This window comes from Salvelinus namaycush, chromosome 25 (genome assembly GCF_016432855.1).
Source record: "Salvelinus namaycush isolate Seneca chromosome 25, SaNama_1.0, whole genome shotgun sequence".
Taxonomy (NCBI): domain Eukaryota; kingdom Metazoa; phylum Chordata; class Actinopteri; order Salmoniformes; family Salmonidae; genus Salvelinus; species Salvelinus namaycush.
The window spans coordinates 19296047-19526085 of NC_052331.1; the positions used below are offsets into that span (position 1 = coordinate 19296047).

Here is a 230039-nt window from a genome sequence, read left to right on the forward strand (position 1 = left end):
CTGCTCCCCGCACTAGCCTTGAAGTGCGTGTCTCCAGTCCGGTGCCTCCAGTTCCGGCACCACGCACCAGGTCTACAGTGCGCCTCAGTCGGCTAGAGTCTGTAGTCTCCCCAGCGCCGTCTGAGCCATCCGTCTCCTCAGCGCCATCTGAGCCATCCGTCTCCCCAGCGCCGTCTGAGCCATCCGTCTCCCCAGCGCCGTCTGAGCCATCCGTCTGCCCAGTGCCGTCTGAGCCATCCGTCTGCCCAGTGCCGTCTGAGCCATCCGTCTGTCCCGAGCCATTAGAGCCACCCGTCTGTCCCGAGCCGTCAGAGCCGTTCGTCAGTCAGGAGCCGCTAGAGCCATTCGTCAGACAGGATCTGCCAGAGCCGCCAACCAGACAGGATCTGCCAGAGCCGCCAACCAGACAGGATCTGCCAGAGCCGCCAACCAGACAGGATCTGCCAGAGCCGCCAACCAGACAGGATCTGCCAGAGCCGCCAACCAGACAGGATCTGCCAGAGCCGCCAACCAGACAGGATCTGCCAGAGCCGCCAACCAGACAGGATCTGCCAGAGCCGCCAACCAGACAGGATCTGCCAGAGCCGCCAACCAGACAGGATCTGCCAGAGCCGCCAGTGAGCCATGAGCGTCCAGAGCCGCCAGTGAGCCATGAGCGTCCAGAGCCGTCAGCCAGCCATGAGCGTCCAGAGCCGTCAGCCAGCCATGAGCGTCCAGAGCCGTCAGCCAGCCATGAGCGTCCAGAGCCGTCAGCCAGCCATGAGCGTCCAGAGCCGTCAGCCAGCCATGAGCGTCCAGAGCCGTCAGCCAGCCATGAGCGTCCAGAGCCGTCAGCCAGCCATGAGCGTCCAGAGCCGTCAGCCAGTCATGAGCTGCCCCTCAGCCCAGAGCTGCCATTGATCCAGAACTGTCCCTCAGTCCAGAGCTGTCTCTCTGTCCGGAGCTGCCCTTCAGTCCGGAGTTGCCCCTCTATCCTGAGCTACCTCTCTATCCTGACCTACCTCTCTGTCTTGAGCTATCTCTCTGTCCTGTGCTACCTTATCCTGGTGCTGCCCCTTATTTTAAGGTTACCAGTTAAAGTAAGTGGGTGTAAGATGAGGGTGGTTATTCTAAGGGGGAGACGTAAGCTGGGATTGACTATGGTGGGGTGGGGACCTCGCCCAGAGCCTGAGCCACCACCGTGGTCAGACGCCCACCCAGACCCTCCCCTAGACTTTTGGTGGTGCGTTCGGAGTACGCACCTTGAGGGGGGGGTTATGTCACGTTCCTGACCGGTTTTCTGTTATTTTGTATTTGTTTGACGGTCAGGGCGTGAGTTTGGGTGGGCAGTCTATGTTTTCTGTTTCTATGTTGGTTTAAAGGGTGACCTGATATGGCTCTCAATTAGAGGCAGGTGGTTTTCATTTCCTCTGATTGAGAGCCATATTAAGGTAGGTGTTTTCACATTGATTGTTGTGGGTGGTTGTCTCCTGTGTCTGTGTAAGTGTATGTTACGCCACACGGGACTGTTTTCGGTTTTGTTTGTTCGTTCGTTTTATGTAGTCAGTTTTCCTGTTATTGCGTTCTTCACGTTATATGTAAGTTCGTGTCCAGGTCTGTTGACTGCGTTTGTTATTTTGTAAATTCTCTAGTGTTTCGTGTTCGTCGTGTTTTCTGTTTTGTTTAATAAATAATATGTCGAACTACAACGCTGCAGTTTGGTCGAATCACTACTCCTCCTTTTCGGATGAAGAGGAGGAGGAACGCCGTTACAATTACATACCATCAACTTCATATACTGGTAATAATGCAATTAAATAATGTAGATGGAAAAATTCAGATAATCGCCATACAAATGGCAAAGTTAAGAATTTTAAGGCAGCGGTTTAGTGAGGGATTTTAAGGAGTCAGATTTCCGTGTCCGTGGGCCAGTGACTCACTGAAGAACTGAGGCCTTCTTTGTTCTATTGGTACTCCAGCCTGTCAGGGAGAGAGAGAGACAGAGTGGAGAGAGGGAGGGAGAGAGAGTGCACTCAGTGGCAGGAGAGGCAAAGGTCTGAAGAAGACAGAGAGCAGATTCCAACTCTTAGCACGTTGAGGACAATTTTGGATGCTTGGATTTGACATCTCTATCCCAAAATGAATATTCGGTAAGGGTGTTTATTTTTTATTGTTCTGTGCTTGATTTTAAAGGCCCAAAAAATATTCAGGCTAACTCATGCAACATCATTTTCTTACCTCCAGCCTCCCCAGGTGGTCTTCGGTTATTCTTCTCGTCCTGCTGTACCACTTTGAACCTGCAGTTCAGGTCATTGAAGGTAAGACATTTTGAAATGTAAGTATTCATAATTAATGTAGCCCTATTTGATGTATGTCTTGGTAGTGCTGATGTGATGCACTCAATACTTGCCTAAACATTGCCAAGGCTATTGACCTGCTGCATTTGGATTTAAAATGTCTTGACTCTCTTGGAATAAATGAGTTATATGCTCATATGATGAGCTGTCCTTATTCGACAAGAATGTGGACATGCATTATTTGCATCTGTATTCAAAACAATATGTGAGTCACATACACTCTAAAAAGTGTTTGTTTACAAGTATTGTATGTATATTTACCCACCAATTTAGCATTTCTAATTTCTTTAATTTGTTTGAATAGCCCCCACGTACCCTGCGATAAGATGTTTGCTTGACGGGACCTGGTTTCCGCCCCATCCGCTATTGGCAGTGTGTAGACGCAGTGGTCTGGTTAACCGCAGCACCTGAGTGTGAACTGGTGTGGTCACTTCTTATGTACATTTCCCTCTTGTTACTACCATAGAGATAGAACTGTACTATTATCTAGGGTTGTTACATTGTCATTACACTGACTCTGATTAACACACATTCTGAAGGGCTATTCAGAAATACAAAGTTCCGCTTCAATCTGCTGTCTAATGGAGTGGCTCTGGAGAATATCGTGTTAACTACGCTTCAAATCAAATTACAACAAAAAAATGCATAAAGCGTGTATTTTATCTGTTTCTCAGTGTGTAGTTTTGAGTTAAAATATGGAAATGTGTGTAGGAATGTCATAATTTGAAATATGATGATCACCCCTAGCCAAAACGTCTGTTAGTGAAGATATGAAAGACAACAGGGATTGTATATTCTTATCACGAAATCCACCGCTATCTGAGGTTTTATTATTCTTCATGACTGGTTAATGAGGACTTTTACTTAGACTACTTTTACTAACTCTAACCCAATTTTTTTTTTTTGTGGGGCCGAATATTACTGCCTTTCACATTTGATTTTAGTCATGTTTGGTTAATACAGTCCTGTTGATCTGTCCCCAGTGGGAGATTTCTTTTGAAGCGTGTTAATACATCGAACCACTGTGATTATTATTATTTGACCCTGCTGGTCATTTATGAACATTTGAGCATCTTGGCCATGTTCGGTTATAATCTCCACCCGGCATAGCCAGAAGAGGACTGGCCACCCCTCATAGCCTGGTTCCTCTCTAGGTTTCTTCCTAGGTTCTGGCCTTTCTAGGGAGTTTTTCCTAGCCACCGTGCTTCTACACCTGCATTGCTTGCTGTTTGGGGTTTTAGGCTGGGTTTCTGTACAGCACTTTGAGATATCATGATGTAAGAAGGGCTTTATAAATACATTTGAAAATGAACAATTCACATTATAAACCTTATTCAGTTTTATGGGCTAAGAAATTCCCTTCACTTTTTGGAAAAGGTCCCAGTATGTTCCACTTACAGTATATTGTCATATGGAGCAGAATGGTGAAGGTTATAAGACCAACTGTAAAAAGTGTCACTGAGCTATAATGCAATGTTTCGTTTTTGGTTTTGAAGGGAAAAACCACTCAATGGAAAGTTTATTACAAAATATCCTCATGTATTAGTACCTTTTGAGACATTGACATGGATATACAATATTTTTCCATGTGCTCATACAAGCATAGGATTGTCATAACTTCTCAACCGTTTTTATATTTGACAGTTGGTGGCGTCAAATATATGCTGATGTTGTTTTGTAGGCGTGAAGTTTCCTTGGTTACTTCATTTTAAAAGGCTAGTAACTCCCTCATCTAACGGTTACCCACTTTTGGATGTGAAGACTGTCTTGTGTACGTGACATCTGTAAGAGTGTTATGATAACCTTATCTGAGTACGATGAGGAAAATTATAGTTTTCTTGATGAAATTGTCCTGATAAGTTGTTCACAAGCTGTTCACTTTGAGGTAAAAATGAAGGGGAATGTACAGTATTCCTGGAGGCTCCATGGGGAGCACTCGGCACTCTCTCTGTATGCCGCTGTTCTGTCCTGTGAAAGTTGTGGAAACACACCCAGTGAAAGGGAAGCTGTGGCCATTTTACAGCTGTGATGGGAAGGATCTTATACAGATTTGTAGAGAGATTACTGTGGGCACAAACTGGTTGTGGAGAACTATGACTACCTCCTGTAGTCATAACACCACCCAGTGAGACATCTAGGAGAGAAACATGCCTGATGTGTTGTGTCCTGTCTCATCTGTGAACTCTTGCTCTGTTTGATGTGTTTTTGCTGCACAGATCATCTCTTAGAGTCTAGCAGCATCTCACCATGAAAGTGCCAGAGTGTGGTCCGATGATGACTAAATCAAATTAAACGTTATTTAAAGTGCATTTAAAATCGCAGCACCCTTTACATACATATATTTTTTAAGTAGTAACATGAGCAGAGGATGTGGAAAACATTCACTTATTAAAAGCCCAGCTAAAATGTGATTTAAAAACCTCAAATGGTGTCTGCCCCTCATACCTGACAGGGCAAACCCTTCCACAACTAAGGTGCTTTAATAGAGAGCGCTCCGCCCTCTGCCTTGGTTCTGCATCTAGAAACTGTAAGCAGACCGGCTCCTTGGGAGCAGAGCGCCTTCACTGGGTTGTATGGAACGAGCATGTCTGTCAGATACAGTGGCTTGCGAAAGTATTCACCCTCTTGGCATTTTTCCTATTTTGTTGCCTTACAACCTGGAATTAAAATATATATTTTTGGGGGGGTTGTATCATTTGATTTACACAACATGCCTACCACTTTGAAACATACTAGAAGTAACACAAAAAAACAGAAACTTGAGCGTGCATAACTATTCACCCCCCCCCAAGTCAATACTTTGTAGAGACAACTTTTGCAGCAATTACAGCTGCAAGTCTCTTGGGGTATGTCTCTCTAAGCTTGACACATCTAGCCACTGGGATTTTTGCCCATTCTTCAAGACAAAACTGCTCCAGCTCCTTCAAGTTGGATGGGTTCCGCTGGTGTATAGCAATCTTTAAGTCATACCACAGATTCTCAATTGGATTGAGGTCTGGGATTTCGCTAGGCCATTCCAAGACATTTAAATGTTTCCCCTTAAACCAGTCGAGTGTTGCTTTAGCAGTATGCTTAGGGTCATTGTCATGCTGGAAGGTGAATTCTGAACAGTTTTCCAGTCCCTGCCGATGGAAAAACATCCCCGCAGCATGATGCTACCACCACCATGCTTCACTGTGGGGATGGTGTTCTCGGAGTGATGAGAAGTGTTGGGTTTGCACCAGACAGCGTTTGGCCAAAAAGCTCAATTTTAGTCTCATCTGACCAGAATACCTTCCATATGTTTGGGGAGTCTCCCTTATGCCTTTTAGCGAACACCAAACGTGTTTGCTTATTTTTTTCTTTAAGCAATGGCTTTTTTCTGGCCACTCTTCTGTAAAGCCCAGCTCTGTGGAGTGTATGGCTTAAAGTGGTCCTATGGACAGATACTCCAATCTCCGCTGTGGAGCTTTGCAGCTCCTTCAGGGTTATCTTTGGTCTCTTTGTTGCCTCTGATTAATGCCCTCCTTGCCTGGTCTGTGAGATTTGGTGGGCGGCACTCTCTTGGCAGGTTTGTTGTGGTGCCATATTCTTTCCATTTTTAATAATGGATTTAATGGTGCCCTGTGGGATGTTCAAAGTTTATGATATTTTTTATAACCCAACCCTGATCTGTACTCTCCACAACTTTTCCCCTGACCTGTTTGGGGATTTCCGGCGCCGACAGAGATGGCCGCCTCGCTTCGCGTTCCTAGGAAACTATGCAGTATTTAGTTTTTTTATGTGTTATTTCTTACATTGTTACCCCAGGTAATCTTAGGTTTTATTACATACAGTCGGGAGGAACTATTGGATATAAGAGCAACGTCAACTCACCAACATTACAACCAGGAATACGACTTTCCCGAAGCGGATCCTCTGTTTGGCCTACCACCCAGGACAATGGATCGGATCCCAGCCGGCGACCCAAAACAACGATGCCGTAGAAGGGGCAGACGGAGCGGTCTTCTGGTCAGGCTCCGTAGACGGGCACATCGCGCACCGCTCCCGAGCAAACTACTCGCCAATGTCCAGTCTGTTGACAACAAGGTAGACGAAATCCGAGCAAGGGTAGCATTCCAGAGAGACATCCGAGACTGTAACGTTCTTTGCTTCACGGAAACATGGCTCACTCGAGACGCTATCTGAGTCGGTACAGCCACCTGGTTTCTTCACGCATCGCGCCGACAGAAACAAGCATCTCTCTGGTAAGAAGCAGGGCGGGGGTGTATGCCTTATGATTAACAGGACGTGGTGTGATCAAAACAACATACAGGAACTCAAATTCTTTTGTTCACCTGACTTAGAATTCCTCACAATCAAATGCCGACCACATTATCTACCAAGAGAATTCTCTTTGATCATAATCACAGTCGTGTATATTCCCCCCCAAGCAGACACATCGACCGCCCTGAAAGAACTTCATTGGGTGCTACCAGGGCTGGAAAAACCCTAGACCACTGTTATTCTAACTTCCGCGACGCATATAAGGCCCTCCCCCGCCCTCCCTTTGGAAAAGCTGACCACGACTCCATTTTGTTTCTACCAGCCTATAGACAGAAACTAAAACAGGAAGCACCCGTGCTCAGGTCTGTTCAACGCTGTTCCGACAAATCGGATTGCACGCTTCAAGATTGCTTCGATCACGTGGACTGGAATATGTTCCGCATTGCGGCGAACAACAACATTGACGAATACACTGATTCGGTGTGCGAGTTTATTAACAAGTGCATCGGTGATGTTGTACCCACAGCGTCTAGTAAAAAACATTCCCCAACCAGAAACCGTGGAATGATGGAAGCATTCGCGCAAAACTGAACGCGCGAACCACTGCTTTTAATCAGGGCAAGGTGACTGGAAACATGACCTAATACAAACAGTGTAGCTATTCCCTCCGCAAGGCAATCAAACAAGCTAAGCGTCAGTACAGAGACAAAGTGGAGTCGCAATTCAACGGCTCAGACACGAGAGGTATGTGGCAGGGTCTACAGTCAATCACGGACTACAAAAGAAAAACCAGCCCCGTCGCGGATCACGATGCCTTGCTCCCAGACACACTAAACAACTTTTTTGCTCGCTTTGAGGACAATACAGTGCCACTGACACGGCCCGCTACCAAAACCTGCGGGCTCTCCTTCACTGTAGCCAACGTGAGTAAAACATTTAAACGTGTTAACCCTCGCAAGGCTGCAGGCCCAGACGGCATCCCCGGACGCGTCCTCAAAGCATGCGCAGACCAGCTGGCTGGTGTGTTTAAGGACATATTCATTCAATCCTTATCCCAGTCTCCTGTCCCCACATGCTTCAAGAGGGCCACCATTGTTCCTGTTCCCAAGAAAGCTAAGGTAACTGAGCTAAATGACTACCGCCCTGTAGCACTCACTTCCGTCATCATGAACTGCTTTGAGAGACTAGTCAAGGACCATATCACCTCCACCCTACCTGACACCCTAGACCCACTCCAATTTGCTTACCGCCCCAATAGGTCCACAGACGACGCAATCGCAACCACACTGCACACTGCCCTAATCCATCTGGACAAGAGGAATACCTATGTGAGAATGCTGTTCATCGACTACAGCTCAGCATTTAACACCATAGTACCCTCCAAACTCGTCATCAAGCTCGAGACCCTGGGTCTCGACCCCGCCCTGTGCAACTGGGTCCTGGACTTCCTGACGGGCCACCCCCAGGTGGTTAGGGTAGGTAACAACATCTCCACCCCGCTGATCCTCAACACTGGGTCCCCACAAGGGTCGTTCTGAGCCCTCTCCTGTACTCCCTGTTCACCCACGACTGCGTGGGCATGCACGCCTCCAACTCAATCATCAAGTTTGCGGATGACACTACAGTGGTAGGCTTGATTACCAACAACGACGAGACGGCCTACAGGGAAGAGGTGAGGGCCCTCGGAGTGTGGTGTCAGGAAAATAACCTCACACTCAATGACAACCAAACAAAGGAGATGATCGTGGACTTCAGGAAACAGCAGAGGGAGCAGCCCCCTATCTACATTGACGGGACAGTAGTGGAGAGGGTGGAGAGTTTTAAGTTCCTCGGCGTACACATCATGGACAAACTGATATTACTTGTTATATGTTACTGCATGGTCGGAACTAGAAGCACAAGCATTTCGCTACACTTGCATTAACACCTGCTAACCATGTGTATGTGACAAATACATTTGATTTGATTTTGGTTTTCATGGTGCCGCTTGCTTGGTGGTGCACCTTGCTTAGAGGTGTTGCAGACTCTAGGGCCTTTCAGAACAAGTGTATATATACTGAGATCATGTGACACTAAGATTGCACACAGGTGGACTTTATTTAACTAATTATGTGACTTCTGAAGGTAATTGGTTGCACCAGATTATATTTTGGGGCTTCATAGCGAAGGGGGTGAATACATATGCACGCACCACTTTTCAGTTTTTTGTTATTTTTTTGTTGTTATTTTTTCACTTCACCAATTTTGACTATTTTGTAAGACCTTAAAATCAGACCGATACTTTACAGTCAGCCAGTGTAGTGCATATAAAACTGGAGTGATGTGCTCATACCTTCTAGTGTTGGTTAAAATCTGAGCAGCAGTGTTCTGTAGAAATTGTAGACTTCTAATAGAGTCTGAACAGCTGGAGATGAGGGCATTACAGTAGTCTAGCCTAGATGAAACAAATGCATTGGCCAATTTTTCGGCATCTGGCTGAGAGATGAAGTGTAATTCTGGAAATGTTCCTGAGATGGAAGTATGCTGTTTTTGGATGCTTTTTATGTGGTTGTCAAAAGTTAGGCCGGGTCAAATGTAAAACCAACGTTTTTAACAACCATGTTTGGTGTAATGAGGCAACCATCAATGTTGAGAGTGAGGTCTGACACTTTTATATGTTTTTAGTGTCAAAGTAGCATAATTTACGTCTTATCAGAGTTTAAAAGCAAGAAGTTGGTTGTCATCCAGTGTTGAACATCTGTGATGCAAGTCTCATGGTGGGCTGACTGGAAAGCATTGTCTGATTTAAAAGATAAATACAATTGAGTATTATCAGCGTTAGCAGTAAAAGTGCATGTTGTGCTTACAGATAAAATGACCAAGGGGTAACACGTACAAGGAAAATTAAAGGGATCCAAGCAGAGAACCTTGGGAAACGGCACATTCAAGCTTGGAACGTTCAGATGAATTATTGGCCAGATTAACAAATTGATACCGCTCAGAGGTATGATTTGGACCAATTGAGAACCTGTCCTCGTAGACTAACCAAGTCTTCTAGCCTCTTAGTGAGAATAGCATGATCAATAGTATTGAAGTCAGCACTTAAATCTAAAAGAAATCTAAGTTCTCATTGTTAGAGGCTAAAAGATGATCCAATAGAAAGAGTTATTCTGAGATCAAAGTGGCTGCTGGTATATGGTGACTCCAGTTGCTTCTCCTGTGAGACCATACTTACAGGTGAATCTGACTGAGGCTACAGATCATCCAGATATCAAAGTAAAGACAGTGACGATGACCACAGTGACAGTTCATGGTTTGAGTGCACATTACTCAGTTATCTCACCTGTAAATTTGACCTCTTTCACTCCCTACCCAGGGAGATTTATGAATGAACTCTGCTGAATAACTGTCCAGTCTATTGTAACAAATCTGTCAGTCTGAACAATACTCAGTAGAGGTTTTCACTGGGCTGTTTGGTTTTCCTTTGTGGCCGAAATGTTGTCAAACCATCTTTCCTCTCCATTCTGTCCAGACACATAAAACACGCTCGTGACGTGATGTCACCAGTGCTGTATGATTTCTGATTGGTTGAGTGAGCCAGTGAAACGGCTCGATGGTCTTTATAAAGCAGACTGAACCAGACCCAGAGGCATTGTGTTCTGCTTACCTGTGTGTGTGTGTGTGCTGAAGGGACCATTGGCAGACTCAGAAAGATGGCCCGGGCTCTCCTCTGTACGACCCAAATAAGCATGAGTGGCAGACCACACAATGCATCTCCACAGGTCTGTTTGCATAGCCATTACTACTAATTGTGGGAACAGTGTTGAGGGAAAGTTATCTGTCCTTATAAACAATACACCCAGATGTGTATTATAAATCTGTATCAGACACTATCAGCAACCTTTCCTTTCCTACTTTAAGCACTTGAGGATCAAGGACAGTGTTATTTTGGCATGCCATCATATAATATGATTTTTTTTGTACAAATTGTATTATGTTACAGTAGTTTTTTAACTAACCTGACCTCCCACTCAACTTTACTCCAGGTTAGAATGTCTAAGAATGAAGTAAATAAACTCATCTGATGCTCATCAGCTGGCAGAAAGGCTTCCTGTTAATTCCGCTACTCTTTAAATATGTGCCCTTAAGGCAGAAGTGTTTACCTTAAACTCTGTTATTGCTTCCAATGAGAACACTAAATCAAATCTGGCCATGCTGGCTCTATCAGTACTACTGTACTGTAGACCTGTGTTCAGATCAGCTCAGCCTCTCTACACAGCCTCTAAAAGTGACACAAGCCCCAAGCACAGAAAGACATGGCCATTAATAAACTACAAACATATCCCACTGAAGCAGGATGTATTTGATACCATGTTAAGGTGAAGTGGGTCATGTTTAAGAGGTGAGTATGACTAGGGAGCATTGAAATACAATCGCTTTGATTGTAAACAGGAAAGGAGAGACGATGTTCGGTGGACCAAAAAGTGACACTAATTACAGTTGAAAAGTAAACATTATTTCACTACTGTGAACTCATGTACTCAGAACTAAGAGTACTCTGCGAACATCCTGAAACCCCAAAAAGTCAGCAACTAACCTCCCCCACCCCACCCTCCAATGAGAATGGGATGTGAAGATTCATACTTGTTCTAAAGAGATTAAAAGTGTAGAGATTTTTCAGGCTAATAACTTGTTTAGATAGTGGCTTACAGCTGGGCTAACAACTGGCTGCCTCCTAGCCAAGTTCTACAAATGTCCATAGAAAAGAGGCTGCTTGATTTCATATAATAATGCGTTGATTGGAGATTCAATACAATTTTCCCATTCAAACTCATGTACAATCCCACATTTTTGGGAGGTTTTGAGCTAGGTTAAACAATTACAATTGACAAGGGGGGTGGCAGTATAGCCTAGTGGTTAGAGTGTTGGACTAGTAAACGAAAGGTTGCAAGAATGGAATCCCCGAGCTGACAAGGTACAAATCTGTCATTCTGCCCCTGAACAAGGCAGTTAACCCACTGTTCCTAGGCCGTCATTGAAAATAAGAATTTGTTCTTGACACTAGGGGGGCGCCATTTCGACTTTGTATAAATTCGTTCCCAAATTAAACTGCCTCGTACTCAATTCTTGCGCGTACAATATGCATATTATTATTACTATTGGATAGAAAACACTCTCTAGTTTCTAAAACCGTTTGAATTATTTCTCTGAGTGAAACAGAACTCATTCTGCAGCACATTTTCTGTCAGGGAGTGAGATTTCAGAAATCGAGGTCCCTGTTCTGAGGTCAGTTTATAAGTCCCCATGTAAGCCATCGGGCTACATGCACTGCATACGCCTTCCTCTAGATGTCAGTAAGCGGGGAGAATTTGAATGGAGAGGATTGCGCAATCTGGGGCCCTATATAAGACCGTGGAACGGAAGTACCGTTCTTTTCAACGGGGCGCTTGGCGCATCAGGGACATCACAATGGCCTCCTGCAAAGCGTTCGTTTTAGCAGTTCTGTATCTCCGGTCATGTTTTTATTCGTTATAGTTGTTAAAGACATCATAAGGTAGTTAATTTAAACCGACTTATAGCAGTTTATTGCGATTTTCCTGGATTTCTTTGTGATGCGCTTTCACGAGTTGGACACCTCTCCAGTGGGTGGCTAACGTTAGCGGCTATTTCGACAGGACAAGAGGACATCTTTCAACCAAAAGACGATTGTTCTGGAGAAAGGACACCTTGCCCAAGATTCTGATGGAAGCTCAGCAAATAGTAAGCAGTCTTTATGCTGTTAATTCGTACTTATGTTGACAAATGTCAAATAATAATTCCGCCATGAATTATGGTGCGGTCTCGCTTTAGCGCACGCTGTATTGCGCAGTAACATTAATTTTTTAAATCTAACACAGCGATTGCATTAAGAACTAATATATCTTTCATTTGCTGTCCAATCTGTATTTTTTAGTCAAGTTTATGAATAGTTTTCGATTAGATTTGGTGCCTCTCCAAGATGGCGCTGGACAGATTGCTTGAAGTTTTGGCCGCTAATCACATTGTATAACCACGATTTGTGCCGCTAAATATGCACATTTTCGAACAAACTCTATATGCATTGTGTAATATGATGTTATAGGACTGTCATCTGAAGAATTCTGAGAAGGTTAGTGAAAAAATTTATATATTTTGGTGGTTTATACGTTATCGCTATTTTTGTCTTGAATCAATGCTGTTGTGTTTCTGGCTATTGTGGTAAGCTAATATAACGCTATATTGTGTTTTCGCTGTAAAACACTTAGAAAATCTGAAATATTGTCTGGATTCACAAGATGTGTATCTTTCATTTGGTGTCTTGGACTTGTGATTTCATGAACATTTTATTATATGATATCCCTGTGGCTTTAGGCTAGGCTATGCTAGTCAGCTTTTTTGATGGGGGGGATCCCGGATCCGGGTTTGGGAGGTGTTAGAGGTTATTAACTGACTTACCTAGTTAAATAAAGGTAAAATAAAATAAATTATTGGGTTCAAATACACGTTTAGATATGTGAACAGCCATCCACAACCACCACAATCGTGCAAATAGCTAAATGAGAGAGCAGCTTGATTCACATCAACGCGGTATGTAGATATCAATTATAAGTTATATCCGTATCGCCGTAGACTACACCGCTGCTGTCATACCTCCAAGCGTTTATTCAAGTTGGATAATCTTTGGATGCCTACATCAGTGGCACCGTTGGAAGACACTGTAGCTTAACCTCTAATTCCTCCCAAACCCGGATCCGGGAGCACCCCCATCAGTAAAAAAGCTGACTAGCATAGCCTAGCATAGCGTCACAAGTAAATACTAGCATCTAAATATCATTAAATCACAAGTCCAAGACACCAGATGAAAGATACACATCTTGTGAATCCAGCCATCATTTCTGATTTTTTAAATGTTTTACAGGGAAGACACAATATGTAAATCTATTAGCTAACCACGTTAGCAAAAGACACCACTTTTTTTACTCCACCAGTTTTTTACTCCATCAGTAGCTATCACAAATTCGACCAAATAAAGATATAAATAGCCACTAACCAAGAAACAACTTCATCAGATGACAGTCTGATAACATATTTATTGTATAGCATATGTTTTGTTAGAAAAATGTGCATATTTCAGGTATAAATCATAGTTTACCATTGCAGCCACCATCACAACTCTCACCAAAGCGACTAGAATAACTACAGAGAGCAACGTGTATTACCTAATTACTCATCATAAAACATTTCTTAAAAATACACAGCGTACAGCAATTGAAAGACACAGATCTTGTGAATCCAGACAATATTTCAGATTTTCTAAGTGTTTTACAGCGAAAACACAATATAGCGTTATATTAGCTTACCACAATAGCAAACATCACAACAGCATTGATTCAAGCCAAACATAGCGATAACGTATAAACCACCAAAAGATATAAATTTTTTCACTAACCTTCTCAGAATTCTTCAGATGACAGTCCTATAACATCATATTACACAATGCATATAGAGTTTGTTCGAAAATGTGCATATTTAGCGGCACAAATCGTGGTTATACAATGTGATTAGTGGCCAAAACTTCAAGCAATCTGTCCGGCGCCATCTTGGAGAGGCACCTATTCTAATCGAAAACTATTCATAAACTTGACTAAAAAATACAAGTTGGACAGCAAATGAAAGATAAATTAGTTCTTAATGCAATCGCTGTGTTAGATTTTTAAAATTAACGTTACTGCGCAATACAGCGTGCGCTAAAGCGAGACCGCACCATAATTCATGGCGGAATTATTATTTGACATTTGTCAACATAAGTACGAATTAACAGCATAAAGACTGCTTACTATTAGCTGAGCTTCCATCAGAATCTTGGGCAAGGTGTCCTTTCTCCAGAACAATCGTCTTTGGGTTGAAAGATGTCCTCTTGTCCTGTTGAAATAGCCGCTAACGTTAGCCACCCACTGGAGAGGTGTCCAACTCGTGAAAGCGCATCACAAAGAAATCCAGGAAAATCGCAATAAACTGCTATAAACTGCTATAAGTCGGTTTAAATTAAGTACCTTATGATGTCTTTAACAACTATAACGAATAAAAACATGACCGGAGATACAGAACTGCTAAAACGAACGCTTTGCAGGAGGCCATAGTGATGTCCCTGATGCGCCAGGCGCACCGTTGAAAAGGACGGTACTTCCGTTCCACGGTCTTATATAGGGCCCCAGATTGCGCAATCGACTCCATTCAAATTCTCACCGCTTACTGACATCTAGAGGAAGGCGTATGCAGTGCATGTAGCCCGATGGCTTACATGGGGACTTATAAACTGACCTCAGAACAGGGACCTCGATTTCTGAAATCTCACTCCCTGACAGGAAATGTGCTGCAGAATGAGTTCTGTTTCACTCAGAGAAATAATTCAAACTGTTTTAGAAACTAGAGAGTGTTTTCTATCCAATAGTAATAATAATATGCATATTGTACAAGCAAGAATTGAGTACGAGGCAGTTTAATTTGGGAACTCATTTTTACAAAGTCGAAATGGCGCCCCCATAGGCTCAAGAGGTTAAAACGATTCCTGCTCTTTTCCCGCGATCCATCAAACACATTTGGTGTGTCATCATAGTGGTTTCTGACTTGTGGTCAGCCTCACTCAGGAGGAACAAACTTATTGAGAAAACAGAAGTGTCAAATATTTTTTTCTGCAAACATCCTTTCTGAATTTAAACGTTAATCTAATTACAATATTTTTGCTGGTACATGTAATCTGTTACTCCCTAACCCTGACTGTAATGCATTTAATACAAGTCATTCCACTCAATCAGCCAGTGCCACACACTGGATAATACAGATACATTACCCAATAACCTGTGGTTCTTCTCAAATGGTGTCCTGCGTTAGTCTATCCCTACATGGATGTCACAGCACACGGCAACATGCTTTGAACCCCTGTCTGTATGTGAGGAGAGGAGAGCATCTGAGGTTCTGTAATTCTCCTCTTATGACTTCCTTTAAGGCTAATAGAATTGGCTGGATGACCTGCCCTGAACATCATCTATCTAATCAAATAGAATCCACAGATTGCGAGTTGAAAATAAATACTTTTACTAAGAGTATTAGTATATTATTAATTGACTGACCCGGTCTCTCCAGATCTCCCAACAGTCCTATTTCTAGGGTCAATTTTAGATCAATGTTCTGCATTTTCAGCTATTCCTGAACCTGAGTCCAGAAACAGGCTACCTAAGGGCAATACCAAAATAAATGGTCTATTGATTCTGTATCCTCACAACAAAATCTGTAGAGCTTCGATGATTGAATGCCCCAAATATTCAACATTTTGTTGGTAGCAAGAATTACATATAATAATTTTAGCTGAAAAACACAGTCTTGAATCTTTATATATCAACTCATACACCCTGTACCATTGAATCGGTACATCAAAAATCTCTTGGCACAGTTGTGCCAACATCCTGGTCCTCAAATGAAACTGGTATACTTTCCTATTTATGCTATTTTTATTCCTCCGCCAGTTTTGATCCTTTATATTGGTCAGACAGACCTGTTCCCTACCTCCTCCCGCTGCCACCTGCCTCCTCCATTTTTGGGGTAATGCTGTAATTCATTGGTTGTACTCTTGGATTGAGCAGACCTTCCCATACAATTCTGACAACTCCATGTAAGACATAACTCTACCATTCCAATTTACAATATCCTTTAAAAACAAAATACCCTTTTCAAACATCTTTCCCATAAATACAGGTATTTTATGAACCAGCACATTTGAGTTCGGCCATAATATTTGTTGTAATATTTGTTCTATCTTTTCAGGGGGATGAAATTGAAATTGTAGCCAGCTCTGCAATGCTTGTTTGAAAAAGAGAGATACTTTCAAAAAAGTATCATTTTCAATTCAACAAAAATGAGATATGGCAATCTGCACAAAGGCAAAAAGGCCATTTTTAAACAATGGATGAGCTTTTCTTAGTAATCTACTTGAGAATCATTTAGGGTTTAAGTAAAACTTTTGAATAAGTGAAGCTTTTAGAGAGAGGTTTAGTGCTTTTATATTTAATAATCTCAACCCACCCTATTCATTATTTAGATAGGCACACTTTATTTTGTCTGATTTAGCGTCCCAGATAAAGCAAAATATTTGTTTTCTCATATGATTTGAAAACAAATCATCTGGAGTAGGCAGCGCCATAAGTAAGTCAGTAAACTGAGATATGACTAAGGAGTTAATCAGGGCAATTTTTCCATAATAGACAGGTATTTACCTCTCCATGGTTGAAGGATCTTGTCTATTTTTACTCGTTTTCTATTGAAATTCATTGTGGAGAGCTCATTTATATATTTTGTGATATGAATACCATGTATGTCTACTTCATCATCAGCCTATTTTATAGGTAAACTGCAGGGTAATGTAAAAGTTGTATTTTTTAAAGATCCAATACGTAATATGGTACACTTATCATAATTAGGTTTTAGTCCAGAGAGTCCAGAAAAGTTATGAGACATTACAGGGATCTAGCTTGCGGACTCATCGGCATACATGGACACCTTTGTTTTTAAGCCATGGATTTCTAATAATCTAATGTTGTTATTTGATATGATTTTAATAGCTAGCATTTCGATGGCCATAATGAATAGCTATGGTGACAGCGGACCCCCTTGTTTAACTCCTCTTGACAATTCAAAACTGTGTAAGTAGCCGCTATTTACTATTTTACACATGGGGTTGTTATACATTACTTTTACCCATTTTATAAGAGAATCACAGAAATGTAAAAAATCCAGGCATTTATAAATAAAATCCAGTCTTACTTTATCAAAGGCCTTTTCAAAATCCGCTATAAATACCAGGCCTGGCTTCTTAGATGTTTCATGAGATTGTATTATTTCTAGTAGTTGTCGTATATTATCTCCAATGTATCGTCCATGAAAAAACCTGTCTGATCAGGATGAACAATACCTGATATAACATTTTTTATAATGTTATATTTATTTTAGCCACATAAAGACTGATCTTTTTTTTTATCTGTTAAACCATTACCATAACTAATTATAACTGGCTATACTTTTCTTCCACTACTTCATATTTATTCCTTCGACAAACACTTGCCACGTGTCCAAACTTTTTACAATTGTAACACTGAAACGGCTTCTGTACATACAGCACTGTCTCACCAAATTATCTTTACATAAGTCGGGAGAACCCCTTCATCAAACGACAGTACAACCGATAGGCTTTGATCCTTCTTTCCGTCTATCATTCGATTCAAGCTAAGTGCGTCTACCATTCCCGGAATGATGACACCTTTAACCGGTGCCCTACTCTGAAAAGCATAGCTTTCCACATCAGACGTCGACATCTTGTAGAGCCACAGAGCTTTCTCCCTTTACGCTTTTGACACACATGAAATCAACATCATACCGCTCCTGGTCACTCTGACCAATTCCACTTTACCCATTCGCCATTCACCGTCTTCGAGACCGCAAACAGGTTACCTCCAAAAAACATCCTTGCTTGTGAATTGCACCCCGACCATAAATTGCTGTTCATCTCCAACTTTAGCCCTTTTTCTCCACTCTTGTTCACCATCGTACACTCATTCTCACCAAGTGTACTTGCGCCAAGAGAATCACAAAATACTTCTGCTTCCGCCATTGCTTCCCCCTCTGATCCCTTATTGATGTAATTTGTTAAATCCACTTCAATCAGTGTAGATGAAGGGGAGGAGACGGGTTAAAGAAGGATTTTTAAGCCTAGAGACAATTGAGACATGGATTGCATATGTGTGCCATTCAGAGGGTGAATGGGCAAGACAAAAGATTGAAGTGCCTTAGAACGGGGTATTGTAGTAGGTGCCAGACGCACCGATTTGTGTCAAGAACGGCAATGGTGCTGGGTTTTTCACGTGTGTATCAAGAATGGTCCACCACCCAAAGGACATCCAGCCAACTTGACACAACTGTGGAAAGCATTGGAGTCAAAATGGGAGAGCATCCCTGTGGAACGCTTTCGACACCTTGAGGGGAGGGGGGTATAGTCAGTGGTGTATCATCACAGTGTGTCTGTAATCTGGTGTCACAAAGTATTTCGCCCAGTAAAACATCCTCAACTCTAATGTTATTGCAGATTATTACAAGTCAGAGAGGACCAGTACCCTTACCCTATAAGTACATATAAATAAATAAATGTCCTGCTCTGAACATGCCATAGATAGCCTGACCTGAAAATGCGTCATAAATGACACTTTGGGGGGGGGGGGTTTGCAACTTAGCCATAGGAAAACAGATCTGCAACAGAGGCTTCATTGAGTTGGATCGCTGAGAGGGAGAGTGAATTTATGTATGCGTGTGTGCGGAGAGAGAGTTGAAAAGTGAAATGCTTTATAATTACCTCTTCCAGAGTGGAGAACAGTCACACACTGTCTACCTTTCCACTGGTCTCCACCCATAGCTCTTATATCTAGACAGCGATTGGCTGGGAGAACTGCCAATCAGTTTGTTCCTCTGACACTAAGTACTTTGGCTGCTATATGGACAGCTTACCTACATACTTTGTCTTCAAGGCTAGTACATTTAAAGTTATGTTTTTATGGTTTTATGTCAAGTTAGCATTTTATTAGTAGTAATGCCCTCTTATTTGAAAGTTATGTGACAATTTAGGAGTTTTATGGCTTATGGATTTTGTCACTTTTTTTAAGACATTGGCAGCCCTTAGATGAAATGTAGGCTTAGCTAAATGTATAATCAACTGATGAGGATAGTTATTAAAGGAGTAAGGATCTGAATATCCTAAAACATGGTGGCATACAAGTAATGGATTATTTTGCAAGCGAAATATTGGAATGTCTGTCTGTCAACATGGTGGGACAAATCTTTTTTTGAGAGAGAGACTTATTTGGCTACAAACTTAGCTATAGGCCAGTGGGCCCATGTGTCTAACTAAATCACCCCGATAAAACCAGATTGCTCTTGATCTGCTGCCCATAATAATAATACACCATTCAAGGGTCAGACTCTTGATAAGAGAGCTTCCCAGTGATTGTGATTTAATGTGGCAAAGTTCTGTTTTTGTTCACCCGCAAAGTCTCCTTCGCTTTGCTAATTGATTAGTGAGGCCTGGCCTCTGTCAGGTTGGCTCTTCTCCTCCACACTGACGGTAATCCTCCCAGGAACCTGACCTCTGGTGACATCACTATGGTCAATCTTAAAGGGACAGGGATTGCTGTGGCACCCTATTCCCCATATAGAGCACTACTTTTGACCAGAGTCCTATGGGTCCTGGTCAAAAGTTGTGCACTACATAGGGAATGGGGTGCATTTAGGGCACCGTGTGTGTACGCAGGGCAGTGTGTTCTGGTGAGGGAGTGAAGTTTCATCTGCAGTTCTGTTTATGACCACATGGAGGAGCTGGAGGACCACTCTGTGTCTATGAATGATTGGTCCTTGATGTAATTTTATTGTGTCAGCCTCACAGCATGAACACTGTACAAGCTGTAGACATACAGGGAAGGTGAATGCTTTTACACCTGTAACAACCTACACATGAAGTTACCAAGAAGCTTAGTTATATTAAACACAGTCGCTTTTACAGTAGGGACATTTGAAGGAATTCATTACAGATTTGAATGGGGGTATTCAAACCCATTCATGGTTAGACTTTATATGAGCACAGTATTTATATTATCATTGTTCAGTGCATATATTGTGGGCATATTAATCACTCTGTGCTGAATCTATTTTATACATAGTACATGTGATGAAGTGCTAGGTGTTACTGGATTTTGGATATAGTGTACTACATTGTCAAAGGTCTTGTGTATTGATTCCATATAGATGAAAAATTACTGTATCTCTGTGTGAATAGATTCACAACATTAAAACAGCAACTGATGACTTGCCTCCTAGCCCCTAGCCCTATATAGCCCATCAGGAATGGGATTCTTATAGGGGCCCCCTCACATGAAACACTACCACCCCAGGGCAGGCTAACCTGGGCTTCCTTCCTCCCTGCTGGGTTTCCTTAAAATTACACTAAATCCATCATCTGGTCCATTTAGCAAACCTCCAGCCCCAACTCTCCCAGCAACTCTCATTAGGACCACTGAAACACTAGTTTCCAGTCTCTTTAGTATGGAGTCCATCCATACCGCCACTGTGGATTGCTGTGAAATGTTGCACATCTAAGACAATGCACATGCAATTCCAAGTGCTGGTTGTAATATCCAAACATGCACATCACAATTACAGTTGGTGTTCAATGGATGATTGTGTATTGGTAATCTTAATGTGCATTTCAATAGGTATTGTTACTGTAATTGAAGCAGTATCTGAACAGTGTATTCATCTGGTACTTGATTGGTCCAGAGTGGGCTCATCCTCATCTTCCATGTCTGTGTGTGTGTGCTGCTCACAGTGCTGTCAGAACCTGTCCTAGGCCCCATTCCCATCCCCTCAACACACAACACCAGGGTCCTGAGTACTGAGTAGCGAAACAGGCTTCTCTTTGTCACTATAACTGCTTGCCTGTCTGTCTGCCTGCATGTCTTTCTGCCCGGCCCCTCTGATCACTGAGCTGTGAAGGCTTGGCAGAAGCCCCTCTCCTCTTCTCCTCTCCTCCATGCCCTGCATTCTCCTCTCCTCTGTCACAGTCGAGCTTTTCACTCTCCCATGTTTAATCAGTGCCCAGGGGCCCTCAGAGTCAGACAGCCACTGATTGGCAGATTCCCGTCCAATGGGGACCTAATGTACTGATTACAAAACATCTCAGCAATCAGGAAAAGAAAACAAAAAAATAGTGGGACTCCACCCCCAACCTTCCATCCCATCCCCCCAACCCCTGATTGCTGCCTGCCAGCAGTAATCGTCTCTGATTGATTGACAGATTCAAGGAGCTATCATCGTTAAGTAAGATAATATTTACATTCATGCACTTCAAAATTAATTTTGTAACTATGCCCCTGAAGCATTTAATTACAGGGCAGTAGAAAAAAGGAGTTGCCTGGTAAGTGTATGTATCTTTCAAATCTTGAAATGTTCTCAAACCATTACTGTCCATGATATCGGTAAGCGTAAGAATTCCACATATTGACTATTGGGGGAATGCAAAAGGTCGCCCTCCAGATCACAAGGCATTATTGTGAAATGCTGGATTATGGGCATAACATTTTGATTCCCAGGTACCTTGTTTTTACATTTGGTGCCAAATACAAATTGTGTGAGCAATAATAGGACCAAAGTATAGCTTACATTGTTTAAGGGATATATCAGTGAAGACCACCTCTTTTAGGGCAATAGGCGACACCATATGTCTCTCTATACTCAGCCAGAGGGCGAAAAAATCGTGTCTAAATCAATTTAGGATGGGCCGAAATGCTAGTGCCTGGAAATACGATTTAAATTTTGGTACGGATAGTCCTCCTATGTCTTTCACTCTTTGTAAGTTTGTTAATTTTATCCTGGATCGTTTACCTTGCCATGTACATTTTGAAACCACACTATGAATTTTATCCCAAATGCCGGAAGGGGGAAACATGGGAATCATTGAACTCCAAAAATTCAGCCGCAGCAATATATTCAGACCCTTTGACTACGTCACAGCCTTATTCTAAAATTGATTAAATTGTTGTTTTTTCTTCAATCTACACACAATAACCCACAATGACAAAGCAAAAATAGGTTTTTAGACATTTTTGAAAATTTACAACAAAAAACTGAAATATCACAATTACATAAGTATTCAGACCCTTTACTCAGTACTTTGTTGAAGCACCTTTGGCAGCGACTACAGGCTTGAGTCTTCTTGGGTATGAAGCTACAAGCTTTGCACACCTGTATTTTGGGAATACTCCCATTCTTCTCTGCAGATCCTCTCAAGCACTGTCACGCTGAGTAGGGAGCGTCGCTACATAGCTATTTTCAGGTCTCTCCAGAGATGTTCGATTGGGTTCATGTCCAGGCTCTGGCTGGGCCACTCAAGGGCCCGAATCCCGAAGCCCCTCCTGCATTGTCTTGGCTGTGTGCTTATGGTAGTAGTCCTGTTGGAAGGTGAACCTTCGCCCCAGTCTGAGGTTCTGAGAGCTCTGGAGCAGGTTTTCATCAAGAATCTCTCTGTACTTTGCTCCATTCATCTTTCCCTCGATCCTGACTAGTCTCCCAGTCCCTACCACTGAAAAACATCCCCACAGCTTGATGCTGCCACCACCCTGCTTCACCATAGGGATGGTGCGAGGTTTCCTCCAGAAGTGACGCTTGGCATTCAAGCCAAGAATCTTGTTTCTCATGGTCTGAGAGTCCTTAAGTGTCTTTTGACAAACTCCAAGCGGGCTGTCTTTTACTGAGGAGTGGCTTCTGTCTAGCCACTCTACCATAAAGGCTTGATTGGTGGAGGGCTGCAGAGATGGTTGTCCATCTGGAAGGTTTTCCCATCTCCACAGAGGAACTCTGGAGCTCTGTCAGAGTGACCATTGGGTTCTTGGTCACCTCCCTGACCAAGGCCCTTTTCCCCCGATTGCCCAGTTTGGCCGGGCGGCCAGCACTAGGAAGAGTCTTGTTGGTTCCAAATGTCTTCCATTTAAGAATGATGGAGGCCACTGTGTTCTTGGGGACCTACAATGCTGCAGAAATGTTTAGGTACCCTTCCCCAGATCTGTGCCTTGACACAATCATGTCTCTGAGCTCTACGGACAATTCCTTCGACATCATGGCTTGGTTTTTGCTCTGACATGCACTGTCAACTGTGGTACCTTATGTAGACAGGTGTGTGCCTTTCCAAATCACATCCAATCAATTGAATTTACCACAGTACTCCAATCAAGTTGTAGAAAAATCTCAAGAATGATAAATGGAAACAGGATGTACCTGAGCTCAATTTTGAGTCTCATAGCAAAGGGTTTGAATACTTATGTAAATAAGGTATCTGTTGTTTTTTATACATTTGCAAAAATTACTAAACCAGTTTTTGCTTTATCATTATGGCGTATTGTGTTTAGATTGATGAAGGAAAACATTTATTTAATACATTTTTGATTAAGGCTGTAACATAACAAAATGTGGAAAAAGGGAAGGGGTCAGAATACTTTCCAAATGCACTGTATTTATTTTGACAATTAGATATTCTGCCGGTTTAAGGAACTAGAATATTATTCCATCGGTCGGATTTAATTGATAAAATCGGTAACAATTGGTATTCCATAAGTAGAGATGGAGCTCCATCGGGGCCTTGAGATGCAGAAGGCTTGATTTGGTTAGATACTGTACGTTTTATAACTTGAGATTAAGCTGAATTTATCTTTGATCTTCAATGTGTTTGGGAGCGATTGAGATACTTTGTCTAGATAAAGTAGAACATCGTCTGTGTATAATGAGATGAAGTAATTAGTAGATTCTAGGTAAATTGGTGTTATTCCTTCGATTGAAAAATTGCCTGTGCCAGGGGTTCCATGGATAATAAAAATAGCAAAGGCGAAATTTGATTGCCCTGTCTGCTGCTTCTAGTGATTCTAAACGGAGCAGATATTGTCTGTTATAACTATGGCTGAGGGATTGACATAGAGTATTTTAATCATAGTAATGGAGCCAATTCCCATATGTTCCAAGACAGACCAAAATATTTTTTTGCATCGAGAAATAATACAGCCCAAGGAGCTGTTGTTTCTGATGAAGCATCTAAGATATGTAATAGTCAACAGAGTTTATCCGAGGATACATTTTTTTAACAAACCCGCTTTGGTCTGTGTGGACCAATTTGGGTAAGTCTCGAGACGGGACAACAACATTTAGGAAAACAGTTTCATATCTGTGTTTATCAGTGAGTACACTGGTTGTCTTCCTTACCTTTTTTAAATGAAAGTTACATTAGTACTGTATTCACATCTCTCCCACATGAACCTTTGTGAATGGCTGTGTTAATAATTTCGAGCACTAGTGGACCTAATTGATTCCAACATTTTAAATAGACCTCAGGAGGAATATCGTCCCTTTATTCATGCTATCCAATGCCCTTTTGAGTTCATTGAGGGAGATTTGAGCTCCCAGTGAGGTGGCTTCTTCTGTTGAGAGAAGAGGAGTTCTTAATTCTTTTAGAAAGCCCCCCCACCCTACATTTTTATTAAGCATTTAAGTGATCCATGCTATGTAAAATAAAGAAGATGGTATGTGCAAGAAATGAAGTCTATAATCAAAATCTTCACAATATTTCATTATGGCCTCCCTGGGAGATAAATTTAGGACAGGCTATTGAATTTTTCTGGAAATGAAATTTAAAAAATACATTGTGTAGTTGTCCATATGGGACTGGCCATATCTCAGTACCAGTAGCAAAAAGTAGTTTCCAACTTATATTGCCATATTTTGCCCACTTAGGAATTCAATGCGCTGTAGCCCCACAAGGAATGTGGGACTATGTGTATCATGGTGCCGGAGAAGATGTCTGATGTTTTACGTGCTCCTAACCAACTGTTCTGATGTTCGTTTTTTTGCGTTGTTGTAACTTATTTCTTTGACGTATTTTGTACATAATGTTGCTGCTACTGTCTCTTATGACCGAAAATATCTTCCAGACATCAGAACAGTGATAACTCACCACGAACTGGCAGTAGCTTTTATTTCCTTTAACGAGTCTGACGAACCCGACGTGAAGGACATACTGCTTTCCCTGGAACAGGCCCAAATCCCCGTCATTTGCGTGAAGAGAAGCTGGAGAAAAAGAGGGCGGTCAGGCTGGCTTCTGAGAATTTGTAGGCGATCTAATAAACTTCGACTGCCTTCTGTTCTACTAGATAAAGTGCAATCATTAGAAAATAAAACCGACAACCTACAAGGAAGATTAAAGTACCAACCGGACATTAAAAACTGTAATATCTTATGCTTCACGGAGTCGTGGCTGAACGACGACATTATCAACATACAGGTGGCTGGTTATATGCTCTATCGACAGGATAGAACAGCGGCATCTGGTAAGACAAGGGGGGGTCGGACTATGTATATTTGTAAACAACCGCTGGTGTACGATATCTAAGGAAGTCTCAAGGTTTTGCTCGCCTGAGGTAGAGTATCTCATGATAAGCTGTAGACCACACTATCTACCTAGCGAGTTTTCATCTGTATTTTTAGTATCTATCTACATACCACCACAGACCTATGCTGGAACTAAGACCGCACTCAATGAGCTGTATTCCGCCATAAGCAAACAGGAAAATGCTCATCCAGAGGCGGCGCTCCTAGTGGCTGGGGACTTTAATGCAGGGATACTTAAATCCATTTTACCAAATTTCTATCAGCATGTTAAATGTGCAACCAGAGGGAAAAAACTCTAGACCTCCTTTACTCCATACACAGAAACACATACAAAGCTCTCCCTCGCCCTCCATTTGGCAAATCTGACCATAATTATATCCTCCTGATTCCTGCTTACAAGCAAAAACTAAAGCAGGAAGCACCAGTGACTCGGTCAATAAAAAAGTGCTCTGTTTTGCTAGCACAGACTGGAATACGTTCCGGGATTCTTCCGATGGCATTGAGGAGTACACCACATCAGTCATTGGCTTCATCAATATGTGCATCGATGACGTCGTCCCCATGGTAACTGTACGTAGATACCCCAACCAGAAGCCATGGATTACAGGCAACATCTGCACTGAGCTAAAGGCTAGAGCTGCCACTTCAAGGTGCAGGACTCTAACCCGGAAGCTTATATGAAATCCCGCTATGCCCTCCGACGAACCATCAAACAGGCAAAGCGTCAATACAGGTGTCACGATCGTCATAATAAGCGGACCAAGGCGCAGCGGGATATGAGGACATCTTCTTTTATTAGAGATGACGAAACACGAAACGAACACTTTTACAAAACAAAACAACAAATGACCGTGAAGCTACAAACGTTAGTGCATACACAAGCTACAAACGTTCAACATAGACAATTACCCACAAACACCTAAAGCCTATGGCTGCCTTAAATATGGCTCCCAATCAGAGACAACAATAAACAGCTGTCTCTGATTGAGAACCAAACCAGGCAACCATAGACTTTCCTAAACACCTACACTGAACACAACCCCATACATACTACAAAACCCCCTAAACAATACACACACCCTAAACTAGACAAAACACACAAACATCCCCCATGTCACACCCTAAACTAACTAAACTAATAAAGAAAATCAATATAACAAAGGCCAGGGTGTGACAACAGGACTAAGATCAAATCGTTCTACACCGGCTCCGATGCTCGTCGGATGTGGCAGGGCTTGCAAACCATTACAGACTACAAACGGAAGCACAGCCAAGAGCTGCCCAGTGACACGAGCTTACCAGATGAGCTAAACTACTTCTATGCTCGCTTCGAGGCAAATAACACTGAAACATGCATGAGAGCACCAGCTGTTCCGGACGACTGTGTGATAACACTCTCCGCAGCTGATGTGAGTAAGACCTTTAAACAGGTCAACATTCACAAGGCCAGACGGATTACCAGGACGTGTACTGCGAGCATGCGCTGACCAACTGGCAAGTGTCTTCACTGACATTTTCAACCTCTCCCTGTCCGAGTCTGTAATACCAACATGTTTTAAGCAGACCACCATAGACCCTGTGCCCAAGAACACCAAGGTAACATGCCTAAATGACTACCGACCCATAGCACTCACATCTGCAGCCATGAAGTGCACCATTATCCCAGAAACCCTAGACTAACTCCAATTTGCATACCGCCCTAACAGATCCACAGATGGTGCATCTCTATTGCACTCCACACTGCCCTTTTCCAACTGGACAAAAGGAACACCTACTGTATGTGAGAATGCCATTTATTGACTACAGCTCAGCATTCAACACCATAGTGCCCTCAAAGCTCATCACTAAGCTAAGGACCCTGGGACTAAACACCTCCCTCTGCAACTCGATCATGGACTCCCTGACGGGCCGCCCCCAGGTGGTAAGGGTAGGTAACAACATATCCGCCACACTGATCCTCAACATGGGGGCCTCTCAGGGGTGCATGCTCTGTCCCCTCCTGTACTCCCTGTTCAATTATGACTGCACGGCCAGGCACGTCTTCAACACCATCATTAAATTTGCCGATGACTCAAAAGTGGTAGGCCTGATCACCGACAATGATGAGACCTCCATATAGGCTGAGTTCAGAGACTTGGCCGTGTGGTGCCAGGACAACAACCTCTCCATCAACGTGATCAAGACAAAGGAGATGATTGTGGACTACAGGAAAAGGAGGACCGAGCACGCCCCCATTCTCATCGACAGGGCTGTAGTGGAGGAGGTTGAGAGCTTCAAGTTCCTTGGTGTCCACAGCACCAACAAACAAACATGGTCCAAGCACAACAAGACAGTCGTGAAGGGGGCACGACAAAACCTATTCCCCCTCAGGAGACTGAAAATATCTGGCATTGGTCCTCAAAAGGTTATACAGCTGCACCATTGAGAGCATCCTGACTGGTTGCATCACTGCCTGGTATGGAAACTGCTCGGCCTGAGACCGCAAGGCACAACAGAGGGTAGTGCGTAATGCCCAGTACATCACTGGGGCCAAGCTTCCTGCTATCCAGGACCTCTATACCAGGCGGTGTCAGAGGAAGGCCCTAAAAATTGTCAAAGTCTTCAGCCACCCTAGTCATAAACTGTTCTCTCTGCTACCGCACTGCAAGCGGTACCGGAGCACCAAGTTTCGGTTACAAGAGGCTTCTAAACCGCTTCTACTCCCAAGCCATAAGACTCCTGAACATCTAATCAAATGGCTACCCAGACTATTTGCCACTGCTACTCTCTGTTATCTTTGCATAGTCACTTAAATAACTCTACCTACATGTACATATTACCTCAATTACCTTGACTAACCAGTGCCCCCACACATTGACTCTTTACCGGTACCCCCTGTATATAGTCTCGCTATTGTTATTTTACTGCTGCTCTTTAATTGCTTGTTCCTTTTATTTCATTTTCTTAATTGTATGATTTAAACTGCATTGCTGATTAGGGCTCATAAGTAAGCATTTCACTGTAAGGTCTATACCTGTTGTATTCGGCGCATGTGACTAATAACATTTGATTGGATTTGGAAGCAGGTCCAGTCCGTGTGACACCTCAGTACAGTATATTGTCCATTGCTCATTAATTGTTGTGGTGTCATCACTGTGTTAATGTCCTTCTGTTCCATAGGCAATATAATAATAACAAAGTCCAATACTCAACAATAATAGTAATAATTTTCCTTGTACACACTTGAGGGGGTGTCCTCATCATTGTCTTATGCTGAGGGCAGCATATACTGTAGCCATATGCTAGGCTGTGTGATTGATTGAATATTGAGCCAGTCATAATTGGGTTCAATCTGTCGACTTGTCCCCTTGTGTATAGGGTTTGATGTGGTTCTCGAAGAAGTCTTGAGCTTCCTTGGCAGGGGGGGAATGCCCTCAGACGAACCATCAAACAGGCAAAGTGTCAATACAGGATTAAGAGTTAATGGCTCTGACGCTCGTCGGATGTTGCAGGGCTTGAAAACTATTATGGACTACAAAGGGAAACCCTGACGCGAGTTGCCCAGTGACGCAAGTTTACCAGACGAGCTAATTGCCTTTTATGCTCACTTAGAGGCAAGCAACACTGAAGCATGCATGGGAGCACCATCAGTTCCAGACGACTGTGTGATAACGCTCTTGGTAGCCGATGTGAGCAAGACCTTTAAACAGGTCAACATTCACAAAGCCGCAGGGCCAGACGGATTACCAGAACGTGTACTCAAAAAATGTGCGGACCAACTGGAAAGTGTCCTCACTGACATTTTCAACCTCTCCCTGATCGAGTCTGTAATACCTACATGTTTCAAGCAGACCACCATAGTCCCTGTGCCCAAGGAAGCGAAGGCAACCTGCCTAAATGATTACTGCCCCGTAGCACTCACGTCGGTAGCCATGAAGTGCTTTGAAAGGCTGACATCAACAGCATCATCCCAGATCCCAGATACTGTAGACCCACTCCAATTCGTGTACCGCCCCAACAAATCCACAGATGACGCAATCTCAATCACACTCCACACTGCCCTTTCCCACCTGGACAAAAGGAACACCTATGTGAGAATGCTGTTCATTGACTACAGCTCAGCGTTCAATACTATAGTGGCCACAAAGCTTGTCACTAAGCTAAGGACCCTGGGACTAAACACCTCCCCCTGCAACTGGATCCTGGACTTCCTGATGGGCCGCCCCCAGGTGGTAAGGGTAGGCAACAACACGTCTGCCATGCTGATCCTCAACACTGGGGCTCCTCAGGGGTGCGTGCTGTGTCTCCTCCTGTACTCCTTTTCACCCACGACTGTGTGGCCAAACACAACTCCAACACCATCACTAAGTTTGCTGACGACACAACAGTGGTAGCCCTGATTACCGACAACGATGAGATGGCCTATAGGGAGGAGGCCAGGACAATAACCTCTCCCTCAATGTGAGCAAGACAAAGGAGCTGATCGAGAACTACAGGAAAAGGCTGGCCGAACAGGCCCCCATTGACATCGACAGGGCTGTAGTGTAGCAGGTCGAGAGTTTCAAGTTCCTTGGTGTCCACATCAACAATGAACTATCATGCTCCAAATACACAAAGACAGTCGTGAAGATCGCACAACAATACCTTTTCCCCCTCAAGAGACTGCAAAGATTTGGCATGGGTCCCCAGATTCTCAAAAAGTTCTACAACTGCACCATCGAGAGCATCCTGACTGGTTGCATTACTGCCTGGTATGGCAACTGCTCTGCATCTGACCGTAAGGCGCTAAAGAGGGGAGTGCGTACGGCCCAGTACATGGGGACAAGCTTCCTGCCATCCAGGACCTATATACTAGGCTGTGTCAGAGGAAAGCCCAAAAATTGTCAGAGACTCCAGTCACCCAAGTCATAGACTGTTCTCTCTACTACCATACGGCAAGCAGTACCTGAGCACCAAGTATAGGACCAAAAGGCTCCTTAACAGCTTCTACCCCCAAGCCATGAGACTGCTGAACAATTAATCAAATGGCCACCGGAATATTTACATTGACACTTGACAGGTTAGTCAAGGTAATTTGTACATGTAGGGGGGCTACATGTACAAATTACCTTGACTAACCTGTACCCCCGCACATTGACTCCGTACCGGTATCCCCTGTATATAGTCTCATTATTGTTATTTTCTTGTGTTATTTTTTTATTTAGTTTATTTGGTAAATATTTTTTTTTTGAACTGCATTGTTGGTTATGGGCTTGTAAGTAAGCATTTCACGGTAAAGTCTAAACCTGTTGTGTTCGCTTTTGTGACAAAGTTTGATTTGATTTGTTGTATTCTGGAAGATCAAGAGGAGTTTTGCCAGATGGATGAACCGCATCTCAGATTTAGCTCGCGTAGCTGGGATTTCACGTCATTGTAGGTCGCCCTCTATTTTAGCAGTTCGCCACTACGATCTGGGTAGATGCTGATCCTATTATCCGCATAGGTCAGAGCCCTGGATTCCACTGCAAGGCGAACAATTCACTGTTTGACTTCAAAACTGTGGATTTGTACAATCATAGAACCAGACCCATTTCATAGAGGACCCGTGTGGTGCGCAATATTAATTAGCGGCATGGGACCCAGCTTCTCCTGCCCAAACAGTTCAGAGAGAAGATTGCTCATGAAGGAAGTTGGGTTGCCCGCATCCACTCCAGTTTCAAGTCCTATAACCTGTACATTGATTTTACCGGAATAATTTTCAAGTGATTCCGTTTTCTCTTTAGGACATTGTTTACCCCTTCTAGCTTAGCTCGCTCTGTTCCCAGGTCATGGATTTAAACCTCTGGCACATTGGCCGCCTTCTCCAGACTTTCCACTTTAGTTGAATAGGCATTCAATTTAAAAGTGAGTGATTTAATTTAACGGTTTTCATTTCAAGTCGAGGGCAGAGGTAATCTCCTCATGAACGATCTCTCGGAAAGTAGCAGCCAGCTCTTTGTGTTGTGTGGTGTTGAGAACCGCCATTTTCCCACAGGTGAATTGTGGACAGACAGATTATGCTATTTGCTGGAGTGAAATGGATCTGCACATTTTTTCTTGTCATACAATGAACATCCCACACCTTAATATGATGTTTGCAATTGACAATTTTAGAAAACAAGTTTGTTAATTCTTAGTAATTTTGCAAAAGAAAGTGGCGGTAAGGCCACGCGATTCAATGCATGCCATTTTTCAAGGGGTGCTGCAGCACCCTCAGCACCCCAACTTCCTATGTGTATTGTTACACCTATAGTTCTATTCAGCTTTTTCATGGACATGAATGCAACTGATTAAGGGTAGGTAATATGTCAAATGTACAAACCGTTAATGTTACATTTAATTGTGTTCCTTTGTGGTGCCCTTTTTACAGCATTCTTCTGAGGTCTTGTAGTCCTAACTCTTGTCCCGGGGGAATGGAACATGTGTGCAGTGCTCCCCATGTCCTTCAGGGCTAGGAATTGCCAGGGACCTCACGATACGATATTACGATATTATCACAATACTTAGGTCCCGATACGATATATATTGCGATTCTCACGATTCTATATGTATTGTGATTCGATACTGCGATTATATTGCCATTTGATGCTCCAAACATATTGCTCACTTTGTCTGCTGCAGAAACACATAAGCGAGCCATAATAAAGAATAATTTTGATAAGTCATGGAAATAAAGGTGCTGAAAACATGTTGGCTTACTTTTTAAAAAGAAAATGGAGAACATACTACAGTATAAAAAATACCAGAGCTAATTTCACGGTGCCCCTATTTGTTTTTTTTTTACTGACAACTGTTTGTTTAGTAAGCAACGACTGTTGATGGCCAGCTCCTACATTTAAGCTGTACTAGGGTTGATGATAATGGTATACAGAGGGGGATGGCATTACTGAAGGGGGCTGTGGCTTACGGCTGGCACTTACATCCTCTTAACACACCCACCCACTGTGATGGGAGCCAGAGTGAAGTGAGCCAGACGTGGTGTAGAGCTGCTGCTCTTGCTGTGCTGCCTGTGAAATACCTAAGTCTGCATGGTGCTGAGGGGGTCTGGAGCAGGGGTCACCGCTAATCACAGAGCAGAGCAGAACAGAGAGAGAGAGAGCGCGCAGTTAGAAGCAGGTGAGAGCAGATAGAAGCAGGGAAGAGAGAGAGAGAGCAGATAGAAGCAGGGAAGAGAGAGAGCAGATAGACGCAGGGAAGAGAGAGAGCAGATAGACGCAGGGAAGAGAGAGAGCAGATAGACGCAGGGAAGAGAGTGGAGCATGAGCTGTGAACATACTGGAGAACATCTTAAGTTTTTAGTCGGTAGTTGGAGCATCAGGACAGGATGGCTGTCCTGCGTCTGTGCAGTCTGCTGCTGCTGCTGCTCATGGCTCCTGTTCATGGCCAATGGTGGAGTGTGCTCTGGGGGAAGGCACAGGAGATGATCACACAGCCCCCCACCACCGAGGTCCTCACCACCACCAAGGTATTTTGGACAATGGAAGGGACAGAGGTGGGCCAGGTGGGAACCCAGACAGAGGTGTACACTACTGCACCTGTTCAGAGTACACCTCTACAGAGCACACAGGAGCCTGCAGGTGCTGGAACAACAGAGATCAAGCCCAAGGCTAAGAAAAGACCTCTGAAAATGTGGAAAAGTCGTGGTGAGTTATTCTGTGCTGTGCAGGAGTCGAGGAACACCTGCTGGGTGAAGTAGTTTTTTCAGTTTCATTTCCGTTTGGGATTCTGTCCAAAAAAGTAGTCTTTATGTTGTGTTTAAATAACAAACACTTCTGCTACTGGTTCTACACTTGGCTTGCACGTTCAATGAAATAGAACCAATGCTCTGTGAGTTCTCAGTCATCGACTTAGCATAATGCTCTAAAAACTTCCCCTGAAAGAATCTAAAGACCCTGACAATGTGGCAGCTGTGGAGCTGTAGACTCGTGGTGGTTCATTATTTTTGTTAAAGTAGTCTCAAGCTGATGCTTGTAGTGGGATCATGACAGGGATTAGGAAGTGTGTTCCCTCACAGCCTGCTCAAGATTACTGAGCGTGGCTAAGCGTTTTTAACTTGTCTAATTGAGGCTGTGCATTGTTGAGGGGAGCAGGTTTCCTGCTAGCTCCTTGGTTTCCAAATTTAAATCCCAATCACATGATATTAAAATAATAGGATTAGGGCCAGGAGCCTTCCTGGAACCTGAGGAAATTAGGGTCTGAGGAGTGTGAGAATTGTTTCAGAGCCTGGCTGGGCTGAATTGTGGGGTGAGAGAGAGTGGGGGACGGACGGACGGATGGCTGAGATATGGGAGGGAGGACTGATATCAAGAGGCTGGAGATGAGAGGAGCAATACAACTTTTTCAGAATTGAAATGGATGGTGCACCGGTTAGTCTTGCCTGATTAGAATAATTCAGTACATAGACTCCAAGAAAATCACTGGACAAAGAGAACAAAGTTGTGTCCACATTCTGCAAGCTCTCTCAGAATAAAATGTGCTGTTAACTTTTGTAGTAAACTATGAGTTTCATGAGGGCTCTCCTGTCTATTCCTCTGTCTGAGCTATACTGTAGATGTTACACTCTGACAGCTTCTCTCCACAATGTGCCTGTCCAAGGAGGATGTCGATCTGTCGATCCAGCTTGGATTATAGCCGGCCATAAACAGTAACTCACTCTCCCAGACATCCACTCAGTATGACAACCTACTTACAGAACTTTAGACAGTTCACACCATTCACCTGTACGTTATTAGCATTACTGTGTTGATATGCTAAAACAGGCATGGTCCTCATTGAGGACATCAGATGTATGTTTGGATATATTCCTACCAAACTGTTTTACGTGAACTTCTGATAGATCTTTCTCTGATCCCACTAATAGATTGGCTTGGTTGTGGCAGTGTGGGTTGTGTGACTCAGTCAGTGTTTGTGTGAGGCTGCATGTTGTGGGAGGCATTTGTTCCGAGTGGAGGATGTTCAAACACTACCACCCTCCTCCCTAATTGGCATGTCTTTTTCCACTTTGCTAATTTGCTGAATTACAGACCCAATCAGAGACCATGTCTAGTCTGTGGGCGGAGAGGCCCACGGATGTGTAGAGGAGGGTTAATACTTGACAAGACTGAGGCAAAACCAATGGCCAAGAGGTTACCACGGTGGAATGTTGGGGTGATAGTGTTCGCCAAGGGAGATGAACAGCATGTGGGGGAGAATGGAGAGAATGTGATCTACCGGTATCTTTCTCCGCTAAGCCCTCTCTCTACACCACGATGATAGGCCCCTCAACCCCAATTAAAGGCTTTACGGCAAGTGTCTGTAGGTTATGTTGGGGAGCATTAGGTCTGAACGGGGGGGGGGGGGGGAATTGTGCAATGAGCCATAGGTGAACGTTTGACTCGTTAAGGGGTCGTTAGGCTCAGTGATGAGGATAGATGGATTTGGGAGACCCTGGCCACATGGGTTATTGTAGAATGAGATATTATTCCTATACTGTGCTTGCGCTCTTTGGTATGGTTTCCGGGATACAGGTTAAGCCTAGACCTGTACTACCCACATTAAAAAATAGTATACTTTGGTAAAATACTATAGTATTCACTGTAGGGTTTTTGCGGAATTTAGTGTTTTTGCGGACTAAAGTCTGCAAAAACACTACAGTTTATTCTGTAGTATTTACTGTAGTATACTGTAGTGTTTACAGTTAACTATAGTTAAAATACTGCTGTAAAAGAAAACTACAGTATATAGTTTGAAGTATACTGTAGTATTTCTTCACACTGTACAATACTGTAGTATTTACTGTAGTTTTTGTTTTATTATCACATAGAAGTGGAGGCTTTCTCCTTCAGGACACCTGGAGAAATACTGAAAGAGCACATTTGCCATAACCTGTATGTAGATAGGTAGGTACGTAGGTAGGACTGGGATCTGAACAGATGGTGCAGCGCTTCTGCTCTTTTCTATAACCTGTAGGGAACACAATATAATATATATTATTATAATATGGTCTATACTTGGCATATAGGTTTCTCACTGATGGGTGGCTCAAATTGTGTTATGAGGGAGGGGAATGGGCAGGGTATAGTAATTACTATTGTAATTAAAGTAGCGTTTTTGTGGATTTAAGTATTCTGTAGTATTTACTGTAGTGTTTTTGCGGACTATACTATACTGTAGTATTTACTGTAGTGTTTTTGCAGAATGTAGTATTTTCTGTAGTATTGTATTATCTTTGACATAGAAGTGGAGGCTTTCTCCTTTAGGAAACCTACAGGAGAAATACTAAAAGAGCACATTTTCCATAACCTGTAAGTAGGTAGGGAACACAATATATGGTCTATACTTGGCATGTAGGTTTCTCACTTATGGGTGGCACAAATTGTGATATGGGGAGGGGAATGCAAATTAAATACTGTAGTATTTACTATAGTTAAAAAAGGTGTTTTTGTGGACTGTAGTGTTTTTGCAGACATTACTGTAGTATTTACTAGAGTTTTTTTGTGGCTAATACTGTAGTATTTACTATGGCATTCTACAGTATACTACAACATTCTATAGTCTGTACTACACATGATCGAGGTGTAAAAAGCATGTTCAATTTAGAATTTCCATTGAAAGTGCTTTTTAGTCCAGGACTAGGCTTAATCTGTGTATGGAAAAGCCTACCTTTGTGTTCAATGCATACAACCATGCAATAGTGATTGTGATGATGCCCAGGGACCGATCAAGGTCAGGTGACAGCACATACATGTATGATATTATCTGCTAATTGACACTGGAGGAGGAGTTCCATAAAGGTTCCAGTGACTGAGGTTCTGACTGCAGTGGTGAAATGACGTAACTTGATGACGTACAGTATGGTGACATATCTGGATGAGAGCATTGGATGTTATTGTGATTTTGAGTTATGCTGATAATGGAAATGGTACAGATATCTATAGTAATACTGAGCCATCTATTATATTTACATGTTAGTCATTTAGCAGACGTTCTTATCCAGAGTGACTTACAGGAGAAATTAGTGTTAAGTGCCTTGCTCAACGGCCCATCAACAGATTTTTCAGTCAGCTCGGGGACTTGAACCAGCGACCTTTCGGTTACTGGCACAACGCGAACCAGCCCCAATGCTCTTAACTGCTAGGCTAACTGCCACAGAGTTTTCTATACAGCTTTAGGCTCACGCATGTGATTCTATTCATTGTGTTTTGATTTCATGATTCTGTTGCGTTTCCTCCTGCTTACAGAGCTTGGCTCTACAGGCCACCTAGACCTGACTGAGTTGATCGGAGTGCCGCTCCCTCCCTCTATCTCCTATATCACCGGCTATGAGGGCTTCCGGCCGGCCTACAACTTCGGTCCCGGCGCCAACATCGGACGCCTCACCAAGACCTTCATGCCCGACCCTTTCTTCAGGGACTTTGCCATCATCGTCACCATCAGGCCCAGCAGCAACCAGGGAGGAGTGCTGTTCGCCATCACTGATGCCCAGCAGAGGGTGGTGCAGCTGGGGCTGGCGCTGACAGCCGTGGAGGATCAGACTCAGAGGATTCAGCTGTACTACACCGAGGGGGGCCAGGGGTCCTCACACAGCCAGCAGGTGGTGTCTTTCAAGGTGCCTGATATGACCAAAAAGTGGACGATATTCACTCTGTCGGTGCAGGACCAGGAAGTGTGCCTCTATATGGACTGTGATGACTTCCAAGCAGAGACCTTCCACAGGAGCAGCCGCCAGCTCAGCTTTGAGCCCAGCTCAGGCATCTTTGTGGGCAACGCTGGAGGGACTGGCCTGGAGAGGTTTGTGGTAAGTCGGTGGTTGCTTCTGATCATTTTACAGTACCATGTCACTGAGTTTGTGTGCTGGGTTTGGGTGGGTTGGGCTCTCTTGCTCTCTGTCTCTCTCTCTGTGTTTAATTCTTTGCACAAATGACTTGCACTGTGTGGATTGTGAGTCCTACTCTGTTTGCCCAGTCTGTGTTAGCATGAACATTACTCAATTAACATGATAAAAGACTCAATGGTCATCTGTGTTAAATTAGTCTTAACTGCTGTACTAAAAGCTCCACAGCTGGGACATCTTCCCGTTCGCTGTGCACCACTTGTCTAGCATACAATATCGGATTTCAACAAGAATGTTTAGCTATATCATATATAGTGATTCATGTATGAATGTGTTCGTTCATGGATTATAGTCACTTGATCACAGTTTCTCAGAATCAGCTCATATAACTCCGGTCCAAACATCCTGAAATTTGGCAGCCATCGATAGTCTGTGTTCTGATGGGAGGTCCTGGCAGTTTCTCAGAGAGGAAGGGAGAGATCAACTTTGTTTAATAAACAGACCCGTGGTCAGCTCTGCTCAGCTCAAGTCCTCACATTCATGTGGCCTGTGATGTCTGTTCCAGTTTTTGCTTCTCTGAGAAGAGAAACGGTGAGGTTCACTAACGGAGGAATTAAGGGGGTGATAGTAGTGTCTGGTCTAGTCAAAACAATATCTCCCAGCTACCAAACATTGACTGTCATCTAGTGTAGTTATGGAGAGTGAGACCATTGAGATATTTCATATTGATTATCTATGAAGAGAGAACTATTCAGCTGGTTCAATATAACCAATGAAAATATTCTTATTAATAGTTTTGTTGGGTGTCAGAGCAAGAGCAAAACTTCCCCTAAAGCCCGCTTCTATTAGGTCAAACACTGAGCTATTTACTTTATGTTCATATTCTTCTTTTATTATTTCTTATTGTTGCATTGTTGAAAAGGAACCTGCAAGTGAGCATTTCTTTTTGGACGGTGTATACCATTTGTACCCTGTACATGATATGACTAATAAAAACTTGATGATGAAGTGAATGGGACTTTCTCCATGTCCCTAAATGAACCATCCGGCAAAGTTTTTTATTAGTATGCTTCTGTGCCTTGAGAGTTCTGACGGTGGTGGTGTGTGTTTGGGAAAGTGGTTTCCATGGCAACAGCAGCAAAGTGGGCAGCTTTACCTTTTGTTGTTGTGAGGCAATTTGGTGCTGGACTGGCGAGGGGCCTGAGAGGGCCAAGAGGGGTAAACTACAGTCAGTCAGAGCCAGAGAGGGAGGGGGAGAGAGAAATGAGGTGAGAGAGGCGGCGGTAGAATAAGGGGGTCCCACAGTTAATCACAGAGCCAAAAGAACACTGTGGTCTGTCATGCTGGGCAATACTACTGGGTTAAACTCTGTGTGAAGAGATAGCTCTGGCCCATCAAAACCAGCCAGGACAATAAAGCTACGAGTTTTGTTCTGATGCAGCCTTGATTAATTTCACACTCTCTATCTTTGGTCTTGTGTTCTGTCGGTCTTTGTCTCTCTATGCAATATTGTGTCTTATGATTTTACAGTAGTAAATGTCGTAGGTTGCTGTGTTCCATACTGAGTGACTGTGGGGCCAGTATTTTACATCCCACTGATCCCAGATCAGAATCTCTCTCTAAGTTAGCTATATCAGCACAATAACGCCTTATCACATATCTCTCTTTCTCTCCTTCTGTACAGGGCTCTATCCAGCAGCTGGTGATCAAATCAGACCCCAGGGCAGCAGAGGAGCAGTGTGAGGAAGATGATCCCTATGTGAGTGTCTACACACCACACATTCAGTTCTATTGATATGTATGTATCCATAGCCTTGAGCTCCTGACATTCGAGAGGCCTCACCAGCACAAATTATTGACTAACGTGTTGAGTGTTTGGCTGGCAGGACTTTTATCCATGGCTTGACTTTGCATAAAGCATATGGATGGCTCCCCCTAGTGTTCAAAATAATGAATACTGGTTCTCACGCACATCCATTTGAATGTACATAGCTGACACTACTCTCGCCTTTCTTCGCCTAAATTAAGAGTTCTCTCTAGTTAGGGAAATTCTACTTCTAGGTCACTGGTGTCAATATCATGTTTAGATAGAGAGATGGTGGTGATGTCTTCTGTATTCCAGGCTTCTGGGGATGGGAGTGGGGCCGAAACGATGGACGACCGTGAAACAGAGAGTGAGCTGATGAACATGAAACGAAGAAAGGAAACAGCAAGGGTGAGCATGGGGTGTGAGAGGCTGTCAACGGACACTGGATGAGCAGAGGTGAGAGAAAGAACAGCCACCCGCTCAACTAAGATTGGCTTGGACAAGGAACGTCGCTGTCTGAGCAACACTTTGGCAGACTTAAATTGGAAGTATTTACATAAGCCTTGACATGCAGTGGAACATCTGTCTGTTTTATCAGTTTCAATTTGTACTGGTACAAAACACAAGTACGTAATAGTGAACACTTGGGGCATATATTCCAGTAGGGAGATTCAGTTCCTATCCAGTAACTAGCCTGCTAAGTCTAGGAGTCCTAAGCCTTGTTACATGTCTAACCTGAATGAATGCATTCATTTGAGGACCGTGTTGAATGCACATCACTGCATGGAAAGGCACGTTTATGGGTCGAACACTCCAGTGCACAATTAAAGTTGGAGGAATCTTGCCAGTACTCTGCTTGATTTTTATATTTCTTTTACTTTCATTCATCTTTGCATTTCGATTGTGGTGCTTACATTTGTGTAAACAGGTAAGCACCCGATTAAGGAAATATGAGCAAGCCTATTCAAGGATAAACTAAATAAATCAGATACAGTACTGAGAGTCATCCAGTTTTGCCCAGGGCGAGCATCCATTGTGGTTACTGTAGGGCTATAGTGTTGAGGGTAGAAGGGTCCATGGGATCTAGGTTGCTTTGACGAAGACTCCCCATATATGATCCGTGTGGTGTGGCTCGCCAAGTAACTCTGGTCCCACTCCAAGTTCTTGACAGGGCAGTGAGCGCCCAAACTGGTTTGCCGTTTTGCAGGCCATCCTCATCAGGTCAACATTAACTCCTGTCCAAATATCTCATCCTCTGCAAGCACTCGACTGTGCCTCTAGAAGAAAAAACTATGAAAACAATAATACACAGTAAACAAATATCAGTCTCAAGTCATGCATATTGAACCAAAATATAAACGCAACATGCAACAATTTCAAAGATTGGGCTCCCGAGTGGCGCAGCGGTCTAAGGCACTGCATCTCAGTGCAAGAGGCGTCACTAAAGTCCCTGGTTCGAATCCAGGCTGGATTCGGCACACAATTGGCCCAGCATTGTCTGGGTTTGGAGGTTCTGGGCTGGCGTGGTAACACATGGTCTGTGGTTGTGAGGCCGGTTGGACTTAGTGCCAAATTCTCTAAAACGACGTTGGAGGCAGCTTCTGGTAGCGAAATTATCATTTGATGCTCTGGTGGACATTCCTGCAGTCAGCAGGCCATTGCATGCTCCCTCAACTTGAGACATTTGGCATTGTGTTGTGTGACAAAACTGCACATTTAGAGTGGCCTTTCATTGTCCCCAGCTCAAGGTGCACCTGTATAATGATCATGCTGTATAATCAGCTTCTTGATATGCCACACCTGTCAGGTGGATGGATTCTCTTGGCAAAAGATAAATGCTCACTAACAGGGTTGTAAACAGATTTGTGAACAACATTTGAGAGAAATAAGCTTTTTGTGCGTATGTAACATTTCTGGGATTTTTTATTTCAGCTCATGAAACACGGGACCAAAACTTTATATTTTTCTTCAGTGTAATTCAAGCCTGAACTTTACTTTAAAGCCCTACCAACCCCAGGTTGAGAGATATCAAAGGGGAATTCCAACCTTTGACATATCACTCTGACCTTGATGGTAGTAAACCCCAACATTTTTTTGATAGCTTGTGAAATTATTAGTGCACTGGATGTATCACCCCCAACAACTACCCAAAGATCATTATAATCAAACAAGATATGCAACAAGTTATGCATGTGATACTGTCAGTGCACAAAGCTACAAGCATGTGGAAGTTTTTGCCAAAACATGCATGTGGTTCATGACTACTGTTATTTTCAGTAAAACAGTCAATGCAGTTATGATACAGAGGCAGTTAGTATTCCAACAAAGTACAGCAATCAGTGATTAATGGAACCACAGGGGCTATAACAGCCACTCTAGACCAGGTGGGTGGAATTCAACATCTGTTTTCCTTCTACTCTTCTAGACTCAAGTATATAACTTGAAACATGTAATTGGGCCATATACAACCTTTGTATTCCCAAGACCAGGAGTAATACAGGAGTAGTAAACCTAGTGTTACACAGAAGCTACTTGTACAAAAGGCTTACCTGCTTTCTCCTCTGGCAACCCTCCTTTGCACGTTTCGCCAAGATTGTGTCCCCTATGTTCTCAGGTAAACCTGAGAGATACACCGCCTCACAATCTCGTAATAGGTGGCACAAGAACCTGCAATGAATATAAGCCAAAGGTTAAATGTATGTTTTGGTGCATCACCGTGTTATCGTACGTAAAAATGTAAATGTATGTAAAAAGGGCATTAAACATACCGTTGAGTTTCACTCTTTTTCCTGTGTAAACACAGCCTTGTCTCACTAGGTGTATGTAGCTATGACACCCATGCATTAGGAAAGGAAAGGGGGATACCTACTCAGTTGTCCAACTGAAAGTATCTTCCGCATTTAAACCAACCCCTCTGAATCAGAGGTGCGGGGGGGGCTGCCTTAATCGACATCCACGTCTTCGGCACCCAGTGAAGTGGGTTAACTGCCTTGCTCAGGGGCAGAACGACAGATTTTTACCTTGTCAGCTCGGGGATTCTATCCAGCAACCTTCCGGTTACTGGCCCAACGTGCTAACCACTGGGCTACCTGCCGCCCCTTATATGAGCAACATTATATCGCCTTCACTATATTTACACAGTGCTAATTGTACAAGCAAATGTTAGAAGAGACCTGTGTATTAAATGTAACAACAACATAAGCTAGCTAGTAGGGCGACATTGTAGGCTAGCTAGCACCTAGCGCTGAGCTAGGTAACATTAGCAGTTAGCATGCCACCATAAGATACCATTTTCATGAAAAGTAAACTTCTAAAATACATTGAATTTGCGTGGTTCATACGTATACATGTAAATATGCTTAATTTGAGCCATCATTTGTAAAAAAAAAAATATATATATATGAATTTAAGAGCCGGCCGGGAGGAAAGGGGACAGCGCGAGTCATAGGATGCGGAAAGGGAGGAGAGTAGGGTCGTAGAGGAGGAATCAGGAGACAGGAGGGAGAAGGATTTAGCAGAAGGGAGCGATGATAGGATAGAAGAGGATAATTTGTGGGAGAGAGCGAAGATTGCGATGGCGCATGACCATCTGGGTAGAGGCGGAGTGGTTAGGGATCAGAGACCTGGAGGAGGCTTGCATTGAGATTAGTAGGCGAGCAGCCTCTACTAAAGATGAGGTCAAGCGTATTGCCTGCGTTGTGAGTTGGAGGGGATTGGGAAAGGGTGAGGTCAAAAGTCACGGAGGGGAAAGAGTTAAATAAAAATTAATCAATGTCAGACTTTGGGAGTTTGAAGTCTCCAAGTACAAAAGTGGTGAGTCATCGTCAGGAAATTAGCTTATCAAAGGTGTCAAGATCATTGAGGAGCTCTCCAAGGGCACCTGGTGGGCGATTATGTTAAGCTTGAGTGGACAAGTGACAGTGACAGCATGGAATTCAAATGAGATGGAGAAAAGAGAAAATCTAAATTTAAGAGAAATTAGTAGACCTGTGCCACCACCGCGACGACCAGATGCTCTCAGACTATGAGAGAAAACATAGTCAGATGAAGAAAACACTGCTACTCCAGCTGCTCTCTCTGGAGTGATCCATGTCTCCGTCAGGGCCAAAAAGTCAAGGGACTTAAGGGCAGCTGAGAAGCTAAGCTGAGATGAACTCGCCATTCTTGACCGCAGATCCAAACACTGCCAAAGACCCGGAATTCCACATGGGTTGTGCGCAGGGTACAGTAAATTAGAAGGGTTGCAGCCAAGGGGTGGGGAGCATCTGCAAAGCCTATAGGGAGAGGTGTGAACAGGTATAGAAAACACACACGTTGTTGACAAATCTATCAAAAAAACAAAATGAGAAACTGTAAATAACTAGGTAAGATACTAAAGTGAGAGAGTGGTGTGGCACCATCCTCTTAACACTAATTGCCTAGCAAAGGTAGGGGGCACACCTCCCTTTACTAATTGCTGATTGCCTAGGAGAGGTGAAACCACTCCCTCCAATACAGCCACTGATTACCAAAACAAATCACAAATTGCCCTGCCCCTTGATCCTGATTGATGTGTCAACAACTGTTTGCAAATTATGAGCAGTCAGGAGTTCACACACCAAATTGGCTACTGGGAAGACAGGCAGCACTTAAAATAGAGAGCCCTAGCTGGCAAAAAGACAATAGTAGACCACAACAGATAAAGACAAAAAATATATACTTATCACTCCTGGACATAATGGAGTCCTCTAGCTATTGAATGAAGCACACTGAGATGGAGCCTGATAAACTGGTTATATAGACTCAGAAAAGTAGCTACTGTAGCTCACTCATTTCACTCAGTCCAAACACTTAAATTACACATCAAAATGAACAGACAACTCACCATTTTTTATAACAATTTCTCTAGATTTTGAAAAAGAAACCATGTTTATAAATGTTACAAACCTGAAAACAGGATAAATATGCAGACAGAGTTGGCTTCTCTTCCACCACATGACAAAGTAGGGAGTCACACGCCTGCAGCTGTTGAACATTTACGTGACATGCACAGTCCGAAAATGTACAGAAACTTGTTAACGCATAATTGGGAATTTACTATCCCAGAAATTCCCGTATCACGCAAATGTTTAGGGATGCATGGGAGTGTGCAAGAATGCATAGGAAATTCCCACCCACGACTGTGCACCTCAAATTTCACAGGAATATAGCAGATCTGATTTCACCAAGAAAATGCAGTGCATGTGCCCAGGAGACCGCAACCTACCGAGTTCAGGGCCAGCTCCGTCTTGACCTCCTGGTTGGCCAGTCCAAGCGGATTATAATTTGTTCAGATGGTGACGAAACATAAATATGTACAAAAAGGAAAAATACCAAAGGCATGCCCAAACTAAAGACTCAAAAACAAACCCAGCAGCCTCACGGCTTTCCCCGTGGGAGACTGACTGAAGATAACCTTAATCAACCAGGCTCAGCATTTGGACAAGGTTGCTGCTGCCCCCTGTGGGAAGGGAGTGTGGAAGTATAACCTGGATAGTGTGTTTGTCTATGACCAAACACTAATGTTCCCCCTCTATTAAGTATTTGCACTGGCCTTTGATGTGTCTGTTATGTCTACTGATAGCAGTGGTTGTTTATAAGGAAAATGTGGCCAACCCCCACATCCTTGTCAATAGGAAGCAAACACAGATACAGTGTCTCTTCCATTCCGGGGGTGCTCCAGATTCTGGATGTGTGTATGCTACAGTCACTTTCATCCTCCCACCACTAGCCTTGTAACACACTGTACTTGTCCCAGAATGTCATGTCACTCTGCTCTTAAACAACCCACAATCTGACCCCAATTACTACAAATAAATATATGATGTAAGCTGTCTGTTCTTATTGTTCTTATTTGATTCTTGTGCAAATGTTTTAGATAGCTAGATGTTTCCTGTATATTTAAAATAAGTTGCACATTGTTTTACAAATGTACTTACCCCTCTCTCTCTCGTGCGCGCTCTCTCTTTTTACTCTTTCTCACATTCTCTTTATCTCTCTCTCATCCTCATACATTTTTTTCTCCCTCCAGCCAGAGGACATGCTGAGCGGGCCTGTGCGAGCCCCGCCCACAGAGTCTCCGGAGGTGGAGCTAGATGAGTACTCAGGACACCTGACCCCCACAGAGGAGGCCCATCAGGACATGCAGCTCAGAGGTGGGGAAGGCAGGTTCACCATGCACTTATCTTAACCAATCATCTTATGGTAGTCCAGGGAAATAACTGATGAGCTCTTGATTTAGCTCGTCCGGTGACTATGTCAGTTGTTATTGGATGTTCTCTTTGCATTGATCAATCTTATCTGTCTCTCACTGGTTGATATCGTTGGTTGAATACATCATATACCCCTACCTGGTTAACATGATTGAAGCCTCATTGGTTAATCCTATTGGTGTCTCTTATTCCTCTCTCAGGACCCCACCAGACAGAGGAGCCAGAGATGTCAGGGGATGTAAGTAATAGCTCAGATGTTACGTGCCTCAAAACCTGATGTCCCTTAAATGCTTAATTAATGATTCAGTATTTAATACATCTTCTTACACAACGTTCTCCTCTTTGTGCTGATCATCAGGGTGGGCCTCTTAGCCACAGACTGAAAGGAGAGCGAGGAGAGCCTGGGCCTATAGGTCCTGCTGGTCCCCGTGGCCCCCCTGGCCCCCCCACTCTCTCTGAGGGTAGAAGGTCTGGGCACCGCCAGCCAGGACCCAGGGGCCCTCGGGGGCCTACAGGGGCCCCTGGGGTGCCAGGGAAGGACGGACAGCAGGTGAGCTTTATGTCATTATAATCACCCATTACTCTGTGATAGTAGTACATGTTTGATTATGTTTTCTATTACCTTCACTTGACAAGACTGAAAAGATAAATCAAAGGAGTGTTCAATTTTTTAGGGAAGCAAGGGTGAAGATGGAGATCCAGTGAGTAAATCTGGTCTTGTGTCAAATTTGTACTGTTCTGTCATGGTCATACATAAATACTGTATGTCTTAAGAAATGACAGAATCTATGGCAATACCCACAGGGACAGAGAGGACCTCAAGGTTTCCCAGGTTTGGCAGGGGAGGTTGGAGTCAAAGGAGACAAGGTACAGTAATAAAAGGTGTTAGAAGGAAAATGTATATTCAATGTGTGTGAGATAGGCAGTTAGTCGTACCCTTTGTTCTCTTCTGTGCAGGGGGACCCAGGAGCAGGACTACCAGGGCCTCCAGGCCCCCCTGGACCTCCCGGACCCCTCAGATCACACAGTGTGCCAGTGGGTAGCAGTGTAACATCCTGAAAACATTGGGTTGAACTGGGGATCAAGTGGGGATTCGTCTTTAACTGCCTGTTTTCTGTTGAATTGCAGTATGGAGAGGATGCACTCGGCTCTGGTTTTGGAGACCTTGACAATACAGAATTGATCAGAGTAAGAACGTTAATTCTGCTGTCAGCCTATCTGTTATGTTTTTCTCTAATAAAATGTCTCTAGGAGGAGTATTTTAGCCACATACTGCCAGCCTGATCTCGCAAGATTTAATTTTAAAAAATCATCACATCACTATAGGTTTCACTACACTTGCTTGCGAGATCAGGCTTGAAGTAGGAGGCTACAAGTGTTCATCTCTCAATGTTAAACATGTGCTATGGCATCCCATATCCAACAGGTGGTGTTGTTTCATCTGATCACCTACTGTATAGTTGAGACCAATCCACTATAGTGATGTGATAATTTTATGATTTTTCTCCTAGGGTCCTCCTGGCCCTCCAGGTCAACCTGGCCCCCCAGGACCCACCAGCCCCTTCAATGTCTCGGAAGGCCTGTTCACTGGACAACCAGGTCCTCCTGGCAGATATGGCCTTGTTGGGAAACCTGGACCTCCGGTGAGTTGTCTGTCTATCTCATGTTCTCCCTAAGATCCATTATTGATGTTTCCACCTGTTACCACCCATTTTCAACTGTTATTGATGTTCCCACCCTTATTTTGTATTGTAAATGTTATTTTATACTCTTCTGTATGTGTATGCATTGTAGTTGACAGTGGTTTTCTCTCCACTCTCTGTTGTTATTGACCTGGCTGTCCCTGGCCTTTATTGTTTCAGGTGAATGAGGATTGGTTTAGTGGCTCTGGGTTTGGCTCTGAGTTTGGCTCTGGGTTTGGCTCTGAGTTTGGCTCAGGGTTGTTCGGCTCTGGGCTTGGTTCTGGCGAGGTATTTCCCTGGTTTCTTCACTGAACCAGTAGGCTTGAAAAGGCAGACTGTTCTCTCCAACCATGTTTTCTAACAGCCTGCCCCATTTAACTTACTGTACATGAGATGAGTGTGTGTGTGTGTGTGTGTGTGTGTGTGTGTTTGTGTGTGTGTCACTGGCATACCACACAAGGCTGGGGGCCCCACTACCCTTTTGTGCGGGGGGGGGGGGGGGGGGGGTTGTACACACCTACTCATTTTTCTTTATTTTTACTATTTTCTACATTGTAGAATAACAGTGTAGACATCAAAACTATGAAAAAACACATGGAATCATGCAGTAACCAAAAAAGTGTTAAACAATTCAAAATATATTTTATATTTGAGATTCTTAAAAGTAGCCACCCTTTGCCTTGATGAAAACTTTGCACACTCTTGGCATTCTCTCAACTAGCTTCATGAGGTAGTCACCTGGAATGTATTTAAATTAACAGGTGTGCCTTGTTAAAAGTAAATGTGTGGAATTTCTTTCCTCCTTAATGCGTTTGAGCCAATCAGTTGTGTTGTGACAAGGTAGGGTTGGTATACAGAAGATAGCACTATTTGGTAAAATACCAAGTCCTTATTATGGCAAGAACAGCTCAAATTAGCAAAGAGAAACGACAGTCCATCAAAACTTTAAGACATGAAGGTCAGTCAAACCGGAAACTTTGAAAGTTTCTTCAAGTGCAGTCGCAAAAACCATCAAGCGCTATGATGAAACTGGCTCTCATGAGGACCGCCACAGGTCCTCATGTAAAAATAAAGAAAAACCCTTGAATGAGTAGGTGTGTCCAAACTTTTGACTGGTACTCTATATGAACAGGTCACAAGCCATGGCAAAAATGTTTAGAATTACAGGAAATTAGCTGTAAAACTGCAACATTTTCTCTCAGCCTTATGGCAAAATGTGTAAAATAGACAGAAATTAGCTTCAAAAATGCAAAATTTTCTCACCCTCATTGCAAAATGTGTAGAATATCATGAAATGAGCTATAAAACTAAAATGTTTTCTCTCTGCCCCATGGCAATAATATGTGTAGAATTCCAAGGAATTAGCTTTAAAACAGCAACATTTTCGCTCAACCGCATGACAAAATGTGTAGAATAGCATGAGATTAGCTATACAACTGCAAAATGTTTCTCTTTGCCCATGGCAAAATATGTAGAACCCCCCCCCCCCCCAAAAAAAAACTTCTAACAGGGGGTGGCCTTGCTCAGACCTTGCGGGGGCCCCACGAAACTGCGGTACGCCACTCCTGTGTGTGTGTGCGCACATGTGCTTCTGCTTTGAATTGTTTACCCATCTATGAAACCATCATGGGGTCTATGCTCATTCCCAATCCTCTCATTTAGCGGGATACAACCCAGGTTTGACTTTAACGGCCTTGATGGACATTAAGCTTGAGCTATGTGCTTCATACATCAAACATGGTCAAGCTACTGTACATTGGAGAGAACCTGCCTTTTTATATGAGTCTGTTGCCTGCGTGCTTTCACTAACTGCATTTATGGAGCTTGCCCTTTATTTTTTACAGTCAATGAGCCATGTTCCTTCATGAATGGCAAAAGGGACAATGGTGGCACAGGCTGGCAATGATTTATATTTAAAAAATGTACAACTATTTAGACAGAGGAATATTATATTTTATGATGAAAAGTAACTAATTCTGAGGGATTCAATAAAGTTACAAAATAATTAATAATTACTATGTTGAGAAACCTTTTAAATAAAAAATTTTACGTTATCTTTGCAACAGTATATATGGTAGCTACTATCACTCTAAGGAAAGCAACACAGTCTTGGTCATGGTTGACTAGTCACTTGTGTGACCTGTTTGTGCTTGAAATTCAGAGAGCGACGGTTGTGACATCACATCTCTCTGCTGTTGATTTCAGGGTCAACCTGGTCTGGATGGGGATGTTGGGTCGACAGGGCCTAAAGGTCTGAAGGTAAGATGACAGTTACTCTGGAGGCTATTGTTTGCATTTTCTAAGGGAACTTAGCTGATTTGATCCCCTATAACCATTTCCATTGCAAATGTTTACATTAACCGATCTCTCTTCCTCACATAGGGTGAACAAGGACTAGTTGGACCGAAGGTATTTCTAACCATCTGATAACTCAGTTATAAAATGCATTAATCAAACAATGAGACCTAAGTTCCTAATCATGCTGCTGACACGCAGTAACATCTACTTTAATGTAAGTCAAAACTATACCATGTTCTTCATAGTCAATTTAATGGGCCTATTCTTCCCTGCAGGGTGAATCAGGTGACCAAGGGTTGGCAGGAGCTACAGGGCTGAGGGGACCAGAGGGAAAGAGGGGCGACACTGGCCCTCGGGGGCTGCCTGGCCTCCCCGGACCCCCAGGAGCAGGATTGTTTGTCGAGGTGCTGTTTTGTTGATTTTACTGTTGAGTCAGTTTCCTATCATACGGTTATCTTGTTTTGTCTCTATTGATTCCCAATGCAACAATGTTGTGTGTTGGTGCTAGCAGGATATGGAGGGGTCTGGGAAGAATGACATGCTCCTTGACGTAGGACTCAAAGGCCCTCAGGTGAGTGAGAGTGGTGTATGTGTGTGTCTCCTGTAGTTTTGAAGTACTTGTAAATTGTCTTTCTCCTTAAGTTTCCATGAGAATAACTGTTATCTACTCTCTTCTATAGGGACCTCCTGGTCTTCCTGGCTCTGCAGGACCAAAGGTAAGATTACAAACATGAAAATAACTAGGTTGTGGAATACAGGTGTAGGATCTTAATTTGATCTCACTGTTGTGGCAGGAAATTTCCTGCCCTACAAGAAATGCAAACTTTAGTGAATTCAAGGTTTAAAAAGGCTTCTAAAGTTGGTATTTTCCACTTTAACATTTCTGACTTGATTTGCCCTAACTTAAAATGGGACATTTTCAGCTTCCAGGAATTGTGTACAAATCCTTGCGACATGGGGCCATGCATTATCATGCTGAAACATGAGGTGATAGCAGCGGATGAATGGCACGACAATGTGCCTCAGGATCTTGTCACGGTATCTCTGTGCATTCAGATTACCGTCAATAAAATGCAATTTTGTCCGTTGCGTTATGCCTGCCCATACCATAACCCCATTGCCACCATGGGGCACTCTGTTCAAATCAAATTTATTTGTCAGATACACATGGTTAGCAGATGTTAATGCGAGTGTAGCGAAATGCTTGTGCTTCTAGTTCCGACAATGCAGTAATAACCAACAAGTAATCTAACCTAACAATTCCACAACTACTACCTTATACACACAAGTGTAAAGGGATAAAGAATTGGTACATAAAGATATATGAATGAGTGATGGTACAGAACGGCATAGGCAAGATGCAGTAGATGGTATAGAGTACAGTCTATACATATGAGATGAGTAATGTAGAGTATATAAACATAAAGTGGCATAGTTTAAAGTGGCTAGTGATACATGTATTACATAAAGATGGCAAGATGCAGTAGATGATATAGAGTACAGTATATACATATACATATGAGATGAGTAATGTAGGGTATGTAAACATTATATTAAGTGGCATTGTTTAAAGTGGCTAGTGATACATTTTTACATAATTTCCATCAATTCCCATTATTAAAGTGGCTGGAGTTGAGTCAGTATGTTGGCAGCGGCCACTAAATGTTAGTGGTGGCTGTTTAACAGTCTGATGGCCATGAGATAGAAGCTGTTTTTCAGTCTCTCGGTCCCTGCTTTGATGCACCTGTACTGACCTCGCCTTCTGGATGATAGCGGGGTGAACAGGCAGTGGCTCGGGTGGTTGTTGTCCTTGATGATCTTTATGGCCTTCCTGTGACATCGGGTGGTGTAGGTGTCCTGGAGGGCAGATAGTTTTCCCCCGGTGATGCGTTGTGCAGACCTCACTACCCTCTGGAGAGCCTTACGGTTGTGGGCGGAGCAGTTGCCGTACCAGGCGGTGATACAGCCCGACAGGATGCTCTCGATTGTGCATCTGTAGAAGTTTGTGAGTGCTTTTGGTGACAAGCCGAATTTCTTCAGCCTCCTGAGGTTGAAGAGGTGCTGCTGCGCCTTCTTCACAACGCTGTCTGTGTGGGTGGACCAATTCAGTTTGTCCGTGATGTGTACACCGAGGAACTTAAAACTTTCCACCTTCTCCACTACTGTCCCGTCGATGTGGATAGGGGGGTGCTCCCTCTGCTGTTTCCTGAAGTCCACAATCATCTCCTTTGTTTTGTTGACGTTGAGTGTGAGGTTATTTTCCTGACACCACACTCCGAGGGCCCTCACCTCCTCCCTGTAGGCCGTCTCGTTGTTGTTGGTAATCAAGCCTACCACTGTGGTGTCGTCCGCAAACTTGATGATTGAGTTGGAGGCGTGCATGGCCACGCAGTCGTGGGTGAACAGGGAGTACAGGAGAGGGCTCAGAACGCACCCTTGTGGGGCCCCGGTGTTGAGGATCAGCGGGGTGGAGATGTTGTTACCTACCCTCACCACCTGGGGGCGGCCCGTCAGGAAGTCCAGGACCCAGTTGCACAGGGCGGGGTCGAGACCCAGGGTCTCGAGCTTGATGACGAGTTTGGAGGGTACTATGGTGTTAAATGCTGAGCTGTAGTCGATGAACAGCATTCTCACATAGGTATTTCTCTTGTCCAGATGGGTTAGGGCAGTGTGCAGTGTGGTTGCGATTGCGTCGTCTGTGGACCTATTGGGGCGGTAAGCAAATTGGAGTGGGTCTAGGGTGTCAGGTAGGGTGGAGGTGATATGGTCCTTGACTAGTCTCTCAAAGCACTTCATGATGACGGAAGTGAGTGCTACGGGCGGTAGTCGTTTAGCTCAGTTACCTTAGCTTTCTTGGGAACAGGAACAATGGTGGCCCTCTTGAAGCATGTGGGAACAGCAGACTGGGATAAGGATTGATTGAATATGTCCTTAAACACACCAGCCAGCTGGTCTGCGCATGCTCTGAGGACGCGGCTGGGAATGTTGTCTGGGCCTGCAGCCTTGCGAGGGTTAACACGTTTAAATGTTTTACTCACCTCGGCTGCAGTGAAGGAGAGCCCGCAGGTTTTGGTAGCGGGCCGTGTCAGTGGCACTGTATTGTCCTCAAAGCGAGCAAAAAAGTTATTTAGTCTGTCTGGGAGCAAGACATCCTGGTCCGCGACGGGGCTGGTTTTCTTTTTGTAATCCGTGATTGACTGTAGACCCTGCCACATACCACTTGTGTCTGAACTGTTGAATTGCGACTCTACTTTGTCTCTATACTGGCACTTAGCTTGTTTGATTGCCTTGCGGAGGGAATAGCTACACTGTTTGTATTCGGTCATGTTTCCGGTCACCTTGCCCTGGTTAAAAGCAGTGGTTCGCGCTTTCAGTTTCAGCGAATGTTGCCATCAATCCATGGTTTCTGGTTTGGGAATGTTTTAATCGTTTCTGTGGGTACGACATCGTCAATGCACTTTCTAATGAACTCGCTCACCGAATCAGCGTATTCGTCAATGTTGTTGTTGGACGCAATGCGGAACATATTCCAATCCACGTGATCGAAGCAGTCTTGAAGCGTGGAATCAGATTGGTCGGACCAGCGTTGAACAGACCTGAGCGTGGGAGCTTGCCGTTTTAGTTTCTGTTTGTAGGCTGGAAGCAACAAAATTGAGTCGTGGTCAGCTTTTCCGAAAGGAGGGCCTTATATGCGTCGCGGAAGTTAGTATAACAATGATCCAAGGTTTTACCAGCCCTGGTAGCACAATCGATATGCTGATAGAATTTAGGGAGTCTTGTTTTTAGATTAGCCTTGTTAAAATCCCCAGCTACGATGAATGCAGCCTCGGGGTGTGTGGTTTCCAGTTTACATAAAGTCAGATAAAGTTCGTTCAGGGCCATCGATGTGTCTGCTTGAGGGGGAATATATACGGCTGTGATTATAATCGAAGAGAATTCCCTTGGTAGATAATGCGGTCGACTGTTTGATTGTGAGGAATTCTAAATCAGGTGAACAGAATGACTTGAGTTCCTGTATGTTGTTATGATCACACCACGTCTCGTTAATCATAAGGCATACACCCCCGCCCCTCTTCTTACCAGAAAGATGTTTGTTTCTGTCGGCGCGATGCGTGAAGAAACCAGCTGGCTGCACCGACTCCGTTAGCGTCTCTCGAGTGAGCCATGTTTCCGTGAAGCAAAGAACGTTACAGTCTCTGATGTCTCTCTGGAATGTTACCCTTGCTCGGATTTCATCAACCTTGTTGTCAAGAGACTGGACATTGGCGAGTAGTATGCTAGGGAGTGGAGCGCGATGTGCCCGTCTCCGAAGCCTGACCAGAAGAACGCTTCGTTTGCCCCTTTTACGGCGTCGTTGTTTAGGGTCGCCGGCTGGGATCAGATCCATTGTACTGGGTGGAAGGAAAAACACAGGATCCGCTTCGGGAGAGTCATATTCCTGGTTGTAATGATGGAGTTGACATTGCTCTTATATTCAGTAGTTCCTCCCGACTGTATGTAATGAAACCTAAGATTACCTGGGGTACCAATGTAAAAAATAACACGTAAAAAAATAAAATACTGCATAGTTTCCTAGGAACGCGAAGCGAGGCGGCCATCTCTGTCGGCGCCGGAAGTAGTCTACAACTTTGATAGTAGTTCACAACCTTGACATCAGCAAACCGCTCGCCAACACGGCGCAAAACACGCCATCTGACATCTGCCCGGTACAGTTGAAACTGGGATTCATCTGTGAAGAGCACACTTCTCCAATGTGCCAGTGGCTATTGAAGGGGAGCATTTGCCCACTGAAGTTGGTTACGACACAGAACTGGTCAAGACCCTGGTGAGGACGACGAGCATGCAGATGAGCTTCCCTGAGATGGTTTCTGAATGTTTGTGCAGAAATTCTTCGGTTGTGCAAACCCACAGTTTCATCAGCCTTCCGGATGGCTGGTCTCAGACAACCCGCAGGTGAAGAAGCCGGATGTGGAGGTCCTGGGCTAAAGTGGTTACATGTGGTCTGCGGTTGTGAGGCCAAATTCTCTAAAAGTACGTTAGAGGCGGCTTATTGTAGAGAAATTAACATTACATTTTCTGGCAACAGCTCTGGTGTACATTCCTGCAGTCATTATGCCAATTGCATGCTCCCTCAAAACTTGAGACATCTTTGGCATTGTGTTACGTGACAAAACTGCACATTTTAGAGTGCCTTTTATTGTCCCAACACAAGGTGCACCTGTGTAACGATCATGCTGTTTAATCAACTTCTTGATATGCCACACTTGTCAGGTGGATGGATTATCTTGACAAAGGAGAAATGCTCACTCAGGGATGTAAACAGATTTGTGAAAAACATTTGAGAGAAATAAGCTTTTTGTGCACATGAACAATTTCTACGATTTTTTATTTCAGCTCATGAAACATGGGATCAACACTTTACATGTTGCGTTTATATTTTTGTTCAGTGTTGGTTCATATGGAAATCCGATAAGTTGTATATCCTGTTTGTTTTCTACAGGGTGAAGATGGGAAGGATGGGGCTCCTGGGTTGTCAGTGAAGGTTGGTTGCATCTATTTTACACCACCTTCTACAATAATGATGGACATTATTGGTTGTGTCTCCATATACTGTGTAATTTATCCTGTCTTCAGCTTTATTCTGTCCCTTCTCAGGGTGAGCCTGGTGCTCCTGGCCCTGAGGGACTCCAAGGGCTAGCTGGACTTCCTGGCGCCAGGGTCAGTATTGAACCAGAAAGTACACCATGCCTCACGTGCAGTAACCATGAACTTAAATCTTAGCTAAACCCAGGGATTAAAGTAGATTTAATTGATGTGTCCACTGCTGTCCGCGCATGTGTCGGTCACGGCCAGTCATCTCTGCCTAGCCAAAATGTTTGTGTTCACAACACTGCATTCTGTAGCATATACCACCCGTTTTCAAGTCCATTCGCACATTTTTCATGTGGCTGACAGGCAGTTCTGATACATTTTGGTTTAATAGCCTACAGTTTTCTTGCCATCGTTGTTTTATAATTGTTGAAGTCTCATGTTTTACCAGTACAGTGCACCCCCACTATTACGCTAAGGTTTCTGTACTTCTCTCTCCCCAGGGATTGAAAGGAGACAAAGGCGATCCAGGACCAAAGGTATGTTAGTGTTAGACAGCAGAACGACTCCAAACTAACCCTAATGTGGGCTGTTCTTCTACCCTCATCTACTGTTCATCATATATTACGTGTGGTTGCATCATATATTACGTGTGGTTGCTGCCAAAGCAGCAGCTACTCTTCCTGTGGTCCAGCAAAATTAAGGCAGTTTATACTATTTTAAAAACATTACAATACATTCACAGATTTCACAACAGGCCCCTACTCCACCACTACCACATATCTACAGTACTAAATCCATGTGTATGTATAGTGTTTATGTTATCGTGTGTGTATGCATGTGTCTGTGCCAGTCCCCGCTCTTCCATAAGGTGTTTTTTAAAATCTAATTTTACTGCTTGCGTCAGTTACTTGATGTGGAATAGAGTTCCATGTAGTCATGGCTCTATGTAGTACTGTGTGCCTCCCATAGTCTGTTCTCGACTTGGGGACTGTGAAGAGACCTCTTGTGACATGTCTCGTAGGGTATGCATGGGTGTCCGAGCTGTGTGCCAGTAGTTTAGACAGACAGCTCGGTGCATTCAACATGTCAATACCTCTCATAAATAAAAGTAGTGATGAAGTCAATCTCTCCTCCACTTTCAGCCATGAGAGATTGAGATGCATATTATTAATATTAGCTCTCTGGTCCTTCATGTTAAGTTCATGGGGGGGGGGGACAGAACTCTAACTGTCCTGTGTGCTGTGTCTTCCAGGGAGAGTGTGGTCCTGATGGACACAGTGTACCTGGTTCTCCTGGTCCTCCCGGCTCTCCAGGTCCCATCATCAATCTGCAGGATGTACGTTCACCCCTCACAACTCCCATCCTCTGTCTGGGTGCTGTTTCGCAAATAAAACACACACATTGACCAGGAATAGAGCTGTTGTGGTTTATTAAGGGGTTATTACATTCATGAGTATTCATAACCAAATGGGTGTGCACACGTATATTACATGAAGTAACTTGAGATGTATGTTGCAATTGTATTCATCGCCATCCACTTGGTTTTCAAATATTCATAGTTTGTACAGTATGTAAAGTGTATAGCTTGTATAGATACAGCATATTTACTATTGTAATCAGTGGGTCATATATTTATCCTCAGCTCCTCCTGAACGACACAGAGGGCATGTTTAATCAGATCCGTGGGCCCCCTGGCCTGATGGTGAGAAGCACAATTTTCAGTTGATATGTATTTCTGAAACTAGTCGATTATATTTGAATGGAAATGACCATTCTGCTCTACATTAAATGGGCTGGATGCTGAAGCATGGCACATATCAATATGCATCAGGGCAGTTTGCATTTATTGTTTTGTCATGCATGAGCAATGACATAATGATTCATTCATTCTGGTCCCATCTGTCATTTGTGAAGTCAGAATGGCCTGTTTTCAATTCCTCAATGCCTATTTACTAGAGGTAGGTTCAGCTAAGTTTCAGCCTAACCATCCAATCAACCATTAATACAACCATAATGCATAGTTGATCCAGAATACATATAGTTAGGTTATACAATGCATATGCTTAGCTTACTTACATAATGTATGTATACACTTACACTCAATCATGATTATATCAGGTCTAAAGATTGTTGATACATTACAGCCTTGAAATCTGTGTATTCTGTGAGATGGTTGCTAATATATGCTGCATAGACACTTCATGTTACTGTATTATTCCATGCGTTAATAATATGTGTGTTTTGTTGCATGTCACAGGGCCCTGAAGGAGAGCCTGGCAGAGCAGGATTCCCTGTAAGAACAATTCCATTCTTAATTCTTAATGTGATAACCCCATATATAGCATGCAGGATCCATTGTACATTTATGAATTACTGTATTACAGATTTAATTTAGTCTTTGCTGCCATGGGAAGGAATTGGGTATTTGTATGTATTAAGGATCCCCATTAGTTTCTGCCAAGGCAGCAGCTACTCTTTCTGGGGTGCAGCAAAATTAAGTCAGTTATACAATTTAAAAAACATTACAATACATTCACAACAGATTTCACAACACATTAAGTGTGTGCCCTCAGGCCACTACTCTACTACCACATACTGTATCTACAGCAAAAAAGCCATGGTACGTGTGTGTATTGTGCGTATGTTATCGTGTGTTTGCATGCAATTGTCTGTGCCTATGTTTGTGTTGCTTCACAGTCCCCGTTGTTCCATAAGGGGGGAAGTTTTTTTAAATCTAATTTTACTACCTGCATGAGTTACTTGATGTGGAATAGAGTTCCATGTAGTCATGCCTCTATGTAGTACTGTGCGCCTCCCATAGTCTGTTCTGGACTAGATGACTGTGAAGAGACCTCTGGTGGCATGTCTTGTGCGTTATGCATGGGTGTCTGAGCTGTGTGACAGTAGTTCAAACAGACAGCTCGGTGCATTCAACATGTCAATTTCTCTCACAATTACAAGTAGTGATGAAATCAATCTCTCCTCCACTTTCAGCCAGGAGAGATTGACATGTTAATGTTAGCTCTCTGTGTACATCTAAGGGCCAGCCGTGCTGCCCTGTTCTGAGGCAATTGCCATTTTCCTAAGTCCCTCTTTGTGGCACTTGACCACAACTGAACAGTAGTCCAGATGTGACAAAACTAGGGCCTGTAGGACCTGCCTTGTTGATAGTGTTGTTAAGAAGGCAGAGCAGTGCTTTATTATGTACAGACTTCTCCCCATCTTAGCTACTGTTGTATCAATATGTTTTGACCATGACAGTTTACAATCCAGGGTTACTCCAAGCAGTTTAGTCACCTTAACTTCTTATGGCTGCAGCCCGACGCCGGTACACTTATGACAACAGCCAGCTCAAAGTGCAGGGTGCGAAATTCAAAAGATTTTTTATTTTTTATATTTAACTTTCACACATTAACAAGTCCAATACAGCATATGAAAGGTACACATCTTGTGAATCCAGCCAACATGTCCGATTTTAAAAATGTTTTACAGGGAAGACACAATATGTAAATCTATTAGCTAACCACGTTAGCAAAAGACACCACTTTTTTTACTCCACCAGTTTTTTACTCCATCAGTAGCTATCACAAATTCGACCAAATAAAGATATAAATAGCCACTAACCAGTTCACATGCACGACAGATATATGAAATAGCATCATAAAATGTTTCTTACTTTTGGTGATCTTCCGTCAGAATGTTGGACAAGGTGTCCTTTGTCCAGAACAGTCGTTGTTTGGATCTGGAACGGCAACTTTCCCTCTTCATTTAGCATGCGCACTTGCCAAGTGGCACGGATCTCTCCAACGTCAACAAAGTCAGAGAACGGAACACGGCAAAACTCCCGAAAAAATTTCAATAATCTGATTAAACTATATTGAAAAAACATACTTTACGATGATATGGTCACATGTATCAAATAAAATCAGAGCCGGAGATAGTAGTCGTCCATAACGGCAGCTAAACAGAAGGCAATCCCACTGTCCAACTCGCGCTGCCAAGAGTACCGGAAATGAGGGACACGTCATACAAAGAGCTTGTATTCCAATTCAGACCAAGATAAACACGAAATTTCTTCTCTCACAGCCTCTTGACATCCAGGGAAAGGTCTATGAAGTGCACGTAGACTCTTACGTATCATGCCCATGTATAGGCAGGAAGTAGAACAGAGCATCGATTTCAGACTTTCCACTTCCTGGTCAGGAAGTTTGTGCCAAATGAGTTCTGTTTGACTCACAGATATAATTCAAACGGTTTTAGAAACTAGAGAGTGTTTTCTATCCAATAGTAATAATAATATGCATATTGTACGAGCAAGAATTGAGTACGAGGCCGTTTGAAATGGGCACCTTTTATCTGGCTACTCAATACTCCCCCTGCAGCCCAAACAGGTTAACTTGCTCAATATCCACCTTATTCATCACAACATTTTGTTTAGGGTTTAGTGAATGATTTGTGTCAAATACAATGCTTTTAGTTTTAAAATATTTAGGACTAACTTATTCCTTGGCTTTAGTCAAAGCCAGTGGAATGTCGTTAGTAAAGATTGAAAAAAGTAAGAGGCCTAGACAGCTACCCTGGGGACTTCCTATTTCTACCTGGATTATGTTGGATAGGCTTCCATTAAAGAACACCCTTTGTATTCTGTTAGACAGGTAACTCTTTATCCACAATATTGCAGGGGGTGTAAAGCCATAACACCATACGTTTTTGCAGCAGCAGACTATTATCGATAATGTCAAAAGCCACACTGAAATCTAACAAAACAGCCCCCACAATCTTTTTATCATCATCAGTAATTTGTGTAAGTGCTTGTTGAATGTTCTTCCCTATAAGCATGCTAAAAATATGTTGTCAATTTCTTTACTGTAAAATAGTATTGTATTTGGTCAAACACAATTTTTCCCAAAAGTTTACTAAGGGTTGGTAACAGGCTGATTGGTCAGCTATTTGAGCCAGTAAATCGTGCTTTACTATTCTTAGGTAGCAGAATGACTTTTGCTTCCCTCCAGGCCTGAGGGTGCAAACTTTCTAGTAGGCTTAAATTGAAGATATGGCAAATAGAAGTGGCAATATCGTCCGCTATTATCCTCAGTAATTTTTTATCCAAGTTGTCAGACCTCGGTGGCTTGTCATTGTTGATAGACAACAATAATTTTTTCACCTCTTCCTCACTCACGGAATTTATGGAATTCAAAATTACAAAGCTTGTCCTTCATATTTGGTCAGATATACTTGCATGTGTGGGGTGAGCGTTTGTTGCTGACATGGCATGGCTAATCTTGCCAATAAAAAATCATTAAAGTAGTTGGCAATATCAGTGGGTTTTATGATGAATGAGTCATCTGAATCAATGAATGATGGAGCGGAGTATGCCTTTTTGACCAAAATTTCATAAGGTGCTCCAAAGCTTTTTACTATCATTCTTTATGTCATTCTACTTTGTTTCATAGTGTAGTTTCTTCTTCTTTTTATTCAGTTTAGTCACATGATTTATTAATTTGCCAATCGGTTGTGCAGCCAGACTTGTTTGCCATTTCTTTTGCCTCGTCCCTCTCAACCATACAATTTTTCAACTCCTCATCAATCGATACAGTCATTTCCTTAACTGGGATAAGCAATTTCATAAATGTGTCAAGTTTGGCGTCTGGTTGCTTCTCAAATAACGTACCAACAAATATTCTTTACATCAACAACATAGGAATCACTACAAACTTGTAGGTTCCTTATCATAATGAGAAGAGTCTGTAGTTATGAATAAAACATATCTTGACTCAGCTACTATACTGTAAGTACATTATGCTCTAATACGCTTATCTTTTCTGTCCATAATTATTCTTATGATCTTGGCCCAGGGCCCAAGAGGACCAAAGGGTGACATTGGGCTTCCTGGTCTTCACGGTCCACCAGGAATGAAGGTAAGCTCAGAGGAAGCTCTTGTCTTTAGTGTTAACTGCCCTTGCATGCTAGGGCATTTATATTCTCTGGACCTTATATCAGATAGGTAGGATTTTTATAACCTAACCAAGACCTGGTGATAACGTCTTTGTGTCTTCTATGTCTTTCCTCATCATAGGGTGCGAAGGGGGATTCTGGTGTCACGATCGCTGCCGACGGCACTGTATTGACAGGTGTCAGGGGCCCTCAGGGACCAAAAGGAATCAAGGTGACGTCTCTTTCTACCTCTAGGGTCAAAGGACATTGTCTGGTAGTGGTTGTCTGATGATAAGCATTCTGACCTTGTATGGGTGCTGTTTACAGGGTGAGCGTGGGTTCCCTGGAGTTGCTGGTATCATGGTGAGTGAATGAAGACTTGTTAAATCAATGCTCTGTTACATTGGTCTTAGCTATAGACGTTTGAAACAACTGTAAACATATAAGGCCGGCTTACCGGACAGAGATTAGTCCTGGACTAGTCCAATTAAGCCTAGTCCTGGACTAAAAAGTACTTTTGATGGAGAATTTCCATTGAGCATGCTTTTTAGTCCAGGAATAGGCTTAATTGTGTCTGGGAAACTGGTCCCTACTGTCTACTGAGTGAAAATGTTATGAAAAAATACCATGTTTTCTTTTTAAGGGACCAATCGGACCAACCGGACAAAAAGGAGAATACGGGTTCCCTGGTCGACCGGTTAGTGTTTTTAGTCAACCGTCTACTGTTTTAATTTGTTTGGTTATTATATGATAGTTTGCTCCGTCACTGTAATCTGCCCTGTGTAAGTGTTTACCTTTTTCTTCTGTAGGGACGACCTGGAATGGCAGGGAAGAAGGGAGACAAGGGTGATGCCATTGGTCAACCAGTAAGAATCGCCATCTTGAAACGTGATTTTATGGGATTACAGTACAATCAACTAACTAACTAACTAATAGAAAAGTGAGGTGTCATTGACTGTGATTGATCGATGTAATTGTGTTTAGGGACTTCCTGGTCCTCCTGGCCCCCCCGGTCCCCCAGGACCAGTAATAGGACTCAATGGAGTAAGTACAGTATGCCTGTATACTGTAAGTAAGAATTGATGTGCTGATGTCATTGCTGTTTCTCTACTATTATTAGAATGCACTGTGGATGGGAATGGACATTTGATTTTAGTAGCAATGTTATACAGTAGCAACGAGACCCACTGGAGACAAACAAAACAGAACAACAAATGTCATTTGTCTCCAGTGATGGTGTAATGTCAACACATGAAGTACTCGCTTTCATTGGATATCCAGATGCTGTCAATTATGTCGCCATCAATACTAGTCTGATGTCATAATTTCCCTCTGAATCTTAAAGACAGTTTTTCCGGTCCGTCCCCGTCCGTTCTGCAAAACACCAGTAAGTTTGTGTTTGAGCACCTTTAAGGCCCTTTGGGTGGGGCGGCGCATGTAAGTCCGTGGGCTCTTACCTCTAACAGGCAGTCCCTCCATCTCCTCTCCTCCTGTCTGCAGCTGTGCTGTGTCTCCCTCCACGTTTCCTGGGTTTGTGGTGGTCCTCACAACAGCATAAAGCTGGCTCCTGCTCTTCCGCAGGTCGTAAGGTCATATGTGACATCATACAGTCCCATTATATGTGACTGGAACATCTCAACCACACTGAATAGTCACATTGACTTCAATACATACATTTCTGAATTGATGAATTCAAACTCTTTTGAATGTTCAGCCTGCTTTATGCTGACAGTGTAAAAATCCAGTAGAAATCTAAAGAGCTTTTTTTCCCTCGAGTGATCCGGTTCCTTTAACCCTGGGCATGTTGCTGTTGCATGTGTTTTTATCTGTTGGCTTTTCAGCTTTAGAGCGCTAAGAGGTTATTCATCAAATCAAGCTTTGTTTATACAGCACATTTCATGCAACACAATATGCGTTACAGGACAAAAACAACAAACATAAGATAAAAAACTAAAGAATGACACAAACTGAACCACTAAAAAGCACCCTAAGGAAAAGCAAAGCTAAAAAGATGTGTTTAAGATCGTTTTTTACATTTGTCCACAGTTTCGTCCCCCCTCAGATTCTCTGGCAGGCTATTCCAGGCTGGGGACATAATAACAAAATGCTGCCTCTCCATGCCTCTTGGTTCTAGGCTTTGGGGTAGTTAAGTGCAGAGACCTTAAAACCAGTGTAATGCGTGCCCTCCGTCTTCTAACTTCTCTGCAGTTCAAGGTGACCAACCAAAATAAGAACATTCAACTGAGTTCCTTACTACCTCTCGCCCTCCTTGTCCTCATTCTATGTTTAACTGGTGTGTGCAAGGCTGGCAGGGATGTTTTAACACCTAAATTAATCTTCATGTCTCCATTTTAATTTCCCAATGTTTTTGACTGAACAGAAACAACTTTACTTGTTGTCTGTATAGGATGTAAAGCTGTTTTGTTGATGATTATTTTGGGGGAATTATGTGGAACTGGTTTTGGGTGTAATTTTATATTAACCATATTGTTTGTGACATCTTTCCACAACAAGTTTGATCCACAATAACAGTACAATAAGCATACAATATTGTGTTATAGGTGAATGGCAGCAGGGGATCATCACAAGGTAAGTCATCAATGAATCACACTGACAATATCGGATCACCTATCCAGCCTATGGAGCAGGGTTTACATTTTTATAGATGACCTCAGTTGTCTCATACACCTGTACTGTGTTTCTGTAAAGGTAGTAGGAGAGGAAACAGAGGTGCTAAAGGAGAAAAGGGAGAGGTTGGACTGCCTGGAACACCTGGAGAACCAGGTATGTATGTGCAGCCACGGGTACAGTTTCTCCTCCGTTTAACTTGTTTGTTGCACTTAATTATAACAGAAACTGTATGCATGAGCGTCTTCAGACATATGTTTGCAACAGACGACAATTAACCTTTCACGAACCTCAACCCCGTATCCGGGATCACCCCCCACCCCCCCCACACTGATTAGCATCGCTAGCATAGCGTCACAATTAAATAGTAGCATCTAAATATCATTAAATCACAAGTCCAAGACACCAAATGAAAGATACAGATCTTGTGAATAAAGCCACCATTTCAGATTTTTAAAATGTTTTACAGGGAAGACAAAATATGTAAATCTATTAGCTAACCACGTTAGCAAAAGACACCACTTTTCTAACTCCATCAGTTTCTTACTCCATCAGGTGCTATCACCAATTCGGCCAAATAAAGATATTGATAGCCACTAACCAAGAAAAAACCTCATCAGATGACAGTCTGATAACATATTTATTGTATAGGATAGGTTTTGTTAGAAAAATGTGCATATTTCAGGTAGAAATCATAGTTTACAATTGCACCCACCATCACAACTCGACTAGAATAAATACAGAGAGCAACGTGTATTACCTAATTACTAATCATAAAACATTTCTTAAAAATACACAGCGTACAGCAATGGAAAGACACAGATCTTGTGAATTCAGACAATATTTCAGATGTTCTAAGTGTTTTACAGCGAAAACACAATAAATCGTTATATTAGCATACCACATGTGCAAACGTTACCCGAGCATTGATTCAAGCCAAAGAGAGCGATAACGTAATCATCGCCAAAATATATTAATTTTTTCACTAACCTTCTCAGAATTCTTCCGATGACACTCCTGTAACATCATATTACAACATACATATAGAGTTTGTTCGAAAATGTGCATATTTAGCCACAAAAAAACGTGGTTATACAATGACAATACTAGCAAAACTAGCCTGAAAATGTCGGGCGCCATTTTGGACAGTGATCTGGCGTAATGAATAACTAATCGTAAACTTTACTAAAAAATATAGGGTGGACAGCAATCGAAAGACAAATTAGTTCTTAATGCAATCGCTGAATTACATTTCTAAAATTATCCTTACTGTGCAATACAGGGTTCGCCAAGCGAAGCTATACCAAAAAAAATGGCGGAATATGCGTTTAAAATTTTTCGACAGAACAACGATTTATCATCTTAAATATTTCTTACTATGAGGTGATCTTCCATCAGAATCTTGGGCAATGTATCCTTTCTTGGGTCTAATCTTCTTTTGGTCGAAAGATGTCCTCTTGTCCGTCGAAATGCCCACTAACGTTCGACCGGTACTGGAAACGTGCCCGGCGCTTCAAAGTGCATCACAAAGAAATGCCTCAAAATCGCACTAAACGGATATAAATTGCTATAAAACGGTTTAAATTAACTACCTTATGATGTTTTTAACACCTATAACGAGTAAAAACATGACCGGCGATATATAAGTGGCTAAACCAAAGCTTGGAAAGAGAGCCAGTCCGACGTCCTTCGTGCGTCAGGCGCAGCAGGAAAAGAAAGCCACTTCCGCCTTGTGCTCTTTTATACAGGCCCTGATTGCGCAATCGACTCCATTCAAATTGTCACCTCTTACTGACATATAGAGGAAGGCGTGGGCAGTGTTTGTATCCTCATAGGATTCACAGGGACTTTAAAACTGACCTGGGACCAGTGGCCAAGATTTCTGAAATCTCACTCCATATCAGGAAAAGTGCTGTAGAATGAGTTCTGTTCCACTCAGAGACATAATTCAAACGGCTATAGAAACTAGAGAGTGTTTTCTATCCAATAATAACAATAATATGCATATTGTACGAGCAAGAATTGAGTACTAGGCAGTTTAATCTGTAGAGCAAATTATGCTAATGCGAAACAGCACCCCCTATAGTGGCAAGAAGTTTTAACTAAGATGTCTTCTCCCTCCTTAGATGATGTTCTTCCAGAAGGCTTTGTGGTGAGTCTTTTCCCTTAAGTTCTCTAAGGAACATTTACCGGTTCAACTCTCAAATACTGTATAAGTAGTGGAAATGTATGTTATGTAAAACTCTTATGCATGTCATAGGGCGGCAGGTAGGCTAATGGTTAAGAACGTTGGACAGTAACCGAAAGGTTGCTAGTGCAAATCCCCGAGCCAACTAGGTCAAGAACTCTGTCGATGTTCCCTTGATTGCTTCTGCAAGTCGCTGTGGATAATGACTCAAATGTAAATGTAATAGTCTGATTCAGCCAAACTGTGTGTTCCTCAGGGAGAAAAAGGGGACATGGGCTATGAAGGAATGAAAGGAGAGAAGGGTGACGCTGGGTTGCCTGGCCCACCAGGTCTTCCTGGGAGATCAGGCCTTGTGGTGAGTAATTCCAGGCTTTTTTTTACCTTGTATACATTTACCTTGACTACAAACTGTAGTCAAGCTAAATAGAAAAGACACTAATTTCCATACATGATAAAGCTTTTACTTTTGTATGTTACATTTGTATGTAAATATGTGTCTCTGGCCATTTTGTATACGCTTTATACGTAGGGGCCAAAAGGTGAGTCCATTGTTGGCGCCCCTGGTCATCCTGGAGCTCCTGGTGAACCAGGGGTTCCTGGCATTGGACGACCAGGCACTCGGGGGCCCCCTGGCCCTGCTGGACCACCCCCGGTCTACGCCTCAGGTAGCTGTGCACTGTGTGCTCGCTAAAATACAACATCTTAAACTAAGCCTTGCTGTCATGCTTTAGTTTAGGGTGAGTTCCAAGTTCATGTATTTAATAAAATACACAAATGTATGTTTAGTAGACCTACAATACACTGCTATACTTTTGTATGACTGTTCTATTTTTCAGCTGTGAGTATTCCTGGCCCACCTGGGCCTCCTGGTCCTCCTGGGATTACTGGCTATGAAAATCTGGTAAGACAACCAGTAGGGTACTTCCTTATATACTCACCAAGTCAACATAGGTAAACACACAGGGAAATGTGTGTATGTGTTTTTGTGTACTGACTTGTGTGTGAGTTTGCGTGTGCACTATACAGTTCTCACATTGCCACCATGGATTTGTCTGTTGTCTATGATTCAGTGTGAACTTCCTCTCTTCTCACCCCAGGTGACCACATACAGGAACACCATCACTCTGATGAGGGAGAGCCACCGTGCTGCAGAGGGATCCATGGCATACGCCTCAGACAAGGGAGAACTCTACGTTAGAGCCAGAGATGGCTGGCGCAAGGTTCAGGTACTGTATGCCGTTACAGTCCCACAATCCCACAGTTACTTAAAAGCCTTTGGCATAGATAATGAGATGTTGCCTGTGCTTATTCAGTGATGAGTGTCCTGTCTCTCCAGCTTGGTGAGCTGATCCCTTTCCCAGCAGGGACCCCATCCTCCGCATTGTCCCAGGCCCTGAGCAGACCAGATCGCAGCAGACCACACAGGCAGGTACTGTGGCTACAGTAACACAGCACCCACTGTTGTTACACTGCACACTACATCTGGGGCGTGCTTATATTTGTCCTGCTACACGCAAGTGCGTAATGGAAATGTTAGTTTTTTTGCATATCCAAACAGCGTCCCTGGAGCAATTAGGGTTAAGTGCCTTGCTCAAGTGCACAGCAACAGATGTGTCACCTTGTCGGCTCTGATAACCTTTCGGTTACTGGCCCAGCGCTCTAACCTAGGTGCTACCTGCCACTCTTCAGTCTATTATCAATGTTTTATTTAGGATTTCTTTACTCATGGCGTGTAAATCTTTGCTTGTGTCTCTGTTTTTTTAGGAACTAGTTGGAACTAGCTACATGCCCAACTATAATGTCCTACCTCATATAGTACACTCAGTACCGGGGGTAAGACTTCATTTTCATAATCAATATGCTATGGGTTTATACCTCTGTTGCACATTGTCACCATGGACTTGCTTGAGCTGTGTTGTCTAAGTCCATTGACTTTTTTCTTCCTCAGCTGCACCTGGTGGCCCTAAACGCTCCGTTCTCTGGGGACATGCGTGGCATCCGGGGGGCAGATTTCCAGTGCTACCAGCAGGCCCGCGCCATTGGCCTCACCGCTACCTACAGAGCCTTCATGTCCTCACACCTCCAGGACCTGGCAACCATCGTCAAGAAGGGAGATCGCTACAGCATGCCCGTCATCAACCTCAAGGTACAGTTGTTCTCTCTTATGACAACTAAAACACAAACAATGGACTGATAGGTCCTTCGTTTTTTGGTTATGATGTGGTAAGACAGTTGTACTAATCTCATTAAGGTATAGTCATATTTTTCTAAATGAAATATTTCCTTCAGTGAAACTACAGGAAGTGTGTGACTGTAAATGTGCCTTTAATCGTATCTTTTCCACAGGGAGAGGTGCTCTATGGCAGCTGGATGAACATCTTCTCTGGGAATGGAGGTGTGTTGGACCCATCAATCCCCATCTACTCCTTTGACGGACGGAACGTCATGACGGACCCCGCTTGGTTAGTGACCAGCTTTGGCTGACCCCTTAAAAGACATACAACATAGTTGAACCCTGGTTTAAGTCACTCTGGAAACGAGTGTCTCTAAATGTAAAATGTCATAGGTCTGTGTTTAACTCTTTGTGTGCGTTGTCTGTGAACGCAGGCCTCAGAAGCTGGTGTGGCATGGCTCCAGCACGGTGGGCATCCGTATGACCACTAACTACTGCGAGGCGTGGCGGGCGGGTGACATGGCAGTGACGGGCCAGGCCTCTCTCCTCCAAACGGGCAGACTGCTGGGCCAACACACCCGCAGCTGCTCTAACCGCTTCGTAGTGCTGTGTATCGAGAACAGCTACATTGACCACAGAAGGTCTAATTAACCTCAACACACACATCTAGTATACACACTCTCTCATACACACACACAAAACTAGATCTCATTCATGTTTTCATGAAGAGCATGTAAAACTAAGCTATTGACGCATGTTCAAGCAAATCCAGTACACACAAGCAAACACACACACATCTCTCATTGACAGCAAAGTGGACCACACAATAAACTAACTAACTCCCCACACACATACACACACACACACACACGTCTCCTATTAACAAAGAGCAGCTATGTGCTGGACCACAAGAGGCACTTTTACACTATTTCATACTGACCACAGATGAAACTCCCCCCACTTCATTCACCTCTCATTATTAACCTCCCATCAACACAGCATCACCGCTTTGCACCCTAATGTACGTTTTCCTGTCCCTTTAAGAAAAGTGTAAATATATTGTAAATTGCTTCCTGTCAAAAGTACTGCATAACTACAATTCACTCTGTGTTTAAATTGACTGAAGAAGGAATGCCAAAGAACTGGTAATCAGCAACCAACCGACTAACACACGGTTTCTGCTGAAGTAGTCATTAACACATCTTTTTGTTGTTGGTTTGCTCAATTTAGTCTTATTCTTAAGTGCCCAGTAGAGTAGTTTGCATAGAGACAACAACAGTTCTAACCTTTTGTGGATTACTGTATCAGTCCCCAAAACAATATGATGATATGATGAAATTAGGACGACTGGTCTTTTCTGTTTTTCTGTGATATCCAAGTATTTTATTATACATTTTTGTTTTCAGACAAGGGAACCTTTTTTTCCTCTTTAGGCCTTGAAGTCATTTCGATGCACTGTGAGTTGATTTGAATAGTTTGGGATGTTTCCATAGCCATGAAGGCTTTTTGTCTGTGAAAAATGTTAAGGGTTTTTCTGTTGCGAGTGATAACTTTTTAAGTTTAATTCGATTTTATTTATACTGTAACAGCACATCATCTTAAATCTAGCAAAACATAGGTTCACTTTCAAATGAAATGAAATTGAAACACTGCACGTGCTATCTAACCTGAAAGTTATTTTTGTACGGTATTCTACTAATTGACTAACTGTAGATGTACTTTCAACAAATATATAATCAAGAGCTAGATATTTTAATGGCTGGGGAAATGATAGGAACGGTAACAACTCTTGTAGCTCAAAGTATTTTTATATGTTGATTAATTTCACAGATGTGATAGGTTATTTTTTTAGTCAGGAAGATTGTCTTTTTTAAATTGGAAAGAAAAAGTTTGACTGTCATTCAGAGAAATACAATGTTTGTACTCATTGACTGGTGCTCAGTGAATAAATGTTTTTTTTTTTTTAAGACTCTGTTATTACTGTTATGTGTAGTTCTGCAACACAAAATCAATTACATTTTATCTTGTAGGTAAATAAACGCAGTTAAACCAAATGGGCACTAGGTGGTAGCAAACCATGTCACTACCGATTGTTCTGTTGAAAGTGGGCCTAGGACGTGAACATCATTAAGAATAAAAAACCTCAGCATAATTTGATATTAGCGTTCATACAGCTTCTTAATTATGGTTGGGGACATTTAAGAAATATTTCTGGTTTGTTATCAAATCTGTCTCGCTGGATTACTCTGACTAGGTGTTTCTTACAGTGTATGTGCAATGATACAACTCTTCCGTGTTTCTCCTTGAAATTATTAATCGACCAAAGTCATTTTAATCATATTGATTTTAATGATCTTTTGTAAACAAGGTTCTCAATGTTTCATTGTTTCCCTGATTCTAAAACCTAGATGTTTGCAGTACACAGTGCTGCTTTGTACATACATCATTGTCCTCCAGACAAAGCAGCAGTTCTGTGAGACCCTTTATGAAGGACAGGATGCACTTTTGAGTTTAAAATAAAATCTATTAAATGAAAATAAAGGTTTTTGTTCATACGGAAAGAGGGAAGGGCAATATAAAACTTAGTAACATCCCCCTCAAGTTGGATCTTTCATCCCTCATAATATCTATTTTTCCCATAGTAATCATGTCAGGTTCAATAAGTGCATTGGCTTGTAGTCAGAGGGAGCTTATGTTATTTCACCTGTGACAAAGGAGGCCAGTTTCATGCAACACGGCAGTGTGTTTGTTTTCTCCATCATTACAGGCCTCTCTCAGGTTGTTAATGGGATGTTCACGTCTTGTCCCTACAGGTAGATCCAGAGTCCTGTGTTCATGACCATCTGCCTTCACTGTGCTCTGTGTCATTACAGAACCTGTGTGTGTATGTGTGGAGACAATTTATACTCCCACCTGTCACCTGCCCTTGTGTTACTTTGCACCCCGCCACCCAAGACACCTGTCCAAGGCATTGACAAACTACAACAAACAGGGGATAATGTGCTCTCCCTGTAGACTATCTACCGTACCACCACAGTCTTCTCATTATCAAAGCAGAGCACAACACAGCTCAGTCTCCTACATAAATGCATAACAGAGAAACTCTAGTTATTATATCACCCACCTAACCATAACATTCACCATTTTATCCTGTAACTCTGTTGGTGGGATGAAAGTAAGCCAGGGAATAGTTTTTCAAATTCAGTGTTATTGATGAAGTGGTGCTAATTTAAATCTTGAATGAATGGAAGACTGTGAATGGGTTTAAACTTAGAAAGCCTAGTGACTCCAAATAGTGACGTGCTGTTTGTTTGCACCTCCCCAGCAAGGTCTGTTTTTCTGTCACGCTAAAGGCTCTGTTTACTCAGCAGTCAAACAAACAGAGAACTGTGTTGGTCAACTAAAAAGGGCAGCATTCCATGTTGATCCCCCTGTGTTTGGGACAGGAGGGCCTGGGGGCAATTTGGTGCATTGCGTCCAGTGTATGCTGGACCGCCAGGACAAGGCCTGTTGGCAAATAGACCAGATACTAGAGAGAATGTGGATCAATACAACCAGTGGTAGGAGTGGATGGGAGTAATACAATTTCGAAGTCTTGAAGTAATTGACATAAATGAAATGTATGCTGCGTATTCATAGGCTACGTGCTTAGATATATTTATATAATACATTTTCAAGCTGATCTGATCAATAGGCTACCAATGGGCTAAGGGTTTTAATGTCATCAATGTGACTGGATAATTATACATAATCTTTCTATAGGAATAGGCTACTCACTATTGAAATTATTTAGACTAATGGATATGATGGGGTTGGGCATCTATGCCTGACATGTAAATAGCGGTGGATGGATAGGCATGCGTTGTACGTGGCTACAAAATGGAATCAAATCAGGGTGGGTAATGAGAGAGGGGTTAGGGGTGTCCCATGTGGGCGGGGTATTTTCGCGTTGTTGGCCAATCACACAAAAAAAAATTCTCCAAGCAAAGACTACAGAAGTTGATTGCGAGAAATTGCCGATTGACCAACAGCAAGTCCAGAGTAATTCCGTGCGACAATGGATACAATGCGCTCTTATTTAACATGTTGGGTCCTGTTTCTTGGAGCGGGAATTCAGATATCCATCGGTAAGTGATTCGGTGACTGCCGTATATGGCTTTAGATACAGAATTGTGATTCTCAAGTTACATTTTCACACTTGTTTTTTGTTTTCAAGAATAGTGTTTTCAAAGATGGCGCAGGTCAGGGGTATGCGAGCTGTCAGGAATGTTTATTGTTAAGCGTATGGCCAGACGAGAGGGGGAGCGAGAATAAAAAGTCACACGAAAATGGCCTCAGTTGCCTGTAGTTTAGGACTTAGGCGGTGCCATGGTCAGACATTTATGTCCCGTTGTGTTGAAGTGGTTCATAGCCTATGTTGTCGAGCAAAAGAGAGAAACTCGACAATTGATTTCTTTCGGTAGCCTACTTTGTCAATTTTTGCCACGGCAAATTCATTTTTTGTCCAGAATAATTGTTTATCGTGGCTTTCTTGTGTTTTGAGTCGGGGGACAAGCAAAGCTGTAAACGTGGCAGTTTTATATTTGCTACAATGTGATACAAGTGCTAGATAATTATGGAATAGCGATAACTACAATTGTCGAATAAACAAAGTAGAAGACCTTAGTCCGAAGACCACATTATGATCTAAAAGGTCGCTAATTTGCCGATTGAAGCGCATTGATTAGTACTCACGTGTGTAGTGTAAATGAAGATACGCTGTTACATTGTTAATTACTGACTACCCAACGACACGTTTACCAGATAAACATCGTATGGACCGTTTGCTACAGAAAATGGGAGCCGTAGTTAGCTATCAATTAAAACAATGTGTTGCTGATAACTGATAACAATGAATTATTAGGCTACTAAACATTCAACGCGCGTGCTGATGTATCCGTGAATGCTGGAGTCGCATGCAGCCGACGTTGACATTAACCCGCGAGTTGTCCTAGGCAACATAGTTTTGGCAGCTTCTCTGTTGAAGCTCTGAGAGCAAAAATACATTGTAACACAGTATCATTATCGCCATGTCTTATTTGAAAAACGTACAGGGACGGATTTGTGTTTATAAAGGATGGATAGATGTAGCCTAGAGATGAGTCAAGGTCATAGTTAATGAAGCCACAACGTTTTTACTCCAATTCGAGATGCAGTTTAGATAAAAGGGTAAATCCCATTCAGGGAGCACGCTTCTTGACACAAAGCATCCCATCTGTACGGGGAACGGTGATGCGCTTCATGAGTCCACTCTGATAGGCAGAGCTGAAAGATGCTCATCCACACCCTCATACCTTCAATGTACAGAGCACAGCCTATTCTCCAGCACTAGCATCCCTATGGAGTATCTCTTGGTATAGATGACTAGAGGAGAGAAAAGCAGGGATATGATCAGAAACATGTTCTAGTTTTCTGCTATAATGTCATATGGTTAGGTCTCATTTCATCCATGTATATCAGTGTACTGTGCAGAGATGTGGATAGGTCTGTGAGTGCCATTTTGGAAATGACATATAGGCTATATGTCATTTCTATAATGTCACGTACAAACCTATAGCCTACCATGGGGAATAAACCATCAGAGCCAATCCACAATGTGTACAAACACCATTGTCACTTCAGAGTGATGGGGTTCTGTGAACCAATTGAAATGTCACATCAATTCATACAGCCAACGTTTAGGTAATTTGTCAACCAATAATTCACATAAACAAAGTCTTTGAGTGAAAGCTTTTTCTCCACATATTGAATAAAAACTCTCGGCCAGCACTTAAATACATATACGTTCAAAAGTTTGGGGTCACTTAGAAATGTCCTTCTTCTTGAAAGAAAAGCACTTTTTTTTTTTGTCCATTAAAATAACATCAAATTGATCAGAAATACAGTGTAGACTTTGTTAATGTTGTAAATGACTATTGTAGCTGGAAACGGCTGATTTCTATATGGAATATCTACAGTTGAAGTCGGAAGTTTACATACACTTAGGTTGGAGTCATTAACTCGTTTTTCAACCACTCCACAAATTTCTTGTTAACAAACTATAGTTTTGGCAAGTCGTTTAGGATATCTACTTTGTGCATGACACAGGTCAGTTTTCCAACAATTGTTTCCAGAATTGTTTATAATTCACTGTATCACAGTTCCAGTGGGTCAGAAGTTTACATACACTAAGTTGACTGCCTTTTAATAACAGCTTGGAAAATTCCAGAAAATGATGTCATGGCTTTAGAAGCTTCTGATAGGCTAATTGACATAATTTGAGTCAATTGGATGTGTACCTGTGGATATATTAAGGCCTACCTTCAAACTCAGTGCCTCTTTGCTTGACATCATGGGAAAATCAAAAGAAATCAACCAAGACTTCAGATTTTTTTTTAGATCTATAAGTCTGGTTCATCCTTGAGAGCAATTTCCAAACACCTGAAGGTACCACGTTCATATGTATAAACACCATGGGGCCACACAGCTGTCATTCCGCTTAGGAAGGAGACCCGTTCTGTCTCCTAGAGTTGAACATACTTTGGTGCAAATCAATCCCAGAAAAACAACAAAGGACCTTGTGAAGGTGCTGGAGGAAACGGGTACAAAAGTATCTATATCCACAGTAAATCGAGTCCTATTTTGACATGGGCCTGAAAGGCCGCTTAGCAAGGAAGAAGCCACTGCTCCAAAACCGACATAAAAATGCCAGACTGCGGTTTGCAACTGCACATGGGGACTAAGATTGTACCTTTTGGAGAAATGTCCTCTGGTCTGATGAAACAAAAATAGAACTGTTTGGCCATAATGCCCATCATTTTGTTTGGAGGAAAAAGGGGGAGGCTTGCAAGCTGAAGAACACCATCCCAACCGTGAAGCATGGGGGTGGCAGCATCATGTTGTGGGGGTGCTTTGCTGCAGGAGGGACTGGTGCACATCTCAAGACATCAGTCAGGAAGTTAAAGCTTGGTCGCAAATGGGTCTTCCAAATGGACCATGACCCTAAGCATACTTCCATAGTTGTGGAAAATGGCTTAAGAACAACAAAGTCAAGATATTGGAGTGGCCATCCATAGGCTAGATGGAGATTCTATTTCCTATATGAGTGGGTGAAGCGTTCTGATTCAATGCAGGTACTAGGCATATACAGACCACATAAAAAGCCTATCCCACTATCTGACATAAAGCAGTGCCCCGTCCCCACTGGTCAGACACTTCTTTAGCAGAGCAATGGCAGCGATACTCCACCCCCCACCCCCCCATTTCACTGGTAGGCTGAGAAGAAACCCTGTGTCCCTTTCCACATTAGATTATTAAATGTATCACTGTACTGGATAAAACATTTTATCCCTGCAGCATACCGCCCTGCATCCCACTGTTGGCTTGCCTCTGAAGCTGAGCACGGTTGGCCCTGCTTGGTCCCTAGATGGGTGACCAGATACTGCTGGAAGTGGTGTTGAAGGGCCAGTAGGAGGCAATCTTTCCTCTGGTCTGAAAGTAGTGATTGGGGACATTGCCTGGTATAGTGTGCCGTCTTTCGGATGGGACGTTAAACGGGTGTCCTGATTCTGTGCTTAATAAAGATCCCATGGCACTTATCGTAAGAGTAGGGGTGTTAACCTCGTTGTGCTGGCTGAATTCCCAAGCTGGCCCTCATACCGTCATGTAAATGAAAATGTGTTCTGTCAATTTAGTTGGTAAAATAAGTGTGTATATAGATAGTAGCTGTCAAAAGTTTGGACACCTACTCATTCAAGGTTTTTCTTTATTTTTAGTGAAGACATCACAACTTTGAAATAACACATGGAATCATGTAGTAACCAAAAGGTGTTAAACAAATAAAAAATATGGTTTATTTTAGATTCTTCAAATTTGCCAACCTTTGCCTTTGACAGCTTTGCACACTCTTTGCATTCTCTCAACCAGCTTCAAGAGGTAGTCACCTAGCATGCTTTTCCAACAGTCTTGGAGTTCCCACATGCTGAGCACTTGTTGGTTTCTTTTCCTTCACTCTGCGGTCCAACTCATCCCAAACCATCTCAATTTGGTTGAGGTCGGGTGACTGTGGTGTCCAGGTCATCTGATGCAGCACTCATCACTCACCTTCCTGGTCAAATAGCCCTTACACATCCTGAAGGTGTGTTTTGGGTCATTGTTCTGTTGAAAAACAAATGATAGTCCCACTAAGCACAAACCAGATGGGATGGCGTATCACTGCAGAATACTGTGGTAGCCATGCTGGTTAAGTGTGCCTTATTCTAAATAAATCACTGACTGTGTCACCAGCAAAGCACCCCCACACCATCACACCTCCTTCTCTATGCTTCATGGTGGGAACCACACATGCGGAGATCATGCGTTCAACTACTCTGCATCTCACAAAGACACGGCGGTTGGAACCAAAAATATCTAATTTGGTCCTAAGACCACTTCCACCGGTCTAATGTCCATTGCTCGTGTTTCTTGGTCTAAGCAAGTACGTTCTTCGTATTGGTGTCCTTTAGTAGTGGTTTCTTTCCAGCAATTTGACCATGAAGGCCTGATTCACGCAGTCTCCTCTGAACAGTTGATGTTGATGTCTTACTTGAACTCTGAAGCATTTATTTGGGCTGCAATCTGAGGTACAGTTAACGCTAATGAACTTATCCTCTGCAGCAGCGGTAACTCTGGGTCTTCCTTTCCTGTGGTGGTCCTCATGAAAGCCAGTTTCATCATAGCGCTTGATGGTTTTTTGCGACTGAAATTTTCCGTATTGTCGGACCTTCATGTCTTAAAGTAACGGACTGTCATTTCTCTTGGCTTATTTGAGCTGTTCTTGTAATATAATAATATGGACTTGGTCTTTTATCAAATAGAGCTATCTTTTGTATACCACCCCTACCATGTCACAACACAACGGATTGGCTCAAATGCATTCAGAAAGAAAGAAATTCCACATTTTACTTTTATCAAGGCACACCTGTTAATTGAAATGTTGTTTAACACTTTCTTTGGTTACTACATGATTCCATGTGGGTTATTTCCTAGTTTTGAGGTCTTCACTATTATTCTACAATGCAGAAAATAGTAAAATATAAAGGAAAACCCTGGAAATGAGTAGGTGTCAACTTGACTGTTACTGTATAAATAAATATTTTTACTTTCACTGTCTATAAATATTCAAAAAGAGTGAAGGACAGGTTAGTTTGACACTGATACTGTTTTTCAGGCGCTGTGCTCTAGTTTCTCTCTGTTCAATGGCTTTGGTCTCTTGAGGAAAAAAACATGTCATAGTATTGCATATTCAGGTTTTATTCTCTGTATATAGAACTACCTTGAGCACAGTAGTAGGGTAATAGGTAGGCTAATAGTAATAAGGGCGGCAGGTCGTATAGTGGTTAAGAGCATTGGGCCAGTAACCAAAATGTCGCTTGTTCAACTCTGAGCCGACAAGGTGGAAAAATGTGCCTTTCTGCCCATGAGCAAGGCAGCTAACCCCCAACAACAACTCCTCCCTGGGTGCTGATCATTTACAAAGACCTGAGTTTGCAGGCAGACTTACTGGTACTTCCTAAATGACACCATATTCCCTATAGCCCTCCAATTTTGAATCTGGACCTCGAAGCCAGTTCCACTGCTCCCTAATTTATATAATGTGTCATTACATACCTATTTGAAGGTTTGTGTCGCATTTGAATCACTTTTGCACCGCCCTAAACCTGATCTTCAGAAGTAAACAGCGGCTTTTGAGAGTCATGATAGCTTGCAGTGATGAAGCAAAAAATGACTAGGTATCCACCCCTACCCTGTCCCTTTCTTGTTTTTAAACGGTGAGAGAAGTACTACACCTGGTGGAGAGAGGCTGTAAGACAGAATTAGTTGCTTTATGCGTGCTGTACGTTACGCCATGACACGTCACGATGTAACGTACAGCGTCGGAGGGGTCTGTTTTTTTTCAACTTTTCTCCAATACTATAGAGCAATTACCACGTCAATCAACGCTTGAATAGAAACGTAGTTCACACCCCAGATTTTGATGTCAACACAGTCGCTACAGTCCCATTAGTTTTCTTTTCAGCCTCGTGGTTGCGCACATTTGTACGGAATGGGGTTAGCGTACGTTAGGCCTATAAGAAGTTAAACTGACAAATGTTATCGAGTTTTACATGTTCAAACTAGTGTACAAGTACCTTACCCCTCCTTGACAATATGGTGTAGGCCTACATAATCTATTGTTGACATTTTTGGATTCCACAGTCACATAACAAAAATATAATTTTACCCTTGAGCAAAGCAATTTATATGAATTATAGATTAATATGAATTAGATGTCGACCAATTTATGATTTTTCAATGCCGATACCGATGCCGACTATTGGAGGACCAAAAAAACCCGATACCAATTAATCGGTCTTATTTTATTTGTAATAATGACAATTACAACAATACTGAATGAACACTTATTTTAACTTAATATAATACATCAATAAAATCAATTTAGCCTCAAATAAACAATGAAACATGTTCAATTTGGTTTAAATAATGCAAAAACAAAGTTTTGGAGAAGAAAGTAAAAGTGCAATATGTGCCATGTAAGAAAGCTAACATTTAAGTTCCTTGCTCAGAACATGAGAACATATGAAAGCTGGTGGTTCCTTTTAACATGAGTCTTCAATATTCCCAGGTAAAACGTTTTAGGTTGTAGTTATTATAGGACTATTTCTCTCTCTACGATTTGTATTTCATATATCTTTGCCTATTGGATGTTCTTATAGGCACTTTAGTATTGCCAGTGTAGCAGTATAGCTTCCGTCCCTCTCCTCGCCACTACCTAGGCTCGAACCAGGAACACATCGACAACAGCCACCCTCGAAGCAGCGTTACCCATGCAGAGCAAGGGGAACAACTACTCCAAGTCTCAGAGCGAGTGACGTTTGAAACGCTATTAGCGCGCACCCCGCTAACTAGCTAGCCATTTCACATCGGTTACACCAGCCTAATCTCGGGAGTTGATAGGCTTGAAGTCATAAACAGCTCAATGCTTGAAGCATTGCGATGAGCTGCTGGCAAAACGCACGAAAGTGCTGGTTGAATGAATGCTTACGAGCCTGCTGGTGCCTACCATCGCTCAGTCAGACTGCTCTATCAAATATCAAATCATAGACTTAATTATAACATAATAACACACAGAAATACGAGCCTTAGGTCATTAATATGGTCGAATCTGGAAACTATCATCACGAAAACAAAACATTTATTCTTTCAGTGAATAACGGAACCGTTCCGTATTTTATCTAACGGGTGGCATCCATAAGTCTAAATATTCCTGTTACATTGCACAACCTTCAATGTTATGTCATAATTACGTAAAATTCTGGCAAATTAGTTCGCAATGAGCCAGGTGGCCCAAACTGTTGCATATACCCTGACTCTGCATGCAATGAACGCAAGAGAAGTGACACAGTTTCACCTGGTTAATATTGCCTGCTAACCTGGTTTTCTTTTAGCTAAATATGCAGGTTTAAAAATATATACTTCTGTGTATTGATTTTAAGAAAGGCATTAATGTTTATGGTTAGGTACACGTTAGAGCAACGACAGTCCTGTTTCGCGAATGCGCACCGCACCAATTATATGCAACGCATGACACGCTAGATAAACTAGTAATATCCTCAACCATGTATAGTTATCTTATCAATCATAATCACTAGTTAAGTTTAATGCTAGCTAGCAACTTACCTTGGCTTCTTACTGCATCCGCGTAACAGGCAGGCTCCTCGTGGAGTGCAATGTAAGGCAGGTGGTTAGAGCGTTGGACAAGTTAACCGTAAGGTTGCAAGATTGGATCCCCGAGCTGACAAGGTAAAAATCTGTCGTTCTGCCCCTGAACAAGGTAGTTAACCCACCGTTCCTAGGCCATAATTGAAAATAAGAATGTGTTCTTAACTGACTTGCCTAGTTAAATAAAAGGTGTAAAAAAAAAAAAAACGATTGTTATGGAAACTTGAAACCGGACATTCCGATTTAATCGGTCGACCTCTAATATGAATTCAGGAGCAGATAAGGATATTTCGAGATTCATGCAATGCAATGACTGAGCTAGAAGCAAAACAATAATACTTATGAAGCCATTGTTTTCTACAGAAACTACTGTCCAAGGGTGGTCTAACGTTTTGGCTCGAGAACAGGGCTCCAGACTCACAATTTCCCACAAACTTTTTCAGTTGGTGGCAACAGCCCATGATTTGGTGGCACACACAACATTTTAGTAATCTTTTAAAAGCAGGGGTTTAACTGGAGAACAATGTGTTTTTTGGGGGGTTTTCACACAATTTAAAATCAATGTAGTTATCACAAAGCTACCACTAACAGATCCCGATCATCATAAAGGGAAATGCAAATTAAACCAATACCTAACGAAACAATGCTGTAATGTTAGTAGAAGGAGAAAAAGGCAAATATCTTAGCGACTTTATTAACCGTAGCTGTAATACACGAGGGAGAGAGAGAGGCTCAAAGCAGAGCCGCAGCTCAAAAGTGAGTGACAAGGGGAGCAGGGAGGGTGCGAGAGATGGTAACCAAGTCGACTTGCGCTGGTAGACAAACGTATTTCTAGTTATTGATCATCCTATCTGATTACATGGTTCTTGTCTTGACTGCATCAAACCGAGAGAAGCTAGTTAACTAGCAAATGTTAGCCAGGCTAATTGAGACTACATACAGTGGGGAGAACAAGTATGAGACACTGCCGATTTTGCAGGTTTTCCAGGTTTTCCTACTTACAAAGCATGTAGAGGTCTGTAATTTTTATCATAGGTACACTTCAACTGTGAGAGACGGAATCTAAAACAAAAATCCAGAAAATCACATTGTGCAGGTCTACAATTTTATCCCTGATGTCCTTACACAGCTCTCTGGTCTTGGCCATTGTGGAGAGGTTGGAGTCTGTTTGAGTGTGTGGACAGGTGTCTTTTTTCAGGTAACGAGTTCAAACAGGTGCAGTTAATACAGGTAATGAGTGGAGAACAGGAGGGCTTCTTAAAGAAAAACTAACAGGTCTGTGAGAGCCGGAATTCTTACTGGTTGGTAGGTGATCAAATACTTATGTCATGCAATAAAATGCAAATTAATTACTTAAAAATCATACAATGTGATCTTCTGGATTTTTGTTTTAGATTCTGTCTCTCACAGTTGAAGTGTACCTATGATAAAAATTACAGACCTCTACATGCTTTGTAAGTAGGAAAACCTGCAAAATCGGCAGTGTATCAAATACTTGTTCTCCCCACTGTATAAATAGTAAAGTACAGACCCCCCCCCCCCCCCCCCCAAAAAAAAAAAAAAACCTAAGTAGTACTTCAAAGTATTTGTACTTAGTTATTTTACACCACTGGCTGTTTTGTGATTTTTCAGAGCACTTCAATTTATATGATTTGCAATGAATGGTGTGGGTGTATGAGTGTGTGGCAATACACCCCTGAAGGCATACTGATCCAGCTCCAAAATCAATCTAGGTTTGTGTTAAATTAGGCAATCTGTGTACTAGCATCAGCTAGTCCGAGTAAGCTCACACATACTGAATTACTCTGAGGTCCCTAAAGTCATGAATGGGCAGAGAACAGGTCACGACCAGAGCGGTCACCCGAAACATCTGCTTTAGTCAGGGCTCGCCTGTCTCACACACACACACACACACACACACACACACACACACACACACACACACATCTGTTGAGGACAAAAGAGCTGCAATCAGGGTGATGGAGCAGAGCAGCAGGGCCGAGCTGGGACTTGACTACGGAGATGACTGTAGAGCGGTCAGCTATAGCGTCAGCTAGTGCTAATCGGCTGTACCTGGAGCAAAACTCTAGTATTTTTCATCCTGTAACTTGTTCGCCATCTTCTTTTTAAATAGTGAGTCAACATGTTAACACTTATTTCCATGACTGATCATAACTCATTTTCTTGTGTAGTGAGCAATATGTTTGGAACATCAAATCACAATACCTATAGAATCGCTATACATATCACATTGGCACCTTAGTATCGTGATAATATTGTATCGTGAGGTCCCTTGCAATTTCCAGCCCTAGTCATCAGTGTGGTTGGGTATTCTTGATTGTCACCTCTGAATCAAAGATGATGGCGTTTGGAGGTTAGGACTTGAGGGTATAGGTTGGTATGTCCTTTGTTAGAAGACCGGAATAGACTGGTTGGTTGTTTAGCAACAAAACAGACGTAGATTGTTGACAACATGTAAACATTTGTCTCCAATGTTTATTGAAAACATTAAATACATTTGCACAATTGCACTTGATGTCTCTCAAATACATCGCTACAGTTGTTGGTTAGCTAACTAGCTGTTTTTATTTTTTTGCCTTATTAGAATAGACATCAGTCAAAACACCTCTAAACAAGACATGGTGTCAAGATGAAACGAGCCACCTATGATTCCCTACATGGCAGCTTGTCATTGTTGGTCGATTCCAGTCATCTGCCCCATTTGACGCGTACACATTTGTTTTTGTGACGTTGTCAGCCTGTCTAATATGGGCTGTTTTTTGAAGAGTAAAGTAAATGGGATGTTGTGATACTAGGCAGGTCAGATGTCCTGTTCTGTCTATATTCCCCTCCCCCTCTCGATCCCTGACTGACCCGTAGCCCTGTTGAAAAGAGTTCCTCTCTCCCCAGAGACCAGGCTTTAGAGGGGACGTGGACGAGGGGTGACAGAATACTTCCAGCGAGTATTAAACCGCTCAGCTTGTAGTTCAGTGGCGTTATGGTGTGTGTGTGAGAAAGAGGACTCAGGATGCAGTGTAAGGCAATGGAGTTAACATATATTACACACGTAGGTTACTCAGAGCTGTGTTTCCCCTATATTTATTCAGCAACATTAGCCCACTGTAGGGCTGGGCGATATATCAGATTAATTTGAGTGTATGTTTTTGCGCGATATTCCAAATGCCAATATCGCAAGAATCAATGTTTTGTTATTTCTGTTTTTATGAGTGTTTATGTCCGCTTGTTCTCCATGTTGCATTTTGGCCCTAACAAAGGGAGTCGTTGTCCCAAATGCGGGAAGGCAGGCAACATGCTTAGGTCAAAAATAGGCCCATAGAAATGCATTGGCCTTTGTTATCCTGTATGATTTACACACACACCAAGCCTCTGCCTTTCACGCCAACAAAGTTGAGAGATCACATCTTCCTCTCTGACAAGCAGTTTCAACTCACTATTTGAGGTTTGGTCCAACAGTATCGGTCATATGAACACCAAAACACATTGAGACATTTTACTGTAATAGAGAAGCTCACTTTTCTAACAATATCCTTTTTATGTTTCAACTACTTAAATTGCATGCAGAGCAGACACTACAAAAACGAGAGTATCAATGAACATTGATTCTCGAAAATGACTGAGAAATATAGTTGTCCCTTTGATTTCAACATCTGAACAAAGTGGACAGACTAACATGTTTTTCAAACAGTTGGAGACAGAGTGAGTTCATAACAGTTCAACCTTGTTTGCTAGCAAATACACTGAACAAAAATATAAACCAACCAGTCAAAAATATAAACCTTTGCGTAGAGTTGAATGTGGCCTGTGGAATGTTGTCCCACTCCTCTTCAATGGCTTTGTGAAGTTGTTGGATATTGGCGGGACCTGGAACACTCTGTTGTACACGTCAATCCAGAGCATCCCAAACATGTTCAATGGGTGACATTAGGGCTGGGCGATAAATCAATATCAATAATTAGAGGTAATTACTTCCCTCCAATAACGATATAAAAACGTTTAGATTAATTTTCGATAATGCCGATATAGAATAATTAGGTACAGCAGTCCATATCACTTCTGACGCAGCAGGAACGCGTGGAGAAGTGACAATATGCACGTGGAGAGGTATATGCCCACTAAAAACCACTTAGCACATTGAGTGATGGAGTAGCCACTATTAACCATGAAAAATGAGTGATGTAGGCAAAAACAGTGGCAGTGATAGCCATGGCGAAGGAGCAGAAGATACGAATTACAACAAAGAAATTATTGATAAAAAGGGTTAAACTGTTTCAGTAATTTGGATGTGGTTTGGCTTTTTGAAGTCCGACAAAGAGCAGAGCAATGTTCGGTGCAAATTGTGCCGTGGACAGGTGGCTACGAAGTCTGGTAATACAATAAACCTTTTTCAACATCTGAAGCAAAATCACTCTTTGGAACATGCAGGAAGTTTGAGTTTGTGCCGCAGTATTGATAAACGCCCCTCAAGCACCAGCCAATCTAGGGATGTTTGCCCGAAGCAGTCAACACTGACAGCGTTTATGCCCTACAAGCAAACATCGAAAAGACAAAGACATCACAAATGCTATTATGCATTGCATTGCTAAGGACATGCTAACAATTAGCACAGTCGAAAAGGAAGGTTTCAAGTGGTTTATCAATTTAATTGACCCCAGGTCACAAACATGGAACAATTTTTCCTCAAGTATAATTTTATGTGTAGCTCACATAATATATATTTTTTAACCTTTATTTAACTAGGCAAGTCAGTTAAGAACAACATCTTATTTACAATGATGGCCAATCAGGGAACAGTGGGTTAACTGCCTTGTTCAGGGGATTTTTACCTTGTCAGCTCAGGGATTCGATCTAGCAACCTTTCGGTTACTGGCCCAACGCTCTATACCACGGTTTGTTTTGGCATTCTTGAGTTTGAAGCAGATATGCACCTTTTTAAACATTATTTGATTAATATTGTGATAATTATTGTTATCGAGTGAAAAAATATATAGATATCGTGATAATGTTTTTGCCATATCGCCCAGCCCTAGGTGACATGTCTGGTGAGAATGCAGGCCATGGAAGAACTGGGACATTTTCAACTTCCAGGAATTGTGTACAGATCCTTGCGACATGGGGCCGTGCATCATCTTGCTGAAACATGAGGTGATGGCGGCGGATGAATGGCACAGCAATGGGGCTCAGGATCTCTTCATGGTATCTCTGTGCATTCAAATTGCAATCAATAAAATGCAATTGTGTTCGTTGTGGCTGTAGCTTATGCCTGCCAATACCATAACCCCATCGCCACCATGGGGCAGTCTGTTCCCAATGTTGAAATCAGCAAACCACTCATCTACACGCCATACACATGGTCTGCGGTTGTGAGGCCGGTTGGAAGTACTACCAAATTCTTTAAATCAACAGTGGAGGTGGCTTGTGGTAGATAAATTAACATTCAATTCTCTGGCAACAGCTCTGGTGGAAATTCCTGCCCCTCAACTTAAGACATCTGTGGTGCTGTAGAAGCTGTAGAAGTCATCATGTTCCAGTGGGGCTGTCAATCATCCTCTATAGCTTCTGGAAGGTTCTGTTCCTGCATCCTGGCAGGCCTTGCTCTCTCTGGCTAGGGGGCAGGGTAGTGGGGACACAGAAACCTGTGTCGGCGATGCCAGTGTTGCAGCCAACGGTGCTGATGGGCTGATACTGTTAGTCCTTAGGGCTGCTGTTGGTCAGTCAAGTCATGCAGCACCCCCCCAGGAGCACTGAGTAGGCCTATCCTCCCCCCAGAGCCTTATGTATGCATCCAGAATATGAGAAGGAAGCGAACGAGAGATGGAGAGAGGTTTGAGACAGTCAAGGCTACTGTCTGAGGGGAAAGGAACAGGCATTCATCCGCTCCACTCATTCCCTTTAGCTCTCCAAGGTCTCTTCTGCTGAGCACGGTATTACAGTGGCCATACTGATGAGCTTTTCCAACGAGTGCTATGAATACACCTCTAAGAGAACTGTTTTTGTTTATTTGTCCTGTTCTTTATTTGGTTGTCTCTATTCTGCTGTGTTCTCCTCATGACTTCAAGGGCAGGTTGTGTAACCTGTACACAGCCTCAGTACAGTGCCCAGTACATGTTTTCTCTCTCTAGATTGTAAAAGTATAGTTCTGCCTTGGATTTGTTTATTTTCATTCCATCAATGGCTGACCCCATTCAGTCAATTGTTTGGTCGATAGGCTGTTGGTCAACCAAGATTATTTTAGTCGCGCAGTGGCTATATATACAGTGTATATATGAGATGGCGCCGGTGGAGATGGCTGCCGTTTTCCGGGCTCCTAACCAATTGTGCTATTGTTTTTTTCGCCTTATTTGTAACTTATTTTGTACATAATGTTTCTACCACCATCTCTTATGACCGAAAAGAGCTTCTGGATATCAGGAAAGCGATTACTGGACAAATATTTTTTTCTTTAACGAGTCAGACACGAAGGATTTACTTCAGACACCCGACTAGGCCCAAATCCCTGTCATTCGCATGAAGAAGAGACAGATATCGGGGACGTAGGTCTGGGTGCCTTGTAAGGATCCAACTGCGAGTGAGTAATCCCCCTCTGCACGTTGGCTAATAGGACTGACAGTAATCGTTGGATAACAAAATGGATGAGCTCCGATTTTAAGACCCCTATCAATGGGACATTAACATGTCTATGACAGGGGTTCCGCTAGCGGCACCCCGTTCCGCTAGCGGAACCCCTCGCCAACAGCCAATGAAATAGCAGGGCGCCAAATACAAATCAACAGAAATCTCATAAATCTAATTCCTCAAACATACAAGTATTAGGCACCATTTTAAAGATACAATTCTCATTAATCCAGCCACAGTGTCTGATTTCAAAAATGCTTTACAACGAAAGCTCCACAGTAAAACCCAGCCATTTTTCCGGCCAAAGAGAAGGCACAAATAGAGATAAAATTAATCACTAACCTTTGATCTTCATCAGATGACACTCATAGGACTTCATGTTACACAATACATGTATGTTTTGTTCGATAAAGTGCATATTTATATCCAAAATTCTAATTTTACATTGGTGTGTTATGTTCAGTAGTTCAAAATCATGATATGATTTTGCAGAGAGCCACATGAATTCACAGAAATACTCATAATAAATGTTGATAAATTCAAGTGTTATGCATGGAACTTTAGATACACTTCTCTTTAATGCAACCGCTGTGTCAGATTTTTTAAAAACTTTACGGAAAAAGCATAAATGAGAACGGCGCTCAGAAACCAGCCAGAGAAATATCCGCCATGTTGGGTAGTCAACATTATTCATATATAAATATTCACTTACCTTTTGATGATCTTCATCAGAATGCACTCCCAGGAATCGCAGTTCCACAATAAATGCTTGTTTTGTTCAATAATGTCCATCATTTATGTCCATTTATGTCCAATAGCTTCTTTTGTTAGGGCGTTTGGTAAACAAATCCAAAAGCGCGATCTGGTCCATTCAGACGAAACGTTCAAATAGTTATATTACAGGTCGAAGAAACTTGTCAAACTAAGTATAGAATCAATCTTTAGGATGTTTTTATCATAAAAGTTCAATACTGTTCCAACCGGAGAATTCCATTGTCTGTAGAGAAGCAATGGAACGAGAGCTAACTCAAGTGAAAGCGCGTGACTGAGAACGAGGCTGTAGGCAGACCCCTTAGTAAAACAGCTCCCATCCGGCCCCCTTCACATGAGAAGCCTGAAACCACGTTCTAAAGATGGTTGACATCTAGTGGAAGCCTTAGGAAGTGAAAATTAACCCATATCCCACTGTGTATTCGATAGGAGTGAGTTCAAAAACTACAAACCTCAGATTTCCCATTTCCTGTTTGGATTTTTTCTCAGGTTTTTGCCTACCGTATGAGTTCTGTTATACTCAGACATCATTCAAACCGTTTTAGAAACTTCAGAGTGTTTTCTATCCAATACTAATAATAATATGCATATATTAGCATCTGGGACTGAGTAGGAGGCAGTTCACTTAGTTTGACAAGTTTCTTTGACCTGTAATAACTTTTTGAAGTTTTCGTCCGACGTTCGGCTGGACCTGCACGAGCGTTTGGATTTGTGTACTAAACGCGCTAACAAAAGTAGCTACTTGGACATAAATGATGGACATTACCGAACAAAACAAACATTTCTTGTGCGAGTCCTGGGAGTGCATTCCGACGAAGATCAGCAAAAGTAAGTGAAGATTTTTAATGCTTTTTATGAGTTTTGTTGACTGCACAATTTGGCGGGTAACTGTATGGCTTCCTTTTGTGGCTGAACGCTGTTCTCAGATTATTGAATATTGTGCTTTTGCTGTAAAGATTTTTTAAATCTGACAGCGGTTGCATTAAGAACAAGTGTATCTTTAATTCTATGTAAAACATGTATCTTTCATCAAAGTTTATGATGAGTATTTATGTTATTTGACGTGGCTCTGCAATTTCTCCGGATATTGGAGCCATTTCTGAACATGGCGCCAATGTAAACCGAGATTTTGAATATAAATATTAACTTAATCGAACAAAACATATACAGTGGGGAGAACAAGTTTTTGATATACTGCCGATATTGCAGGTTTTCCTACTTACAAAGCATGTAGAGGTCTGTAATTATTATCATAGGTACACTTCAACTGTGAGAGACGGAATCTAAAACAAAAATCCAGAAAATCACATTGTATGATTTTTAAGTAATTAATTTGCATTTTATTGCATGACATCAAATACTTATACATCAGAAAAGCAGAACTTAATATTTGGTACAGAAACCTTTGTTTGCAATTACAGAGATCATACGTTTCCTGTAGTTCTTGACCAGGTTTGCACACACTGCAGCAGGGATTTTGGCCCACTCCTCCATACAGACCTTCTCCAGATCCTTCAGGTTTCGGGGCTGTCGCTGGGCAATACGGACTTTCAGCTCCCTCCAAAGATTTTCTATTGGGTTCAGGTCTGGAGACTGGCTAGGCCACTCCAGGACCTTGAGATGCTTCTTACGGAGCCACTCCTTAGTTGCCCTGGCTGTGTGTTTTGGGGTCGTTGTCATGCTGGAAGACCCAGCCACGACCCACCTTCAATGCTCTTACTGAGGGAAGGAGTTGTTGGCCAAGATCTCGCGATACATGGCCCCATCCATCCTCCCCTCAATACGGTGCAGTCGTCCTGTCCCCTTTGCAGAAAAGCATCCCCAAAGAATGATGTTTCCACCTCCATGCTTCACGGTTGGGATGGTGTTCTTGGGGTTGTACTCATCCTTCTTCTTCCTCCAAACACGGCGAGTGGAGTTTAGACCAAAAAGCTCTATTTGTCTCATCAGACCACATGACCTTCTCCCATTCCTCCTTTGGATCATCCAGATGGTCATTAGCAAACTTCAGACGGGCCTGGACATGCGCTGGCTTGAGCAGGGGGACCTTGCGTGCGCTGCAGGATTTTAATCCATGACGGCGGAGTGTGTTTCTAATGGTTTTCTTTGAGACTGTGGTCCCAGCTCTCTTCAGGTCATTGACCAGGTCCTGCCGTGTAGTTCTGGGCTGATCCCTCACCTTCCTCATGATCATTGATGCCCCACGAGGTGAGATCTTGCATGGAGCCCCAGACCGAGGGTGATTGACCGTCATCTTGAACTTCTTCCATTTTCTAATAATTGCGCCAACAGTTGTTGCCTTCTCACCAAGCTGCTTGCCTATTGTCCTGTAGCCCATCCCAGCCTTGTGCAGGTCTACAATTTTATCCCTGATGTCCTTACACAGCTCTCTGGTCTTGGCCATTGTGGAGAGGTTGGAGTCTGTTTGATTGAGTGTGTGGACAGGTGTCTTTCATACAGGTAACGAGTTCAAACAGGTGCAGTTAATACAGGTAATGAGTGGAGAACAGGAGGGCTTCTTAAAGAAAAAAACAGGTCTGTGAGAGCCGGAATTCTTACTGGTTTGTAGGTGATCAAATACTTATGTCATGCAATAAAATGCAAATTAATTACTTAAATCATACAATGTGATTTTCTGGATTTTTGTTTTAGATTCCGTCTCACAGTTGAAGTGTACCTATGATAAAAATTACAGACCTCTACATGCTTTGTAAGTAGGAAAACCTGCAAAATCGGCAGTGTATCAAATACTTGTTCTCCCCACTGTATGTATCGTGTAACATGAAGCCCTATGAGTGTCATCTAATGAAGATCATCAAAGGTTAGTGATTCATTTTATCTCTTTCTGCTTTTTGTGACTCCTGTCTTTGGCTGGAAAAATTGCTGTGATTTTGCGGTGACCTAACATAATCGTTTGTGGTGCTTTCGCTGTAAAGCCTATTTGAAATCGGACACTTTGGTGGGATTAACAACAAGATTACCTTTAAAATGGTATAAAATACATGTATGTTTGAGTAATTTTAATTATGGGATTTCTGTTTGAATTTGGCGCCCTGCACTTTCACTGGCTGTTGTCATATCATCCCGTTAACGGGATTGCAGCCATAAGAAGTTGACATCTTAACTTCAGGATTGGTTGGCCCCCTGCGGGATGGTTGCGCTAATATAGGCTAATGCGATTAGCATGAGGTTGTAAGTAACAAGAACATTTCCCAGGACATAGACATATCAGATATTCTAAAACTTTGCACATACACTGCTGCCATCTAGTGGCCAAAAGCTAAATTACACCTGGCCTGGAATAATACATTATGGCCTTTCTCTTGCATTTCAAAGTTGATGGTGCAAAAAAAAATGACTTTTTTCTTTTGTATTATGTTTTACCAGATCTAATGTGTTCTCCTACATTCCTTTCACATTTCCACAAACTTCAAAGTGTTTCTTTACGAATGGTACCAAGAAAATTCATATCGTCCTTTCAGGGCCTGAGCTATAGGCAGTTAGATTTGGGTATGCCATTTTAGGCAAAAAAAAAGAATAAAAAGGGGCCTATCCTTAACTGCATTTTTGGTTAAAGGCTTGTAAGTAAGCGTTTCACTGTACGGTCTACATGTGAAATGCGGCACATTTGACAAATTTAAAATTTTATTTATATATATTTTTTTATGGCACACGTGACAACTGTGAGTGGACTAATCCATTGCGGAGGCCGCAGGGATGTATCACTAGTAGTACATTTACCTAAAATTACCATAATTTCTCATCAAATGTTTGATTTTGCTAATTTCTGTTAAAGCATTCAATTTATTATTATTATTATTATAGTCTTACTGTTGTCATTGTAGGAGTGGACACGTTGTTTGCAGAGCGAACAACCTAGGCTACACTTGAGAAGTTTTGGTTTTTTCTTATTCCATTTACGAGTTGTCAATTTATTAATTGTCTTTTGTTTGGAGCGGTCCTATCAATCTTGAGTAAGCACACACACCTGATTACGCATAGAAGTAGGCTTAGGCTACCTGCCTTGCGTGGAAATGTAGAGACTTATAAATGCCCATTTGGGGATCTGATGCTCTTTCTGATTGTCTTAACTCACCATCACTGTGTAGCTTCTCAAAGTAATTTTTTCTTTGCCTCAAACGGCAGGTAAACAGTCTGTTTTTACATCTATTGAGAATGACAATAGTTCCTCAATGTAGCACACTTTAAAAATCTTTCCAGCTCCTTCCCTTCGATAACCACTCTGCATGCTCTGATCCAGTGGAAACGTTATAGAAAAGGCCTACCTGATTACTTCTTATCCCTTGCACAAATAGCCTACAGCTGTATCCGTCTGTCCAGCACAGAATATTTTATACAATGTTTCAAGTTTGGTAGCACAAGCTTTAGGCTGGACCAAGTTAATACAATGTTTCAAGTTCCTTGCAAACAGGCCATGTGTAGCCAATGTGATTTATTAGATATTTTTATGAGGATATTTTCTACCTGCGGGCTGCAATGATTTATTTGTTGGCTTTATGTAGGCTATTTTTACATAGTCAATGTTACTTTTAGATTTGTATAATTTTCATTTAGATAGAACTTTGATTAACCACATGACATTGATTTTGAGATGGAAAGGCCAGCCGTGAGTAACCACTGCGAATGAATGAGCCGCCCTGTTCAATGCAGTCGTGTGATCAAGCATATTATTGAAGCGCGAATGTTTCATCATCTTGGCAATGGATTTCAAGACACAGCGCTGTGAAAATAATTATGAAGTTTGGGAAACACTAAGATCCTATGCACAATGTAGCCTAATCAAATGTCTAATATTAGGCCTAACGTGGAAATGCAATGCATCAATGGAACGCAACTTAAGGATCTAGAGATCCTGGGTGTTTTAAATAAAGGGGACAACACCTATAATGGAATGAAAGGTTGAACACATCTAAAATGCCAATTGGTCAATGTGCTGAAACGAATGAATGTATTTTAAAGCATTGAAAGAGGTCTAAAGGGGCATTGCGTTTAACAATGAAATCAACAACTGTGTCATTGTAAATTGAGTGAATTAAAAGTGAATGATGGCGGATGAAAACCCAAATGAGACTGCACTGGAGAAGGCAGAGGTGCATTAAAGTTCACTCTATGCAGCCCGGTGAGGCAAACTGTGAATGAAGCATTTGTTGTTCTCAATGACTTTATGAATGCTCATGAATCTGTGTTAGAGCTAGTCACGAAGAAGAAAAGTGACAGGAGAGTATTAACTATCAACCAAGAATTAGGACGTTTCCACCTTTTTCAGGAAATGTTCATAAGTGGAGCCACAAACGCTCATTGAACCACATGACAGCATTTCAAATGTGTCAAAAATATCAAGTAAAACCAAGTATTCTAAGGCTGCATCGTCCTCCGCATGCCTAAAAGCTGAGGCAGAGAGCAGCACTACTCGCTCGCCAAGCATCATTACAGGACAAGCATGCATTGGAACTGGAGAAAGCTCAACTGGATGATAGGATGGAAAAAAATGGAACTGGACACGGAAATAGCAGCAATTTCCGTGAGTCAATTTCTCAATCCCATTCCGTGGCAGCACACTTACGAAGTCAAGAAGATGGAATTTACTCCTATTTTGAGAACCAGGAACCCGAACCATCACCTGTTGAGTTAGCAGGATTAGGTGTAGTTCCAAAGACCCCACTACAAAGGGTTTTACAACAGATGACAAAGCCATCAAAACCCATTCAGAAAACAGTCATAAACCACACCCTTCAGCAGCCAACAGCAAGGTCTAACGATCAACACTGAGTATCAGCCATAATACCAGCCATGATAACCTCTCTACTGTCATGCAAAGGCAGAATGAAATTGCCGACCTCCTTGTACTACAGTACAAACAGGCCACACTCCCTGTTAGGGAGATAACTGTTTGACGGTGAACCTCTAAACTTTAGGCCATTTATGCGTGTATTTGAGCAAGGCATAGAAGATAAGATGAGCAGCCACCAGGATAGGCTCTATTACCTGGAACAGTACACCTCTGGTCAGCCCAAGGATCTGGTCTGCAGTTGTCTGCATATGGAAGCCAGAAGAGGCTATGCTGAGGTTGTTAAAGGAATACTTTTGGCAATGAAATCAGTCACCACTGCTTACATGGAAAAAGTTTGGAACTGGACAAACATCAAACCGGATGATGGAAAGGGACTGGGTGCCTAGCCACCATCTTATAGGTTGCTAAAACGCTATGCAAGACCTTGAGACCATGGAAGAGCTTAATCTTCCCTCCAACATAAAGTTGATAATGTCAAACTTCCCTACAAACTAAGGGAAAAATGTAGGTCTACAGCATGTGATATTTTAGAGAGAAGCCACGTGAGGGCCCAGTTCAGTGACGTTCATGGAAGAACAGGCCAAGATATTGCAGGATCCATTGTATGGAGATATTCAAGATTCCCTGTCCAACAGAAGGTTTTTAAAAACCAAACCCGCAGCAGACCTTTAAACAGCAGTTCAAGTCCAAGAGTAGGAGGGAAGAAGCTTGTTCTCAAAAGTTTTTCAGAGTTGCAAACATTCAAAGTAAAGAGACCAGGCACCTACCCTCTGCTCCCAGTATCTTGTGTATTTTGTGCTGGTGAGCACAGCCACGTGAATCCAAGGTTGAGTTTCTGAGATCAAGAGGCCAACTGCAGTGATCGGTAAGCTTCTCTGACAGCTGACGCTTAAAGTTAGTGTGGGATATAAGTGATTTTTGCAATTCGTTCCAATCATTGACAGCAGAGAACTGGAAGGAAAGGCGGCCAAAGGAGGTGTTGGCTTTGGGGATGACCAGTGAAATATACCTGCTGGAGCGTGTGCTACGGGTGGGTGTTTTTATGGTGACCAGTGAGCTGAGGTAAGGCAGAGCTTTACCCAGCAAAGACTTATAGATGACCTGGAGCCAGTGGGTTTGGCGACGAATATGTAGCGAGGACCAGCCAACGAGAGCATATAGGTCGCTGTGGTGGGTAGTATATGGGGCGTTGGTGACAAAACGGATGGGACTGTGATAGACTGCATCCAATTTGCTGAGTAGAGTGTTGGAGGCTATTTTGTAAATGACATCGCCGAAGTCAAGGATCGGCATGATAGTCAGTTTTACGAGGGTATGTTTGGCAGCATAAGTGAAGGAGGCTTTGTTGCAAAATAGGAAGCCGATTCTAGATTGAATTTTGGATTGGAGATGCTTAATGTGAGTCTGGAGAGTTTACAGTCTAGTCAGACACCTAGGTATTTATAGTTGTCCACATGTTCTAAGTCGGAACCGTCCAGAGTAGTGATGCTAGACGGGCGGGCAGGTGTGGGCAGCGATCGTTTGAAAAGCATGCATTTCGTTTTACTAGCATTTTAAGAGCAGTTGGAGGCCACGGAGGGAGTGTTGTATGGCATTGAAGTTCGTTTGGAGGTTTGTTAAGTGTCCAAAGAAAGGCCAGATGTATACAGAATGGTGCCATCTGCGTAGAGGTGGATCAAAGAATCACCTGCAGCAAGAGCGACATCGTTGATATATACAGAGAAAAGAGTCTGCCCGAGAATTGAACCCTGTGGCACCCCCATAGAGACTGCCAGAGGTCCGGACAACAGGCCCTCCGATTTGACACACTGAACTCTATCTGAGAAGTAGTTGGTGAACCAGGCGAGGCAGTCATTAGAGAAACCAAGGCTTTTGAGTCTGCCGATAAGAATACGGTGATTGACAGAGTCGAAAGCCTTAGGCCAGGTCGATGAAGACGGCTGCACAGTACTGTCTTTTTTTATGGTTGTTATGATATTGTTTTGGATCTTGAGCGTGGCTGAGGTGCACCCGTGACCAGCTCGGAAACCAGATTGCATAGCGGAGAAGGTACGGTGGGATTCGAAATGGTCAGTGTTCTGTTTGTTCACTTTCGAAGACTTTAGAAAGGCAGGGCAGGATGGATATAGGTCTGTAACAGTTTGGGTCTAGAGTGTCTCCACCATTGAAGAGGGGGATGACCGCAGCCACTTTCCAACATTGAAGGAAGATAGATTTAGATCTCAAAAGTAGAGGCCGACCGATTTAATCGGAAAGGCTGATTTGAATTAGGGCCGATTTCAAGTTTTCATAACAATCGGTAATTTTTAGACGCCGATTTAAATAAAAATAATAATATTTATTATTTTTACACCTTTATTTAACTCGGCAAGTCAGTTAACCTTTCTCGCCCCGGGGTTCCGCTAGCGGAACACACACAACATTCCGCGAAATTCAAAAATATATTTTTTAAAATATTTAACTTCCACACATTAACAAGTCCAATACAGCAAATGAAAGATACACATCTTGTGAATCCAGTCAACATGTCCGATTTTTAAAATGTTTTACAGCGAAAACACCACATATTTGTTAGCTCACCACCAAATACAAAAAAGGACAGACATTTTTCACAGCACAGGTAGCATGCACAAAGCCAACCTAACTAACCAAGAACCAACCAAACTAACCAAGAAACAACTTCATCAGATGACAGTCTTATAACATGTTATACAATAAATCTGTTTTGTTCGAAAAATGTGCATATTTGAGGTATAAATCAGTTTTACATTGCAGCTACCATCACAGCTACCGTCAGAAATAGCACCGAAGCAGCCAGAGTAATTACAGACACCAACGTCAAATACCTAAATACTCATCATAAAACATTTCTGAAAAATCGATGGTGTACAGCAAATTAAAGACAAACATCTTGTGAATCCAGCCAATATTTCCGGAAAAAAAAAAAAGTGTTTTACAGCGAAAACACAATATAGCATTATATTAGCTTAATACAATAGCCTACCACACTACCGCATTCATTCATCAAGGCACGTTAGCGATAGCAATAGGCACGTTAGCGATAGCGAATAAACCAGCAAAAGATATTCATTTTCACTAACCTTCATAAACCTTCATCAGATGACAGTCCTATAACATCAGGTTATACATACACTTATGTTTTGTTCGAAAATGTGCATATTTAGAGCTGAAATCAGTGGTTATACATTGTGCTAACGTAGCATCTTTTTCCCAGAATGTGCGGATATTTTTATGACACAACTATTCTGACCAAATAACTATTCATAAACGTTACTAGAAAATACATGTTGTATAGGAAATGATAGATACACTAGTTCTTAATGCAATCGCCGTGTTAGAATTCTAAAAATAACTTCATTACGATATGCAGTTTACGTTATGGCGAGAGCGTGCCCAAAACCTGGCCGCAAACTACTAGTACACATGTACGACAGATATGAAATAACATCATAAAATGGGTCCTACTTTTGATGATCGTCCATCAGAATGTTGTACAAGGGGTCCTTTGTCGGGAACAATCGTTGTTTGGATTTAGAATGTCCTCTTCTCCAGTCAATTAGCACGGAAAGCTAGCAAAGTAGCGCGAAGCTCTCCTTCCTGAACAAAGGCACACAACGCAACACGCCTAACGTCCCGAATAAATTTCAATAATCTAATAAAACTATATTGAAAAAACATACTTTACGATGATATTGTCACATTTATCAAATAAAATCAAAGCCGGAGATATTAGTCGTCTATAACGACAGCTTTTCAGAAGGCAATACCAGGTCCCTTCTCGCGCGCTCCAGAAAACAGGAAACTGGTGACACGTCATGCCAAGAGCTTTTATTCAACCCCAGATCAAGTTATACACTCCATTTCTTCTCTCACTGCCTGTCGACATCTAGTGGAAGACGTATGAAGTGCATGTATACTAATAAATATCAAGGACATTTATAGGCAGGCCCTAGAACAGAGCATCGATTTCAGATTTTCCACTTCCTGTCAGGAAGTTTGCTGCAAAATGAGTTCTGTTTTACTCACAGATATAATTCAAACGGTTTTAGAAACTAGAGAGTGTTTTCTATCCAATAGTAATAATAATATGCATATTGTACGAGCAAGAATTGAGTACGAGGCCGTTTAAATTGGGCACGAGTTTCCCCCAAAGTGAAAACAGCGCCCTCTGTCCTCAACAGGTTAACATAATCACTAGTTAACTACACATGGTTGATGATATTACTAGTTTATCTAGCGTGTCCTGCGTTGCATATAATCAATGCGGTGCCTGTTAATTTCTCATTGAATCACAGCCTACTTCGACAAACGGGTGATGATTTAACAAGCGCATTTGCGAAAAAAGCACTGTCGTTGCACCAATGTACCTAACCATAAACATCAATGCCTTTCTTTAAAATCAATACACAAGTATATATTTTTAAACCTGCATATTTAGTTAATATTGGCTGCTAACACGAATTTCTTATAACTAGGGAAATTGTGCCATTTCTCTTGCAAGCAGTCAGGGTATATGCAGCAGTTTGGGCCGCCTGGCTCATTGCGAACTGTGTGAAGTCCATTTATTCCTAACAAAGGCCGTAATTCGTTTGCCAGAATTGTATATAATTATGACATAACATTGAAGGTTGTACAATGTAACAGCAATATTTAGACTTGGGGATGCCATCCGTTAGATAAGATACGGAACGGTTCCGTTATTCACTGAAAGAATAAACGTTTTGTTTTCGAAATGATAGTTTCCGGATTCGAACATTTTAATGACCTAAGGCTCGTATTTCTGTGTGTTGTTATTATGGTATAATTAAGTCTATGATTTGATAGAGCAGTCTGACTGAGCGATGGTAGGCACCAGCAGGCTCGTAAGCATTCATTCAAACAGCACTTTTGTGCGTTTTGCCAGCAGCTCTTCGCAATGCGTCAAGCATTGAGCTGTTTATGACTTCAAGCCTATCAACTCCCGAGGTTAGGCTGGTGTAACCGATGTGAAATGGCTAGCTAGTTAGCGGGGTGCGCGCTAATAGCGTTTCAAACGTCACTCGCTCTGAGACTTGGGAGTAGTTGCTCCCCTTGCTCTGCATGGGTAACGCTGCGTCGAGGGTGGCTGTTGTCGATGTGTTCCTGGTTCGAGCCCAGGTAGGGGCGAGGAGAGGGACGGAAGCTATACTGTTACACTGGCAATACTAAAGTGCCTATAAGAACATCCAATAGTCAAAGGTATATGAAATACAAATGGTATAGAAAGAAATAGTCCTATAATTCCTGTAATAACTACAACCTAAAACTTCTTACCTGGGAATATTGAAGACTCATGTTAAAAGGAACCACCAGCTTTCATATGGACCTTAAACGTTAGCTTTTTTACATGGCACATATTGCACTTTTACTTTCTTCTCCAACACTTTTGTTTTTGCATTATTTAAACCAAATTGAACATGTTTCATTATTTATTTGAGTCTAAATTGATTTTATTGATGTATTATATTAAGTTAAAATAAGTGTTCATTCAGTATTGTTGTAATTGTCATTATTACAAATAAAAAAAATCGGTATCGGCTTTTTTTCGTCCTCCAATAATCGGTATCGGTTTCGGCATTGAAAAATTATAATCGGTCGACCTCTACTCAAAAGGGGGATATGAGGGGTGTAGCAGTGAAGTGGGAGGTAACTGTCAGCAGTGCACTTTTTTCACTGGAAGGCGGTGAAGATACTGGGGCCAGTACAGATTGTGTACTTGCAATTGTGCCAGTTCAAGTAAAGATGGCAAATGGAAGCAAGTTTGTGTTTAACCTATGCGTTTCTCGATTCTGGTAGCTCAGTAACATTTTATACGGAGAGACCCATGAGGCAGCTGAAACCTAAAGGCAGTGAGACTGAAATTCTGCTATGCACAGTGGGGCACGGGAGTTCTTCCAAGAGCTTTGAGATATCTGGATTAGAGATTGGCAATGTGGAAGGCGACACTTCTTGCATTACCAAAGGTCTACAACCAGAGTAAGACCCCAGTGACGAGAGAACTTTCCCACTCAGAAAGATCTCAAAAGGTGGCCATTCCTGAAAGTGGTTCAGTTGAAGGAGATTGATGCCGATGTTGAACTCCTGATTGGCGTAAATGCTCCAAAGGAAATGGAACCCTGGCAAATTATAAATAGCCAAGGCAACAGTCCATATGCAGTGAAATTACTCTTTGGATGGGTGATGAACGGTCCTCTTAATCCCTGTACCATAGCAGAAGAATCTGTACGTCCAATGGTGATGGCCGACCTGGGGGTTTGTCTTGTAAATCAGTACAACCATGACTTCCCTGAGAGAGTATGAATACGAAAGTGAGATGTTAGCTGAGGATCGTAAGTTTATGGAGATCACGCTCCATAACCCTCAAAGATCGTCACTACTACTTCTCGTTGTCCTGCCAAACAACCGCGATATGGCAGAGCAGCAGGCTTTAAATCTTATCAGGAAGTTTAAGAAGGACGAAGTTTACGCTGCAAAATACAAAGGTTTCATGGAAGAGGTAATAACTGAAGGTTATGACGAGCAGGTACCACAAGAACAGCGCCTCGGAGAAAGGCAAGGTATGGTACATACCACACCATGGCGTTCACCATAAGCTCAAAGGAACAATAGGAGTGGTGTTTGACTGCTCATCATCATATAAAGGCACATCTCTCAACCGTGAACTCCTTCAAGGCTATGACCTGGCAAACACGCTCATCGGAATCTTGCTAAGATTTCGGCAAGAGCACATTGCCATGATGGCAGACCTCGAAGGAATGTTCCATCATGTACGTGTCCATGAAGATGACTTAGACTTCCTGTGATTCCTATGGTGGCCAAATGGTGAGGGGGTGCTTTGCTGCAGGAGTGACTGGTGCACTTCTCAAAATAGATGGCATCATGAGGTAGGAAAATTGTGGATATATTGAAGCAACATCTCAAGACATCAGTCAGGAAGTTAACCTCTAATTCCTCCCAAACCCGGATCCGGGAGCACCCCCATCAGTAAAAAAAGCTGACTAGCATAGCCTAGCATAGCGTCACAAGTAAATACTAGCATCTAAATATCATTAAATCACAAGTCCAAGACACCAGATGAAAGATACACATCTTGTGAATCCAGCCATCATTTCTGATTTTTAAAATGTTTTACAGGGAAGACACAATATGTAAATCTATTAGCTAACCACGTTAGCAAAAGACACCACTTTTTTTACGCCACCATTTTTTTACTGCATCAGTAGCTATCACAAATTCGACCAAATAAAGATATAAATAGCCACTAACCAAGAAACAACTTCATCAGATGACAGTCTGATAACATATTTATTGTATAGCATATGTTTTGTTAGAAATATGTGCATATTTCAGGTATAAATCATAGTTTACCATTGCAGCCACCATCACAACTCTCACCAAAGCGACTAGAATAACTACAGAGAGCAACGTGTATTACCTAATTACTCATCATAAAACATTTCTGAAAAATACACAGCGTACAGCAAATGAAAGACAAAGATCTTGTGAATCCAGCCAATATTTCAGATTGTTTAAGTGTTTTACAGCAAAAACACAATATAGCATTATATTAGCTTACTACAATAGCCAACCACACAGCAGCATTGATTCATGCACGTTAGCGATAGCGAATAAACCAGCAAAAGATATTACATTTTTGACTAACCTTCTCAAAACTTCATCAGATGACAGTCCTATAACATCATATTACACAATACATATAGAGTTTGTTCGAAAATGTGCATATTTAGCGGCACAAATCGTGGTTATACAATGAGAAAAGTAGCCAGGCTGCCAACAATATGTCGGGAGAAATCTTGGGAGAGGCACCTAATCTAATCGATAACTAATCAAAAACTTGACTAAAAAATACAGGTTGGACAGCAAATGAAAGATACATTAGTTCTTAATGCAATCGCTGTGTTACATTTTTAAAATTAACGTTACTACAACATACAGCGTGCGTTAAAGCGAGACCGCACCTAGATTATTGGCAGAATATCTGTTCTACATTTTTCAACAGAACAACGAATTAACATCATAAATACTTCTTACTATTTGATGAGCTTCCATCAGAATGTTGGGCAAGGTGTCCTTTGTCCAAAAGAATCGTTGCTTGGTTGTAGATTGTCCTCTTCAACGTTCGAATTAGCAGTAAACATTAGCCATGTGGCAAAGACGTGTCCGACTCACTAAAACGCAGGACGATTAAATATCCGAAAATCGCAATATACCGATATAAACTGATATAACTCGGTTTAATATAACAACATTATGATGTCTTTAACACCTATAACGAATAAAAACAGAGCCGGATATATCTAAGGCCTATAACCGGAGCGTTCTAGAGCCACAGCCAGAGGTCCTTCCTGCGTCAGAGCGAAGTGAACAAAGACCGGACCCTTCGTTCCCAGGCCATTTATAACCTCTCAGTTCTGCCTAGCAACCCCATTTCAACTCTCACTATTCGCTGACACCCAGGGGAAGACGTATGCAGTGCATCTCAACCAATAGAAGACAGGCAGATTTATAAACAGATCTCAGAACAGCAAGCAGATTTCAGCATTCTCACAGGAAAATTGCTCTAAGTCCAGTTCTGTTTTACTCACAGATATAATTCAAACGGTTTTAGAAACTAGAGAGTGTTTTCTATCCAATAGTAATACTAATATGCATATTGTACGAGCAAGAATTGAGTACGAGGCAGTTTAATTTGGGAACGAAATTATTAAAGTGCAAACAGCACCCCCTATTGAGAAGAAGTTTTAATCTAAATGCACTGTCCAATTTACAATAGCTATTACAGTGAAATAATACCATGCTATTGTATGATGAGTGCACAGTTATGAACTTAAAGTTATTAATAAATCAATTAGGCACATTTGGGCAGTCTTGTTACAAGATTTTGAACAGAAATGTAATGGTTCATTAGATCAGTCTAAACCTTTGCACAAACTCTTCCATCTAGTGGCCAAAATCTAAATTGCACCTGGGCTGGAGTAATGCATTTCAAAGATGATGGTACAAAAAATATATTAAACACATTGTTTTATCTTTTATCTTTATCTAATGTTATATTCTTCTACATTTCACATTTCCACAAACTTCAAAGTGTTTCCTTTCAAATGGTATCAGGAATATGCATATCCTTGCATATCCATATCCCATCTTACAGGAAGTAAGATTTGGGTATGTCATTTTAGGCGCAAATTGAAAAACAGCATGATCATGCCTCCCTAGTGGAGCAGCGGTCTAAGGCACTGCATCACAGTGCTTAAGGTGTTACTACAGACCTGGGTTCAATCCCAGGCTATGTCACAACCGGCCGTGACTGGGAGTCCCATAGGGCGCCGCACAATTGGCCCAGTGTTTGCCGGTGGCACTCAAGGCTTATTGTGCTGTAGGGACTCCTTATGGCGGGCCGGGCGCCTGCAGGCTGACTTCGGTCGTCAGTTGAACTGTGTTTGGTGTAGCTGGCTTGCGCGTTAAGCGGGCAGGTGTTAAGAAGCGCGATTTGGCAGGTCATGTTTCGGGGGATGCCTCTCCCGAGCCCTTTGAGACTCAATCATAATTGGATCGCAATTTGGATAATACAATATTGGGGAGAAAAAGGAGGTAAAATACAAAAAATATATATATATATTAACAGCATGATCATTACACAGATACTCCTTGTGCTGGTGACTATAAAAGTCCACACTAAAATGTGCAATTTTGGCACACAACACAATGCCACAGATGTCTCAAGTTTTGAGAAAGCGTGCAATTGCCATGCTGACTGAAGTAATGTCCACCAGAGCTGTTACCAGAGAATTTAATGTTCATTTCTCAACCATAAGGCGCCTCCAATGTCGTTTTAGAGAATTTGGCAATACATCCAACCGGCCTCACAACTACAGACCACGTGTCTGGCATCGTGTGGGCGATCGGTTTGCTGACGTAAACGTTGTGAACCGAGCTCCCCATGGTGGCGGTGGGGTTATGGTAGTGGCAGGCACAAGCTACAGACAACGAACACAATTGCATTTTGTCTATGGCAATTTGAATGACCAACATATGCATATCTGTATTCCAAGTCATGTGAAATCCATATATTAGGGCTTAATTTATTTCAATTGACTGATTTCCTCATATGAACTGTAACTCAGTAAAATCAATGAAATTGTTGCGTTTTATATTTTTGTTCAGTAGAGTTACAGTTCTGTAAACAAGTGTTTGAAAAATGACGTGTCATGCACAAAGTAGATATTCTAACCGTCTTGCCAAAACTATGGTTTGTTAACAAGAAATTTGTGGAGTGGTTGAAAAACAAGTTTTCTTGACTCCAACCTAAGTGTATGTAAACTTCCGACTTCAACTGTGTATATATAGCCCAACGTTTGTAGAACAACTAAAGTTACATTAATAACTCTAAATTATGCATATAGGAGTACCTATTTCTTTGTTAACCGCTCAACACAGAATAGCCGCATTACCTCATCGTTTGGATAACATATTTTATTCAGCTTTGTTCAATTGTATTCTTCATACTATAAAATAATGCCACGGAATTCTAAGCAAATCTTGTCTGCTAAATGAACTAGTGTAGCCCACAGCCATTTGGCATAGCCAGATCAGGACCTAAAATAAGGATAACTCAGAGTATGCTATTCTGTTGTTCTGAAATAGACTACAATTTCTTCAAATCATGCTTCTTTAGACCGAGCTAAAATAAATAGTAGATTGGTGTCGGTGTCGGCTATATTACATGGATTTATTAGACTTAAAAAAATATGTTCCAAAGGTCTGCATCAGTTGTTGCAGGCTATATGTGGAAGCCAGGAGATGCTAAATGTGTTAATTTAACGGTCAATTACCGTGACACGGACTGTTATTTGCTTGACAATCACCCGCTGACGAAATTGTGACCGTCACAGCCCTAGTTGTGTCGCTGAGTTAAAGCAGTTCTGCATGGAGGAGTGTGCCAAAATTCCTCCACAGTGATGCGAGAGACTGATCAACAACTACAGGAAGTGTTTGGTTGTAGTAATTTCAGCTTAAGGTGGCACAATTGATTGTAAGGGGGCAATTCATTTTTCACACAGGTCCATTAGGTGTAAATAAATTAAATGCACTACATGTCCAAAAATATGTCATACATCGTCGTCAAACATCTCATTCCACTCTTCTGGGAAGGCTTTCCACTAGATGTTGGAACATTGTTGCGTTCCAATTCATCCCAAAGGTGTTTGAGGGGTTTGGACATGGATTTGGAAAATACTCCATAATAACAAAGCAAAAACTGTTTTTTAAAACTTTTTGAAAAGTATAAAAAATTGAAATATATCGCATTTATATAAGTAATCAGACCCTTTACTCAGTAATTTTGTTGAAGCACTTTTGGCAGCGATTACAGCCTCGAGTTTTCTTGTGTATTAAGCTACAAGCTTGGCACACATGTATTTGGAGAATTTCTACCATTCTTCTCTGCAGATCCTCTCAAGCTCTGTCAGGTTAGATGGGGAGTGTTGCTGCACATCTATTTTCAGGTATGTTCAATTCTGGGCTCTGGCAGGGCCACTCAAGGACATTCAAATACTTGTCCCGAAGCCACTCTTGCATTGACTTGGCTGTGTGCTTAGGGTTGTTGTCCTGTTGGGTGAACCTTCGCCCCAGTCTGAGCTCCTGCGCTCTCTGGAGGAGGTTTTCATCAAGGATCTCTCTGTACTTTGCTCTGTTCATCTTTCCCTCGATCCTAACTAGTCTCCCAGTCCCTGCCGCTGAAAAACATCCCCACAGCATGATGCTGCCAACACTTTGCTTCACCGTAGGGACGGTGCAAGGTTTCCTCCAGATGTGAAGCTTGGCATGCAGGCCAAAGAGTAAAATCTTGGTTTCATCAGACCAGAGAATTTCTCATGGTCTGCGAGTCCTTTAGGTGCCTTTTGGCAAACTCCGAGTGGGCTGTCATGTGCCTTTTTACTGAGTGGTTTCCGTCTGACCACACTACCATAAAGGCCTGATTGGTGGAGTCCCTCAAAGATGGTTATCCTTCTGGAAGGTTCTCCCATCTCCACAGAGGAACTCTGGAGCTCTGTCAGAGTGACCATCGGGTTCTTGGTCACCTCCCTGACCAAGGCCCTTCTGCCCCGATTGCTCAGTTTTGCCCGGCAGCCAGCTCTAGGAAGAGTCTTGGTGGTTCCAAACTTCTTCCATTTAAGAATGATGGAGGCCACTGTCTTCTTGGGGACTTTCAATGCTGCAGACATGTTTTGGTACCCTTCCCCAGATCTGTGCCTCGACACAATCCTGTCTCTGAGCTCTACGGACAATTCCTTCGACCTCATGGCTTGGTTTTTGCTCTGACATGCACTGTCAACTGTGGGACCTTTTTATATAGACAGGTGTATGCCTTTCCAAATCATGTCCAATCAATTGAATTTACCACAAGTGGACTCCTGTCAAGTTGTAGAAACATCTCAAGGATGATCAATGTAAACAGGATGCACCTGAGCTCAATTTTGAGTCTCATAACAAAGGGTCTGAATACTTAAGTAGGTTATGCACTGTATGTTTTTAAAGTAGTTGCTTTATCAGATTTGTATTCAAATGCTTTTTAAAAAGTAGTATTTTGGGGGGGGGGGAATCTCTATTAAAGTTGTAGTCCCTTCCAAAGTAACTTTCTTCCCCCGGGAATTTTTTTTCTCCCCCCACAAAGCATAGTTAAAACAATAGTTATCCCAGGTTTGATGGATCCTTCAGTCAGTGCTACAGGATAAATGATCAGACGGCCACTCTACCATGGCCCATTCTCTCTCACATAACTACTCTCCCTCCCCTGACTCTCTCTGCAGGACTGCTGCCATTACAACTCCCAACCCCAAGATTCTCTCTAGGAATGCAGCAGATGTCCATTACTACTAGCGTTCCTTTAATGGCCGCCCTCTCTCTCCCTTCCCGATCTTGTTTCAAGCCAGAGCTCTAGAAGTCTGTCTAGCCGGCCTGCTATCCCAAACTGCTTTAATTGTAGCCTGTGGTTTGATGCAAGGCTGTTTTGAGGTTTGGCCAGTTGCTCCTCCGGTGTCGTGTATGCGTGTGGTCACAGGAGCTCGCTGCAGGCTGAGTGTATTGCAGGGCCCACTACATCTGGCCTGTGTTAGCTGCAGCTCTGCATGGTGCCACTGTTGTACACACACACACACACACCTCCTTCCAGCCTCCCTGTGTAACCTGAGCTATGGGACCAAAGACTGACTAATAAGAACTCTCTAGTCTGGACTCTCCTGTTGCAGTAAAAGCATTAGCAACACTTTCCAGCTACTTACAGTGTGTGCTGTAGCATCTGCGGCTGCAACCCACTATCAACCACATTGTGTAGGCTACTTACAAACCACAGCTGCTGTGATCACATTTATCCTGAAATTACTGCTTTGAAAGAACATCCTTACCTGTTGTGCACACAGAATGCCAATTTTCAGTGGCTGGTTTATATTCCGGACAAACAGAGAAATGTTAAGGTGTTGACTTGGCTATGTTTATTTAGTTATTTTGTTTTAATATGTAATATAGTACAATGGGTTCTGTCAACAAAATCATTGTAATAATGAAATCATAATCATTAAACATTTTGTGTGAGTCTGTGTGTTTGAAAACTAGCTGTCGAAGTCTTGCTTCCTCTGTCCTTGTTTCCTCCACTCCTTGCCTCTGCTTGAAACTACATTTTAGCCTGAGGGGAGGAACATTCACTCCTTCCTCTCCCTCAAATGCTTTGAAAGGGAGGTGAGGAATCAAGGGGAGAATCTCGATTCCTCTTTTCTCACCTTCTCAAAACCCATTGTATAAGAAGGTGAGAGAGAAGGACCTCTGACCTTCTCATCCAATGGGTTTTGAGGAGAGAGAATGAAACAAATCAAGGAAATGCAATTGAACTCTTCTTAGGACAGAGGAAGCAAGTATTTGACGGGTATTTCTAATTTTGTTTATATCATCACTGTATGGCTAATAAATCACTGTTTATTTAATGAAAATAACTCCAAAATATGTTTTGAATGCATCAAAGCTGGGACCAAGAGACAGATGCTGTTTTTCAATCTCAAGGCCATCAGACTGCTAAACAGCCATCACTAACACATCAGAGGAGGCTTCCTTTAGACATAGATTAGTAATCACTGGCCACTTTTAGAAATGGATCACCAGCCACTAATGTTTCTGTATCTAGAATTACTCATCTCATATGTATAACCTGCACTCCACACTATTATACAGTATCTTAGTCACTTTTAAATTGTGTTTTACATATTGCATCACCCATTTCATATGTATATACTGTATTGTATTCTATACTACACCACTGACTGTTAAACAGCCATCTCCAGCACATCAGAGGCTGCAGCCTATAGACATAGCTTAGGAATCACAGACCACTATTAAAGTGGCTAGTGTTTCATTTCCTTAATGTCTCCGTATCTTGCATTACTCATCCCATATGTATTTGGGGCGTCAGGTAGCCTAGTGGTTAGAGCGTTGGGCCAGCAACCTTTTGGTTACTGGATCGAATCCCTGAGCTGACAAGGTAAAAATCTGTCATTCTGCACCTGAACAAGGCAGTTAACCCACTGTTCCCCAGTAGGCCATCATTGTAAATAAGAATTTGTTAACTGACTTGACTAGTTAAATAAATATTGCATCACCCATATCATATGTATATACTGTATTCTATACTATGCCACTATCTTAGTCCAATGCCGCTCTGACGTGTGTGTGTATATATATTCTTAATCAATTCCTTACTTAGATTTACATGTATTTTGTGTATATGTTGTGAAACTGTTAGATATGAATGTACTGTCGGACCTAGAAGCATAAGTATTTCAATACACCCGCAATAACATATGCTAAACACGTGTATGTGACCAATACATTTGATTTTGAATCATTTATTTTCCTGAGCCTCCTTTTGGCCCTTAATGTTCAGTCTTATCATGTGGGCATTAGGAAACAAATGTGAAGATATTGACATACACAGCCCTGATTGGATGATAGGCTGTTCTAGAGCCCACCCCTTTACCCAGATGAACAGTCATTGGTCTATTAAGCTAAGGACCCTGGGACTAAACAGCTCCCTCTGCAACTGGTTCCTAGACTTCCTGACGGGCCACCCCCAGGTGGTAAGGGTAGGGTAGATAACAACATATCAGCCACACTGATCCTCAACACGGGGGCCCCTCCTGTACTCCCTGTTCACTCATGACTACATGGCCAGGCACAACTCCAACACCATCATAAAATTTGCTGATGACACAATTGTAGGCCTGATCACTGACAATGATGAGACAGCCTATAGGGAGGAGGTCAACTTGGTTTAACTTTCCTTGTGGGTACCAGAATTGTTAGGGTTTGGAGTTAGGGTTAAGGTTAGGAAAATCTATTATTTGGTCCCCACAAGGATATAAATACAATACTGTGTGGATATACACTGCTCAAAAAAATAAAGGGAACACTTAAACAACACAATGTAACTCCAAGTCAATCACACTTCTGTGAAATCAAACTGTCCACTTAGGAAGCAACACTGATTGACAATAAATTTCACATGCTGTTGTGCAAATGGAATAGACAAAAGGTGGAAATTATAGGCAATTAGCAAGACACCCCCAATAAAGGAGTGATTCTGCAGGTGGTGACCACAGACCACTTCTCAGTTCCTATGCTTCCTGGCTGATGTTTTGGTCACTTTTGAATGCTGGCGGTGCTTTCACTCTAGTGGTAGCATGAGACGGAGTCTACAACCCACACAAGTGGCTCAGGTAGTGCAGCTCATCCAGGATGGCACATCAATGCGAGCTGTGGCATTGAGGTCAGGGCTTTGTGATGGCCACTCCAATACCTTGACTTTGTTGTCCTTAAGCCATTTTGCCACAACTTTGGAAGTATGCTTGGGGTCATTGTCCATTTGGAAGACCCATTTGCAACCAAGCTTTAACTTCCTGACTGATGTTTTGAGATGTTGCTTCAATATATCAACATAATTTTCCCTCCTCGTGAGGCCATCTATTTTGTGAAGTGCACCAGTCCCTCCTGCAGTAAACCACCCCCACAACATGATGCTGCCACCCCCGTGCTTCACGGTTGGGATGGTGAACTTCGGCTTGCAAGCCTCCCCTTTTTTCCTCCAAACATAACGATGGTCATTATGGCCAAACGGTTCAATTTTTGTTTCATCAGACCAGAGGACATTTCTCCAAAAAGTACGATCTTTGTTCCCATGTGCAGTTGCAAACCGTAGTCTTGTTTTTTTATGGCGATTTTGGAGCAGTGGCTTCTTCCTTGCTGAGTGGCCTTTCAGGTTATGTCGATATAGGACTCGTTTTACTGTGGATATAGATACTTTTGTACCGATTTCCTCCAGCATCTTCGATAGGTCCTTTGCTGTTGTTCTGGGATTGATTTGCACTTTTCGCACCAAAGTACTTTAATCTCTAGGAGACAGAATGCTTCTCCTTCCTGAGCGGTATTACGGCTGCGTGGTCCCATGGCGTTTTATACTTGCGTACTATTGTTTGTACAGATGAATGTGGTACCTTCAGGCATTTGGAATTTGCTCCCAAGGATATGAACCAGACTTGTGGTCCACAATTTTTTTCTGAGGTCTTGGCTGATTTCTTTTGATTTTCCCACGATGTCAAGCAAAGAGGCACTGAGTTTGAAGGTTGGCCTTGAAATACATCCACAGGTACACCTCCAATTGACTCAAATTATGTTAATTAGCCTATCCGAAGCTTCTAAAGCCATTACATCATTTTCTGGAATTTTCCAAGCTGTTTAAAGGCACAGTCAACTTAATGTATGGTAACATCTGACCCACTGGAATTCTGATACAGAGAAATAATCTCTGTAAACAATTGTTGAAAAAATGACTTGTGCCATGCACAAAGTAGATGTCCTAACCGACTTGCCAAAGCTATAGTTTGTTCACAAGAAATTTGTGGAGTGGTTGAAAAACTAGTTTTAATGACTCCAACCTAAAGTGTATGTAAACTTCCGACTTCAACTGTGTCTACCACAGCCCTTTTACAGACACAAAACGTAGCTACAGTAACATGTCGATAGCGAAAATTGGTAACTTCTCAGACTATAAAAAAAAAAGTGACTAACATTCTGCTCCGGCATAAATTTGTTATTTTTCCCATAACAATAAACGTCACTGATTTGATATGCAGCTGTTTTTTTTATGCTGTTTTTATTATGGTATGGTGGATATATGGGTTTTATTTTTACTAAATGTCTAAGTATTTAACAAACTTGAAAGTACTTTTTTAGGAGAGATCTGCTCGCAGGCAGTAGCTCAAGATTATTTGGTTGACAGTTCTGGTCACGTAGTGATGGACGTTAGTCCCTCTTTAGAAGCCTCATTGCCTTACAGACAAGTAAAATACCCGTTCATATCTCCAGAGAAGGTTTCATTTCAGCATTTAAAAAATCCGTAGTGTACACAGACAGACATGCCGAGGCACTTTAAAGGGGCCACGTTCCATTATGTCTGAAAAGGTTAATCGATAAGGGCTCCCGGTAGCCTACTGTCATTTTCATATTATGAGGCAAACTGTATTCCGGCGACATCGGTACAATGAATAGGCTAGGATATTCTACACGCACCAGACAGAACACTGAACACACACTTGCATCATAACAAAGAGACTGAGCACGCAGGCCAGCGCATATTTAATTTTCTTTTAATTTAACCTTTATTTAACTAGGCAAGTCAGTTAAGAACAAATTCTTATTTACAATGACGGCCTACACCGGCCAAACCCGGACGATGCTGGGCCAATTGTGCGCCGCCATATGGGACTCCCAATCACGGTCGGTTGTGATACAGCCTGGATTCGAACCAGGGTGTTTGTAGTACAGTGCCTTAGACCGCTGCGCCACTCAGGAGCGTAGGAGAGGGAGAAGGGGCAGGCAGAAACGTGCTCATACAGTGCTGTCGGAAAGTATTCAGACCCCTTGTCTTTTTCCACATTTTGTTACGTTACAGCCTTATTCTAAAATGGATTTAAAAAATAATAATCCTCAATCTACACACTTCCCCATAATGACAAAGCAAACAGGTTTTTAGAAATTCTTGCACATTTATTTTTTTTAAACAACGGAAATATCAAATTTACATAAGAATTCAGACCCTTTCCTCAGTACTTTGTTGAAGCACCATTGGCAGCGATTACAGCCTCAAATCTTATTGGGTTTTACGCTACAAGCTTTGCACACCTGTATATCCCATTCTTCTCTGCAGATCCTCTCAAGCTCTGTCAGGTTGGATGGGGAGCAGCAAAGCAACTTTCAGGTTTCTCCGGAGATGTTCGATTGGGTTAAAGTCCGGGCTCTGGCGGGGCCACTTGAAAATTCAGAGACTTGTCCCGAAGCGACTGCGTTGTCTTGGCTGTGTGCTTAGGGTTTTGTCCTGTTGGAAGGTAAACCTTCATCCCAGTCTGAGGTCCTGAGCGCTCTGGAGCAGGTTGTCATCAAGGATCTCTCTGTACTTTGCTCCATTCATCTTTCTCTCAATCCTGACTAGTCTCCCAGTCCCTTCCGCTGAAAAACATCCCCACAGCATGATGCTGCCACCCCCATGCTTTACCGTAGGGATAGTGTTGGCCTGGTGAGCAGTGCCTGGTTTCCTCCAGACGTGACGCTTGGCATTCAGGCCAAAGAGTTCAATCTTGGTTTCATCAGACCAGAGTATTGTTTATCATGGTCAGTCCTTTTAGGTGCCTTTTGGTGAACTCCAAGTGGGCTATCATGTGCCTTTTACTGAGGAGTGGCTTCCGTCTGGCCACTCTACCATAAAGGCCTGATTTGGTGGAGTGCTGCAGAGATGGTTGTAATTCTGTAAGGTTCTCCCATCTCCACAGAGGAGCTCTGTCAAGAGTGGCCATCGGATTCTTGGTCACCTCCCTGACCAAGGCCCTTCTCGCACGATTGCTCAGTTTGGCCGGGCAGCCAGCTCTAGGAAGAGTCTTGGTGTTTCCAAACTTCTTCCATTCAAGAATGGAGGCCTCTTTGTTCTTGTGGACCTTCAATGCTGCAGAAATTGTTTGGTACACTTACCCAGATCTGTGCTTCAACACAATCCTTGGTGTTGCTCTGACATGCACTGTCAACTGTGGGACCTTTTATATAGACAGTTGTGTGCCTTTCCAAATCATGTCCAATCAATTGAATTTGCCACAAGCGTCCTCCCAAGTTGTAGAAACATTGCAGGGATGATCAATGGAAACAGGATGCACCTGAGCTCAATTTCAAGTCTCATAGCAAAGGGTCTGAATACTTATGTAAATAAGGTATTTCTGTTTGTTTTTTTTATTAATTTGCTAAAATTTCTAAACCTGTTTTTTGTTTTTTCATTATGGGGTATTGTGTGTAGATTTGATTTAAAAATATATATATATTTTTTTTAATCCATTTTAGAATAAGGCTATAACGTAACAAAATGTGCTGAGTGTCTGAGTACTTTCCGAATGCACTGTATGTTTTGGTAATCTTCATCTTGCAATGTCTTGCATGCCTTGTAAATTCACCTATTTGCTATGACACAGAAAATAATGTTTTGTGATAACTGCACTGTGATTGTAATTAAATGGGTAACATTGTTTTTTTTGGTTAGTGATTTTTTTTCTTAACGTTAAAGATCCCAACTTCGTTTTTAACATTTAAATGTTAACACCCCTTGCTTAAACAGGTTTTCATTCAACTCATGAATAATATTGAAAGTTTCGATGTTCCCCCTTTTACAGCTTAATATTTTGACACAAAAAGGCAAGTGGTCGTTAATTACTTTGTATCAGCTCCAAACAGTTGTCCACTACAAGAAATGCTCACGGATACCTTAGTTTATAGAAAGACCCATGTCCCTTCTTTCTCTGTGTTATGTGTAATCACTAACAACCTTTCTCTCTTTCCTGCTTTAGCATTACGGTGCCACTGCCAGTGGTGTAGTAACAGCACCTGCTACACGGACGGCCTGTGTTTTGTGTCCTTCGTGAAGTCAGGCAGTAAGATGGTGGCACAGGGGAGCATGTGTTTACCTGAGGCAGACCTCATCCCTAAGGACAGGCCATTTGTCTGCGCCCCATCGAAAAAAGAGAACACTGGGGTGGTCCCTGTCTGCTGCAACACAGACATGTGTAACAAAGACTCCGATCCGGGCGACTACTCGTTGACATGTAAGTGTCTGATATGGCTCGAATCTCATCTCTCACACACTCGCATGCCCAGTCCCAAATCCACCACTAGTTCATAGGCAATTGCAGTGCAACTGTGTACAGTAGATCTGAAGGGAGTAAATAGAAGGAAGTGGTATGGTGAAAATGTTGGCCAACATATTACCATACCGCTCATCATATTACCATATTGCTTATACTTTCCCAATCATTTCAGATATACAAAAATGCTTTGGGGTAGGGATTAGGAATGGGCAACAACACGGTAACAATGACATGGAGACTCCGATTTTTCCCTTTTAGAATAGATGTCAAACAAAAACCAATGACTGCAAAGTTAAACCATACAACTCTATGCACAAGGACAACTTTTGACAGTTTCCACATATATTTTTACAAAACACATTTACTCGAAGAACAGTGCAGATGCAAAGTTTGGTAACAAAATGACCGCACAAACCGTCATTCTGTTACTAAACTTTGCATCTGCACTGTTCTTCAAGTAAATATTTTCTTTTACATGTTCAGTGGAAATTGTTGAAAGTAGTCCTTGTGCATAGTTTTTTATGGTTTGTTTAACTTTGCAGTAATTGGTTTTCAACTTGGTCTCAGAGCATTTCATATTATTCAGTATGTAAATTCGGGACTCTCCATTTTTTAGTATGAAATGTTATGTTTAGTGTGGTATGTATTAATTTGTGGATGTCCATCACCCATTTCATATGATATGTTATGAATTACAATTTGTATTATACAGTATGTTAATAATTTGCAAAACATTAATGTTTTATATGTTACGATTTTGCAAAACATACAATATTTCACGACTTAGAAAAACGTACAAAATGTTACGAAATCTAGCTAGCTAACATTAGCTAGGCTAGGGGTTATCTTACATGCTGTTAGGTTCTTATTTTTCAGAGTAAATAACTCGCAGACACTAGAGAAGCTTAACCAAGTTTAATTCTTCCCAAAGGGTCGACACAGCTGTATTCAGACACAACAAAAAAATCTCACCATCACAAGTATATACAGTTGAAGTCGGAAATGTACATACACCTTAGCCAAATACATTTCAAATCAGTTTTTCACAATTCCTGACATTTAATCCGAGTTAGGATCACCACTTTATTTTAAGAATGTGAAATGTCAGAATAATAGTAGAGTGATTTATTTCAGCTTTTATTTCTTTCATCACATTCCCAGTGGGTCAGAAGTTTACATACACTCAATTGGTATTTGGTAGCATTGCCTTTAAATTGTTTAACTTGGGTCAAACATTTCGGGTTGCCTTCCACAAGCTTCCCACAATAAGTTGGGTGAATGTTGGCCCATTCCTCCTGACAGAGCTGGTGTAACTGAGTCAGGTTTGTAGGCCTCCTTGCTCGCACACACTTTTTCAGTTCTGCCCACACATTTTCTATAGGATTGAGGTCAGGGCTTTGTGATGGCCACTCCAATACCTTGACTTTGTTGTCCTTAAGCCATTTTGCCACAACTTTGGAAGTATGTTTGGGTTCATTGTCCATTTGGAAGACCCACTTGCGACCAAGCTTTAACTTCCTGACTGATGTCTTGAGATGTTGCTTCAATATATCCACATAATTTTCCCTCCTCATGATGCAATCTATTGTGTGAAGTGCACCAGTCCCTCCTGCAGCAAAGCACCCCCACAACATGACGCTGCCACCTCCGTGCTTCACGGTTGGGGTGGTGTTCTTTGGCTTGCAAGCCTCCTCCTTTTTCATCCAAACATAACGATGGTCATTATGGCCAAACAGTTCTATTTTTGTTTCATCAGACCAGAGGACATTTTTCCAAAAAGTACGATATTTGTCCCCATGTGCAGTTGCAAACCGTAGTCTGGCTTTTTTATGGCAGTTTTGGAGCAGTGGCTTCTTTCTTGCTGAGCGGCCTTTCAGATTATGTCGATATAGGACTCGTTTTACTGTGGATATAGATACTTTTGTACCGGTTTCCTCCAGCATCTTCACAAGGTCCTTTGCTGTTGTTCTGGGATTGATTTGCACTTTTCACACCAAAGTACGTTCATCTCTAGGAGACAGAACGCGTCTCCTTCCTGAGTGGTATGACGGCTGCGTGGGTCCATGGTGTTTATACTTGCGTACTATTGTTTGTACAAATGAACGCGGTACCTTCAGGTGTTTGGAATTTGCTCCCAAGGATGAACCAGACTTGTGGAGGTCTACAATTTTTTCTGAGGTCTTGGCTGAATTCTTTTGATTTTCCCATGATGTCAAGCAAAGAGGCGCTGAGTTTGAAGGTAGGCCTTGAAATACATCCACAGGTACACCTCCAATTGACTCAAATGATGTCAATTAGCCCATCAGAAGCTTCTAAAACCATGGCATAATTTTCTGGAATTTTCCAAGCTGTTTTAAGGCACAGTCGACTTAGTGTATGTAAACTTCTGACCCACTGGAATTATGATACAGTGAAATAATCTGTCTGTAAACAATTGTTGGAAAAATGACTTGTGTCATGCACAAAGTAGATGTCCTAACCGTCTTGCCAAAACTATAGTCTGTTAACCTCTCTAGGGTATGTGGGACGCTAGCGTCCCACCTGGCCAACATCCAGTGAGATTGCAGAGCGCCAAATTCAAATACAGAAATACTCATTATACAAATTCAGAAAACAAAACATATTTTACATAGGTTTAAAGATTAACTTCTTGTGAATCCAACCACGGTGTTAGATTTTAAAAATGCTTTACGGCGAAAGCATATCTTACGATTATTTGAGAACATAGCCCAGCAGACAAATCGTTACAAACAGTAACCAGCCAAGTAGAGGAGTTACACAAATCAGAAATAGAGATAAAATTAATCACTTACCTTTGATGATCTTTATATGGTTGCACTCAGAAGACATTCATTTACTCAATAAATGTTTCTTTTGTTTGATAAAGTCTCTCTTTATATCCAAAAACCTCTTTTTTTTGTTCGTGTGTTTTCTTCAGTAATCCACAGGCTCAAACGCAGTCACAACAGGCAGACAAAAAATCAAAATTGTATCTGTAAAGTTCATAGAAACATGTCAAACGATGTTTATATTCAATCCTCAGGTTGTTTTTAGCCTAAATAATCGAGAATATTTAAACCGGACAATAATGTCGTCAATATAAAAGGTAAACATGAAAGGCACTCTCTCGGTTGTGCGCATGAAAAAGCTCTGTGACACGGCAGGGTTCACTCATTCAGACTGCTCTTACTCCCTCATTTTTCAGGATATAAGCCTGAAACAATTTCTAAAGACTGTTGACATCTAGTGGAAGGCATGGGAACTGCAATTTGAGTCCTAAGTCAATGGATACTGTAATGGCATTGAATAGAAAACTACAAAACCAAAATAAATCCGACTTCCTGAATGGATTTTTCACAGGTTTTCGCCCGCCAAATCAGTTCTGTTATACTCATAGACACTATTTTAACAGTTTTGGAAACTTTAGTGTTTTCTATCCAAATCTACCAGTTATATGCATATCATATCTTCTGGGCCCGAGTAGCAGGCAGTTTTATATGGGCATGCTTTTCATCCAAAATTCTGAATGCTGCCCCCTACCCTAGAGAAGTTAACCTTTCACGAGTATCAACCCCGTATCCGGGATCACCCCCCACCCCCCCCACACTGATTAGCATCGCTAGCATAGCTTCACAAGTAAATAGTAGCATCTAAATATCATTAAATCACAAGTCCAAGACACCAGATGAAAGATACAGATCTTGTGAATAAACCCATCATTTCTGTTTTTTAAAATGTTTTACAGGGAAGACACAATATGTAAATCTATTAGCTAACCACGTTAGCAAAATACACCATCTTTCTTTGTCCACCATTTTCTCTCTCCACCACTAGCTATCACCAATTCGGCTAAACTAAGATATTGATAGCAACAAACCAAGAAAAAAACTCATCAGATGACAGTCTGATAACATATTTATGGTATAGGATAGGTGTTGTTAGAAAAAAGTGCATATTTCAGGTAGAAATCACAGTTTACAATTGCACCGACCATCACAAATCGACTAGAATTACTAGATAGAGCAACGTGTATGACCAATTTACTCATCATAAAACATTTCATAAAAATAGACAAAGCATAGCAATGGAAAGACACAGTTCTTGTGATTTCAGACCATATTTCAGATTTTCTAAGCGTTTTTCAGCGAAAACACAATAAATCGATAAGTTAGCATACCACATGTACAAACGTTAGTAGAGCATGAATTCAAGGCAAAGGGAGCTATAACGTTATCATCGCCAAAATATATTAATTTTTTCACTAACCTTCTCAGAATTCTTCCGATGACACTCCTGTAACATCATTTTACAACATACATATACAGTTTGTTCGAAAAGGTGCATATTTAGCCATACAAAACCGTGGTTACACAATAAAAATACTAGGAAATCAAGCCTCAATATGTCTGACGTCATCTATCAGAGTGATCTAGTTTAATTGAAAGCTAATCATATACTTGACTAAAAAATACAGGGTTGACAGGAATCGAAAGACAAATTAGTTCTTAATGCAACCGCTGACTTACATTTTTAAAATTATCCTTACTTTTCAATACAGGGTTCGCCAAGTGACGCGATAACAAACAAAATGGCGAAATATGCGTTTAAAATATTTCGACAGAACAACGATTTATCATATTAAATATTGCTTACTTTGAGCTGTTCTTCCATAAGATTCTTGGGCAATGTATTCTTTCTTGGGTTTAATCTTCTTTTGGTCGAAAGATGTCCTTTGTCCGTCTAAATGCCCGCTAACGTTCGACCGGGACCCCGAAATGTGCCCGGTGCTTCACATAGAAATGCATCAAAATCGCACTAAACGGATATAAATTGCTATAAAACGGTTTAAATTAACTACCTTATGATGTTTCTAAGTCCTATATCGAATTAAATTACAGACGGATACATTTTACGTTGATAACCGAGCCTTTGAAAATGGCATCCGGAGGTGTCTTCCTGCGTAAAGGCGAGCGTCGAAAGGGGGGCTACCCTCACTCCTTGGTCCTTTATAACCTCTGAGAGCTACGCAGAAGGCCCATTCCACTTCTCATTGGTTACTGACATCCAGGGGAAGGCGGGTGCAGTTCGTGTCGTTCCATAGGATATACACAGACTTTTAAAACTGATCTGAAATCAGAGCTTCGCTCTCAGACCTTTCACTGTCTGTCATGGATTTCGCTGTAGAAAGAGTTCTGGGTCACCCACAGACATCATTCCAACTTTGTATGAAACTAGAAAGTGTTTTCTATCCAATAGAATTAATAATATGCATATTGTACGAGCAAGAATTGAGTACTAGGCAGTTTAATTTGGAGACGACAAAATGCTAATTCGGAACAGCACCCCCTGTAGTCGCAAGAAGTTAACAAGAAATTTGTGGAGTGGTTGAAAAACGAGTTTTAATGACTCCAACCTAAGTGTATGTAATCCTCCGACTTCAACTGTATACCCCACTTTAGACACGCCTCCTTCTCTCCAATCCTTACAGCTTATGGTTCCACAGGAAGAGGGTAATAGGGTAATAAACCCTTATTGCTCCATTCAGGGGATCTAACCTTACCTTCTGACCTCAACCCCTCCTTCACCTAATACACAGATGTCCATCCGCTCCCCTATAGCAATCCTGTGATCTCCTCCCATCCACCCAACACATTCCAAAGCCACTCTGTCTTTCTATAGAAAAGCATTAACTTCTGACATAAAACCCAGTCTCTTTCACTCCTTATATTCTATGCTTCTGATCTATCATTTATTTAATATCTCAATGTTCAAAGTTTATCCTGACTCTAACAATGCTAAGTAATTGAAAAGTTGCTTAAATGCAAAAGTTGTCCATGATGAGATTTGAACTCTCATTCTTTGGGTTGCTTGTCGTTCACATTTATGTAACCTTACCAAATGTAACATATCATACGTACAGAATAATATGACATTTTCTGAGACTAGTTTGTGGTTTGACATTTTGAAGTGAAAAATCTGAGTCTCTGTTACTTAGAATTACCCGAATTCATTTGGTATTATGTGACGCACTAAACAGTGATGCAGAGAACTGATGGTGACACAATTATTTGTAAAGCATGTTTGAAGATCCTCCACTCACTATTCTACAGTAGAATACCAGTATGTCCCCTGCATTCGTACAATTGAATCTTTCCGCCATTCTGCTGCCATTCTGCTGCTCTTTCAGTTTGTCGCTTGCCTTGTGAAATATGAACCCATAGCTATGACTATCCTAAATTATGACTATCCAATTTACTCATCACATAAGGAATAGTAGGCTATCTTACATAAGCCTGCAAATGTGATGATGCATGGAATACTTTATAATAAAGGTACATTTTTATAGTGAAAATGTGCTTCCCCAAACTTGACTCACGCACCGCACCGCCTATCATCTCGGTCACATGGAAGCACTGGTATCAGGTGTGCTGTTTAGAATGGTGTTTTCCCGCTAATTGCATTTTGGAAATGACGTTTTATTGACTTCATTACAGAAGTTGCATGTTCTGTTAAGATGAGTTACCATAATCTAAATGTTATTTATGTCATTCTGAGCACAGTGGGTAATGAGTTACACACCTACTAATGCATATGGGTAAAAATTCTGCCGGTCACGTTGTCAGGCCCCACAACAGAAACCCTGCTGGACACCGAGGCAAATTCAATTTCCATTGAACATGCTTTTTAGTCTAAACCCTTCTCCTACAGTATAATTTCTACTGATCTGCCTGCCAGTTAGGATTTTCATGTGCCCATTTTGGTGGAACAGTTTAATTTAATTAATAATAGTCTTCATATCTCAAAATCAATGTCATGTGGTTCATCCAAATTCTATCACATGAAAATTATACAAATCTAAAAGTAACTTCCATTGCCAATATGTAACAATAGCATACATAAAGCCACTCGAATAAAAACATTGCAGCCTGTAGAAAAGATCCTATAAATCACATTGGCTACGCATGGCCTGTGTGCAAGGAACTTGAAACGTATTAACTATTAACTTTGTCCGGCTTGAAGCTGGTGCTAGCAAACTTGCAACATTTAACAAAATATTCTGGGCCCTCAATTTCCTGGGCCACTGAGCTCCGGAAAGACACAACTGTGGGCTAGTTGCGTAAGGGATAAGAAATAATCAGGTAGGCCCATTTTATGACGTTTCCACCGAATCAGAGCATTACATTTTTTTTCCCCTTTCACTCTGAGTGGTTATTGAAAGGGAGAGAGTAGGAAAGATTTTTCAAATGGGCTACCTTGAACTATTTTCATTCTCAATGGATGTAAAAACAGACTTTTCTTCGCCTCAAACAGCAGGTAAACAAATTACTTTGAGAAGCTACACAGTGATGGTGAGTTAAGACAATCAGAAAGAGCATCAGATCCCCAAATGGGCATTTATAAGTCTCTACATTTCCACGCAAGGCAGGTAGCCTAAGCCTACTTCTATGCGTAATCAGGTGTGTGTGCTTACTCAAGATTGATAGGACCGCTCCAAACAAAAGACAATTAATAAATTGACAACTCGTAAATGGAATAATAAAAATAAAAAAACTTCTCACAAGTGTAGCCTAGGTTGTTCGCTCTGCAAACAACGTGTCCACTCCTACAATGACAACAGTAAGACTGTAGTAATAATAATATATTGAATGCATTAACAGAAATTAGCGTAATCAAAAGAACATTTTAGATTAGAATTGATGGTAATTTGAGGTGAATGTGATACCGGTGAGCCATCCCCACGGCCTCCTCGTGTGGCATTCATTTTTAAAATATATTTGCGCCACTGCTCGACTAAAAAAATCTTGGCCGACCAACAGCCTATCGACCAAACAATCAACCAGTCAACTAAAAAAATCCCCATCAAAATCTGTCTGTTTTAAGCTGGAGATGTTTTTTTTTGCATGGGATGCGTCTCAATCCACCGCATCCGCCGATATCGCCCTTCTGCATCTGCGGTGAAAGGTGGCAGAGCTAGAGGGGTGTTAGTCAGACCGAGACATAACAAAAACAATGTTCTTCTCATGAAATCTACTGTTACATCCGAACGGTTTGGCCTAAAAACTATTATGACCTCTCTGGCAAGATGACTCTCACAAACACGTGCTTGTCGGTTGGTTTGCTCACAAAATTTGTCTGAAGGTTCCCAGTACTAGTTAAAAAAATTAATGGAAGTATATATGGAGATAATTTATGGGGTTAAATTCATGTCCGTGTTTCCCTATATCTCTCAGATATAGGACAGACACTTCAGAACAAACTTCCTTTTTGACTATCTGTTGTTCCATGTAATGGATCTGTTATTCAATGCATTTCTATGAGCTAATGGCAGTAATGCCAAAAGTTTCATCAAATTAGCCACCAGCTTAGACTCTAGAGGGTTAATCATTGATAACGAAACTGGCCCTATATGTCACTGAATATTGTTTATGTCTGAGGCAATGTCCCTGCTTGGACACGCTGTCAGGTTTAGCTCTTGTGGTCAGAAAGAAGTACCTCAGTGCTGCCATTCTTGGTCATGGGTCTGAAACTGCCTCCATGCTGTGCTTTTCAGTATGATAGTCAGCAGATGTCCTCTGTCTCACCATACAGTAGTGTCATTCAGCTGTGTCATAGCAATAGCAGAGCCATTAGTAAGCCTTCCTCTGTATGTGTGCAGCTGTGAATATTGGAAAGATTTGACAAGCAGTGGCCAGGCAGTTGAACGGTTTAAAAGCTCCAGAAGCATGTTTTGATTCTTCGTAATGAAGTCCCACGACGGCCCTTATTCTGAGAAAAGAAAGCGCCTGACCGAAAGTACCATTTTAATATTTGATCACTCTCACGTCTCAGCGCTGTGTGCAGAATACACTTTTATGATTCTCAGCAAGTCAATATGAGAAAGTCTAGCCAGTATTGGGAAATGCTTTTGTTTCAACAAGGCTGTTGCAATGTTTTCAAAGGAATCCTATCAGTTCCTGCTTTATCACTCCCAAAAAAGCTGTGTGTATTATGTAAGGAAGTTATTTTGATGGAAACTGTCTCTTACGGACAGACTAAACAGCCAGCAATGAGTTTGACTGACTGATTTCCTGCGATTTAGTGATAGCCGGTTGCCTGATGACTCAAACATAATTTTTCCCCTTCTCTATGTTTGCTACATACTTCAGACTGAGACGGCCTATCGTTGAAGTCGTTTGTGGGGACATCAAAATGAGGGGTGTTGTACAAAAAAGTTATCAGCGATTGGATCACCCCCCCCCCCCCCTTCTTAGTCCCCACAGCCCGTACGCCTCCCCTGAGCCCAGTAGCCCTGGCGGCTGTCATCGCAGGGCCGGTGTGTGTGCTGTGCTTTGTGCTGCTGCTGGTGTTCTACGTGTGCCACAGCCGCTCTGTCGTCCACCGCCGCGTGCCCAACGAGGAAGACCCTACCATGGACCACCCCTTCCTGGCCGACGGCCACACCCTCAAAGACCTCATCTACGACATGACCACCTCAGGCTCCGGATCAGGTGGGTTTTGTAGTTTGATGTACTGTACATTCATCACAACCTATGGGAGATACATTTTCAACAGATTGCTGAGCTTAGAGGTGTAGCATGATCAATTACATTACCCATAATGCTCTGTACAATATGTCCAGTTTTATCTTCATTAAGATGTTCCTGAAGCTAACATATTAGCGTCCCATCTCTTTACCAATACAGGTTTCACACCTTGGAGTGCTATAATCTCCCTTAGGATTGATTTAAAGTATTCCATCTAGAGGTGGGGGGATACTTTGAGGATTTGTGTCATAGTTATATCAGCCCAATGGACAAGTCTGTCTGTAGGCACTTTCCAATGTAATTTACTGACTGCTTATGTAAGTTGTTCTGAAAAGGCTTAGAAGTTGTTTCCATAGAGCTGCAAAACTGACCTTGCAAGCTCTTAGTTTCTCATATACTCAGTGGGTTGTATTGAAGAAGTTGTTCAATACTCTTCAATTGTTAAATTCCAATAGTGGTTTGCGAGATGAGAGCCAATATGCTGCTGGAAATGTTCTTCGCTATGACTGATTTAGTGAATGATAAGGAGACGTGTGTTCATTAATACATCAGCTTAGCAGCCGGCTAGGCTGGGACATACTGCTACCAGACAAGGACCATCATTCAATCAGAGAAATATCATCTAATTCATGTTTCCAATCACATAGTTTTGAACTATCATAGCCTCATCACACACTCTTACAGCCAACCCTTTTGACATCTTATGTGTGGCCATCATCCTCTGATGGCTTTTACATTAACTGTCCATAGAACTGGAGATTAAGTTATTTAGTAACTCTTGTTAGGGCAATGGAAGTTTGCTTCAAAAATTAACCCTCTGTTGAAGCGATGTCGGGACAGAATTTGTTTTTCTCTGCCCTTCGAACTGGCACGAACTTGCTGGCTTTTCTCTCCGCTCATTGAGTTTTAATGCCCAGGTTTAGGAGAATGGAAAGAATGATGACCAGCCAGGCAGCCGGAATGTGGGCAGAAGCACGCTCTAGATTGTTTTATGTACACATACACCAGATGAAACCAGACAGAGGACCTCCAAATTAGAGAATGAGAGGACATTGAAGACCGTCACTCTTCAGACAGTGTTAATTTGTTCTATTCTCAGATAGCTGCAGGTCTGACTGTTGATGTTTTCTTACTGTACAGTCGTGGCCAAAAGTTTTAAGGACACAAATATTAATTTCCACAAAGTTTGCTGCTTCAGTGTCTTTAGATATTTTTGTCAGATGTGACTATGGAATACTGAAGTATAATTACAAGCATTTCATGTGTCAAAGGCTTTTATTGACAATTACATGAAGTTGATGCAAAGAGTCAATATTTGCAGTGTTGACCCTTCTTTTTCAAGACCTCTGCAATCCACCCTGTCATGCTGTCAATTAACTTCTGGGCCACATCCTGACTGATGGCAGCCAATTCTTGCATAATCAATGCTTGGAGTTTGTCAGAATTTGTGGGTTTTTGTTTGTCCACCCGCCTCTTGAGGATTGACCACAAGTTCTCAATGGGATTAAGGTCTGGGGAGTTTCCTGGCCATGGACCCAAAATATTGATGTTTTGTTCACTGAGCCACTTAGTTATCACGTTTGTCCTATGGCAAGGTGCTCCATCGTGCTGGAAAAGGCATTGTTCATCACCAAGCTGTTACTGGATGGTTGGGAGAAGTTGCTCTTGGAGGATGTGTTGGTATCATTCTTTATTCATGGCTGTGTTCTTAGGCAAAATTGTGAGTGAGCCCACTCCCTTGGCTGAGAAGCAACCCCACACATTAATGGTCTCAGGATGCTTTACTGTTGACATGACACAGGACTGATGGTAGCGCTCACCTTGTCTTCTCCGGACAAGCTTTTTTCCTGATGCCCCGAACAATCGGACAGAGGATTCATCAGAGAAAATAACTTTACCCCAGTCAGCAGTCCAATCCCTGTACCTTTTGCAGAATATCAGTCTGTCCCTGATGTTTTTCCTGGAGAGAAGTAGCTTCTTTGCTGCCCTTCTTGACACCAGGCCATCCTCCAAAAGTCTTCGCCTCATTGTGCGTCCAGATGCACTCACACCTGCCTGCTGCCATTCCCGAGCAAGCTCTGTACTGGTGGTGCCCCGATCCCGCAGCTGAATCAACTTTAGGAGATGGTCCTGGCGCTTGCTGGACTTTCTTAGGCGACGTGAAGCCTTCTTCACAACAATTGAACCGCTCTCCTTGAAGTTCTTGATGATCCGATAAATGGTTGATTTAGGTGCAATCTTACTGGCAGCAATATCCTTGTGAAGCCCTTTTTTGTGCAAAGCAATGATGACGGCACGTGTTTCCTTTGCAGATAACCATGATTGACAGAGGAAGAACAATGAATCCAAGCACCACCTTCCTTTTGAAGCTTCCAGTCTGTTATTCGAACTCAATCAGCATGACAGAGTGATCTCCAGCCTTGTCCCCGTCAACACTCGCACCTGTGTTATTAACGAGAGAATCACTGACATGATGAAAGCTGGTCCTTTTGTGGCAGGGCTGAAATGCAGTGGAAATGTTTTTGGGGGATTCAGTTCATTTGCATGGCAAAGAGGGACTTTGCAATTAATTGCAATTCATCTGATCACTCTTCATAACATTCTGGAGTATATGCAAATTGCCATCATACAAACTGAGGCAGCAGACTTTGTGAAAATTAATATTTGTGTCATTCTCAAAACTTTTGGCCACAACTGTACATCTGTCTCCCTCAATGTTTTTAAAATCTGGCCTTGAGCACACATTGGATTTATCAACAGAAAGACAAATTTTGGATCTAATGGCTTGCGTTTTATTCAAGGTCTGCTTGAACTGCTTTCAAACTTATCCTAAAAGCCTTGCCTCATGATAACTGTGCTCTCTCTCCATCCCCTTCTGCAGGCCTGCCTCTGCTGGTGCAGAGGACCATAGCAAGGACCATTATCCTGCAGGAGAGCATTGGGAAGGGGAGGTTCGGGGAGGTGTGGCGGGGCCGCTGGCGAGGAGAGGAGGTGGCCGTTAAGATCTTCTCATCTCGGGAGGAGCGCTCGTGGTTCCGCGAGGCTGAGATTTACCAGACGGTCATGCTGCGCCATGAGAACATCCTGGGTTTCATCGCCGCTGACAACAAAGGTCAGAGGGCACATTGGGCCAGGGTTGTGTTCATTTGGGAGAAAACATTTAGAAACAGGAACGTACTTTCTGAACTTGTCCAATAAGTGGCCAGGTTTTTATTTTCTGTTGTAAAATATTTTTATACAGTGTGCCCTACTGAACATGACCCAGTACTGGTTCTATTTTCTATGACTTCTATAATGCTCTTAATTTTGTGTCAGTGTACTTAGAAGCCACACATGCCTAAATCAGCTGACAAGCAGTGAGAACTGTGTATTTGGCTGGGACCCAGACTGTATTGTCAGGATGCTAGCAGGCAGCCTTTCACTGATGAGATAATCTGTTGTAAATGCATTCATTATGTAAAGTGTTTCCCTGTGGAATAGGATACGGTAGCTCACTCTTTCACACTCTCCTCCCTTTGCCCCTCTCGCTGTCCTTGCTCTCCTCAAAGATAACGGCACGTGGACCCAGCTGTGGCTGGTATCAGATTACCATGAGCACGGCTCCCTGTTTGACTACTTGAACAGGTACACGGTGACAGTGGAGGGCATGATCAAGCTGTCCTTGTCCACCTCCAGTGGCCTGGCTCACCTGCACATGGAGATTGTTGGCACGCAAGGTGAGGAGGACCAATCAAATGTGGCACATGTATCCACATAACGTACATATAGAGATATGAAATGTGGTGGTTTTACTCTGCACTCAGCTTTTCCTTTCTCTGTATAGCTCTTTTCCTTTTCCACTTCTCTCTCCCTCCCTCTCTTTTTACTCATTACCCTCTTCCCCCTCCCCCCAGGTAAACCAGCCATCGCCCACCGCGACCTGAAGTCTAAGAACATCCTGGTGAAGAAGAATGGTACCTGCTGCATCGCTGACCTGGGATTGGCTGTCCGCCACGACTCCGCCACCGACACCATCGACATCGCCCCCAATCACAGAGTGGGAACCAAGAGGTGACTGGCTGCACAGTAGGGCTGACTCCATTTAGAGGATTAGTCGATAGGCTGTTGATCGACCGAAATGTCTTTAGTCGAGCAGTTGCAATTTAAAAATGTTGGTGCGCAAGACACCTGTCTGATACGCGCCTGTCTCGGTGGACTAATCCATTGCGGAGCCGCCTGGGATGGCACGGTCCATCACTCTAAGGCCTCATGTCCACCAGATGCATCAAACTCATGGCGCTCCGGCGGAAGTCATTCATTGTCAATGGAGCAGCACGCAACACACACTAGGCTGCGGTCCTGCGTTCAGTATTTAACTCGTGCCTTGCTTTATTGTACGGAAAATATGGGCTAGGCATCCGGCAAAACAAAATGTATATGCATCTGGTGGACATCGGACATAAGGCATGTTGTGTAAAACTAATTGTACAACACAAATAAATATATTATTTCATAACAAATGTTCTTTCTCCTGCGTTGGATAGCGGTCGCTGTACGCAGTTCTGAAACATCATCTTCAGTGCGCCTTTGAATTGTTTTCCTATGTTCATATGTGCATAATATTAAAGTTAACCAGCATATTGGTCTTGAGAACAATGCAGCAGAGGCAGCAGCGGAGTGAGAAAACAGCCCTTTCCTTAATTATCTTGATAAAATGTAGTAAAGAGGAAACCCCAACTTAATTCGGTCTATAATCAATAGCCTAGCTGTTAAATGTGCCTGGCTTTATACATCATCCATATACAGTTCATTCGGAAAGTATTCAGGCCTCTTGACTTTTTCCACATTTTGTTACGTTACAGCTTTATTCTTAAATGGATTAAATACATGTTTTTCCTCCTCAATCTACACACAATACCTCATAATGACAAAGCGAAAACAGGTTTTAGAAATGTTTGCAAATTTGTATAAGAAATCAAAACAGATACCTTATTTACATAAGTATTCAGATCCTTTACTATGAGACTCGAGATTGAGCTTAGGTGCATCCTGTTTCCATTGATCATACTTGATGTTTCTACAACTTGATTGGAGTCCACCTGTGGTAAATTCAATTGATTGGACATGATTTGGAAAGGTACACACCTGCCTATATAAGGTCCCACAGTTGACAGTGTATGTCAGAGCGAAAACCAAGCCACGAGGTCGAAGAAATTGTTCATAGAGCTCCGAGACAGGATTGTGTCGCGGCACAGATCTGGGGAAGGGTACCAAAACATTTCTGCGGCATTTAAGGTCTCCAAGAACACAGTGGCATCCATCATTATTGATTGAAAGAAGTTTGGAACCACCAAGGCTCTTCCTACATCTGGCCGCCCAGCGAAACTGAGCAATCGGGGGAGAAGGGCCTTGGGCAGGGAGGTGACCAAGAACCCGATGCTCACTCTGACAGAGCTCTAGAGTTCCTCTGTGAAGATGGGAGAACCTTCCAGAAGGACAACCATCTCTGCAGCACTCCACCAATCAGGCCTTTGTGGTAGAGTGGCCAGATGGAAGCTATTCCACAGTAAAAGGCACATGACGGCCCGCTTGGAGTTTGTTTCATGTCTTAAAGTAATGGACTGTTACCAGTCAAAAGTTTGGACACACCTACTTCTTATTTTATTTGTACTGTTTTCTGCATAGTAGAATAATAATGAAGACATCCAAACTATGAAATAACACATGGAATCATGTAACCCCCCAAAAAGTGTTAAACAAATCAAAATGTATTTGAGATTCTTCAAAGTAGTCACCCTTTTCCTTGATGACAGCTTTGTACACACTTGGCATTCTTTCAACCAGCTTCACCTGGAAGGCTTTTCTAACCGTCTTGAAGGAGTTCCCACATATGCTGAGCACTTGTTGGCTGCTTTTCCTTCACTCTGCGGTCCAACTCATCCCAAACCATCCCAATTGGGTTGAGAAGAGACTTGCTTGGGCCAAGAAACATGAGCAATGTACATTAGACCAGTGGAGTCCAAATTTTTTGATATTTGGTTCTAGCCGCCGTGTCTTTGTGAGATGCGAAGTAGGTGAATGGATGATCTCTGCATGTGTAGTTCCCACCGGGAATTATGGAGGAGGTGGTGTGATGTTGTGGGGGTGCTTTGCTGGTGACACGGTCTGTAATCTTTTTTGAATTTAAGGGTGGTTACTTTGAGTCTCACAAAATATATTTTGATCTGTTTGACACGTGTGTGTGTGTGTGTGTTTTTATATATACACTGCTCAAAAAAAATAAAGGGAACACTTAAACAACACAATGTAACTCCAAGTCAATCACACTTCTGTGAAATCAAACTGTCCACTTAGGAAGCAACACTGATTGACAATACATTTCACATGCTGTTGTGCAAATGGAATAGACAAAAGGTGGAAATTATAGGCAATTAGCAAGACACCCCCAATAAAGGAGTGATTCTGCAGGTGGTGACCACAGACCACTTCTCAGTTCCTATGCTTCCTGGCTGATGTTTTGGTCACTTTTGAATGCTGGCGGTGCTCTCACTCTAGTGGTAGCATGAGACGGAGTCTACAACCCACACAAGTGGCTCAGGTAGTGCAGCTCATCCAGGATGGCACATCAATGCGAGCTGTGGCAAGAAGGTTTGCTGTGTCTGTCAGCGTAGTGTCCAGAGCATGGAGGCGCTACCAGGAGACAGGCCAGTACATCAGGAGACGTGGAGGAGGCCGTAGGAGGGCAACAACCCAGCAGCAGGACCGCTACCTCCGCCTTTGAGCAGGAGGAGCACTGCCAGAGCCCTGCAAAATGACCTCCAGCAGGCCACAAATGTGCATGTGTCAGCATATGGTCTCACAAGGGCTCTGAGGATCTCATCTCGGTACCTAATGGCAGTCAGGCTACCTCTGGCGAGCACATGGAGGGCTGTGCGGCCCCACAAAGAAATGCCACCCCACACCATGACTGACCCACCGCCAAACCGGTCATGCTGGAGGATGTTGCAGGCAGCAGAACGTTCTCCACGGCGTCTCCAGACTCTGTCACGTCTGTCACATGTGCTCATGTGCTCAGTGTGAACCTGCTTTCATCTGTGAAGAGCACAGGGCGCCAGTGGCGAATTTGCCAATCTTGTTGTTCTCTGGCAAATGCCAAACGTCCTGCACGGTGTTGGGCTGTAAGCACAACCCCCACCTGTGGACGTCGGGCCCTCATACCACCCTCATGGAGTCTGTTTCTGACCGTTTGAGCAGACACATGCACATTTGTGGCCTGCTGGAGGTCATTTTGCAGGGCGCTGGCAGTGCACCTCCTTGCACAAAGGCGGAGGTAGCGGTCCTGCTGCTGGGTTGTTGCCCTCCTACGGCCTCCTCCACGTCTCCTGATGTACTGGCCTGTCTCCTGGTAGCGCCTCCATGCTCTGGACACTACGCTGACAGACACAGCAAACCTTCTTGCCACAGCTCGCATTGATGTGCCATCCTGGATGAGCTGCACTACCTGAGCCACTTGTGTGGGTTGTAGACTCCGTCTCATGCTACCACTAGAGTGAAAGCACCGCCAGCATTCAAAAGTGACCAAAACATCAGCCAGGAAGCATAGGAACTGAGAAGTGGTCTGTGGTCACCACCCGCAGAATCACTCCTTTATTGAGGGTGTCTTGCTAATTGCCTTTAATTTCCACCTTTTGTCTATTCCATTTGCACAACAGCATGTGAAATTTATTGTCAATCAGTGTTGCTTCCTAAGTGGACAGTTTGATTTCACAGAAGTGTGATTGACTTGGAGTTACATTGTTGTTTAAGTGTTCCCTTTATTTTTTTGAGCAGTGTATATACACATACACAGTTGAAGTCAGAAGTTTACATACACCTTAGCCAAATACATTTAAACTCAGTTTTTCACAATTCCTGACATTTAATCCTAGTAAAAATTCCCTGTCTTAGGTCAGTTAGGATCACCACTTTATTTTAAGAATGTGAAATGTAAGAATAAAAGTAGAGAATTACTTATTTCAGATTTGTATTTCTTTCATCACATTCCCAGTCGGTCAGAAGTTTACATACACTCAATTAGTATTTGGTAGCATTGCCTTTAAATTGTTTAACTTGGGTCAAATGTTTTGGGTAGCCTTCCACAAGCTTCCCACAATAAGTTGGGTGAATTCTGGCCCATTCCTCCTGATAGAGCTGGTGTAACTGAGTCAGGTTTGTAGGCCTCCTTGCTTGCACACGCTTCTTCAGTACTGCCAACAAATTGTCTATAGGGTTGAGGTCAGGGCTTTGTGATGGCCACTCAAATACCTCGACTTTGTTGTCCTTAAGCCATTTTGCCACAACTTTGGAAGTATGCTTGGGGTCATTGTCCATTTGGAAGACTCATTTGCAACCAAGCTTTAACTTCCTGACTGATGTCTTGAGCTGTTGCTTCAATATATCCACATAATCTCCCTCCTCATGATGCCATCTATTTTTTGAAGTGCACCAGTCCCTCCTGCAGCAAAGCACCCCCACACCATGATGCTTGCACCCCCGTGCTTCACTGTTGGGCTGGTGTTCTTCGGCTTGCAAACATAACATAACGATGGTCATTATGGCCAAACGGTTCAATTTTTGTTTCATCAGACCAGAGGACATTTCTCCAAAAAGTACGATCTTTGTCCCCATGTACAGTGCAACCGTAGTCTGGGATTTTCTGTGGCGGTTTTGGAGCAGTGGCTTTTTCCTTGCTGAGTGGCCTTTTAGGCTATGTCGATATAGGACTCGTTTTACTGTGGATATAGATATTTTGTACCTGTTTCCTCCAGCATCTTCACAATGTCCATTGCTGTTGTTCTGGAATTGATTTGCACTTTTCGCACCAAAGTACGTTCATCTCTAGGAGACAGAACGCGTCTCCTTCCTGAGCGGTATGACGGCTGCATGGTCCCATGGTGTTTATACTTGCGTACTATTGTTTGTACAGATGAACGCGGTACCTTCAGGCGTTTGGAATTTGCTCCCAAGGATGAACCAGACTTGTGGAGGGCTACAATGTTTTTTCTGAGGTCTTGGCTGATTTCCCATGATGTCAAGCAAAGAGGAACTGGGTTTGAAGGTAGGCCTTGAAATACATCAACAGGTACACTTCCAATTGACTCAAATGATGTCAATTAGCATATCAGAAGCTTCTAAAGCCATGACATAATTTTCTGGAATTTTCCAAGCTGTTTAAAACCTCTCTGGGATAGGGGGGACGCTTGCGTCCCACTTGGCCAAAAGCCAGGGAAAATGCAGAGCGCCAAATTCAAATAAAATGATATAAAAATCAAACTTTCATTAAATCACACATGTAAGATACCAAATTAAAGCTACACTCGTTGTGAATCCAGCCAACATGTCAGATTTCAAAAAGGCTTTTCGGCGAAAGCATAAGATGCTATTATCTGATGATAGCACAACAGTAAACAAAGAGAGTGTAGCATATTTCAACCCTGCAGGCGCAACACAAAACGCAGAAATAAAATATAAATCATGCCTTACCTTTGACGAGCTTCTTTTGTTGGCATTCCAATATGTCCCATAAACATTACAAATGGTCCTTTTGTTCAATTAATTCTGTCCATATATATCCAAAATGTCCATTTATCTGCGCGTTTGATCCAGAGAAAAACAGCTTCCAATTTGCGCAACGTCACTACAAAATATCTCAAAAGTTACGTGTAAACTTTGCCAAAACATTTCAAACTACTTTTGTAATACAACTTTAGGTATTTTTAAACATTAATAATCGATCAAATTGAAGACGGGTCTATCTGTTTTCAATACAGGAGGACAACAAACTAACGCTACTTTTCTAGTCTTGCGCAACTCTCAAACAGTACACATAACGTTACACTGATTCAAGATGGCCGTACTTCTTCATTGCACAAAGGAATAACCTCAACCAATTTCCAAAGACTGGTGACATCCTGTGGAAGCAGTAGGAACTGCAAACAAGTCCCTTAGAAATCTAGTATCCCAATGAAAAATCATTGAACAGACAGTGACCTCAAAAAAAAAATCTGAATGGTTAGTCCTCGGGGTTTTGCCTGCTACATAGGTTCTGTTATACTCACAGACATGATTCAAACCGTTTTAGAAACTTCAGTGTTTTTTATCCAAATCTACTAATAATATGCATATCTTTATATTCTGGGGATGAGTAGAAGGAAGTTGAAATTGGGCACGCTATTTATCCAAAAGTGAAAATGCTGCCCCCTATCCTAGGGAAGTTAAAGGCACAGTCAACCTAGTGTATGTAAACTTCTGACCCACTGGAATTGTGATACAGTGAATTATAAGTGAAAAAATCTGTCTGTAAACAATTGTTGGAAAAATTACATATCATGCACAAAGTAGATGTCCTAACCGACAGTTTGTTAACAAGAAATTCGTGGAGTGGTTGAAAAACGAGTTTTAATGACTCCATCCTAAGTGTATGTAAACTTCCGACTTCAACTGTATATTTTTATCACACACACACACACACACACACACACACACACACACACAAAATACTGTCTCTGGTACAATTCATTTATTTAGTGTTTAACACTGTTCCAAATGGTCAGGAGAAAAAGTGCAATATTGTAATCTAACAGTACCAGTTTATAATACTCACGCAGTGCTTACTCTTATACCATCCTTTTTCTTGATCTCCAGTAGTTTACACAACTGTCAAATGTCTTCCACAGATCTGACTTCCCCTTTCCCTTCTCCGCAACCAGTAAACATTCACCCGTTTTGAGTTTCTTTTTCATGTTCTCAGCATCCATTTTGCTGTCAATTTTATTGATGTGATTATGATAGTCTATAGGTCAGGCCCTATTTCTCACGTGCATGCAATGCATACGTTTCATGCAAAGAGCTGGGATGTCTTTTACTGCAGCAGGGAGGAGAGCCAGAACTTGTACCAGTCACACAGGCATTCGCTGCCAGTTTTATTTTCCACAGCGTGGCCATCGGGCTCCTGCTTGAGTCATTTGTGTGTCAATTTTGTAATACAATAGTGCGCTTAAAGCATCAGGTGTGTGTATATATACTGAACAAAAATGTTAACGCAGGGCCTTCCAAGTGGCGCAGTGGTCTAAGGCACTATCACAGTGCTGAGTTATCACTACAACCTGGGGTTTGATCACAGCCGGCCGTGACCGGGAGTCCCATAGGGCGGCACACAATTGGCCCAGCATTGTTGGAGTTTGGCCGGGGGGTATTCCTTGGCCCATTGCTCTCTATTGACTCCTTGTGGCAGGTTTAGCGCCTCAGTCGTCAGTTGAATGGTATTTCCTCCAACACATTGGTGCAGCTAGCTTCCGGGTTAAGCGAGCAGCTGTTAAGAAGCAGTGCGGCTTGGTGGGTGATGTTTCAGAGGACGCATGACTTGACCTTCGCCTTTCCCGAGCCCGTTGGGAAGATGCAGCGATGAGACAAGATCGTAACTACCAATTGGATATCATGAAAAAGAGGGTAAAATTCTAATAATATAAACGCAACATGTAAAGTGTTGGTCCCATGTTTCACAAACTGAAAAAAAACCATACATTTTCCATACTCAAAAAAAAAAAGATTCTCTCAAATTAAAGAGGCTGATTTAAACAGTATGATCATTACACAGGTGCACCTTGAGCTGGGGGCAATAAAAGGCTACTCTAAAATGTGCAGTTTTGTCACACAACGCATGTTTTTAGGAATTGTGCAATTGGCATGCTGACTGCAGGAATGTCCACCAGAGCTGTTGCCAGAGAATTGAATGTAAATTTCTCTACCGTAAGCTGCCTCCAACGTCCTTTTACAGAATTTAGCAGGATGTTCAAGCATGTTCACAACTGCACACCACGTGTAATCACAACAGCTCAGGACCTCCACATCCTGCTTCTTCACCTGCGGGATCGTCTGTGTGGGGGTGCTGAGGAGTATTTCTATCTGTAATAAAGCCCTGGGGAAAAAAACGATTTCTGATTGGCAGGGCCTACCTCCAGTGGGTGGGCCTGGCTGCCTATGCCCTCCAAGGTGGGTGAACCTTGCCCATAGATTAGGGCCTAATTTAATTTATTTCAATTGACTGATTTCCTTATGAACTAACTCAGTAAAATCTTTGAAATCGTTGCGTTTTATATTTCTGTTCAGTATAGTTGATTTTATTCAAACACATATGGTGTGTATATGGAAAAATACACATTTTAAAATTTGAAAGAAAGAACAGACAACTCTTGGTCGACCAAGATTTTTTGTTGTTGTCAGGGACAGTCCTACTGCACAGGGAAACCATTGTCTGGGGGGATACATCCACACACACACGTGCCTTCATGTATTATACTTATTCTAAATGTTTATTCTTATGCTAATGTTTATTGTTTTCCACTGAGCCATTTACTTTGTTTGTATTCTTTTATTTTGTATTGTTGCATTGTCGAAGGAACCTACAAGTAAGCATTTCATTGGACAGTGTATACCATGTGTATCCCGTAAATACGAGTAATAAAACTTGAAACACAAGAACACATATAGAAACACAGACGTATATTTAACGTAATTTGAAATCTTATTTGGATTAACCATAACTATACTTGAGTGCAGGTTACATTGTTTTTCTCTGATGCCTTAATCCACACGGCTGTGTATGTCCTTACTAGTGTGCCGTCAGTATTGAGTCTGTCTGTGGCTTGCGCTCAGGGAAAATCACAGAGTCTGTTGATATTAGATGCCTGTGGGTGATAGTGGGAGAGCTGAGGAGTGATGAAGGGGGAGAGAGAGTGCTGAGGAGTAGATACAGCTTTATCTCTGAAATCTTAAACGGCTCTGTAGACGGAGCATGTGTTGGCAAAGTATTGAAATCTGAAGTGTTTGGTCCATTACTTTTCTCAGGTAGAAGTTTAAAGATTCTCCGGTTCTTTTTTATACTTTTTAGCCAGTAGTTCTGACAGTAGCGCTCACGAGCTAAAAGTGGTTCCTGAAAATAGTGTACTATGTCACATGTGCAGATACAGTACCAGTCAAAAGTTTGGACACCTACTCACTCAAGGGTTTTTCTGTATTTTTGCTATTTTCCACATTGTAGAATAATAGTGAAGACATCAAAACTATGAAATAACACATATGGAGTCATGTAGTAACCAAAAAAGTGTTAAATCAAAATATATGTCAGATTATTCAAAGTAGCCACCCTTTGCCTTGATGACAGCTTTGCACACTCTTGGCATTTTCTCAACCAGCTTCATGAGGTAATCACCTGGAATGCATTTAAATTAACAGGTGTGCCTTGTTAGAAGTTAATTTGTGGAGTTTCTTTCCTCCTTAACCTGTTTGGGCTGCAAGCCCGACGTCGGTACACTTATGACAACAGCCAGCTCAAAGTGCAGGGCGCGAAATTCAAAAGATATATTTTTTAAAATATTTAACTTTCACACATTAACAAGTCCAATACAGCATATGAAAGGTACACATCTTGTGAATCAAGCCAACATGTCCGATTTTTAAAATGTTTTACAGGGAAGACAAAATATGTAAATCTATTAGCTAACCACATTAGCAAAAGACACCACTTTTCTTACTCCATCAGTTTCTTACTCCATCAGTAGCTATCACAAATTCGACCAAATAAAGATATAAATAGCCACTAACCAAGAAAAAACTTCATCAGATGACAGTCTGATAACATATTTATTGTATAGCATATGTTTTGTTTGCATATTTGCATATTTCAGGTATAAATCATAGTTTACATTTCAGCTACAATCAGAAATTGCACCGAAAGCAGCCATAATATTTACAGACACCAACGTCAAATACCTAATTACTCATCATAAAACATTTCTGAAAAATACATAGTGTACAGCAATTGAAAGACAGGCATCTTGTGATTCCAGACAATATTTCCGATTTATTAAATGTTTTACAGCGAAAACAAAATGTAGCGCTATATTAGCGTAGCCACAATAGCCAGAAACACTTGGGCGCCCACGACCAGTTCACATGCACGACAGATATTAGAAATAGCATCATAAAATGTTTCTTACTTTTGGTGATCTTCCGTCAGAATGTTGGACAAGGTGTCCTTTGTCCAGAACAGTCGTTGTTTTGATCTGGAACGGCAAATATCCCTCTTCATTTAGCATGGGCACTTGCCAAGTGGCACGGATCACTCCAACGTCAACAAAGTCAGAGAACGGAACACGGCAAAACTCCCGAAAAAAATTTCAATAATCTGATTAAACTATATTGAAAAAACATACGTTACGATGATATGGTCACATGTATCAAATAAAATCCGAGCCGGAGATAGTTGTCGTCCATAACGGCAGCAAAACAGAAGGCAATCCCACTGTCCAAGTCGCGCGCTTCAGAGTACCGGAAATGACGGTCACGTCATACAAAGAGCTTGTATTCCAATTCAGATGAAGATAAACACAATTTCTTCTCTCACAGCCTCTTGACACCCAGAGGAAGGCGTATGAAGTGTACGTAGACTCTTACGTATCATGACCATGTATAGGCAGGAAGTTGAACAGAGCATATATTTCTGACATTCCACTTCCTGGTCAGGAAAAGTGCTGCAGAATGAGTTCTGTTTCACTCAGAGAAATAATTCAAACGGTTTTAGAAACTAGAGAGTGTTTTCTATCCAATAGTAATAATAATATGCATATTGTACGAGCAAGAATTGAGTACGAGGCCGTTTTGAAATGGGCACTATTTAACTGGCTACTCAATACTGCCCCTTGCAGCCATAAGAAGTTAATGCGTTTGAGCCAATCAGTTGTGATGTGACAAGGTAGGGGTGGTATACAGAAGATAGCCCTATTTGTTAAAGACCAAGTCCATATTATGGCAAGAACATCTCAAATTAGCAAAGAGAAACGACAGTCCATCATTACTTTAAGACGTTAAGGTCAGTCAAGAACTTTGAAAGTTTATTCAAGTGCAGTTGCAAAAACCATCAAACGCTATGATGAAACTGGCTCACATGAGGACCACCACAGGAAAGGAAGACCAAGAGTTATATCTGCTGCAGAGGAATAGTTCCTAGATTTACCAGCCTCAGAAATTGAAGCCCAAATAAATTATTCAGAGTTCAAGTAACAGACACATCTCAACATCAACTGTTTAGAGGACACTGTGTAAATCAGGCCGTCATGTCAAATTGCTGCAAAGAAACCACTACTAAAGGGCACCAATAAGAATAAGAGACTTGCTTGGGCTAAGAAACACAAGCAATGGACATTAGACCGGTGGAAATCTGTCCTTTGGTCCAAATTTGAGATTTTTGGTTCCAACCGCCGTGTCTTTTTGAGACGCGGAGTAGGTGAACCGATGATCTTCGCATATGTGGTTCCCACTGTGAAGCATGTAGGAGGTGGTGTGGGGGTGCTTTGCTGGTGACGCTGTCAGTGATTTATTTAGCAAACCAGATGGGATTTCATTTGTTTTTCAACACGACAATGACCCAACACCTCCAGGCTGTGTAAGGGCTATTTGACTAAGATGGCGAGTGATGTAGTGCTGCATCAGATGACCTGGCCTCCACAATGACCCAACCTCAACCCAATTGAGATGGTTGAGGTCATTCGAGACTGTTAGAAAAGCATTCCAGGTGAAGCTGGTTGAGAGAATGCCAAGAATGTGCAAAGCTGTCATCAAGGCAGAGGGTGGCTACTTTGAAGAATCTCAAATATATATAATATATTTTGATTTGTTTAACACTTTTTTTTCTTGTTTACATGATTCCATATGTGTTATTTCATAGTTTTGATGTCTTCACTATTATTCTACAATGTAGAAAATAGTAAAAAATAAAGGAAAAACCCTTGAATGAGTAGGTGTGTCCAAACTTTTGACTGCACAGTATGTGCACCACATCATTGCTCTCTCTCTCTCTCTCTCTCTCTCTCTCTCTCTCTCTCTCTCTCTCTCTCTCTCTCTCTCTCTCTCTCTCTCTCTCTCTCTCTCTCTCTCTCTCTCTCTCTCTCTCTCTCTCTCTCTCTCTCTCTCTCTCTCTCTCTCTCTCTCTCTCTCTCTCACTCACACTCTCACACTCTCTCTCACACTCTCTCTCTCTCTCTCTCTCACTCTTCTGTGTGCATCTTGTTAGATGTCACTCAAATGACAAGGCGCTAAAACTCATTGGCTAGGACTCTAATCGCTAGGGGGCTGGCGGGGGGATAATGTAGGGGAAATTGCGCAGCACAGCTTCCAGAAAAAGTTGCTTTGAAACTAGGGAATTTAAGGTTCGACAGTAATTCTGCTCATAGATTATGCTTGTATGAACTACACATTTAAAATATACTTAGTAGTCACCTGAGTTCCGGAGCATGTCTTTAAAGTATTGCTTGTATTTTCTACACTAATGCCATTTCTCACAAATGTACATTGTCCTCTTAATTATAAGACAGAAATAATGTGTCCACTCCAGTGTGGTTTCCAGTGCTAAAAGGAATTAGCAAGGATGTGAGATTTGATGTGTAAAAGAATAGATGAGGGTGTGAACATGGTTACCTGTGTCAAGCTAAGGCTATACAGAGGGATGGATGGGAGTGTGAGGGAGGCATGTTGATTGTGATGTGTTGCATCATGAGGCGTGTAGAGCAGTGCTGGGAGGCTTGGCTGGTCTCAGCAGACACTAGCAAGCATTGGGCAGGAGCATGTCACAGCCAATCCCCTTCACTTATGTCGCTCTGCGTCTGCTGCCAACCGTCCCTTCAACGCAGGAACACACACAATGCACACTTACACACACACACACGTGCACTCACACGCAGGCCTCCCACCACGCACCGCTGCACTGCAGTCAGTAATAAAATCCTGAGTGTTGTCTGGGTTTGACCTTTCTTGTGACCTCTAACCTACTACAGCCCTTTTCTCTCGCTCCTGCCCTTTACTCTCCTGACGACACTGCAAGGCTCGCATCGATCAGATCATCACCTAGTAAAGGATTAGACAATAGACTGAGACTGTACAGGGATGTTTAAATCAGGATTTTAGATCGTCATTGGAGCTTTGGATCAGAAAAGGTCAGCGTAGAATATTCATCTTTAGAACGTTCATGTTTAAACCAGCATAGTACATTCAGTACCTCTTAACTGGGAGGACACTTGTTCACCCTGGTCACTCAGGATACTCTTTGAGAATGAAGAGTGAGTAAAGAGCTCATGTTGTCGACCCTGTGTCTGAAAGGCTAAAGAGAACTGTCTGGTGAATGTCTCCTCAGGTACATGGCCCCTGAAGTCCTGGATGACTCAATCAATATGAAGCATTTTGAGTCGTTCAAGCGGGCAGACATCTACGCCATGGGCCTGGTGTTCTGGGAGATCGCACGGAGATGCTCAATAGGAGGTGAGAACCAGTGGTGTAGTGTACTTAAGTAAAAATACTTTAAATTACTACTTAAGTAGTTTTTTTTAGGTATCTGTAGTTTACTTTACTATTTTTATTTTTGCCTACTTTTACTTCTCTACATTCCTAAAGAAAATAATGTACTTTTTACTTCATACATTTTCCCTCACACCCAAAACTACTCGTTACATTTTGACAGGAAAATGGTCCAATTCACACACTTAGCAAGAGAACACCCCTGCTCATCCCTACTGCTTATGATCTGGCGGACTCACTAAACACAAATGCTTCGTTTTGTAAATTATGTCTGACTTGGTGTGTGACCCTGGCTATCTGTAAATTAAAATTTAAAAAAACAATTATACCATCTGGTTTGCTTAAAATAAGGAATCTGAAATGGTTTATACTTTGACTTTTGATACATAAGTACATCTTAGCAATTCTACTTACTTTTAATACTTAAGTATATTTAAAACCAAATACTTTTAGACTTACTCAAGTAGTATTTTATTGGGTGGCTTTAACTTGAGTCATTTCCTATTAAGTTATCTTTACTTTTACTCAAGTATGACAATGAGTACTTTACCCACCACTGGAGATAACACTACGCTCCTTTTAGCTCTTATCACACAGTGAGTCGTTTTGGCCCCAAGGACCGCGGCTAATTTCTGAAAGCGTCATGTCTTACACATTGCAGCCTGCCACTGACACAAGGCCCAAGGTTTGGGATATATTGTGAGACTCACTCTGACTCTAGTTTAGTCTGTCCCTCTAAGGCTTGGAGTCATCATTTGCCTTTCTCTGATATTTTCAACACTTTGTCAGAATTTGATCCTAGATTGCCATTGGCCTTGTGTCTAATCCCATCCCGTGTCTGTTGCTCCCCAGGTATCCACGAGGACTACCAGTTGCCCTACTATGACCTGGTCCAGTCAGACCCCTCGGTGGAAGAGATGAGGAGGGTGGTGTGTGACCAGAAACTACGGGCCAACATCCCCAACAGGTGGCAGAGCTGCGAGGTATGACATACTATGTGCTTTTTGTCTTGCTTTACTTCCCTTGGGAATATCATCTGTTTGTTTCTATCTGTTTCTTGGTCGGTCTCTTAACTGTCTGCCTCACCTCTTTCTCTCTCTTTTTCATTTTTTTTGTTTCCTCTATTACTCTCTCCCTCTTTGGTCTTCTGCCAGCAGCCTTCCCACTTCATCACCAGATCCACTTTCTCTCTGGCTTTATTGATGCAATTTTTATTGCTTGGAAACAGACAATTAGATTACATCCAATTTGCAGTCATAAAGCATCATAATCTGATCATCATCTCCTGCAAGGTTACAATGGCTGCTGCCAGAGCCTAGGCATCCCAGGCCGACTGTAAAGCAACTCCCTGAATTGATGGCCAGGCTGGTGAATATTAAATGGACCATCAGTCTATTTGCTTCACTCTGTCTGCGGTTGGAGAAAAGAGGCAAAGAATGTGCGGTTTTAAATCACTCAAAGATAATTCGCTAAATTAACATGAGCACATCAGGGACACATTCGGAGAGATGACTAGAAGACCCATCTTTCTACCTGTCTCCTGCTCCTCACTTTAAAATCTATAGATGGACTGGTATTCTTTCAGCAGTGCTGCTCTCTTTCCCCCCCCCCCCCACCTGACTGTATTACCAATTCTAAAAATCTTGAAAGCTATTCCCCAACTCGGCTGCGTGAGTGCATACATACAGATGTCGGATCTTAATATGACCCATTTTGTGGCAGGAGAAAAATAATACTCAAGCAGGAGAATTAAAAAAATAAATATATATATTTAGAATCGCCGCCTGGGTGCAGCTGGAAGTGGTGTTTGTAGGCTATACAATGCACTCTCGTACCATACCTAAGGGGCTATGGTTTGGGGAAGGCTCTGCAAACCAACGAACCTCACACCATCAAGTATTTTTACGGCTTGCTAGAGCATTGTGAACTGCCGTAACGCAGTGGTCTAATCAGCACACTTCGGCTCGGAGCATCAGGAGTTCGCGCCCATTGCTGGGCAATCGTTTTGAAACTTTGCTATGAATGGAAACTAATGTTGACGTAGCCTACTCTTATTATTTAACCAATCCAAAGGCAGCTGCCTACCTACCTCCAAAGGCACCTACCTTAGTAGGTAGCACTTTTCTTTTAGGTTACTGCCACTTGGGAAGGGATTCGAAGGCAGCATCACGTGATAACGCATTCACATTCCACGAGGGGCGAGATGTTTGTAGCCACTGTAGCAGCGTGAGCAACTAGTGCTAGCAATTCAGTGACCTAGCCCCAAAATGGAAATATCTGATACGAATAACAAGTAACAGAATTGATCTCCTCAGTACCTGTTAATGAATGAAATTGACCCCGACCAGAATAATTATCCTACAGTATATGGTCCACCTCTCGCATATTGCTTGGTCTGCAGCTCCATCGATGTGGACGTGACTGGTAAGCTTCCATGATATCTTAGACAATGATTTTTTGTGATAGCTAAATAAGCTATTTTTAAGAATGATCTATAGCCAGAATAGTGGAGTTTCACTGTGAAGCTAATATTACATTAGAGCTGATGTTTTTTTTCTAATGAGTAGTCTTGAATTGCGATTTAATTCAAACAACTATCACACCCTTGCATATTATTACATGACACAGATGTTCAAGATAACATGCTTTTATGTTTGTCGATAACTAATATTGAAAGATAATATGATGCAATCTAACTAGATTAGAAGGCCTAGGCTTCTTCATCCTAATGCAAGCTAAATCCATTGGATACAAAACAAATACTGGCATGTGATAACAGGATAACATATCCAATATAAATGCATATCAAACAGGAATAAATGTTCAATAGAATGATTTGTAATATTATTGATGACTTTCTCTCTCCTTGCAGGGGATTAGACAGAGTAACTGCAGTCACCAGATGCCCAAGCCTCTAAACTAGAAACATGTGAACATCAACACTTTGAATAAATGTTAACATTTTTATTGGTTTTCCTCTATCTGTGAGTCCTTAAAACACAGTCCATTGTCGAAGAAGTAATTCCCAAGTGAGGGATATCCAGGAGATGAACCTCCAACATTCATAAACTTGTTCAGTACATGAGGGCAAATTTAATAGACAGGACAGGAGTTTACAGATTTTTGTTCCAGCTCTTCACAAACACGTAATTCAACTACACTGAACAAAAATATAAATGCAACATGCAATAATTTCCAAGATTTTACGGCGTTACAGTTCATATAAGGAAATCAATCAATTGAAATATATTCATTAGGCCCTAATCTATGGATTTCACATGACTGGGAATACAGATATGCGTCTGTTGATCGGAGATACCTTAAAATAAGGCAGGGAGTGTTGACACCAAGCTCAGAGATCTGGGTCTGGATACCACCCTCTGCAACTGGATCCTGGTGTTCCAGACAGGCAAACCACAGGATGTGATGATTGGCAGCAACCACCTCCTCCACAACGACTCCCAGGGGTGTGTCCTCAGCCCTCTGCTGTTCTCCCTGTTCACCCATCCCTGTGTTGCTTTGCACGACACCAAGTCCATCAAGTTTGCTGACGACACCGCGATTGTAGGCCTGATAACCATCAATGACGAGTCAGCCTATAGGGAGGAAGTAAGTGAACTGGCATTGTAGTGCCAGGACAACCTCCCTCAACATCAGCAAAACAAAGGAATTGATTATTGACTTCAGGAAGCAGAGGAGGGAACATGGCCTCATCCATATTAACAGGACTGCGGTAGAGAGTCTGCAGTTTTAAGTTCCTCGGTGTACACATCACTGAGGACTTGACATGGACCAATAACACAATCACTCTTGTCAAGAGGCCGCAACAGCATTTCTACTTCCTAAGGCGGCTGAAGAAATTTGGCATGCCATCCCAGGTTCTCTCCAAATACTACTGCTGCACCATCGAAGGTCCTGACCAGTTGCTTCACAACCTGGTATGGGAATTGCTCCTTCCACGACCGCAAGGCCCTCCAGTGGGCTGTGAAGATGGCCCAGTACATCACTGGGACCATGCTCCCACCCATCCAGGACACCTGAGGAAGGCTCGCAGTATCATCAAGGACCCTAGAAACCCCAGCCACGAGCTGTTCTCTCTCCCTTACCGTCGGGCAGACGGTATCGGAGTATGAGGTCTGATACCAACAGGGTCAGAGAAAGTTTCTATCTACAAGCCATCAAACTGCTGAACACTTGAACTGGACTGACCACCTACACTTACTCTGCACACCTTAGCACATACCCACGTATAAATGTATGCTACACACACACACATCACAACTTGTAATGATGGGGCGACGAGTCGGAAGCAGGTGCAGGTGAAACGTTTTAATAAAACAACACAAGAACAATACCAACTGGAGAGTGACATATAAAGGGTGAAGGTAATGGAGTCCAGGTGTGAATCATAATGATTCACAGGTGTGCGTAATGATGAATCCCAGGACCAGTGGTTAGTATTCTGGCGCGGAGGAGCAGGAGCAGACGTGACACAACTGCTGCTACCAGACTCTTATTATGATTGCTAAATACTGCACAATATACAGTGGGGCAAAAAAGTATTTAGTCAGCCACCAATTGTGCAAGTTCTCCCACTTAAAAAGATGGGAGAATGGGGTTCCTTGTGAGACATTAGCTAGAGTTTCGTTTCTGCCACCAGAGCTTTTTAAAATCTTTTTTATCTGTAATTTTCATCATAGGTACACTTCAACTATGACAGACAAAATGAGAAAAGAAAATCACATTGTAGGATTTTTTATGAATTTATTTGCAAATTATGGTGGAAAACTTTTGTTATTGACCAAATACTTATTTATCTCAATACTTTGTTATATACCCTTTGTTGGCAATGACAGAGGTCAAACGTTTTCTGTAAGTCTTCACAAGGTTTTCACACACTGTTGCTGGTATTTTGGCCCATTCCTCCATGCAGATCTCCTCTAGAGCAGTGATGTTTTGGGGCTGTTGCTGGGCAACACGGACTTTCAACTCCCTCCAAAGATTTTCTATGGGGTTGAGATCTGGAGACTGGCTAGGCCACTCCAGGACCTTGAAATGCTTCTTACGAAGCCACTCCTTCGTTGCCCGGGCAGTGTGTTTGGGATCATTGTCATGCTGAAAGACCCAGCCACGTTTCATCTTCAATGCCCTTGCTGATGGAAGGAGGTTTTCACTCAAAATCTCACGATACATGGCCCCATTCATTCTTTCCTTTACACGGATCAGTCGTCCTGGTCCCTTTGCAGAAAAACAGCCCCAAAGCATGATGTTTCCACCCCCATGCTTCACAGTAGGTATGGTGTTCTTTGGATGCAACTCAGCATTCTTTGTCCTCCAAACAGGACGAGTTGAGTTTACCAAAAAGTTCTATTTTGGTTTCATCTGACCATATGACATTCTCCCAATCTTCTTCTGGATCATCCAAATGCTCTCTAGCAAACTTCAGACGGGCCTGGACATGTACTGGCTTAAGCAGGGGGACACGTCTGGCACTGCAGGATTTGAGTCCCTGGCGGCGTAGTGTGTTACTGATGGTAGGCTTTGTTACTTTGGTCCCAGCTCTCTGCAGGTCATTCACTAGGTCCCCCCGTGTGGTTCTGGGATTTTTGCTCACCGTTCTTGTGATCATTTTGACCCCACGGGGTGAGATCTTGCGTGGAGCCCCAGATCGAGGGAGATTATCAGTGGTCTTGTATGCCTTCCATTTCCTAATAATTGCTCCCACAGTTGATTTCTTCAAACCAAGCTGCTTACCTATTGCAGATTCAGTCTTCCCAGCCTGGTGCAGGTCTACAATTTTGTTTCTGGTGTCCTTTGACAGCTCTTTGGTCTTGCCCATAGTGGAGTTTGGAGTGTGACTGTTTGAGGTTGTGGACAGGTATCTTTTATACCGATAACAAGTTCAAACAGGTGCCATTAATACAGGTAACGAGTGGAGGACAGAGGAGCCTCTTAAAGAAGTCTGTGAGAGCCAGAAATCTTGCTTGTTTGTAGGTGACCAAATAATTATTTTCCACCATAATTTGCAAATAAATTCATTAAAAATCCTACAATGTGATTTTCTGGATTTGTTTCCCTCATTTTGTCTGTCATAGTTGAAGTGTACCTATGATGAAAATTACAGGCCTCTCTCATCTTTTTAAGTGGGAGAACTTGCACAATTGGTGGCTGACTAAATACTTTTTTGCCCCACTGTAAACACTTGCCCCCTAATCCCACCGTCCCCATAGCGTGTAAAATATTGTATTATACTGATACTAAAATGTTTTCTATTCTACTGAGCCATTTAACTTTGTTTATATTTTATTTCTTATTGTTGCACTGTCGAAGGAACCTGCAAGTAAGGATTTCGTTGGACAGTGTATACCATGTGTATACCATGTGTATCCCATACATACGACTAATACAACTTAAGTTGTTTAAATTGACCACAATCAACATTTTGCAATGGCAACTCAGTCTCCAGACTTGAACCCCATTGAAAACCTTCGTTTCGAATTGAAGAGGGCAGTCCATAAGCGCAGACAAAGGATCTGGGAAGATTCAGTATGGAGCAATGGTCTATAATTAAGCAATAAGGCCCAAGGAGGTGTGGTATATGGCCAATATACCATGGCAAAGGGGTGTTTCTAATCACGACGCAACGCGGAGTGCCAGGACACAGCCCTTAGCCGTGGTATATTGGCCATATATCACAAACCTCAGAGGTGCCTTATTGCTATTATAAACTGGTTACAAACATAAATAGAGCAGTAAAAATACATGTTTTGTCATGCCCGTGGTATACGGATTTCATGAGTCAATGAGGAATATTTATTGGTTAAATAAGAAGTTATGATTAAAATGTATTTTTGACCTATTGTTTGGAACATTCCAAACGGAAAGGGGTTCCTGGAAAGCGTATTTAGGTGCTAATTTGGCCTTATCCTGAGAGAGAGCAGGTTGGGCAGTTATAACAGGTTGGCAATAGTAGAGCCATAGAGTGATTCCTCATGAAACCAGGTCACAAAAAATACCATGATTATATGGATTTTCACAAAATGTAAATCCATAGAATGGTATTTTTTGAGGAAGGATTATTGACATTTGTATCTAAAAATAATCAATTGGCATATTTATGACCTCTTTTAACCTCTCTAGAGTATGTGGGACGGTAGCGTCTCACCTCGTCAACAGCCAGTGAAACTGCAGGGCGCCAAATTCAAAACAACAGAAATCACATAATTAAAATTCCTCAAACATACATCTATTTTACACCATTTTAAAGATACACTTGTTGTAAATCCAGCCACAGTGTCCGATTTCAAATAGGCTTTACGACGAAAGCAAACCAAACGATTATGTTAGGTGAGTGCCTATTCACAGAAAAACACAGCCATTTTTCCAGCCAAAGAGAGGAGTCACAAAAAGCAGAAATAGAGATACAATTAATCACTAACCTTTGATGTTCTTCATCAGATGACACTCATAGGACTTCATGTTACACAATACATGTATGTTTTGTTCGGTAAAGTTCATATTTATATCCAAAAATCTCAGTTTATATTGGCGCGTTATGTTCAGTAGTTCCAAAACATCCGGTGATTTTGCAGAGAGCCACATCAATTTACAGAAATAGTCATCATAAATGTTGATGAAAATACAAGTGTTACACATTGAATTTTAGATCCACTTCTCCTTAACCTTTCTAGGACACACGTTCCGCTAGCGGAACCCCCCACCAACATTCCGCTGAAAAGGCAGCGCGGGAAATTCAAAAATATTCTTTTGAAATATTTAACTTTCACACATTAACACGTCCAATACAGCAAATGAAAGATAAACATCTTGTTAATCTACCCATCGTGTCCGATTTTAAAAATAAAAAAAACGTTTTACAGCGAAAACACAACATATATTTATGTTAGATCACCACCAAATCCAAAAAACACACAGCCATTTTCCCAGCAAAAGATAGTAGTAACAAAAAACAGAAATAGAGATCAAATTAATCACTAACCTTTGATAATCTTCATCAGATGACACTCATAGGACATCATGTTACACAATACATTTATGTTTTGTTCAATAATGTGCATATTTATATCCACAAATCTCGGTTTACATTGGTGCCATGTTCAGAAATGCCTCCAAAATATCCGGAGTAATTACAGAGAGCCACGTCAAATAACAGAAATACTCATCATAAACTTTGATGAAAGATACATGTTTTACATATAATTAAAGATACACTTGTTCTTAATGCAACCGCTGTGTCATATTTTTTTTAAACTTTAGGGAAAAGCATACCATGCAATAATCTGAGACGGCACTCAGATTTAACAACATTTCTCCGCCATGTTGGAGTCAACAGAAATACGAAATTACATCATAAATATTCCCTTACCTTTGATGATCTTTCATCAGAATGCAGTGCCAGGAATCCTAGTTCTACAATAAATCATTGTTTTGTTCGATAATGTCCATTACTTATGTCCAATTAGCTAATTTTGCTAGCATGTGTAGTACACGTGTCCAAACGCTCGCGCAGATGCAGGCAAACGTCGGACGAAAACTTCAAACAGTTATATTCCAAGTCGAATAAACTGGTCAAATTTAGTAGAGAATCAATCTTCAGGATGTTATCATTTATATCCAATAACGTTCCAACCGAAGCATTCTTTCATGTCTGTATAAGTAATGGAACGCAAGGCGACAACATGAGGAAAGCGCATGACCAAGAACTGGCAATCTGCCAGACCACTGACTCATTCCCCTCCCATCCGGTCCCACAACACATCATAAACTTCAGTCCACGTTCTACTGACTGTTGACATCTAGTGGAAGGCGTATGAAGTGCAAACAAATCCATATATTACAGGGAGTTGAATAGGCGCTGACTTTAACAACGACCACTCTCAGAATTTTCACTTCCTGTTTGGATTTTATCTCAGGTTTTTGCCTGCCACATGAGTTCTGTTATACTCACAGACATCATTCAAACAGTTTTAGAAACGTAAGAGTGTTTTCCATCCAATAATAATAATAATATGCATATATTAGCATCTGGGACAGAGTAGGAGGCAGTTCACTATGGGCACGTAATTCATCCAAAAGTGAAAATGCTGCCCCCTATCACAAAGAAGTTAACGCTTTTTTGATTACTACATGATTCTGTATGTGTTACTTCATAGTTTTGATGTCTTCACAATGTACAATGTAAAAAAAAAAAAAACTTTAAGTAGATCTGTCCAAACTTTTGACTGGTACTGTATTCATACCCTTTACTCTGTACTTTTTTGAAGCAGCTTTGGCAACGATTACAGCCTTGAGTCTTCTTGGGTATGACGCTAAAAGCTTGGCACATCTGTATTTGGAGAGTTTCTCCCATTCTTTTCTGCAGATCCTCTCAAGCTCTGTCAGGTTGGATGGGGAGTGTCGCTTCACAGCTATTTTCAGGTTTCTTCAGAGATGTTAAATCGGGTTCAAGCCCAGGCTCTGGCTGGGCCACTCAAGGACATTGAGACTTGTCCCGAAGCCACACCTGTGTTGTCTTGGCTGTGTGCTTAACCTATTTGGCGTGCAAGCCCGACATCGGTACACTTATGACAACAGCCACTTCAAGTGCAGGGCGCGAAATTCAAAATATATATTTTTTAAATATTTAACTTTCACACATTAACAAGTCCAATACAGCATATGAAAGGTACACATCTCGTGAATCCAGCCAACATGTCCGATTTTTAAAATGTTTTACAGGGAAGACAAAATATGTAAATCTATTAGCTAACCACGTTAGCAAAAGACTCCACTTTTATTACTCCATCAGTTTTTGACTCCATCAGTAGCTATCACAAATTCGGCCAAATAAAGATATAAATAGCCACTAACCAAGAAACAACCTCATCAGATGACAGTCTGATAACATATTTATTGTATAGCATATGTTTTTTTCGAAAAATGTGCATATTTCAGGTATAAATCATAGTTTACATTGCAGCTACATTCAGAAATTGCACCGAAAGCAGCCATAATATTTACAGACACCAACGTCAAATACCTAATTACTCATCATAAAACATTTCTGAAAAATACATAGTGTACAGCAAATGAAAGACAGGCATCTTGTGATGCCAGACAATATTTCCGATTTATTAAGTGTTTTACAGCGAAAACAAAATGTAGCGTTATATTAGCTTAGCACAATAGCCAGAAACACTTGGGCGCCGGCGACTACGACAGATATATGAAACAACATCATAAAACGGGTCTTACTTTTGCTGATCTTTCATCAGAATGTTGAACAAGGTGTCCTTTGTCCAGATGAGTCGTTGTTTGGATTCAGAATGGCAACTTTCTCTCTCCATTTAGCAAGCGCGCTAGCCGGGTTGCACGGATCTCTCCATGTAAACAAACGGAAGAGAACGGAACACGGCAAAACTCCCGAAAAAATTTCAATAATCTGATGAAACTATATTGAAAAAACATACTTTACGATGATATGGTGACATGTATCAAATAAAATCAAAGCCGGAAATAATAGTCGCCTATAACGTCAGCAAAACAAAAGGCAACCCCACTGTCCAAATCGCGTTCTTCAGAGTACCGGAAATGGGGTACACGTCATTCCAAGAGAATTTATTCCATCCCAGATCGAGATAATCACCTCATTTCTTCTCTCACAGCCTTCTTGACGCCCAGAGGAAGGTGTATGACGTGCATGTATACTAATAGCTCTTGTGCCCATTTATAGGCAGGAAGAGGAAGAGAGCATCGATTTCAGACTTTGAACTTCCGGGTCAGGAAAAGTGCTGCAGAATGAGTTCTGTTTCACTCAGAGAAATAATTCAAACGGTTTTAGAAACTAGAGAGTGTTTTCTATCCAATAGTAATAATAATATGCATATTGTACGAGCAAGAATTGAGTACGAGGCCGTTTGAAATGGACACATTTTATCAGGCTACTCAATACTGCCCCTTGCAGCCATAAGAAGTTAAGGTCGTTTTCCTGTTGGAAGGTGAATCTTCGCTCCAGTCTGAGGTCCTCAACGCTCTGGAGCAGGTTTTCATCAAGGATCTCTCGGTACTTTGCTCCGTTCATCATTCCCCCTCGATCTTGACTATCCCTCCACTCCCTACCATTGAAAAACATCCCCACAGAATGATGCTGCCACCACCGTGCTTCACCATAGGGATGGTATTGGATAGGTGATGAGCGGTGCCTGGTTTCCTCCAGACGCGACACTGGAGGAAACCAGGAAATCTTGGTTTCATCAGACCAGAGAATCTTGTGTCTCATGGTCTGAGAGTCCTTTAGGTGCCTTTTGGCAAACTCCAAACGGGCTGTCCTGTGCCTTTTACTGAGGGGTGGCTTCCATCTGGACACTCTACCATAAAGGCCTGATTTGGTGGAGTGCTGCAGAGATGGTTGTCCTTCTGGAAGGATCTCCCATCTCCACAGCGGTACTCAGGAGCTCTATCAGAGTGACCATTGGGTTCTTTGTCACCCCCCTGACAAAGGCCCTTTTCCCTTGCTCAGTTTGGAAGGGCGGCCAGCTCTAGGATGAGTCTTGGTGGTTTCAAACTTCTTCCATTTAAGAATGATAGAGGCCACTGTGTTCTTGGGGATGTTCAATGCTGCAGACATTTTTTGGTACCCTTCCCCAGAACTGTGCCTCGACACAATCCTGTTCCGGAGCTCTACGGACAATTCCTTCGACCTCATGCCTTGGTTTTTGATCTGAGATGCACTGTCAACTGTGGGATCTTACATAGACGTGTGTGCCTTTCCAAATCATGTCAAATCAATTGAATTTACCACAGGTGGACTCCAATCAAGTTGTATAAACATCTCAAGGATGATCAATGGAAACCAGGATACACCTGAACTCAATTTCGGTTATCATAGCAAAGGGTCTGAATACTTACGTAAATAATGTTTTCGCTTTGTCATTATGGGGTATTGTGTGTAGATTGAGTAAAAAATGTAATTTAATCAATTTTAGAACAAGGCTGTAACGTAACAAAATGTGGAAAAACTAAAGGGGCCTGAATATTTTCCGAATGCACTGTATGACGTGGCTGTATTGAGTGTAAAAGCAATCACTTGAAACAGCTGTTTTCTCATCAAGTGATTGTATTTTCACCCATCAGACTTTTCTCAATTTAATCTTGTCTTTACTAATATGCAAAATGTGTCGCGGTTTAGAATGGGCCATTATCAAAGGAGCAGGGAGAAAAAATGCATGTCATCTGTATGCACTCGAATATGGAACGTTGGTCTATTTTGTAGGCTACTTCAGTTTTATAGTGGAGCATGTGTTTAATATGAGCCGCTGATAAATAAATACAAGAACACTTTTTTCACTCCTTGCATCAACCACTGTTTGAGGAGTATGCTTTGGCTGCCCGACAGGTGATATTCCACCCAAACTCTGTATGCCATCGGCTCTCCAACCTTGTTCTTGCAGCTACCCAGTGCTTAATTTGGGAAACCAAGTGAAATCTGTTCGGGAACATCGATTAGTAACGTTTCGCAACTAAACATATTTCACTAGACTGTTGACAGCCTGTCTGCACGCTTGAGAAAGGAATAGAGGAGGAGATGGAAACACATGGTGGTGAGAGATTCTGTATAGCTAAAGGTAATGTGTCACCCAATTCATTATTATGAAAATATAAAAATTCACTAATTGTAGGCTAACTGTAATCTGCCCTGCACAATCAATGAACCAACAGCATCGCCTAGGGCTATACGTTTTCTCCCAGACTCATGGATATACATTTTGTAGCATACATTTTGTAGTCCATCCAGGATGCATAATAACAGTACACACTCAAAGGCCAGGCCAATTAATTATGTATCAAAGACATCTTAAATCAGTTTTGATGTATGTTTTTCTGCCATGCATATATGCAGTAGGCTATGTATCGTATAATGGCACCATCTATGTTAATTATGTTTTTTTTTGTGTGTGTGTCGGCAGGCAACCGCAGCGTGCATGTGACGCGTCTAGTGCAATAGTGCCGAGGTAGAGGTTAGTTGCATGCCCGCTTACCATGTGCTTGCACACTCTCGCCGGCTAGCCCTTGTAGTGAATTAGGGAGCAGCTTCATGCACAAGTCTCCCCTTGTTGGTACAAAGCCTCTCCATGACAAGGACTCCTGTCGGACCTCCTCGCGGCGGCACACGTTTACTGGTTGTCTTGAAACTCCTGGCTAACTGGCAGGGGATCTCGGGAGCACCAGTGGGCCCCAGAGATGCGTCTGTACAGGCCCACCTCTTTGTGGACACGTCCTGGCAGCTATCAACCACTGTCCCGCTGCCTTGTGGGTTAGTCTGGTACGACAAAGGCTAGGGGAGCGCACCCTGAGAGAAAAGCAGCGTGCTGGCGGTGCGTGATAGGCGGACGCTGACAGACTAGGGCTCCGGCAGCTGTGGAAGATACTGGTCATCCTGGGTTTCCCCCGTGCCACTGGAATTTCACCTTCCTACAGTGAAGTAGTGCTGTTGGGGATTGCGCACCCTCAGCGGCACTTTAAATAACTTCCTTTGCGCAGGTATCCACTTCTGGCCTCGGTGAAGCCATCAACCGTAAACCGGACTAAAGTCTGGCGATGTTGGGGTGTCTGGTGATGGGGGCAGGAGTGAATGCACCGGGAACCCTTATTCAGTGCCAGCGGCACAGGGCTATTATGGTCGCCAGCAGCTGTGACTTGAGTGGCAGCTGCTCTCGGCAGACCTCTGTGTGACTGAGCAGCCCTATTTAGGAGCCACACTGCTCACCCCAGCTGGGAAGAGGCCTAGAAAAGGTGGCCTAAAAATTGCCCACTCACTCCATCCTGGATAGACTACCGCACCTATCGGGAGTTCCACTCAGCTGTCGAAAATAGCTAAAGAAAATAATTCCCCTGAAACTAGCGAGGAAAGAACATCGGAACTCTTTTGGACACTGACGATAATAGCAACAGACCCCATCGGAGAACAGCTTTGATTGCTGCAGAACTAAGGCGCTACAACATTGGCATTGCTGCCCTGAGTGAGACCAAGTTCCTGGATGAAGGTTCCCAGAAATAAGAGGTAGAAGGTTACACCTTCTTCTGGAAAGGTTACCCTCCGGGTGTACAACATAAGCACGGTGTGGGACTGGCAATTAAGAACAGCCTTCTACCCAGCCTCTGACACCATCACAGCCTTACTGGACAATATGCACAAAGCGTACAGGGCTACTCTCAACATTCCCACATCTGCTACCCTTCGCAAGCAATGGTATGCATTGCGCAAGGAAGTGCAAACAATCTTGCACGCTCTGAGAAAAATTTATGGTGGACGAATAAGGCACAGGAAATCCACATTTATGCAGACAAAAACGACATGCACAATTTCTACAACTCAACTAAAGATATCTATGGCCCTAGAAGTCGCTCAATCACCACCATGTAAACAGCTGATGGTCTGACTCTCTTGAAGGACCAAAACCAGATCCTGATGAGGTGGGCTGACCACTTTTAAGCACTACTCAATCAGCATTCTCCTACAGACCACTCCATCCTGAAAGAACTGCCTGTCTGTCCACCCATTCAAGACCTCAACCATTTTCCAACCTTCCAAGAGGTGTTATCAGCTATCTGTTCCCTCAAGAACAACAAGACTCCTGGTGCTGACAGCATCCCGGCAGAGCTACTTAAGAAGGGAGGTTACTTCTGCACCAGAACGCTCCACCAGTACATCACTGAGGTTTGGGATGGGGAGATCGTCCCCCAACAGCAAACATTGTCACCATCTATAAGAACAATTGGTGACAAGTCCATCTGCGACAACAGCCGGGGGATACCCCTTCTGGCTGTTGCCGGGCATGGTCCTTTCCAAGGTGATGCTACACAGGCTGGTGAACAACATCAGAGGAACTGCTGCCAGAGTCACAATGCGGCTTCAGAAAGAACAGGAGTACGGTCAACATGATATTCATGGTAAGGCAACTCCAGGAGAAGTGCCGTGAACAACATTCAGACCTTTTCATGGCCTTCGTTGACCTCTCCAAGGCCTTCAACACTGTGAGCAGGGAACTACTATGGGGCATTCTACTCAAAATTTGTCAACGTCCTTTGCCAGTTCCATGATGGTATGATGGTTCGGGTGGCCATAGGAGGGCAAGAGTCAGTTCCCTTTGGAGTAAGCATCGGTGTGAGGCAGGGGTGTGTGCTGGCACCAGTACTATTTAACATCTTCCTCCTATGTGTCACCCAGATTTTCCACAAGGAGCTTGAGGACAGCAGCAGTGTTGCGGTGAACTTCAGGCTGGATGGAAACCTATTCAACATCAGGAGGCTCCAAGCAAACACCAACATTTTGATGGAGCAGGTTCTTGAGCTGCAGTACGCTGATGACTGTGCTCTTGTGGCCCACACTCTGAAAGCCCTTCAGTCCGTCCTTGTAGCGGCTGTGAGGGTCTAGCAGGACTGTCTATCAACACCACCAAGACAGGTGGTCTGCCAATGGAGATCAAGCCCTCCATCCACCATGCCTGTCTTCACCATTGAACACAAATCACTGGCAATTGTTCCGTCCTTCATATACCTGGGCAGCATACTCTCGGAGGACTGCATCATCGATCTCAATTCAAAATAGGATCAAGCAAGCATCCGCTGCCTTCAGGAAACTCAGATGCAGGGTATTCCAAAACAGTGATCTCCACCTCCACACAAGTCGCCGTCTAAATCACCATACTTCTTTACAGCTGTGAAGCCTGGGTCAATTACAGTCGCTACAACAAGCAGCTCGAGCGATTCCACATAAGATGCCTGCAGCGCATCCTGGGAATCACCTGGTGCCACCGTGTGCCCCATACTGAAATACTTGCTAAGATCCAACTGCAAGAGTATGGAGGCCAGGGTCACCCAACACCAACTGCGCTGGCTTTGGCATGCCATTAGAAAGTCTCAGCAGCGCTTGCCACGGAAGATCATGTATGGCCAGCTACATCTTGGCTGGTGGTCTGTATGGGGGCAGATGAAGCGCTACAAGGACCAGCTGAAGAAGTGCAACATCAAACCCACAGACCTAGAGGATGCTGCTGCCAACCGTTCCACCTGGCGGCAGCTCTGCCAGAGCGGTGTACAGAGGTGGGAATAGGAGAGGAGCACAAAGAGACAGAAAAAACAGCTCAGGAGACATACAACCATGCCTGCCTCTGTCAACAGACTACAATAAAGTTTGTGGATCTTGGATTGGACTCTACAGTCACCAAAAATTCAGCTTTAACTCAGAAGTGGAAGTCATCATCTAATACGATAGCCTACTGCATATGCTTATGGTAATCCATGCATTTTTATGGTGAAAATTATCTTCCCCAAACTTGGAACTCACACGCAGCCTATGTATGCCAGTTAAGCTCTACACCGGTTATAAAGCGCAATAATGTGCATAATTTTAAGACGTTATTTGGCCACGTTAGTTGTGATACATACCTTATCAAAACATATAGGTCTATGTGCTAGGCTTCATGAGGTGTGCAACTATGATTTAGAAAAAGTCGCAAAAAAACACGTGCCATTTCCTGCCTTACTGCACAAGCAGGGCATCATTCACACGTGATAATACATCATTCACAAGTGATGACTAATATTAACAAGGCTAATATTGTCACCCTTCAGAATATTCTTAATTTACATTTTGTTTTTACATATAGTAAATAATATGTGTTAAAGTTTTAGAATGGACCATAGTTATGCACCTGTCTCAGAACAGAGGCAAAAGAAAAACGTGTTCTCTATGTACTTAAATAGCGAATGGTGCCTGCTTTTCCCGTGGCTTATTTTCATGCCAGCCAGGTAGGCTATACTCCTGTTGTAAAGATAAGCAATGTACTTAATATTAGGAAAGTTGAGAAATAAATATAGTAGGCCTAGCCTATAGAAATCTGATGGGATCTTCCTCTTCAACTCTGTTTTCTCATGCAATTGCATAGCCTATAGAAATGTTGCGCAACATGAGCTCATGGGCTCTCATGAAGTGTTTGATTAGATGTTGGACTATATTTGCAATGATGTCAGAGTGATTAGAAGGACAATAGAGTGCTGAGTCCTGGTAGCAAGTTTGGCAGGCTACTAATGACCATCCGCAGCATCAGAGCAGCCTAATTACCGTGACTAAGCAGTCACATGGAATTTGACTGCCAGTCATGACTCGTGACAGCCGGTGTGGCGGTAATACAGTCACCGTAACAGCACTAGTCTCACACTGTTGGCAGTAGGTGCACCTGATTCAGTTGCCAAAAAGAAAATAAAGTGCACTATAGGCCTCCGCTGGCCAAACGGATGGCTCAAAATGACCGTTAGCTACAACTAAGTTGATACTGTGAGATTTCAAAACATTTAAAAGCATGACTAGAGAAACTGTCAACAAATACAGCAAAGAGATGCTGTTATGAGTGAGTTCAGGTGTAAGTTCTTACTCAGCACTATCAACACTTTGTATTCAACACTTTTATAAGTTCTAAAATATGCGTTCTTCCTATTTCCACTCAGCACTACAAAAAGCACTGCAGCAGTAATGAATGAGTAGGAAAGTGTATCTATAGGCTTGCGTTGTTATTATTAGCGGCTTGTTCATAGGAGTAACAACATGAATTTGTGCATGAGGCAGAAATAATGTGGTGCGACTCGAGTTTAATTGGTTAATGTTGCATAGGGTGTTTTAAGTCATGTTTAAAAAAAATGTGAGCGGTAGATCTCGGCTTGTGTTTTGAGTCAAAGTGATCACCAACCTATTGACTCAAAATAGCATCTCTGTTTTGTCCAAGTTTAAAAGTAGAACATTTTCAGCCATCCACTTCCTTATGTCTGAAACACAGGCTTCTAGCGAGGGCAATTTTGGGGCTTCACCATGTTTCATTGAAATGTACAGCTGTGTGTCATCCGCATAGCAGTGAAAGTTAACATTATGTTTTCGAATGACATCCCCAAGAGGTAAAATATATAGTGAAAACAATAGTGGTCCTAAAACGGAACCTTGAGGAACACCGAAATGTACAGTTGATTTGTCAGAGGACAAACCATTCACAGAGACAAACTGATATCTTTCCAACAGGTAAGATCTAAACCAGGCCAGAACTTGTCCGTGTAGACCAATTTGGGTTTCCAATCTCTCCAAAAGAATGTGGTGATCGATGGTATCAAAGGCAGCACTAAGGTCTAGTAGCACGAGGACAGATGCAGAGCCTCGGTCTGACGCCATTAAAAGGTCATTTACCACCTTCACAAGTGCAGTCTCAGTGCTATGATGGGGTCTAAAACCAGACTGAAGCATTTCGTATACATTGTTTGTCTTCAGGAAGGCAGTGAGTTGCTGCGTAACAGCTTTTTCAAAAAAAATTGAGAGGAATGGAAGATTCGATATAGGCCGATAGTTTTTTATATTTTCTGGGTCAAGGTTTGGTTTTTTCAAGAGAGGCTTTATTACTGCCACTTTTAGTGAGTTTGGTACACATCCGGTGGATAGAGAGCCGTTTATTATGTTCAACATAGGAGGGCCGAGCACAGGAAGCAGCTCTTTCAGTAGTTTAGTTGGAATAGGGTCCAGTATGCAGCTTGAAGGTTTAGAGGGCATGATTATTTTCATCATTGTGTCAAGAGATATAGTACTAAAACACTTAAGTGTCTCTCTTGATCCTAGGTCCTGGCAGAGTTGTGCAGACTCAGGACAGCTGAGCTTTGGAGGAATACGCAGATTTAAAGAGGAGTCCGTAATTTGCTTTCTAATGATCATGATCTTTTCCTCAAAGAAGTTCATGAATTTATTACTGCTGAAGTGAAAGCCATCCTCACTTGTGGAATGCTGCTTTTTAGTTAGCTTTGCGACAGTTTCAAAAATAAATTTTGGATTGTTCTTATTTTCCTCAATTAAGTTGGAAAAATAGGATGATCGAGCAGCAGTGAGGGCTCTTCGATACTGCACGGTACTGTCTTTCCAAGCTAGTCGGAAGACTTCCAGTTTGGTGTGGTGCCATTTCCGTTCCAATTTTCTGGAAGCTTGCTTCAGAGCTCGGGTATTTTCTGTATACCAGGGAGCTAGTTTCTTATGACAAATGTTTTTAGTTTTTAGGGGTGCAACTGCATCTAGGGTATTGCGCAAGGTTAAATTGAGTTCCTCAGTTAGGTGGTTAACTGATTTTTGTCCTCTGACGTCCTTGGGTAGGCAGAAGGAGTCTGGAAGGGCATCAAGGAATCTTTGTGTTGTCTGAGAATTTATAGCACGACTTTTGGTGCTCCTTGGTTGGGGTCTGAGCAGATTATTTGTTGCGATTGCAAACATAATAAAATGGTGGTCCGATAGTCCAGGATTATGAGGGAAAACATTAAGATCCACAACATTTATTCCATGGGACAAAACTAGGTCCAGAGTATGACTGTGGCAGTGAGTAGGTCCAGAGACATGTTGGACAAAACCCACTGAGTCGATGATGGCTCCGAAAGCCTTTTGGAGTGGGTCTGTGGACTTTTCCATGTGAATATTAAAATCACCAAAAATGTGAATATTATCTGCTATGACTACAAGGTCCGATAAAAATTCAGGGAACTCAGTGAGGAACGCTGTATATGGCCCAGGAGGCCTGTAAACAGTAGCTATAAAAAGTAATTGAGTAGGCTGCATAGATTTCATGACTAGAAGCTCAAAAGACGAAAACGTCTTCTTTTTTTTTTGTAAATTGAAATTTGCTATCGTAAATGTTAGCAACACCTCCGCCTTTGCAGGATGCACGGGGGATATGGTCACTAGTGTAACCAGGAGGTGAGGCCTCATTTAACACAGTAAATTCATCAGGCTTAAGCCAGGTTTCAGTCAGGCCAATCACATCAAGATTATGATCAGTGATTAGTTCATTGACTATAACTGCCTTTGAAGTGAGGGATCTAACATTAAGTAGCCCTATTTTGAGATGTGAGGTATCACGATCTCTTTCAATAATGGCAGGAATGGAGGAGGTCTTTATCCTAGTGAGATTGCTAAGGCGAACACCACCATGTTTAGTTTTGCCCAACCTAGGTTGAGGCACAGACACAGTCTCAATGGGGATAGCTGAGCTGACTACACTGACTATGCTAGTGGCAGACTCCACTAAGCTGGCAGGCTGGCTAACAGCCTATCCTATCCTTTATATCCTTTGCTAGCTACTGAGTTATTAGTAAAATGGAAATTTAAATTAGGCCAGTTATACATCATTTGTAGTTATCATTAGGGGAGTGATTTGATTCCTACAAGAGCACAAAACGTATAGATTTATAGCCATCTTTGAAAAGCAAGCTTTTTTTTGTCTTAAAGTTCCAGTGTTGTATTTTGAGACAGGCTTGAATAAGTTAAGTAGCCAATAGGCAGACGGTAGCATAATGTGTCTTTATTCTCTGTAATAATGGTATGGGAATAATAATGCTTTTTATTTTGGAAAGTGGTTTCTTGCATCAAACACCACAACATTTTCAGTCACCTTGTCTGAAGGGCAAGTGGATAAACGGGTTAATGTCAAGCCTTGCATGTTTTTTCCCCCAAAAGTCTCATGGAATGTAGGCCTACATTGAACACCACACATTGGCTGCTACTATATGCTGAATGATAGAACAGCTATTTCCATGTTAAAATGTTATGGGATGCATTTTCTCCATTGTTTTTAGGCCACTCTAGTAGGCCTACATTATGATCAAATAGCCACAGTAACCTACATTATCACTGTTAAAATTTAAAGCGGGTACAGCCTCAGTGTTCGCAGTAAACGCGTGCTGGAAGTTGCACAGAATTTTCACAACGTTCAAGTTTGCGCTCAGAAAATCAGAAATTTGCTCAGTGACGAAATTTTGGGGGGGTCACATTGGATACAAGTAAAAGGAAGGCTGTTATTGGTTACATCGCTTACTATGCCAATTTCTCTGTATAAAATGGTACATAACTTTTGAGGTCCCACGTTGGAACTTGAATATGTCTGTAAAGTATGCTATGTTCAACAGTATATTTTCAATATTCATTGTTATTTTTCAATATTCATAAATTAATTTTATAAAATTGTTCTTGAAATCAATACTACTCATATTACAGAGCAGGCGATAAAGCTTCATTACACCAATTTTCACCTTGTAGCACATACAGATGAAACATTATGGAGTCTAAAATGACTTTGATTAATTATTTCTCAATTATGCTTTAAGATACAAATGTCATGTCAGCAATTCTTCCTCAAAAGGACCGTTCTATGGATTACATTTCGTTTAAAAAAAAATATATATATATTTTTTTTTACCTGGTTTCGTGAGGAATCACTCCATACCTGAGTTTTGTTATAGGCAAAGAGTTGTTTCCTAAATAGTTTATTTGCTACTGAGAATAGCTTTGATTTATCCACGTCTTTATGTCAAGGTCCTGTTTGGCTAATAGACTTTGTACAGAAAATAACAATTTGTCCTGCACCTTGTACAAAATCTTAATTAATGCCTTTAACCGTCCCAACCAACCCCCCAAAAACGAAGGGCCTTTTTTTCAACTTAAGTATTGTTTGGTTCAGTGGACCTAACGATTGTCTGAGAATATGAAAAGTGTTCAGTTCAAATCAGTTAGATCAAATGCATAATGCACCTAATATTGAAAAGAATAGCCTCTAAGAGGGGACCAGCAGAACATCCGGTCTTCACTGTCCGATCCGCCAGAGAGCATACTGCTCAATACAGCCCTGCATTCAACACGAGACTCACTGACAAAGACCTTCGTGAGATTGAGGAATAGGGATGCAATGGATTGGTATTCAGACCTGTGGCCTGGATGTTGTAAGTCTGACCAGCCTTTTCAAGGTCAGAACGCTGGAGCTCCTCTGTCTCCATTGTCTTTGCTGGGCCGCAGACCAGGGGTTTAAGTCTTAATTCAGACTGCGGTTGCAGATTCAACACCATGTCTATGAGTAGCGTCTCTCTATTGCTGTTTCTCTCGCTCTCGAGTTCTTTCACAACAGCAGTGATTCCATTACTTTTTCCACTTGAAGAATGACATTGTGACATTGCAATTGCCGCAGTCATGGTGTTTACTCTACGATTGGTGGGGGAAGCTAATCCAATCCATATGTATATCTCAGTGCTCAACAACGTGCAAAACAAAATATGGATGTGTAATTGCTGTCCTGTGATGTTGACGCTGTCTCCCCTGCCTCTGTCCCCTCCCAAGGTTTTGCGGGTGATGGCTAAGATCATGAGGGAGTGCTGGTACTCCAACGGGGCGGCCCGCCTCACCGCGTTGCGCATCAAGAAGTCCCTGTCCCAGCTCAGCCAGCAGGAAGGCATCAAGATGTAAACTAGAGACAACGCCACCTGAATGTCTGGAATCTCGGTCCCCATCTGTGTGCTGTTCTCCTCTTTCTCTGAAGAAGGAGGGAGGGAGGTGATGGTACAATCAGGTGGGTGTGTTTACCCTTCTATGACTCATTCCTTTAAGGCTGATTGGAGAGATTGTTTCTCTGCTCTCCTCTAAGATGGCATTAGAACATGGGTTGATTCCAGTGGATAACCTGGATAATACTCTATCTGGACTCTGGATGCAGAGACACAACCCCCTGACCCTGCTGTTGGTTTGCCTGACTGGTTGCAACAAGCCCATCTTTCTTACCCCCAACAGACACTACTTGACTTTTATTGGGACCTCCTGTAGGAATTCCATTGAAAATATTCTGAATTAAAGAAATAAGTTGCATTGAAAGAAAATATACATTTTCAAATACCTCTATCTGGTTATTTCTCAAAGTACTGCGGTATGTGTTTATTTAAGCATTTCATTCAAACAGGATTGAGTGTTACTCATATGCATTTCTTTCTTTCACTCAACATCTTGTACCTTTAACATTTATTTTACAGATGCCAGCTCCATAATTGTGTATACTTTTGTCAAGAAAAACTGGATATGACCTCTATCAAGACTTGTCAAATATGCAATATTTTATTCATTGCTATGTACTGGTAACTGACAAAATAAAGGAAACACTTGAGTAAATACAAAGTATATTGAAAGCAGGTACTTTAACACTGGTGTGGTTCCTGAGTTAATTAACCAATTAACATCCCATCATGCTTGGGGTTATGTATAAAAATGCCCAGTTTCCCATTATTTTGATTACCATGGCCAGTAGAAGAGATCTGCCTTTGAAAGAGGGGTCTCAAAGGAGCATAGGGGGTTTAAAGGGTTTGTGAGTGTTTGACCAGATCTCAACCTAATTGAACAGTTATGGGAGATTCTGGAGCGGTGCCTGAGACCAAGTTTTCCACCTCTATCAACAAACCACTAAATGATGGAATTTCTTGTGGGAGAATATTGTCGCATCACTCCAATAGAGTTCCAGACACTTGTAGAATCTATAATGTGCATTGAAGCTGTTCTGGGGCTCATGGTGGCCCAACGCCCTATTAAGATGCTTTATGTTGGTGTTTCCTTTATTTTGGCAGTTACCTGTATATTTATTTCTTACAGTGTAAATATGAGTCGGTCAGAGGAAGCTGGTGGGAGGAGCTATGAAGTGACTCAATGTAATGGCTGGAATGGAATTAATTGAACTGTCAAACATATGGAAACCATGTTTGGCTCCGTTCCATTAATTCCATTCCAGCCATTGCAATGAGCCCATCCTCCTATAGCTCCTCCCACCAGCCTCCTCTGGAGTGAGTGTGTAGGCTGTACTCTATTCCTATGTATTTTGTGTGTGTATACAGGTGTACATACAGTACACCTAAGCTGATAGATATACTGAACAAAATTATAACACAACATGCAACAATTTCAAAGATTTTACTGAGTTACAGTTCATACAAGGAAATCAGTTAATTTAAAAAATTCATTACGTGCTAATCTATGGATTTCACATGACTGGGCAGGGCTCTTTTATTTCAGTTCATGAAACATGCGACCAACACTTTTACATGTTCTACATGTTGCATTTATCTTTTTGTTCAGTATAGTATACCTCTATTTTATACAAAGCACTCTTCATTCTTTCAACCATAACCATGAAGTGCTCTGAATCAAGGAGGTTCTCTGAAGGAATGGGTCCTCCCACTGCCATAGGAAGAAATGCAGTGGAAGTCAGGGTCATATTCATTAGGCACCAAACGGATTACCTGGACTTATACAATAAGACCTTGTTTTTGTATTCCACCGACTAGTGCTACGATGTGCACTAATGAATACAATTAAGCAACACCGTGATACCAGTTTACCTTTCAATCTTCTCAGTAAGAATCAATCCTGGACGGTCTTAAGGGAAAGCATTGACGGAGCTGCATTATATACACTATTTTCTGTATATTTGTATTGCTTTTATGTGAATGAGTTTTCACATCTAGGGGCATAACATTTCAAAGAAGAATGTACTTTTGGATATCTTAGATTTGTGTACAGCTCTACCTTTTACAGTGAGAAAACCCCATTGAGACCTATACAGGTCCTGTAGTCGATCTTTAATTTGTTGCATGAATGAAAGACAGAACATTTTACTTTACTAGTTGGAGATTCATTATGCTGCTAAACATACAGATGTGATCATGTGACCTCCCTTATTATTTTCCAGTAGGACAGAATACAGAAAGGATAATTAAGGAAATTCTGTAGGTCATCTGAGGTAGACATTGTTTCATATCTCTTCAGTAGCAATAAGTGCACTTCTGAGCATTGCTGCATAATTACATTTAAAAATATAATCTACACTAGTAGAATCGACTATAAAGTACTGTGAGGAGAGGTCAGATGAACGCTTGTCAAGTGCCATGGCATTTAGATTTGACCTGTAGGGTTCTTTATTATTATTATTATTTTTTGCAAAACCAGAGGTACATGCTGTATTCATATCTGCTACTGTGTTATTTGTTTTTGTCTTTTAGCAAGTTTACATCAACCTGCTTAAACCAAATCAAAACGCCCTTCAACTATTGTGCCATGCATGGAATGCATAATTGGTCAACTGGTCATTACAGAACAGTGTTGTCGATGGAAAAACAATGTGGTGTTTTTTCACATTCGTCACACTTGAGGTGAAGGATATTGCTGCTATGATATACAGTGTATGTTAAACCAAAAAAGTATTATTTTACAGTGGAACAAGAAATGCAACTGTTGTCATGACTCATCCAACAATTTTATTTTCTACGTCATTCCTCAGTCTCATCAGCAGCCTTTAACTTTTCTGACTCTCATAGAAACATCCAGGTATTTATCTTGGCAACATAAACAGCATCTGAGTCCCTACCAGCAAGGACTCCACTAACTATGATCACTATCTGCTAGTCTAGCTTTCACCAGGAACCTAGCATTTGCCCCCCTCCCAGTGTCAAAACTATTTTACATTTTGATATTTCCTTTCCCAATTGTTCTGTAATCTATAAATGTGCTGTGACTTGTACTGTGTTTTATACCTGTATGTAGAGTGCCTTCAGAAAGTATTCATACCCTTTGACTTATTCCACATTTTGTGTTACAGCCTGTATTCAAAATGGATTACATTGGTCAGGGAGGTGAGAAAAAACAAAGTCCTTATTTTGAATTTGGACTGTAACATCAAAATGTGGAATAAGGCAAGGGCGATGAATACTTTCTGAAGCACTCCCCATTATTTTCAGTGAGTGGAATTGAATCCCCCAATTGCCAGTAATCGAGTATGTAGCCATCATTACACATACATGATTACGGTCGTCACCTCTCACTGACCTGAACTCAAGAACTCATTTGCTAAAGGAGAAGAGCCCTGCGGCGGTATGTACTGAATGAGATGCTCTGATTAGCAGAAGGGGAAAAAAGACCAGTGAGGCAGGCAGCGAAGAATACATATTTATTAGTGGGCTTCTGATGCAACCACAAAATTGGAAATTGATATTAAGCTCTGCTGTGTAGTACAGAATTAAATTAAAATACGCTTCTGGTAAGCAAACCATTCTGAAACGTACAGTATTTGAGGGAAAATATGAAGATTCCCTGGTCATCTTTATCACATATTGCACAGTAGCTGTAAAGTAGCTGCAGTATGTGCTATTACGTACTGGCTCCAGCAGAAGAAAGCCTTATTTCTCCCAGTGCCTATGTTTGACTTCTATTATATTATATGGAACCATGTTCAAAGTCCACCACATATTCTGCTGAAAAGGAAATGAAACAAAGTTTGAAACACAATCAAAAAAAGGAAACGATACCTCCTCTCGGCACACCAATGTTTTTAATTTTTAATTATAATTTACCTCAATGTACATAATACTTTTATCTTCCACTTTTGACATTCTATTTCTATGAAATGTCTAATTGAAATAATATTAATGCACATTTCTTTGTCAGTGGTACTCTGTATACAGTGTTTGTTGTTTAGGAAGTTGTCCTACTGGCTCGGTTTGAACAATCTCTTATTTGAGAATTGTTGATATTTGAAGAATGCTTTTCATCTCTTTAGAACCTTTTCAAGTTGTAGAGAAAGCCCCTGTACAGTTTCATATATACCATTTGTTTGGAGGGTCATGTTACACCACACATCTTTTCAGAGGTGTGTATTCTTTGCTCCCTAAGATAAAGTACATGTATGTGGTAAAGTGTTGAAATGAATGAGCGCTCGACATAGGAATTCAGATGACATTGACTATTATTTCAAGTTTGTGTATAGTGAAGTAGGACGTTTTGTGAATAAATATATACACATTTTCTTACCTTGTGACATTTGTTTTTTTTCTTCTCTTTCAAAGAACCCATCTTCTGTGAGTGTATACATAAAAAATCACTAGTCATTCAGGTTCAAGTCATTCAGATTGTATGGCAAGTATTGAAGTATCCAGACAAACTAGAATTTAAATGCTTACTATAAATCTAAATAGTATAGCTTTGTCATCAAATTATTCTGTCGGCCACATTTTCCCCTTTTACATGCTCCCCCCACCAACAGATGGTGGTGTTGCCTAAAAGTAGCCTACATGATGGCCACAGGGATTCTTGCTAATGCACATTCAACGATTCTAGTACTAGTACTATAAATGCAGCCATTTGACTTTGACTACATTTAGTATGCCATAAGGAGTGTTTTGTTTCAGTGTTTCTTCCACGCTATATCAGTTGACCCCCTCAGGTGTTCAAACTTTTTTTATGATGTCTGGAATGTAAATACGTTATAAGTGATCAGGGGCAAATGGGGAGGCTCTGTCTATCAGGGTCTCTTTAGAGTCTAGACATTCACTGTAGACCCTGTCTGTCTGGAGATCCCTTTGTTCTGACTCACTGTAGTCAGGCTGAGAAGCTATTGGCCTGGCCAAACATCAACCCATCTCTTGACAATTCATCGTCATCTCTTGAGTTTTGGCCATCCAGACGTCAATGCAGCGTTACTTCATTTCTCAAAGCTAACAGGGCTCCAAGGGGGTGTGTTCTGGTTTGATACTCTATCATCAATGATTGGACTTGAAGGGTGAAGATATCAACATGATTGGTTTCCATGTTGAGAAATTTAATTTGATCTGTTTGATGTAACTATGTCTGCATGCTATTTGAAAAGGGAGATCATTTTCAAAAGGTAGAAAGAATCAATCAAAAGTTCTGATTTGAAATAATTCTGCACTTAACTAGTCGAATCTATCCCTCTCTCCCATCCTCACTTCAGTCGTGGTCATTTTTCTCATAGCCATACTTCTGGAGAGCGTGATAATGGTGGGCAGTGGGAATAGTGAGAGCAGGGAGAAACATTTATCACCTTAAAAAAGTGGTGCTGATACAAACTCTGGTGATAGAATCATTCCCAGAGGTAATTCACTTCTGGGATCATATTTTGTGCTTTATTCCCATTCTGGGGAGAGTTATGTTCTGACAGTTGGGAAAAAGTCAGATTTCCCCTCAGGTTAGTTCTAGTTCTCCATTTATTGGCCTACTTCCACTGGTTTTATAACAACATATACCTCATGTAGTTATTTTTCAAAATACTTTGGTCTCTGTTCCCCTTGATGACAAATTGATTTGACTGCAAGTAAATTATCTGTCACGTCATGTGTTCACCTCCAGCCCACTGGTCAAAGACAAGCCTTACATTTCTAATCCACTTGCTTCACTGTTCATTCAGGGAGCTCTGTCCTTGCCTCTCATTATTCTCTCTCCATGACGCCATCTCTATTTCTCCTCGACTTATCCAGCGCGTTTCGTAAAGGCTTTGATGGTAGTGATTAATGCTTGATGTACATGCCACCCACATTTTTAACTGCGCAGTCTAGACATTGAGTGGTTGCGTAAGATGCAAGCCAAGGATGTGTTTGGTATTCCCTCTGCCATGTTGTATCCCACATCATCTGTGCAGCCATGCATGTACCCACTGTGCATCACAGACCCTTAGTACTCTGGGGTCCAATCTAATGAGAAAAATCCCAGGGTTGAGATTCAATCTCTTTTTGCCACAAGGTTTGATTCAGTTCCTGAATTGGCAGAGTGCAGGGTGGTTTTCATTCACACTTTTCAACCAGCAACTGTCCCATTGTAAAGAGGTTTGAGACTAGGCAATTCCAATCATACTGGAAAGCTAGCATACTGTTATCCCTTTCCCCAATACAGCAGGATTTGTAAAGTTCCATCCAAGCTATTTTCAGTTGTGATTTTGTGCCATTATTCAATTATCTTGCTCTTTCTCATTGAGTACTGTTTTTTCACTAACCAATTCAGTAACCTGGGTAATATTATACGTACTAGATGATGCATGAATGAACACAGCTTTCACAGTGCACTGCCAGATATGTCCAAAGACATGAGTAAAGACTATTTTTATACTCTAAACGGTATTATAAACTGGGTGGTTAGAGCCCTGAATGCTGATTGGCTGACAGCCATGGTATATCAAACCATATACCACGGGTATGACGAAACATTTTTTTTTTTACTGCTTTAATTATGTTGGTATCCCGTTTTATAATAGCAATAATGCACATCTGGAGTTTGATACATGGCCAATATACCACGGCTAAGGTCTGTATCCAGGCACTCCGCATTGCGTCGTGTTAAAGAACAGCCCTTAACCGTGGTATATTGGCCATATACCACACTTCCTCAGGCCTTTTCTTAATTATACAGTAGCAGTACTTTATGAAGAAAAATTATAGCTTACTCAGAAAACAGAACTAGATTTAACCAGTGGATCTTGATTCAAGGTTGACTCTGTCAGTATCCTACAACAAAAATGTGTGCAGTTGAGGGGGACTCGAGGACTGGAGTTGGAAAACAGTCCTAGAGCAAATTTTGAAAGTGGATGAGTGAAAGCATGTAGTGCAGGTACACACAGACACACGAATGCATAAACTAGCACGCACGCACACAAGCTGTATGGACTACTGAGCTTGATTGTGTTGTAGATGCAACAGTGTCTTATTCCTTTGATACAGATGGTTCCTACTGTGAACAAATATTTGGAATCAGAAGATTACATTCAGGGTGCTGGGTAAATAGCATGTAATCGCATCATTAAGCTATTGGTGGCATTATGCAAATAGCTGCAGGGGTTTGGGAGTAATCCTCTGAGTCACTGACTGCTGCTGCTGCAAATGTAGAGCTGTTTACTAGGAAATCTATATCTCTAGAAAGTCAGCCTGCCTGCAGTTGTAATGTCTGTACGGCTCACTAGTTCTGCATTCAGAGAACTGTTCTCTGTAATGAGTGTGGCTTACAGTTATTTAATGTTCTGTATTTACAGTGCATTTGGAAGGTATTCAAACCCCTTGACTTTTTCCACATATTACGTTACAGCCTTATTCTAAAATTGATTAAATTGTCCCCCCCCCCTCAATCTACACACAATACCTTTACCCCATAATGACAAAGCAATACCAGTTTTTTAGAATTGTTTTGCAAATCACATTTACATTTAGTCAGACCCTTTACTCAGTACTTTGTTTATGCACCTTTGGCAGCGATTACAGCCTCGAGTCTTCTTGGGTATGATGCTACAAGCTTTGCACAACTGTATTTGGGGAGTTTCTCCCATTCTTCTCTGCAGATCCTCTCAAGCTCTGTCAGGTTGAATGGAGAGCCTCGCTGCACAGCTATTTTCAGGTCTCTCCAGAGATGTTAAATTGGGTTCAAGTCCGGGCTCTACCATAATGGCCTGATTGATGGAATACTGCAGAGATGGTTATCCTTCTAGAAGGTTATCAAATCCCCACAGAGGACCTCTGGAGCTCTGTCAGAGTGACCATCAGGTTCTTGGTCACCTCCCTGACCAAGGCCCTTCTCCCCCGATTGCTCCGTTTGGCCGGGCAGCCAGCTCTAGGAAGAGTCTTGGTGGTTACAAACTTCTTCCATTTAAGAATGATGGAGGCCACTATGTTCTTGGGGACCTTCAATGCTGCAGAAATGTTTTGATACCCTTCCCTTGATCTGAACCTCGACACAATCTTGTTTCAGAGCTCTACGGACAATTCCTTTGACCTCATGGCTTGGTTTTTTCTCTGAGCTTATATAGACATGTCCAATCAATTGAATTTATCACAGGTTGACTCCAAGTTGTAGAAACATCTCAATGCTCAATAGAAACAGGATGCACCTAAGCTCAATTTCAAGTCTCATAGCAAAGGGTCTGAATACCTATGTAAATAAGGTATCTCTGTTTAAAAAATATATACATTTGCTAACATTTGTGAACAACATGTTTTCATTATGGGGTATTGTGTGTAGATTGATGAGGGGAAAACAATTATTTCAGCCATTTTAGAATAAGGCTGTAACGTAACAAAATGGGGAAAAAGTCAAGGGGTCTGAATACCTTCCGAATGCACTGTACCTGTTGTGTGAAGGATATGTACAAAACACCCATTTGCAGGATTTAACTTCTTATGGCTGCAGCCCGGCGTCGGTACACTTATGACAACAGCCACTTCAAGTGCAGGGCGCGAAATTCAAAATATATATTTTTTTAATATTTAACTTTCACACATTAACAAGTCCAATACAACAAATGAAAGGTACACATCTTGTGAATCCAGCCAACATGTCCGATTTTTAAAATGTTTTACAGCGAAAACAGCACGTATATTTATGTTAGCTCACCACCAAATACAAAAAAGGACAGACATTTTTCACAGCACAGGTAGCATGCACAAAGCCAACCTAACTAACCAAGAACCAACCAAACTAACCAACAAACAACTTCATCAGATGACAGTCTTATAACATGTTATTCAATAAATCTATGTTTTGTTCGAAAAATTTGCATATTTGAGGTATAAATCAGTTTTACATTGCAGCTACCATCACAGCTACCGTCAGAAATAGAACCGAAGCAGCCAGAGTAATTACAGACACCAACGTCAAATACCTAAATACTCATCATAAAACATTTCTGAAAAATCGATGGTGTACAGCAAATTAAAGACAAACATCTTGTGAATCCAGCCAATATTTCCGATTTTTTTAAGTGTTTTACAGCGAAAACACAATATAGCATTATATTAGCTTACTACAATAGCCTACCACACTACCGCATTCATTCATCAAGGCACGTTAGCGATAGCAATAGGCACGTTAGCGATAGGGAATAAACCAGCAAAAGATATTAATTTTCACTAACCTTCATAAACCTTCATCAGATGACAGTCCTATAACATCAGGTTATACATACACTTATGTTTTGTTCGAAAATGTGCATATTTAGAGCTGAAATCAGTGGTTATACATTGTGCTAACGTAGCATCTTTTTCCCACAACGTCCGGATATTTTTATGACACTCCCAACTATTCTGACCAAATAACTATTCATAAACGTTACTAGAAAATACATGTTGTATAGGAAATTATAGATACACTAGTTCTTAATGCAATCGCTGTGTTAGAATTCTAAAAATAACTTCATTACGACATCCAGCTTAGGTATAGCGAGAGAGTGCCCAAACTCTGGGCGCAAACGACTATTTCACATGTTCGACAGATATATGAAATAGCATCATAAAATGGGTCCTACTTTTGATGATCTTTCATCAGAATGTTGTACAAGGGGTCCTTTGTCGGGAACAATCGTTGTTTGGATTTAGAATGTCCTCTTCTCCAGTCAATTAGCACGGAAAGCTAGCAAAGTGGCGCTAAGCTCTCCTTCCTGAACAAAGGCACACAACGCAACATGCCTAACGTCCCAAATAAATTTCAATAATCTAATAAAACTATATTGAAAAAACATACTTTACGATGATATTGTCACATGTATCAAATAAAATCAAAGCCGGAGATATTAGTCGTCCATAACGACAGCTTTACAGAAGGCAATACCAGGTCCCTTCACGCGCTCTCCAGAAAACAGGAAACTGGTGACACGTCATGCCGAGAGCTATTATTCACTCCATTTCTTCTCTCACTGCTTGTCGACATCTAGTGGAAGACGTATGAAGTGCATGTATTCTAATAAATATCAAGGACATTAATAGGCAGGCCCTAGAACAGTGCATCGATTTCAGATTTTCCACTTCCTGTCAGGAAGTTTGCTGCAAAAGGAGTTCTGTTTTACTCACAGATATAATTCAAACGGTTTTAGAAACTAGAGAGTGTTTTCTATCCAATAGTAATAATAATATGCATATTGTACGAGCAAGAATTGAGTACGAGGCCGTTTAAATTGGGCACGATTTTCCCCCAAAGTGAAAACAGCGCCCTCTGTCCTCAACAGGTTAATGTGGCACACTTACAATTCAAGGAAATGGGTGAAGATGAAAACAGATCAAATCCATTGGAAATGAATGAGAACTAATGTGATATAGAAAATCAATGGTTTGTGTTGTACACCAGTACAGCCCAGCAGCTTGCCTCCAGAGCACATACTGCAACACAGCTGGCTGCATGTTGAACATCATACTGACTGACACCTAGTGGTTTAAAGTCTTCCATGATGTATCAGAATTCCTGTTGAATGGGAAAAGGGAGCACTGGAAGGTTGTGGGATTCTGGGCAAAGAGCATTGTAGCCACCTTAAATTGTGTTCCTTCCAAATATTACAAGTTATTTCCAGACTAATCACTTTATTAGGCAAGCTGACCCTCTGTTAATTCAGGATACTGTGATTTTTTGTTGTTGTTGTTGAAACAATGACTACACTCTATACCTGAATTCATTAGCAAATTGCATATATTATAGGCTACACTACCTTAATAAAATATAGAGGAAAGTCATGCACCAAAATGAATTTTAAGAGACGAAGCTAAACTGATTTGCCATGACTATAGTATGTCCACAGCATTACAGGCTTCTGATCTACAGTAAACTTGTGCCTCAACTAGAGATACTAAATGCTCCAACCGCAGTGATATTAAACACATACCAGACAGTGGGCGATAATACAGTATCCTGAGTGGGTGATCTGAGTGAGTTGTGCTCAGATAGATGCTGCTCTTCCAGCTGACACAGTGTTGTTGACAGAGCACCTCTCTTTCTGGATCTATGTCTGTTTTTATCCTGTTGTGTCTCTTCGAGAGGTGATGTCAAAACAAACACTTTGACACCCATTCATTGTGGTACAGACTGAAGCTGCTTTCAGGGCTGGTTTCTCAGACACAGATTAAGCCTAGTCCTAGACTAAAAAGCTATTTAAATGCATGCTTTTTGGTCCAGGACCAGCGTTAATCTGTGTCCGGGAAAGCGTCCCTTAATGAGATGTTTTTAATGTAGAGATGCTATTCCATTTCTAGTAGTCTACAATATCAGACTTGCTTTTTACTCATGAGTCAAAACGTAGGATAGTGACCCTTCCCTATTGATGTGCAGAGAACTCTCTCTCGCTCTGCTGCCAGTTGTGGCGGTGTTGGGAACTCTGAAGGGTTTGAAATAATTTCATTAATTCCAATGTCTTTCCTCCAGATTACCTCTTCTCTGAGGCCTGCAGCACCTGTTCATAGGGTGGAGGGAGGTTGCAGTAAGCAGGAGGGGTAGGGTGCTGCCAAGTGGGAGGGGTAGGGATGGGGGCTGTAGGGGTGAGGATCATCCCTCCTGGGTCCCCATAGTTCTGCATGCTGGGCTGCTGCAGTCCTGGAGGACAAAGAGAGTAGATAAATGAATGAAAACTCACGTAGTTCACCATCTACGCACTGTATTTTGTTTCGTAAGGTTGATGTAAATAATGTGGCCAGCAATACGATTTCACGAAAATACCACTGTCGTCCAGATTTGTCTGCTACACTGCCTGACTGCTACAGTGAGAGCTGAACTGAGTGACATTTGGTGTGAGAGAGGTCAGAATCTGAGCACGTGTTAAAGGCATGAATATGAATAAGCAGCATTTCTCAGCTCAGTTTCAATTGGTCCACTCAGGGACAGATTTTGGTGCAGCACTGAACTAGAATATATCACGTTTTAAACCTCAACACAGAAAACATATGGAATAATAGCACTATTATATATTACTCTTCTTCCCTCCAGAGCCAAAACATGAAATATGAATACCCATATTTCCAGGTCAATGAGTGGAGGGGCTAGTGTGTGTGTGTCAAAATAACAAGAATGTGTTCAGAGAGTGACATCAGCCAGAATGGATCCAAGAAGCCGACCCAGTGTTAGTCCCAAATTGCACCATAATCCCTTCGTAGTGCACTACTTTTGGCCCAAACCCTATTTATAGTGGACTATATAAGGACTAGTGTGCCATTTTGGATCCAGAATCAGAAAGAGAGTCAATCACTGTACTGTATGAGATCAGAGACTGGTCCTTTCTGACCAGATTATTATAGTAAACTGAGAAGTTAATTTGTACTCTGCTATGTATAAATGACTGCACTGAGTCTGGAATAGTGGGAGATGAAAGGAGAAAAGGAAATAACTTGATGGGGGGGTGGGGATAAAATAGAGAAGATCTGGAGAGAGGATGTGGTAGTGGGGTATTGAATAAGAAAAGAGAAGTGAGTGAGAAGAGAACGACTGGGAGAGGGAATAGAGGAGGAGGAATTGCATATGGGACTCACCTGGAGCTGTCATTGGGTGTCTGGTGAATGACACATTAAAGGTGTCTTCAGAAAGGGGGAGGGGTACATGCATCTGCGGATGAAGAACCCCGCCCCACAGCAGAACACCACACCCATCAGCAGCAGCCTGCAAACACAGACAGCAAAAACTTATCCGTCTGAAGTTTGCTAGAGAGCATTTGGATGATCCAGAAGAAGATTGGGAGAATGTCATATGGTCAGATGAAACCAAAATAGAACTTTTTGGTAAACTCAACTCGTCGTGTTTGGAGGACAAAGAATGCTGAGTTGCATCCAAAGAACACCATACCTACTGTGAAGCATGGGGGTGGAAACATCATGCTTTGGGGCTCTTTTTCTGCAAAGGGACCAGGACGACTGAACCGTGTAAAGGAAAGAATGAATGGGGCCATGTATCGTGAGATTTTGAGTGAAAACCTCCTTCCATCAGCAAGGGCATTGAATATGAAACGTGGCTGGGTCTTTCAGCATGACAATGATCCCAAACACACCGCCCGGGCAACGAAGGAGTGGCTTCGTAAGAAGCATTTCAAGGTCCTGGAGTGGCCTAGCCAGTCTCCAGATCTCAACCCCATAGAAAATCTTTGGAGGGAGTTGAAAGTCCGTGTTGCCCAGCAACAGCCCCAAAACATCACTGCTCTAGAGGAGATCTGCATGGAGGAATGGGCCAAAATACCAGAAACAGTGTGTGAAAACCTTGTGAAGACTTACAGAAAACGTTTGACCTCTGTCATTGCCAACAAAGGGTATATAACAAAGTATTGAGATAAACTTTTGTTATTGACCAAATACTTATTTTCCACCATAATTTGCAAATAAATTCATTACAAATCCTACAATGTGATTTTCTGGATTTTTTTTCTCATTTTGTCTGTCATAGTTGAATTGTACCTATGCTGAAAATTACAAGCCTCTCTCATCTTTTTAAGTGGGAGAACTTGCACAATTGGTGGCTGACTAAATACTTTTTTGCCCCACTGTATTTGGCCCATGGTGTTAAAGACCATTTAAAAAATCATTAATTAATGTCAAGCCCTTCATAATGTAATTTTAAAAGTCTCATGCAATGTAGGCCTGTACTGAACACCACATATAGGTTACTGTAGGTTATATCATAGAAATCAAAAGCTATTTCCATGTGAAAATGTTATGAGATTTGCTCCATTGGTTTTGTTGGTAGGTCTACTTTATGCTCAAATAGCCTATTGGCAACCGTCTAAAACTGTAAGGGTACAGCCTCAGTGTTCACTAAATGCGTGCCAGGAGTTGCACAAAAATCTCACAATGTTCAAGTTTCCGCTTACAAGACCTAAAATTTGCTCAGTTCCCCCCAAAATTTGAGGGAGCATTGGTCAAGAGGGACTGCTATGCTGAAGTATGACAAATCATTTTAGACCCAAGCCACCCCCTGTACCCGGACTTTGAACTACTCCCCTCTGGGCACAGGTATAGGGCACCCCTCGGCAGGAAAAACAGAACTAGACAATCATTTGTGTCAGGTATGATATCCCTCCTAAATAGCTCGGGCTAATGTTCCTACCGACCCAGTAAGGCCAGCAGGCTACTCTCTTTTTATTGGTATGTAACTGTTATGAAAGTTGTATTGTCAATTTGTTTTGTCTTTAAACGCCACTTTAAACGTGTACATGACACTGCAACAAAATTTCCCCATGGGGACAATAAAGTCAGTAAAGTAACTCACATACACCACAGGAGGCTAGTGGCACCTTAATTGGGGAGGATGGGCTCATAGTAATGGCTGGAACGGAGTAAATGGAATGTTATTGAACACATCAAACACATGGTTTCCATGTGTTTGAAACCATTCCATTTACTTCATTCCAGCCATTATGAGAAGTCCTCCCCTCAGCAGCCTCCTGTGGTACACACACACACATACACACACACACACACACACAGAGAGAGAGAGAGCAGTTTCTGACTGAATTGCATATTAGGATCATGTCGTAGCAATTAAGCATTTCACTGTGAGCCAGTGTAGCTATTTTAAGCTACAGCAAGAAGCCCTCGCATGAGGGGCATGGTCTAAGTATAAACAAAGGAGTTCCCAAAGGACCACAAACTCTATGAACAAACCAATGTCTTATGCATAAATGCATACAGTACATGCAGGGAGCAAGTTGATGAGAGAGGAGCGAGAGAGAGCGAAAAATACAGAGCGAGACAGAAAAAGAGAGAGAGGAGGGAGGAGAGAAGTAAGACTGGCAGGCTAGTATTGGGGGAACTCACCAGAAGTACCATAGTCTCTGGATGGAGAGGGCTCGGACACAGTACCGCGTCCCACAACAGTCCTCATACGACCGGCATCTACAATACACACACACACATACACAGAGGAAAAGGTAATTCCAATCACCAGCATCTAGAATACTGACTAAGAGAAGGCTTTTGTGCAAACAGTATAGTCTTCCAACATCCCTATCAAAACACATTAACAAATGGCAGTTCTCATAGGCACAGTACAATTTACAATACTGAGGGAAAAGTCTGAGAAAAATACCAAGTGGCCCAGTAAAATAGACACGTCAAGCAGATGAAAACTGCTCTGCGGTCTAAGATGAATATTGAGTAAACTATTGAGGGTACATTGAGTTTAGTTCCATGTCCATTTATTTCAGTTTGTCTTGAGTCCCTGAGCTGAAATTGGATAGCTATCTGAACCCCCTGCAGATCAATTGTCAGCATCCGTATAGAGGAAATCTGATGATGAATTGTTCTCTGTGACTTGACTACTGTGTGTGCGCCACACACACACACACACACACACACAAAAAGTTTTCTACGTCAAATATTGGAACTTTTAGGTAGCCATTTATTTATTTATTTTCGTATATTTTGGGGGAAAGTTAACAATTAATCATACTTAGTAAAAATTATTATTGTAGGATAATATGTTTGATACAGTGTGATGTTTCTTTCTCTGTTGATGGGGTGGGGCTGATTGTGTCAGGCAGAGATGTGATTGGGCAGTTCCAGTCTTCAGATCTGCCCTGCACAGAGAGCAGCAGTGTCTGATGTTTTTCAAGGGCGTATAGCAGCTTCAGTTTTAAACATGGAGGAGAGATTATTTATGGAATCATTACAGATTTCAGAGAAATGTTCATCATCCACTGAGCTGCACTGAACGTTAAATTCTCTGGCTAAATAGACGGCAAACCACTTCCATGACAAATCCTCCTCAACATTTAAAATGCTCCCTCTCCTACTGTCAGTATTTTGTACTGTATTTCAACATCAGCCGTACTAGAAGGGTGAGAGCTAAATTACCAGCTTTCAGCATTAAAGTGATACTTCAGGATTTTGGCAATGAGACCTTTTATTTACTTCCCCAGATTCAGGTTAACCTGTTTGGGCTCAAGGGGCAGTATTGAGTAGCCAGATAAAAGGTGCCCATTTCAAAAAGGCCTCGTACTCAATTCTTGCTCGTACAATATGCATATTATTATTACTATTGGATAGAAAACACTCTCTAGTTTCTAAAACCGTTTGAATTATATCTGTGGGTGAAACAGAACTGGACTTAGAGCAATTTTCCTATGTGTATGTCAGAATGCAGAATTTTGCTGGCTGTTCTGAGACCTGTGTATTAATTTGCCTGTCCTCTATTGGTTGAGATGCACTGCATACGCCTTCCACTGGGTGTCAGCGAATAGGGAGAGTTGAAATGGAGTTTCTACGTAGTTCCCAAAGGTTATAAATTGCTTGGAACCGAAGTGTCCCATCTTTCCACTCTTCGCTCTGACGCAGGGAGGGTCTTGGCATGTCATTTTAGAAGCTACCGTTTTAGCTCCTAGATATATCCGGCTCTGTTTTTATTCGATATAGGTGTTGAAGACATCGTAATGTTGTTATTTTAAACCGAATTATATCAGTTTATGTCAGTATATTGCGATTTTCGGGTATTTATTTTCGTGACGTTGTAGGAAGTTGGGTATCTCTGGCCCACATGGCTATTGTTTACTGCTAATTGCAACGTTGAAGACGACGTTCTCCAACCTAGCAACGATTCTTTTGGACAAAGGACACCTTTCCCAAGATTCTGATGGGAGTTCATCGAAAAGTAAGAACTATTTATGCTGATAATTCATTGTTCTGTTGAAAAATGTCAAATGCATAAGACGCCATTTCCTGCAGTGTAGCCTTGCGTTATCGCAGCCTGTATTGCGCAGTAAGGTTAATTTTAAAAATGTAATTCAGCGATTGCATTAAGAACTAATTTGTCTTTCAATTGCTGTCCAACCTGTATTTTTTTAGTCAAGTTTATGAATAGTTTTCGATAAGAATAGGTGCCTTTACAAGATGGCGCCGGACAGATTGCTTGACGTTATGGACACTATTCTCATTGTATAAGCACGATTTGTGCCGCTAAATATGCACATTTTCGAACAAACTCTATATGCATTGTGTAATATGATGTTACAGGACTGTCATCTGAAGAATTCTGAGAAGGTTAGTGAAACAATTAATATATTTTGGTGGTTTATACGTTATCGCTATTTTTGCCTTGAATCAATGCTGTTGTTATGTTTGCTATTGTGCTAAGCTAATATAACGCTATATTGTGTTTTCGCTGTAAAACACTTGATAAATCGGAAATATTGTCTGGAATCACAAGATGCCTGTCTTTCAATTGCTGTACACTATGTATTTTTCAGAAATGTTTTATGATGAGTATTTAGTTATTTGGCGTTGGTGTCTGTAATTTTTCTGTCTGCTTTCGGTGCAATTTCTGACTGTAGCTGCAATGTAAACTATGATTTATACCTGAAATATGCACATTTTTCTAACAAAACATATGCTATACAATAAATATGTTATCAGACTGTCATCTGATGAAGTTGTTTCTTGGTTAGTGGCTATTTATATCTTTATTTGGTCGAATTTGTGATAGCTACTGATGGAGTCAAAAACTGATGGAGTAAAAATAGTGGTGTCTTTTGCTAACGTGGTTAGCTAATAGATTTACATATTGTGTCTTCTAAAAATCGGACATGTTGGCTTGATTCACAAGATGTGTACCTTTCATCTGGTGTCTTGGACTTGTTAATGTGTGAAAGTTAAATATTTAAAAAAAATATCTTTTGAATTTCGCGCCCTGAACTTTGAGCTGGCTGTTGTCATAAGTGTACCGACGTCGGGCTTGCACGCCAAACAGGTTAATTTATAATTCACTGTATCTCAATTCCAGTGTGTCAGAAGTTTACATACACTAAGTTGACTGTGCCTTTAAACAGCTTGGGAAATTCCAGAAAATGATATCATGGCTTCAGAAGCTAATTGACATCATTTGAGTCAATTGGAGGTGAACCTGTGAATGTATTTCAAGGCTTAACTTCAAACTCAGTGCCTCTTTGCTTGACATCATGGGAAAATCAAAAGAAATCAGCCAAGACCTCAGAAAAAAATGTGTCGGTCTCCACAAGTCTGGTTCATCCTTGGGAGCAATTTCCAAACGCCTGAAGGTACCACGTTCATCTGTACAAACAATAGATACGCAAGTATAAACACCATGGGACCACGCAGCCGTCATACTGCTCAGGAAGGAGACGCGTTCTGTCTCCTAGAGATGAACGTACTTTGGTGCGAAAAGTGCAAATCAATCCAAGAACAACAGCAAAGGACGTTGTGAAGATGTTGGAGGAAGAGGTACAAAAGTATCTATATCCACAGTAAAACAAGTCCTATATCAACATAACCTGAAAGGCCGCTCAGCAAGGAAGAAGCCAATGCTCCAAAACCGCCACAAAAAAAGCCAGACTACGGTTTGCAACTGCACATGGGGACAAAGATTGTACTTTTTGGAGAAATGTCCCTTGGTCTGATGAAACAAAAATAGAACTGTTTGGCCATAATGACCATCGTTATGTTAGGAGGAAAAAGGGGGGCTTGCAAGCCGAAGAACACCAGCCCAACAGTGAAGCACGGGGGTGGAAGCATCATGTTGTGGGGGTGCTTTGCTGCAGGAGGGTCTGGTGCACTTCACAAAATAGATGGCATCAGGAGGTAGGAAATTATGTGGATAAATTGAAGCAACAGCTCAAGACATCAGTCAGGAAGTTAAAGCTTGGTTGCAAATGGGTCTTCCAAATGGACAATGACCCCAAGCATACTTCCAAAGTTGTGGCAAAATGGCTTAAGGACAACAAAGTCAAGGTATTGGAGTGGCCATCACAAAGCCCTGACCTCAATCCTATAGAAAATGTGTGGGCAGAACTGAAAAAGCGTGTGCGAGCAAGGAGGCCAACATACTTGACTCAGTTACACCAGCTCTGTCAGAAGGAACTTACCCAACTTATTGTGGGAAGCTTGTGGAAGGCTACCCGAAACGTTTGACCCAAGTTACACAATTTAAATGTAAGGGGTGCGTAACTGGTGGCAGTGAAGTCAGACGCATGAGAGCAGAACTAGGTAATAGCCGGAGCAGTTTAATTACAAAACCAACGGCATAAAGAAAATACCAACATGTGTACAAAACCCAACGCGCACCAGTAACCATGTGCACAAGCACTTACAAACAAACAATTCCACACAAAGACACGGGGGAACAGGGGGTTAAATACACAACACTTAATGAGGGAAATGAGAACCAAGTGTGTAGGAAAACAAGACAAATGGAAAATGAAAAGTGGATCGACGATGGCTAGAAGACCCGTGACGCCGAACGCCACCCGAACAAGGAGAGGAACCGACTTCGGTGGAAGTCGTGACATTAAAGGCAATGCTACCAAATACTAATTGAGTGTATGTAAACTTCTGACCCACTGGGAATGTGATGAAAGGAATAAAAGCTGTAATAAATCATTCTCTCTACTATTATTCTGACATTTCACATTCTTAAAATAAAGTGGTGATCCTAATTGACCTAAAACAGGGCATTTTTACTTGGATTAAATGTCAGGAATTGTGAAAAACTGAGTTTAAATGTATTTGGCTAAGGTGTATGTAAACTTCCGACTTCAACTGTATACTGTAGCTAAGAAAGTAATACTAAGTGTATGTTGTTAGTAGCCCATGTGCCTCACCCTAATAATTTGGTCTATTTTCACCAATTCAGTATTGTAAACATATCGTTCGTGGCCACACGTGCAAATTCAGCACACACAACATTCTATCATATAATTGTGTTATTTGACGTGTCAAATTTAAAGCTTTTTTAACGCATCTAATAGTGTTATATTATGTGTATCTTTTTTGATACGTAAAGACATAATCGGCGTTCCATGTGCCTCACCCTAATAATTTGGTCTATTTTCCCCTCTTAATTTCGCCTACTGTTCTGACTTGGTGGTGCACATGTAGCCTATAACCTGTTTTAGAGAAATTTAATCATTGAATATTATAAGAGATTTCATTGTCTGTTTATATGCCCCCTTTATTTATCCTACGGTTCTAACTTGTTGTACAAGGAGCATACTGTAAGAACGGCCCATGTTCTGAATTCTGTCACTGTACATTTCAAAAGTGCTGCTGTTGGGACAGCTTTATGTAGGCCCTAACAGTTTGTGGTCACCGTTATAGTGCAATTAATGTATTGTTTAGTCTTGTGTAGTGGCTTTGCTGGCATGCATCCCACATTTTTGTTTTTGTCCACACTAAGATTTACATGCTAAAATCACCACTGCACTAGTGCAATGACGAAGTTTATAGGTATCTGCTAGCATTCTAGCAGATACTCTTAACTTCCTTCATACTGGTATGGTAGAAAAATTACAAGATTATGTTATAATACTCTTTATGCATCAAATAAGGTTTGTGAGTACTCTCATCTGTGTCTGTGGGACTGGGGTTGGGCTTGGGCCTTGGCGACTGGGCCTTGGCGCTAGCAATTGATTTATGAAGCCTTGGTGATAAAACCTACAGCCTGCATTCCATAGAATGAGTTGATGTTTGTATACTGTGAGGTACCAGGGAGGAGATGTCTCTGGTGTGGGCGGCTGATGTCTTAGAGGCCAAACCCTCGTTTCTATACAATTCGAACAGTCTTCACAGTAAATGCTATCTGGCTGGGGGATACTCTTTCTCACATACAAATCTTAACCTTTATGATTCATACAAACTATTCCAGACATCTGTTGTTTGTCACGTATTCAGGAGTATGTGTCTTAACTATAAAATACTGTGGCTCGGTTCTGCTCGTTGAGTCCTCGGCATCACATTTCAGAGTGTGGAATCCACCTGCTTCATTGCAATAATGAATCGATATTAAATAAAGATGACAAGAAATGACAAAGTCTCGCTCCTTTGAATCAGAAATATTCCACGGCACTGGACACAGAGACATAAAAATTGTATCCACTAGTTCTTCTGACTGGGGAAGTAGATAAAGGACATCATTGTCAAAATTCCGAAGTATCCTTTGAAGGCCATCCATTACACAAGTCATTAGCAGCACATCGCTAGGTTTCGATTTCGATTTAGGAAAGTATGCCTTTCTTACACACTTCTCAGTAATCGGTATTCAGACTTACCTTATTAAGGTGTGTAACAGGCTTTGCAGGCGTGGTTCCCTTGCACGCTGAATAAATGTAATTCAACTGCTGAAAACTCCCACTTGCTGGCCAACAGATTTTCTCATGCCGTTTTCATTCAATAGGGTTTTCAGTACATTCATGTTAAGCCATCCCTTTAAATACGGTGTACGTTAATTTTGTTGACAGACTAGAATACATTGAGAGAATAGGTTCAGAAAATAGGGATCAATGAAAGAAAGCCATCTAAATATATATATATTCGTCTCCCTTTCGACACCAACTGGTAGATTTAAAAATATTCAGATCTTGTAGATTATTTATGCAAATTTTAGGGTTAGGAAAGTATGTATGAATCATAAAAAAATGCTGGTTTGGAGAGACTTTAGCGATGAAATATATTGATGAATAAAAAATACAGTGGTTTGAGTCATTCTGAAAATTGCCACATTCAGTTCTTTAACCCATGGTAATGTTGGAAGATTAGTGTATGTAGAATTATAATAAGGAGAATAGTGTACAATAGTAGGCTATACTCTACTCTATTGCCTATGCTAACCATGGAACTGTGTGATGACACAGCTAAGTATTGCGCCATGCGTTGGGTTCACACTGTACAGCTTGGTCTGCACTCTGCTCCATAACGATTGAATTAGCCTACATGCAGTGGTGATTTTAGCATGTTTTAAAAAAAAATGTTTTAAAAAAATTATTTAACCAGGTAGGCTAGTTGAGAACAAGTTCTAATTTGCAACTGCGACCTGGCCAAGATAAAGCAAAGCAGTTCGACACATACAACAACACAGAGTTACACATGGAATAAACAAACATATAATCAATAATACAGTACAAAAAATCTATATACAGCATGTGCAAATTAGGTATAAAGCGGCCATGGTGGCGAAGTAATTACAATATAGCAATTAAACACTGGAATGGTAGAATGTGCAGTAGATGTATGTGCAAGTAGAGATACTGGGGTGCAAAGGAGCAAGATAAATAAATACAGTATGGGGATGAGGTAGATTGGATGGGCAAATTTAAAGATGAGCTATGTACAGGTGCAGAGATCTGTGAGCTGCTCTGACAGCTGGTGCTTAAAGCTAGTGAGGGAGGTAAGAGTCTCCAGCTTTAGTGATTTTTGCAGTTCGTTCCAGTCATTGGCAGCAGAGAACTGGAAGGAGAGGCGGCCAAAGGAAGAATTGGCTTTGGGGGTGACCAGTGAGATATACCGGCTGGAGCGAGCGCTACGATTGGGGCCAAAAATAACTAAAATGTGTGATACATGCCAGCAAAGCCACTACACAACACAACACTAAACTATACCTTAATTGCACTATAACGGTGACAAATGGTACCCACAAACTGTTAGGGCCTACATAAAGCTGTCCCAACAGCAGAGTCCCAACAGCAGTCCCAACACCTTACCACTGCTACACCTGGCTATTAGCGGAGCCTTGTCTGGCAGCGAAACAGTTAATTCAGCCTCATTTACTGCCTTTAAAGCTGATATGGCTGACTTGCTTAAACAAATGTGGTTTCTACTGAAAAATGAGATGTACAAACTATGGCATAAGGGGATGACAAGCAGATAAGAGGCCATGCGTAATTTCGAATTAAGACATTAATGAGCGAGCTAGGACGGACGTAGTCTATTTAACTATTTGTTCAGCACTTTTGAAATGTACAGCAACATAATTCAGAACATGGGCCGTTCTTACAGTGTTCTCCCTGTACACCAAGTCAGAACCGTAGGATAAATAAAGGGGGCATATACTGTAAGAAGACAATGAAAGCTCTTACAATATTCGATGATTACATTTCTCAAAAACAGGTTATAGGCTACATGTGCACCACCAAGTCAGAACAGTAGGTGAAATTAAGAGGTGAAAATATACCAAATTATTAGGGCGAGGCACATGGGCTAATTACAGCTTACTACACAACATACACTTAGTATTACTTTCTTAGCTACATTATACATATCTCCCTGGCATATTACATCATTTATGCATCAGCATACAAGACATTTTTGGACTCACCTTGTTGTGCTGTGCTCACTTGAACAGGAAGGTGGCGCGGCGGTCCTTCGTGGGCAAATTTTGTCATCAAACTTTGTCATCAAAGTCTGGCATTCTCTGGGTTTATGGAGCTTTCAAGACAACTGGGAATCGAGAGAAAAAAAGTTGAATCATGATGATGTCAGTGATCTTCAGGTTGTAGCTCTAAAAAGAGGCCTGAGTTCCAAATTTACAATTCCGAGTTGGATGAAAGTTCAAAACGTATTTTCTCAGTCGTAGCTCGTTTTCCCGAGTTCCCAGTTGTCTTGAACTCACTAAAGTCCGATTTTGGAGTTCCGAGTTAACAGTTGTTTTGAGCACGGCACAAATTATGCTTCACTGACAGCATGGCCAATGCTGAATGTTTATAATTTTAAACTAGGAAAAGACACCCTTAATCTTAGACTTGGGACTATACAGCCACTCCACTGAATAGCAGGTTAATGGTTGCTTTGCAATGCTTGCAGTTAGCCACTGATTCCTTCCAAACTACTCATTGTTGAATTTGCAATTTCCAACTTGTGTAATATTTATGTCCAATGGCCGATGAGCACCGGTATGTTTTATCTATTATTTCTCTTCATTATTTCTCTTCATATGATTAGGATTAAAAATGATTTGCCAGTAGATTGTAGACTTGATTCATGATGATGACTGCTAGCTAAGATTTTGAAAGTATGATGTTGACATGATCAGACCAATCAAAGTACTGTAGATATGTGATTTGACGTCATTTTATCTGTGGCCAATGACCTTCTTGGATGGGCACTTAATGTAACTCTATGGCAGCACCCAAGGGGCTTGAATTTTCTAGCTCAACCCTTAGACTTGGTAGTGATGTAGTGTCCCCATGAGCGACAGAACACTGTGCCAATCACGGCGCAACGCTCTGTATTTTTGCTGGCTTGCCCCACCATCACAGAAAGCACTGAGCTAGGGTGAAACACCTGCATTTTGAAGCTGCCTTACTCAAGAAAACAAAAGAGACCATGTTTGTATGCGGCTTTATTAACTCAATGAAATATAAATATTTACATTGTTTACAAACTAATATGTGACACGTATTAATGCCAAAATAACATGCAAAACAGGAATGCCCAAACAAAACAACAACAAAATATACACTGCTCAAAAAAATAAAGGGAACACTTAAACAACACAATGTAACTCCAAGTCAATCACACTTCTGTGAAATCAAACTGTCCACTTAGGAAGCAACACTGATTGACAATAAATTTCACATGCTGTTGTGCAAATGGAATAGACAAAAGGTGGAAATTATAGGCAATTAGCAAGACACCCCCAATAAAGGAGTGGTTCTGCAGGTGGTGACCACAGACCACTTCTCAGTTCCTATGCTTCCTGGCTGATGTTTTGGTCACTTTTGAATGCTGGCGGTGCTTTCACTCTAGTGGTAGCATGAGACGGAGTCTACAACCCACACAAGTGGCTCAGGTAGTGCAGCTCATCCAGGATGGCACATCAATGCAAGCTGTGGCAAGAAGGTTTGCTGTGTCTGTCAGCGTAGTGTCCAGAGCCTGGAGGCGCTACCAGGAGACAGGCCAGTACATCAGGAGACGTGGAGGAGGCCGTAGGAGGGCAACAACCCAGCAGCAGGACCGCTACCTCCGCCTTTGTGCAAGGAGGAGCAGGAGGAGCACTGCCAGAGCCCTGCAAAATGACCTCCAGCAGGCCACAAATGTGCATGTGTCTGCTCAAACGTTCAGAAACAGACTCCATGAGGGTGGTATGAGGGCCCGACGTCCACAGGTGGGGGTTGTGCTTACAGCCCAACACCGTGCAGGACGTTTGGCATTTGCCAGAGAACACCAAGATTGGCAAATTCGCCACTGGCACCCTGTGCTCTTCACAGATGAAAGCAGGTTCACACTGAGCACATGTAACAGACGTGACAGAGTCTGGAGACGCCGTGGAGAACGTTCTGCTGCTTGCAACATCCTCCAGCATGACCGGTTTGGCGGTGGGTGCCAAACTGCAATAGGTAAGCAGTTTGGTTTGAAGAAATCAACTGTGGGAGCAATTATTAGGAAATGGAAGACATACAAGACCACTGATAATCTCCCTCGATCTGGGGCTCCACGCAAGATCTCACCCCGTGGGGTCAAAATGATCACAAGAACGGTGAGCAAAAATCCCAGAACCACACGGGGGGACCTAGTGAATGACCTGCAGAGAGCTGGGACCAAAGTAACAAAGCCTACCATCAGTAACACACTACGCCGCCAGGGACTCAAATCCTGCAGTGCCAGACGTGTCCCCCTGCTTAAGCCAGTACATGTCCAGGCCCGTCTGAAGTTTGCTAGAGAGCATTTGGATGATGCAGAAGAAGATTGGGAGAATGTCATATGGTCAGATGAAACCAAAATAGAACTTTTTGGTAAACTCAACTCGTCGTGTTTGGAGGACAAAGAATGCTGAGTTGCATCCAAAGAACACCATACCTACTGTGAAGCATGGGGGTGGAAACATCATGCTTTGGGGCTGTTTTTCTGCAAAGGGACCAGGACGACTGATCCGTGTAAAGGAAAGAATGAATGGGGCCATGTATCGTGAGATTTTGAGTGAAAACCTCCTTCCATCAGCAAGGGCATTGAATATGAAACGTGGCTGGGTCTTTCAGCATGACAATGATCCCAAACACACCGCCCGGGCAACGAAGGAGTGGCTTCGTAAGAAGCATTTCAAGGTCCTGGAGTGGCCTAGCCAGTCTCCAGATCTCAACCCCATAGAAAATCTTTGGAGGGAGTTGAAAGTCCGTGTTGCCCAGCAACAGCCCCAAAACATCACTGCTCTAGAGGAGATCTGCATGGAGGAATGGGCCAAAATACCAGCAACAGTGTGTGAAAACCTTGTGAAGACTTACAGAAAACGTTTGACCTCTGTCATTGCCAACAAAGGGTATATAACAAAGTATTGAGATAAACTTTTGTTATTGACCAAATACTTATTTTCCACCATAATTTGCAAATAAATTCATTAAAAATCCTACAATGTGATTTTCTGGATTTTTTTTCTCATTTTGTCTGTCATAGTTGAAGTGTACCTATAATGAAAATTACAGGCCTCTCTCATCTTTTTAAGTGGGAGAACTTGCACAATTGGTGGCTGACTAAATACTTTTTTGCCCCACTGTATATATATATATATATAAACTCAGCAAAATAAATGTCCCTTTTTCTGAACCCTGTCTTTCAAAGATAATTCGTAAAAATCCAAATAACTAAAATCCCCCCCCCCCCCAAAAATGAAATAAACAGGCCCACTGCCTACGTCTTTTTTTCAAAAACAGATCTAAAACAAGTGTAATTTATATTTACAATTCCCTTGTCCAAACTAATTACTAATTTATCTAGCTCTTTTCAATAGTTCTTATCAAGTTGTGAATTACAGTGCATGGAGAATACTGTTATTTCTATCAAAAGAAATTAAGGAGATGCATTTTCCACTTGGAACCGGTAGATTCTCTCGACCTTATTCATGGTTTACTCTCGGGTAAAAGTGGTGGAATTATGAGGGAATTAAGTCAAGGTCAGATTACAGCGTATTTGTAAACACACCTCCACCACACCTTAATTTCTTAGATCTCCACCAGAACTAATAGCAGCTCAATAGCATGCTATTCACGTGCTTAAATTCAAGGTCAGAATACGCAAAGAGAGAAAAGTGCATAAAAAGGGAATAATGTTCCATTTACACTCGTGTCGGATTTGGGGCCTAGGAAAGGGCATAGAGCTGAGCCAGCTGTCTCTTAGTAGTGCACTATAATTCCACACAGTCTGCCTGCACTATACTCTATTTCAATAGATCTGTGTGTGCACTTTTTTACAGAGGCAATGCAATCCAAATCTCCCAGTCAATGCAGTAAAGATCTCCTTTCTCTACCACCATAACTTCAACTCCTACTGATGTATCACCACTGTAATGCATTTCTAAAAGCATAGTGTCCAGCTTAGTGGCCAACATGTCTTTATAATTTCAAAGACTTGGTCTGAAGACTAATGCTTAGCCCATTAGTTCAATGATTTAGATCGAAATCAAAGATCTTCTACGAGGTGATTTCTCAACCCAGTGGATGCTGTGTGGGATTTGATGATTGGATTGGGAAAAGTTACAGCTTATTCTTTCTTTCCCCTCGCCGCTTCGACGGCATCCTATTTGAATGACAGCCAAAATCAATCTTCTATTAAAGTGCAGTCATAGGCCGGTATTGACTCATTAGAACTTTACCAATCTGGTGATCTCGCTGTATTCATCCACATCCAGGGACCATTTTCTTTAATCAAACACAACCCGGCCTTTAAACAAGCCCGAGGGAATCAATAGACTGCACTCTTTAAGTTCACAAACAGTTCAATCAGCAGTATACCACCCTGCATCCCACTGCTGGCTTGCTTCTGAAGCTAAGCAGCGTTGGTCCTGGTCAGTCTCTGGATGGGCGACCAGATACTGCTGGAGGTGGTGTTGGAGGGCCAGTAGGAGGCACACTTTCCTCTGGTCTAAAAACAAATATCCCAATTCTCAAAGCAGTGATTGGGGACATTCCCCTGAATTTCACCGTACTTTCTCCGCTATGCAATCTGGTTTCAGAGCTGGTCATGGGTGCACCTCAGCCACGCTCAAGGTCCTAAACGATATCATAACCGCCATTGATAAGAGACATTACTGTGCAGCCATATTCATCGACCTGGCCTAAGGCTTTCGACTCTGTCAATCACAACATTCTTATTGGCAGACTCAACAGCCTTGGTTTCTCAAATGATTGCCTCGCTTGGTTCACCAACTACTTCTCCGATAGAGTTCAGTATGTCAAATCGGAGGGCCTGTTGTCCGGACCTCTGGCAGTCTCTATGGGGGTGCCACAGGGTTCAATTCTCGGGCCGACTCTCTTCTCTGTATACATCAATGATGTCGCTCTCGCTGCTGGTGATTCTTTGATCCACCTCTACGCAGACGACACCATTCTGTATACCTCTGGCCCTTCGTTGGACACTGTGTTAACTAACCTCCAGATGAGCTTCAATGCCATACAACTCTCCTTCCGTGGCCTCCAACTGCTCTTACATGCAAGTAAAACTAAATGCATGCTCTTGAACCGATCGCTGCCCGCACCTGCCCACCCATCCAGCATCACTACTCTGGATGGTTCTGACTTAGAATATGTGGACAACTATAAATACCTAGGTGTCTGGTTAGACCGTAAACTCTCCTTCCAGACTCACATTAAACATCTCCAATCCAAAATTAAATCTTCCTATTTCGCAACAAAGTATCCTTCACTCATGCTGCCAAACATACCCTCGTAAAACTGACCATCCTACCGATCCTCGACTTCGGCGATGTCATTTACAAAATAGCCTCCAACACTCTACTCAACAAATTGGATGCAGTCTATCACAGTGCTATCCGTTTTGTCACCAAAGCCCCATATACTACCCACCACTGCGACCTGTATGATCTCGTTGGCTGGCCCTCGCTTCATACTCGTCGCCACACCCACTGGCTCCAGGTCATCTACAAGTCTCTGCTAGGTAAAGCCCCGCCTTATCTCAGCTCACTGGTCACCATAGCAGCACCCACCCGTAGCACGCGCACCAGGAGGTATATCTCACTGGTCACCCCCAAAGCCAATTCTTCCTTTGGCCGCCTCTCCTTCCAGTTCTCTGCTGCCAATGACTGGAACGAACTGCAAAAATCTCTGAAGCTGGAGACTCTTACCTCCCTCACTAGCTTTAAGCACCAGCTGTCAGAGCAGCTCACAGATCACTGCACCTGTACATAGCTCATCTGTAAATAGCCCATCCAATCTACCTCATCCCCATATTGTATTTATCTTGCTCCTTTGCACCCCATTATCTCAACTTGCACATTCATCTTCTGCACATCCTACCATTCCAGTGTTTAATTGCTATATTGTAATTACTTTGCCACCATGGCCTATTTACTGCCTTACCTCTCTTATCCTACCTCATTTGCACATGCTGTATATAGACTTTTCTACTGTATTATTGATTGTATGTTTGTTTATTCCATGTGTAACTCTGTTGTTGTATGTGTCGAACTGTTTTGCTTTATCTTGGCCAGATCGCAGTTGTAAATGAGAACTTGTTCTCAACTAGCCTACCTGGTTAAATAAAGGTGAAATAAAAAATAAAAAGTAGGGTGCTGTCTTTCAGATGGGATGTTAAACGGGTGTCCTGATTCTCTGTGGTCACTAAAGATCCCATGACACTTATCGTAAGAGTAGGGGTGTTAACCCCGGTGTACTGGCTAAATTTCCAATCTGGCCCTCATACCATCACAGTCACCTAATCATCCCCAGCTTACAATTGGCTCATTCCTCTCCCCTGTAACTATTCCCCAGGTCGTTGCTGTAAATGAGAATGTGTTCTCAGTCAACTTATCTGGTTAAATGAAGATGTGTTGTAAAATATGTATGCTACTAGTTGTAAATATAATGTATGCTACATATATGCTACAATTAAATGTTGTCTGTGTCCAGATCATTTTGTTACCCATGTGTGTGTACAGTATACTTACATGAAATAGATGGGGTAGCCTCCTTCAAAATACCAGCAGTAGTTCTTGGAAGCTGTGCACTGTCAATGAGAAGAAGGAAACTAGTCATTGATTTATATTTGCTGGTATGAGATCAGAGGGAAAATGAAGTGTTCGGCATTTAAGTAGGAAACTTGTCAACCATGTGAATACCTTGTAGTTTTATTTCTCTGTGATGTGCCAGATGTGACCACCAAACAGGACTTGGTTGGCTTTTCATTAACACAAGTGATATAAAAACCACTTACTGTAAGCAAAGTTTATATTTGATGAACCAAACTTCTATTTCATGCAATGCTCTATGTTCAGAGGCCAACTCAAGATGATTGTGAACCGGTGACTGCAAAGTCCAGACCAGACCAGAACCCACTATGCACACATACAGTTCAATGCCGCCTCTGTCAGACCAGGCCCAGCACCTAATGTATAACGAGCCTCTAAAATGAGATACTAGAGAAAAATAGTCTGTGGACTCTCACTATTATCTGCCCTCACTAGACAATCACACTATTCCCCTGTGTTCTTTTCTATGGCTATGGCTTCTATGATGATGAGACATCCATTTTTGTTTGATGTCCATCCATCACCATGTAAGGCATGTGTGAGCTGTGAGGTGAGCCAGCTAGCCTTGGCCCTTATTGGATGGGAGTAATTGTGAGAAACACTCCAGCCTAGATCTGCCAGGTGGATGTTTGTGTCCACGGTCAATTGCAGCGTGTCCCTTCCATTTACACTCATGGCAAGGGGACAAAGCAGCCCCTGAGCAGGACTGCAGCCTGCTTTTGGTCATCAGCAGAGGAGCTGGGCTCACTAACAATACCACAAAGTGCTGTTTGTCACTGCTTCAGTTCTGTCACAATTAACAAAGATTAGAAGAGGAAGAGATGCCTGTGTGTATGTGTGCGTGCAAATGAGTGAACTGTAGGTGTGTGAGTGCATGTGTCTGTTTGTATGTGCAGTCAGCTTTGTAAAATGGTATTGTGTGATCTATTTATTTTATCTTATTGGATGGAGCCAAATGGTCAGAGGCAAGACAAGGCCAAACAAATTGTGGTACATATGATATGATCCAGGCTGATGTAAATATGAGTCCAGTAAGACTTTAATGAATGGTGAGTTTTTCTAAATATTGTTTCATTTCAAGAATATAGATTTTAATACATTATGTACAGAATATCATTCAATATACCACGGATTTATGTGACCTTACATAAATGCCTAGCGTTCATAGGCCTAAATAGTGCTCAATAGCCCACAACTTCTGCAGCAGCAGGGCGCATTGTTTTGTTGACTTTCAATAAACCCCAAGGCTATAATATTTCGGAGACCAACGAGACAGTTCCGAAGACGTCATACCCAGGCCTAAACCTTTTAACGGAAACAAAAAGAGGACAACAATTATTCACTTTAACATTGAATTGAATTTCTGACTATAAATATCAGACTCACCTCATCCACTAACCAAAACAGAAATATGATTCCACACAGAACTGGCTTCATTCAAGAAATGTCAACTCCGCTCACAGACAGTAGCCTCCACCTAAATACCGTGACAGTCCAAAATTAATCAGACATGTTTAGAAATCATTTTTCGTCACATAGTGCGTTTGCTGTTTGGTGAGCCACCGGCCATCACTGTCCGATGTTTGGTCGACTGTCGGTGCCATTGGTCGATACCGCTTCAGACCATCAAGCAATCGTTGATCTCTTATTCACAGTTTAGTTTGTCATTATCTTTTGCATTAAATTGTATCGAACGTAGCCTATTCTTTTCACACGCATACGCATAAAGATGATAACGCGACACGCCCCCACAGTATCTCTAGGAACACTGCAATCAAGGACGCAGAAGCACTGCTTGAAAGCAATCGCAAACCATTGAACATTTTGAGCTTTTTTTAACCCAGGACAGGCTATGAGTCAGCACTGTCACAACTTCAGTGTCACAACATTTAGATCACACAAATCATATGCAGCACAGGCAATGCAATATAGGTTGTCATTTGTAAAAGTAATGAGTAATTCATAAATGTATTTATTTTTCGCTTAATGATCTTATTGGTGTGGATTTACCCCGTTTCAAGAGTAACCCAGTGTTCTCTCTGATCACCATCAGCTCTACTCTGTGAGTCTATCAACAGAAGCAGATAGTACAGGCAGGAGCAACACTCATGTCCATCGACTGGTAACCATAGCCTGCAGATCAGACCAGTATTATGACCCTGGGCCAGGGTGCAACAGCTACCTGTTTGCTTGTGAAAAATACAATAATAATATTTCTCATGCAGGATTCTGCAATGCTTATTATTGATGGTTGCCTGCTTCTTTCATCGAGAATGTAACGCCAGAATCAAACAGGAAGATGATCAATCAAGCACACATTATATGGCCTATTAATATGGAAAACTGCAAATTATCAATGTTATTGCAAATTATACAGTACACACATTATTAAAACATTCAGGCATTATAATTCAATATAACAGTACAATTCTCCCTCAAACTGTTAAATATAATTTTCTCTACATATAAATTGCTAATAACACTAGTGACACCCAGTTAAAGTGGCCAAACTGCACTCACTGGGCAGTGAATACTTGTGTGACATGGTAGACATATACATCATTAGATGGGACTGACATGAATGGATAAGGGAGAGAGAACTGAGCAGGCCAAGGCACAAATTCAGTTTGTCAGCATCCCAGAATTAAGTAGAACACTTATTATATTGTATGGTGAACAGCTTGTTTTGAGATCCTTGAAATACTGGTTTGAAACAAAGAAAAAGGAAAGGAAGCGTATTGCACAAACTACAACTAAGGCAACAAGCTAGTGAATGATTTAGTGCTAAAACCAGGGAAGCAGTGTGAAGTCATGATGCGGTCCAAAAGTTCCATCCCACCTGAGCAGGCTGAAATTCCAGACATTACAAAAACATCAAGTTAACTGCAATGCCCCTTTAATCAAACACTGAAATATGTCCTCTGGTGATTTTTGAACTTGTACTGTTGAAAAGCAAAATCCCATGTATAAATACAATAAAGTACACAAACTAAAGATTAGAAAAAAAGAGCAAAACAGTGTTTTTTAGACAACTGCAAACGTCAAGGAGTAGGGCATTCAAAGAGTCGGTCTGATGGGAATTCGTGATGTCATCGGCCTCCCCCTTGCTTGAGGAACAATAGAGGAGAAAGAGAACAAAAGAGGAAAGGCCCACCCCCCACTTGTGCCATGTCAGAACTTGCCTGGACCACCTATTGAGATATGCCTTTTGTTAAGTAAATCAGGTGTTAAATTAGGTAAAAAGGAGGCTGGATTGCTACTTTAAAACAACTAAAAAGATGTGTCAATTGCAGTCCACTGACAAATGTTGTAGTTTCAGTGTAAATATCACACTTTCACCTGCCAGAGCTATCTGAGATATCATTTACCTGAGGTATCATGCCTATTGTACGTTGTTAATGATTTGAACATGTAGGTCGTCATTGTAAATAAGAATTTGTTCTTAACTGACTTGCCTAGTTAATTAAAGGTTAAATAAAAAAATAAATGCATCGATCAGTATGTCACTGTTTTGCCTTACACTTCTGTCTGCACAATAGCTATACAACATGTCAATATTAAAATGTCATATGAGATAAGTAAAGCACACCAGCCAATGATAAAGCACCATGAGCTGTGATCAACCACAGAAATGTTACAGTACATTCACCTGTAATGTAGATTAACTTCAATAAGTAACCATGCAAACATCAAACTATATAACAACTGACCTTCCATCAATGTTAAGATGTACTTAAGCCTAACCCTAAGATAATAAGCCGACATGCCTTAGGCTGAGTTTACACAGGCAGCCCATTATCTCCCTCACCAACTTTAAGCGTCAGCTGTCAGAGCAGCTTACCGATCGCTGCAGATGTACACAGCCCATCTGTAAATAGCCCATCCAACCAACTACCTACCTCATCCCCATATTTGTTTTTCTGCTCTTTTGCACACCAGTATTTCTACTTGCACATCCTCATCTACACATATATCACTCCAATGTAAATTGCTAAATTGTAATTACTTCGCCACTATTGGCCTCCTTACTTCATTTGCACACACTGTATACAGATTTTTCTATTGTAATTGACTGTATGTTTGTTTATCCCATGTGTAACTCTGTTGTTGTTTTTTGTCGCACTGCTTTGTTTTATCTTGGCCAGGTCGCAGTTGTAAATGAGAACTTGTTCTCAACTGGCCTACCTGGTTAAATAAAGGTGAAATAAAATAAAACAATTAAAAATGTCTAATTGGGGGGCCTCCCGAATGGCGCAGTGGTCTAAGGCTGTGCCACTAAAGATTCTGGGTTCAAGCCCAAGCTCTGTCGCAGCTGGGAGGCTCATGGGGCGGCACACAATTGGCCCAGCGTCGTCCGGGTTAGGGAGGGTTTGTCTCATCGCGCACTAGCGACTCCTGTGGCGGGCCGGGCGCAGTGCAAGCTGACACGGTCGCCAGATGTACGGTGTTTCCTCCGACACATTGGTGCGGCTGGCTTCCGGGTTGGATGGCATTGTATCAAGAAGCAGTGCGGCTTGGTTGGGTCGTGTTTCGGAGAACCTTCGCCCCTCCCGAGTCCGTACGGGAGTTGCAGCGATGAGACAAGACTGTAACTACTACCAATTGGATACCACGAAATTGGGGAGAAATAAGGGGTGAAAAATACAACAACAAAAAAAGTCTAATTCTGAAAAAGATTGATGTGAAAATATCTAATGTGATTGGGTAGCCAGGAAATGTTTGACCAAACTTCTTGCTCAGGTCAAATTCTACAGTACGCCACATCCACGGATGTTAGCTTCTTTTCCGCAATGAGTCAGGATCGGAGTACCTCCCCAGCGAGAAAACACGTGGGTAAAGTGGCATTTAGAAAATGTGTCATTGGCTAGAGATGATCCGCTTATTACTTTGTTTTGTACAACACCCCTCATTTTGACGTCACCACAAACGACGGCAGTCTCAGACTGAAGTATATAGCAAACATAGAGCAGTGGAAGAATTCAGTTTGAGTCGTCAGGCAAGATCAAAAGACCAATTAGTGGAAAAAATATCAGAATTGGGCTGCTGTGTAAATGCAGCCTCTGAAACCAATTTGTTTCGGAAACACATAAAATACCTTAACATTTCAAAGATGCGCCGAGCGTATGTCTACAGTACAGCATGTTACAGTAGCTTTACTGTAGAAGGCTTATGGATGGATCTTGTGCGCTTGGACATCCACCAGTAGGTTAAGCGTTGCAAAATTCTGGAAAACCTGGGAATTTTGGGAATGTTACTGTAATTTCACAACCCTCGGTAGGCTGCTGGGGTCCCTGGGTAGGCTGCTGGTTTCTAGGTGTCCTGGGCTGAGCCCTGCAGGCTCAGCTGCTGGATGCGGTCGGCCAGCTCTAGACAGTGGAGGACCCTGCAGCGCTCTGCATGGAGCTGGTCACGGGGCACCTGGCCCAGCAGCTTCTGACTGAAGAGCACCAAGTCCTGCATAAAGATACCCACCGGCTCCCTGGTGGCTGGGGGCAGCTGGGTGATGGTGCATGAGTCAAAGCGGAAGTTGATGTCTTTGGCCCTAGGCAGCCCGGGAGCCCACTCCTCAATCCACGTGAGAGGCCTGTATTAAATCCATAATAGAATAGATAGAGGGGTATAGTTAACCCAACGTTTCAGCGTGGACTACCAGTATTTCTAGATGTAATAAAGGCAATTACGTTTTGTACTGGCAGAATAGCTAGGTTTGAGATGTTGTGAAAGGACTTATCTGATATGACTACTTGATTATTCCAATGGAGTACAGAGTACATACTTCTGCTCTTTGGTTATGAGTTGAGCGGTCATCTTCATGTACTTGTTCTCCTGGTCTTCCTCCATGCTGGCAGCGGTGACAGACAGCTCTCCAAACAGATCGACCAGCCAGGTGAGCCGGGCGATGCCACTGAAAGCTGGAAAACCAAAGCCCGTCTTCAGAGGACCTCCTATTGTGAGACACACAGGAAAACTACAGTCAGAAGTAGTTGTAATGGGACATGTAATCCAATGGCTCATGTTAATCATCCTCTGCTCACATTATGCCCTTTGTATTGATTTTGTATTTCATCACATTCCGACAGTACATAAACTGGTGTGGTGCTGTTGCAGTATATGTCACCATTATGCATAAAATGAATGAACCATTGAAGTTAATCTCCCAACAGATGTTACATTTCATTTTGCGCTTGCTGCCTCTTACAGTCGAACTACGAAAACTGCCCTGACTCAAATTTAAGAGAAACTACTCCCTCTTGCTCCTCCATTCTCGCCACTAAGCTCCCACTTCCATTCTTGGTCAACAGACAGCTGCTATAAAATACTGTCTGTCATCTGAGGTTATGTGAAGCGTGTGGAGTTGATAACTATGATTTATTATTCAATCATGGGTGCTTTAGGAGAAGTCCATTCATATGCATTAACTTGCTTCTTCCCCAGCGGCGAGGCTCTAATGAAATAGGACAGAGCTAGTCAACATCCCAAATGGCATCCTATTCCCTATGTAGCGCACTACTAATGACAAAAGTAGCGCACTATGTAGGAAATACAGTACCATTTGACACACCTCTAGATTTCGTCAACAACACCCTTCTGTATTTCACACCAGAGACCAGCCTGCTTGCCTCACTCCACAGGCAGGCTCTCTTTCACATCAACCCCAACAAGTGTACTGTGGAGAATGAAAACACAACATTTCACAAGTCGCTTTGATGGGAGCCTTCATTATATCAAAAGCTCTGGAATGAAATATTCATCCCAAAGCCTGTTACCTGGATGATGCACATCAATTTGATATATGCTATGCAGTTAGTTTCTGTAGCAAATATTGTATTTGAGGTGATGTCTGTATCAGTAGTGCTGGGGCCCTCATGTATCACGGTTGTGTTTTCACCTGGGATTTGTGCTATATTCTCAATTCCAGTCTCCGTCTCACCTGTGAAGTGAAGGAATCCCTCCTCCAGCCTTTTCCCTGCTACGTCCTTCTTCAGCTGCTTGAAGTCGGCTGTCAGGAGTTCTATGTGCTCCTCATGCAGGACCACTCCTAGGAACATAGAAGACATAGAACATTAAATACGTAGGTGATCAGTAGTTATTAAGATACACAGATCAGGGTTTCCAGTAGCCGGTAATAGCCCGGCTTTTTGGCCATCCCAAAGAATATGAAAAGCCAATAAATAAAATTGTCCGGGAAAAAAAAAAAAGAATTGTGAAATAATGCTTTTTATCCTATTCATTGATAAAAATACCAGTCGATGTAAATACATTTAACCAGTCATGCTTATTGGTCTATGCTTATCGCAGACAGCATACAGATACAGAGCCTAGTTTAAGCAGAAAATCTGTCAGACAGCGCAAGAGCTGCTGCTACAGCTCCTGTTTCTGCTGGAGTGAAATGTGCTTTTATAAGCCCAATCATTGTGCAACAATTCTAAAATGAAATTGCATGTTAAAAACAGTTTTGATGGTCGTGATTAAAAAGAGCTACTATTTTTATTTCTCAACTGGTAATTGAAGCGCGCCTCCCATTCGTCATTCATGTGCAACGGTAGGCAGGCTTCAGCATGTCACACTTTACAATGTGAGCTGGAGGTAGTATGCATTTTGAAGACTTAATTGTGTGAAACCTGAATGTTTTACTTCATATTATGAGGCATGTCTTACCTCGCTTCAAAGTAGCCTAGCCAAAATCTAATTTCAATGCCATTGAAACCATTATGTTCTATTGGCTTTTAAATCAACTTTCTTTCATTGTCCAGTGAGTTGCATGTACAGTATAAACATGAATTACCATAATATAATGTGATTTCTGTCATTCTGAGCACCGTGTGTAGATGCCCTAATCTTGTTACACACCCAATGCATATGGGGCCGTTAAATTCCTCAAATGTCCTGTCAATTAAAATGCTGCCGGCCACATTTTCCAAACGGAAACCCTGACACAGATACACGTCTACTACATCATCATGACCATGTCATCAAGACTTCACCATGTCTTCTCTATAAAATATCTTCCAATGATTCTGTCCAGCTCACCTTTTTCCTGAGCCAGGTCCCAGAGGTCCACAGCAGTCTTGTGTGTCATGGCCATTGGATATTCCACACAGACATGCTTCCCTGCTTCCAGAAACATCCTATGGTCCGTTAGAACATGCAACATAGTATAGGAGAAATGTGTTTTTTTACAGTATCCAAGAAGGGTGTCCAAGAGACAGTGCTTGAACAGAACATAAATTCGATTTCAAAGACTGTCCTGTACTAGGGAGTTGCACAACTCAAATGTAACTTTGTAAACCAAACTGACCAGCAAGGGCTCCCGAGTGGTACAGCGGTCTAAGGCGCTGCATCTCAGTGCTAGAGGTGTCACTACAGACCTGGTTCGATTCCAGGCTGTATCACAACCAGCCCGTGATTGGGAGTCCCATAGGGCGGCGCACAATCGGCCCAGCATTGTCCGGGTTAGGGCTTAGCCGGGGTAGGCCGTCATTGTAAATAAGAATTTGTTCTTAACTGACTTGCCTAGTAAATAAAGTTTAAATAAAAAATATATATAAAAAAATAAGAGCCATTGGTCAATGTTTCAACAACCCATCGTGTACAGAGTTGGGAAAACTTCACATTGACCGCTCTTAAAACTTCTTGTAACTTTCTCAAAATGTTGCTTCAAATTAAATTGACAGAAAATAAGACAATGAAGTATCCTCTATGAAAAAGCTGTTCTCAATAACATTTCATGGCTTTTTTCCCTTTACAGTATGAAGGGCAGTACCTGCTGTTCCATTTAGACAATTAGCCTGTAACTGTCTACCAGTGAAACATGATGGCCATGTTCTAAACACCCTCATTAACCAGCCTAAAATAACTCTCCATTCTTTAATAGCCCATCTCTGCCTCTCTGTACACTCTGTACATTTAACAGTGAGAGGGAGAGTAAAAAACATAATTTCAGTGCGTTTTCGCTACAGTTCGCAGTCATAAAGAGAGCCATTAGAGAGCTGTAGCCTTGGTGGTGCTCTCCAGGGTTTGTACATCAAAACAGCTACACTGAAATGTTTCTTACAGAAGAAATATGAAATGCATATGCAGCATAAGCATGGTAGCAATTAAAAGGGTTTTTGAAAAATTAAAGGAGAGTCGCACACTCTAGGAGCTCAGATGCAATAATTTAATAACCAACGTTTCGACAGACAAGCTGTCTTCATTAGGGTATAATGACAAACACTGCGAGGTGACTAGTTTATATAGTGTCAAAGGACACACACAGGTGTCTGTAATCATGGCCAGGTGTGGCCTGATATCATTGGTTAATTCTCATATATTAAAATAGCATTCAAAAAAACATAAATGAATAGCATACGATCATAGATACAATTTGGCTACATAAGCCTATAAACATTTACAATAGCAAATTCACAATAATCACAAGTATGGCTTCAGATCAAAGTCTACGTTGAGACCGAAGGGAGCAAGGGTCTTTAAATTTAAGATCCAGGCAGCCTCTCGTTTTAACAATAAATTGTCGAGGTCACCCCCTTTCCTAGGGAAGGTGACATGTTTGATGCCAATATAACGTAGGGACAAAATCGAGTGGTTTGCTCCCAAAAAAGTGGGCCGCAACTGGGTAAGTCGAGTTTTTGCACCTAATGGTGCTACGATGCTCCGAGATTCGTACTTTTAATTCGCACTTTGTTTTACCCACCAAATTTTTACCACAAGGACAAGTTATAAGATAAATAACTGCCTTAGTGGAGCACGTGATAACACCATTGATTGGGATCTGTTTCCCTGTTTGGGGGTGTTTGAAGGATCTACATTTATAAGTGCCGTTGCATTGAGCACAGCCATTACACTGGTAGTTTCCATCCAGTAGGGGCGCAAATAGACATTGTGCGGGGATATCTTGGGGTGGTAAATCAGAGTTTACCAGTTGATCTCTGAGATTTCTGCACCGCGAGAATACGACCAAGGGAGGGTCCGAAAACACATTACCGATACTGTCATCGCATCTTAGAATGTGGCAATGTTTGTGAACGACTCCCTTAATTTGTTCAGAGCACTTTGAATAGCGGGTAGTTAGAAGGCAAGAATGCTTCTTTTTGCGAGACTGACCTTGAAAAAGGTCATGTCTTGTTTTATTTTGAATTTTCTCAATGGCAGTATTAATCTGACCATTTTTGTACCCCCTCTCCTTGAATTTTCTTTACGTCTCAGCCATATTTCTGTCGAAATCTGATTGTTTTTTGCAAATTCTTTTGATTCGACAGAATTGGCTGTAGGGCAAACTGTTTTTCAAGGGAAGTGGGTGACAAAAATGAAAAGGGAACAGTTTGAAAATGATGGTAAAATTATTAGACTAAAGGTGAGGACACAACAGTTCACCAGACAAGATTGAATCCAAACATTACACTGTTGATTGTATGTGGATTTTACATGTAATACAACATTGAATTTATTGTGTCACAATATGTCTCAATGTTGTATAATATATAGCTTATAAACTAGAACTGTTAAATCTAATCAAATTTTATTGGTCACATACACATATTTAGCTGATGTTATTCCGCAATAATTTAGCTGATGTTATTCCGTGTAGCGAAATGCTGGTGTTCCTAGCTCTAACAGGTTGTCTGAGGGTTTAGTAAATGGGCCAGGTTCAATGAATGGTTAATTAACGTACAGTTTTTACACAGAGATGGAGCCTCAGTGGACTAAGAAAGGAAACAGTGTACTGAGGATTGATACAGACAATATACGTGTTCTAGTGCTGACTCCTAGTGGTGATTTGTAACATGGTGAAAATATAGCTCTTGTGTAAGAGCATTTCAGATAGAAACAAAACTGACAAAGGGATAGCTAGACAACTACCACAGAGGACTATAATAGAGATATGGGGTCATTGAGAGAAAGCGTTTTACCTGATGTTTTCCTCATGGGCAGCGTTTTCGGTGCACACGAAAGCCACCTTTATGTCGTCCCGGCTCAGGGCATCTTCAACAGTGATTTGTTTCACTCCCTGTTGCTCCTCCAGAATCCTCCTATGAGAAGACAGCACCAGAGTCATATTCACTACTGGAAAAATGCTTTGAAATAGTCACAGGGTTTGCTACAGTATGCACGACGCAGCTGCTGAATCTGACGACAGTGACTCTATATCTATTTCATATGTGCAGTGCAACAAAGTTAATTGCACTGCACATATAATAAATACAGTGGGGCAAAAAAGTATTTAGTCAGCCACCAATTGTGCAAGTTCTCCCACTTAAAAAGATGAGAGAGGCCTTTTCATCATAGGTACACTTCAACTATGACAGACAAAATTAGAAAAAAAAATCCAGAAAATCACATTGTAGGATTTTTTATGAATTTATTTGCAAATTATGGTGGAAAATAAGTATTTGGTCACCTACAAACAAGCAAGATTTCTGGCTCTCACAGACCTATAACTTCTTCTTTAAGAGGCTCCTCTGTCCTCCACTCGTTACCTGTATTAATGGCACCTGTTTGAACTTGTTATCAGTATAAAAGACACCTGTCCACAACCTCAAACAGTCACACTCCAAACTCCACTATGGCCAAGACCAAAGAGCTGTCAAAGGACACCAGAAACAAAATTGTAGACCTGCACCAGGCTGGGAAGACTGAATCTGCAATAGGTAAGCAGCTTGGTTTGAAGAAATCAACTGTGGGAGCAATTATTAGGAAATGGAAGACATACAAGACCACTGATAATCTCCCTCGATCTGGGGCTCCACGCAAGATCTCACCCCGTGGGGTTAAAATGATCACAAGAACGGTGAGCAAAAATCCCAGAACCACACGGGGGGACCTAGTGAATGACCTGCAGAGAGCTGGGACCAAAGTAACAAAGCCTACCATCAGTAACACACTACGCCGCCAGGGACTCAAATCCTGCAGTGCCAGACGTGTCCCCCTGCTTAAGCCAGTACATGTCCAGGCCCGTCTGAAGTATGCTCTCTAGCAATTGGATGATCCAGAAGAAGATTGGGAGAATGTCATATGGTCAGATGAAACCAAAATAGAACTTTTTGGTAAAAACTCAACTCGTCGTGTTTGGAGGACAAAGAATGCTGAGTTGCATCCAAAGAACACCATACCTACTGTGAAGCATGGGGGTGGAAACATCATGCTTTGGGGCTCTTTTTCTGCAAAGGGACCAGGACGACTGATCCGTGTAAAGGAAAGAATGAATGGGCATGTATAGTGAGATTGAGTGAAAACCTCCTTCCATCAGCAAGGGCATTGAAGATGAAACGTGGCTGGGTCTTTCAGCATGACAATGATCCCAAACACACCGCCCGGGCAACGAAGGAGTGGCTTCGTAAGAAGCATTTCAAGGTCCTGGAGTGGCCTAGCCAGTCTCCAGATCTCAACCCCATAGAAAATCTTTGGAGGGAGTTGAAAGTCCGTGTTGCCCAGCAACAGCCCCTAAACATCACTGCTCTAGAGGAGATCTGCATGGAGGAATGGGCCAAAATACCAGCAACAGTGTGTGAAAACCTTGTGAAGACTTACAGAAAATGTTTGACCTCTGTCATTGCCAACAAAGGGTATATAACAAAGTATTGAGATAAACTATTGTTATTGACCAAATACTTATTTTCCACCATAACTTGCAAATAAATTCATGAAAAATCCTACAATGTGATTTTCTGGAATTTCTTTTCTCATTTTGTCTGTCATAGTTGAAGTGTACATATGATGAAAATTACAGGCCTCTCTCATCTTTTTAAGTGGGAGAACTTGCACAATTGGTGGCTGACTAAATACTTTTTTGCCCCACTGTAAGCACTAGAAATCAAGGTATTTTTTCAGTGCGTGAATTTTACCATTGTTTTTTAACACCAGTTGTTCCTGTCAAAACCAGCACATGGACCTAGACACACTGATGTGCACAGTGTGTCCAAAAAACAATGAGATGAGTCTTGGTGCCTCACCTGGATATGAAGCCTTTGACACTGAGCTTCTCAGCTGCGCTGGAGGGCAGAGGGGCTAGCATGTCCCTGATCCTCACAAAGCCTGCCGTCCCAATGCCAACCACCACTGAACCAAACATGTCTGACTGCAAAGAGACAGAGTCAGAGCTTATCAACTGTGCACTCTGCATAAAGACCCAAGACAAGTTCTGGACAGAGATTCTCAGGAACACAGCAATGTTTTTCTGTATAGTTTTGCTAGTTAAAAAATATGGCAACTGCCATCAATGGAGAATTTGACGATTCAAAATATTTATATGGATTAACTAAATAAATCTGTTTTAAAACTGTTGGATCTGTCTGAAATTACAGAAGTGAAACATGGTTGTTGGGAAGGAAATAGTTAGAAAGAAACCACCATGTTTCACTTCTGTAAATTCAGATAGATCCAACAGTTTCCAACTCTTCACTTCCTATCAGTCAGAAAATGGTGCAGTGTCAGAAGTGCACTAGCTATTATGGCTGGGATGCACTGTGGGTGCTGATCATTACAAATACACATAAAAGGAACCCTCGGGTCCCCAATGCATTACACAAAGTAACTTGAAACAAGACCAATGACCAGGAAATTCATAATTGACATAATAATGATAAGTATATAATCTAACATGACATCAACAATGTTGCAATGCAGGTAACAATGCTGTCCTCGTTGAATGAGTAGCTAGTGTAATAAATACCATTTAAAATAACACAAGCATATTGCTATTACATTGTTATAACTAACTTCTTTCTAAGCAGGGTTTCTCACACACTTATAAACAGATACAGAGACAGACACACACACACCCAAGGACAGAGGGCTGACGTAAACCTTTCATAAACACTGATAAGGAAAGGCTTTGATCAAAAGAGTGCTTGGGTCCGCATTTCACGAAATAATGAGACACACACATAACCAAGGACAGAGGGCTGACTACGCACACACAAAATCTCCTGCTTAGCTGAACATTTGATAACAAAGAACTTTTGCTATAAGACTCAGAAGGATGACGCCCAGCTCATCAGGACCAATCTGAGAAGACAACAACCTGTCCAGAACCAACCAAAGGACCAGAACTTCCAGACTCAACCTACTTTCTGTGTTGTATAAAATGTCTATGCATTTCTGTTATCTGGGCTTTTTCTGGAGGTTCTCTATGAGCCGAAGGAACGAGACCGTATACGCTTGTACCAGATATCTTCACTCTGAATAAAACTGTCACTTGTCATACAATTTACCACCTTGTCCGAATCGATCCTTGACCGGCTCACCCTTCTCAATATCCAATTATCAACAGAAACTTGGTAAGCAGAGGATGGTTGTCTAGATACCCGGTCCAGAGTGGTTGATATGGATGTGAGGGGGCGAGTTGGTGAAAGGACGGTTCACGGAGGACAGGTGAAATCTTTTGGGGGGGAGGACGACAGTTCTGCTCAACTCGGGAAACTGATCTTCTGGTCGACCATAAACAAGGTAAGCAAGACCTGTTAAATCAAACTTTGCATATTGTCGTATAGTTCTTCCAAATTTCGATCAGTGGTACCGAGTCTGGGTAAGAATTCTTGTTTAAATTTATGAGCATAGATGACATGTGAACGACAGTGAAGTGAACATATGTGGGAATAATTTGTAAGTCTTAAGCGCTATTATATAGTCCGGCTTGTGACCGGTGAGGAATAGGCTTAATTTGTGTTAAAAGCGCTATTATATAGTCCGGCTTGTGACCGGTGAGGAATAGGCTTAATGTGATAAAAAGATCTATTCGTATAGTCCGGCTTGTGACCGGTGAGGAATATAGTAAGCACTATTCAATAGTCCGGCTATTCAGTCGGTGAAGGGTAGGCTTAAAATTGGGATAGGCACTATTCAATAGTCCGGCTATTCAGCCGGTGAAGGATAGGCTTGTTCCATCCCCATTCATATAGTCCGGCTGTGACCGGTGACGAGTGGGGTAAAGTTTGTCAAGACCTATTAGTATGGTCCGGCTTGTGTCCGGTGAGGAGTAGGCTAGACTTATTCAATAGTCCGGGCGATTGTCCGGTGAAGAATAGTCTATTTGTGTTTGTAGGCGCCAGGTTGAAAAATGTTCAATGTTTAAGTGTAATGTTTCCAATGTCTAAAGTCTAAGTGTTCAACGTCTAAAGGGTAATGTTCATAGTGGGAAAAATTTAAATGTTTAATGTATACATGTAAAAAATTATTGGTGTTGGTTTAAACTGAGAAAGAATATTATTAGGACTGAGAAATTTTGCACGTTCCACAACGCCTGATAAACAAACGATACATAGAAAAATTAAATTCCGAGTGTACGAGGGAGGAACTCTGAGATAAGACAGAGTACGTGTCTCCAAGAATTCATCACGGGTATTTACCAGTGACGGGCTAAGTATATTCAGATAGTCTAAATATAGTGATGAAATTTAATCAGATGATTTAAAATATAGAGATAAAAGTTAAAATATAAAATACATGACAATATGACGACCCCAAATACTCCCAAGCTTAAATTTAAACTTAGTTGGAGTAACTAGATGTTTTGCCTAGAGGCATGAATAAGACAGTCATTTTTGGTATTATATTGGCTAGTTGCTGCGTTCTGAACACAGGTTGAGCGCTAGTAAACGCATATCTTTATTTGAACTATACTAATCTATTTGATAAAAGTACTAAACCTGTATATTTAACATTTGATAATGATTGGCAAATCCATATATTTAACCACAACTTTGAATTTAGCATTGAGTATTATAAAAGGAACGGGATAAAATTTGTACTTTCCCCACCGGGTGTGGCCGTATTAAATTATGCTAGAGAAAATTGGTTGTGTCATTTAGAGGGAAAATGTGTACATTATAGCTTTGAGATACTTTTCAAAAGTTGCTGAAAGTTATTGGTTTTTGGTTTAGGTAACACCAGAGAATTCGAACAATAAGTAAACGTATTCTAAACGTGATCTGTTTTCATTATGGGGAACAAAGAACGACTCGCAACCTGGTATGGCTGGCATGAGAGTTTTTAAAGGGACAGTGTACGTTTATCACAGTTGTATGGTTAGTACATGAAACATCGGGGAAATTTAAAACGAATGATTTAAGGGTATTATCATAATTATTAGGTTTTGTTTTTGTGGTAAACGTTTTGGGTTAAGGGGTTTTCCGTGTTCCGAGAGACAAGGTAGTTTTAACCACAGAGGAGTCAGGATTCTGTTTTTAAACATTGGCTATGACGGTTTTGAATGGGCTGTTATTGAATTGGTTTGAACAGGAGATATTTTAAGCCTATAGGGCATGGAAATAAAAGTGATAGAGAGCTTATTAGTAAAGAAAGGAATTTATATGGTTAGCATTTGTTTTGGCCATTAGAAGATAGAGATAGGTTTATTAAGGTTATGTAAGGACTTTAGAGATTGACACTATAAGACATGTTGTTAATTTTAAATCCATGATTTTAGATAAAGTCAAAACAGTGAGACACTTAGTTAATGTTTGGGACCAAGCTACAGACAGATAAGGGAAAGGGCAGACAGAGTGGCCCTCCCCGCACTGCTGAGACCTTGAAGGTTTGAGAGCAGAGAAGGGAGTTTTGGAAGGGGCGCCAGGACAGAGATAACAGAATGGGTAGATAACAGTTACTGAATGGAGACAAAAGGGAGAATTGGACATGTGGAAAATGAAAGGGGCGGTCTTACATAATAATGTAGAACATAAGAATATTTTACTAAGTCATTATTTAGAATAGGTAAGGTTGATACCTGGGCAGAGCCAGGTATCAAACGGGGGAGGGGTACATTGTGGTCTAGGATAGGATGGGGCCTATTGGATAATAAACTAATTTAAAAAAATTCTAGCTAATAAATAGGCATAGAAGTTAAATATATAATCAGATAGAACAAATGACAAACTGTTTATTAACCAAACCTGTATGTCCAAGATTTTATGCATTACAGGTGAATTAAAGGAGAAGGTGATTCACCCGACCTGGGGGCATATCGCACTTGGAGGGTGAGACACACTGACACTGTCGAATGATCACAGAGTTAAGGAGAAGAACCGTTACTAATAGAGTTCGGGGATCAACTCCTTAATGAAGAATTCCCTGCCCCCGACCTTTCCTCACTGTGTTTGTTCATAGAAGTGAAAGTGTGTCTGGCTTCTTGCTGATGATGTTTTCTCTGGGAGAGGGTGGGGCTTTACAGGATTGCTTGTAGTCCTGAGCTGTCTGATTAGGATACGATGGGGATGTTACCATCACAGTACTGCCAGAACCACCACCAGTTCCAACAGACCAGGTTCAGCCGGCCTCCTCCACCACTTCAAGACCAAGTCCCACGCCATCACCTGAACTCTACAATCTGGTATAGGTAATAAATGTAAAAGACATCTCAGATAGTGACCAATTGGGGACTGAAACTGGTTATGAGGGAAGGGAGAATATGTGGTTGACCTACAAAACACTTAATAAAAAGGACTGTGTCGTATGTGGACATGCCAGACCTATTCTGGCTGCTCACCCATTTGCCCTAAGTAAGGGGGAAGGTTGGATGTGCATATTGGAAAGTTTAAGCCAAATTCAACCCTGTGTAAAACTCTGAGTCTTGTGTTCCCAGAAGTCCGTCCCCAGAAGACACCATGGGGGTTAAGGCATATGGGGGATATTACAGCTGTAACACTGGTACAGGTAGAGGTATGGACTATGGGAGGTTCCCTACTGCTGCCTGCATCACTAATGTCACTATTAACTAGAGGTGTTGCTGATGTATGGTGGATGTGTGGACCTGCCAGGCGGTTGACCCCATTTTGAAAGGAGATTATCAGGGAACATGTGTTTTGGCCAGTCTGATAAACACCATTGCCTATTATTGAGGTTACAGCTAACCAACTTTTGGGAGCTGCACATGACAGAGGCTTGGGACCAATCCAGGAGACGGCAGAATCGTGACGCTCCTTGGTCCGAGGGAACAGATAACATCCACACCAACCTGTTGGGGGTCCCAATAGGGGTCCCCCACGAATTCCAGACATTAAACAGGAATGATGGCCTGTGGCATCTGATGCCCATCATTGGCCCAGCTATTGTTGATGCTAAGCATAATGCCTGGATCAATTATATCTACTATAATTAATGATGATTTGTTAAATACACCCACACAGCACTTACGGGGGTGGCTGAACAATTGGATGCCACCTCGTAGACCAAATAGACTAGCACTGGACATGATTCTGGCCGACCAGGGAGGTGTATGTAAAATGTTTGGAGAACAGTGTTAGACGTTTGTCCCTAACAATACTAGTCCGGATGGGAGCATTTCAAAAGCTCTGAGTGGGTTGGCAAGGTTATCGGTGGGGGTGAGGGGTCTTGCAGGTGTGGAGGAGAGTGGACTGGTCCCTTGGCTGGGTGGTTGGTTTGGTAAGTGCACTGCAGTGATGATTACTGGATTTCTGACACTAGTTGTTGTTTTTCATTTCTGTGCTGCCTGTATCATACCTTGTTTGAAGAAGTCTGTTACAGATGTGGAAAGGGCCTATGGTATGATGCCGCTGCTTGATGCTCCAGTTGGAGAGGCTGATACGAAATCAAGCTTTCGCAGGAGAGTGGGCCTGACAGAGGGGGACCCTTGGTTCGCTGTAGTTGATGTTGTCGAATGAATAAAAAGTGATGTTTGTCCTCCCTGTTGTGAAGGTTTTAAGTTCCCGGGTGGCGACGAGCCCACCTGGTACAGAGTGTATAGAGGGATGGACCTGAGGGTTTAACATGATCTAGCTTTTTATGTCACGTCTCTTATGAGACGTGAAGAGAGGGCATATGAAACTTTCTCTTCAAGAAAGTTTCTGCATATACTACTCCTGCTTGATTCCATGTTTATGTCACGTCTCTTTGGAGACGTGAAGAGAGGGAATCAAAACTTTCTCTCTGAGAAAGTTTCCCTGGTTGTTTACTTTTGCTTTTCTTACTTTTACCTAGTTTATGTCACGTCTCTTTGGAGACGTGAAGAGAGGGAATCAAAACTTTCTCTCTGAGAAAGTTTCCCTGGTTGTTTACTTTTGCTTTTCTTACTTTTACCTAGTTTATGTCACGTCTCTTTGGAGACGTGAAGAGAGGGAATCAAAACTTTCTCTCTGAGAAAGTTTCCCTGGTTGTTTACTTTTGCTTTTCTTACTTTTACCTAGTTTATGTCACGTCTCTTTGGAGACGTGAAGAGAGGGAATCAAAACTTTCTCTCTGAGAAAGTTTCCCTGGTTGTTTACTTTTGCTTTTCTTACTTTTACCTAGTTTATGTCACGTCTCTTTGGAGACGTGAAGAGAGGGAATCAAAACTTTCTCTCTGAGAAAGTTTCCCTGGTTGTTTACTTTTGCTTTTCTTACTTTTACCTAGTTTATGTCACGTCTCTTTGGAGACGTGAAGAGAGGGATTTGTAATAAATACCATTTAAAATAACACAAGCATATTGCTATTACATTGTTATAACTAACTTCTTTCTAAGCAGGGTTTCTCACACACTTATAAACAGATACAGAGACAGACACACACACACCCAAGGACAGAGGGCTGACGTAAACCTTTCATAAACACTGATAAGGAAAGGCTTTGATCAAAAGAGTGCTTGGGTCCGCATTTCACGAAATAATGAGACACACACATAACCAAGGACAGAGGGCTGACTACGCACACACAAAATCTCCTGCTTAGCTGAACATTTGATAACAAAGAACTTTTGCTATAAGACTCAGAAGGATGACGCCCAGCTCATCAGGACCAATCTGAGAAGACAACAACCTGTCCAGAACCAACCAAAGGACCAGAACTTCCAGACTCAACCTACTTTCTGTGTTGTATAAAATGTCTATGCATTTCTGTTATCTGGGCTTTTTCTGGAGGTTCTCTATGAGCCGAAGGAACGAGACCGTATACGCTTGTACCAGATATCTTCACTCTGAATAAAACTGTCACTTGTCATACAATTTACCACCTTGTCCGAATCGATCCTTGACCGGCTCACCCTTCTCAATATCCAATTATCAACACTAGTTCCGTACTGAATTTAAACTGGTTTACATTCAAGCTTGATTTCCTTACCTACCCTTTTCTGAGTTGCCTTTGAAGACCCTTGTCTCGTTGAAGTGAATAAAATGCTTACGTTAAACAAAGTAATCGACGCTCTTGCCCCGGTGATATCACTTTCATAACGGGCTCACGTGTTTTTTTTGACTGCTTGCGTGTGACGTCCATAGAACGCGGTGATTGGTGAATCAAGTCTACTCACGTGATGGACGTCTCGTCGGAAGTTATGTGGTTTGATTTTTTTGTTATAAAACAAATACAGACCTGCTATAACACTAGGTAATGATGATATTTTCGTTTCTTTACATACAATGTCCACGAATGTTCATATGTATGTGTTTCTGTTCAAGCAAAATTTGTGATGGTTTATGCAACAATATATGGCGACTCCCATGGCAGCATGAATATCCTCAGTCTAACTAAGGGTGTTATCACATGGTCCCTTACAGACAATTATTTGTGAACTCAGTGCGGTTGGCTTAATTTTTTTGCAGTGTGAACAATCCAAAGGAACTCAGACCCCGAAACGAGCCTAAGTGAGAACATCACGAGAGGTTGTCTGGGTTCGGTTGGCTTGAATTCCGCGGTCCGGTTCCCTTTTCTAGGACATTGTGAACACAAACTCCCCAGGTTCTCTTGTCATTATTCCCGCACTACACTGCTGCAACACCATTAACCCCTGTCATAGCCCCTCACATTAGTGCCACAAAATTCAGATTTTAGTTCAGATTATTTGTTTGCGATATGTGATCTATAGTCTAAGAGAGCTTCATTAACTGTTAATTCGATTGTGGGGTGTGAGAAGACGACAACATGTTTGGTAAGAATCACAATATATGGTACAAAATATATACTAGCTCTTAAAGAGGCAGTAGCCTAAATTGGGTGTACAATTGTCAATTACAGCGTTATTTAATCTGCAGTTATTCTTCTGCTATTTATTCTGTTACCAATAATATTTACATGTTAATAGTATCTTCTGATTACAATTATGTCTCACTTTTTAAATAAATGCAATAATATATTAGCTGTCCGATAACACAGTCTGATGGAATGGCTTGTCCTGCACTTTGTAAAAATCCACAGTGCATTGATTGAATGTTGGAAAAAGATCTTGGTTCCTTTCTAAACATAGCAATGTGAATGCAAGGAGGACTCGCACCACAAAATAGGTGAAGTGCATTGGCAAAAGAGTTTCAGTCCTCGTTCAAAGGTAAGGGCGGTGTGAATACAAAGAGAACTGAGAACGTTGGCTTTTTTTTCTACCCCAGAGTTCACTTGAAATAGGACCGAGGTCGGTTATATTAAAGAGGACTATGTGTGAAAACACCCTAAATGTCTATGGTTTATATACGGTCTATTGTTAAGACTCCTTTAGTCCTGACCTAGATGAAGGTCTGAACTCTATTTTAAAAGTACTACATTTCTTATTCATTTAATTTCGTTGTAATAGTCTTCGAACAAAATGCTTACACTGGACTACAAGAAAGCTCTGCTTGAACGAATTTCCTACGCTGTCTGCTACGGTGCTGTCCTTGGTTGCGCTTATCCTCGACGACTGTAATTGCACTTTGAATACACCAGATGGCGATGTTGCCACAAGAATCCCAAGGTATTGACCCTGAAATTAATATGGAGATAATTTTTAGAAATACATTGTAAATCTGTACATGTGTGAGTTCTTCAATGGGTTTTCAGTGTTCTATTGTGTTTGAAGTAGTCTGTCTTGGTCTTTGCTGGTGTTCTCTGGGTCTGATACAGTCAACACGGTGGATTCGGGCCTATTCCGACTCGGGGGACTTCATACGGGCCGAGCTCTTCCTGAGTCCAGCGGAATCATATTAGGCTACTCGGGTTCTGGCTAATGGTACTCGGGCCGAGTACACTTCAGCATATCTGGCCCGATTTAACTTTTTCAGAAGTAGGTCATATGAGGTCTTTATTCGGCAGGTGATGGAAGAATAAAGAAAAAACGAATTAATGTAATAATTTCACCTAGAATTTGCTGGGTCACTTGCAAGCTAACATTCGTCCCATTAGGCTATTAGATGGAGAAGGACCGTAGAGAATCTATGCTATAAATTCATTTGATTTTACTACAGCTTTTTTGGGGAACCTCACTCGCACTAATTCTATTAATTTCAGTCCTTCAGACAATCCTGGCTTAATATAATGGCATTAACCATTTTTAGGCATATACTGGTGAATATTAGGACGATTTGGAATACATGATCCACGACAGACAGCACATCTCAGTGTCATAGGCTATAGCCTATTTTTCTATAGTAGGCCTATCGGTAAACGCTGAAACATCCTGACAAAATACACCATATGAGTGGCCTAATGTAATTTTCTGGACTTTGTAAACTGTTGAGAATAAACCCATAACTGATCCAAATGGTTGTATAATCAGGGCTTTATTTAGGCATAAAACACAAAAGGACGTTTGTAATTCAAATGATCCTACATCACTGCAGTTTACAGCCTACACAACATTTGTGTACTAATAATAATAAATTACTCATTGCAGTGTGTTGTAGCCTAGTAGGTATAATAATTATATTTTCTAAAAACATAGGCCTATCAATAGTTGCGCGTGCACGGCGCAGCCTGGAGGAACGCAAAGGCCTAGCCAATGTCTTCCATTTGATAATCTGCTATTTAGGCTGAAGGAGTGATGCAGCCTACAACTATGTATGTTGAATTATTGCAGTAGACTATTAAACTGTTACAAATGTAGTCTATAGCCTATTAAAATAGCTAAATAAATAACGACCATAACAGTCAATAGAAAAAATCATGGCGCTCGAAACGTCGTGATTTTGGGCTTGATTCCCGGGGCCACAAACTGAAAATGAACCCATGCATACTGCCGCTTTAGATAAAAACGTCTGTTTAATGTCACATTCATTATTTTTGCACACCTCATATTTGTGAGACATCGAACATTTTCCTGTAGCTATGGACTGCCTTCCCATTCTGAGGAGACAGAAGAAAATAAAACAGAGTATCTAAACCAGGTAAATTATTAATTTTATCACCAACTGTGTAACTTTGTCATAGTGTTTATTTGTCATAACCCAAGGTTGCATGTCACATTTTTGCTGACCCAAAACAAAGTTTTTAATTCAAGATTGAGACCTCACATCACCAAGATGCTACTATTTCCTATCTGTTTTACAAATCTGTGATTGTAATTTTCAACATAGCAAATAGCAGCATACATGTATCATCAATTGTCAACATCGTAGCTTGCTGAAGTATCCTTGATAGGAAGCTAGCATTACCTCTAAAGCAGATATTCCCAAACTGGCAATGCCGCCAGGGGTAAGCCAAATACAAATGTGATTCACATAAAAAATATATATTCACATTTTCAAACAGAACAATTACATTTTCCAACGGGGCTATACATTTGGGTGAGTTTTTCTTCTCGCCTGAGTAGCCTCGTTTCACTGCCAAAAATAAAATTAAACCATCCAGTGTTCATCGAAATAACAACACAATGTCAAATACAGGTAGCCTACTCAAATAATTGACCTCATATCACATTAATCGTTACTCTTGCGCAGACATTTAGAAACGAAACATGACATTTTGAAAAATAAGCCACAGGTTTTTTGAGTGAGAATAAATACATCTTTCGAGTAGTAAGACATGTATAAAAGCAACAGGTACCATTAATAAGAAGGGGCTAGAAGCGTCTTATATGGTGAGCTACCGAGTAGCTAGGACAGGCAAGCCCCATACTATTGTGGAGGACATAATTCTTCCTGCTGCCACGGATATGGCTGGGACAATGCTGGGGGGAAAGGCCAAAAAAACTATACAAACAATGCCTCCATCAAACAACACTGTTTCACGAAGCATCAGTGACATGGCAGGAGATGTTTTTGAAACAATTACTGCTTCACATACAAGCCAGTGAATTATATGTGTTACAGCTGGATGAGTCAACAGATGTGGCGGGCCTGGCATGGCTCATGGTATATGTCTGTTACGTTTATGGTGGGTCAATTAAGGAAGACGTCCTCTTCTGGAAACCAGGACAACATGAGAGAATATTTTTTAAGTACTGAACAGCTTTGTGACATCAAATGGACTTTGGTGGTCAAAATGTGTTGGTATCTGTACTGATGGCGCAAAAGCTATGACAAGGAGACATAGTGGAGTGGTAACTCGTGTGCAAGCAGTTGCTCCCGACGCCACTTGGGTACACTGCAGCATCCACTGAGAGGCTCTTGCTGCCAAGGGAATGCCTGACAGCTTGAAAGACGTTTGCAGTGAAAATGGTTAACTTTGTTAAAGCAAGGCCCCTGAACTCTCTTGTATTTCCTGCATTATGCAATGATATGGGCAGCGACCATGTAACGCTTTTACAACATACAGAAGTGCGCTGGTTATCAAGGGGCAAAGTATTGACACATTTTTTTAAATTGAGAGACAAGCTTAAAGTTTCTTTACTGACCAATATTTTCACTTGTCTGACCGCTTGCATGATAGGCCAGTCGTGTGAGAAACTCCCCATCTGAGTGATGTTTTTTCTCACCTGAATGATCTGAATCTAGGATTACAGGGACTCTCCGCAACTATATTCAATGTGCGGGACAAAATTGAGGCTATGATTAAGAAGTTGGAGCTCTTTTCTGTCTGCATTAACAAGGACAACACACAGGTCTTTCCATCATTGTATGATTTTTTTGTATGCAAATGAACTCAAGCTTATGGACAATGTCAAATGTGATATGGCGAAGCACCTGAGTGAGCTGGGTGCGCAATTACGCAGGTACTTTCCCGAAACGGATGACACAAACAACTGGATTAGTTTTCTCTTTCATGCCCTGCCTCCAGTCCACTTACCGATATCTGAACAAGAGAGTCTAATTGAAATTGCAACAAGCATTTCTGTGAAACTTTAATTTAATCAGAAGCCACTACCAGATTTCTGGATAGGGCTGCGCTCAGAGTTTCTTGCCTTGGCAAATCGCACTGTTAAGACTAGAGATGCACGATATATCGGCGAACATATCGGAATCGGCCGATATTAGCTAAAAATGCCAACATTGGTTTCGGCCCGATGTCTAGTTTAATGCCGATGTGAAAAACCGATGTCAAAGCTAACATGCATACCGATATAACGTAGGTACATGACGTAATGACGTGATGTTACGAAGTGCGCTATTGTTCAGATGTTGCCCTACCGGAGTTACACAGTAGTAGCATCACTGCTATTTGCTTCATGACATACTATGGAATGCCGTTTGGTTCTTTGCGTGTCAAAAAAAGATGCACGTCAAATAACATTATTTGACAGTAACACTGTTAAATAAGCTTTTAATTTGACACATCAAATAACACAGTTCTATTATAGAATGTTCTGTGTTCTGAATTTGCATGTGCAAGCCAAGTGGCACCACTACTATCAGTAGCACTGTCAAAGCTGTACAAAAAAGTCTGCAAACGCCAGCCATGAACCATGTGTTTACAATACCGCGTTGGTAATAAAGCATTATTTGATCGACCGCAACTTCTGGGGTACCTAGCTAGGACCATTACAACCAGCCTGAAAACAATGACCAGTAGAAACTGCAGTCATTTTCACTATTCTTAGCAATGATTTAGGAATCCTTGTAAGTATTAGCTAGTTAGGATCTTGTTGTTCGCCTATTGAAGTTGAACTTCAGTTCATGAAAATAGATAGCTAGCCAGCTACTTAACCCTGTGCCCAAAGCTAACGTTATAAGCAGCCAGCTAGCTTCATCTGGCTAGTGAGACTCGACCTGACTGGGTTATGTGTCGTGAAGCTAGCCACAAGAAGGATTAGGCACAATAGTGGAATTTGCGGTTTGCCTTCAAAATAAAAGTACAGCTTTGAAAGTGATGCAGAAGGTTACAATTGGTGGAATCATGCCATATTTAGACTAGATAATGTTAAACAAGGTTGGAATGTGAAGCAATGAAATGGAGTATCAGTCTACTCAGTGACACCCACAGAACACAACTGTGAAGAGTTTACACAAATATTAGAGTTATAGCTCTTATCGCGGGACTGTGACTGTGTGAAATCACCTCCCCAGTCAGGCTATTGTGTGTATTGACATTCATATTGCACTGTACAGCTTTACCTAAGGATTGGGGATCAATGAAATGGGGTATCAGTCTAGTCAATACCCAATATATTTTTTCCCAACGTTCTCCTCTGAGTTATCAGACTCCAAAACATCCACGCAGTATTGTTTTTCCTCTGGAATAGTGTTCAATACACATAGGTTGACAATAAATGTGGCTCAATTCACAGTTGTTTCAGAGTCCCGCAATAAGAGCTACAATGCTAATGTTTTCTGGGTGTCACTGAGTAGACTCATACCCCATGTTATTGATCCACAATCCATAGGTAAGGCTGTACAGTGACATAAGTTTGCCCACAATGCAATTCTAAAGTATAATACATCCAGTGTGATTTCAACAGATTTTTGTCAAATTAACAAATTGTCTTTTGTTGAATTTATATAACATTCCAACCTCGTTTAGCATGATCTATTCAAATATACACTGCTCAAAAGAATAAAGGGAACACTTAAACAACACAATGTAACTCCAAGTCAATCACACTTCTGTGAAATCAAACTGTCCACGTAGGAAGAAACACTGATTGACAATACATTTCACATGCTGTTGTGCAAATAGAATAGACAAAAGGTGGAAATTATAGGCAATTAGCAAGACACCCCCAATAAAGGAGTGATTCTGCAGGTGGTGACCACAGACCACTTCTCAGTTCCTATGCTTCCTGGCTGATGTTTTGGTCACTTTTGAATGCTGGCGGTGCTCTCACTCTAGTGGTAGCATGAGACGGAGTCTACAACCCACACAAGTGGCTCAGGTAGTGCAGCTCATCCAGGATGGCACATCAATGCGAGCTGTGGCAAGAAGGTTTGCTGTGTCTGTCAGCGTAGTGTCCAGAGCATGGAGGCGCTACCAGGAGACAGGCCAGTACATCAGGAGACGTGGAGGAGGCCGTAGGAGGGCAACAACCCAGCAGCAGGACCGCTACCTCCGCCTTTGAGCAGGAGGAGCACTGCCAGAGCCCTGCAAAATGACCTCCAGCAGGCCACAAATGTGCATGTGTCAGCATATGGTCTCACAAGGGCTCTGAGGATCTCATCTCGGTACCTAATGGCAGTCAGGCTACCTCTGGCGAGCACATGGAGGGCTGTGCGGCCCCACAAAGAAATGCCACCCCACACCATGACTGACCCACCGCCAAACCGGTCATGCTGGAGGATGTTGCAGGCAGCAGACCGTTCTCCACGGCGTCTCCAGACTCTGTCACATGTGCTCATGTGCTCAGTGTGAACCTGCTTTCATCTGTGAAGAGCACAGGGCGCCAGTGGCGAATTTGCCAATATTGGTGTTCTCTGGCAAATGCCAAACGTCCTGCACGGTGTTGGGCTGTAAGCACAACCCCCACCTGTGGACGTCGGGCCCTCATACCACCCTCATGGAGTCTGTTTCTGACCGTTTGAGCAGACACATGCACATTTGTGGCCTGCTGGAGGTCATTTTGCAGGGCTCTGGCAGTGCTCCTCCTGCTCAAAGGCGGAGGTAGCGGTCCTGCTGCTGGGTTGTTGCCCTCCTACGGCCTCCTCCACGTCTCCTGATGTACTGGCCTGTCTCCTGGTAGCGCCTCCATGCTCTGGACACTACGCTGACAGACACAGCAAACCTTCTTGCCACAGCTCGCATTGATGTGCCATCCTGGATGAGCTGCACTACCTGAGCCACTTGTGTGGGTTGTAGACTCCGTCTCATGCTACCACTAGAGTGAGAGCACCGCCAGCATTCAAAAGTAACCAAAACATCAGCCAGGAAGCATAGGAACTGAGAAGTGGTCTGTGGTCACCACCTGCAGAATCACTCCTTTATTGGGGGTGTCTTGCTAATTGCCTATAATTTCCACCTTTTGTCTATTCCATTTGCACAACAGCATGTGAAATGTATTGTCAATCAGTGTTGCTTCCTAAGTGGACAGTTTGATTTCACAGAAGTGTGATTGACTTGGAGTTACATTGTGTTGTTTAAGTGTTCCCTTTATTTTTTTGAGCAGTGTACTATTTGTATTCATTTGCATCACTGTCAATGACATACCTCTATTTTGAAGGCTAACCGCAAAGTCCACTTGTGGCTAATCCTTATTGTGGCTAGCTTCACATAGATGGGTCCGGCCACACTTAAAAGAACTGTCTTATAAATAAGGGTTATTTTAGATGATGACACCTAGCTATATAGTTAGCTAGCTAATGATAGCTACTGAAACAGATTATGTTGTTATGCTATGTTTTTGGGGAAGAACATTGTTTGCATCCATGAGCTAGATAGCTAGCTTTTTTTTTATGACCAGCACTGTGTGCGCGAGACAACTTTTACCAGCATCATAGCATACGTATGGACGAATCGTTGTGACATATGAAATACGGGTGATCGTGTAATCAATGTTTAATAACTACGTAAAAAATGTATTAAAGCGTTGAATTAGTATGCGACGTGCATTCATATTCAGGTCCTGATTGGTCAACAAGCTTATTTGACACATCAAATAGTGTTATTTGACATATATCTTTTTTGACATGCAAAGACCCAAATGGCGTTCCATAGAAATCCTGGTTGAGAATGAAATGAACAACAAAACAGCACAGCAAGTAAGTGAAAGAAATATGTTTTGATTATGTTTTACTGGTAATGGGGACATATGTAAATGCCAACAAAATAACTTTTTGGTCAGTGTGTGTGTGTTTGCAACCTCTATTTAACTAGGCAAGTCAGTTAAGAACAAATTCTTATTTACAATGTCAGCCTACCCCGGCCAAACCCGGATAGCGCCCTATGGGACTCCAATCACGTCCGGATGTGACACAGCCTGGATTCGAACCAGGGACTGTAGTGATGCCTCTTGCACTGAGACGCAGTGCCTTAGACCGCTGTGTCCATGTGTGTTAAGTATTTAACTAGAATGCTTAAAAGGATGCAAACATTTTAAATATTGGTTATCGGTATCGTTTTTTTTGGCAAGGAAAATATCGGATATTGGTATTGGCCAAAAATGTCATATCGGTACATCACTAGTTAAGACACTGATTCCCTTTGCAACCACGTACCTATGTGAGAGTGGATTCTCGGCCCTCACTAGCATGAAAACGAAATACCGGCACAGACTGTGTGTGGAAAATGATTTAAGACTGAGACTCTCTCCAATAAAACCCAACATTGCAGACTTATGTGCATCCTTTCAAGCACACCCTTCTCATTAACCTGTGGTGAGTTATTCACCATTTTTGATGAGCAAATAAGGTTTTATATGTAAGATGGGTAAATATAGAGCAAAAGTATTGGTTAGTATTATCTTATTACTTATCTCTTTGTCACTTCCCACGAGCCGGGTTGTGACAAAAACTCACATTCATTCTTATGTTTAATAAATGTATCGTATAGTGTGTGTGGCAGGCTTACAATGATTGAAAGTGCACTGACCCTGTTGCTAGAGCGGGTACGCAGCTGGAGGTTGAATGTTTGAAGGGGTACGGGACTATAAAAAGTTTCGGAACCACTGCTCTAAAGGAACATGAAATACACGATCCAGCAGCAGTGGCTGCTGCTCAAGCCGAACTCGGTGCCTGTCTTTCCAGCGGTCGTTGTGAAAATCAGTCAGTTGGGTAACAGTCAAGGCCAGCTGGAGAAAATACCAAAATGTTCAAAATTGGTAATTGTAGCTATTGTATTTGTAGTAGTGTAGTTCGTCGCAGTCGCTAATTACTTTGTGACATTGCACCTAGCTTCATTTCTGGACTGGTCATGGTTGTTGTCAAAGTTTGTCCATTATTAACGTCAGCTAACATTAATGTTAGCTAGCTATCTTAGCTAACTGTTAGAGCACAGGTGGCTAGCTAAGTCAATACGGTTAGGGTCTAGCCTATGTGATATTAGTTAGCGAATTGAGCTAGCTAGTGTTTTTGTTTGTAAAACATCGGTAGTCTAGCTATGACTAGGCAAGAAAGCACCCGGTTAACACAGCTAGCTAACATTATCTAGCTAGCTATGTCCAGTGTCACTGGCAGTGAGTCACAAAGGACTCGCGTGAGCCTAATGCCCCCTGTACACTAGCACGCGGTGCCGCGCTGTGAAACACCGCTTCCTATTAATTTTCATTGGAAGGAAAGTGATGAGAAGCTTAAGAGTGTGGGGACTGTTGGGCGGCGCGAACGTGGCGTGGGAGGCGGTGAAAAAGTACAACATTTCCCAACTTTATGCAAATCACCAGTGGCGACTGCTGGGCGATGACCAATCATATCGAGCGGTTCCCATGATGAATTTGACGCTATGCGACCCAAGGCTGGAGACTTTCTTCAGCAAAGATGGCTGACAAAAATACTAGGATGGAAGCAAATGTACACTACCGTTCAAAAGTTTGGGGTCACTTAGAAATGTCCCTGTTTTTGAAATAAAAGCACATTCTTTGTCCATTAAAATAACATGAAATTGATCAGAAATACAGTGTAGACATTGTTAATGTATTAAATGACTACTGTAGCTGGAAATGGCTGATTTTTAATGGATAATCTACATAGGTGTACAGAGGCCCATTATCATCAACCATGTGTTCCAATGGCATGTTGTGTTAGCTAATCCAAGTTCATAATTTTAAAAGGCTAATTGATAATTAGAAAAACCTTATGTTAGCACAGCTGAAAACTGTATTTCTGATTAAAGAAGCAATAAAACTGGCCTTCTTTAGACTAGTTGAGTATCTGGAGCATCAACATTTGTGGTTTCGATTACAGGCTCATAATGGCCAGAAACAAATAACTTTCTTCTGAAACTCATCAGTCTATTCTTGTTCTGAGAACTGAAGGCTGTTCCATGCGAGAAATTGCCAAGAAACTGAAGATATCGTACAGTACAATGCTGTGTATTACTCCCTTCACAGAACAGCACAAACTGGCCCTAACCAGAAAAGAAAGAGGAGTGGGAGGCCTGGGTGCACAACTGAGCAAGAGGACAAGTACTTTAGAGTGTCTAGTTTGAGAAACAGACGCCTCACAAGTCCTCAACTGGCAGCTTCATTAAATAGCACCTGCAAAACACCAGTCTCAACGTCAACAGTGAAGAGGCGACTTCGGGATGCTGGCCTTCTAGGCAGTGTTCCTCTGTCCAGTGTCTGTGTTCTTTTTTCATCTTAATCTTTTCTTTTTATTGGCCAGTGTGAGATATGGCTTTTTCTTTGCAACTCTGCCTAGAAGGCCAGCATCCCGGAGTCGCCTCTTCACTGTTGACGTTGAGACGGGTAAAAAAAAACACCAGTCAATCAATTTATAAAGACCTTCTTACATCAGCTGATGTCACAAAGTGCTGTACAGAAACCCAGGCTAAAACCCCAAACAGCAAGCAATGCAGGTATAGAAGCACGGTGGCTAGGAAAAACTCCAGAGAGAGGTTGGAACCTAGGAAGAAACCTAGAGAGGAACCAGGCTATGAGGGGTTGCCAGTCCTCTTCTGGCTGTGCAGGGTGGAGATTATAACAGAACATGGCCAAGATGTTCAAATATTCATAGATGACCAGCAGGGTCAGATAATAATAATCACAGTGATTATAAAGGGTGCAACAGGTGTGAACAGGTCAGCACCTCAGGAGTAAATGTCAGCTGGCTTTTCATAGCCGATCATTCAGAGTATCTCTTCTGCACCTGCTGTCTTCAGAGAGTTGAAAACAGCAGGTCTGGGACAAGGTAGCACGTCCGGTGAACAGGTCAGGGTTCCATAGCCGCAGTTAGAACAGTTGAAACTGGAGCAGCAGCACGACCACGTGGACTGGGGACAGCAAGGATTCATCAGGCCAGGTAGTCCTGAGGCATGGTCCTAGGGCTCAGATCCTCCTCCGAAAGAGAGAGAGCGAGAGAGAGAAAGAAAGAGAGAGAAAGAGAATTAGAGAGAGCATACTTAAATTCACACAGGACAGCAGATAAGACAGGAGAAATACTCCAGATTGAACAGACTGACCCTAGCCCCCCGACACAAATTATTGCAGCATAAATACTGGAGGCTGAGACAGGAGGGGTCAGGAGACACTGTGGCCCTGTCCGATGATTCCCTCGGATAGGGCCAAACAGGCAGGATATAAACCCACCCACTTTGCCAAAGCACAGCCCCCACACCACAAGAGGGATATCTTCAACCAACCAATTAACTATCCTGAGACAAGGCCGAGTATAGCCCATGAAGATCTCCCCCACTGCACAAACCCGAAGGAGGGGAGCCAACCTGGACAGGAAGATCACGTCAGTGACTCAACGCACACACCCCTCCTAGGGACGGCATGGAAGAGCACCAGTAAGCCAGTGACTGAGCCCCTGTAATAGGATTTGAGGCAGAGAATCCCAGTGGAGAGAGGGGAACCAGAGACAGTAAGGGCGGTTCGTCGTTCCAGTGCCTTTCCGTTCGCCTTCACACTCCTAGGCCAGACTATACTCAATCATAGGACCGACTGAAGAGATATGTCTTCAATAAAGACTTAAAGGTCGAGACCGAATCTGCGTCTCTCACATGGATAGGCAGAAGGTTCCATAAAAATGGAGCTCTATAGGAGAAAACCCTGCCTCCAGCTGTTTGCTTAGAAATTCTAGGGACAATAATGAGGCCTGCGTCTTGTGACCGTAGCGTATGTGTAGGTATGTACTGCAGCACCAAATCGGAAAGATAGGTAGGAGCAAGCCCATGTAATGCTTTGTAGGTTAGCAGTAAAACCTTGAAATCAGCCCTAGCCTTAACAGGAAGCCAGTGTAGAGAGGCTAGCACTGGAGTAATATGATCACATTTTTTGGTTCTAGTCAAGATTCTAGCAGCCGTGTTTAGCACTAACTGAAGTTTATTTAGTGCTTTATCCGGGTAACCGGAGAGTAGAGCATTGCAGTAGTCTAATCTAGAAGTGACAAAAGCATGGACACCTTTTTCTGCATCATTTTTTGTACAGAAAGTTTCTGATTTTTGCAAAGTTACGTAGATGGAAAGAAAGCTGTCCTTGAAACAGTCTTGATATGTTCGTCAAAAGAGAGATCAGGGTCCAGAGTAACGCCAAGGTCCTTCACAGTTTTATTTGAGACGACTGTACAACCATCAAGATTAATTGTCAGATTCAACAGAAGATCTCTTTGTTTCTTGGGACCTACAACTAGCATCTCTGTTTTGTCCGAGTTTAAAAGTAGAACATTTGCCGCCATCCACTTCCTTCTGTCTGAAACACAGGCTTCCAGGGAGGGCAAATTTGGGGCTTCACCATGTTTCATCGAAATGTACAACTGTGTGTCGTCCGTATAGCAGAGAAAGTTAACATTATGTTCCTGAATGACATCACCAAGAGGTAAAATACACTGCTCAAAAAAATAAAGGGAACACTTAAACAACACAATGTAACTCCAAGTCAATCACACTTCTGTGAAATCAAACTGTCCACTTAGGAAGCAACACTGATTGACAATAAATTTCACATGCTGTTGTGCAAATGGAATAGACAAAAGGTGGAAATTATAGGCAATTAGCAAGACACCCCCAATAAAGGAGTGGTTCTGCAGGTGGTGACCATAGACCACTTCTCAGTTCCTATGCTTCTTGGCTGATGTTTTGGTCACTTTTGAATGCTGGCGGTGCTTTCACTCTAGTGGTAGCATGAGACGGAATCTACAACCCACACAAGTGGCTCAGGTAGTGCAGCTCATCCATGATGGCACATCAATGCGAGCTGTGGCAAGAAGGTTTGCTGTGTCTGTCAGCGTAGTGTCCAGAGCATGGAGGCGCTACCAGGAGACAGGCCAGTACATCAGGAGACGTGGAGGAGGCCGTAGGAGGGCAACAACCCAGCAGCCCCACAAAGAAATGCCACCCCACACCATGACTGACCCACCGCCAAACCGGTCATGCTGGAGGATGTTGCAGGCAGCAGAACGCTCTCCACGGCGTCTCCAGACTCTGTCACGTCTGTCACGTGCTCAGTGTGAACCTGCTTTCATCTGTGAAGAGCACAGGGCGCCAGTGGCGAATTTGCCAATCTTGGTGTTCTCTGGCAAATGCCAAACGTACTGCACGGTGTTGTGCTGTAAGCACAACCCCCACCTGTGGACGTCGGGCCCTCATACCACCCTCATGGAGTCTGTTTCTGACCGTTTGAGCAGACACATGCACATTTGTGGCCTGCTGGAGGTCATTTTGCAGGGCTCTGGCAGTGCTCCTCCTTGCACAAAGGCGGAGGTAGCGGTCCTGCTGCTGGGTTGTTGCCCTCCTACGGCCTCCTCCACGTCTCCTGATGTACTGGCCTGTCTCCTGGTAGCGCCTCCATGCTCTGGACACTACGCTGACAGACACAGCAAACCTTCTTGCCACAGCTCGCATTGATGTGCCATCCTGGATGAGCTGCACTACCTGAGCCACTTGTGTGGGTTGTAGACTCCGTCTCATGCTACCACTAGAGTGAAAGCACCGCCAGCATTCAAAAGTGACCAAAACATCAGCCAGGAAGCATAGGAACTGAGAAGTGGTCTGTGGTCACCACCTGCAGAACCACTCCTTTATTGGGGGTGTCTTGCTAATTGCCTATAATTTCCACCTTTTGTCTATTCCATTTGCACAACAAACAGCATGTGAAATTTATTGTCAATCAGTGTTGCTTCCTAAGTGGACAGTTTGATTTCACAGAAGTGTGATTGACTTGGAGTTACATTGTGTTGTTTAAGTGTTCCCTTTATTTTTTTGAGCAGTGTATATAGTGAAAACAATAGCGGTCCTAAAACGAAGCCTTGAGGAACACCGACATTTATCAGACAAACTGATATCTTTCGGACAGATAAGATCTAAACCAGGTCAGAACTTGTCTGTGTAGACCAATTTGGGTTTCCAATCTCTCCAAAAGAATGTGGTGATCGATGGTATCAAAAGCAGCACTAAGGTGTAGGAGCACGAGGACAGATGCAGAGCCTCGGTCTGACGCCATTAAAAGGTAATTTACCACCTTCACAAGTGCAGTCTCAGTGCTATGATGGGGTCTAAAACCAGACTGAAGCATTTCGTATACATTGTTTGTCTTCAGAAAGGCAGTGAGTTGATGCGCAACAGCTTTTTCATTTTTTGAGAGGCCGCTATTCGATATAGGCCGATAGTTTTTTATATTTTCTGGGTCAAGGTTTGGCTTTTTCAAGGGAGGCTTTATTACTGCCACATTCGGTGGATAGTGGGCCGTTTATTATGTTCAACATAGGAGGGCCAAGCATAGGAAGCAGCTCTTTCAATAGTTTAGTTGGAATAGGGTCCAGTATGCAGCTTGAAGGTTTAGAGGCCATGACTATTTTCATCAATGTGTCAAGAGATATAGTATTAAAAAACCTGAGTGTCTCCCTTGATCCTAGGTCCTGGCAGTGTTGTGCAGACTCAGGACAACTGAGCTTTAGAGAAATACGCAGATTTAAAGAGGAGTCTGTAATTTGCTTTCTAATGATCATGATCTTTTCGTCAAAGAAGTTCATGAGTTTATCACTGCTGAAGTGAAAGCCATCCTCTCTTGGGGAATGCTGCTTTTTAGTTAGCTTTGCGACCGTATCAAAAATACATTTAGGATTGTTCGTATTTTCCTCAATTAAGTTGGAAAAATAGGATGATCGAGCAGCAGTGAGGGCTCTTCGATACACCTGTATTTGTATCGAAGAACTCTTTGGCCTGCCGGCCAAACCCTCTCCTAACCCGGACAACGCTGGGCCAATTGTGCGCCGCCCCATGTGTCTCCCGGTCATGGCCGGCTGCGACAGAGCCTGGAAGGCATGCATCAAGGACCCCACACACTCCAGCCACGAGCTGTTCTCTCACTAACCTTCGGGAAGATCAGAGCATGAGGTCCAACAGGCTCAGAGACAGTTTCTATCTACAGCAGGGATGGGCAACTTTGATGGGGGTGGGGCCAAAAAAAATCTCAGCTCATCATGAGGGGCCGTAGTTGCTTGCGAGTCTTGGTACCCACAGCCCCCCTAATTTCCTGCAATTCTACACATTCTACACACAAGAAAAAGTATGTGAACCCTTTGTAAATACCTGGATGCTGCTGAACACTTGAACTGGACTGACCACCTCCTCCGCACCTTAGCACACATCATAACTGCTGCTACCAGACTTATTATACTGCTCAATATAAACACTTGCCCCCCATCCCCAATACACATGTAAATATTGTACTATAACTTGTGCCTTCCTGTATTATACTTATGCAAAAGAAATACTGTATTATTCTATTTCCATTGACTTTACGTTCGTATTATTATTTTTGTACTATTTCTTATTGTTGAAAAGGAACCTGCAGGTAAGCCTTTAGTTGGACGATGTATACCATGTGTATCCTGTACATATGACTAATAAAACTAGAAAGTGAAACTAGTTCATCCAAATTAAAGTGACATGTTGGTTTTCTAAGCAGTCTATGGACAAGGTATGACAGCAATCCATGCTTTGGATTCCATCTGGGCTTCATGTCCAAATCATCCTAAAGTATCTAAAAAAATATTTTGAAACTATAAATGATTTGGACATGAAATGCTAATAGGCACCATTGACTTGCATTGGATTTGTGCCAAACAAAAAAGTTAGTTTTAAAACAGTGTATAGGTAAACAAAACCAAAGCATAGATTGCTGTCAATAAACATCTTACAGGAAACCAACATGTAATTTGTGTGAACTATCCCTTTAACAAAGTATATGATAAAGATGACAAACATTAACAGAAGCAAAATAAATATCATTATTTCATGACTTGATTCAAATTATCTGAATGTGGTCTCCTTTTGATGCACAGGTCCTGATGAAATATGGGATGATTCAGTTCAAAGAATTGGGGTCTGACCTTTTTTGGCAAAAATACAAAGTTTTTATGGAAAGCAACTAATCCAAGAAAATTTGTCAATTTGAGATTTCAAATAGATTAGAACATCTTTCTAACATTGTTTATCTGTCATTGAACAGTCTACTCCCCAGGGTCTTCTTGTCACTGGTACAGAGTGTGCTACTCTGAGCAACAATCATTAGGGTCTCACCAAGCAAACTCCAGCAGATGGCCATCTACACCACCTTGTTGACTGGTGTTGGCTGCTGGACGATGCATTACCTTCTGCAAGTTAAGTATCACTTAGGTCTTGTCATGTTTATCTTCATATCATGACCTTAGAAAGAGGCAACACAACGTGGATCATAATAAATGTGTTAAATCAAGACAAGATGTCCTCACCTTAGACTTCAAAGGAATTACCTAATACTCATACATTGTATTTCTGCCTGCACTCGTTTTATTTTCTAGAGATCTTCTCCAGGTCGGACTACCACCGTTTATCCTGGAGCAGCTGGAAGCCAACCAGACAGCCATGGACATTCTGGGAGCACCACCCCCGAAGGTCCACAACATCCACCTGTCTGACCGGCACAACTATGTGGAACTTTACTGCTCTCTGGGAGTCATTCATCCTACATGGGAGCCAACTAGCAGCATTGCCGTTATCCATCACTGTTTGCTATAGATATTCATGCTGCAGATCAAAATTCTAGTGGCTACCTCTACACATCCTCTGTTAGACCCCAAACACTTAGGCAGGTATACTTCAATATTATTCTATAGAAAGACACTGAGGAAATTGATTGATACATAGAATGAAAGTCCACACTGACCTTCAAAGTACATGAAGGTCGTTTGACCCAATACAATTTAA

At 42.0% G+C, this 230039-nt stretch overlaps 3 protein-coding genes and 1 non-coding gene across 6 annotated transcripts; 2 read left to right on the top strand and 2 right to left on the bottom strand.

The window, feature by feature from the left end:
• Positions 1 to 32805: 32805 nt before the first annotated feature.
• On the top strand, positions 32806 to 69815 carry LOC120020688 (collagen alpha-1(XVIII) chain-like). Its single transcript, XM_038964395.1, has 42 exons — positions 32806 to 33238; positions 36815 to 37371; positions 39092 to 39166; positions 39530 to 39622; positions 45264 to 45387; positions 45645 to 45682; positions 45803 to 45994; positions 46119 to 46145; positions 46249 to 46311; positions 46402 to 46479; positions 46573 to 46632; positions 46956 to 47087; positions 49332 to 49385; positions 49509 to 49535; positions 49700 to 49828; positions 49936 to 49995; positions 50105 to 50140; positions 54925 to 54966; positions 55080 to 55142; positions 55517 to 55552; positions 56269 to 56352; positions 56659 to 56718; positions 57274 to 57309; positions 60872 to 60934; positions 61093 to 61182; positions 61278 to 61313; positions 61594 to 61647; positions 61760 to 61816; positions 61935 to 61994; positions 62296 to 62337; positions 63512 to 63539; positions 63660 to 63734; positions 65705 to 65730; positions 66023 to 66121; positions 66296 to 66431; positions 66603 to 66667; positions 66864 to 66992; positions 67103 to 67195; positions 67531 to 67599; positions 67715 to 67912; positions 68113 to 68228; positions 68374 to 69815. The coding sequence occupies exons 1-42, from the start codon at positions 32920 to 32922 to the stop codon at positions 68588 to 68590; spliced, it is 4038 nt and encodes a 1345-aa protein (XP_038820323.1). The 5' UTR covers positions 32806 to 32919; the 3' UTR covers positions 68591 to 69815.
• Positions 35816 to 35868, bottom strand: LOC120020784. The gene has a single exon (XR_005472471.1). It is a non-coding gene; the product is annotated as a U7 small nuclear RNA (small nuclear RNA).
• Positions 69816 to 71883: 2068 nt separating the features above from the next.
• Positions 71884 to 162814, top strand: LOC120020326 (TGF-beta receptor type-1-like). The gene is made up of 9 exons (XM_038963902.1): positions 71884 to 72066; positions 112916 to 113170; positions 122464 to 122700; positions 125618 to 125848; positions 126285 to 126452; positions 126630 to 126786; positions 139940 to 140064; positions 140953 to 141083; positions 162278 to 162814. Exons 1-9 carry the CDS (start codon positions 71997 to 71999, stop codon positions 162401 to 162403), a joined length of 1500 nt encoding a protein of 499 aa, XP_038819830.1. The 5' UTR covers positions 71884 to 71996; the 3' UTR covers positions 162404 to 162814.
• A 9851-nt stretch (positions 162815 to 172665) lies between these two features.
• LOC120020327 (biliverdin reductase A-like) lies at positions 172666 to 212399 on the bottom strand. Of its 3 annotated transcripts, none has more exons than XM_038963903.1 (11): positions 212281 to 212399; positions 205180 to 205304; positions 203140 to 203259; positions 200261 to 200358; positions 199161 to 199268; positions 198006 to 198174; positions 197702 to 197813; positions 192149 to 192207; positions 177292 to 177369; positions 175021 to 175147; positions 172666 to 174091 (listed from the first exon to the last, which is right to left on the bottom strand). In XM_038963903.1, exons 2-10 carry the CDS (start codon positions 205296 to 205298, stop codon positions 175030 to 175032), a joined length of 981 nt encoding a protein of 326 aa, XP_038819831.1. In that variant the 5' UTR covers positions 205299 to 205304; positions 212281 to 212399; the 3' UTR covers positions 172666 to 174091; positions 175021 to 175029. The 3 variants fall into 3 exon arrangements, with proteins under 3 accessions (XP_038819831.1, XP_038819832.1, XP_038819833.1); XM_038963904.1 differs by having other exon boundaries at positions 212277 to 212399; XM_038963905.1 differs by lacking the exons at positions 172666 to 174091; positions 175021 to 175147; positions 177292 to 177369; positions 192149 to 192207 and having other exon boundaries at positions 196817 to 197813.
• Between the last annotated feature and the right edge of the window lie 17640 nt (positions 212400 to 230039).

Coding starts and splice junctions, on each gene's coding strand:
- LOC120020688 (XM_038964395.1), top strand. CDS start 32,920: ATGGCTGTCCTGCGTCTGTGCAGTCTGCTGCTGCTGCTGCTCATGGCT. Junction 55,143..55,516: donor CTGGACTTCCTGGCGCCAGG/GTCAGTATTGAA, acceptor CTCTCTCCCCAG/GGATTGAAAGGAGACAAAGG. Junction 67,913..68,112: donor TGCCCGTCATCAACCTCAAG/GTACAGTTGTTC, acceptor TCTTTTCCACAG/GGAGAGGTGCTCTATGGCAG.
- LOC120020326 (XM_038963902.1), top strand. CDS start 71,997: ATGGATACAATGCGCTCTTATTTAACATGTTGGGTCCTGTTTCTTGGA. Junction 126,453..126,629: donor GGAGATTGTTGGCACGCAAG/GTGAGGAGGACC, acceptor CCCTCCCCCCAG/GTAAACCAGCCATCGCCCAC. Junction 140,065..140,952: donor ACGGAGATGCTCAATAGGAG/GTGAGAACCAGT, acceptor GTTGCTCCCCAG/GTATCCACGAGGACTACCAG.
- LOC120020327 (XM_038963903.1), bottom strand. CDS start 205,298: ATGTTTGGTTCAGTGGTGGTTGGCATTGGGACGGCAGGCTTTGTGAGG. Junction 199,269..200,260: donor GGACCTGGCTCAGGAAAAAG/GTGAGCTGGACA, acceptor CTATGTTCCTAG/GAGTGGTCCTGCATGAGGAG. Junction 198,175..199,160: donor GGGATTCCTTCACTTCACAG/GTGAGACGGAGA, acceptor GTCTCACAATAG/GAGGTCCTCTGAAGACGGGC.